The 285833-nt window shown below is 43.0% G+C and overlaps 3 protein-coding genes and 1 non-coding gene across 8 annotated transcripts; 2 read left to right on the forward strand and 2 right to left on the reverse strand.

The window, feature by feature from the left end:
* Nucleotides 1-10492: 10492 nt before the first annotated feature.
* On the reverse strand, nucleotides 10493-16932 carry RNF228 (ring finger protein 228). The gene is made up of 2 exons (XM_078071358.1): nucleotides 16808-16932; nucleotides 10493-16339 (listed from the first exon to the last, which is right to left on the reverse strand). Exon 2 carries the CDS (start codon nucleotides 16221-16223, stop codon nucleotides 15213-15215), a length of 1011 nt encoding a protein of 336 aa, XP_077927484.1. The 5' UTR covers nucleotides 16224-16339; nucleotides 16808-16932; the 3' UTR covers nucleotides 10493-15212.
* On the forward strand, nucleotides 16825-198174 carry SGPP2 (sphingosine-1-phosphate phosphatase 2). Of its 3 annotated transcripts, XM_078071356.1 has the most exons (10): nucleotides 16825-16979; nucleotides 17535-17768; nucleotides 25876-25985; nucleotides 53906-53973; nucleotides 80815-80862; nucleotides 83231-83352; nucleotides 132416-132574; nucleotides 166307-166486; nucleotides 169035-169124; nucleotides 194754-198174. In XM_078071356.1, exons 8-10 carry the CDS (start codon nucleotides 166313-166315, stop codon nucleotides 195303-195305), a joined length of 816 nt encoding a protein of 271 aa, XP_077927482.1. In that variant the 5' UTR covers nucleotides 16825-16979; nucleotides 17535-17768; nucleotides 25876-25985; nucleotides 53906-53973; nucleotides 80815-80862; nucleotides 83231-83352; nucleotides 132416-132574; nucleotides 166307-166312; the 3' UTR covers nucleotides 195306-198174. The 3 variants fall into 3 exon arrangements, with proteins under 3 accessions (XP_077927482.1, XP_077927483.1, XP_035954580.2); XM_078071357.1 differs by lacking the exons at nucleotides 16825-16979; nucleotides 17535-17768; nucleotides 25876-25985; nucleotides 53906-53973 and having other exon boundaries at nucleotides 80812-80862; XM_036098687.2 differs by lacking the exons at nucleotides 16825-16979; nucleotides 17535-17768; nucleotides 25876-25985; ... (1 more) ...; nucleotides 80815-80862; nucleotides 83231-83352 and adding an exon at nucleotides 88301-88615.
* On the forward strand, nucleotides 39167-39269 carry LOC118539859 (U6 spliceosomal RNA). The gene has a single exon (XR_004919366.2). It is a non-coding gene; the product is annotated as a U6 spliceosomal RNA (small nuclear RNA).
* A 7484-nt stretch (nucleotides 198175-205658) lies between the features above and the next one.
* FARSB (phenylalanyl-tRNA synthetase subunit beta) lies at nucleotides 205659-280948 on the reverse strand. 3 transcript variants are annotated; one of them, XM_036098686.2, is made up of 17 exons: nucleotides 280830-280948; nucleotides 273987-274042; nucleotides 266816-266970; nucleotides 264958-265027; nucleotides 264264-264379; nucleotides 259642-259792; nucleotides 258752-258860; nucleotides 257767-257837; nucleotides 256263-256324; nucleotides 255104-255155; nucleotides 251249-251310; nucleotides 250559-250766; nucleotides 249984-250064; nucleotides 246444-246536; nucleotides 242812-242929; nucleotides 230738-230893; nucleotides 205659-205939 (listed from the first exon to the last, which is right to left on the reverse strand). In XM_036098686.2, exons 1-17 carry the CDS (start codon nucleotides 280885-280887, stop codon nucleotides 205788-205790), a joined length of 1770 nt encoding a protein of 589 aa, XP_035954579.2. In that variant the 5' UTR covers nucleotides 280888-280948; the 3' UTR covers nucleotides 205659-205787. The 3 variants fall into 3 exon arrangements, with proteins under 3 accessions (XP_035954579.2, XP_077927479.1, XP_077927481.1); XM_078071353.1 differs by lacking the exon at nucleotides 273987-274042 and having other exon boundaries at nucleotides 280830-280916; XM_078071355.1 differs by lacking the exons at nucleotides 249984-250064; nucleotides 250559-250766; nucleotides 251249-251310.
* Between the last annotated feature and the right edge of the window lie 4885 nt (nucleotides 280949-285833).

Genomic DNA, 285833 nt, shown 5'->3' on the forward strand with positions numbered 1-285833 from the left:
CGGAGCGAGAGACTGCGCAGCCAACTCCACGTAGTAAGCTCAACAGGTGGGGGGAGGTGGAAGAGGCTGAGTCTCCCAGAGCCAAGCTGGCACGGGCCAGGAACACGAGGAAAATAGTAGGAAGCAACACGCACCCTTCCTCCCAGTGGCCCCTGTGGGCTCCCCGTGCTCAGACAAGAGGAGGGGACGCCTGCCCTGGGATGCATCCTTTCCTGACCCCACCAGCCTTTTGTAGGGGAGGAGGAGGAGGCAGAAGAGAAGAGAGGAGAGGGAAAAGACAGAAAAGGAAAGGAAAAGAAAAGAAAAGAAAAGAAAAGAAAAGGAAAGGAAAGGAAAGGAAAGGAAAGGAAAGGAAAGAAAAATAAATCACCACAAGCCAAACAGGACACCTCAGCCCTTCCAATTTCTACACATCATTAATTCCATTACATTCCTTCCTAGATCTTAAACTTTCTCTCCATCTCCCTCCCCCCCCCCCCCAGGAAAGCAGCTATTTTGTGCTTTAAATTAGGTGTTTCTTTCTGGAGATGGATCTTTAAACGAGTCTTGGGTTTGGGGGTGAGGAGTGGAAGAATAATTTTTATTTAGAACCTTGGAGATGGGAGGAACCTGGAGGGGAAACTCTGAAAAGATGAAAACTGACCATCCAGAACGCGAAAAGCGATCGAAAGGAGCCTGCCAGACCGGGTAGTTTAACTGGAGGGAGCCCCAGACAGAAGTGCAGACCTGGGGCTAACCAGCTGCGCAGAGCCCTATCATAGAAAGTCGGCCCGCGTCCCCTCGGTGGCCTTGCGCGCCGGTCACCCTCGCGGTCTTGCTTCTTTCCTCCGGAAAACTCGGAGAGAGGTATCCCGGCCCCCAGGCCCCCAACGCCTAGCCCGCGCCAAGAGTTAAGACAAGTAGCCCCGAGAGGAATGCGTTTCAGAGAGCCTTTTTTTCTTACCATTTCTAAACGAAATCTAATACTATCTGGCTGCAAATATATATATATCACTGGCCCAGAGACTGAAAGATTAACATTTGGATATGTAGGAAATGTAATCTGCATGGCTAATTGATTCCTAGCGTATCAGTTTAAAGGATAAAGATCGATATCTACATGATGGATATTGTATTAATAGGGGCATAAATAAAGGCCGAAGAGTCGTTACCGAAACCTTTGAAGCCTCTTCCTGGCTCTTGGGCCCTCCACGCGGCCACGCGGCTTCCCCCACCTTCCCGCCCCCAGCCCCTGCTGGGTGGGAAGCATTTGCTTCCCCCACTTAGGGGGAGAAAGTCTCAGCCTGAAGCCAGAGTGTTTTAACGCGGCGACGCTCAAGGGAAAGGCGGCACTTTTTTCCTGGGCTGGAGCAGGTGGACAGCAAGACCGGAGAGAGCTGTGTTTTAGTAAAACTCTCCCCTCACATACTTAGAAACACAGACACATAAGACTCACATAGGGACATACACAGTCACACACGTTCACACACACTTTCAGACACAAGATCACACATACATTCACATGCAGGGGGTAGGTTCCCAGCGTTTCCTGAGAGCCTTTGGCCTTAGGGACGCGGAGCTAGCGCCTCTTTCCATCCCGCACCCCCTCCCCGACAGCACCGACTGGAGCCGGGGTGCGCTCAGGGGTCGGCGATCACATCTCCTGGAGGTCCCCTCTGGTGCTAGAAGGGAGGGGTGATAAAAAGGCGCAGTGAGGAGCGTGCGGGGCCGGGAGTGCCCGCCATGGCCCCCCTCGTCCTTTGAGGGGATGCAAGCGCACCCAGAGCTAGGGTGGTTTCCGACGGAGTTAGGGTGTGGAGGTATAAGGTCCAGGGAGTAGGTCCCTAGGTCCCGTAGACGGCGAGGCGAGGGGAACAGGATGGGGGATATTTCGATCCGGAACTAAACAGCCTGAACTGGGTGGTTGCCAGTTAGTCCTAGGTCCCAGCAGCCGCCCCCACCGCGAAGCCCGTGCGGCCGAAAGCATTTGGCAAATGCAAATACATCACCCTTCGCGCCCTTCTCTCCATTAATTGAGAGGGACGTTTCGACAAAACGGGCGTAATCTTTATTAATTACGCAGCCCTCAGAGCGCCGTTTGCATCAATCACGCCCAAAGCGAAAGTACAGGGGGCGCCTAATCCCTTCACAGAGCGCCTTTGGAGACGGAGTTGAGAAGCTGGCGTTTCCTCCGCCACGTCCACCTTTCGCGTTGCGGTGGCGGCTCGCTGATCCCCGTGAGATGGTCTTTCCCTGAACCCAGAGCCCGCTGCGCGCGAGCCCGACGGCTCCCAGAGCCCGGCCCGGCCCGAAAGTCCCCCACGCCTGTCCCTCCCTCATCCGGGCACTCACTCGTATGCACGCACGGAAATTGACACGTACTGGTGCCAACACGCCCCAGGGCTGGTTTTCTCCGCCCTCACCCTCCACTTCCTAGCCAGGCCCACACCGTTCCCCACCCTCCTCCCTCTGACGCTCCGAGGAGGAGCCGGACAAAACTCGATTCTGCGGAGCCCAAATCCCCGCTGAGCAGCAATCCTGGGGCCATCAGTTTACTCCTGCGTGGAGGCGACAGGGGTGGGGGACAGAAAACCCAGTCCAGTGACCCCGAGGATGGAGGATGTCCTGAGGGCACAGTGGGGAAGATCTTAGAAGCCCTTCAAGGTGGTCCACTACTCCTGGATATCAAGGGTGCCACAGGACGCTTGCGTTGCGCAGGTGCGGCGGGGGTGGGATATCAAAACTCCAGTCCTTGGCAGAGAAACCCCGCAAAGCTCGAAGCCTCCAGACCATGTGTAGGAAAGCTCACTGGAGATGGGGGTCGACTAATTCAGGTTCCTTCCCGGCAGCCCCCTCTGAGGGCAAGGACGCTGTGCTCACTCTGGAGAGTGCCCTAGGAAGGGGTGTCTTGTGCAAACACCCCTCCCGAGGTGGCCTGGGATTGGTCTCAGCCAAGAGCCCCGCTCACCCCCATCCCTCCAACGCCAACTTGCGGGTCCTGTCCTCTCTGTACCTTGAATCTGGACAATCGGGGGCTGGGATTCTTCCAATGGAGCCCTTAAAGAGATTCTCCTGGATTAAAAAAAAAAAAAAAAAGTGGGCATTTTGGGATACAAATCTAATGGGACAGTGATTTCTGAGGCGGTAGCAGATGAGTTAGGAGCTGCGCAAGCCTCTTCATGGGTTTTCTGAGCCCTCTGTGCTCTGACAGTAAGGATCGGACCTGGAAGGACAATGGGTCCATTCCTAGTTACCTTTCTTGGTTTTGCTGCCCAATTATAAATGCTGTGTCAAGCCTGGCATTGGAGGTCGGGCCCTCAGTCGACTGGGCCCCAAAGCACTGGCCTGACCACCCTTGCATCCTTGGACACCCTTGGCCCAAGGAAATCTCCCCTGGAAGTGGAAAGTCATGTTAGCCCTGGGACCCAATGGCCTGCAGAGAAGCCTGACCTGTTTCGCTGTGTTGGGCCGTTGTGGCCCAGCCAAGAGGTGTGGGAGCTAGTGGCGGGCTAGCACCGCCCTCCCTCTGGCTTTCGCAGCGCCTGGAGCATCGCCCTGTTCCCCACTGCATCCTTCATGCTCAAGCTGGGCACACTCTGGTGTACAACATTATCCCATTCGATCATCCTTTAACCCCTCGGAAAATTCTCATTAAATGCTGAGGCTCCTTTGCTCGGTGGTCACCTCCAGGGCCTGAAACACCTGCAAAGCTGGCTCTTGAAGCCTTTCCCTGGGCAAGTTTTGATTATTTTATTCTAGCCCTTATCTCCAACCGAATGGTCAGTTGTCCTCTGCTGTGTCCTCAGAGCAGATCACAGGGCTGGCCCACAAAGACTTTCATTCATTCCACACATACTTATTAAGCTTCTACTATGTGCTGTTCCAAGAGCTGGGGCTGCACTAGTAAAGGAAACAGACCAAAATCCTCCTCCTGGCAGAGCTGATGGTCCAGAAAATAACTAAAAAGAATATAAATGCCACAGGTCAGGAGATTGGTTGCAAGGATGAGGCTCAGCTCTGGAGAAGCTGAAGGACTTGGGGGGAGGAGGAGAGGGGGAGGAGTGGGCATGGACAGCTGGAGTCCGGGGCGGGGGGGGGGGGGTGGGGGGGGTGGGGGGGGGGTGGTTGCTATTTCAGCCAGAGAAGTCTGGGCAGCTCCTCTAAGGTAGCTTACTGAAGAGAGGGGAGGGCAGGAAGGAGCGTTCAGTGGAGAAGTCCAAAGGGATGGAGTGAAGGAGCCATATACATTGACTACAGTAGTGAGAGACAACTGTCCACTGGACATTCTGAAGTCCTGGCAAACTGGGGCAGGCCCTGGCCAGCCAAACCTACAGATATGCTCTGCCAGGAAAGAGGCAGTTTGGGGGTCTTCTTGAGGCTCAACGTCCCTCTGGATGTTCTCCCACTGTCCTCTTTCTGAAGACACTTCCTTCAGGGTACCAAACTAGCGACAGGGGGACTGAGTCTTCTCAGGAACACCTAGAGGCTTCTTAGAGACCAACCGTCTCTCTGCCGCTGGGAGTAAGGCAGATGTCACCGTTGGAGGTCAGGGTATTGGGACTTCCTGATCCTAGAGAACTAGTCATCATTTTCCAGCTGGTGGCTCTTGTGAGATAAATGGAAAAGAAAGCAGGGACATTCAGGAGAGAGTGTCTTCACAAGGCTCCACAAATTACTAATACAAAGGCTTTGAAAACATTTTCCCTGAGGAGATTGGAGACCAGGACCCAACACATAATGTGGAGGCGACAGCCAGTTGCCCTGCAGTGGGGGCTTGAAAAGAGGCCAGGGCTCTCTCAGAACAGCGTACAGATGCATTGCCCAGCCAAAGGGAGCAGTTCTCACTCGTCACAAAAACTACTGACAAGACAAAACTGGACGAGACATTGGAGCTCCCTAGCCGAAGAGAAAACAGAAACTGTGTAGCTGTGGCCGAGGTGAGCAGGCTCATGGGAAAGGGAATCCCAACGGCATCTCCAGACCTGAGTTCTCTATCTCCAAAGCTGGCTGAGAAGGTTCTCAGAAAGCCCAGGCTGCCCTGTCATGATGGGGTCATAAGAGTCACCCCTGGAATAGAAATGATACTTTCAGGTCCCTCAGAACAAGGTCACATTTCCCTGGGGCGAGGGCAGGGGTTGCACTCTACTCCTCTGATTGGTGAGGAAGCCCCAATTTCAGAAGAGTAAACAGTGTGGTTTCATAGGGCTGGATGACCCAGGAAGGCAGGAGCCAGACCCTGGGGCATTCAGGAACAGAGTGGCAGGTCACCCTGGGAGGGAGAAATGAAAGAAGCTTTTGGAGCTCAAAAAGAAGGAAGTGCCACCAGAATGAAAGGTTTGGGGCAGAAAAAATAAAATAAAAGAAAATGAAAATGAAAATGAAAACTCCTGGAAAGAGAGAGGATTGCTTTAAAACTGACAAGAGGAGAGGAGGGATAGAAAGGGAGGGAGGGAGGGAGGAGGGAGAAAAAGAATATGACCAAATACAGAAGAAACAGTATGACTAAGATATTTCTGAAAAAATGAAACCTTATTGATGTCAGTCAAGGTGGGTCCATACTAGACAACAGTGAATGACTGTTTCGGATTTGAAGGACACATTTGTACTGGAAGTAATCTGAATCCCCATTTCACCGGTTCCAGAATATGTGGGCCTGGAGGACATACTTGTATATTGGGGGATAGCAGGATATAGGGGATTGAGAGGAAGAAAAGGACATTAGGATGGAAAATACAATAGTTGTAACCCTACCATGTGCCAGAATGGCATGTATACCTTTACTTAATATTGACTTAATGATTCTATGTGGTTTGCTCTCAAGGTTTTCAATTTCATTTATGTTAAAAATAAATGAAATAGAAGTTGGGTTTTGCCAGCTTATACACTGAAGAAGTTCAGGGTGATGGAAGAAAGGATGGATATAAATAAAATCAACCCTTGAGGTAAACCCTTTTAAAGTCCAGGGTGGGGCAATCAGAGAAAGGGATTCCACCCCCTCCACATACCACCACAGGTAGCTATGCCATCTCTCAGTCTCCCTCCCAGCATTCAGACCACACTTTCCAGGAGACTTCTCTGAGGACATGTCCAGTGTCCTGGGGTTGGCAGTATGAGAGCTCAGAAGGCTTGGTGTACCTTGAGCCAGCTGCTTGGGTTCCCAATCTTGAATAAGCTATTTTGGGAGAATTGCAAATATATTTGGGAAAACATAAGTCCATTATGACCAGTGACACTGGCACATTATCATCACATAAATATATAATAGTAATATTACATAATCACATTAGGTTACTATTTTATGGTTATTATATTACCACAATATGAGAGTATTATTATATGTTATCTAATGTTATATATGTATTATATAATAGTAATAACATATATTTATTGAGCAGTTTGAAGGTGCTGGCACTGTTCAAAGCACTTTACAATTTTACAATTTACTTACTTCTCCAAACAACCAGATTATATCTAGTTAAAATGAGGGAAAGGGGGCACAGAGAGGTGAATTAATTTGCCCTAGTCACACAGTTAGGAAGCAGCAGGGCTAAGATTTATTTCTTAAACATTTTTTAAAGATTTTATTTATTTGAGAGAGAGAGATCATGAGCAAGGGGGAGCGGTAGAGGGAGAAGCAGACTCCCCACTGAGCAGGGAGCCCCATTTGGAGCTCGGGGCTCCATCCCAGGACCCTGGGATCACGACCTGAGCTGAAGGCAGATACTTAACCAACTGAGCCACCCATGTGCCCCCAGAGCTAAGATTTAAACCCAGGGCATTATATCGCCAGTCCTGTTCAGTTAGAAAGCCCTAGGTTTCTGGGTTGCTTACCTGGCTCAGAGGGTAGAGAATGTGACTCTTGATTTCCCAGTGGTGAGGTCGAACTCCACCTTAGGGGTAGAGTTTACTTTTTTAAAAATAACATTTAAAAAAAAAAAAAAGCCCTAGGTTTCCACCACTCTGATTAGAGATCCAGGAGCTGCCCAAATACTTCATCTCCCCGTTGTTTGCTTTGTTCTGGTTGTAAATAAATTTCCACTAAAGTTACCTTTAATGTTTCTGGAAGGCACTGATCTATCTTATCTCTACTGAAAAGAATTTGGAAATCTCCTCTTCAGTCCCCCCTTTAAAACACACTCAAAGATATAATCCCACTTTTAAATTTTTGCTTATTCTAAACAAACCCCCCTTTTTTTACCCCCTGTGGAGAATTTATTAGCCCATATTCCATGCAGAAAAGAACCTGAGACAGGTTGGCATCATCCATCCGCCTCTAATTCTGGCTGGATAAGTGGTAGGCCAGCTGAAGATTTGCAGAAAGAATCCAAATCTTCTTGACTCCCTGAAGATTGGCTCTATCTCTGGAACATGTCATCGTTAGGGTTTCTTGAAGTCCTACCAGGTGTCTAGCCCAGTGGCGAACCTGACCTTCTGCTGGACAGGTGGTCCTGGAAGGTCTGGGGTGGGAAGCTGGCCGGGTGCCTGCAGGGGAACTCCAAGGAATTGACAAGGGAAAGCTAGGGACTCTTAAGGTACTTCCAAACCCCCCTCCCCTCCCCTCCCGTCCACTTTGAGCTGGCGCACCGCCCGGACAAGGGCAGGGTTTGTCTGGACACTTTTTGCGTCTTTGAAAGCGCGGGGGGGGGGGGGGGGCGGGGGGGATTGGGTCAGGTTTTCCAGATCCCTGAAAGCACAGAAAGAAGGAAGGGCTGAACTAAAGTGACTCCGCATCCCCCGCAGGCTGCGACAGCCACCGCACTCTGCGTCTCTTTTCTTCTTTACCTCTGTATTTGGGGCTTCTCCGCTCTTTTTAAGAATAGCTGCAGGGGCACCTGGGTGGCTCAGTCGTTAAGCGTCTGCCTTCGGCTGGGGTCATGATCCCAGGGTCCTGGGATCGAGCCCCGCATCGGGCTCCCTGCTCCGCGGGGAGCCTGCTTCTCCCTCTCCCACTCCCCCTGCTTGTGTTCCCTCTCTCTCTGTGTCTCTCTCTGTCAAATAAATAAAATCTTTTAAAAATTTAAAAAAAAAATAAGAATAGTTGAGAACTCAGAGCTTTGAGGCGGGCGCGGGGAGAGTCCCGTGGGCACCCAGGGACTGTAAATACACCATCGGATCATAAATCACAGACCCTGGTGGGGGGGGGGGGGCGAAGTAGTCACAAAATCCGGGGCGTCAGGGCTGAAGACCAGGTTCCAGACAAACTCAAAACAAAACAAGCTGAGCGGAGATGTTGGGTGCCGGGGTGGGGTTGACAAGATGCCGTGCAAGCTGGTCCCCATCCCACCCACGCCACACAAGTGGGCCATGTGAGAGCGTCTTTGCGCCTTCGATTTGCACCCCGGCCGGTGCCTGCCCTTCTGGGTCACAAGTGCGCGGGTTGCGGGGCGGAGGACTGGGGCAAGGGACCGCGAAGGGGACAGTCCCAGCCGTCAGGGGATCAGCCTGCCACCCCGAGCAGCTGCCTCAGGTTCCCTCCAACCCAGGAGGCTGCGGAAGATAAGGGACATAGGCCAGCCCCAGGAGGCGGGATTCCACCTGCCGCCCCGGGAGCCACCCGCGGGGAAACTTGTCTTGGTGGCGGGCTCTGGGCGGTCCTTGCGGAGTAAGCCGGGACAGCCATCAGCGCTCCCAGGAACCCGCTTTTCCCCTGAGAGTCCTTTGGCTCAGCAGGGAGCCACCGCGGGCGTCCGCGTCCAGAGGGAGAGAAATCGAGGTAATCCCCCGCCTTCCACCTACATTGGGCAAACTGGGTCTCAGAGCAAATCCATTTACACCTGGATCCAAGAGCATGGAATTAATCTGCACGCTGAACGGCTGCTCAGAAGGGTCCTTTAAAAGCATTTAATAGTTCTCCTAGTGAATGTTTTAAAACATGACTCAGCTAGATCTGCTTGCGCGTCCATCCTATTGGCGACCAGCAGATTCTCCTTCAGCTGTCACTGGCGGTGACATCTACAGCTGTCACGGGCAAGGTTTTGATAATTTAACCTCGAGACTTTCCTGGTTATCCACATAATCCGCCCCCAAATCCCCACATTGTCACTGAATTTCCATGACTCCGGGGACTTGGAAAGCACTTACCTATTGCGGGGAGGAGGGGAGCTCACAGATGAGTCCTGTATGGCCGGGAGGGGCAGCCGTCACCCTGCACTCGTTACGAGAGATCACAGCACTCCAAATGGGGATGCAAATATTTACTTAACTTTCCAAGGAACACAAAGTCCACAGGAGTGGGGGGGGAGGGGAGAGTCAGCGACCAAAGCAACGATTGCATAGTTATCCAAACTAGTTATCTAAATTATGACCACTTGCAAAATCCAAGCATTTCTCCATGATCTCCCAGTTTCTAAGAAACCTGGTGGGGTTTAGTTCATTAAAGTGAGATTAGGGAGAAGGTCGCATTTCAATAAAAACCTTGTGAAATACAATGGCTTTCAAATCTTGCTGCATAGTATAATCACCTGGGGTGCCTTTTAAAAATACTGATGTGCCTCCCCTCCCTGCCAATTAAATATATGTCTCTGGGGGCTGGTCGGGTGCATGGGTTTTTGTTTTTGTTTTTCTTTTTTTCAAGTTCCAGGTAATTCTAACCTGCAGTCAGAGTTGAGAACTTCTGCTAAGGTTCCCATCAGGCAATAAATTTGCTGTGTGTGAATTTAACAAGAAATGGACTCTATGGACAAATCATTTGCCTTGCAGAGATTGGTCCCAAACATTCTTCCTAAGCAGTAATTGTCTACTTCTCACTTGGAGTTAATCCTTCCTCCAAACTACAAGTCAGGCGCAATTGTTCTCTACCACTCAAGTTTGACTATAAAATATTTTCAAATGCACACACAGTAGACATATAAATGTGTTATTTCTATATGATGCGGATAACTCTGTCATTGTTGGAAGAGATAGCTGAGCTGCCCAGGAATTGCCGTGGTTTTTGAAATAGTAACTGTTGAAATAATAGTGTTCTGTTGTTGCAGTGATTAAACACTTTCCTCTTTATTTTGAAAAAAATTTTTTTTAAATATTGGGAGCTAGGAGAAGCTTTCTGCATATCCTTTCTATCCTCTTTCTTCTTACTTCAACATTCCCTCACTCCACCCCATGGAGACGTGGTATTTCTAAACCAAAGATAATCCAATTTTACATGCAAAGACATTTTTTTTTCCTAAAGGAAGTGTGCACATTCTTCCTGAGCTCCTAGGAATATTCTTGGAAACTGGATATTGAACACTTTTACTTCCCCGAATATGTTTTATAATCAGGAATGGTGGTAAATTTATCACAGGAAAAACTTGCACATTTTAGTTTTGCATAAAAGAACAGAAGCCCCAAGTTTGATTGATGGAGAGAAACATGCTTATGGTATACATACCAAGCTTTTCTTTTCCTTTTTAAAAAAAAGATTTTATTTATTTATTTGACAGAGAGAGACCCAGCGAGAGAGGGGACACAAGCAGGGGAAGTGGGAGAGGGAGAAGCAGGCTTCCCGCAGAGCAGGGCGCCCAATGCGGGGCTCCATCCCAGGACCCTGGGATCATGACCTGAGCTGAAGGCAGACCCTTAACGACTGAGCCACCCAGGTGCCCCATACCAAGCTTTTCTTAAATGGACAATCAAAAGACATCTAGCAAAAGATAGATAAAATCTCTCTCACACTTTCTTCACTCATAGGACTTCAAATTAAGATCTGGCTGCAGTCATTTTTAACATTTATTTCAGAAATAGTTCCTGGAGTAAATATTAGATATCCCCCAAACTTACACTGTAACGCATACAATAAAAACACATTGTTTCAAAGGGAAAAAATGTAAATGCATACTTAGCAGGATGCAGTTCATTGCCTAAGATATGAATTTAATCAACTTTGTATCATAGCAGAAATTTAAAACACAAAAATATTAGCTAATGGGAAATAAATGATTAAAGAGGATGAACTGGATCACAGAATAATGGGGGATTACTCAGCTATTTAGATTATAAATTTAGCCAAGTCTATGAAGGGTAAGTTATTTAAAATGGCAAAGATTGAAGAATTAAAATGGAAAGCAACAAATGATGAGAAATTTAAATTCAATGTCGTGGGAAATTTCACTGCAATATAAATGTGTCCCACCAAAGCAGGTGCTGCTAGCTTTGGAGGAGATTGTATAGTCATGTTCGTAAAGAAAGGAAGCCAAAAGAAATCTCAAAATGCATAAAATGATTGGAAATCAAGGCCAGATGCCCTTCAGTCTCTCCAGTGCCTTCTGTCACTAAATATAATGCACTGAAGATATTCACTGTGATGAACTGATTTTTTCTCAAAAATCAAAGTGGTTTTCTGGTATATTTTTTCACCTTTCAAAAATCCTTATGAAGTCGGGAAAAGCAACTGTTTACCTAAGCCCCCCAGGCTCTTGGGAGTTATTAAGTGGTAGTATGAGTAAGGGGAGCCAAGTTGCTTAACATTCTAGTCCAGGGGCTCCCATTCAGCCAACTCAACAGACTAGTTATCTGCCACTTACCATATGCTGAGGGCTGACCAAGGTTTTGTGGGTAAAGTCTGTGACCAGATTAGGTTTCTGCTCTTATTTTTTTTTTTTTTTTTTGCATTCTGCTTCCGGGAGATTGAGATAAAGCATGTAACAATGAAATGAGACCTCTGCAGACAGTAATAAATGCAAAGAAGAAAATAAAACTGGTAGATAGTCCCTTGCAATAGAGTGGTCGGGGCAGACCTCTCTTGGGAGGTGATATTAGACCCTTGGAAATCTGAAGGAAAACAAGGCCATAGATCCACACAGGACTTCAGTTTCCAAAGCATTTTCACTTATATGCCCTCTTGTGTGTACAAGTCCTGGAACTCACCCCATAAAGTAAAGCAGGGCTGATACTTGGTGTTCCCATCTTGTAGCCGACGAGTCTGAGGCTCAAAGAGGTTAAATTATTGCCAAGGTCTTTCCCAGAAAGGAGAGAGCCCATATTGATTCACATCTCCGGGTGCCATTACTAGTCTTTAGACCCCACATCAATGTTCTTTCTAGATATGGACACCGTTTGCCAAATTGTATTGCATTCAGCGGCTGAGTATTTAATTTATTGCCTGCAAGATGAGTTTCTTTCACTTGAAATTTAGACTCTATAGAATCACGATGATAACTCTAACCTTCAGCTCCAGAACCTAAGCAGAACCTGGGCCATGGAAACCCTGAGTTCTTGAGCAGGTGTGCAAACCAGACCAGGGCTGGCTTTTTACAGTGACTTTATTGGCAGTTAACACTGAGCTGGAGATGAGTCCAGAATTGAGTAAAAGCTCTTACAGGAAGATGAGAATTTCCACGAGAAGGGAGAAAAGCCCTCCACTGTCACCACGAGCCCTCTCTACAACTCACCGACCATGTCAACAATTACTTTTTAAACTCCTGTTTTGACTATCTAAGGCGCTGGTGTACCAGGACTTCCCACATGATGTAGGAATGAAAAGCACATCCGCAAGACGGGGGGACACTTGAAAACCACTGGAAATCAAACAAAAGTTTTCCATTACTCTATCCCGTCACTTAATTCCTGATAAGGAAGTCAGAAATTAGCAGTAATACAAAGTCAGCCAAGAAAAACAAAAAACAAACAAACAAACAAAACCCCTCACCCTGTTTAGGTACTGAACTACTAATTGTATCTATTTTAAAGTAGTCTAACTCAAATTTCTCACTACAAGAAATTTACATGTGCAACCTATGAAAGAAGCAAAATGTGCCTTGTGACTGAGGCAATTCAGATATCTTTCTCATTTATGAGGAATAATTCACTTTAGGTCATTGGTGTACCTCCCTCTGTGGAACATAAATAAACTCTCTAAGAAGCAAGCTGGACCCCAAGTGACTTTAGACAGACTTCCAGGTTGGCAGTTTGAGGGAGTGAAATAACAAACATGTGTGTGCACACATGTACACATTGTTACATCCACAAAGTCAAGTTCTGTTACTAGCACACATGCCACACATACATGTGCAGATAGACTTGTGCAACTAAACAGTTGTGAATACAAACAATGTCAGCACTGGAAGTAAACAAAAAGTAAAAGAAAAATGAATATAGAAGTAACACAAGTTACTTGTTGGAGGTATAAACAACTCAAAACTAGTCTCTGAAATGTGACTCTTAGTATTGGGAACATAAAACCATTAGGACCCTGAAAACATTTAGCAGAAACTGAGAACAAAATCTAACAACAGAGTTTAGTTTTAGTGGATGTTATACTAGTGGGTGGGTAAGCTTCTTCTCCCTTCAAAATACAACAGATCTCTCTTGGCCTTCAGGAGTCCTGTTAAACCCTAGAAATAATTCCATAAAATGCCCACCCTAGCAACGGACATTCCTCCCATATGGGAGTTATTTCTCTCAGCCCCATTCAAAATGTGAAATTAGGATTTGGATGGGGATGTGTATTTCAAGAAAAGTGCCATACAAATAACTCGGAGCATGAAAATAGGTTTTTCTATAAATGCTTCTTGTTTTTATTAAGACAGTGCAGACATAAAACACACCATATTGCAGTTCCTAAATTGCAGCCATACCACTTATTGATGACCAATAAATTACTTCACTCTAGGATAGATACAAATGCTCCATTCAAGTCCAGTTAATAGAATAGTGTCAGGATATCACAGGATATCATGCAGACAGCTTGCATAAATACAGGAGGAATAATAGCATACTCTCAATAGCTTCTGTGAATTTTAGACATGAAAACTCTGTCCTATTCCAAATTTCAAAAGATGGAATAAAGAATGTTTTCATATAAAATACATTTGGAACAGTGAGGCTTTTTTTTTTCCTTTAAAAAGGCATCTAATCCACCTGCAACATACACTCGCAACTCAGCTTTTTAGTTACAAAATCAGGTAGATATGTATTCTTTTTCATCTAATGTGACCGATGTGAACATTTCAGTGATTTCCAACAATATCAAACAGTTAAATTCAAAATAATATTTTCCTGATAAGTGTGATATATATTTATAATCAAAGGAAGAAAGACTTGTCAGTTAAGACTTGTCAGTTTCGTCTTTGGGAGCTACTTTCTATTTTATCAGATTACTGAAAGTCAGTAGTTGTTTCACAGTATAAAATCTTGAATCAATTACCAACACGCCTTTATTTTCTGCTCCTAATTTTGAAATGTACTTGGACTGGAGGTATGGGAGAAATATTACTGCTTATCAAACACTTTCCTGGAAATTTCAACGCACAAAGTTTCCAGATTTATACATCCTAAAATAAATTATTTTTTTAAAAAATGAAATTAAGAAAAAAGGCGGAGGAAGCCTACAGCTTATATTCTGCGTGAATAGCTTTCAATATCTTCCAGGTGGGGGCAACAGTAAGTCAGTTTTGAGAGGAGAAGAGAGAACGGGCTATTTAAGCTCCCTGAGTCTAGTTACAGAAGATGAAATGACTTCTTAGTAGTAACACTGAATAAAACCACCGTCCGTTTCCAGGAGATGGGACTTCCGCACTCCGCCGGGCTGGGAGCCTCAGGATCCGCCGCCTCGCGCGCGCCGCCACCTCTTCACTCCGCGGGGTCCGAGGCAGCCCGGGCGCGCACGCGCGCTGCGCACCTGCCGGTGGCGCCCAGCTGCGCGCGGCTGGCTCCCGCCGCCGCCCCACTCCCCGACACCGCTGCCCCCGGGCGGTGGACGTCACCCTCAGCGCCCCGGCTTCTTCGCCTTTCAGGACCGCCAGGAAGCAGGGAAAGCCTTCTCTCACGTTGACATCTCATTCATCCTTGCTCGGGACAATTCAAGTCCTTTCACGACTGCTGCAGAGGTGCGCGCGCCTCTCCCCTCAAACTCTCTGGTCGCGGCCGCCAGAAAACCAGCTCTCAGGCGGGGCGGCGGGGCGGCGGGGGTCCCACTCCCCTTCCCCTTCTCTTTGCAAATCCTCGGACTCTGGGGAGGGACGGTCGTGCACTCTGGCGAGGACGAGGGTGGTGCGTGAAGCGGCGGTTGACCTTGCACAGTCTGTGGAGGCGGGACTCCCCAGCAGCATCCCCGGCTCCTCGGTTTCCCTCTCCGACCCCGCGCGGGGCAGGCGGGGCGTGGGAGGCCGGAGAGGCGCAACACCCCGGCCCGGCGGTGGCCGGGCGTCCGGGGGCCGCACGGAGAGGGCGAAGCTCGAGCCCGCGGAGCCGGAGACCCCCTCCTCTCTGGCGGCGCGGGGCTGGAGGTGCTGGCGGAGGCCCGGCTTGCGGCCGCGCTACGTGTCGCTCCTCCGCGTGCCGCCGCCGGCCGCCGCCCGCGCCCTCGGGCCACCCCCGCCGCCCCCAGCGGAGCCCGCGGCCGCACCCTCGGGCCGGTACTTGAGCCAGCAGATGACCCAAGTGACGACGACCGAGAAGAGCGCCAGGATGCTGGCCACCGACAGGCAGATGGGCCCCACGGGCGAAGGCGAGGGCGACCCGGTTGCCGGGGCAGCGCCAGGGGGCGCCCCGCCGCCGGGAGGTCCCCCGCCGCCGCCGTAGTGGTTGACGAAGATGAGGCCGGTGAAGAGCAGCACCACCATGGAGAGGAAGGAGAAGACGACGCACACGCAGCCGGCGGTGAGCGCGGCGCGCTTGCAGTTCTGGCAGCTCTCGTAGGCGCCCGGGGCGCGCAGGCCGGCGCGGGCGCGGGACCCGCGGGCGGCGTCCTCGGCGGGCGGCGGCCGCGGGGCCGGACCCGGGGAGGGCGGCGGGGCGGTGGCGGGCGCGGAGCGGCGCGCCGGCAGCGGGGGGAGGCGGTCCTGGGGCAGCGGGTCGTGCGCGGCGCGCAGGGCCAGCGGGAAGGCCTCGGCGAGCTTGGTGTTGTTGGGCAGGCCGTGCACGCGGCTGTCGGGCAGCGGCGTGCGGTGGCGGCACACGGGGCACGCGATGGTGCCGAGCGGGCCGTGCCAGGGCTGCGGGCGCAGCGGGCGCTCAGGCGCGGCGCTGGCAGAGGCGGCGGCGGCGGCGGCGCGGAGCTGCAGCTGGCTCAGGCACTCCTGGCAGAAGGTGTGCAGGCACGCCAGCAGCTTGGGCGCGCGCCGGTCCGCGTCGAAGTAGTTGTAACAGATTTTGCACTCGTAGTCCTCGAGCGGAGGGAGGCCGGGGACCGTCACCGCGGCGCTCCGAGCTCCCGCGTCCCCGCTGTCCCGGGCTCCCGCCGCGGGGACCCCGGCTCCTGTCGAGCTCCCGGGGCTGCTGCTTGGGCTCCGCTCGCCGCCGCCGCTGTCGCTCGCCGGCGCTGCCATGGCATGATCCGCCCCTCATCGGGGGCAAGGTGAGGCGCCTTCCTCCCCCTCGGTCGCCGCCTCGGCTCCCGCCGGGGAGGAGGCGCTTCTGCCTCCCCCCCTCGGGCTGCTGTCGCCTGGCGGGGGAGGCACCGCTAGCTGGGCCGGGCGGGGGCGCAGCGTCGACCGCCTCCCCCCGCCCCCTCCCCCCCCCCCGCCGCTGCCCCAAGGCGCGGGCGCCTGGGTCCCTCCCAGTCCCCTGGCGTTTCTCTGCCGTCCCCCTTGAGCCTCTCAAGGCCACTGTCCTGGCCCCTTTGGATGTCGGTTTTTGTTGGACTTGGAATTGGAAGTGGAGGGATGTTGGGGAGCGGTGCGGGAACGAAATTTGGGGTGCGGCTGCTTAAGGATGTGGAGCCCTTGCGCACACACCCTCCCCCTCCCCGGCAAACAGGCAGGGGGTGGTGGTCGGAATCCTGGTCCTGCTTTTTCCTTGTTCCTCTCCCTCGCCCTACTCCCCTTTATCCTTGTTATTCCGCGCTTACTGCCCTTGGTCTGGGGCTGAGTCCCTGGCGGAGCCTCCTCTCCCCCCACCAGCAAGAGCTCACCGGTGATGTAATGCGGAACCCGCGCAGGGAGGGGCAGCAGCAGCCTGGGCAGCTGATGAGCAGCGCGGGTTCCTGTCCTTCGTGAAAATCGTGATCTCATTTCTCCGTCCAAGGGCGAAAGCCAGTGATCACCCAGCCATTTACACTTTCCACTTGCGTTAGCAAAGCCCAGGTAACCCTGCAGCATTCATTCACAGGCTGGAAGCGGAGGGCTGGCATTTTCATTTCACCATCTGGAGGAGATTTTGGAGCTAAACAGTATCTTTCTTTCCCCTTGAAATATTTCCTGCTGAGATTTAAGGAGGCACAAAGACACAGACTCATAGCCAGGTCTGGCTGATTTTCTGGCGCTGACCACAAGGGAGGAGGTAGCTATTTCGTTGGTGCGCAGGCGTTTACAGAGGCAGCAGGGGGAAATGTTATCCTCAGACAAGTTCACGCAATTTCAAAGTCCGGCTTAAACTAGCCCCTGGCGCCATTCACCACCTTCCTCCACTTAAACTTTTAATACGCAAATGTAGAGAGCCAAAAATTCCGTGAGTAACCTAGGACAGATCATCCTGATTTATTAAAACTAATGGAAGCCCCACTGGGCAGGTTAGCAAGAAGCAGCACTTCTTGAAGGAACACCCAGTAGAATACAGGACTGGTGGTTTTGGGGGACCATCCAAAAGGTGCTGTTCAGATATTTCTAACCACAAAGTTCTGTTCCCTTGTTTTTCTCCAGGTTGGACGTTCCCCCATGAAGAGAGAACCACACAGGAAGGGAGAGGAAGAGGATGGTTCTCTGGGTTCCCATGAGACGGGAATGTTTCCACTTTTTCTCCGGGTTCTCTGCAGAAGGCAGTAAGATGCTCCAGAGAATGTTTGTGGAAAGGATGAATGAACGGGAAAGCAGCTGAAGGAAAAGGACAGAAAGAAACAGAGAAGCCACCAATGCAGGAATTGTCATAAACAACTAGTAAGTTTCTATGACATTTGAAAGTAAATTTACTTTTTATTGTCGGTGAATAGTGAATGTGATAGATGTCTTAAGTGTAAGGGATCTTAGGAAAACTCATTAGAGACCCCTTTAGCTTTCCATTTCCTAGTTTCAAATTTTATAAATATGATTTGGGGTAATACTCTTTCTTCTTAAAATATGTCATTTTGTGGGGCGCCTGGGTGGCTCAGTCGTTGAGCGTCTGCCTTCGGCTCAGGTCATGATCCCAGGGTCCTGGGATCGAGCCCCGCATCGGGCTCTCTGCTCGGCCGGGAGCCTGCTTCTCCCTCTCCCACTCCCCCTGCTTGTGTTCCCTCTCTAGCTGTCTCCCTCTCTCCCTGTCAAATAAATAAAATAAAATCTTTAAAAAAATTAAAAAAAAAATATGTCATTTTGTAATAGGGGCTGTGATGAGCAGAGGGCAAGGTGACGGACATCAGGAGAAGGCCCTCATCTGGCCTTGGAATATTACAAAGTTATGCAAACCAGCCTCTCAGTGAAGGAACTGGCTGCCTGTCCTTCTTTCTTTCCTTGAGCTGTATGATTGTGAATAGCCTGGAATCATGCATTTTATTGCAGTTTTAAACCCGGTTCTTCTAATTAAGCCCTTTTAAAATTTTTTATTTCTTATTTTTTAAAGATTTTATTTATTTAAGAGAGAACGAGAACGAGCAGGGGGAGAGGCAGAGGGAGAAGCAGACTCCCCACTGAGCAGGGAGCCCAACTCAGGTTCACCCCAGGACCCTGGAATCATAACCTGAGCCGAAGACAGATGCTCAACTGACTGAGCCACCCAGGTGCCCCTTTTCTACTTAAGCCTTGATTGGCCCTTACTGAGAAGAGACATAAAGCTGATGTAGGAAACATTTAAAAACAGGGCATGGGGATAAAAGAAGCACAAAAATAGGAGAGCTAGTGTGTATTTATGTCTTGTTCTTCCCATCCACCTAGTTCCTAGGACATATGCAGCTTCCATGCCAAAAGGGGATGGAAAAAGAGTTCTGAAAGTCCACATGTCTGCACTGGGCAAAACAATTGAAGGTTTTGAATTTTCACTCGATTATGGATTCTCAGTATTGGATGGAAGAATGGAGAAATGGAGCATGGGGCTAAAGCGGAGTTTCTCAACCTCAGCACTATTGACATCTTGAGCTGGATAATTCTTTGTTGTGGTGCTAATCTGTGCATTGTCAGGTGTTTAGTGACATCCCTGGCCTCTACCCACTTGTCAGTCTCAACCCTTTCCCCAGTGGTGACATGGGGGGGGTAAGCCCACCCCGGGGGGTATACTTACCCCTGCTGGAGGATCACAGGTCTCTACCAAAGTCACAGATTTAGTTACGGGGAAACCAAAAGCAAAAACATTTCCCAGCTTTTAATTGGTACAAGCAAAGATAGCCTTGGTAGTCAGAAGTAATTATTTAGTCACTACCAGCATTTTTTCTACAGCTCATGGTCGCTTCAATACCCTAGCACCCTCTTTGAGAGGTCCATACTTTCTATTGGTGGGATCATAAACAATTGCCAGGATTCAGTTAGCAATGCTGGAATTTACTCTCTGTGTGTGGATGGCTTTTAAAGGGACCTAGCATCTCCAATCATTTATATCCTAGGGCCAGTCACTCATTTTTAGGACTCATAAAGGTGTCACATGGGGGTTTTTGAGAGCACAGTGAGGAGCCATGACGTGCCTGAAGAGTGTGAGTTTGGGTGCCGCAGGCCACAGGTGTCCGCTCTGATGAGCTGTAAGGCCCAGCGCTCACAGTGTCATCTGCAGCAGTAAGTAGTGAAGCTTGGTCATTCGTGTAGGAATTAGGCTTTCCTTGTGGTGAAAACTGTGTTGAAAGGGATTCTTAAGTCAGAAACAAGGAACTCAATATTCACATCAGGGTTTGAACTGGCTTTGCTCATGAATCCTGCTCAAGCCTTGAATATATTAGGTACTCAATACTGGCTGAATTGTTTTCTTTTTGAAGACTCTTTCGGAGTAAATGAAAGACACCAATGGTCTCGGGTAATCTTTTATATATATTTCCTCCTTCGACTGTCTAAAGAGAGAGAATGTTTAGTTTTAGGGTTAATCGTCCTGCGTCCAAACGTTAGGTCTCCTCCTCACCTCCTCTATAGCATTAGATATGCTAGTTAGCTTCTCTGTGCCTCAGTTTTCCAAACTTTAAAATGGGAATGAGTAGTGACCTAAGTCTGTTGTGAAGATTGAATATATTCTACACATAACACACAGAGTTCCCGCCCTCTGTTAACACTCAATATTGTTTCTGTCAGGCATTTCTATTCCTGACCTCAGCAGTCCTCACAAATGCCCTATGAGAGAAGCCCAGAAGGTTTGTGTCACCAGCCCAAGGTGACAAGCCAATAGGGACAGAGCGGTTCTAACCCAGGTCTTCCACTATTTCAGAGATAGAGACACATTTAGCATCTCAGTCAGAAAGACAAGGAGGAGGAGCCCTGACCTAGGAATCTAACCACGTGTTATTGATCTGTTAGTCATAATAAATAAAGCCCTGTATAAAATACGAGGACAAAGTGAAGTCTCATTGGTAATATTGGAAGAATAGATGTATAGTCAGATAATGCCACTCAGAAGCAAGTAGTAAATGAGTCAATCAAAAAGTTGACATTTAAAAATAGAAACTGGGTTGATTCAATTAGACATTTATTGAGGTCCTACTCTGGCAGGCGTTATTGCTGTGTGCTAAGGTACCTGGCCCCCAGAAACGAAGACTTTAATAGAGGATATTAAACATTTGTGCAAAACTCGGAGGCAGAATGAGGCAAGTTTGTGGTCCAGGGACAAGGTCTGGTGGGAATAAAGAGGAGAGAGAAGTTATTTCTGCTCTGGGGAGGTAAGAAGTTTCCACAGACTCATGGTCAGTGAATTGTAGAGGATTTGGGAAAATGCAGAGAGAAAGACATTCAAGGCAGCAGCAGGGAAAGCGGTGTGTTGAGGGCATGGCAGGTGGCCTGCTTCAGAGAGAGCATGCAGTGTGTAGGACAGTGTCAGGGGAAACTGAGAATGCTGTACTAGGAGGGTTGGGCTTAATTCTGTAGACAGCTGGATGGTCGAAGGTCAGCATAGGGCAGGAGTGTCCGTGAGAGGTTGAGCTTGGGAGTGGTACATATCCATTAAAAAGTTACTTTAGGCACTAGATCTCATTGCTCTATCCTGCAAAGATATAACTTCTAAAAGAATTAATGTATTCCATTTATGGTGGTAAGTTTTCTCCCATTGTGTAGAGACAGTATGGTCTAGTGGTTAAGAACACTAGTAGCTGCTTACTAGCTGTGTAGTCCTGGAAAAGTTACTTAACCTTTCTGTGCCTCAGTTTTCTCTCCTGTAAAATGAGAGAGTGTTCTCTACTTCAGAGGGTTGTTGTAGGGTCAGAATGAGTTAATATTTGTTCAGCTTCAAACAGTGCCTCGTACATGGTAAGAAAACAAGCTAACCAAACAGGCCCAATCTGCAGTGATTCAAAAGATGCTTTTTCTGGGGCACCTGGGTGGCTCAGTGGGTTAAGCATCTGACTCTTGATTTCAGCTCAGGTCATGATCTCAAGGTCTTCAGGCTTGGGGCTCAGCGTGAAGTCTGCTTGTTCTTCTCCCTCCCTCCCTCGCCCCTCCCCAACTTGCTCCTGAGCATGCGCGCGTGCTCTCTCTGTTTCTCTCTAAAATAAATAAAGAATAAATAAATAAGTAAATAAATTTATTTATTTATTTTTAAAGATTTTATTTATTTATTTGACAGAGAGAGACACAGCGAGAGAGGGAACACAGGCAGGGGGAGTGGGAGAGGGAGAAGCAGGCTTCCCGCTGAGCAGGGAGCCTGATGCAGGGCTTGATCCCAGGACTCTGGGATCATGACCTGAGCCGAAGGCAGACGCTTAACTGACTGAGCCACCCAGGTGCCCCAATAAGTAAATAAATTTTAAAAAATCTTTAAAAAGACCCAAAAGATTCTTTTTCTAGGAGAATTATCATTTCTTTTTTGGTAAATAAAAATAATTCATAAGGAAAACTCTCTCAACCAGGTGATCAAAGTTAACTTCCATAGTGGTAGGTCAAGCTGATCACGTGTACCCTTGATATGTATGGAGAATGGCACTTTCTGTGATAGTCCTCTCAAAAACCTGTAGCCCCAGTTTAAGCATGGGAAAACATCAGACAAATCCCAATAGAAGGATATTCTACAAAACACTTGACCAGGATCTCCCCAGACTGTCAAGGTCATCAAAAACAGGGACAGCCTGAGAAACTGTCACAGCCAAAAGGAGCGTAAGGAGCCAGGACGACTAAATGTGAGGGGAGATCCTGAATGGGAGACTGGTGTAAGAACAACAACAAAGACGTTAGGCGAAAATGGGGGCGCCTGGGTGGCTCAGTCGTTAAGCGTCTGCCTTCGGCTCAGGTCATGATCCCAGGGTCCTGGGATCGAGCCCCACATCGGGCTCCCTGCTCAGCGGGAAGCCTGCTTCTCCCTCTCACACTCCCCTTGCTTGTGTTCCCTCTCTCGCTGTCTCTCTCTGTCAAATAAATAAATAAATCTTTAAAAAAAAAAAAAAAGACGTTAGGTGAAAACTAAGGAAATCTGAATAAAGTGTGGACTTTAGTGTTATCATGTATCAATATTGACACATTACTTATGATAAATGTGGCCTATTAACATAAGATGTGAATAATAGGGGAAACTGAGTAAGGAGTATATGGGAACTCTCTATGTTATCGTTGTAATTTTTCTGTAAATCTAAAACTATTCTAAAATGAAAAGTTTGTTTTTTTAAATGTGGCCAATTCATGGGAACTTGCAATCACAAGGCCACTAACGTTCCTTAGGATTAAGACATATCTGCTTACTGTGCATTTATATCACTTCAAGTAAAATCCAGTAAGCAAGATTTGGAAAACCTTCCAAGGAAACATTTGATTTAGTATTTATTCCATTAGAGTATCTTAATACTTTTTACAATGTGCAAATAATAGTAATTTTTAAAAATGTATAGAAATTGTTCAACTACTTTGAAGAAAATTCAGGAAAGAGAATTTTATTATTTTTTTTAAAGATTTTGTTGTTGTTGTTTTTAAGTAATCTCTACACCCAACATGGGGCTCGAACTTATAACCCCAAGATCAAGAGTCAAATGCTCTACCCACTGAGCCATCCAGGTGCCCCAGGAAAGACAATTTTTAAAAAATATTTCATTTATTTATTTGACAGAGAGAGACACACAGCAAGAGAGGGAACACACACAGCAAGAGAGGGGAGAGTGGGAGAGGGAGAAGCAGGCCTCCCGCCGAGCAGGGAGCCTGATGTGGGGCTCAATTCAGGACCCTGAGATCATGACCTGAGCCGAAGGCAGACGCTTAACAACTGAGCCACCCAGGCGCCCTGGAAAGACAATTTTAAAATCACCTATAACCCAGTACTTTAGCACAGCCATTGCCATCCCTAAATTTATTCACTTAGGCATATGTTTTACATAGTTGTAATAGTAATATACGTACTTTGCTTCACTTTAATTTGATTTATTCATCCAAATTAATATTTATGGTGTCTACTATGGACCAAACAGTGTTTTTCAGGTTGACAATGTAAACCACACAGTGAAGAAAACAGACAAAATACTTGCCCTCTAGTGTGTGTGTGTGTGTGTGTGTGTGTGTGTGTGTGTGTGTGTATGATAGAGAGACACAGGCAATAATAAATATATAACATGATAGGAAGTGGAAACTGCTATGGAATAAAATATAGCAGGAGAGGAGGACAGGGAATATTGGGGTGTCAAACAGGTAGCTTGTTATTTTATTTTATTTTTTTAAAGATTTTATTTATTTATTTGACAGAGAGAAACACAGCGAGAGAGGGAACACAAGCAGGGGGAGTGTGAGAGGGAGAAGCAGGCTTCCTGCAGAGCAGGGAGCCCAATGCGGGACTCGATCCCAGGACCCTGAGATCATAACCTGAGCCGAAGGCAGATGCTTAACAACTGAGCCACCCAGGCGCCCCTAGCTTGCTATTTTAAATGAAGAGGCCAGGCAAGCCCATCAGATAAAGTGATATTTGAGCACAGACATTAAGGAAGTGAGGGACAGAACCATGTGGTACTCCAAGAGTGCCCCAGCAAAGTAAAGAGCACGTTCAAAGGTCCTGAGGTAAGAGCATACTTGATGTGTTCCAGGAACAGCAAGGAAGCCAATGGCAGGAGCAGAGTGAGGTAGGGGAGGGGATAGGAGATGAGGTCACAGTAGGTGTCAGAGTAGAGCTGATCATGTAGGGTCTTGCACACCATTTTAATGATTTTTGGTTTTTAATTAGAATGAAATGAGAAGCCACTGAAGGGTTTCGAGCAGAGAAGTACAGGATCTGCTTTAGGTTTCAAAAGAATCACTATAGCTACTGGGTGAAGAATAGATTAGAGGGCAAGTTTAGAAACAGGTAACCTGGGTAGGTGGCTCTGATTAGCAAACTAGAGAGAGGAAGGTGCTCAGATTCCCTGGGACTGCTTGGATTCTGTACGTGAACGGGAGGCTGACAGTACTCGCTGATGTGGGGAGCGAGGGACTGAGATCAGTTTCCAATGAGGCTTCCAGGGCTTTTGTCCTAAATCCAAAAACTCCAGCTTACATGTTTTAGTCAATAGCAATCATTAATTTAACAACTATGGAGTAAGCATTTTTCCATGATATTAATACTTTTTATAATCAGGACATCCTTCATTTCCTTGTTCAAATATATGCTGACCATCCAATCCAAAATTGCAACCTCCTCCCCACTTCCTGTCCTTCTTACCCTGCTGAAGTTCATTCTGTAGCTACAATTGTCGGGACCCAATGCAAACTGAAAATGTGGAACACTTTTTTTTTTTTTTTTTAAGATTTTTTTTATTTGACAGAGAGAGAGAGACAGCGAGAGAGGGAACACAAGCAGGGGGAGTGGGAGAGGGAGAAGCAGGCTTCCCGCAGAGCAGGGAACCCGATGTGGGGCTCGATCCCAGGACCCCGGGACCATGACCTGAGCCGAAGGCAGACGCTTAACGACTGAGCCACCCAGGCGCCCCGAAAATGTGGAACACTTGTTAAAAAATTATTAAGAATTTCAAAAAGCTGGGACGCCTGGGTGGCTCAGTCGTTAAGCGTTTGCCTTCGGCTCAGGTCATGATCCCAGGGTCCTGGGATCGAGCCCCGCATCAGGCTCCCTGCTCGGCCAGGAGCCTGCTTCTCCCTCTCCCACTCCCCTGCTTGTGTTCCCTCTCTAGCTGTCTCTCTCTCTCTGTCAAATAAATAAATAAAATCTTTAAAAAAAAAAAAAAAGAATTTCAAGAAGCTTAGGGCACCTGGGTTGCTCAGTTGGTTAAGCTTCCGACTCGGTTTCTGCTCAGGTCATGATCTCGTCCGCGGTCAGGGGATAGAGCCCCACATCGGGCTCTGTGCTCAGTGCAGAGTCTGCTCAGATTCTTTCTTCCTCCCCCTCTGCCCCTCCCCACTCTGGCTCTCTCTCTCAAATAAATAAATAAAACCTTTTTAAAAAAAGAATTTCAAGAAGTTTGCCAGCAGAGCATTAACGCAAGTGGGAGGCCCTTCTGAGTACAGGGCCCTGTCACAAACCTGAGAAGCCAGCCCTGCATACACATGTCGTATGTTTAACTAGCTGTTTTGTTCACTGTCTGTCCCTCCTCATATTCACATAAGTCTGTGGAGGATAAGGTTTTTGTGTTTTGTTCCCTGCCCTATCACAATGGCTAGAATAGCACCTAGCACATAGCTGACACTCAAAAAATATTTTTGAATGAATAAGTGATTTTATGTTTTTTTTAAGATTCTATTTATTTATTTGAGAGAGAGATAGAGAGTGCAAGAGAGAGAGCACGAGCTGGGGGAAGGGGAGAGGCAGAGGGAGAAGCACACTCCCCGCTGCACAGGGAGCCTGCCACAGGGCTCAGTCCGAGGACCCTGGGATCTTGACCTGAGCCGAAGGCAGACACTTAACCACCTACGCCCTAGGAATAAGTGATTTTAAATGGCTGATTAACATTTTACCCAATTACTCTCACATAATTTTTTTTTTTTTTTACAGTAGGCTCCAGACCCAGTACGGAGCCCAATGTGGGGTTTGAACTCCCAACCCTGAGATCGAGACCTGAGCTGAGATCAAAAGTCGGATGCTTAATCCACTGAGCCACCCAGGTGCCCCTCTACCATAATTTTCTTGAGCATTCTTTCATCAGTGGATATTTGGGTGGAATATTTTGCTACTATAGATCATGTGGCAATTAAAATCTTCATCATATAGCCTTTGCTATATTTTGGATTAATTCTCTAAGACTGATTCTCAGAAGTGGAATTTTTATAGACCATTGTCCTTGAAAAATGCAATTTGCAAAATGTGTTGGCTGGATGACTTTACATCATATTAAGCATTAATTATCCTTGACAATTTGAGTTGTTATTTAGAAACACATTTTATCACCTGAGAAAATGCTTTCATTCTGTTAATATGTTTATGAAAGGAAGAGTTTTTCTTCAAAAGAATAACTTTTTTCTCTTCAAGAACTTTATTGCAAGTATAAAACCATATCTTGTCCTATTGCTTGCTTTGTTTCAGCAAGATATGAGTAAAGAAGGAATAATCAGATAGATTTTGTAGTTAACATAATAAATTCATCCCATTTCCTCATATATTTTCTTGTCTCGTTGGATTTTTGGTGTTTTAATACTCTGCTTAAACTCTAGTTTATGCAAGAAGATGCATGTCTGTTATGCTCCCCAGGGACTATTCGTAGTTGCTTTTAAGAGTTTTCGCTTTCTGGGGCGCCTGGGTGGCTCAGTGGTTAAGCGTCTGCCTTCGGCTCAGATCATGATCCCAGGGTCCTGGGATCGAGCCCCGCATCGGGCTCCCTGCTCTGCGGGAAGCCTGCTTCTCTCTCTCCCACTCCCCCTGCTTGTGTTCCTGCTCTCGCTGTGTCTCTCTCTGTCAAATAAGTAAATAAAATCTTTAAAAAAAAAAAAAAAAAAAAAAGAGTTTTCGCTTTCTTTAAATGTAATTATTCGAGTTGCCCACCAAAAGAGAAAAGCTTGGGGCTTCCGGGGTGCAGAATCCCATGTCTTTGCCATTGCTTATGCAAACCTAGGAAGTGTTTCATGTCCCAGAGCTTATCCCAGCTGGGGGAGTGATTGGTAATGTGGTTGGTCTCTGTGTCAGCTGGCTGTCCCCAAGGCTTGTCAAGCGTCTACACCCCAGCGCAGAACAGAATCAGTCCTAAACAAGGTGGGAGATAAGTCAGAGCATCACAGACTCTTGTGTCTTAAAATGTTTTTTTTTCTTTTATGTAAGGAATTTGAAAAATGCTTTTCTGCTCTTAAATTTGTAGATCAGCAATATTTTGCAATTTCTTTGTTTTTCTACTTCCATTTTACAATAACGGTGCTAATACAGACCGTGAAGGTCCAAATCATTTATCCAAGGCCATGGGGTAAATTCAGCTAAAATCCAAAGCTATATTTCTCTGAAGGCTGTAGGGGAGGATTCGTTTCCTTGCCTTTTCCAGCTTCTGGAAGATGCCTGCATTCCTTGCCTCATGGCCACCTCACTCCAAGCTTACATCTCCTCTAACTCTGACTCTGACCCTCCTGCTTCCCCCTCACAAGGACCCCATGATTGCACTGGGCCTTCCTAGATAATCCAGGATACCATCCCTATCTCAAAATCTGTAACTTGATCACATCGGCAAAGTCCCTTTTGCAGGTATGTAAAGTAAGATATTCATAGGTTCTTAGGATGCGGATGTGGACATCTTTAGGGGCTGTTATTTTCTTGACCATATAAGCTCTGCAGCCCCAATAAGGCTGCTCACAGCTGGTGACTAGTCCTTATGTTGCATCTGCCCCAGCACCTACTCATTTGTAAAAGAGCTGAGAGAAGCAGTATTTCTCAGCCCATTATGGCCCACCAGTGGGCTGCAGTAGACCAGTTAGGAAACTTTTCTATAAAATATAATCATGTAAAAGCAGATTTTTTTGTCATAGGAGTGCCAGCACCCACATTTCCATCCCTGAGAACTTTCTCCTGCAACGAGAGTCCCCTTTGCTGCCTGGAGTATTGAGGAATTAATGCCCCCAGGAGTAGCCCTCAACCAAGGACTAATGAGAGCTGGTGTATTCATATCCCAGCTCCCTCATCCCTCCTCAGGCAAGTGAATTCTGGGGCACGTGTTTTCTCCTTGCTCTCAGAGTTTCCCCAGCAGAATTAAGCTCCAGACATTCACAGTGGGAGCTGGCTTGACAGGGTACCCTTTAGTGGCTGTCTTCCCTTTCCTGCTTCCTGTTCTTACCTCCCTAATTGGTGTTCCCTTGGGATCACCTCTTCTGGAAGAACTCCAGTTAGGATGTGGGGAAAAGCTTTGAAAAGAAGGGAGAGCAGAAAAAAATGCTCAGACACGTTTGCAAAAGCTTTTCTTGTTGAAACTTTCTTGAACTAAAAACTGGAGTGGGGGTAATAGTAACCCATAGATATATTTTAGGGGATTCCAGGATGTGAATATTTGTCTCTCACTTCTAAAGCGTATCCTGGGGTGATTCCAAGCCGCTGAGAGAAGCTGCACCCCAAAGGTTCAGAGTACCTTGTAGCAATGCAGTAGGGGCGGTTCCATGGGGAGAGAATTAGACCCAGTTCGTTCCACCACCCAGTTTTGAGTCTCCTGATGCCCCAGTGCACTCCAGGAGAGCACACAAAACCTCCTGAGCCTGAGTGGGGAGCAGATGTGTCTGAGACAGTCCAGAGGTAGGTCGTGGTTGGGAGAGGGAAGAGGCAGATGGACCTGAGAGGGGAGGTCCCAGCAACAGAGCATCAGGTGCACCAGGGACCAAGATGGGATGATGGTCACCTGAGCAGAGGCCAGCAAGGACCCACTTGCTCCTCCCCACCTCCTGCCTCTGCCCTCCTTGGCCCCAGATGCCATCCAGAGTAAAAGGAGAGAGAAGGCCACAGTCCTGAACTGACTGAACCATTACCCCAAAAAGGTGATTTGTAAACTGGAAAAGAAGTGACCAAATTTTTGGCAAAATTAAGTTTGTTCTTTTGCTATTACTCAAGAAAAATTGGGGGGGGGGGACTTATAATTCAGGAGCGTATAATATTACACCTGCCACTGGAGAAGATATTTCATTTCCCATTATGTGTTTTAACTGTGGTCCACCGTTCATGTGGCACCATGAAAGTAACCCTAGGAAAACACAGGTTAACTGGATAATATGGAATAACATAAACGTATTAAACTAAAACCAGTTTATTTTTCAATGTTCATACACATGTGCATACACACACACACACACACACACACACACACACACACATTCCCCTGAACTGCTATGCCCTTATGGCTCTAAGGAAGTGGATGGGTCAGTACCACGTTGGGAAAGAAGCCTCATGAAGAGCTCAGGTAAGGCTAGCCTGGGAGGGATCTGCAGGGAGAAGGGACAGGAGACTAAGGTGTCAGACAGATGTGTCTCGGCTCCCTCCTTCTGGCCAATGAACCCCGACAGGTGAGGTGGAGCCTCAGAACTTGTTATTAGGTGATATGAGGGGATTATTGTTGATTTTGTTTGGTATAATAATAGCAGTGGGATTATGAAAAAAGTTCTTATCTTCTCTGTCTAGTGATATAGGAGAAAGAGTATGATATCTTGAATTTGCTTTAATATACCCCAGCAAAAATAAATATATAGATAAATACATTTAAAAGTGGGAGAGGGACACCTGGGTGGCTCAGTCGGTTAAGCGTCCAACTCTTGATTTTGGCTCAAGTCATGATCTCAGGGTCAAGGGGTCAAGTCCTGGGTGGGGCTCCGTGCTCAGGACGGAGTCTGCTTGTCCCTCTCCTTCTGCTCCTCCCCTTGCTTGCGCTCTCTCTCTCAAATAAACAAATAAAATCTTAAAAAAATAAAATAAAAGTGAGAGAATAGAAGAAATAAGATTGTCACCATGTATAAAAATTGTTGAAGCTGGATGATAGGAATTCAGGTGTTAATTATACTACTTTCTTTTGTGATATTTGAAAATGTTCCTATCAGTTGTTAATCTTAGAGACAGACTCAAAATTGGCAGCATTCTTATTAAAATAGCCCTAATATGGCTCACATCTTTGAAGGTCCCACTAGCACTTTGGTTTTAAGGGACTAGAGAAAATCATCTTGAATTCACCTCTTTCGTTCATTATTTTTTCTTGACTCTTTTCTCAGCCTTCGTTAAGAAATCAAGGAAGAGCTAAGGGGGGCGGGTTGGGGAACCCCGATGTCAAACCAAGTCTTTACAGGATCACTGCCCAGTGCAAGTCCTGTGGGTTCTTCTCTCCTGTCTTTTCTCCCACATGCTGCTCAGGCACCACTGGAGCCCAGAGCCCTACCCTTATCATTCCAGATATCTCTGAGTCATTGCTCCAAAACCCGGAATGAGTGGATCAAGGGAGACGAAGAGGATGTGTAGGAGCTTATCAATGAATGCTATATGAGCAGAATGGAAAAACTAGAGCTTCCTATGCAGTGACCATATATGGTCTGTGAAGCTCTTTGTTACTCAGATCTTTTAAAAGATTCAGAGAGATGCAGGTCTTGCGGGCGGGTCCTCTCCTCACCTCGGAAAGTCTATGAGGCTAAAATTGCCCCACCTTCATCTCTGGGAGCCAAGAGATCGTGCCTCATGTGCCAACCAGCTGCAGGCTCAGTTCTAGTCCAGCTTCTCCATGCTCCAATCATTTGGTATCCTTTGCATGACAAAGGCAAAATTAACTGGACATGCATGCAATGTACATTTCTCCAAAAGGCCTTTTTGCAGCCTGACCCTTTTAATCAAGTCTGTATGGTTGATGGAGAAAAAAATTTTCCCCTCTTGTTAAATCTGCCCTTTGATTAGATGCTATAAAAATAATTAGGTAGAAAATGTGTTTTAAAGATAGAAAATCTCTTCTCCTTGAGCTATGAATCTTCTCTTTGAGAGGCAAAAACCAAGTGCAGTATTTTTAATACAAAGATAAGCAGCTTCTTGGATGCCACACAGGAGAAAAGACAGCTGCGATTGTATTGCATTTCTGACTGGTGTCTGTGCTGATGCTTCTATCGCTGCTATGAATCCCAAAACTAAAGGCTGCCCGAATGCGGGAAAATATAAGACAATGGAGTTCCCAGCCTGACACCAGGGATTGTCTTGACCTCTAGAGAGAATAAAGGCCAAAGATGATATAAGGTTGTACACAAAATATCTAACCATACCTTCAACTGGAAGAAGAGGGATTGTGGGTGCTCGTGGACCACGGGTGTTGAGGAGATGGCCCAGCCTCTGAGACTCTAGTGTCTTGAATTCTTTGCAGAGTCCTGGGTAGTGAAAGTCTTCCCAGACGCTGGATGGCCAAGCAGCTCCTTGATGTGATTAATCTCCAACTGCAAAATTTAAAAGGAAAGGGGATTTCAAATGAAAATATGTGGAATTTAAGAAACAACACAGAGGATCATAGGGGAAGGGAGGGAAAAATAAGATGAAATCAGAGAGAGAGAGACAAACCATAAGAGACTCTTAACTATAGGAAACAAACTGAGGGTTGCTGGTGGGGAGGGAGGTGGGGGGATGGGGCAACTAGGGGTTGGGCATTCAGGAGGGCACGTGATGTGATAAGCACTGGGTAATATATACAACTGATGAATCACTGAACTCTACCTCTGAAACTAATTATACACTATATGTTAATTAATTGAATTTAAATTAAATTGAATTAAAAAAATTTCAGACCCACTGTGAAATTCTCACTCTTGAGCTCTTTTGTTTTGCATACCTGCATAGTCAATTTATAATCTCTTAAGTCTTCTGACTCCAAGAGAAATTTTTAAAAAGATCTTCTACCTTTGGTTGGAACAAAAATAAAGGTGAACAGAAGAAGCATGAAAAATGTCTGGATGTGAATGACCTCGATTCATCTGTGAGTAGTCCTAGGACAGTTGCTGTTCTTTTGTGTTTGTGTGGCAAGAAGTACGTAACACACAGTTTACCATCTTAGCCATTTTTAAGTGTCCAGCTTAGTCGTTTTCAGAATATTCACATTGTTGTGAAACAGATCTCCAGAAATTTTTCATCTTGCAAAACTGAAACTCTATACCCATTCGACAGCTCCCCCTCTGCTCCCTCCCCCCAGCTCCTGGTAACCACCATTCTACTTGCAATTTCTATGAATTTAACTACTTTAGATACCTCATACTAGTGGAATCATACAGTATATGTATTTTTGTGACTGGCTTATTTCACTTAGCATAACGTCCTCAAGATTCATCCATGTTGTAGCATAGACAAGATTTCTTTCCCTTTTAAGATTGAATAACAATCCATTGTATGTATATACCACATTTTGATTTTTTGATTTTTTGGTTTTTTGTGGGGTTTTTTGTTTGTTCATTTGTTTTTAAAGATTTTATTTATTTATGTGTCAGAGAGAGAGAGAGCACAAGCGGGGGGAGCAGCAGGCAGAGGGAGAAGCAGGCTCCCAGCTGAGCAAGGAGCCCGATGCGGGACTCGATCCCAGGACCCTGGAACCATGACCTGAGCTGAAGGCAGCAGCTTAACTGACTGAGCCACCCAGGTGTCCCGATACACCACATTTTGTATATCTATTTCATCTGTCAATGGATATTTGGGTTGCTTCCACATCTTGGCTATTGTAAATAGTGCTGCTATGAACATGGATGTGCAAATATCTCTTCAAGATCCTTCTTTCCATTCTATAGATATAAACCAGAAGTGGGATGGCTGGCTCATATGGTAGTTCTCTTTTTAATTTTTTAATTTAATCTGTGTTCCATAGCGGTTATACCATTTTACAACCCCCCCCCCCACACACACACACAACAGTACACAAGGGTTCCAATTTCCCCACACACTCACTAACATTTGTTATGTTCTGGTGTTTTTTTTTCTTTGATAGTAGCCATCCTAATGGGTATGAAATGATATCTTATTTTTTTGATTTGCATTTCTCTGATGATTAGTGATGTTGAGCATCTTTTCACATTCTTATTGACCATTTTTATATGGTCATCTTTGGAGAAATGTTTATTCATGTCTTTTGTCTATTTTTTAATTGGTTGATTCCTGTTGTTGAGTTGTGCGTATTTTTTGGGTTTTTTTACAAATCTATTTATTTTTTTAAGTAGGCTCCATGCCCAGTGTGGAGCCCAACATGGGGCTTCAACTCACAACCCTGAGGTCAAGACTTAAAATCAAGAGTTGGACACTTAACTGACTGAGCCACCCAAGTGCCTCATGGGTGTTCTTTATATACTCTGGATATTAATCCCTTTTCAGATATATGATTTGCAAATATTTTCTCTCATTCTGTAGGTTGCCTTTTCACTCTGCTGATTGTGTCCTTTGATGCACAAGTTTCTAAGTTTGATGTAGTCTCATTTGTCTGTTTTGCTTTTGTTGTCTGTGCTTTTGGTGTGATATCCAAGAAATCCTTGTGACATCCAATGTCATGAAGCTTTCTCCCTTCATTTTCTTCCAGGAGTTTTGTAGTTTTAGGTCTTATGTTTAATGATTTAATCCATTTTTATTTAATTTTTATATAGGGTGCAAGATAAGAGTCCAACTTCATTCTTTTGTATGTGCATATCCAGTTTTCTAACGCCATTTGTTGAAGAGACTGTCCTTTCCCCATTGGGTGATCTTGGCACCCTTGTTGAAGGTCATTTGACCATATATGTGAGGATTCGTTTCTGAGCTCTGAATTAAAAAAGAAATTTTTTTTTCTTTAATTTATTTGAGAGAGAGAGAGCATGAGCAGTGGGGAGAGGCAGAGGAAGAGGGGAAGCAGACTCCCTGCTGAGCAAGGAGCCTGATGCAGGGCTCAATCCCAGGACCCTGAGATCATGACCTGAGCTGAGAGCAGATGCTCAACCATCTGAACCCACCCAGGCACCCCTATGAGCTCTATATTCTATTGCATTAGTCTATTGGTCTGTCTTTATGCCAGTACCACACTGCTTTGATTACTGTAGCTTTGTAATTTTTTTAATTTTTTTATTTTTAAGTAAAATAAATAAACCCCAGCGTGGAGCCCAACACGGGGCTTGAACTCATGACCCTGAGATCAAAACCTGACCCAAGATCAAGAGTCAGATGCTCAACCGACTGAGCCACCCAGGCACCCCTGTAATTTTTTTTAAATCAGAAAGTGTGGGTCCTCCAGTTGTCTTCTTCTTTTTTTAAAATTGTTTTGGCTATTCAGAGTTCCTTAAGATTCCATCCATTAGGATGAATTTTCCTATATCTTCAAAAAATGCCCCTGGGATTTTTGATAGAAATTGCCCTGACAGTCATTGTTCTTTAATAAATGCAATGGAGAATCTCAAAAAAAGTGGTGAAAGTTACCAAGGCAGCAGACAGAAGCTTGATAGCTAGAAGCATGTATAATTTTCTCAACCTCTTTGTAAAATAAAACTATCACAGCAGAAAATTATACCAGTAAATGTATTTGTCTTAGTATGTCTTTTTCTCAGATCTCTACAAATTAAATGGTGGTCCTTAGGAGAAAGGGAAGAGAGAATCAGTTGTTTCCTTTGAGCAGTAATTTTTTTTTAAGATTTATTTATTTTAGAGAGAGAGAGAGCAAGCGAGCAGTGGAGGAGGGGTAGAAGGAGAGGGAGAAAGAATCTCAAGCATACTCTGTGCTGAGCAGAGCCTGATGTGCGGGGCTTGATCTCATAACCCTGAGATCACAACCTGAGCTGAAACCAAGAGTCGGGCGCTTAACCAACTACGCCACCCAGGCATCCCAAGAACATAGTAATTTTAATAATAACAATAATAGTAGTGATTGCCATGGTATCATATAATTTGTTTAGCATTTATGTTATATAAAGCATTATAGTCCATTATATCATTTTATTTTAGTCCAAAGCAGCATGTCCCAAAGTTATGATCCCTGGAATACTGGTTCCTGGGAATCATTGCAAACTACATTCTTTTATACTCTGCACTTAGGGATTCATTGTTAAAAGCTCTGAGAAGTCCTGCTGCAGATATATAAAGAAATCAGTTCAGTTTCATATAAACCAGTGTTTACCAAACTGTTATGGCTACAATTTTTTTTTTTTAGTAAACTTTGTTAATGTCCCATGAATGTAAGGTATGACTAAAGGCACTCAGAGCAGAGAATTTAAATCAACAGTTTTTATTTATTTATTTATTTATTAAAAGATTTTATTTATTTGAGAGAGTGCGAGAGTGTGAGAGAGAGAGAGAACACAAGCAGCGGGAGTGGCACAGGGAGAGGGAGAAGCAGGCTCCCCACTTAGCAGGGAGCCCAACATGGGGCTTGATCCCAGGACCCCGGGATCAGGACCTGAGCTGAAGGCAGACGTTTAACTGACTGAGCCACCCAGGTGCCCCTAAATGAACAGTTTTTAAATGCTGCATTGCAAATACTGAGTTTGTTCACAGTGGTACAGGAAATAAGATGCACAGGACAAGGGAGCACATCAGTCAGCACAGGACTGATTTCTCCCTTCATGCCTAGAAGGAGCTAAAGCTGGGGGTGACAGTTGGCATGCATGGAGACCTGGGTGTGTTTGTCATAAAGAAACTGGACCATTTCTTCCATACACTATGCACATGAAACTGTGTACCATCCTATTTGCAGCAATACCCTTGCTGAAAAAGAGCAAATGGATTCTGAAGTTATATTGAGCCAGGCCAGACGAGATCTGTTAGATGAGATCTACTTAATCACCTCTTCACATGATGATGATTTGGAGTATTTCCTATAGAGCAAAATAAATTACCTTTCATCCAGCATGATTAATCATATTGATTGTTTATATATTTCTCTCCCTGGCCATGATATATTCTCCTTCCTAATTTCTTTTAAAGAATGGCTTCTTCCAAAACACTAAGAGTCCAAAAACCTTTAAATGATGTATTATTTATCTCTCTGGCCACACAGATTCCTTCAGAGTCATTACTGACTCATTCCTACAGAGTCATTAAATCCATCAATGGCGCATTTGCTGACTTAATAATCAGCAGATTTGGTTTTCAGGAGACTCAGGCGGCTGTAGAGGGCAGACCCATGAGGTGGTATCACATCCATTACCAGCATGCAGGGGCAAGGTGCTAACTTCAAACCAGGGGAACATGTGTGGGCCTGCAGCTCAGACAGTTTTGGAGGCCCTTTTTAAATAATTCAAATTATTAGACACTACATTGAATATTCACTTAGAATCATCATGTAAATGACCACCATAACAACAAAATACTTAAAGCTGACGAACTCTGGAAAGATCTCAAAATTTAGAAAAAAACCACATATTTAATATTTAGCTATCTGATACACGACTCAATAAAATTCTTGTCTGCATATGCTTGATCGCCTATTCCTGCAACAGTGATTTTGTCCTGCTTTCTACGGAGAGAATAGAAGGAGAAATCAGATTTTCCTCTGATTGGATCAATCCAGTAATGGATTGGTGGTGAATCACGATGGTGGATGAAATGATTGTTTTGTTTTGTTGCCATGGGTGAAAGGATGTTTTTTATTATTGATAGTGTGGAAAGATTTCTTTTGGCTTCACAACTTACTCTTGGTACATTTTTTAGGATTGTTATCAATTTTAGGAAAACTTCTCTCAAGTGTCTTTCACAGACGAGCTGTAGGATTTCAAGGCATTTCAGAGGTTGGTTGTTGCAGAAGCGAATCTTAAATACTTTCTGAATTGGTAACACTCATGGATCAGCTTGTCTTCGGGGTCCCTAATGTTGTGGCATATTACGAGGGTCACGTCAGACCCTGCACCTTCGTTTATCTTGGTGGACTGTGTTGGTAGAGTGGGTGTTAGAACCGTTACTAACAATTGTTCCTGTAGGGGGTGCAGCTAGAAATAACTAACCTATACACAGAAGAGTCTGTGAACCACAAAAATGTCCTACTAAACCAAAACTAGATGTAACCCATCAACTTCCTTAGTCATGATCCAAAAATGCCCATGGCTCCTCCTATAGAACCCAACACAAAGGGAACTATGAGGAGAAGCTGCAGTGGGAAAGAAACAGTGGCCCCAGCCATTTGTGGTTAAGATATTGTACTCCTATAAATTTCATAAGAACATATGGCCATGGAAGCACTTACAAGTGCTCCCCTTGAGGAGCCATGAAACTTAAGCTTTATTGGTTTCATGGTAAATCCACTTCTTCATTTTTGTCCACTCCAATTTTCTTTGGTGGAGCTGCTGTAGTTTCTTTAGAAAGGATGCATGTTTGCTTGTTGAACTGAAGGACCAGATCTGTCGAAAATATGACACAACCGTGTAGGAGATGTGCACATGGCCATATTTCAGCTGGCCGATTTATTACATTTAATAGAACAATTACTTGGCATTATGGGATCAGTAGCTCTTAAATCTGAGGTTAAAATCATCTCTGTAGCTTTTTAAAAATACAATACACAATACACCCAGAAATTCTAATTCAGTAGACCCAGGGTTAGGCCTAGGAATCTCCAATTTTCAGGTTTCCCAGCTGATTCTGATGTGCTGCCAAGTTTGAGAACCACTGATGTAGACACAATATTTGGATGAATGCCTCTGCCTGCCGCAGTTCCATGGTACAAAATAAAGGGTGAACTTACAAAGAGGCTTTTGGTTTGGTGCAAGCAAGAGTGGTGAGTTCACCATCAAGTCAACTGCACCAGCACTTAGTAAGGAGATTGTCATAGGTTTTATATTAGCTCAGACTCTTTTGGGTGCAAATAGAAAATCCAATTTCAAACTAGTTTAGGCATTGAAAGGAACTTATGGGCTCCTGTGGCCACAGTGTCCCTTTCAGGCGTGGCTGAATTGAGGTTTCACATAGCCTTCCGCAGAGCATTTCCCATGGAGAGAAAGCACCCCTTTCAATAATGAGTCTTGGAAGAGAGTTTTATTGCCCTGGCTGGGTCAAGTGTCTATTTCTGACCCAATCGCTATATCCAGACCATCTGACTGGCCAGACCTGAGCCAGAGGACCACCTCAGGCCTTCAGGGTTGGTCAGCCTCACTGACCCATGGGACCTGAGAAAGGGGCTGGTTGTTCCTGTAAGGAAAATCAGGGTTGCAGGCAGAAACAACTGATGAATGGGTGGTTGGCTCAGTGACCTTTGGAGCCACTTCTAACTGAAGGCAGACTTGCTTTGTCTTTGCTCAGGCCTCAGACTTGCCCAGCCCCGGTGCCGTGCACGTCTAATGCCCTGTTCCTGACAACTGGGGCCATGGGGCGATGGGGAGGGGTGCTCTGGAACCTGTCTGGTGATCTGCGGCTGTCTACCTCCTGTTTGGGTGAGGTGCCTGCAAGCAGTTTTGCAACAGTCCAAAATGAGGTTGTGAATCAGAGGAGACTAAGCGGAGAGGTGGAGTCAAGATCCAAAGCCAAAGGAGGCAAAGTCAACGGAGGTTGACAACAGGATGTTTCTGAAGTACATGGAGGTGTGCATGCGAGAAAGTAATTTTGGAGCAGAAGCAAGGACAGCTAGAACAACTGGCAAGGCCATCTCCTGCAGCTGTTGGGGGGCCCAGAACAGCTAACCCCACGATCCGCTCACCAAACATGTTTCTCCGTAATGAGATAGGTGCTTTTTTGCATTAACTATCACGCTATCACAAGTCAGTGGGAAGGCAGACCCAGAGATGGGCCACCCATATCCCTCTCAAGGAAGGTTCACTGTTGAGCTGTGGAGAGGTCTGTCACGGCACAGATCTCAGCTGATGGCTCCTTCAGGGCCTACCTGGGCAGCCAACAGCAGCTGGGTCTGAGATCATGCCCGCCCTAGGCAGCCTGCATCTAGATGTGGAGTATGAAGGCCCGGCTAGTTCAGTCCACTGAGGGACAACTTTAACAGCCGTTGCTTGCTCTGTAGCTCTCCACCCGTCCAGGGGCTTTATGAGGCCTGCAGCTCCTTTTCCCCCTCTGCCCAGTTCTTCCCACAAGCTTTCACCAATATTGATCCCCAGTGAACATCTTGAACCCCAGACTTGGTTTCAGTATCTGCTTCTGGAAAACCCACCCTGTGATAAGTATCATTAGGTTACATTTTAATCGGCCTATTTGAAGTAAGAAGAAACCTGCAACTTGCAAACTATGTTTTAATTCATAAAAAAAAAAAAAAAAAAAAGACCTAGGACTCCTTCTCTTTCCCTTAAAAAAATAAGATATTGTGACACCTGAAACTAATACAACACTTAATTATACAGGGATTTTTTAAAAATTTTAAAATATGGATATCACATTGAAAAAACTAAACCATGTATTTGTTTAATAATCAAATATAACAGAATGCTTTTTCTAAGTTGGTAGTTCTTATATAACTTTTTTTTTTTAAGTGAGGATTTTGGAACGATATAGAGAAGATTAGCATGGCCCCTGCGGCAGATGACAGGTAAATTCATGAAGCTTTCCCTATTTAATAAATAAATAAATAAATAAATAGTGCAGATTCCCCCCTCAGTTCTTTTTATTAGCCTCTCTTAAGAATCAGAGTGAAACATTTTCTTTGATTTTGCCAAACTTTGAGGACCTTGTAAATTCACAAGAAGTTGTGTAAGGAAAAAGATCTTCTAGTTTAATGAAATATTTGGGTAGGAAGGAGTCATTGTCTTCATCAGATGTTTTCAATCAAAAATTTTAAAAATTAAAATAAGGGGGCGCTGGGGTGGCTCAGTTGGTTAAGTGTCTGCCTTCGGCTCAGGTCATGATCCCAGGGCCCTGGGATTGAGCCCCATGTGGGGCTCCCTGCTCAGTGGGGAGCCTGCTTCTCCCTCTCCCTCCGCCATTCCCCTGCTTGTGCTTTCTCTCTCTCTTGTCAAACAAATAAATAAAATTTTTTTTTTTAATAAAAATAAGATTAAACTCAACACTGAAACTGTTTAGAACACAGTGTTATTTTTCATTCACAAAGGCATATCGGTATCTCAAAACATATCTACATGATGATTATGAACCTCGGTTTTATTTCATTACAGCTGTGGAGAGTATGTACTTAGTAGAGGCCTAGAGTTTTTAGAGTCCCTGTTAAATTATTTTCTGAAAAGGGAGTAAAATATCATAATTTAGACTCTTAAAATGTATTTTTTTAATCCAAGCCATAAAGCACACAGCTAAAAAATTGAAACAGCTCAGAACAACTTATTATGAGAAAAGACCAATCCCCACATCGGTGCTCCTCACTTCCAGCCTGTCTCTCCTGAAGCAGCCCTGTTAATCATTTATGTTGTAAGTTCTGTTAGTGGTTACCTAATGCATCTCTAAATTACATACTTACATCGCCACTTCTTGATCTGTCAACTCTGGATATTAAATATAGATTTTCTGCTATCGTGGGTAAAGATTTAGTTCCTCCATTGTCCCAATTTGTATTTTTGTATTTCTATTTTTAGTTTCTTTGTAACTGTAAATAATATGCTAAAAACTATGTCTTATTCCATTGGTTTTCAAAGGCTCTCGTGATTGCTCCTTTTATGATGAGAATATTAACACCCTTAGCCTTTCTTCCTCATCTCTTCCCTCCCTTATTTCCTGACCTCTGTTCACTGTTCTCTAACCTTTATGATGTCAATGTTGATAAATTTCTATTCTGTGGTAGTCATAATTAACTTTGTCTAAAGGTTGGTTCTATGTATTGAAATGGAAAAAAACAGTGTTCCCTCTTCTATGAGTCATGACTGGTTTATCAGAGACCCATGTCATGTGCTTCGAACATACCTCTTTGTGGTTTCATTGTCATGAAACTTGAACCTCCCCAAGGGAAATGTTCTAGGCATCAAGGTCAAATGTCTTCTCCTTTCTTATATTCTGTCAGTTATTCAGAACCACACTCCAGTTTAGTTGCTGTAGATTTGAATTGTGATTTTTTTTTTTTAAGATTTTATTTATTTGAGAGAGAGAGAGATAGCACAAAAGCCAGGGTGGAGGGGCAGAGGGAGAGGGAGAAGCAGACTCCCTGCTGAGCAGGGAGCCCGATGCGGCCTCCATCCCAGGAGCCTGGGATCATGACCTGAGCCCAAGGCAGACGCTTAACTGACTGAGCCACCCCGGCGCCCCTGAATTGTGATTTTTTAATTGATTTTTTTCCTACTTTCTGATTGCTTTCTCTCTTATTGTTGCTGGTGAATGAAAAATAATGGGCTTTATTCACTGTTATTTGCATATCTTATTGATTCTGTTGATTGAATTTTTTCTTCTCCTTCTCCTATATCTTGGAGAGTGTCCCCTTGGAGTGCTCTGGTTTCACATTCTAACATGGACTGATTTTTTTTTTCCGAATAGCTGCTCAAGTGTCACCTTGAAGTGTGCTTTCATTAGATGCCTGGTTAGTGACATGGTTTCTTAGATCCCTTATCATTCTCTGTCTTGGTGTTCACCTTCAGGTAAATTCTTCAGAAATAGCGTAACCTAAACTCTGCGAGTTCTTGCATGTCATAAAAAGAAAATGACCATTTCCCATTCTAAGTTGATAGAGTTTGTATGGTACCCTTGATTCAAAACTATTTTTCCTCAGAAATTAGCTGCTGAGAAGGCTAATGCAGTTGAGTTTTATTTCCCGAGGGTGACCTGTTGTTGTTCTCTGGAAGATTTAGAATATTCTTTTATTCTTGGTGCCCCGAAATTTCACAGTGATATATCTGAACCTGGGTCTTTAAAAATTAGGAAATATTTAAGACATATGAAGGGGCATAAAGAATAATATAATGGAAATAAAACACTGGATATTCCTTTTTTCATTTAGTCTCCTTGGCTTGCGAAGGTCCCCCTTATTAGAATTTTTATTAGTGGAATGGATTGATCCTCTGTGTCTCTTTTTTTTCTCCTATTATCTCTTTTTTTTTTTTTTTTAAGATTTTATTTATTTATTTGACAGAGAGAGACAGCAAGAGAGGGAACACAAGCAGGGGGAGTGGGAGAGGGAGAAGCAGGCTTCCCGCTGAGCAGGGAGCCTGATGTGGGGCTTGATCCCAGGACCCTGGGACCATGACCTGAGCCGAAGGCAGACGCTTAACCGGCTGAGCCACCCAGGCGCCCCCTATTATCTATTTCTTTGAGGATTTGTTGTTACTGTTATTTCTTGGGAGGGAAAATTCTCTGACTTTATCTTCCAATTATTCCTTTGATTTTAAATTTTTTATTACCAAATTTTCTTTTTTCAAAGAGCTGATTCTTGTTTTCTTTTTTTAGATTGAGATATAATTGATATATAATGCTATATTAGTTTACGGTGTACAACATAATGATTTGATATATGTATGTATTGCAAAATGATCACCACAATAAGTTCAGGTAACATCTGTCACCACATACTTACAATTTTTTTCTTGTGATGATTTCTTTTAAGATTTACTCTCTTAGCAACTTGAAGATTACACAATACAATGTTGTAAACTATATTCACCATGCTGTATATTGCATCCCCAGTACTTAGCCTATGACCTGAAGTTTCATTCTTGCTTTCTGAGGGTCCCCTTATATAAGTACTTTCTATGAGTACTATGTCTTTCTTTGAAAGATTTTATTTATTTATTTGAAGGAGAGAGAGAGAGAGACGTGAAGAGAGAGAGAGAGAGGGCGCCTGGGTGGCTCAGTTGGTTAAGCAACTGCCTTCAGCTCAGGTCATGATCCTGGAGTCCCAGGATCGAGTCCCGCATCGGGCTCGCTGCTCAGCAGGGAGTCTGCTTCTCCCTCTGACCCTCCCCCATCTCATGCTCTCTCTCTATCTCATTCTCTCTCTCAAATAAATAAATAAAATCTTTAAAAAAGAGAGAGAGAGAGAGAGAATGAGCTGGGGGAGGGGAAGAGGGAGAGAGAGAAGCAGACTCCCCACTGAGCAGAGAGCCCCACATGGGGCTCAATCCCAGGACCCCGAGATCATGACCTGAGCCAGTCAGACACTTAACTGACTGAACCACCCAGGCGCCACATCCCTATATTTTTAGCTCCTCTCTCATACCTGTCTGTCATACCTGAACCCAGAACCACTCTGGAGCTCTGTTGAGAAGATTGGTTCCCTTCTCCACTGCAGCTTCCTCTTAGAATATTCTAAACTGCCACCTCCTCAGCTATTAAACTTCTATCTGTTGCTGTCTTCCAGAAATTTGCTTACATCTGTCATCTGCAAGGTCACCCTCTGAATAGCTTGCTTTTATTCCTGTTTTTATTCCTGTACTATTATTTTAATGGAATTTCAGAGAGAATCAAAAATACGTGCTCAGCAGGTAGATGCCATCATGAATCAAAAAAAAAAAAAAATGTAAGGATTTTCCATTCTGCCCTCATTTAAAAACTTATAGACGTGTAGAAAAGCTAGCCAGTTTATGACATGTTTCTCCTGAGGACCCTATAAGGATAAACTTCCTTATATATAAGGATAAACTTCCTTATATATACATATACATATTTGAATATAAAACAATTAAGTTCTCATTATGAATGAGAACTCCTTGTGTCTAATACCTGACAGGTACTGTCTCCTTGAATGCTCATTTTACAGATGGAGAAACTGAGGCCCAGTCCAGCAGTTTACACAAGGCCACACAACTAGCGAGTGGCAATTCAGTTACAAAACCTAGTTCCGTCTGCTTCCTACACCGTGCATGTTGCCTATGAGGGGGCATAGGCTGATACAAAGTATGAAGGATGCCAACAGAAGCAACTTCTGAGCATAAAATACAGACCCTAAATATCTAGTTCGATTGATTGTGGCCACAGTCCATGTGTACAACAAAGGTGACCAGAAATTCTTTGTGAGGAGAAGGTACTCTTCTCTCTGCCTAAGACTGAACGTTCCGAGGGAGCAGGTTTAATTCACCCACAAGTCTTTTGTGGTAAGCAGGCTGTTGTCTTTTATTTTAGTTTTCTTCTTGAGAGGCTCTGCTGAACTCTGTCCTCAGCAAATGCACTACAATCATATTGGCATTTCAGTTTCGGAGAAAAAAAATCATTAATTACAATGTACATTATTGAACACCCGTAGTAGTAGGATTCCACTCTGGGAAGGGCAGCATATGCACCCTGTATTAATCAATTATTGCTACAAATCCAAACCATACTGACAGCATTAGGCATGTGATTTTTTTTTTTTTTTAAAGGATGGAACTGCTTTACTTATACTAATCTCATGTTTCCTTTCCTCAGTTTGAAGTTTTAAAAGACTGACATTTTCTGCGGGTTAATTAAATCAAATATTTAATACTATTTTTAAAAACCCATTTCATGACAATGAATCGTACATATGCAGATGGAAAGAAATGAGAACTGTAGCTCTCCAGATGGAAGCTCTTCAGAACAGATGCCATCATCTCGACATGTGCTCTGGAGGAAGAGAATTAATCAAAATAAGGAATAACAATGTAGTGCTTAATGGTTATGGCTGGTTCCTAATTTATAGGATAACTGACGTATGTGGGGGAGTCAGAATGCAGTGAGGCCAATGCAAAGAGCCACTGCTTCATATGGTACAATTTGCAAGGGAGTCAGGAACAAGGGATATAGCTTGTCTCGTTATTTTAATTATTGTTTTAATTAATTGCTGGAAGTGAAATTGCCATCTCTAGAAACCTCGAGATAGGTACAGCAGCAAGGAAGTACAGAGCCCTTACAAAGGGCTCAGAATACCGGTCCTCCAGCTCTGATTTTCTCTTCTTAGCAAGTTGATAGAAACACCTAACCTAGGGGAAATGTTATCAGCTAATATTATTTTCCTCAATATATCTTTTTCTACTGAGCCAATTAATCTTTAAGAAGATTTCTCTTTTTGTGCTTTATGGGCTGAGTATTGGTATTTTGCCTGTGCTATTCAAAGAAAAAAAGGGAAATTCTTGGCAAAATAGATTTGTGTTGCAGTTGATTGGAATGGAAAGATTTGAATGATGAATTCAGATGAGTTCTGCCTGCGTTCTGCCAAATTTTTTTTTTTTAAAGATTTTATTTATTTATTTGACAGAGAGAGACACAGCAAGAGAGGGAGCACAAGCAGGGGGAGTGGGAGAGGGAGAAGCAGGCTTCCCGCTGAGCAGGGAGCCTGATGTGGGGCTCGATCCCAGGACCCTGGGATCAGGACCTAAGCCGAAGGCAGACGCTTAACGACTGAGCCACCCAGTCGCCCCCAAATTTTTTTTTAGTAGGAGAAGGGGATCAAAAGGTTAAAAATGAGGGAAGGAAGGGAGGGAGGAAGGCAGGCAGGCAAACCAGTGACAATTTTGCAAAAACCTCTGCCCTGTATTCAGATATTTAAGCCACATTTGCCTTTGATTTCTCTCTGAAATAGCTCTACAAAACTCAAGGTATACTTGAAATTTAAGCAAGGTTAATAAAAGAACCTGTAAGCCTGGGAAAGGTATTAGAGCCAGATTCATGCCCAGATAATATTGGCCAATGAAATCATCTTTATGAGAGAAGAAAACCTCAGTGGTGTAAGATACCATGATGATATGAGAGGCTAGACCTGAATATGACCCTTAGAGTCAAGATCCTAGCAGGGCAGAAAAGCAGAAAGAAAGGAGAACTGAAGTATGGCTTACTAGAACCTTCCACCAGCCCCTTTGCAGCATCTAGAGCTCAACTCACTGAAGAAATGCAACATGAAATTCCAGATGATGTAAAGCCGTTTCAGACAATGTTTGTACCCAGAGGGCAAGGGAGAATTGAGGCCATTGTGCAGATAACAAAGGCACATCTTTCTTTGTTGGAGATTTAGACGACTGGAAAGACGGTCTTTGGGCCATGATGGGTAAAAGTGCTATATGGAGCCAAGAGGATGCACTGAAGATGAGCTGCTGTGATCTCATGTAATAAGGCCAAGGACATCTTACTTTACAGTAGCATAGAATTGGATACACAGTGACATGGTGGTTTATTGGTGATAAACAGCAGAGTAGTATATACTTGAGAGCACCAAAATATATAATAATCACAGTCCGAAGGAAAGTACACATAAAACATGATATATTGGATTTGGCTTTTTAAATTATGTGAATTTATGTCCATTTTAAAGTAGAAGCTAATGATTTTTAAATGATATGGCAATTAGAGTTGGAATCTAGAAATGCTATTTTAAACTTTGCAAGTCAGGAACAATTCCACAGGATACCTTCACTGTGAATAAGGAATAACTTCAGCTCTGTCTTACTAATGCTGACCGATAACAGTGTGGGGGCTGATATGAACATCCGGCAAAATGCAGAGTTCTGAATCAATTGCCAGTGTTTAGAACATCTCAAGTGCTTAAAAGAAACTTTAAAGATGACAAATATCAGCTTTTCATTTTTCCAACTCTACTATATTTTCAAATTAGCTGCTGACTAGTCACAATGCTTAACTGCTAAAAGTTTAGCAAAATGTCTGTATTAAGTAGATTTATGTAATACAGGGCTTAAACGTCTTTTTTCACCGAGGAGTAAAAAGTAGAATTCATAGGGCAATGGCTAAGCACATGAGCTACAGTCAGAGAGACCCTATGGGAATCCTACCTCTGCTCTGACAGCGTGAAAATGATTCCTAAACCCTCTGAGCCTAAATTTCTTCATTCAGGGGCCTAATAATCATACCTATTCTTTAGGTGTTATAAAGATTAAATGAAATAAAGTACTTGATAAGTGCCTGACTTATAAGATACAAGATTTTTTGTTACATTTTAATGGAAATTATTCAACATGATGCTATTTTAATAGATACAGTTTGGGAGCATAAATACAAGGGACTTTAACAGAAACATCAAAATATTAAATACAAAATTTCCTTCCTGATGAAATGCATGGCTTAACATGCTTACCTGGAGTCATCTTTGCAAATTTCTACCTGTGGATGTTTTGGGCAAATAAGTGAGTTCAGCGGATTGTTTATAAAGGTTCTAACTCAAAGGAGAGGAATGCTGAATTTACTGATTTATTGATCCTTTCATTCATGACTGTATTCAGTCATGGATTCAGTGTTCACATTCCCTCTGTCCAGAATCTGAATTAAGACCCAGGGGAAATTTTAATCCGTGGGAGGCTGAAAGGTCATTTAGAACAAGGCTGAGACAGCTAAATTGGGCCAAGCAGGAGATAAGGATGCAGAAGGAGGGAGATGAGGGAGAGAGTGAGAACCAGAGCCAATGTGAGTGAGAAACAGGTGCCAGATGGGGGCAAGGCCTTGATTAGGACTGATTCTGTTTCTAGACTCATGCACACCGATGACCCTTTGGCTCTGGGAGATTTCCCTGATACCCTAAATTTTTGCCACCTCCCTCCCCATTGTACCTACTCTTGGTTAAATGGGTTTCTATGCCTTACAACTCCAAGAGAAGAGCCTGGTGCATAGTGGATGCTGAAAAAACAGTTTCCTTTGGAGTTCATAACTTTCCTGGGTTTCCTGTTGACTCAGGGTGGAAACCCTTTCCTGGAAGCTAGTGAGAGTCAAAACATCATACCAGTATCAGTGTCTCTTACTCTGGTGATTCTCCCAAAAAAGGAACATTTAGGGGGAGTTAGTGGTATGGGACTTTGATCCTTGGCATCATTAGCTCCCCCATTTGTTTAATGCTACCAAGTTTGCTGGTTGGCAAATGGACATGATGAGGGCAGCACCAACATTCAAGTAGGTGCAGAAGGGAGGAGTCAGAAATAGGCATATTCTTTTTTAAAAAAAATTTTAAGTAATCTCTACACCCTACATGGGGCTCGAACTCACGACCCCGAGATCAAGAATTACATGCTCCTCTGACTGAGCTAGCCAGGTGCCCCAAAAATAGGAATATTCTATATTGATATATCATTATTCCTCTAACTAACATGATCACTTAGAGACATGAAATCTGTTGACAGTTTGGAGGACAAAGGCTCCGGGATGCTAAGTGAGGGTCCAGTAAGATTGCAAGAGACAAATGCCCATTTTCCCCCAACTGTCTTCTCTATTGTGGCCGTTATTCGGTGCCATATAGCCTCTTTGCAATGACCTGTCCTGGTGGGGTGTGCTACGCTGGATTAACATAATGGCCCTTCTTTAATCGCTATTAATATGACTTTTTCCAAAGTCTTGAACACTGTTGACAGAAGCTGCTTTAAGCTAAGGCACAGGAATGTTGAGCACAGAACCTGCAGGGCTTAGTGAATGGAGGCTGAAATTCCACATTGCTAATGAAGCGTGATATTTAAGAGTTGAAGCAAATTACCTATGAGGTCTCAGCCTTGAGCTCTAGGAAGTAAATCTCTTATACAATTACAAGGTTAAATTAACTGTCCAAATTAAAAAAAAATTAACTGTCCAAATATTATTTATTGCCTTATAATATTTAGCTCTTTATCCCTCAATAATTATTATTTACTAAATAACTATTACTAGTATTAAGGAGTAAAGTACTACATGTAATAATAATTATTATAAATAAAGTCATTATTTATACATATCATATAGAACTTACTATGCTAATTCAAATATCTACTATCTAAATTTCATATACTGTTCATTGTATTACAATATATAACACTTTATCCCTATCTAATTACCAGTACATAGTAGTGTTAGTATTTTGTACTAGTAGTCCTAGCAACTAGTAATCATTTATTACTAATAATTAGTATTATTTAGGTATAAAACAAGCTAGATGTAGTAATAAATATATAAATACACATACATAAATACTTGAAAATAAAGCTCTCATACACTTATAAAAATAAAGTGCTATATAATAATTATTTCAGAATATTTGGAAAATATAGAAAATAGAAAAAGAGGGGCGCCTGGGTGGCTCAGTGGTTAAGCATCTTCCTTTGGCTCAGGTCATGATCCCAGGGTCCTGGAATCGAGCCCCGCATTGGGCTCCCTGCTCGGCGGGAAGCGGGCTTCTCCCTCTCCCACTCCCCCTGCTTGTGTTCCTGCTCTCACTATCTCTCTCTCTGTCAAATAAATAAATAAAATCTTAAAAAAAAAAAAAGCCTTCAGGATGAAACATCAAAAAAAAAAAAGAGAATAGAAAAAGAGACAGAAAATCCCATATTACACAACTCCCAAAAACTATCACTTCTTGATGTGTTAGTCTATTTCCTTTTGATCTATTTTCTACACAAAAGTTGTATTATTGTTGCTGTCATTTTCCTTGATTGTGATTGTAAGCATATAGAATTTTGTACTTTTTAAAGATAATATAATATCTCTAGCGTTTTCCAAATTTTCATGAGGTCTTCCTAAATGTAATTCATTATAACACAGTTTTTCATCGTACATTAACTTTATCATCTGTAAGTGGAAATTTAAGTTCTTTCCAAGTAATTTTAATGCTTATTCTTTGAATATTTTAAAGTAAGTTTTTGTTAGAATGTAGGAGCATCTTTCTAGTATCTGTATTTTACTTGTTTAAATCTGCTTAGTTGTTTCAAAGAGTCACTCACGATAAATCTTTTTAATTCATAGGAAATTTAGATATTTATACTTGAGATGCAAAGGAATTTACTAAAAAAAAAAATGCTAAAGAGTCACTCCTCTGAGTCTTTCTAGTTTGTTTGAAGACAGTTTGGGAATTCCTAGAGTCTCTGTGATCATATTCTCAGGGACTCAGTCACTAATGCTAATGGTATTTTGGTTTTTGGAGGCATTTCTCTGAGAACTGTCTGGGTAAAGTGATTCAGTGTAATATTTGGAATATTTTCCTTATTGGTGCTTTGCTTGAACTTTATTAGATTTTTTTTTAGGGGGGGAGGGACAGAGGGAGAAGGAGAGAGAGAATTGTAAGCAGACTCCACACCCAGCACAGAACTGGGCATGGGGCTCGATCTCACAACCCTGAGATCATACCTGAGCTGAAATCAAGAGTCTAATACTTAACCAACCGAGTCACCCAGGTGCCCCTATTAGATTTTTTAAATAACAAAAGTGACATGATTTAACAAGTCAAATAATATAGAAACATTTAAGAAATGTAACAATCTGCCCTCTACTCCTTCCCCCCAAGATAAATATAACAGTTTTCTGTGTAACCTTCTGTGTCTTTATGCTCATGTTTATGTATATAGCCATGATCCTTTAGTGATATGTGATACATATACATAAACACACACATACACAGGGGGAGTTGGGATTTTTTTGTTATTTAAAAATATCATTACACCACATACATTATTCTACAATGTCTTTTTTCACTTAGTAATATATATATCATGGGTATCTCCAAAGCAATAATATACACCTAACACCCTTTCTACTAGCTGCATAATAGTACATGGTATGGGTATAGCAGTTTATTCAGCTGTTCCTAATAGTGTACATTCAGGGCATTTAGAGGTAGATTTTTTTACATTACAAATAATGCCATAATAAAGATTCTTCAACATATATTCTTATACATTGCTTTTTTATTTCTATGGGCTACATTCTTCTAAGTGGAATCCTTAAAGCATATGGATATTTCAATTTTCAGGAGATATTTCCAGATTAATTTCACAAAAGATTGTAGCAATTGACAGCTATGTATGAAATTGCCAGTTGCAGCTCCACCCTCAATAACATCAAATTCTGTTGCTCTTAATAATTGACAATCTCGGGCGCCTGGGTGGCTCAGTTGGTTAAGCAACTGCCTTCGGCTCAGGTCATGATCCTGGAGTCCCAGGATCAAGTCCCGCATCGGGCTCCCTGCTCGGCAGGGAGTCTGCTTCTCCCTCTGACCCTCCTCCCTCTCATGCTCTCTGTCTCTCATTCTCTCTCTCAAATAAATAAATAAAATCTTAAAAAAAAAAAATAATTGACAATCTGAACTTGAAACATTGTCCTGCTTAACTTGCATTTCCATACTATTAATAGAGTTATGTATATTTTCAAGTGTTTGTTGATGATTGCATTTTGTCTGCAAATACCCTGTTCATATCTTTGCCCATCCTTTTGCTGGGTTGTTTGTCTTTCTTATGAATTAATAGGAAGAATTTGTACATTAGGGGAAATGACACTTGCCCTGTGACATACTATGCCAATTATTTTGTACCAATCTACCATTTGCTTTTCAACTTAATTTATTATATCTTTTCTCACATAATTAAAAAACTAAGTATGGAACTTTATTGTTTGGGAGGTGTATTTCAGATGGAAAGTAAATTGTGCCAAGACTATTTATTCAAATAGTCATACATTACCCTGAATTGAAATGTCAGCTTGGTTATATATCAAGCTACTACCTATCTTTGGATTTGTTCCTGTTGTCTCTATTTTATTTCGTTGCTCTAGTAAGACCTCTACTATGATATAGCATGCTAGTGTTCTCTATTGGAGTAAGTAAATTAAAATAATTATGTTGACTTGTTTACTATGAACATAGTGTTCTTCCATTCTTTCGGTATTGCCCCATAGACATTAAAATATAAAATGTTTTAAGCTAATGGGCAGGAATACCATTTTATCACAGTAGCTTTGTAATAAATTTTAATGTTTAGCAAGGCAAGATGGTACCCATGCTCTGCTCATGTATGCGTGTGCACCTGCTCATGCACGCATACACACATCTTCCTTTAAAATTATTGCCTATTCTCAGATACTTATCCCTCCATATAAACTTTATGTTCATTTTGCCTGGTTTTAAAACATCGGTATTATGATTGCATTTGCATTAAATTATTGTAACCATCGGGAAATGATTGGCCTTTTTAATATTAAGACTGCCCACACAGAATCAGGAAATGTTTCTCTATTAGTTCATGTTTTGTTTTATACCCCTAAACAAAAATTATAGTTTTCCAAATACAGGTCCTGTGCCCTTCTTGTGTTGTGGGCTTTTGTTTTGTTGGTTTGGTTTGGCTAATATCAATGGAATTTTTTTTTCCATTTCTACTCCTAACTGGTTATTGCTATTATAGATACAATTATTATTCTGGGTTTTTCATATATTTATCTTGTACCTAATCACATTACAGTTTCTCTTATTACTTCCAAAAGAACATTATCAGCCTCTTGGCCTTCTTTTTTTTAAAAGATTTTATTTATTTATTTGAGTGAGAGAGCAAGCGAGCGAGAGCAGGAGCAGGGGGAGGGAAAGGGAGAAGCAGGCTCCCCACTGAGCAGGGAACCTGACATGGGCTCGATCCCAAGACCCTGGAATCATAACCTGAGCTGAAGGCAGACGCGTAACTGACTGAGCCACCTAGGCACCCCTAAATCTTCTTTTTTAAGATTTGATTTATTTATTTGAGAGAGAGAGAACACATGAGCAGGAGGAAGGACAGAGGGAGAGGGAGAAGCAGACTCCTGGCTGAGCAGGGAGCCCAATGTGGGGCTCGATCCCAGGACCCCAGGATCTGACCTGGGCCAAAGGTAAATGCTTAACTGACTGAGCCACCCACGTGCCCCAAACATAGTATTTCTAAGTCACTTTTGCAAGGGGTTACATTTGGATTTTTTTCTTTTTTTTAACGATCAGCTGTTGGCTTTCCATATTCTTTCTTTGTTAATTTCTTGAAGTACACTGTGCAAGAGATGATGGAGGAGACCCCCTTAATGGTGAGATTTTAGGCCACTGGAAAGAGCTGGGCACTTGATGAATTCTGTCCTGGCTCCTGCCCAATGCCTGGAATTCCAGTCAGAGCTCCATTCCTTTAGCAGAGTTCCTTACTGCCTCAGGTTATAGCATCACTTGGAGAAACTAAGGGAAGGAGTGGGATGCATCCGAGGAAAAAGCATGTTTCACACCATTTGCAACAAAGGAAATTTATTTTTTACGCTCGTACAGAATATAAAAACAATCTTTATGCTTGTACTTCACTGCCATTTTTCAGGCAGAAATTAATGGCCATTTTTTGAAAAAGAGGCAAAATTGTTACAAAGATATGCAAATGTGAAGTGTTCCATACAGACAAATAAAAGATACTCTTTCATCTGTTCAAAGTGGATTTAACAGCAAAGTTGCTGCTGTTGAGCTTGAATGAGAGGATGAAATTGTGGAGTGCTATGTGATAAAACACAAATGCCATCTTTGACATTCAGTGGTTTCTAGCTTTTGATTTGGCCGACAAGCGATGAAAAACTCTTGTTCACAAACATAGTTCACTAACGCAGTAATAGAATTAGAGCTCCCACGGCACGCTTTTTGAGACAAGGGCAGGCTTGAGGCAGATTTTTCCAGGACTCTTTGGGTTAATCCATGTAGCATCCGTTCCTTTGTGAGGTCATTTTTGGCCTTGCCTGCATGCTTGATGTCAGCAAGTTAAGGGTCATGAACACACATTTAATTTCAAGATCACTGGAGCAGAAATAACCATCAAAAGGATTCTGTAGGGTTCCAGGTGCCTACAGATTTTTGCCTGCAGAAAAATTGGAAAAAAAAAATCACTCTCTATTTCAGCCTAAAGAAATACTTTTTTCTAGCATTGAAAATTCAATGTGATTGCCTCTTCCTGTCTTCTTTTCCAGAGGAGCAGTTTGCATGGAAGAGAGGGTTAGCAGCTTTCCTAATAGAATGTAAGGCTTTGAATGGAAAGAATGACCTCGTTGATTTGATTAGAAGTATCCACCAATAAGCCATGAATAAAGTCATCCATGTCCAGTTGTCCTAAGTAAATATTCCTTTACTTGTAACATATTTGTTTTCCTGAAGATCATTCAGGTGCTGAACACCTGTCTTCTAGAAAGCCAGCAAATTTCTGTATATAAGAAAAGTACATTATTTTCTGCTGCCCTTCTTGTTTCAAGCTAACTCCTCAAAAAGTGGTGGTTTGAGGATCTGAAGTGGATGTCTTCCATGAAAATGGGCCACCAGGCTTCACACAGGAAAGTTGGCAGTTTTCTTTGCCATCAGTGTTTGCCTAGGTAGAAAGCCATGAAGCACATACATTTCTTCTCCAAAGCTGGAGGTATAGATGTTCTGCAAAGCATCACAGAGCTCCATCTCTATAGAGAATATTGAGATTGTTTTTCTAGTGGCAGTTTTACTTTGCGGATTCCATTCTAAAGTTATCAGTGGTCTCTGCATATCTAAAAGGGGATTATAAAAGGTATTCTTTGATGGTGGTAGTGCAACACAAGGGAGGAAAATCAAAAAGTGATCCCATGGTAGGTCCTGCTAAGGGCATAGCTGACAATTTCTCCATTTCTTCTTTATTAGGTAGCATCTCTCTATAAAGAAGAGCTTTCTTTCATCACCTAGAGATGAGCCTCTGTTCCTTCTATAAGGTAAGAGTTACAGTCTCTTCCTCTCCTCCCAGAATAAAGCCTTATGATTAATAGTCACCTCCAATAGTGTTAAATGAATTTCTTCTTTTTTCCCCCGTTCTTTTCCTTCTTTTTAAGTTTGAATGTCATATGGACCAGGGATTTTATTTATTTACTTTTACCATCACTGTATAGTCATTATTCCTTCTGATGCTCCAGTTGTCCTAAATTTAGCTCCTTCATTCTGGCTTCGGAGCCCTTTTGAAACATCCCCATTAGACTTTGAGCACTTTCTTGCCTTAGGGCAAACAGATGTTCGCCTTGCCATGTACTTTCCATGCTCCAGACCTGAAATGGCTCATTTCTCTAAGAAGTCCTGCTTCCCTTTAGTAGAAAATATTATTTACAAATCAAAGTCTGGGCTCTCTAGAAGTCTACATTGTCAATGGGGAAAAATATTTTAGATGTTACAGCCTGGCAACTACAGTCATTAGACTTTTTTACCCTTTTATGCACAACAGCATCCTAGGCTGGCAAATACTCTAAAATTGTTTTGAGTGAATTTCTACTTTAATAGCATACTTAGGCATAACTTTTTTTTTTTTTTCAAAATGAATTTTAAAATCAAAGAAAAAGGGCGCCTGGGTGGCTCAGTTGGTTAAGCGACTGCCTTCAGCTCAGGTCATGATCCTGGAGTCCCAGGATCGAGTCCCACATCGGGCTCCCTGCTCAGCAGGAAGTCTGCTTCTCCCTCTGACGCTCCCGCCTCTCATGCTCTCTCTGTCTCTATCTCATTCTCTCTCTCAAATAAATAAATTAAATCTTTAAAAAAAAAAATCAAAGAAAAAGATCATTTTGGAGAAGATTTAAAGAACCCTGCAAAGGTTCCTCAGAGCTCCCCCAAGAAGTGCCTGGATTTGTGTTTAAGAATTCTCTATAGGTTAGAGAATGGCTGTCCATTGTTATCACCTGGGAAGTTTTACAACAAATCCTGATACCAAGCTCCTGCCTCAGAACTATTAAACCAGAATATTTAGGGGTCTGTCTTAGCATCATTGTCTTTGTTTGGTATTTTGTTTTGTTTAAATCCTCCCGGTGATTCTAATGTGCAGCCAGAGTTGAGAACCCTTCTGTTAAGCAAGCCAACACCCATCGAGAATAGTAACACCTAAATATATAATAGTATACTAATAATATATATAATAATATATAATAATAACACCTTCTACATTTCATTGATCCCAAGGAGAAATGAAATAGCCAGGACAATGGGTGTCTGGGCAATTGTTGGAAGGTGCAGGGAAGAAAAAAAAAAAGAAAAAGTACAGACTTCATATACAAAATGAACTGCTTTTTTGCTTCGATCAAATCTGATGACCAAGACCTCCAAAGTGTTCACTCAAGAAGCAATAAAACTTTGTCAGGAAATATTTGAGCTGCTGGCCGACTGACAGAGTTAATGCACCCGTTAGATAATTCCAGCCTTGACGTTTATCCACGTCACCGTGTCCCAGGGTTTGCTGGCTACCATTGCTTCTATTCTGGAAGAACTTGGAGCTGGAACTCAAAGCTACCACTGCTTTTCTTCTGATGCATAAAATAATTTCCCAAATCTATCATGTCACTAGGTGTCTCTCTGGATATAATGGCCTGAAATCTGAAACAATGGAACTGCTACTGGGGAGAAATGGCTTTCCCATTTAATTTGTCAGACTTCCAACCCCTCAGCTCTTCTATAAGCAAAGTTGCAGCCAAACCTCTATATTTCAGAATTCAATCATAATTGATTGAAAATGTTTTCTTAAGAGCCAGTTGACTAAAGACAATGTCCTAGAAGGTTTTGTCCTTCCAGCTTTTTAATACATAAATTTTCAAACATGCAGAAAAGTTGAAAAGAGTAGCACAACAAAGATCTGTGTATCCCACACTCAGATTGAACAATTGACGGCATTTTGTTGTGACTATCAGTGTGCGAGGGTTGGCATAACTGGGTGACTCAGACAACAGGGACTTATTTTTTCACAATTCCAGAGGCTAGAAGTTCAAGATCAAGGTGTGGACAGAGTTGGTTTCTTCTGAGGCCATTCTCCTTGGCTTGTATGGATGGCCATATTCCCTGTGTCTTCACTTGACCTTCTCTCTGGATATGTCTGTATCCTAATCTCTTCTTATAACGACACTAGTCAGATTGGATTAGAGCCTGCTCTAAGGGCCTCATTTTGACGTAAGCACCTCTTCAAAGACCGTATTTTTATTTTATTTATTTATTTTAAAGATTTTATTTTCTTTATTTTAGAAAGAGAGCTTGAGAGAGTGTAGGCCAGGGAGGAGCAGAAAGGGAGGGAGAAGGAGGGGCTGAGCGTGAGCCCTTCATGGGGCTTTGATCTCATGACCCTGAGATCAAGACCTGAGCTGAAACCAAGAGTTGGAAGCTCAACCGACTGAACCACCCAGGCACCCCTAAAGGCTCTATTTTTTTTTTAAGATTTTATTTATTTATTAGAGAGAGAGTGATCGAGAGAGAGAGCACAAGCCAGGGGGAGAGGCAGAGGGAGAAGCAGACTTTCCGCTGAGTGGGGAGCCCAATATGGGGCTTGATCCCAGGAACCTGGGATCATGACCTGAGCTGAAGGCAGGCACTTAACCGACTGAGCCACCCAGGTGCCCCTAAAGGCTCTATTTTTAAATACAGTCATATTCTGAGGTACTAGGAGTGAGGATGTCAACATATGAATTTTGGTGGGGGGTCATAATTCAGCCCACTTCTTCCTATCATATATAGATATATAGATGTATTGATTTGATGATCCACTTGAAATCTGTAACAGACATTATGACATCTCACTCCTAAATACATTACTTTTTTTTTTTTTTAAGATTTTACTTATTTATTTAACAGAGAGAGAGAGAGAGCACAAGCACGGGGAGCAGTAGAAGGAGAGGGAGAAGCAGTCTCTCTGCCAAGCAGGGAGCCCGATGCAGGATTCGATCCCAGGACCCTGGGATCATGACCTGAGCCAAAGGCAGACACTTAACCACCCAAGCACCCTTACGTCACTTTTTAAAAAGATTTATTTATTTGAGCGGGGCGGGGGGGAGGGAGGGGGACAGAGGGAGAGAGAATACTAAACAGACTCTGTACTGAGCTTGGAGCCAGACAAGGGGCTCTATCTCACGACCCCGAGGTCACAACCCGAGCTAAAACCATGAGTCGGACATTCAACTGGCTGCACCACCCAGGTGCCCCCTAAATACATCACTTTGCATCTCTTGAGAATAAGAATGTTGTTTTTTTATGTAACCTTAATACCATTATCACATTTGAGAAAATTTAAAATATTCTATGTATTTAATCCATATTGAATTTTCCCCAATTATCCAGAGAATTTTTTACGACTGTTTTTTATTTTCCTAGATAATGATCCAATAAGATTCATACTTGAATTTGGTTTTTATGTCCTTTTAGTCTTTTAAAATCTAGAATAGTCTTGGGGCGCCTGGGTGGCTCAGTCGTTAAGCGTCTGCCTTCGGCTCAGGTCGTGATCCCAGGGTCCTGGGATGGAGCCCCACATCGGGCTCCCTGCTTGGCAGGAAGCCTGCTTCTCCCTCTGCCTCTGCCCTTCCTTCCTGCTCGTGCTTTTTTTCTCTCTCTCTCTCAAATAAATAAAATCTGAAAAGAAAAAAAAAACAACATCTAGAATAGTCTATCCCTGCCCTGCCACCCATCGCATCTTTGTTCCCTGCCCCCCCCCCCATATAGCACTAATTTTTTGAAAACACTGGCAGGTTGTCTATAGAATGCTTCACATTTTAGATTTGACTAATTATTTCCTTATGATATAATTTAACTTGTTCCTCTCCAGACTCTGTTTATGTAAATAGAAGTTAGATGTGGTTAGATTGTAGAACTGACAATATTTTTTCTATTACGTCTTAAGAGTCTCTTTCTCCTCCCCTTGACTCCAGGCCCAGCCATGTGACTTGCTTTGTCCAAGCAAATGTGACAGAAGCAGAGACTTGAAATGTGCTTGTGCGGCAGGACTTGCCGGTCCTTGCTGCCCTTGGGGGCCCTGGGACTGAGTGGGCCAGCCTGCTGGCTGAGCGCGGCGTGTGCTAACATCTCCATACCCCTTGCCAACGTCGAGCGTGAAGCCATCCTCAGCTATCGGGCTGGCTCAGCCCAGAATCATCTCTCTGATCCAAAGAACGATAGGAAATAATAAATGGTTATTCTAAACCACTAAGTTTTGGGCTGATCTGTTCTGCAGCAAAAGCAGGTAATGCAGATATAGAGGCTTGATTAAATTCAGGTTACATGTTTTGGCAGGAAAACTTCATAGACGATGCTGGGTACTTCCATCACATGATAACACAAAGCCCTGGGGCGCCTGGGTGGCTCAGTTGGTTGAGCGCCTGCCTCCGGCTCAGGTCATGACCCCGGGGTCCTGGCATCGAGCCCCACATCGGGCTCCCTGCTCCGCAGGAAGTCTGCTTCTCCCTCTCCCACTCCCCCTGCTTGTGCTCTGTCTCTCGCTGTGAAATAAATAAATAAAATCTTTTAAAAAAAACAACGACAACAGAAAGCCCATCACGTCAATAGAGGGCTGACTTTCGAACCTGATTAAATGTGGATTAAGAAGACAGATTCCTGCTAAGGGGATCCCTCAAGGTGCTATCTCCCCTGGATTTTAGTGTCAGGTCACCCTTCAGCCGTCAGGGTTTGTAAGACACTATGGGTGACAAGTGGTACCTTCCCTCATGTTCAGACTGACCAACACCCACCAGCAGCACCCACATTGGCTGCGGGGAGATTATCTCGCCAAATTACAGCCACATATGTCTGTTCTAAATTTTAACACTAACAGGTATCATCAGTCTGACGACTTTGCTCTACCCAGCTTTGGAGTTGTGTCAATAGCCTTCCGTATAGGCAGAATCAAGCTACTATATAACTTCCGCTGACCAAATTGGTAACTACTCCATTCTTCCCCATTTTAAAGAAGTAGGTAGTTACTTAATACAAAATAAAAGGAGCGCTTCCACCCATTACCACCTGCAAAGAAATTACTAAATTATGGGATTGTTTTAATCAGAAGCTGAAACTGATGGTGTGCCCGGGTGGTCTCAGTCGGTTGAGCAACTGACTATTGGTTTGGGCTCAGGTCATGATCTCAGGGTCATGGGATGGAGCTCTGTAGTGGGCCCCGTGCTCAGCGGGGAGTCTGCTTGAGGATTCGCTCCCTCTGCCCCTACCCCCGCTCGTGCACTCCCTCTCCCTCTCTCTCAAATAAATAAATCTCTTTTTAAAAAAAAAAAAAAAGCTGAAATTGAATAAAAAAAGTTAAAGAAAGTGAAGAGAAGAAGTAGAAGAAAGAAAGCATTTTTATTGATCATCTGTAATGTTCTGGGCCTCTTGTTGGAAATGGTCCCAGTGCTACAGCGGGGAAGCCACATCACTGAAATGATCCAACATTTGAGGTTCTTACCAAATGCCAACGGCTTGTCGTTGAATAGGACCCACCCATGAGTAAAAGAAAATCTGTTAGACACAGCTGACCCCAAAGCTACTTCTTTCAACAAGTAAATACAGTAATAACTGCAAAAGACCAGAGGGAAATTTATGGTTATTTCTTCAGGTGATCTCTTTTGTTTCTCCTCAAATCATCTATATATGATTTCACGTGACTTTCATCTTCTCTTTGCTTTTTGTTGTATTGTTTCGTTTTTAAAATATTGAGTATATGTTACTTTCACAATTAGAAACAAAACAGCAAATGATGTTAATAAGAACATTTGAGGGGCGCCTGGGTGGCTCAGTCGTTAAGCGTCTGCCTTCGGCTCAGGTCATGATCCCAGGGTCCTGGGATCGAGCCCCGCATCGGGCTCCCTGCTCCGCGGGAAGCCTGCTTCTCCCTCCCCCACTCCCCCTGCTTGTGTTCCCTCTGTCGCTGTGTCTCTCTCTGGCAAATAAATAAATAAAATCTTTAAAAAAAAAAAAAAAAAAAAGAACATTTGAAAGTTGAAAAAAGAAGGATGCCTGGATGGCTCAGTCATTAAGCGTCTGCCTTCGGCTCAGGTCGTGATCCCAGGGTCCTGGGATCGAGCCCCGCATGGGGCTCCCTGCTCAGCGGGAAGCCTGCTTCACCCTCTCCCACTCCCCTGCTTGTGTCTCTCTCTGTCAAATAAATGAGTGAAATCTTTAAAAAAAAAAAAAAAAAAAGTTGAAAAAAGAAAGTATCGTGTCCTTTAAGGCTCTTTTCTATGTAATATTTCAAAATTACACTAAAAAAATTATGCTGAATTTTATATTGTAGTATATAAACTTCCAAAAAGTACACAGAAGTAGAGAATATCACAAACTCATGCAATCATCCCAGGACTCTGCAGCCGCCATCAATGTCCACCATTAATTTCCACACTAATTGCCTCTATCCTTCCTCTCTCAAGTTTTTAAAGCAAATATCAGACATCAGGTTATTTTAGCCCTAAATACTATAGCACGAATCTCAAAAAAGGAAGGGAGCAGTTTCCTACTTAACTGCATTGCATGGCCGCACACAATAAAGCTAATGATAATGTCTAATGCTATCTAATGCCCTGGCCATAATAAAATCTCCCCTATTTGCTAAAAAACATCTTGAAAACTGTGCATATCAAGAAAATGGTACATCTCAAGATCCAAACAAGGTCCACTCATTGTACTTGGCTGTTCATAATCTTAGATCTGTCTTGACTCTTAATCTGAAATGGTCTCTTCCCACTTTTATTTGTTTGTTCTGGGCCATTGACTTCTTCAAGAAACCTGGTCACATGTCCTGTAGAATGGTTCACATTGTGGCTTTGACCGAATATATATTCTAAATGGCGTAGTAGCAACTATTTCTTCAAAGCAAACAAAAACTCCTTTGCATAGAAATTTCACAATTTCTATCGCCTGTAGGTGTTGGAATCTTTTTTTTTTTTTTTTTAAAGATTTTATTTATTTATTTGACAGAGAGAGACACAGCGAGAGAGGGAACACAAGCAGGGGGAATGGGAGAGGGAGAAGCAGGCTTCCCGCGAAGCAGAGAGCCCGATGTGGGGCTCGATCCCAGGACGCTGGGATCATGACCTGAGCCGAAGGCAGACGCTTAACGACTGAGCCACCCAGGCGCCCCGGTGTTGGAATCTTTTAATGGCCATTTTGCGTAGGTTATGTCCTGTATGCTTTTAAATATGCAAAGGTTTTGCATCCAGGTTCTTCCAAATGTGCTGCCCCCGGGCAAGGTAAAATGTCTCATGGCTGGCTACACTCCATGTCCCCATTTTAGGCTTTTCTGTCTCTTTGACCCCTTCGTTATAGAAGCACACGCCAATTTTGTCCTTCATCTCTTGTTTGACCCACTGATTTGGACTTGGACGTCCAGGTCTTTATTTTGGCATCCTTAGACTCTACTTCCATTGCCTTCCTCCCCCATGCCTGCACATCAACAGCACATCTGGCCTTTGGGGCTGTCATGCTCTAGTTATATCTGGGTAAGGATGACAGGCTGATTGCATTGATAGCCCCAACTTTTCCTGCCTTCCTGTATCCATGGCCGTTGGTCATACTCTCCCACACTGCCCCTGGACTTGGCCATGTGACTTTCTTTGGCTAACGGGACAAGACCTAACTTGACAAAGCATAGGCTTGAAAAGTGTGTGCAGGTTTCCACTTGTTCTCTTGCACAGTTGAGCCCTCCTTTTCATACCTGGGCCACCACCTGGAGAACATGCCCAAGCTAGCCTGCTGCAGGAGTGTGAGCAGATGTGCAAGGGGACCATCATCAGCTGAGACCATCCTAGACCAGCCAGCCCTTGGCCAACTAGCCAGCTGACCACAGACGCATGAGCAAGCCCAGATCAGCAGAACTACAGAGCCAACCTACAGACTCAAGAGAAGTAACAAATGATTGTTGTTTTAAGCCATTAAGTTTTGGGATAGTTTATTATACAAACAATAGTTGACTGATATAGAGGGGAAAATGAATCCCACACCTAAATTAATCAAGGGCCAACCTATTTCTGCACAAAAGTGAGTTACATGAACTTATAAGTTGGATGAAGGCACTTGATTTTTCCAGAAAAATGTAATTCTGAATCTTCTGAGGTTCAAATGAGTGTTCTCTTAAAACCCCCCAATTCTACCCCTTTAAGGATGAAGGTCAGTGATGATAGTCATTGACCTGGAAAATTCCAAGCAAAACCTTAATATGACTCCTCCGTTATCAGATATGAGAAAAATTATTTCAAGGCCACTGGAGTTTGCATTTGGGTCAAAAGATTCTGGTATCTCTTAAACAGTACAGATCGATACCATTATTTTGTGAACCATGAAATTGGTAGCTCCTCTCTGATATTTTGAGTTAGCATTTGAAGCTGACTTCACTATTTCAATTCAAGCGTGAATACTTCCATGATTAAAAAATAGCAAAAGAGGGGCGCCTGGGTGGCTCAGTCATTAAGCGTCTGCCTTCGGCTCAGGTCATGATCCCAGCGTCCTGGGATCGAGCCCCGCATCGGGCTCCCTGCTCAGCCGGAAGCCTGCTTCTCCCTCTCCCACTCCCCCTGCTTGTGTTCCTTCTCTCGCTGTCTCTCTCTGTCAAGTAAATAAATAAAATCTTTAAAAATAAAAAAATTAAAAAAAGCAAAAGACACTAGAGGAAAAAAAAAAAAAAAACCACGGAAGAATAAATGCCGTTCAGAGAAGATTAGGCAGTGAAAACTGTGGAGACCAGAGCAAAGAGTGGGTCTCAGAGTTCCTTGGAACCACACCTGGCAATGAGGACAGAGGCGTCCTTGAGGCCAAGACCAGCAAACGACTCCAGCAAACATATGGCGGTGAATTAAATTATCTTTTAAATGAAAAAATGAAATATTCCTGGAGTCAATTAGAGCTGGACCAAATCCTGACTCTTGTAATTGAATATGGGAAATGATTTGGGGCTGTAGTTTATGTTGACGAAGAAACAGAACATGTGATACAGGCTCTTTTCTCTTTTTTTTAAAGATTTTATTTATTTATTTGACAGAGAGAGAGACACAGCGAGAGAGGGAACACAAGCAGGGGGAGTGGGAGAGGGAGAAGCAGGCTTCCCACCGAGCAGGGAGCCCGATGTGGGGCTCGATCCCAGGACCCTGAGATCATGATCTGAGCCGAAGGCAGACGCTTAACGGCTGAGCCACCCAGGCTCTTTTCTTTAAGAGAAAAGTGTTTCTTTAGTTTAGAGCTTGGAAACGCGCTATTTTCTAGACCACTACAAGAGAGATGAGAATTTCTGTCAAATCACCTGATTATAATGGCAGACAAATCGTTGATGTTGAAAAGGCTTTGACTTCATTGTGGCAAGGATTCATGCAAAGAGTTTGGGGGTTTAGGTATAGTCATTATCTTCATACCACAGAACCCCATTTCTTATGTCTGAGGACGGACATTTATCCATCTGAGGGTATCTCTCTTTTTTTTTAATTTAAATTTTAGTTAGTTACCATCCAGGACAATGTTGGTTTCCGGAGTAGAAATCAGTGATTCATCACTTACATACAACGCCCTGTGCTCATCACAAGTGCCCTCCTTCATCCCCATCACCCATCTAGCCCCTCCCCTGCCCACCTCCCTCCTGCCACCCGCAGTTTGTTCTCTATGGTTAAGAGTCTCTTATGGTTTGTTTCCCTCTCTCCTTTTTTTTCTTTTCCCCCTTCCCCTATGTTCATCTGTTTTCTTTCTTAAATTCCACATATGAGTGAGATCATATGGCATTTGTCTTTCTCTGACTGACTTATTTCACTTAGGAAAATACCCTCTAGCTCCATCCACATTATTGCAAATGGCAAGATTTCATTTTTTTTGATGGTTGAGTAATAGTCCATTGTATATGTATACCACCACATCTTCTTTATCCACTCAGCAGTCGATGGACACTTGGGCTCTCTCCATTGTTTGGCTCTTGTTGATAATGCTGCTATAAACATCGGGGTGCATGTACCCCTTCGAATCTGTATTTTTGTATCCTTTGGGTAAATCCCTAGTAGTGCAATTGCTGGATTGTAGGGTAGTTCTATTTTTAACTTTTTGAGGAACCTCCACACTGTTCTCCAGAGTGGCTGCCCCAGCTTGCATTCCCACCAACAGTGTAGGAGGGTTCCCCTTTCTCCGCATTGAGGGTATCTCTTTATGTCCAAAATAGATAGAAATGCCCAGTAGAGGGCTTTAGAAATCATCTTATCCTTCTTGGCCAAGGTCACAGCCTATTGGGATAGACTCCATTCCCAGGAGTCGTTTTTGGTTTTGGGGTGTTCTTCTGCCAAGGCTTACTGTGCCTGAACGGAGGACCATGCAGATGGCAAACTTATGTCAACCTTGCATGTTCCTAAGTGGAGCTCTGCCGTACACAAACACGAGCCAGAATTCCTTTGTTGAAAATGACCTTCCGTTAGAGCCCGAACTGTGTCAACTGTAACCTTCATACCAGAGACTTTGCAGTAGAAGTTGCTGTGGGGGCTGGGAGAGGGAGGGAGACAGAGAGAACCCCACCCAAATACCGAAGGGGTACAACACACCTGGACACTCTAGGGAGAAACAGAATAAAAGCAGAAGGAGTTGGAAGTGAAGCATTTACCAACAAGAAGTAATCCAAGTAAAATGCCCCTCATGTAAGTGTACTGGAAAGCGTGTCGCAAGGGCCAGGAATCTGCCTTCCAACCCCTGCTCTTTGTGTACTGTGCTAACTTATTTCATTGTCGTTCGCTTCTATTTATTTTATTATCATTGGCTTAACTTTCTAAGAGCAATAAGAAAGGGGGGAAAAGGAAAGCAAATCACTGAAGTGGGTTTGGAAATGGGAAAGGTTGTATCAAGATGACATTTGAAACGCTGGCCCAACTTTTCCTTTGAATTGCATAGTTAAGATCACAGAACAATATGGGAAATGAGCCAGATTACACGGTACATTAAAATAAACTAGAGTTATTTCCTCAACCCCACAAAGTCGGCAATGCCACGGACCACTGCCTTTCCATGAGATGGAGAAATCCTTCCCATCTTTTGGAGAAGTTCTATTTTAGTCCTTGGAAAGCAGATTTGGATTTCTTTATTTTCTTTGTACTTCTCTCCCTTGTTAACATATTCTGTAGAGCATAAGGCCTAAACCTCTTCCCTTTGGCTGGTAATATTGTGAGTTGGAGCAATGCATTGTTTCAGGGTTTTCAAAGTTCATCAGAGATTGGGTGTTTTCCTGTTGTAGAGGAGTTAAGTAGCATATTCCAAAAGTTTCTTTGCAAGGATGTTGGTTTTATTTTTCCTACGATGAGAAGCAGCCTAGTAGTTTCGACCAGTCTTAGACAATTAGGTTTCTTTATATCCCATATGCATTAGAAACATGAACCACTTCAAATTAATTTAGTATCTTTTATTTAGGTTGGCTTTTGAGGTCCATAATAACGAAAAGAAAGCCAACTGATATAAGACCCAGCTGCCAAAAAATTATATTTAAAATTAGAGTTTTCTTGCTTGCTTCTCTCTGGTAGGCTTTGAGATGTCTCTTCCTGCAGAATGTTTTTCAGTAGTCATTTTAAAGCTACTTTAAAATCATTCAGTCATAACTGAACATGGACAAGACTTCTTGTTAGTTCAGTTGGTCCTAGGGTCAGCTTCATAGAGTTTCAGGAATTATTCATTCCTACAAGCAAGGTTCATATCCTACCCGCTTAAACTAAAGATGGCAGATGAAAAGTACATGCTCTTTTAATTAATGAATAAATGTTTTGTTTATTAAATAAAGACAAAAGAGTATCAACTAGACAGCTTTTTATACTCTGGCAAGCATATCATACACATTAAACTATGGAGAAAAAAGGATTTTTTAAAATAAGGTGGGGTATATTTTATTATTATATTATTGAAATTGAGAACTTTCATTTGCAGATTTTATGACATAGAATGTAATGTGTCTATTCTAGCTAAAGCTGAAAGTTTTCTCTGCCTTCAACAGGTATGTATTCATATCTTGTTTTCATTTCTTAAAACACTGTTACAACTTGGACATTTCCCCAGTGTTCTGAAAAACAGCTTTGCCCTCTGGGTTCACTGCTCTGCACTGGAAGTAGTCCTTCCTTTTTCATGAAGGGTAACACATATTTGTAGCTTAAATGTTTTATCTGTCGGTTTCCTGACTGTAGAATTTGAGAAGTGTGACAGCGTTCTTTCCTTTTGTCCTCTCTATACCTTACAATCCAAATTGGCAGTGTTTGTGATGGTATAACATTCTCAACCACATTGTGGGTTTCTGTCATTTGTCACAGAGATTTACTCCATTAGACAAGAGGTTCCTCCACAAATCTTTCCTGAATGATCCCAAATCTATTCCTGGCTTCTGGTGAGATGACCAAGGGGATCCTTGAGTCATATGCCTAATCTCTCCAAAGAGCCTTCTGTGTAATTGAATATAATGATCTTTTGATCCTTCTCAGGAACTAGCAAAAGACTGTCTATTTTTCCCAAATTACTAATGAAGAAACCAAAACTTGGAGATACTATTAATTTATTATTATTATAAATTATTTAATTTAATATATAATATATAAATCTCTCTCAGTCCACCAGAACCACACTGTGGTCTTTGCCATTCCTCTAATAACAGAGCCTCAGTCACCTCAAGGTCATTGCTGTTCCCATTGCCTAGAACGCTCTTCCTCCAGGTATCCATTGAACTGAAGGATTTCCTGGGATTGGGACTAAACTGGGAGAGTCCAGGCAAACTGGGCAAGTTGTTTATCTAGCTTGCATATATGCTCTACAAAGGCAGGAGTCTTGGTTGCTTATTAGGGTTTCTGCAGCCCCTAGAAGAGGCATATGATAGATGCTTAGTAGATATTTGTCACCTGAATAAATGAATACTATGCAGAGTCCATCCTGGCAAGTGGAGGCAGTTGGGACAACTGTATGGAGTTTCCAGAGGCAGCATCCAATATCAGAGCTGATGGTGTTGGAGGCACAAGATGTACTGTATGGGGTCTGGTGGTGATGTGCTGATTCAGCTTATGCATCAGCTTGACTGGGTTGAGAAATGCCCAGATAGCGGTAAAACATTATTTCTGGATGTTTTTGTGAGGATGTTTCTGGAAGAGATGAGCATTTGAATCACAAACTGAAACACAGAAAAGCTGGTGGGGGGAGAGGACAGAACAGAGAACATCTCGAGATCTGTGTGACAATATCATTCAGCTTCACACATAAGAAATGTGATTCCCAGAAATGGGGGGCAGATAGAATGGGGCAAACAAATGTGTGAAAAGATGTGAAGAACACTCCAAAATGATGAATGATATAAATTCACAGATCCTAAACTCAAAGCACGATAAGTACAAAGAAATCCACATGTAAGCACAGCATAACCAAACCAAAAATGAAGGCAAATCTTAAAGGCAGGCAAAGAAAAAGACACATCACATTCAGTAGACATAATACAAATAGTGGATGACGTCACCAGAAACAATGGAGGCCAGAACACAATCAAGTGACATCTTTCAGGCACTGAAAGATAACTGCAAGCTTTTATCTTGACTGCCAAACTCGTGCTGTCATCCACAGAAGCCCAATCTCGCCAATGTCATTGCTAGGTGGTTAAAGCTGGAGTAAATCAAGAGATAGGATGAGCTCACAGAAGTAGAAAGAGAAACTGAGGGCTTGAATAACACTCACCATTTTGGCAAGAGGGGAAGACCAATAAAGGAAATAGAGCGAGTAGAGGTACAACAGGATTGCTCATTTCCAAAAAAAAAAAAAGTGTGCTCTTTGCATGTTGGGCTGGGCAGCTCCCCAGGATGTTTTGCATTCTTAGCTCCAGCTATTCAGCCATTGGAACCACCAAAGTGATGGCCATTGCTCCTCACATTTTTGAATGCCCCTCCAGGCACTCTACTACTGGTTATGGCAGGATTTCCCAACCTTGGCAATATTGACATTTTGAGCTAGAGGGTCCTCTGTTGCTAGGGGCCATCCTGTGTACTGTGGGATGTTTAGTCGCATCCTTGGCCTCTTCTTGGTCAAGGTCAGGAGCACCCCTCTCCCACTGTAATAACCAAAAATATCTCCAGGCATTGCCAAATGTCCCCTGGGGGCAAAATCCCACCTCCCTGTTGAGAACCACTTGGGTATAAGGTAACAAAAAAACCGAATCTTTAAAAAAAAAAAAAAAGGGAATTGGAAACAAAGAGGTAAAGGAGAATGTGTAAGGAAAATAAAAACACTTTTCATATGGCAGTGGACACTGAAGTCAGAGTGTAGGGTAAACAGAGAACAGGTTGAGTCAATAGGCAGCAGCAAAGGTGGACATTGAATCGGGAAACTGGACAATGGAAGAAATTGGGAAGATACCAAACTAGGCAGCAGGATTCACAAGGTCTTACTTTCGTAGTGGAGAACTTTGAAACCTCAAAGGCAGAGGGAGAGAAGCTGATAGAGAAAGGGAGCTCGAGGACAATGCTGAAAGGGAAGGGGACATGAGAGCCAGGGACACGCAGGCTGCATGAACACCACTGACACACAATCAAGCACGGAGGTGGATACTGTGATGTAGGTATTCTAGAAAGCGATGTTTCTTCTGAAAGTCATCCACCCTTTTGTAAACATAAAGCTTCTATCCCTCCTTTAGGACCGAGACAAGTGAAATCAGTGGGTGGAGCTCTTCACTTTGTTTCTAATCTACATTTGGCCATGTCCCACCCAGACTCTAGGCTGTGTGCTTCCTCCAACCCACTGCAGCTTGAGAATCATGGATTTGCAGCATAAAGGAAAAATCAGTTCTCACTTAGAGACAGCAACTAATGAGATGAGGTAGAGGAGGAAGAGGAAGGGAAGGGTAGGAAGGGAAAGGGGGGGCAGAGAGGGAGAGGGAGGAGGAAGATGGGAAGCGAATGGAGAAAGAGAAGGGGGGAGGGATGGACAAGGAGCCGGTTAATACATTCATTCAGTTGAATCCTAGTCGTCTCAGCTTCTGCCCTTGGTAGTTAACTTATAGGAACCACCCCACTCTTGATAGATAGTAAGAAATAGACAAAGATGGGAGATAAATCCAAATTGGGTTGGGAGAGCCAAATCCCTACCTCATTCCCTATACTAAAATAAATTCCAGATGGATCCATATTAAACTTAAAAACTGAAATAATAACAGTGCTGGAAGAAGATGTGGGTGGATTTTTAAAAAATAATATGAGCATATAGAAGACTTTTAAAGCATATTACAAAACCCAAACCAATTCCATGATGAAAAAACATTGCTAAACATGACCGTATAAAATTTTAAAGTTCTGCATGGCAAAGATAACATCAAAGTAAAAACATGAAACGGGGGAAATTGCCATACGTACTATGGAAAAAGAGCCATTTTTGTGATAGTACAAAGAATCCATACGCAACTGAAAAAAATATATGGAAAAAATAGAAAAAAATGAGCAAAGGAAAATGATCAGACAGTTCATAACAAAGGAGATATGTTAGGGCCATAAACCCTTCTAATTACAAAGAAGCAATTAAAAGTAATGAGATGCCCTTTTCACCTACCAAATAGGCAAATATTTAAAATGTTGATAATGCTTAATAGCAGCGATTGAGTAGGAAAGGAGTTTCACATGTTCTTAGAGGGCCTTGAAATTGGTGACGGCTCTCTGCAGGATAATTTTGGACTATCTTTCAAAATTAAAAATGCACAACCCTTGACCCAGCAAGTTCACCCCCAGGAGTTGATCCCGAAGACGTTAAGAGACGCTCTGCACCAAGCTGAATACCATAGAATGCTCACTGCATCCTGGTTTCTGAGAGCTGGGAACAGCTCCAGGTGGCCAGCAATGTGGGCTAGTTAGATAAATGATGGTATGTTTTCCTACGTGCAAGCATTACTGACGAAAAATACCCGCGCTTTAAGAAGCAGTCTACTACCTTGACAAAAGAGAAAGTTCAAGCGCTCCGGTGAATCTGCATCTGGTGAGGCCAGAAGCTGCAGGCTGGGACAGGGTGCAGCAAGGAGGGTTTGGAAGCCCAGTCAATGGAGCCACCAGGACCAAAGAGTGCGTCACTGCGAGAAATGGTCTCCAAAGGGGATGTGTGAACCAACAGCAAAACTGAATCGCTATTGATGCTGATTCCTTTCTTTGGAGCCAGGACTTGTCCTAGAGAGTGAGGCAGTGCTTAGCACAGGGGAGAGAAGGCAGAATGGTGCAGTTAGCAGATAGCCGGGGTGGAAAATCAGAAAGACCCAAAGAGCACCACCACAATGCCCAAGCTCAGCTATTTTAATAAAGAGTTTTATTTTTACAGAATTCTTTTTTTTTTAAAGATTTTATTTATTTGAGGGAGAGAGAGAGAGAGAGAGAGAGCATGAGGAGGGGGAGGGGCAGAGGGAGAAGCAGACTCCCGGCTGAGCAGGAAGCCCCAGGACTCCAGGATCGTGACCTGAGCCGAAAGCAGCCAATCAACCAACTGAGCCACCCAGGCGCCCCTACACAATTCTTTAAAGAGCACCATGGAGTAGGAAAGCACACTAGCATGTCTCTTAGAGTACATCTCCAGTAACTGTAGGGGCTTAGGATGTCAGAGCAAAATCCATCTGGTTAATTATGCTAGTGTGAACCAGTTTTCATGATTAAAGTCAAGTTTATGTCAGAACGAGTAATTACTGAATTAGTTTCTCTAATATGAGTAAGCTCAAGTGTCACATTCCATATCCTCAAATTATGGTTTGGGAAAAATTATTGTTTCCATAAAGACATTACACAAGAATGAAGTTGGCAAACCAAAGGCTAAATATTTGGAAAAGATATATATATAGTGATATTTGAAAAAGATTTTTGATATTTGATATTTAAAAAGATAGATATATATATCCAAAGTACATTGGGACACCTGGATGGCTTAGTTAGTTAAGCGTCTGCCTTGGGCTCAGGTCATGGTCCCACGGTCCTGGGATCGAGTCCCACATCAGGCTCCTTGTTCGGCGGGGAGCCTGCTTCTCTCTCTGCCTGCTTCTCTCCCTGCTTGTTCTCTCTTTCTCTCTCTCTCTCTCTCTGACAAATAAATAAATAAAATCGTTAAACAAAGTACATTAAAAGGGGTGGTGCACCTGAGAATCTTGTGTAAATTCTATTAAAACTCAGTATTACAGTTCCCATAAAAGAGACAGATTGCAATACTTCATTCGGAGAGCATTGCACACCTATGTGCTCATACTTTTGCATTTTAAATGAGAGCTATGTCTCTTGCCCAGATTTAGTTCAAGGTATTGATTCATACTTAGTTCGATAGTTCTTAGAAGTTTGCTCTAAATATATTTTCTACCAATGAAAACATTTTCTCTTTTTTAAAAGCACAAATCAATAGATGCTTTCTTGGGTCCTATTATTGCTGTTTTTGTGATTCACCCGAGGTATCTATGGTCAGGAGTACATTATGGTCAGTACAGAAGGAGAGACTTTTCATTTTGCAATTAAAGCAGTTCTCACTGTGATTATTGTTTACATGCCTGTGTCCTCCTCCCTCCCCAACTCACACACCCACACACCCACGTATATATGGGCACGCACACACACCATCTTTGTAAACCTTGGGCCTTACCCTAACAAGTGCTCAATAAATATTTGTTGAATTAGTGATGAATTGCCCTTTGAGACACCATTTGTTGCCTACTCAATATCCATTCTTATCTCTGCCCTTCTTGTGAAGAAAACCTTGATTTGTTGGTGGTGGTGATAGGTGTCTCTCTCCCAAAGCAAGGGGATGAATTGTGATTAGTCTAAACCAGTGCTGGTAAGTTCATTCCCCTTGGCCAGTATTGCTCAAAGGGTGGCCATGTAATCCAGATGTAAATGAATTTTCTAAGTAGGCTTTCAGAAAACATTTTGCTTTCTCAATATGAAAGATCAGACTCAGTCGGGAAAACCCTTTGCCCATCCTCTTCTTCCTGACAAGAAAACATGAGATGCCCAGAGGCATCTTACCATCACTGGCACATGTGGACAAAAAGCCAACAAATCAAAAATGGCGGGAACTCGGAAAGATAAAAAGGACTTACGCCAGCATCACTGAGTGGCCACACTAACTCTGAGAGAAAAATTGCTTGTGCTACTCGGTGTTCAATAGTAGTAGCTGGGCATTCCACTTACTTAACAGCCAAAAGCATTCCTTACCGACACCACCCTTAAATGTTTATCATTAAAGGACATAGAAGCACTTCAATATAGAGAAGCCATTTCTGGCTCTTCCCACTCTCTCATTTTGAGTATTCCATTAGTTGTTGACTTCACTGATTTTCCCTCTATAGTATGTCTTCCCCAAGTTTGCTTCTACATTAGTTTTCTGTTACTGCATAAAAATTACCACAAACTTAGCAGTCTGAAACGTCAATTCATTACCTCACAGTTCCTGTGGGTCAGGAGTCTAGGCACTGCTAAACTGAGTTTTCTGCTGAGGGTTTGACAAGGTTGAAATCAAGATGTCAGCTGGGCTGCCCACACAGTTCTAGCAAAATTCAATTCGTTGCAGTTGTAGGACTGGGGCCCCCATTTCCTTGTTGGTCATAAGCCAGGGGTTGCTTTCAGCTCCCAGAGGCCGCCCGCATCTCTTGCCCCCTTTCATCTTCAAGCCAGCAATGGACAACTTCTCACACACCCAATCCCTCTCATGCTTCAAATCTCTGACTTCCTCTGTCTCTCTAGACCCAGATTTAAAGGGTTCATATGAGTAGGTCATGCCCACCTGGACAACCTCCCTATCTTAAGGTCAACTGATTTGCAACCTTAAAGACATCTGCAGATCCCTTCACAGCAGTACCTGGGTTAGCATTTGATTGGATATTTTGGAGAAGGTGTGTGTACATCAGGGGCTGGGAATTCTACCTGGCACACCTTCTGGAGGACAGAGACTGGCTGGGCCTTACACATATTTTTCAACTCCTTATCTTTCCTACCACAAGGTCCTTGTGATGTTTTCCCTCTGTCTGAAGTTCTGTTCAGATGAGTTTATTTCAGTGATTGCAGATTTCTGTCACATTCCTGAGGCACAAGTGTGTTTAATGGGCCATCTTTGCAGAGTGTCGGCGGTGATATATCCTTAGTGGATCTGATTCAGCAAGTCCAGAGTGAAGCCAGGAATCTGCATTTCTCCACAGCACCATTGGAGAGTTAGGAGGTGGGGGGTCCACAGACCACTGGAGAGAAACAGTTCTCGACACTATACGTGCCTTGAGGGGACAGCCCATTCTTTCCAGAGCTGCCAGGAGGCACCGATGACCCTAAGTATATAAATCCTTTGGCACATTATGGGAACGCAGTGACTGTCGATCTGTTTCTCAACTATGTGCACAATTTGTCATATAGAATGCATTCAATACATATCAGTTGAATGAAAACTTCAGGTGCATTAGTTAAGAATACTTTTAACTGCAAGACACAGAAAACCTGACTAAAGCCAGGGTTATTTTTTTACCCAACAAGCTGTTTGTAGGTACACCGTTGCTGACGCTGGTTCAGCAGCTAAATATCAGGGTTGTGGGCTGGTGTCTCTGTGATTTTCTCTTTTCTAAAGGATTAAAAAAAAAAAAGTTCTATTGGAATATAATTTACATACCAGAAAGTTCACCCATTGCAAGCATACAATTCATTGCCTTATAATATATTCACAGAGTCCTGCAACCATCACTGCAATCTAATTTTAGAACATTGTCATCATCCCCCAAAGAAATCCCATTAGTAGTCATTCCCCACATCTACTCTGCCCTCCAGTCCCAGCTAACCCCTGATCTACTGACTGTCTCTATAGATTTACCTATTCTGGGCACCTCCTCACAGCTATTTTGCAAGGTGTTCTTAGCTTCATGCATTTGGTACTGGGTGAGCCATTTGATATCTAAGAGCCAAACACTGATGTGTATTTTTAGCAACATGATTATTCTTCCTCCTGTATCTGCAGAAGCTGATCTCTTTGCCAATTCAAGGACCCGTTAGTTGACCAGCCTGCCATAGGAGCTCTGCTGCTGTCATCAGACACGGGTTTCTTCCTTTGGCTCATTTTTAGAGAAGCTATACCTTCTCCTAAAGCAACACAAGTCTTACCAAATAATATCCCCCCAAATAATAAATAATATTAGTAGATGATCTACTAATCTAATATTTGTCCACCTAAAGTTGGTACCATGAAGCTTTTCTTCTTCATTTATATTTCTTTTTTTGTTTAATATTTTATTTGAGAGGGGGAGAGAGATTGAGCGCATACTCAGCACACGCACACAAGCAGGGAGAGAGAGAAGCAGACTCTCCGCTGAGCAGGGAGCCCAATGCCAGGACTCGGGGAGCATGACCTGAGCTGAAGGCAGATGCTTAACCAACTGAGCCACCCAGGTGCCCCATTTATATTTTGAAATGAAGATATTCAGATCCAAATCATCTGAGAAAAAAAAAAGATCCTAATCCATTTTAATGGTGTCATGAACCCAGCATTTAACTTCTTGTATTAAAATAAACATACCCCGTGTATGTGACAAACATCCAGTGCTGCTGGCTTCTAAACATAATGGAATTCTTCTTTAAAATATTAAACCACTGCATGGAAACCTATAACTTCTTAAGATGACAACTGGTTTCACTTTCATTTTTTTAAGACAAATACAGGTAGTTCAATGTCTCTGCTAGCACTCAGTAGCTACATATTTTCTAGTTAATAAGTTAATATTTAGTAAATTACTTAGTAAGTTAATATTTAGTAAAATTTTGTCAGTCTGACCTCATAATTAAATTTAATAATCAGAAAAATATTTGAATTATTGCCTAGAATAAGATGGCTTGTTATTTTAACTTCATCCACACAAGGCCTCTTGCTGGCCCCCTCTGTAGATCATGATCAGCCATTTTTGTTAATCTCTTCCCTCAACCTGTGACCTAACTTCTCCCCTTCACATCACTCCCTGACTTCCTCCCACACCATTCTGTTTCTGCTTTTCTTTGTGCTGCACCTTCTGTCTTTTGTCTGATGTATCCTTCCCGGATTTCTATTTGTCAGCCTGACATCCCTGCAGAATGGACTAGTCCAATCCTGCCTTCCTCACCCTGTGCTAAAAGTTATTTACCATGCCAGTGCATAATGTTGGCCATCCAGGTGATTTCATAGGTAGCTGCTGGGAAAAGGGATTAAATGGGACACCCCCCCCCCCCCAATAGCAGCTTAGTGGAAAAGAAACTTGTTTTTCCCCTAAAGCACAGGATTGTTCATCAATGGTTAGGCCACTCGTGAATTGATAATGCTAGTTAATAATGGATTAAAGTTCTATTTTATAGCAAGTCATTTAACCTTCCCAATTCTCAGTGTTCTCTTCTGTCAAGTAGAGTAGTAGGAACTTCTTCAAACTTCTCAGTTGCTGTGATAATTAGAGATAATGTTTATAAAGTGCCACCTTACACCATGGGTTCTCCTGGTTCTGGGGCCTTAGGACTCAGACCGGAACTATACCACTGGTTTTCCTGGCCCCAGCTGTAATCAGGAATCCACCCCTGGAATCGCAGGATCATGTGGTGAGTCATAAGAAGTGGGTGATTCATAGCAAGGCACCCAGAAGCTGCTGGCCAAACATCTGTCGTCTGTGGAACCTTCCACACTAGGCAGCCGATGCAACAGGAGCAAGACGACTCCCGCTTCAAATATCACACCAGCAGCTCCCGCGGGAGGACTCTAAACTGGACCTCTGCCAGGGACCGTGAGTCTGGGAAATGTTGTTTTGAGGCCTCCAACCCTGTGGTAAAGGGAGAGCTTAGAAGGATTCTTTTTTTTAAAAAATCAGAGAAAAGACATGAATCTATAAGGTGAAATTATATTAACTTCAATAACCAAAAAATTGTTCTCCTTCTTCCTTCCACACAGCGAAGGCCAGCAAAGGCCCACGATTTTAGCTGTGAAGGTGCTAGCAGGGGCTGTGGGCACTCCTGGCCCTGAACTCTGGCTCTGGCACTTTCTCCTAGAAGCCCGCAAGATGTGGGTGATGTTTACTGTTCATAGGTCACATTCAGCTCTGCTACTCCCCGAAACTAGTCACCAAAGTGAAGGTTAACCGAGTCCAGAAAAGGAAGTTGACTATTTAACCCAGGCTCGGGAGAGGATTTCGCACCCACCAAAAAAAGGGGGGCAACTTCCTGTCTCTTATGAATTAAAAGCTCACGTGTGTGGAAGCAATCCGCCAACCAACTGAAAGAACTCTCCAGCATTCTTTCTACGATTCGACAAACTCGCAGCTACCAATGACCTCATTTCTACAAATGGTATTTACCCTGGTTCATAAGTTCCGTTCGTGACCAGAATGTGGATTGATGTCTCCACGGGTATTTGTTACCCAAGTCATATGCTGGTATTTTCCTGAGACATAACATCAACGATAAAAACCACTGGAGAAGCGGTTAGTACTTGAGACTCTCGAACTCACAGGTAACAAGCACTGTTCAGAGATCAAAGTGTGTTTGGTTGTTCCATTTGCCTCCTGTCACTGCCCTCACTGACCATGAAAACAGCTCTTCTGCACCTCACGCCGGCCACGCATGTCAGCTTGAGGCCATTTTGCAGTATTCCAACAAAGCTCTGAATCTCACCTCACAGAGCGAATTAGCCCAATCACGACGTAGGGGAAGCTGAGTCAACGATGATGCAGATAGGAAAAAACTGGGGCATCTGGAGGAAACTCTATGATGCTCCAAAAAAAAGTAGGCTATGGAATGATATTCCCCATGGTTAAGGGGGTTATTCCTGGGCTCAGAGAATTAAGAGAATTGACCGCAGACTAAATGAAAGGCCTGGATTTGAACGAGGGATATGCCAGATCACTCTGCCTCCCAGAATTACTGGCAATAGGAGAGGGAATTCAGTAAAGAAGGCTATTAGCAATGAGAAAGCATGATGAGCAAAATTATAAATTAGCACACTGGCTAATTTTTCTGGGGAGATAAGTGTTATTTGAACAAGACAATATCCTTATTAAAATTGCCAACGTGCAAACATACCCACAAGTGAAGTTCCACAAATGTCCAGATGGATGAAATTCAATCAGGGAAATTCAAATACAGGATCACTTACTGATTTGTTACCAGCTATGCTTAAGGAAGGCGAGAAGATTTGGGAGCCACGTTTATTACTAGATTTAATGACACAGCTGCCTGTCCTGTCTCTTCTACTGCATTCCAGATTCCTTCAGGTAAGGGATGGGGATCTCTTTTTGTATCAACCATTGAGAGACGGTATTCCAATGGACAGCATTGTTAATGAGCAGCATTGGCCTTCCTTGATTTACATGCAGTGATTGTAAACCCAGATGCTTCAGGGACCAAGCTAGCAATGAAATGAGCAATGAGGAAAGGATGCAAAATAATACAGAGTGAGGAGAACTGTAGAAAACCCCAGCATGGTGCCCCATCTAGAGAGAGCAGTAGATATTCAGCTCAGGTAAGCGTTGCCAACAATGAATCTGGGCCCAGTGATATCAGAGTTTCCAGTTTTTAAAGAGGGGCTAAAAATGTCTATTGTCCATACAATCATCTGATTTTTTTATTTGCTTTTTATTTTTTATTTTTTATTTTTTTTTTGAACTTGTAAGTCAGTTTCACTTTTTTTTTAAGTTTTTATTTATTTATTTGACAGATACAAAGTGAGAGAAGGAACACAAGTCGGGGGAATGGGAGAGGGAGAAGCAGACTTCCTGCTGAGCAGGGAGCCCGATGTGGGGCTCAATCCCAGGACTCTGGGATCATGACCTGAGCCGAAGGCAGACGCTTAACGACTGAGCCACCAAGGCACCTCCATCTGATTTTTTTAAAGGTTGGCAATTAAGTCCATTTTTAAGATCACGGCCAGATTCTGAAGGCTCTCGAGCTCACTTCCTTAGCTCTGACTTTTTTCTGTAGACTGTGCTCAGGGAGCCTGTCTGCTGAAGCCGGGCTGTAGCCCTGATTCTGACAACCTATCCTGGCAAGCCGGAGGCTTGGGGCTTTTGGAGAGAGTGGGTGCTGGTCCTGTGTGCTCGGGCCAGTTCAGATTGGTCACCTGCCCATTGTAGACATAGAAATACAGATGCTTGGGTTTAAAGGATCGTTATTAAGCTGCCCTCAACAATAAAGAACATTGAGAGCCTGAGGGATTCTATGTCCTCCCCATTTTCCCCCCTCACTGCCCAAGGTCCTTCTCTCTACAATATGACATATTAAATTACCCAATTGAAAACCCAAAAGCCTCTAGACCGCATGTTCAAAATTTTTTTATTGTCAATCAGGTGAGTGTGACAGGGGAATGGTTACCTGTGTGAGAAAGATGAGCTTGTGATATCTGGTGGTTTGTGGGCACTTTTCCATGATTGTCACCTCTTGGTATAATTACTCACAATAATCTCTTTTATATAAGTGTTTTAGAAACCACTTCTCTCACTAGCCAAGCCAGACCAGTTAGAAGAGGTTTTTGTTTTTGTTTTTTAAGATTCTATTTATTTGACAGAGAGAAAGAGAGAGAGCATGAGCAGGGGGAATGGCAGGCAGAGGGAGAGGGAGAAGCAGACTCCCTGCTGAGCAAGGAGCCCGATGTGGGGCTTGATCCCAGGATCCTGGGATCATGACCTGAGCTGAAGGCAGACGCTTAACCGACTGAGCCACCCAGGCACCCCAGTTAGAAGAGTTTTGAAAGAAAAACAAATCTTTTTAAATCACAAGAGTAATTCATGGCTATGAAAAACTGAAACAAATCCCAAGTGCATAGAGTAAAAACAGAAAGTTCCTGTTTGCTCCTCTCTAATGCCAGGAGGTGTACATTAGCACGTGGGTGTTTTTATCCCTGATCTTCTTCTGTTCTTTTGTATGTGCACACACAAGCACATGCACACACACACACAAATATGTATTTTGTGCATTTTAATATCTTAAGGGTAAATAGCAAAATGCTGTACATACTGTTCCATATTATCCTGGGACCTGCTTTGTTTATTAGACACTGTGTTGGAGGTGAGTATCTGTGAAGTTTTCCAACCAACTTTTATAAAGCTTGTAGATGATTCATGAATATGCATGAAGTATAACTAAAAATGCTTTCCTTGGATTCAGAAGCTTATTTAGAGGCTTTAAAATTTTGATAACCAAGTGGGATATTTCTACCCAGATCTATGTAATACACAGTCTTAGAAAGTGTTATGTTAGCTGAATTTGTACATTGAATCGTATTATAAAATGTCCAGGAAACTGGTTATTGGAAATAATTCAACAATGAGTGATATACATAGGGGAAGTTCTTTAAGAATAAAAATGACCATCCCTAATATGCTACTTGTAAAGAGTCAAATACAGTTTTTTTTGTCTTATGTTGGAGCACTTAGTACATGAGCTTGACCAACCCCAGTGCAAGCCTGATGGAATTGGAAGAAATTACTTACTTTTCTTTATTTGATGTTTTGACATGTTTTATCAAAGCATAAGCCAAACAAAGAGAAGGACTGAAACCTCCTTGGTATGAAAGATCTCTCCCTTCCTTTGGATTCTATACGTAGGTATAGCATGCTAAAATTTACACTATTCCTCATAAAGTCTTCAAAATCCACCAAAACTTATTAGGAAAAAAAAAAAAGTATTTTTTATGATATGGCTTGATTCGACTGGATTCAAACCAAGAAGTCCTGACTGAAATCAAACTCTTAACCAATACTCATGCTTATGAGAGTATGTGCACGGGACCATTCTTCAAATATCTGCTGCAGGGGAAATCCAAGACCCTACCCTTCTTCTTACTGGTTGCCCTCTTTCTGCCCTCCTGTTTGCAGGAACATCACCTGTAACTGTTTTCTTTTAAAGCAAGGTTTAAGCTGATATTTCTCCCAGGCCGAAAGGGTTTTTTCCCCTCCTAAGAGAATTTACATTTGATGATTCGTTGAAAATATCCAAACAGAAAAAATGGTTTTCATTAGTTAGAAGAAAAGAGTAGCACCATGAACAACACAAGATGGGGTCTGTGCTTTATGGTTGGTTCAAAATGTTACTGAACCGGAGAGCCCACGGAGCCTAGGGCTTAGGTCAATTTATCAACAAATGCTATGTCTCTAGTCTGCTGAGGCTATTAATCATACTTTACATAGTGTACGTACAAAGATATACATTAGCATTAAAAAAAACCCTGCCAGCAATCAAATTCATATGTAGCAGTTTGCAAATTCTGAAAGGGTGGTGTGCCAAAAGTTTGCTTGGATCTCAGAATGCATTACCCATATAAAGTGACTAGATTTCCAGCAAAGCCCAGGAAGCAATTTGATTCATTTTGAGGGGAAATATTATTGGTAGAGTCACTGAATTCCAGAATCTCTTAGGAAGCCCAGATGGTGTTGCCCTCTCCAACATCCCAGGGGGCTGGGGCGGGGTGGGGGTTTAGGGAGGCAGGGTGGGGACCGGTGGTTTCCATGGCAGCAAGAAGCGACCTCCAGCAGCAAGAGGTGGGTGGGACCATGGTGATGCCCTGCCAGGGGACAGAAAGGTGGGAAGCTGTTCAAGTCTGAGTCCGAGAGCCTCAGTTTCCGTGTTCTGTCAATTCCTGGATGTCTGAGTTGGCCTCTTCAGGCCATGAGTAATAGAAATGGGGAATCCAATACCAAGGATTTGCGGATGGCACAGGAAAGGACCTCACAATGACTGCAACAGACACCATCGAACTGCCTGGGCGGGGGGCGGGGGGGGGTTGTTGCTCGCCTTGCCTGCTTCCCTGCACACCTGTCTCGTGTCTTCCTCACCAGCACATGGCGGAGTTGTCTGCTCCATGTTGTAAGCTCTGGTTTCTAAGTTTTCTTCTCTTTCGTTCAGCAGATGCTGCCTGGGGTCTTGGAATCCAAATTCCCAAAGAGGAAGCATTTGGTGAGTCCCAATCGGGTCAAGTGTCCAGCCCAAGGCCAGCCGGCTCTGGCTCAGGGGGGCCAGGTCACATGGCCCAAACATGACTGCCGGCCTCCCCTCCAATTCATTCCTCTGCCTGCCCATGGGGAGCGAGCCTGGGCGCAGACCCTGCACAAAGTATCTAATACATTTTATAATTTGGGGAAAAAATCACATCTCAGAGCCTCACCTAAAATGGAGAGAAAACCACTTGCCTCTCAGAGTGGTAGAATTGACCTGCAACAATTTGAAAATGAGTTGTAAACTCTGAAAGCTCTAGAAACGGTGAGATTTTACTCCTAGTCTAGGTCACCTTTCACTGAATGAGTATATAGTGAGCACTTCGTTCACATGGGAACGCTTTCTAACACAAACACAAAGATAGTAAAGACAAATTCGGGGACTAGCATGCTAATGTAGTAACAGAGAGAGTATGTTTTGGAGTCACATTGGCCTGCACTGAATCCTCCTTCTGCCACTGATCAGTTGTGAGCTTTGGACACGTTTCTTCTCTCTGAGCCTCAATCTTCTCGTCTGTAAAGTGGGAGTATTACTCCTTATGACAGCCTACATGGCCCTATCGGATCTTGGTAGGGCAGGCTCCTTCCTTTTCTTCAGGTCTTTACACAAATATCCCTTCTCAGAGGTAACCTTCTTACCCAATATGCCTTCCCCCTTCCCAGCACCTTGCTCGGTACCACAGCACTTACCCCTCCCTAAAACTACATCTTACTTGATTTCTTATTAGCTATGCTCCCTACTGAAATATAAGTTTCATGATCCAAGGGCTCTGTTGTTGTTAAACTTATGTAGCCCCCAGCCTGAAACAGTGCCTCCTCTTAGTAAATGTACATACTGTCACACAGGGAGAACCCCACGCGACAACAGAGAGATTGGAGCGATACTCCCACAAGCCAAGGGCCACCAAGGATTGCCAGCAATCACCAGAAACAAGGAGAGAGGCACACCACAGATTCTCCCTGTGAATCCCCAAGAAGGAAACAACCCGGTCCACACCTTGATTTTCGACTTCTGGCCTCCAGAACTGGGAGGGGATAAATTTGTGTTGTCTGAAGCCATCCAGTTAATAGTCGTTGGTCACAGCAGACCTAGGAAACTAACACAGTACTTATTCAATCCATGGAGGTTATCATTATTTGTGTTAAGAGTGTAGCTCTCACTACAATAACCTCAGTAGACAAGGCGAGCAGTCGTCATATAACTGCCTTTACTGGGATTCTCCACCGCTCTGAGAACACACCCACCCAGTTCACCTTGGGTTGGACAGGTTTTCCAGACCAGGTTTGGTCCCTTTCTCTACCCACATGGTCGTCCTGTGGGCTTCCAAAGGTACTCCAGGACCAGAATCAGCTCTGTCTGGCACCTTGGCCAACACTGGGCCGGAGCTGCCTGAACATGACATCCAAGTCAAGAATAGCATTGTTTGGAAGCACCCCAAATGTTCATCAGTGGGTGACTGGTAAAATATAGCTTCTCTTCCACTGATACGGAACAATCTCTAATTATATCATAAGTAAGAGAAGCAAGACCAAGAACATTATGTAAAGAATGTGACCATTTGTATTCAAAAAAACAAACAGTAGATTCACATTTGCTTGTCTATGCAATGAAGTAAAATTCCACTTGAGAAAGTCCTTTAAGAAATCTGAATTACTGACATGGTCCTGTGATGACGCTCCCCCCCCCCCACCCCCCGCCGCGCAGCTTCTCCCTGCCCCCACGTACCATTCATCCGATAGATAGCCAGCCTCCTCAGTCATTGTCTGGAAACACAGCTTTTCTCAAGTTCTTCATTTGCTTTCCAATGGCTTTTCATGACCTCAAACATCTACCACAAACTTTATAATCTGCCATTTGGGGCCCCCTGCTTACATAGGGACACAATTTCTCTTTCTCATGTCACTCCCTTACACAGTCCGGGAACTCTCCCCTCCAACCAAACACAAGTGCTCACTGACCCCAGACACAACAGCCATTTCTATTTTACTGAAGGGTTTTGACAAGAATGCGTGTTGACTTTTGTCACATGACTTTTCTGCATGTGTCCAAATGAGCCTGTCCAAGTTTCCCAGGGCTACAGTCACAAAGTACTACAAACTGGGTGGGTTCAAACAATAGAATTCTTTAACTCACAGTTCCGGAGGCTGGAAGCCTGAGATCTGGGTGTTGGCCGGGCTACCTCCTTCCCAAACCCCTTTGGGGAGTCCCTCCTTGCCTCTTGCTGGTTTCTTGTGGTTTGCCAGCCATCTTTGGCATTCCTTACAGCTGCGTAACTCCAATCTCTGCCTTCATCTTCAATGGTGTTCTCCCTGTGTGCCTGTCTTCACAGGGCCATCTTCTTAGAAGCACACTCGTCACGTTGGATCAGGGGCCCACGCTACTCCAGTATGACCTCATCTTAACTAACTACACCTGCTGCGACCCTATTTCCAAATAAGGTCCCATTCTGAGGTACTGGGTGCTAAGACTTCAACATATCTTTTGAGGGGAGGAGACACAATTCAACATATATAACAAATCATATGACTTTTCTCCTTAGCACTATTAATACAATGGATCATATTGGTGGATTTTTTTTGTTATTTAACGAACCTTGTTCATGTTATGACTGGAACCAGTCTCACTTAGCCACAATACATTCTTTTTTAAATGGACTTTGGATTTCAGCTGTTGATATTTGATATTTGATATTTGATTTTTGAACCCTACTCACAAGTGAGAGTCTTCTGTTTTTTTCCTTTTGGTGCTCTTTCAGTTTTGAGATCAATATCATAATGGCTTTAATAACAGGAATTTTGAAAAATTCTTTCTTCCAGAATAAGTAGCTTTGAGATTATCCATTCTTTAAAGGTTGGGTAGAATTTCCCTGTGAAACTATCTAGGCTAAGTTCTTTTTATGGGGGAGAATTTGAGCCCCTTTATCTCGGTCTGTGATAATTGCCGTGTTAGACATTCTTTACTGGGGCCAATTTTAGGTAAGTTGTTTCTTTCTAAAAAATTATCTATTACATCTGCATTTTCAGATCTGTTTGCACAGGGACATGGGAAGTACCCTCTAAAGACTTTTAAAATTTCCTCTGCTTTTGGTGATTATTTTTCCTTAGCATTTCTAATTTTAAGCTTTCATCTTTTTTCCTTTTATTCTTTCTTTGTCATACTAGTGGTTTTTCGATTTTGTTAATTTTTTCCAAAGACTCTTTTTGGATTTATTTATCAGTTTCATTGTTTTTCTCTTTTCCAACTTAATAATTTCTGCTTTCAGTTGTCTTTAAGGTGTCTGTAACTGGCAGATTTGTAAGGTAATTCTGATCCCAGATTTGAGAATTACAGCTGTGGTACATGTAGTTTTTTACTAGAAATTAGTCTTCTGATGCCCTAGGTCTTCCATTACACATGTTCTCATGTCATTGCACATTTTTTGTGTGTGTATGTGCATCTTATTTCTGCAACAGATGGAAGCTCTTTGAGGCCAAGGCTCTGTATCATATCTGTTTGGGACGATAAATATTGATATTGTGGAGATGAAGTTAGAAAGTCAATGTAGGTGTGAGAACCTATAGTAGGCAGCATCCAAAATGGCCCCTGGTAATCCATACATCCTACTATTCATGCTCATGTCTTATACCCTCTCCCGTTGAATGTGGGCTGGACCTACAGATTGGCTTCTAGTAAGTAGACCGTGACAAAAGTATTGGGGTGTGACCTCCAATATCAGATCATAAAAGGTGGCTACTTTGTCTTGCTCTGATTCTGTCTCGGATTCTCTCTGTTTGATGAAGGAAGCTGCTGGGTTGTGAGCTGTCCTATGGAGAGACCCGTATGGCAAGGAAGAGAGGGTGGCCTCTGGCTAATGGCCCACAAAGACTGGAAATCTACCAACCACCACTTACGTGATTGTGGAAGCTAATCTATCTACCCCTTTAGCTGAGCCTTGAGATGACGGAAACTTTGTGAGGAACCCAGAGCCAGAGGACCCAGTTAAGATGCTCCTGGACTCCTGCCCCACAGAAACTTCAAGATAATAAATGCTACCATTTTAAGCCACTATTTGTGGGATAATTTGTTATGCAGCAATAGATAACCAATACAGAATCCCAACCCTGGATATGTCTTGATCTAGGAAATATTGCCAAGTTGAAAACTGAATGGTTTGGTTGAAATGTGGAAGTGACCTGCTCTGTAGAGAGAGAACTCTAAATCAGAATTTAAAATAATGCATTTAATACCAAAGTTTTTCATTTAAAAGGCATTTTGGCATCAATTTCTTTTAAATTTCCTCATTTTGATTCAACAAAGAGATGACAGGTTTCCCTTTGAATTTACTTATTTTTAGTGCTTTCTTTAAAAAAAAAAATTGTATCTGCACATGAGTATTTAGAATGTGTCAAATTAAAGACAGACTGCCTAGATAAAATTGGGCAGATGATGGGTGGAATTATAACATAGATTTATATTTTACAACATTTAAACCAACATTGGTTTGATTTCCATACCTGATTGTCCACCAAAAATCTGTCCTCCCTGCTTTCACAGAAATATAGTTAAAGCTGGACATAGGCTGTCCTGCTAGAGATAATATTTGCAAGCCTGTCTTGGGCCATGTGACTGTGTTCTTACTAATGGAACCTAAGCCGCTGCTCAGGACACTCAGGGATTTCAGATGTGCCCATCACCCAGCTTCAATCATGCAGAAGACGACAGTGACCTTGGGCTTGGTCCCAGGGGGGTGGGGCAGGGGTCACGATGAAAAGAATCTGAGTTACTGTGTACTGTCATGGAGCAGGGCCTCCTACTAAGCCAGACTTCTCACCTTGGAACTCTTATATGAAAGGGAAATAAAAAGCTGTGCTCTTTAAGCCACTAGATTTTGGGGTCTCTTTGTTACAGTAGCTTAACATTTACTCTAATGAATACTTCCATTGCCGTTCCTTTAAAATATGTCACTTAGTAATTATTATATATACACAATTAAGCAAAGTACAAATACCTGGATTTCTGCCCTGGGGGTGAAGGAGGGGAGCCAGCAAAATCTATTTCTCCCAGGCATGACTAGTGTTAAACTGTCCAAACAACTACAGGTTATTTTTCCTGAATCAACTTTATTTATTAAATGCATGACTTCAGGCTACCTTGTAACTTCTCCACTAAATGTTATGCTAGAGCAGTCCTTCAGCCTACCACTTCTCGAGGACACTGATTTTTGTTGGATTGGTTGCGAAGTTTATGTTCAGAACATCAGCCTGTGCCCTAAAAGAGAGGATCAGGGGAAGCATGCGGATCACTGCCAGAAGTCACTGGCTTTTCAGTCTCGCTCAAATTGTTCAGAGCCAAATCCTCCTGAAGATTCCTTCCTAAATTGAATGGCTCTGGCCCAATACAGAATGCTAAGGCTATCTCACCAGGTTGCCTTATAGAGCTTATCTAAAGATTTTTCACAATAGCCTTAACAAGACAAGAAGCACAGATTATTATTTTATCACAGGAAAAAAAAACCGAAGCACACTGTGATATCACAAGTCCCTGGAGGCTGGAGCCATTACTTGGTCCTCCAAGGAGATAAAGTACATTATCTGAATGTGCAATTCTTTGGTCTTATGTTACATGCGCCATGCTTGCTTTGCTTCTTTTTTCTTTTTTTTTTTTAAGATTTTATTTATTTCTTTGACAGAGAGAGACACAGCGAGAGAGGGAACACAAGCAGGGGGAGTGGGAGAGGGAGAAGCAGGCCTCCCTCCGAGCAGGGAGCCCGATGCGGGGCTCGATCCCAGAACCCTGGGATCATGACCTGAGCCGAAGGCAGACGCCCAACGACTGAGCCACCCAGGCGCCCCTTGCTTCTTTTTTCTAATTGAGAGAAAGGAAAATTAAAGCATTAAATCTCAGAGATACACCACTCAAGTGTCTTCATGGGAGAACCTATTTCTTTCACACATAAAAAGAATAGGTCCTGCCTTAGTCCAACTTTAGCTTTTAAAACTAAACGATAGGGTTTTGTCCCAGGGGCTGTAAATGACAGCGACGTTGGGGAGAGGAGCTGTCTGCTTCCAGGACAGGATAGCTCTGTGTGTCACACAGCTGGATTGTGAGAGCAGCCCTGCGCTTCTTTTGTAAACTAAGTATCTCCCAAGTGTCATTGCTTTCTTTGTCACCCTGATCTTGCTCTCCATCAGGATTGGGAAGGAGAGCAGAAACTAAGGCATGAGGGAGACCAAACCATCCTTGAAAGCTATATCCTAAAGACTTCCTGATCCAAAAGGACAGCTGGATAAACAGGAAAGTGGCAGGTGTTTGTTCATAGCCATTTGTGCAACCAAATACTCAGTAGGCTTTGCATGAGCTACCAGTAACACGCACCTCCTGCTGTCAGCTGAAGACAGAAAGACAAGGATTGCACTTCTGCTGCAGGCTCATCAGCTCCGCTGAATTTGACTGTGCATCTCACTCCTTGTCAGGAAGTGCAGAGGCCCTCGTGGGGGGAATCTCAGCGCTCCTAGGAGATTCAGGAGGGAGGGAGGAAAACCAAGGGCACCTGCAGGACGTTCCTTTGCTCCTCGCCCTCTGAGATCTTTAAAGCAGGCAGGGGTGCGGTGAGATGTCAAATCCTCCTCCCCGCCCTTCACCTGGTTCCCTTAGGGTCTAAAGGTCGTGAACGACCTTGTTGCGCCTCTCCAGTGCCCTTTTGTAATCAGAGGCAGAGCAAAAAAAGAAGTAGAAGGGAGGGGCAGCATCATCTTTCCCAATGCAGAAAACTGAGAAAGAGTAGCGTTTCCTCCACACCCGTCTAAAAGTGTTCACCACTTGCCAAATCACAGGAGCAGGCGCAAGGACTCAGAGGATGATTCATGTATACTTTCAACCTCCTCGGTTCTTGAGCAAGGTCGAGAAGGTCGGGCTTCGGGGAGACGTTGCATCACAGTTTGGGAAAAACTTGGGGATCTTCCTTAGAGGGCTCATTCTTCCAGGAAGCAGGCAAAGAAAGACAGGAGTAGACGCCTGGGTGCGGGAAGCTGGAAAGAAATCCGACCTCACCTTGGGCTCAAGAGTGAAAGTGGGGTCACTCCGGGACCAGCCCGCGCATGGCAGGAAGGACTCCCGTTGGTCTACACGTGCTCGGCCGCTCCCCATTAGGTGGCACTTCCGCGCCAGCCCGAAGGGACCGGCGGGGGGGGGGCGCGGTGGCACAAAGAGAGGCGCGGTTTAGACACCTGTGCGCCTCCGCCTAGTTGCAAGCAGGACGGACGCCAGGGACCGCCCGAGCCCTTCCGAGCCCGCGGGGAGGGCAAGGAGGGCGGACGTGCCCCGCGCAAGGTGGAGGCGGTCACCTGGGCGGCCGCGCTCGCGGGTCGGCGCTAGGACCCGAGCGGCGCACCTGTTGGCTGGCGCCCCGGGCCCCGCCCGCCCTCCGCCCCGAATGCCCGGCCCGGCGAGTGCCCGAGCGGCGGGGACAGTGCGAGCCGAGGGCATCGGCGTGGTGGTGTTGGCGCGCGGCCCCGGGAGCACCATGGCCGAGCTGCTGCGGAGCCTGCAGGATTCGCAGCTCGTCGCCCGCTTCCAGCGCCGCTGCGGGCTCTTCCCGGCGCCGGATGAAGGCCCCCGCGAGAACGGCGCGGGCCCGGCGGAGGGTGCGGCGCGGGGGCTAGCGCAGCTCCCTGCGGCCAACGGCAAGGGCGGCCGGGGGCCGGCCAACGGGCTGCGGAGACTCGCGGCCCCGCAGGTAACCGCGGCCAGGTGTTCGCCGGGGTGGGGGAGGGGGCAGCCCGCGCCGCAGCCGGCGGACGTGCGGGTCCCGCGGACTCCGCGACGCGGGGACGGGCGAGCGCCATCCCCGGCGGCGACCCGGCTCCGGGCGCGGGGTATGGAGGGCAGAGGGGGCGGGGAGTCCAGTCACCAGGATGCCACCTCTACCGCTGCCAGGTAGCACCCCCGTCCGTTCCGACATCACATGCACCCGGAGCTTTAGATGCATCTAAAGACTTTCTCCCTTCCTAAGTGAAATTATGTTCCTGAGCTTTCTCCCAAATGTGTAAGAGTTACGTAATTGAAAAGGGGAGGGGAGATGTCCTTGGCGTTTTCGCGAGAGGCTTCTCTGGGGAGAAATTGTGAGGACTCCCGCAGGATTCATGAGTTTCCGCCCCATCCCCCTTCGCCTGATCCGCACTCGAGGGCTGTAGCAGGGCTCGCTGTGCCCTTCACTGTCCTGCATTTCCAGCTCTAAGGACGGAACTTAGGTTTTAATTGCTCCTGGAGAGATCTACAAACTGCACCCCCTACCAGCACCGGGGCAGAAACCCCATCCCCGTCCTGCCCAGTGGGTCTCTTGTAACTGGCACCAGGGACTTCTAACAGATGCAGTCGAGAGAGAAGCTCGCCGCGCTCCCCTCCAGGCTTTCAGAGTGTGGTTACACAACCCACTGCGGCTTTGGGGAGCCGGCCTGTGCTGTCATCGCGGTGCAGGGACTCCGGGCGGGAGGGACAGGCTGCAGACGCTAGCGTGCCAGGGCTGCGGGAGAGCTCTCCGCATGGGCCCTGGCCACCCGCAGGAGCTGCCCTTGCCCTGGGAGAGCTCAAAGTGTGGCACCAGAGGAAGGAAGCAATGTATTGACTATTCCAGCTCCTTTTGTTGAGGGAGGGGGGAATGAAGAGCCGTTTTGGTGACAGGAAGGTGGCATTCATTTACGTGTAGATTTCCAGATCTCCTAACTGAGGAATTAGGAAGAACCTGGCTTCAGTGTGGGATGGCATATTGCCGGCATTGAATTACAAAATTTATTTGAGAGGGTGAGGGTGGGGTGTGTGCTCCATTCTAGAGAAATCCTCTATAATGTTCCTTTTTTTCTTTATTGTTCCTTCTCTGTTCCACATGACATCTAGTAACTTTTAGGTGAGTTTGAGACCCGCCCACCCCCTTTCCCTTTTGCCTTGTCTTAAAAATGGGACAGAGTGAGGAGCTAAGAACCAGTCACATACCTGAAATGTGGCAGAGCATCTTCTGTGCACACATACGTACACACTGTTTAACACACAGGTAGATGCATGGGCTGCTTTCTGATGCCCTCTCCCCACACTCTTCCTCTGTTCCTCCAATTCAGGAAGCTGAAGCAGGGTGCATTTTCCCACTAACGCTTTTCAGACTGTTTTAAACATTACCTGTGGTAATGAAACTCAGTTCTGGAAAAGGATCCTCTTGCCTGTTAAAAGCAAGATAAGCAGATGTTTTGCAGAGAGGTGACTTCCACCTGCTTAAAAAGCCTGTGCGCTCAGCCACATAGTAGGGGTTTCTCTCCTCCCATCCAACACACAACCTTACTCACTATAGACCATGAAATACTAAGAGGAAGCTAAAAATTCACAGTAAGAAGTCATTGTATTGGTGTATGATGGAGGAAAAATAGCCCAGGAGAGCATTTGATACATGAGAGCTTAATGAATGTTTTTAAAGGTGGGTCTGTTTCAGATGACTTGGGAAGATTAATATTTTGCAAATACAGGGAAAATTCAAAAGGAAACTGATTGCATACCTGTCCCAGATAATTAATAGGACTCTAAGGGGACAGTTTTAATTGCTCCTGGAGAGATCTACAAACTGTACCCCCCTACCAGCACCGGGGCAGAAACCCCATCCCTGTCCTGCCCAGTGGGTCTCTTGTAACTGGCACCATGGACCCAACAAGCTATTCTTCCCCGTGGGCTCTGGCCTCTGCCCAGCCCGTGGCCGGCCTGAGCCGCCTGTCCTTTCTCCAAATAACCCCACTCATCCTTCAGTTTCAAAGGTCAGTTCTTCAAGAGACACTTTTGCTCACCTTCAAGTCTCGCTCCCCCTTTTAGAGGTTCTCTTTGTTTCTGGTGATTCTTCATTACAGCATTTATCACATTGCGTAAATAGGCCTTTGGCGGGGGGGGGGGGGGGGGGGCGGTATCTGATTATTGCCAATCTGCTCCAGTGGATGAAAAGCTCTGAGAATGCAAGAAACTTGCCTGGTGTGCTCATTATTTTCTTCACATGGGAGCTCAGTGAATTTTGTGAATAAATGAGTGCAGACTGCAATATAAAATCTGCCCTTTAAAAGCAAGATAAGCAGATTTCTTGCAAAGACTTGTCTTCTTGCTGCTTCAGCAAGCAGAATGGTAGGGGTTTGCCCCTTCTCATCCCAAAGACGACTTCACTCACTATAGATCATGAAAAAGTAAGAGAGAGCTAAAAATTCAAAATAAGAGATTAAAGATTTTTTTTAAATTGAAGAGTAACTATGGAGAATCAAATGTTTTCCACGTAGCCTAGAAATCAGGCAGCACTCGGACACTGATTTAAGACCCTCCAAACAATAGAGAAGTGTGTTCTTCATTTGGGTGGCTTTAGAATGCAACACATCTAATTTTTCTCATCTCCCACATTTGGTGTATTTATTTTAATCCTTAAAACAGGACAAATGCAGAAATGATGAAGGACTTCCTTGACCGATTCTCATGCAACACCAAGCACTGCTAAGTTACAGATTAACTACATCCTTTACAAACCAGGGCTGGGCTGGGGTTGCACAAAACTGTCATTGAATAAATTAGAGTGGACCTCGAGAATGCCCCAGTAGTCATGCCTTTCACAAATAGGTCTGAGTCCTGAAGGTTTAAAGGCTTTGTTGAGGACTTCCCACATATCTGCAGTCAGATCTTCTGAGCTCAAGTCTAAACTGCTTTCTTCTGTGGACCTTCCAGGGAAAAATTCCAGGGTTCCATTTTATCTGTCTCACTGTGAAGGTGTGAGGTGTTGGGGCTGGCTGGGAGCCTGGCAGAGGTTGGGTGGAAGGAGAACAGGTTGCTTTCAGTGCAATGGTAACTGGTTTGCAAGGATAACCATAGGAGGACATTCCTGGCAGTAGCCAAGATCAAGAGGCAGGGATCCTGGGACCGAGGAGGAGGGCAGAGGCCTGGTTAGAATTGTGTTTATTTGTTCTGGGGTAAATCCAGCCTTGGATAGAACGGTATTTTGATTTTTATCATCTTTGCTTACTCAACACAGTTGCATTAAGACAGACTTTATAGGCTCCTGGGTGGCCCAGATGGTTAAGCGTCTGCCTTTGGCTCAGGTCATGGTCCCAGGGTCCTGGGATTGAGCCCTGCATGGGGCTCCCTGCTCAGTGGGAAGCCTGTTTCTCCCTCTCCCACTCCCCCTGCTTGTGTTCCCTCTCTCGCTGTGTATCTCTGTCAAATAAATAAATAAAATCTTAAAAAAAAAAAAAAGACTTTGCAGAGCCTTTCCCTGTCATTACTTTAGACTGGAGTGATCTTTCCAAATTGTACAGTGCTCCATAAATGACCTTTTGATAACTATTTGTTCAGACATAGTTCTACAGTTGGGTTGAGGCAGGGACCAAAGATAGGTTATTTAGAGAAGTCTTTACACCCCTATTTTCAAACATTTGGGGCCCTCCAGGTCTATCAATCTACAAAAACCCACGCTCCCTTTTATTGGCTTGCTCCAGTACAAAGAACCATCTTAGCAATCAGGAGACCTGGATCTGACTCCACCTCCATGTCACCTTGAACTTCTCTCTGGGTCTCATCTGCAGAACGGGCAGAGTGGAATAGAACTGTGGGTTTCCACCTGTTAGAGGAACTTTGAAAACACAAACAAAAAACCAATGTCCAGGGTCCAGGTGAGAAGTGGGTCTGGAGAAACTGGCAAACAGAGGTGGGAAGCTCTGAATCCCCTTCTCCTGGGGCCTACCATGCTTAGTGTTTTCAGGACGAGAATGGTGGTGCTGGAGGCTGTGGTCATGGCCAGGGGGACATTTTGGCTTGGTTGTAACTCCACTGGACAACAGGCCAAACTTCACGTTTTGATTTTCTTTGATGTTCAGGTTTGAAATGGCAAAATAAGCCACTTTGAAAGGGTACCTTTGATCTTTTTTTTCTAGTTACAGATATTGTTCAGATAGGAAAACTTGAAAAAATACAAAGAAAAAGTTAAATCCATGGCCATTATACCACTGCCCAAAGGTAATCACTCAGTAAATGTTCAACCTGATTTTTAGTGGCTATACCCTACTCCACAGCATGGATATACTATAGTTTAGTTGGCCTATTGCTGGGCTTTTAGGTTTTTTCTGGTTTTTGCATTGAAAATAACAACATCTTTGTATAAGTATCTTTCCATATATCTTGATTGCCTTTTTTAATTGAGATATAATTGACACATACCATTCCATTAGTTATTGGTGTACAACATAATGATTCAATATTTGTAAATACTGTATTGTGAAATGATGACAGTAAGTCTAGTTAATATCCATCACGACCCAGTTTTTCTTCTTGTGATGAGAACTTTTTTGTTAGAAGATTTTATTTCTTTATTTTAGAGAGAGAGAGAGAGAGAGTGTGTGTGCACACAACCCAGGGGAGGGACAGAGGGGGAAGGAGAGGGAGGGAGAGAATCTCAAGCAGACTCCGAGCTGAGCTGAGCTGAGCTGAGCTGAGCTGAGCTGAGTGCAGAGCCCTACAAGGAGCTCAATCTCAAGACCCTGAGATCATGACCTGGGCCAAAACCAAGAGTCAGACGCTTAACTGCCCCAGCCACCCAGGCGCGCCATGATGAGAGCTTTTAAGATCTACCTTCTTAACAACTTTCAAATATACGTTATTAACTGTAGTTGCCATGCAGTAATTACATCCCCATGACTTATTTTTTTAAAAGATTTTATTTATTTATTTGACAGAGAGAGAGAGACAGAGCAGGAACACAAGCAGGGGGAGTGGGAGAGGGAGAAGCAGGCTTCCCGCTGAGCAGGACCCTGGGATCATGACCTGAGCCGAAGGCAGAGGCTTAACGACTGAGCCACCCAGGCGCCCCTCCCCATGACTTATTTATTTTGTAACTTTAAGTGTGTATGTTGTCACCACCTTCACCCATTTCACCTACCCCCACCCGCCATGCCTCTGGCAACCACCAATCTGTTCTCTTAATCTATGAGTTCCGGTTTTTTGTTTGTTTGTTTTATATTCCACATATAAATGAGATCAGATGGTATTTGTTTTTCTCTGACTTATTTTACTTAGCATAATGCCCTCAAGTTCCACCCATATTCTCACAAACAGCAAGATTTCCTTCTTTTTAATAGCTGAATATTCCAGTGTGTGTGTGTGTGGCACATTTTCTTTATCCATCCATCCATAGATACTAAAGTTGTTTCCAAATCTTGGCTATTGTAAATAATGCTGAAATGAACATGGGGGTGCAGATATCTTTTCAAGTTAGTGTTTTCTTTTTCTTCAGATAAATACTCAGAAATGGAATTGCTAGATCATATGGTATTTCTATTTTTAATTTTTTAAAAGATTTTATTTTATTTTTAAGACTTATTCATTTATGAGAGAGAGAGAAAGAGAGAGAGCAAGGGGGAGAGGCAGAGGGAGAGGGAGAGAGAGAGAGAAGCCCAAGCAGATGCCCTGGTGAGCATGGAGCCCCACGTGGGGCCTGATCCCACAACCCCAAGGTCATGACCTGAGCCAAAATCAAGAGTCGACACTTAATTGACTGAGCCACCCACGTGCCCCTCGAGATTCTATTTTTAAGTAATCTCTACACCCAACATAGGACTTGAACTCACAACCCCGAGATCAAGGGTTGCATGATCTACTGACTGAGCCAGCCAGGCACCCCTATTTTTAATTTTCTGGGGAACCTCCATGTTGTTTCCATAGTGGCTGCACCAACTTACGTTCCCTCCAGCAGGACACAAGGATTCCCTTTGCCCCACATCCTTGCCAACACTTGTTATTTTTTGTCTTTTTGATAATAACCCTTCTAACAGGTGAAGGTGATATGTCATCATTATTTTGATTTGCATTCTCCTGGTGATGAGGGATGTTGCACATCTTTTCACGTGTCTTTTGGCCATCTGGATGTTTTCTTTGGAAAAATGTCTATTCAGATCCTCTGCCCATTTTAATGGGATTATTTGAAAAACAATTCCCCTTATCAGATATATGATTTGCAAATATTTTCTTCCATTTGGTAGATTGCCTTTTCATTTTGTTCATGTTTTCCTTTGCTGTGCAGAAGCTTTTTAATTTGATGTAGTCGCACTTGTTTATTTTTGCTTTTGTTGCCTTTGCTTTGGGCGTCAAATCCAAAAAAATCATTGCCAAGACAGATTTCAGTCTTTGATTGTCTTTTTAATTTAAATTTCCAGTCATGGAACTGCTGGGTAGAAATACATATTATGGCTTTCAATACCAAGCTGTCCTGCAGAACAGGGTGCTAGGATATCTAACTGTGAGTGTGGGTGTTCCTGCCCCCTCGCCATTAGTAGGTATTAATACCCTCTTTAATCTCTGGAAAAAATAGACCACCTCTGCTTCTTTTTTTTTTTTTAATTTTATTTATTTATTTATTTTAGAGAGTGAGAGAGCGTGTGCAAGCAGGGGGAGGGGCGGAAGGAGAGGGAGAGAATTTCACGCGGACTCTGCCCTGAGCATAGATCCCAATGTGGGGCTCAATCCCACAACCCTGTGAGATCAGACACTCAACCAACCGAGCCACCCAGGTGCTCTAACAGGCCACTTTTACTTCTGTCTCATCTTTTCTTCCTTTATTTCCAACCAACATTTCTTTTTTTTTTTTTTAATTTAAATTTTAGTTTGTTACCATCCAGGGCAATGTTGGTTTCTGGAGTAGAAATCAGTGATTCATCACTTACATACAACACCCAGTGCTCATCACAAGTGCCCTCCTTCATCCCCATCACCCATCTAGCCCCTCCCCCACCCACCTCCCGCCAGCCACCCTCAGTTTGTTCTCTATGTTAAGAGTCTCTTATGGTTTGTTTCCCTCTCTCCTTTTTTTCTTTTCCCCCTTTCCATATGTTCATCTGTTTTCTCTCCTAAATGCCACATATGAATGAGATTGTATGCCAGCCAACATTTCTTAATCAGCTACTGTGATTCTGGATTAGTCTTCATCCTTAAAGATACAAAGATAAATAAGATCTAGTTCCTGTCCTGGGAAAGTCACAGAGAAAATGATGCAATGCAAAAAATACTAGGATAGACTATGTAGGCTAATAATAATAATAGGCTGATAATAATAACAGCATAAGTTTGTGGCCAGGGAGACAATAGCAGGAGTAGCTCACCATCCCTGGAGGAGCTCATGAAGTCTTGAGTGGGGACTAAAAGAGCAATAGGACTCAAATAGATGAAAATGTGAGAATCCCAGGGAGCATGGGCTCAGCAGGTTAAACACCCAGCTCTTACGTTTGACTCAGGTTGTGATCTCAGGGTCTGGCTCCGTATCAGAGGGGAGTCTGCTGGAGATTCTCTCTCTCTCTCTTTCTCCCTCTCCCTCTGCCCCTCCCCCTGCTCACATCTGCACTCTCTCTCTCAAATAATCTTAAAAAAAAAAAAAAGAAAATATGAGAATCTCTTTACCTAGAAATCTTAAGTGATAAAACATGAAGACACTTTGCCATTTTTGGTGAAGAGTGAAACATTCAACCTGGGTAGAGTAAGATTCCCAGCAGGAAAGAGACTAAAGGGTAATTGAACCCTTAAAAATGGTTAAAATGGCAAATTTTGGGACACCTGGGTAGCTCATCTGGTTAAGCATCTGCCTTTGGCTCAGATCATGATCTTAGGGTCCTGGGATCGAGTCCTGCATCGGGCTCCTTGCTCAGCAGGGAGCCTGCTTCTCCCTCTGCCTGCCACTCCCCCTGCTTGTGCTCTGTCTCTCTGACAAATAAATAAATAAAATCTTTTAAATAAATAAATAAATAAAAATGGCAAATTTTATGTTCTGTACATTTTGCCTCAAAAAAAAAAAATATCCGTAGGTTCTACTTCAAGGAGGAGAAACATAATGTCCTTCTCCTTAAGTGTGGGCTACACAGAGGAATGATTTTACAGTATGGAAACCTGACAGACGCCGCCTCGGCCAAGTAATCATGGTTAACATCAACAGTGTAAGTCATGTTGACGGTATATGCTCTTGGTGCATGTTGAAATGATATACTCTTGATACATGCTGAACATGGCACTTCACCTGGGTGGTCTTCTTTAAAACCTTCAGCCTAATCATGAGAAAGACACCAGACAAATCCTAGTTGAGGGGCATCCTGCAAAATACCTGGCCTATGTTCTTCAAAATTGCCAAGGCCATAAATAACAAGGAAAGTCTGACAAATGTCACAGCCAGGAGTAGCCTAAGAAGACATGACAACTAAAGGTAACTGTGGTATCCTGGATGGGACCTTGGAATGGATAAAAAAGGATGTTAGGTAAAAACTACGGAAGTCTGAATAAAGTATGGAATTTAGTTAATAAAAATGCATCAGTAAATTTTTCTGCAAACTGAAAACTGTTCTAAAAGATAAAGTCTGGGGGCACCTGGGTGGCTCAGTGGGTTAAGCGTCTGCCTTCGGCTCAGGTCACGATCCCAAGGTCCTGGGATCAAGCCCTGCTTCAGGCTCCCTGCTCACGAGGAGCCTGCTTCTCCCTCTGCCCGCCTCCTGCTCATGATCTCTCTCTCTCTCTCTCTCAAATAAATAAATCTTTAAAATAAATAAATAGAATAAAATAAAAAAATTAAGTCTATTTAAATTTTTCTAAAAGGGGGTAGGTAATTGAAGGGAGTTCAAAGATGGGATCATTTACAAAGGTGTATGTGGTGTTGGAGAAACCAACAAGGGAGGATAAGCATCTTGGAGCAGATGACTTTCAACCTAAAAAGGCAAGAGAAGATACGGTTCCGGCAAGCCTGGCCCCAGTGAGCGCTTAGCTGTCAGAGAGAGACTCCTGACAGGAGCTGAGGCCTTTAGTAGAGATACACAGCCGCAGCCGGTCAGGAGGAGTAGAGGAATTCTATCTCCAAATCGTTCTCCACGTGCCCTCTCGTAGGCCGCCAGTGCCTTCCTTGGGCCAAATTCAATCAGAAGCCAAGGAGACCGGGAGCCTGCCTGATGCCGCACACAAAGGTCAGCCTCCATGGAGAAGGGTGTAGAGTGGACCTGAAAGGACAAATGGAAAGTATCCAGCCCAGGTAGCATAAAGAAATTGGGATGGTATGTAATACCAGCTGGAGCTTGGGGCTGGAGCCTGAACGTGGCTTCCTGCCGAATTTGGTCTTCAGCCTGTAGACAGAGGGATGGCAGATCAATTCCATGCCATGTGTTGAATCAGAATTAGTGATGGGGACATCATGATAAGAAAGGTTCTTGGGGTATCACTGTGCCCAACAGCAAAGTGTGGGATTGAATGGCGATGACTTTGGGGGGCATCGCAGGAACCTGGTGCTGAAGCATGTAAGAAATGGCGATGTTCTATTCAAACAGGAGCAGACACAGCACTAACATGAAATCAAGCCTTAATATCTGTTTGGGGTTCTTCGTGATACTCTTGAGTGGCACCCTCACCCACAAACTCTTAGGAGGAGAGAGACCACTAATGGTTTCTTAAGACATGGGTTTGCCTTGTTAATCTTACAGATAAAACTGTCAGTAATTTTGTAACAAAAATGGGTTTATTCAGGAAGAGCAAAGAATTGCAACTCGGGGACAAGCAAACTCCAGCAAAAACAAACTACAACAAAACAGAGGAGAGGAACAGTCTTTTATAGAAGGAAGAGGGGAGTTGGGAAGGCTGTTAGAAACAAAAAGTCCATTGGAATAAACTAGGAGTTTGAAGTAGAGTGGCTTTTCATTGGCTGACTTGTGACAGCTGTCATTGGCTGGGCTGTTGCTGGGTCAGGAGAAAACCTTCCTCTTGCTGGGGTGGTCTGGACTTGCAAGTTTGTTTTGGTTTGCGTCTGCAATTGGCTGAGGAGTGGTAGGGTGTGAGAGCTCCCCCTGCTGGCCGCCAGTTCCATTCCAAAGGAGGTTTCCTTTCACTAATTTTCATACCATCGTTTGGGACCAGGGGACCCATGCTGGGACTCCATCATTATGGCTACAAGCTGACTGGATTGGGGAGCAGCCCTCTACTCAAAGGCAGCCTTCAGTAGGCTGGTCAGCATCTGATGACATGGTCAGGTGTGAGGACCTCACGTAGTTGGGATACTGCACAGGGGAGAGTGAGTGATGGGACCATCGCATTGCTCCCTGAGGGAGTCTGAATGCAAGACCCACAAATAGGGACGGAAATGGAAAGTGGTGGTGAACTTCAGAGAGAGGAGGCCACAGGCAGAACCCACGAGACCAAGAAAGCAGTAGGAAAGCAGAAGCATGTTAAGTGCCCATAACTGCAATCAGATCATGAGTTTTTCTCACTTTTGTGTAGTTGGGAATGGGGGTGGGGGCAGAGGCCAGATCCCTCTTTCTCCTATGCACAAAGCACGTAAGTAAGGGTATGCTAAACTCGGCCTCTTCTTTCTTGGCAGAAACATAATCACCTGCTGTCTCCTGTCACAACTGGGCTCATTGTATCCCTCACGACTTTACTTGGCTGTGTTGTCTTTTAGTCTAACTTTTTTTTCTGTGTTGGCTCCTTCCTTTTTATCCGGGAAATTGATGAAGGGTTTTGATTAATGAATAACTTTTTTCTTAGTTTGCTTTCTTCATTTGGACACCGTGAAGGGAGTTTACGGATATAAAAGTTCGTGAGGGTGAAACAGACACCTGTCAACTTAAAAAAATGTGATTAAGCTACTATGTTTAGGAAAGCTGTTGACAGCAAGCCTTGTCTAATTCTAATTTCTTTGACTTATAATTAAGATGTCAACGTTTTTGAATTAAAAAAAAAAAGGCACTTTCACTTCTGTTGTTACAGTTTTTATTAATAAATCCTCTGTTGTCCTGATAAGAATTATGTCTCTAACAAAGGCATTCTTGCATTTTGTTTGGCACAGAATTTTCCTGGGAGAAAATACTGTCACGGTTTCCTGGCAACACGTTTAGAGTGTTTCTATCTGTGTTAGGAATCTATGAAAATGCTAAAATTGGGGGCATCCACTGGCCTTTATTATTCTACTTGCCTGGTGAGATACACTGAACATAGGAAGAAAATGAGATATTGAAAAATCCAGTGGAGACCGCGGTGCACGTTTTTCTCTCCTCACTCCTGCTTCCAACACAGTATGGATGAATTAGCCAAGTGTTTTAAAAATCAAAGAAAGCAATCCTTAAGCACAAGCCAGGGTGGAAGGAAGAGGAAGGAAATAGCCACCTGAGATCTCGAAAGGAGGGCAGGAAAGGGAGTAAATGGTTTTCTTGAACCACTTTGAATATTGCCTCCAGGCCGCCAAATGCTCGCTGGCATTTTTATACCCGTTTGTTTAATAAAACAAAACAAACCATCAGATTCATTCTTGCTTTTGTTGATGCTGTTTATTTGGTATGCGTGCCTGCTGGAGAAATGCCCTCTCTTTAATCTCCAAGTAGGTTTTGATTTTTCTAAATGGCAAAATCTTTGTTCCCATAGGGTTTTATGGGAAATAGCCCACCAAACCAAGGGCTCCTATGGGTAGGAGGGAGAGGGAATGGTGGTGGATAAGAAGGTTCCTCAGATAGAGTGTTGGGAGCTGAGAAGCCAGGATTTAATTGGTGGAGAAAGGACTTAGGTGAACATGGTTTTTTTGCAGTTAAAAAAAAAAAAAAATCACCCTCTCTTGAAAGGTGATTTACAAAGTAGCCATGAAATAGACATCAAAGATTTTGTTAAAAGCACTGGAAGTGAAAAGTGGCTCCGTCAGAAGTTGGGTTTGGGTTTTTTTTTCCCCCTCCTTTCTGAATTTTAATCTTTTTGATGGATTTTCAGCTAGGAAGATAACAAATATTTTGAAATTAATTTTTGCACTCTTCAACTCTTTTTGTAAGGAATTTTTCTGCTTTTTTTTATATAAAGATTTTTATTTATTTATTTAACAGAGATAGAGAGAGAGCACAAGTAGGCAGAGCGGCAGACAGAGGGAGAGGGAGAAGCAGGCTTCCTGCTGAGCAGGGAGCCCGATGCGGGGCTCGATTCCAGGACCCTGGGATCATGACCTGAGCTGAAGGCAGCCGCTTAACCGACTGAGCCACTCAGGCGCCCCCTGCTCTTTTTTTTTTTAAGGATTTTATTTATTTATTTGAGAGAGAGTGAGAGGGAGAAGCAGACACCCTGCTGAGTAGGGAGCCCGATGCGGGGCTCAATCCCAGGACCCTGAGATCAGGACTTGAGCTAAAGGCAGATGCTTAACTGACTGAGCCACCCCAGGCATCCTCAAGCATTACTTTAAAAATCTTTTTAACTTTTCAGCTTGATGTAATTTCTGATTTTTGAAAATTTGCAAAAATACTACAAAAAAAATTCCTATGCACTCTTGACCCATATTTTCCTAATGTTAGCATCATATATAACCACAGCTCAGGAAATAGTTTGCAATCTGTGGACCTTGTTCCATTCTGGAAGTTCTTCAGTCTTTCTTTGCATTTCCTCACCTTGACTTCTGAAAAGTCCATACCAGTTATTTTGTATAATGTCAATTTGGATTTGTTCAATATTTCTTCATGATGACACTTAGGTTCTGTATTTTGGGCAGTGGGGGGGTGGGGGGGGTGGGGCGGGGGGAGATACCACAGGCAAGATATTGTATTCTTCTTAGTGCATCATATTAAGAGGCACAAAATGCTGATTTATTCCATTACCAGTGATTTTAACTTCAAACACCTTTAAAAGTGTGTTAAGTGGTTTTTTCCAGGTAAATGTTTTTCTCTTTGTAATTACGAAGTATGCTGTAGGGCACCTGGGTGGCTCAGTCAGTTAAGCTCAGGTCCTGATCCTGGGGTCCCCGGTTTGAGCCCTGCCTCAGGCTCCCAGCTCCGTGGGGAGTCTGCTTCTCCCTCTCCCTCTGCCACTCGCCCTGCTTGTACTTGTGCGCTCTCTCTCTCAAATAAATAAACAAAATCTGTTTAAAAAAAAAAAAGTATGCTGTAGACCAGTATTCAGACACATTATAGATATCTTGTTTCTTGGCATATTTTCATCATCCATGAATTTTGTCATCCATTAGTGACATTATCTTTTTTTTAAAAAGTGATCAGCCAATTTGATAGCAGAATGAAAGCATCTCATTATTCTAATTTTGTATTTCTTTCATCTCTAATGAGGTTGAGTATTTTTCTTCTGTTTAGCAGATACTTGTATTACCCTTTTTGTGAATGGTCTGGTCAGACACTTTATCTACTTTTTTCTCTGCGATTTTAGTGGGGGTGTTTTTCCTACTGATTTTGGATGGTCTTTTTTTAGTTTATCCATTGTACATCAAAATTTTCCACTATACATCAGTTAACATAAACTCACAACCAATTTGTGACTAATCTTTCCTTGTAAAGAGGAAACCTTTGGAGTCTGAGGAGGAGAAGGGAGATAGAGAGGGAGTAATAACTTCCTTCTAGGTATCTGTGGGCTTAGAAAAATCATGTTTGGTTTCCTTGTTCTTTTACCTGTTACTTCCAGGTCCAGAAAGCCCATCATTCCCATCCTGTGAAATGTTTGTAACATTTCAGTAGCCTTGGGCAAGAGTTGGGGGTTCTGGAAGGGTCAGGGAAAGCTTACAGTCCCTGACAACTCTCAGCAGGGAAGGCAGTAGCTGAGAGGGTGTTTCTCCCATATTATGATGATGCGAAAGTGAGGCAGGAAATGAAATAGTTCGGTTGTGCACTGCAGAGAGTGACAGACAATTCTGAGTCCTCCCAGCCTTGGGTCTCCCCCTTCTTGATGGTTCCTGAGGGGGCTTCCCGGCTGCTTTCCTGCCATGCTCAGTTATTATATCACACATGTCCTCAAAGGGAAGGAATGGATTACTATCCCCAATATTTATTCAGTAGCATATTTCTGATAACCATTACTTTTGGAAAGGAGGGACTAATGTCCATTGATCACTTAATTTTGCCTCCATCCAATGCCTCAGTCATATTTTATCATCCAAAAAATTTGACCCTGAAGGAATTATCTGAATTTTTCCAACATGTTGGGTTATAAATGGTCTAGCCCTGATTTCTTCTTACCTCCCTAGGACCACTGCAGGGATAGAAATGGGACTTCCCACACTCATCCTGAGTGCTTCCTGGTGTAGACAGGTATATATGCATAGATCATGGACTTATTTATTTAAACTTTAAGAACTTAAAAGTTAGTACTAAATATACATTTACCTTGCAGCCCACAATTACACTCCTGGGAATTTATCCCAGAGATATGGAAACTTATTGACACAAAAACCTGTACGTGATTGCTTATAGCAGCTGTGTTTGTAATAGCCAAAACCCAGAAATAACCAAAATCTCCCTGCTAGGCTAAATAAACTGTAGTACATCCATACTGTGGAATACTACTCAGCAGTAAAAAGGAATAGATTGTTGATATACCCAACAATTTGGACGGATCTCAAGGGCATTTTGCTGCGTGAAAAAGCCTATCTCAAAAGATCACATAGTGTATAATTCCATTTATATATAACATTTTTGAAATAACAAAATTATAAAGATGGAAGACAGATTAGTGGTTGCCAGGGTTTAAGAATGAGGGGATGACTGTAAACGGGTTGTAGGGGATCTTTGTGGTGATGGGGCAGTTTTGTAACTTGATGGCAGTGGTGGTCACATGGGTCTAGTGAGTCCACACAGGTGTAGTAAAATGGCACAGAACTGTACACACATTGTCCCAATGTCAGATTCCTGGTGCTGATATAGAGCTATAATTATGTAAGATGGAACCATTGGGAGAAGGGTATATGGACATCTTGGCCTCACCTTTGCAAATGCTTATGAATCTATAGTTATTTCAAAATAATTATTTTTTAAAAATCAGTACTACTTAAATAAAATCTTTAAAAAAAAAAAAAAAAAAGGGGGGGGCGCCTGGGTGGCTCAGTTGGTTGAGCGACTGCCTTCGGCTCAGGTCATGATCCTGGAGTCCTGGGATCAAGCCCCGCATCGGGCTCCCTGCTCAGCAGGGAGTCTGCTTCTCCTTCTGACCCTCCCCCCCTCATGCTCTCTCTATCTCATTCTCTCTCTCAAATAAATAAATAAAATCTTTAAAAAAAAAAAAAATCAGTACTACTGCCTTGTAAAAATTGGTTCTGCCACCCTTCTCACGGCTTTTACTGTAGGCCCTCTTTGCACACCCCACGGGAAACCCAGGAAACGCAAAGCAGCATTTGGGAGATTTCCTGAGTTTGAGCCAGCCATGCTGCTGCATCTGTTTCCAGAACTGCAGGGCTGGGTTGTAACCCTGCCCTTGACGCCGGCTTCCTGACTCAGGAGAACACAGAGAAATATTTGCAGGTCTGAAAGCACGTCTATCCTTAACTTTATTTCAACTCACTTGCTTTATAGCTGCAGGTTTTTTGCATTAAAATTTTTTTTGTTTTTTGTTCTGTGAAGCCACTTCCAATGGGTGTTGCCAGTAGGTCAAGTTCGCACACGGCCTCTTCAGTCTCTCCTGCAGTTGTCATTTTTTTCTCTCAATCTGTAAACATGCTGAAAATCTTCAACCCCCTCTTTACACACCACAGAACATCTGCTTTCAGCCCCAGTGTCCCTAGCAGCTACCATTCCTGCCTTTCTTGAACCACAAGCATCTCCAAAGAGTCATCTGAGGTCTGCCCTCCTTTCGGCTTCCTCGCCCGTGTTTTTCTGGCAGTGTGGCCTCAGCTGGTACAGTATAAACTACAGTGAAATCAAACCAGGAGAGACTACTTAGCGGAAGATATAATTTTTGAGGTTTCCTTTGCCCATGGGTCCTTTCACTGAGAACAGCTAATTTTAAATTAAAAATTGTAAAAGAGAAGTCCCTTCGAATACACACAAAAAGTAAAGCAGCTTCTTCTTTATTTCAACTGTACTCCAAATGGGCCATGGCTGAAGTTATGGCCAGGGCTGAGTGGAAGCACAAACTCATATTTTAATAGCTGCCTTTTCTGGTTTCAAGGTCAACCACAAGATCAACAAGCCATTCCCCAAGTGGTAAACCCATTGTATCTGTTTGGTAGATGGATGCCCTTCTCCCGCAGGTGGTTTTCGTCACTAGAAAGTATTTATCAAATATCTGTTAAAGGTTTCTTTCAACTGTGTTCTACAAGGGAAAAACTTAATAATGACATCCAAAGGAGATCTTGAAAGTAATTAAAATTCCATATATTTCTAGACATGGAAATGCAAAAAAAGGAGCAAATTTTAAAAATGATATCCATAATATAACCCAAATTTCAAAAACTGCATAAGCATGTATTTGAATGTATTTTTTTTTTTTTTTAAGATTTTATTTATTTATTTGACAGAGAGAGACACAGCGAGAGAGGAAACACAAGCAGGGGGAGTGGGAGAGGGAGAAGCAGGCTTCCCGCTGAGCAGGGAGCCCGATGCGGGGCTCGATCCCAGGATCCTGGGATCATGACCTGAGCCGAAGGCAGACACTTAACGACTGAGCCACCCAGGCGGCCCTTGAATGTATTTTTTTTTTAAGGATCTGGAATAATGAACCAAATGTTACCAGTGGTTCTTTCTGAATATCTTTAAATATTTCCTTAATTATGCTTTTTATTTTGTTCATGCTTTTCTTGATTTTCTGCATATTTTATACAATAAAAAGGTATTATGTTTAGAGAAAATTAAACCATTTTCATTTTATTGGAAAAAAATTTCCCCTGAGGATGTTTTGTAGTTTTGAGGAATTTTAGTTACTAAGATTACTAAGGTTGTTCCGCATAAAACTTTTTTTTAATTACCATGGACATCTCTGGAGCAAAGTTCCAAATATCAGCAGTTTTGCTTGTGTTCCTACCTTGAGGGGATATTTATTAAACCATTGGAAGTACTCCAAAGCTTTCTTAAATGAAACAAAATGGCTCCCTCCATGTCTGCATAAAGACCCCACGCGAAATTACAGTACACCTTTTCCTACTTTGTGCAAACAACCGCATGAATTGCCTGGAGCTTAAAACACAATGTTCTTCTGAGCTCATGGGAATTCCTTAATGCACTGAAAGAGTTTGGCCTCGAAAAGATCTCTCCTCTACTTGGCCAAAGTTGTCTTATTAGAGAGTCCAGGAAGATCTTAAGGAAAGCAGATGCTGTGGTTACCACCCCACCCTTCAGACGATTTTTGGCAAGTAGCTTTTGTTGTTGCTTTAAAAGGTGTTTGGGAAGATCACTTTTTATTGTCGTAGATCCACACAGTTGTGAGTGGTTTTAGTTCTCAAGTCACCTGCGGGCAGTATCTTGCGCATGCTTTGAGTTGCAACTTGGTTCCTCCTAATCTGATGACAGTGTTTAAAGTGAAGGGAGCCTAACGTAGGATTCAGTGTAGGGTAGGGACATCACAGCCACCGTTGTCCATTGTTTGGTGTGGTTCTTAATTGAATAATGTAAGAATTTATCAGTTTTCATTTTAAAATAAAGCATAATTACTAATTTCAAAAACTTAAATGAATGGATATTTTCTTTTTAAAAATAATGAAATTCTTTACTTCCCTAAAGAAATGTAAAATAACTTTTACATAATATTAATTTTAATGTAATTTTTATTGGAGTTGTATTTAATCTATGGGTTAATGTGGAGATAATTAACATCTTTATGATACAGAGTCTTCTAATCCCTGAACATGTTCGGACTTCCCATTTACTTAAGTCTTTTTTAAATATCTTTCAGTAGTTTTATAATTATCTCCATAAAATCTTGCACCTCTTTTGCTAGATTTATTCCTAAATACTTTATGTTTTTGTTACTATTAAAACAATATTTTGAAATTGGTTTTCTGCTGGCATGTTGGAATGCAATTGAATTTTGTGTATTGATTGGGCAAACTTGCCAAACTTCTATTAATTCTAACAAATTGTCTCTCATTTCTTTGTGTTTGCAATGAAAACGGTCAAAAAGCAGATTTTTTTTGTCTTTCTTTTCAATTCTTATTCCCTTTATTTCTTTATTTTTTTTCTACCTTATTGCACAGACAAGGACCTCCAGTATTATGTCAAGTAAAAGGGGTGATAGCCCACTTTCTTGTCTTGTTCTTGATTGTAAGGGAATGGTTTTAACATTTCACCATAGAGTATTATATTTGATGTAGTTTTTCCCTCCCTTTTAGAGTTTGTTTGCCCAGTGATATACTCGTGAATTATGGCTAAATTGTATTAACTCTTTTTTCTGTATCTAATGAGAGGATCATACAAGACTTTTTTTTGTTTTTTTTTAAGCTCCTTTAAACTTATAAAAGGTAAGTTAAAAGAGATTTTCTTTGTTGAACCAAACTTCCATTGATGGAATATACTCAGTCTTTGTCATGATATAATCAATAGCAATAGTTACTGTAGCAAATATGATAAAAATACTATCTAATAGACTTTTTATAGTAGTGTATTTTAAAAGCATCTTCCTCCAATCCCTTCTCCCACCTTTTTTGGCTTTATTGGGTGATGTTTTTCATAAGCACAGAAAAACACTGGACAACTTAATTATGCAGTTCATCTTCATGTGTCTATGAACATTGGATATGTATCATAAAATTTGCCTAATTATGTAAATATCCTGGAACATAAAAAACAAGTGTCTCGGCTAAGAATCCAAACTGTCTTTTTAAAAAGTAGTTTCTTTTTGCACTGTGTTTCTGAACTAGTATTTGAACTCTGAAGTGTGTAGCAGTTTATGAATCCACATTGGAAAGATGTGACTCAGGGGGCCCTTCGCTTCCTCCTCCCTCAGCGCAGCCACCGTTTTGTGGCGCTCAGAGCCGTAAAGACTCCTCCCACGAGCACAGCAAGATCACTCGGAGTGGAGCCTGGGCGAACAAACCTGAACTCTGAGTGACCAAATATTGCATCACAGTATTGTACCAAGGACCACCTCAGAAGGAACTGGCACATTTGCATGTAGTGACCTTTATAAAACACCCACACTTCAAAGGAAAATGACGTTGTTCATGCTTTCTCCCCTAAAGAGTCACAGAATTAAAACTGAAAATATAGCATCCGCATGCTGATTGTCTTGGGAAGTAGAAGTACCGCATCATGAAGTCAAAGTATCCCTGGCTTTGCTCTGTGAATCTTTTTTTTTTTTTATTTCAGTTTATTTTATTACTGACAGAAAGGCTGTATGAGGGGCCAGCAGAGAGGGAGGGAAGGAGCACCAGCAATGGTCTTTCCTACCACCCCTCTTACCATTTCTTCTTCCTTGTGGTTCCTGGGAGATCTGTGCTAGGCCAGGAGTAGGTGTCGCAATAATTCTGCTGTTCTTATGTTTTTCACCATTGGTTTGGTGGTGTTGACTTGAGTCGTGGGCCACGAGGATGTTGGCTGTGGCGAGCCCTTCGTGGCCACACACGCCCCTGGTAAAAGGTCTGTGTGTTCCGTGTCTGTGCTGTGCTCTGGTGGGAGGCAGTGTAGTGAACGGACCAAGATGGTGCCTTACTTCTTATACTTCCAAACCCCGTCACCTTGGGCATATGACGTAAGCTCTACCACCTTGCTCTCCTTATCTGTGAAATGGGGGAAATAATTACATAGACCTCCTGGGGTTCTGAGGAACCCCAAGTGAGCCCTCAAACGCTAGCTGTCTACACCACCAGTGCTCCTACTAGTCCTAATGCCCCTACTGCAATTTTTTCCCAACAGGTCTTTTCTGGAATACATTTCCTATCTTGTGGTGGGGCAGGAGGAGTGCTGGACCACACAGGTCATCAAATCTACGTTCTGTGCCACTTCAGAATGGCTTCTACCCTAAAATTTGGGTCAAATGTGCTTTGAATTGTCTTGAAGTATATTCAGTTTTGTATTTCTTCCTTCTGACAGTTTGTAGTATCCAATCACTGGCCATAAAAATGCTTTCCCAGGTCCTGCTTCCCCTCCTCTGAACTTACTGAGTTATGGAAAGTGTATCATGGAGTGTTTTTTTGCTTTGAGATAATGCTATCAATGCTCAGTCAAATACACGAAGCACCTAACAGTGTGCCAGGCCCTGGATTGTACTCTAGAGCCCTCAGCAATGGATCTGCCTCACTTCCCCTGCTCTTGAAGAGCTGTCAGTCTATCTGGGAGACAGGTAAATAGATGAACATAACATGGGGTGGGAAAGGACAAATTCTCAAAGATTATCAAGGTTCGGTTGGACAAGGTCTTCCTTTCTAGATTCTTCCTCATTCCTCCTAAGAAAACTCTAAGTGAACATTTTGAAAGAAGTTGCTTCTAAGATTTCTGATGGACCCATGAAGAGGATGCAAAACTTACCAAACCTAAAATTAGGACAGCTGAGGGTCTCAGACTTTAGACAACAGTAAATGTGATGTCATATGGAAAAATATTCCTGGAGATTTTTTTTTTATTATGTATAGATTTCATGCTTAAGACTAGAGTATCATAAGGTAAGAGAATTTAAAAATGGGAAAAGACATGTGTGCACGAGTAATATGGTAAAGCTTTGAGCATGTGAGTGTCAAGACTCCTGTCCATTCCTGGCCAAACCCCTGGCCCAGGAGAGCATTATTATTATTCCACCATTTTAGGGTGGAAGCCATTCTGAAGTGGCACAGAAAGTAGAATCATTTTGGAGGGATTAGGCTGTGCAAATCCACTGCTATTGCGGGGAGTGGGGGTGGAAAGGCTGATGAGCTCTGGCTTTTCTGAATCTTCCCAGCACCAGGCTTGGATGGACCCACCACCTGCCTCATCCACATACTGGCCCAGGAGCCTCATTCTGAGACTAGAGAGAAAGGATTTGTTGGGTTTTAAAGAATGAAGAAGATTTGGATTGTCAGAGGAGATGTAGAGAACATTCCAGAAGGAGGGAACCATGGATCAATGTGGGAATGAATGTGCCATGTGGAAGGAACAGTTAGGAAACCAGACCCACAAAAACAGGGGAGAAAGGGGAAAATAAAGTTGGTTCTTTGGCTGCTCAATCTATTCTTGAATACCAGGCTGAGGACCCGGGGGGCTTAATCCTAGAGAACTAGTCCCTGTTCACTTTAAACAGGGGGATGGGTGAAGAATGCAGATGATGAGGTTAATTTGGGGGCTGAAATGGTGAGAGACAGGAGGTGGGGGGATGCTAGAGGCAGCGGCTGAAGTGTTTTCCCTGGATTCTGGTAATGACCTGAGTAGGGAGACATTGGGATGAGTCAAAGGCACCAAAACTTTTTTTTTTTTTTTTCTTACTACATGAGCAGTGTGTATTTACTATAGAAACTATAAGTAACCAAAAGTTTGAAATGAAATGGTCAATCTTATTACCCAGATCACCCAGAGATATTCACTGTTACTATTTTGGGGTGTAACTTTCTAGACACTTTTCCTGTGCATATATTATATACATCTTTAATAAAAATACTGTTTAAAAAAAAGTGCTGTTTTCCAATCTGAGTTTCCAGTTGACATATCTAGAACTTTGTCCCACATCAACAAATATTTGTTCACAATATTGTAATGACTACGTAATATCCCATTTTCTATCTGTTATTTGTCATGATTTCTTTTTGCCAGTCCATTAAGATCATTTCCATTTTTTCTGCTAATGTAAACACTGTAACAGATGCCTGTGTGCACATCCTTATTGATTTGACTGAGACATTCTGAATGGATTTGCAGGACTTGGAGATGGATGCCTTCTTTACCTTTTGTATCCAAAGATAACTCAGCATCCTGAGCCTGAAGAATTTGGAGCATAATGACTGTGTTATTGACATAAATGAGAAAATATGGAAAAAGGAAGAAATGCAGTTGTGAAGACAGACACAGTAGATCAGTCAAGATTTCTTTTTTCTTTTTTTTTTTTTTTTGCTATAGGTAACAGTAAGCCCTATAATAGTTGCTTGAAATTTTTATTTTTCTCATGTAACAATAAGTCTAGGGTTGGTGAATGCCAACATTTGTTCAGCTGCTTCCCAATATCAAGGACTCATGCTGCTTCTTTTAGCTCCTCCATCTTTAGCTTGTTGGCTTCTTGTCTCATGATGCTACGGAGGCTGTTTTGTTGCTCCTGGCATCTAGCCATGTTCAAGTTAGAGAGGAGGTGGAGGTAACGACAGCTGTCTCTATCCTTTTTATAAAGAAAGCAGAAGCTCCTCCCCACCTCCTTACTTCTCACTGGCTGGAGTGGGTGACGTGGCCACCCCTAATTGCAAGTAAGTTTGAGAAAGGAGAACTGTCCCGATCGACTTGCCCCATTGCCTGAGGTTCAGCCTCAGTTTGGGTTCTGCTAACAAGACAAAGGGGATGGGGCAGTATCTAGTAAGTAATTCATGATGTCTCTGATGCTATGCTTTGAAAAGCTGAGTTACTACGACATTCAGGAAGTATTGCTGGGGGCAGTGAGGAACGCTGGTTTCCAGGCTGAGGCTGCACGGTGGAAGACAAGATCAGAAAGATCACTGCATAACCACAGAAGGAGCCCCAGTTGGCAAGTCAGACACTCAGGACAAAGTTAAAGAGCAGATTATTCAGCTTGAAGAAGCCAACTGTGAGAAGTGGGAAGAACTCATCTTTGTTACATTTTACGATTTCATCCTCCTAATGATAATGGAGTCATTCTCCAAATATTACCAAGTGCTTCCCATGTGCTGAGCTGGGCACTGGGGATACAGTGGTGAATGAGGCAGGCAAAGCCCGTGCACTTCTGAGCTCACAGACTAGTGAAGGAGGCAGAATACCAACCAGGGAAGCAGATCATGTCAGGTAGAAATTGTGCCGTGAGGACACACAGAGCTGGACGAGGGGAGAGATGTGCCTCCCACACCCCACTTTACTGCCGAGGACACTGAGGTAGGCGGGCCACTGTCCACAGTGACTGGGTGGTATCTGGCAGAGCCTGGACCCTGATCCAGGTCGGGCTCCAGAGCACAGGCTTGGGAACTCGCTTTTTGCCGTGACTTCCTGGGCTCCACCAGCCAAGGCCAAGTGCAGTTGTAGAAACAAAGGGACCGCAATCCCTGCTGTGAGCTGCCTGGATGCCCTGGCACCAGTTTATGGGCAGGATGGAGACACGGTTCAGGGATCCCAGTCTCCGGATTCCAACTACTTGGGTTTGAACAAGCACTGCTAGGTGCATACACTTGGGCGAGTTAGCCCTCTCTGCAACTAAATTTAGTGCCTTGCTGCACAGAGCACCTGAAACAATGCAGGTAACGGGCACACGGGCAGCACTTAATACACACTCACTGTGTGTACTGTCACTCGTGGTGGCTTCTAGAGAATCTTGGCACCCTCCGACGTTATACTCACAATGCAGAGCAAGCCTCAGAAAGACATCCTTTTTTCTCCATATGAGAGACCTCACAGTCACAAATTTATAAACTACAAACATCCTGGTGGCATGGCGAGGGATCGTGTTCTCCTGATGGCACATTTCTGAAGCCCAGCATGCTCAAAATTTTAACTCCCCGCTTGACATGCTTTTGCAGACGGCACAGTATGGAACTGGTCAGACTCCTAATTATGACAGTGGTCCAGAGCCAGAATCCAATCATCCTGTTGACAAAGAACTTGGTACAGAGAGAACGGTGACCAGCTGTCCCCCATCTCCAGTGAACAGAGAGTAAAGAGGAAATGGGTTTAAGCTGCGTGAAGGATTTGGGTTATTTATGGTGGAATTTCCTGACAGTGAAGGTTGCTGAATATTAGGGCCAGATTAGAGAGAGGGGTCGGAGGATTCCCGGCTGTGGAGATTCTGCAAACGTGTTCTTGTGTGTGTGACTGCTGTTGACTGAGTCTTCCAGCTGCGCTCTTGGTCCTGTGTCTCCCTTTCTACCCATGTGGTGCTTGTAACCAAGCGACCCTTGTCTGAAAGCCGAGGCGGGAGGAGAAGCCTGGTCTGCAGAAAAGACAAGGGGCTCCTGGTTAGCCCAACTTTGGTATTCCAGGGGAGGACACATGAACACAAATTGGGTTAGTTCACCATGCGCTGAGAAGCCCACCTGGGCCAGGTGAGAGGCAGAGATGGTCAAGTCGAGGACTCGGCTGAACGTGGAGGACACGTGGCAGCCCCGTACGAGGATCGGTGATGCTCCTCACAAGGCCCGTGGGCACTCACTCAACCTGTTGCCAGCCTCCGATTCTCAAAAGAAGAACAAAATGTAGGGAGGCTGAAAATTCTGACCACTCATTTTTTAAAAGCCAGTTACACGTGGGCTAAAATGAGCATATCTCTGGGCCATAATTCTGAGCGTAGGGGGCTCTCCTGCGACCCCTGCTCTGCCTGGCCCTGTTGTCAAGGAGAAGGATGAGCAGCTCTCCAACTTCTAAACACGGCCTCGAGGCAGCAGAATACCTCTTTCAAAATGCAAACCTCTGTATTCACGGTTTGAACCCGAAGAATTGCTGTTTTGTAGATCAATAATTATCAAATATTGTCAATCTCGTAGGCTTCGATCTAAAAGGAATCATTCACCACTTAACAAAATAATATTCAATATAACCCGTGTTCCCTCCTGTAGCATCAGGAATCTCAGCCTCCCCTGAGACTAGAATACCCCAGAGCCCCATGTTGTTTCCTAGCGAACCAGGCCCTGGCAGATGGAGATGGTGTCAGCAGTCACATGGACCGCATCCACATCCCGTTATGCCAGGCAGCGGACATAGAGAGCCTGCCCTTCCCAGGACTGATGGCTTTGCCATTGTGGAAGCTCTCTTTACAATAGTAGAGGCATTTGTGGAAACTTCTTGAAGAGACCATCCTTCTCTTCTCTTCCCATCTTCCACGTACTTCTAGGCTGCCATTTTCTACAAATACAATTAGTTTAAAATCAATGGGACATCCCTGAGGATAGAACAATTGCTATCCGCAGGCGGGCGGAGAAATTCCCACTCCAAAGCAGGGTGAGTTCAGCAGCAGCCAGGATCCAGGACCCACAATGGTTCAGATGGAAATCAGATTGCTTACTGTTGTCTTTTTTTTTTTTTTAAGATTTTTTAAATTTATTTGACAGAGAGACAGTGAGAGAGGGAACACAAGCAGGGGGAGTGGGAGAGGGAGAAGCAGGCTTCCTGCTGAGCAGGGATCCCTATGTGGGGCTCTATCCCAGGAACCTGGGATCATGACCTGAGCCGAAGGCAGAGGCTTAGCCAACTGAGCCACCCAGATGTCCCAGCCGTTGTGTTAAACAAAAGGTGTTCTGTAGGGAGACGTGGCTGGCAGACCTTACGGGACCCAGGAGGGGATGGTCCACCTCTGAGGCCATGTGTCCCCTGCAGCCCCCAGACGGACTCCTGGAGGTGGGGAGTACGTGTCTGAACCCTTGGCTGTGTGAGAGCAGAAAGAGGGACATGAGAGGAACACCCTGCTTTTCTCTCTCCTGTCATCCCATGTGTCCCAGAACTCAAACTCTGATGGGAGGATTTCTTCAGCCAGTTCTGAGAGTCCTCTAGATAAATAGGGTGACACGTTTCTTCTTTTTTTTTAATTAACCACTTAAGATTTACCCTGAATTGATTTATAAATATTAACCTCTTTGTGTATTTTCTTCATAACGTAAAAAAAATGTATTTTGACCAAATGCAGAATGCATTCTTGTTCTCATAATTAAATGGAATCCCCCTGCCCAATTTCTTCTCTCTAATAAGAAGCAGCAAATGAATAGAAACCATACTAAAGAGAAGAGTGGGAGGACAAGCTGGAATCAGAGACTTACAAAAACAGAACTCTGCTCTAAAACAACTTTCTAGAAGCAATTTTTCAGAGTACCGATGAAATCAATCATCTGGGGGATGTTTTGAAGGGAGAAAAGTGCCCTATAAAATGACTAGAATATTTTCTTCATGTGACCTAAAAAAAGAAAAAGTATAATCTGTTCCTCACCACATTGGTGGAGAATACTTTGACAGTCATACTAATATTTAGAAGACTCCTGTGACAGTACATGGCATTCTCCAGCCGCCTCTTTAAATCCTCTGAGTTTTCTGTGGCTGGCTTGGAAAGGCAGAACAGATGTCCGGGGGGGCTGAGGTGCTGAGCCCTGAGCTGTCCTGGGAAGCACTGGCCCCTCTGATAACCAGCACCCCTTCTCTTATCTGAGGGCAAAGAATCCAGGGCCTGCTATGTTCGCCCAGTGACTGTCATGTCTTAGCAGCTTAGCTTCAGGTTTCAGACTGATAACCCGACAAAGGCACTAAAAGTCAAAGAAGATGAATATGGAACGTTCTAAATGAATGAATGAAAGGAAGGAAGAGAAGGAAAAGAACAGTGATACATGGGGGCACCGAGGTGGCTCAGTGGGTTAAGCGTCTGCCTTTGGCTCAGGTCATGATCTCAGGGTCCTGGGGTCAAGTCCAGTGTTGGGCTCAGGTCATGATCTCCCTGGGGTCGAGTCCAGTGTTGGGCTCCATGCTCAATGGGGAGTCCTGGGGTCGAGTCCAGTGTTGGGCTCCATGCTCAATGGGGAGTCTGCTTCTCCCTCTCCTCCCCGCTCACTCTCTCTCAAATAAAGAAATAAAATCTAAAACAAAAAAAAAAAGAATAGTGATCCATTGATTTTAAAACTGTATCCTTGCGACCGGTGAGCGTGGTAGCAGGGGTGAGTGGGGACGTAGTGCCTAGCGGCGGTTGCTGAGTGCCTGGAGGGGCGAGCGGTCATTACCATCGTCAACAACTGACATTCACTCAGCACTTTCTACAGGGCACACACTGTTCTAAACACTTCGTGCGCATTGATGCATTTCGTTTTCGCAACTCTGGAAGGTTGATGTTTTAGTTTCTAGAGTTGCGGACCCAGGCACAGAGCCAGGGCCACCCCGCTGGTGGGTGGCAGGGGAAGGAATGACACCCCAGTGTTTAGCCAAGGTGCTGTCCTGCCTTTTCTGATCAGGGTACCAAAGACCATTTGGTTATTTCAAAAGAGAGCATGCATTTTGTGACCATGTGGCTCTACTTAACTTTCTTCCATAAAGGTCCCTTTGGAACCTCCAGGAATGAGACCTTTTCAACCTCGTGCCTTTTTTGCCAATGCAAATCAGGGAGTTTTCTCTTAAACCTGCCAAGAGTCTAAAGGGAAAGGGAGGAGAACCTGGTTGCTTTTATCTTTCTAACAGAGAGAAGGAAAAATATATCCCTGCTGGCTTTCAGTGGATGCTGTTCCTGTTTGCCGAGGTCCCGTGCTTTATATCCTTCTCGGGGGGTCAGACTCTGGAGAAAAGCAGCCAAGGTGACCTGGGCTATGGCTCTGCCAGGGCGGAAGTCTTGACACCAGGAGAACGTGGGAGAGAAAGGAGCGAGTTCGGGGCTAATGTGACTACTTTGTGATAACCTTTGAGGTGGTCTGTTAAGAAAGGGCTTCCCAGTCCATGATTCAGAATAGACTTCTCCCTACCGTGAGCCACAGAGGTTTCACGGGTCCGGGGGATCCAAAGCACATGTAGACTTGTTCCTGGATAGTTGAGCTTCTCAGACTTGATACCTAGGCTTGTTGCTTGACTATCTAGAAACTCCATCAAGTCTGAGCCCCAGTTACCTCTTCTGAAAATAAGGCAATTTGATCAAACAGTGGAGCTTTTAAAAAATAAACCAATTTGGGCCTCACTCCCAATCTGGTAGATCAGACTGACTCTAGGGGTGAAGTCCAGGCATGTATGTTTTCCTCAGCTCTCTGGGTGGCCATTAAGAACTTCTAGATGGTTCTACGGCCGTTTCTATCCAGGGTGTGTGCTGATGGCAGGCTCGCCCTTCATTACTCTGTCTGTTCATTCAACAAGCGTTTATCGGATGCTTGTTATGGGGTAGGCAGAGCAACGGCCATGTTGCTGGGTGCCAGGGATCCCACAGGAAGGCATTGGTCAGGCTCGCTGCCTTCAAAGAGCTTGCCCTCTAGTGCAGACAAGCAAGCAGGTACAAGAATGAGAAACTCCCAGGTAGGATAAGCTATGAAGAGAATGGAGCAGGGTCATGCCGTGAAGCCACTGAGCGGGGCGCTGGAGAAGGCATCTCTAAGGGGAGGCTTCTCAGAAATGGGAAGGAGCCAGCCAGGCAGAGCCATGCTCAGTACAAAGGCCATGAGGCTGCAACATGCTCGAGGAGCAAGTATTAAAAGAAGGCCAGAGTGGTTGGAGCATAAAAAGGAGGTGAACCTCTAGAGAGGTAGGAAAGATGTGCAGTGGTCAGATCTCCAGCCTTGACCATGAACATGCATTTGGACTTCAAGTGCAATGGGGGGACATTGGGGAGCCACTGGAGGGTGGAGCCATAGTTTGTTTTGTTAGTTTTCACAAATGAATGGGTTCTCTGGGATTTACATTTGTATAAGGTCATTTTGGCTGCTCTGAGGAGACCTGACAGGGAGGATTTATGAAATTATTACTTGATATTTGACCAATTAGGCTTTACTTGTTAAATTGAGAATAACTCACATACCAGCAAATTCACCCTTTTAGAATGTACAGGTCAGTGGTTTTTCGTATATTCACGAAGCTGTGAAGCAACCGTACAGCTCTGGAGATAATATATCACCACTATCTACTTTTAGAATTTAAGAATCATTTGCTTTAAGTTGCAAAAATGTGACAGTATAAGAAATCACAGTACCAACAACAGAGTGAGTGAGAGAAAGCTCTGGAAAACTCTTCCCGTTCAGCACATGCAATAGAACTTTCTGTAACGATGGAAGCTTTCTATATCTGTGCTGTCCAAATTGGTAGCCATTAGTCACATGGGGCTGTTGAGCACTTGAAATGTGACTAGTACAGCTAACTAGATTTTTATCTAATTAAATTTAAATTTAAATAGCCACATATGGTTGCCATATTGGATGGAGCAGCTGTATGGCGACTTATAAATTCAGTCTTATCTGAGATCGTTTTCCCCATGTCCCCTAGCTCCCTAGTTTCCAAAATGATTGAAATTTTCAAACATATGCTATACAAATTGTTGTATTTAAACTTAATCCTCACTACAAAGAAAAGCTGCAGAGCTCCCACAAGGAATCCAGATGACAGGGCGGGGGAAAGGCATAAGGGATAGGGGAGCCTGTTCTAGAAATACATCTGAGTGGGAGTCAATTTAGTTGGCACCAGGCATGGGTGACATCTGTACACTCACAGGAGGGCAGAGGAAAGTTGTGAGCTTGGCCTTGGCTTCACGGCTCCCAAGGAATAAAAGTAATTTCAAAACCAGAATATCTTGGAGGGCATGAAAGTAAGGTTGCTTCTCCTGCTCAGATTGTGGGTTGTGTGTGACAAGAATAAAATTGCCCCTTCTAGGATTCTGTCACCAAACTACCAGTTAAGAAGAATCAGAGAGCCATGAGAGACTCTATAGACTCTCGTGCGTAAACTTACTAACTTTCTTCCCCTCCCCAAAGCTCCAGTTAAGCTGTTTCTGTTATTTAAAAAAAAAAAAAAAAAAAAGCCTCAAGCAGCTTGCTTTTTTTTTTTTTTTTTTTGATGATGTGCTTTTCCATCCTTCAGAAGAAGAAAAGTAGCTCAGGAGTGCCTGTTTTCATTGCTCCTTATTTCCTGGGGGTCCCCCTCCCCTTTCGTTTAACCACCACGTTTTGCAAATATAAGGCATACACATTTAAGATGCTTCTTATCCTAAAGCTTCCTGTACTGTTTTGGAGCAAAAATAAATCCTTGGTATTTATTATGTATAAAGTTACGAAAAGATGAGATAGCCTTTAATAAATATTTAATATTTACCTATAAAATCTGACATGCTGGGGAGATGAGAAATACTGCTTGATAAACTTAGAGAAGAAAAAAAATAATCGACCTCTAAAATTGCAGGGTTTTATGGGGCGCCTGGGTGGCTCAGTCGTTAAGCGTCTGCCTTCGGCTCAGGTCATGATCCCGGGGTCCTGGGATAGAACCCCATGTCTGGCTCCCGGCTCAGCGGGAAGCCTGCTTCTCCCTCTCCCACTCCCCCTGCTTGTGTTCCTGCTCTCTCTGTCTCTGTCAAATAAAAAAGTAAAAAAAATCTTTAAAATTGCAGGGTTTTAGGACACATGCACAAATGGAGGCAGGGATCCCATAGATCAACACATTCTAAAGTTATTTCTTTAACTAATTTAAGCATTAAATATGAAACGCTGTGACCTACTTTGACATATATATCTTCCTGTGACCTGGAAAGCCGGGTTCATGTTTCGAATTCTCAGGCTCCCAGAGTTCCATGCTGGAATGTTGCAAATTCAGGGAGCCAGCCTGTCACCCATCCAGGACTACCCGATGAACCCCTCCCCCCTCCGGGAGCTCGAGCTCTGCCCATGTCCCCCCACCAATGGCCAGCCCTCAGGTCTGGGGAGTGCATACTGGTGTTCCCATCCACACTAGGGAGGACAGACCTCCGGGAGAGACCTATGTAAGCCCAGTATGCAGGGGCTTGGGCATTTGAGCAAAGAATACTGGGCTTCCAAGCACCTGGAGAACAATCTAGAAGACTAGGCCTCTTCCCTTGCTCTGTGAGAAAGGACATGGCTCAAGTAGGGTCAGAGTGGGGCATCTAAATCACAGAGTCCAGGGCATGGGCCCTGGTGGCCTAGCTCTAAAGGCAGCTCTGAATCTTTTAAGAGCAAGTTAACCATTTCAATGCCCCTGCGTTGAAAGAAACTCCCCTCCCTAACAGACCCCTTCAACCGCAGGAAGCGGGGACAGTAGAACAGTCTCTCCTGAGTTACCCTGCAAGATCCGGTTCTCCACGTGGTCTCTGTTACAGAAATCAGAAATTTTTAGTTTGGCTGGTATTTCCAAGCCTCTTGAGTGCGTTTATTTAGATTTTGAAGCTTTACTGAGAAAAAACTCACATACCATGCAGTTCACCGATTTCATTCGTTTTTAGCATATTCACAGAGCTATGCTGCCATCACCACGATCAGCTTGGGAGCATTTCCATCACCCCAAAAAGAAATCCGTACCCATCAGCAGTCTCTCCCCTCAAGGCCAGCCTAGGCGACCCCCAATCTACTTTCTGTTCCAACGCATTTGCCTCGTCTTCACGGAGTGATTCTGTGCTTTTCAAACGGTTTCCTCTTTCATGGTGCCTAGGCCCAGAAAGAACAGTATAATTAATTTCAGTATTTTCAAACATTTTATTTGTTTTCTCAATCGATGTATATTAGTGCTTCCCGGAACATCAGTCTTCTCAGGCTTTAAGGCGCATGCAAATCACCTGGGGAATCTGGCTAAAAGTCCCAGTGATTCTGCAGGCCTGGGATGGGGCCTGAAATCCTAAATTTCAAACAAGGGAGCCCCACGCTGCTGGTGTGGGGATCACCCTTCCAAGAAGAAGGATACGGATGACGCTGGCGGCATGATTTTAACCGGAGCAGCCTCCATGTCAGACTGTGTCCGGCGAGGACTGTCTTCCGGAAAGCTGCCGGAAGGAAGCGTGCGTGCGTGCGTGCGTGCGTCTGCGTCAGGCAGTGGACGCGGCTTGGCGTACGTGGGCCTCCATCTACCCTTCTGAAATCAGAGTGGGAGAGGAGGGCGCTCCCCAACCTTTTTCTTTTTCTCTCTCTCCTGTCTTCCAATCTGCGCTCTCCCCGCTTTATCCTGGGCCCCCTGTAAGCAGCAGAGATGCCGCGGGGGGTTCAGCTTGGTCTGGTGCCCTGGCTTATCAAGGCTGCAAAGCCACGTTTCTCTCACCGTTTCTGATGCATCAGGGTCATCAGTTCTGGACATGGTGGCACTTTCTGGAAATTGGGTTCCATGACACGAAATGAGTACCACCTTTTCCGCGCTTTGGTGTTTTCAGCGAGTTCTGCGTCCTTAGGTGTAGGAAGCGTGGTCCCTGTTTATCTGGAGCACGTGGCCCCGGGTGACAGAGCAGAGCTGAAACCCAGAGCCTCTGGCTTTGTTCAGGGTGGGGCATCGCACGGCCCGTGGCGTTCGGTCGCCGTCGATGGAAGAACTCACTTTCTCTGGGTTTCATCAAATTGTTTTTGTTCCTGTGGTTTCTTGCTAAATTACTGTATCATCAGATCCCACATGACTAAGCCAAGGCCCAAAACAGAAACCAGGCTGTCTTCGTCTTCCGTGATGGCCCGTGGAGACTCTCAGAGGGTCCAGCTTGTACTTCAGATGCAAAATGGGAGCACAGGGAGGCTCACGTGGGTCTGTGGGACTCTGGGTGGCAGAGGAGGGCCGGGTGTAATGCCCTCTCAGAGCACAGCATGGGATGTGGTTGGGTGGGCCTGGGGCAGCCTGTCTGTGACCAACCCTTGGACGTTCTGCGTCTGCAAGAGATAGGAACTCACTGAGAAAGGGCAGGACCGCAAGCACGTGGTGGCCACTTAGAGCGCATCCCTGACCGGTCACTTCCTGGCTCACTCTCAGGGGCCCCCCGTCACCCACGTGTTAAACCCAACCTCCTTGTCAGGTTCTCAGGACTCCTCTGTCTGGCTCTGGTCTTCCTCTGGCCCAGCTACCGGCAGCTCCCTCTTACTGGATGTGTCCTGCTCAGGGACACTGTGGCTTGCTGCCCCTGTAGCTCTCCTCATGCTCTCCCCTTCAGCTGAAGGCCTGTCTTCCCTTTGTCATCTATCACAGCCCCAGTCATCCTTCCTGGGACAGCTTACTTGCCTCGTCTATGATGTCTTTGTTTTTTATTTATTTTATTTATTCATTATTGTTTTTAAGTAGGCTCCATGCCCAACATGGGGCCCAACACAAGGCTTGAACTCATGACCCTGAGATCAAAACCTGGGCTGAGATCAAGAGTCAGACGCCTAACCAACCGAACCACCCAGGCGCCCCTGATGTCTTTGTTTTTTAAATCGTCTTACGTCTTTCCCTCCTCATCTTCCACTATAATTGGATACTTCTGACATTTTCTCATTCTTTATACTGTTAATAAAAACAATGCAAATACAACTATCATTTATTGAATACATATTGACTGTCTGATGTGGTATGATGTGGTTTATATAAGGGACTTCATTTCCTCTTCCAAACATCTTTGCAAGGGAGCTGGTGTTATACCCACCGCACAGGTGAGGATATGCCCCCTGCACAGGTGAGAACACACCCACTGCACAGGTGAGAACACACCCACCGCATAGGTGAGAACATACCTACTTCATGGGTGAACACATACCTACTGCACAGGTGAGGATACACATCCACTTCAGAGATGAGAAAGTTCATGCCTCCCCAGAGTTGCCCCAGCAGATCTGTCATTGGACTCAAGGCTGACTAACACCCAACCCCTCTTAGGTTCCACTTATATCCATTTATCTCAATCAGAGGGAGCTGGAGCTGATGAAGGAGGGCTCTGGGTCATGTGCAAACCCCTGGGACTTCCAAAGCCATGGAGGCCTAGTTTTACCTGTTGTAAGATGGATTATGGAACTTTTTCTCAGCCTTAGCATAGTGACTGTCATGGCTCATGCCCATCTCCGGTCTTTCTTTCTTTTTCTTTCTTCCTTCCTTCCTTCCTTCCTTCCTTCCTTCCTTCCTTCCTTCCTTCCTTCCTTTCTTCTTTCTTTCTTTCCTTTCTTTCTTTCTTTCTTTTAAATATTTTATTTATTTGAGAGAGAGCATAAGCAGGGGGAGTGGCAGAAGTGGGGGAGAAGCAGGCTCCCCTCGGAGCAGGGAGCCTGACACAGGGCTCTATCCCAGGATGGGTGATCATGACCTGAGCAGATGCTTAACTGCCTGAGCCACCCAGTTGCCCCTCATTCTTTATTTCTTCAGCAGTGTGCTTTGTGGCCCTTGGACGGCCTTAAAGGGTATCCCTGCAGCTTTTGCATAATCTGGCAAAGAGACTTTAGGTCGTTGGGAAAACAAAACAAGTGAACAATAATACCAAAAAATATAAACAGGGAGTTGCAAGGAATGTCATCGGTGTAGATGCTTATTTGGTCAGGTTAAGAAATGAACGAAGGAGAGAGAAGTCCTCTGGAATGGTGCCTCCAGGTGCCCCAGCAAGAAGTGGGCAAGGAACTCCGTAAAGTTTGAGGCTGATGAGATTCCTGCTCACATCCACAAAGGCCAACCTGCAGACTTGCTTGCTGTCCTGGTCTGTGCGGGGATCTGCCGTTGGAACCGGTGAGTGAGAAAGTGAAACACAGTGAACACTTGTAAAAAGTTGACAGTCAAAATCGTGATCTCAAATAATATTTAGGGGCCTAGGGAAATACAATACAATAAATAATACTTAAAAATTTAAGGGGCGCCTGGGTGGCTCAGTCTGTTAAGCGTCTGTCTGCCTTTGGCTCAGGTCATGATCCCAGGGTCCTGGGATCAAGTCCTGCATCGGGCTCCTTGCTCAGCGGGGAGCCTGCTTCTCCCTCTGTCTGCCGCTCCCCCTGCTAGTGTTCTCTCTCTCTCTTACAAATGAAATCTTTAAAAAAAAATTTAAGATAGAGCAGAATCTCAATTTTGTTAAAATACATGGCACCACATGATCTCATTTACGCATAAGAAAAAGACCAGCGGAGATATCCAAAGGGGTTGAGTCTCAGAGGTGGGATTAGGGGTCACTTTTACTTTGTTTTTATATAGTTTTTGGACTCCTAAATGTTCTCCAGTAATATGTGTTAATCATAAAAAAACCACAAGTGATAATCAGATAATCAGGGGAAAAAAAATGATATAAAAAAAAGTCCAGAACTTTAACTCAAAAATATTAAAAGTAAAACAAGACCAAAAAAAAAAAAAAAAAAACCAGCCTTCCCAAGCCACAAAGAAACCAGAGTGTGCCAGGGACAAGCTGGGTGGGGAGGACCATTGTTTGGACCCAGCATGGCTTTCTTCTTCATGTCCTTTCATGGGTGTGCACACAATTTCAAAGCTTTTCCTAAGTTTATTTTTGTGACCGGTGGCTTTAAACTGGCTCAGAGAGAACCTTCCAGAGGGAACTGCGGTTTGAAAACATGGTGGAAATTGATGGAACGTCCCCAGCACTCCCCCCACCCCATCCCTGGACAAGGCTTAGAGGGAGTGTGGAGGGAACCAGGCTCTGGGGAAACATGCTCCCCGGCCCACGTGTCCTTCCTGGATCTCTCCCATCCCACTGCCTCTCGTGCCCACTGCCACTTACCAACAGTGCCCCAAGGAATGGGGTGGATCAAGAAAGAAACAGTGTTCCAAAGTACTATCTTTACCATCTTGGATTCCTGGAGAGCTCTGAAAAGTAGAGGGCTGGATTTAAGAAGCGGGGCGGGAAAGTACGGAGAAGGCTTTTTTTGTTTTCCTCCTTCTCCATGGACACACACACCCAAACCACCATGATAGCCTTGAACAAAGAAAACTCCCAAGTTAAAAATGCTGTGCCCCGTTTTGCCCAGAGAAACAAGAAAGGAGCAGGAAAGCTTCTGGATAAAACCCCCATGACTTCAGGGGCCAACCAGTCAGCCTTTATTTTCCTTTCTGTCTGATTTAAATGTGTTTTTAAATCTTTAGAAGTAAAAGATCACCAGGAAGAAAACCTTCTATGGGCCCGAGTAATTTTCTTACATTTCAGCCATGCCTTTAACGCTGTAGAAATTTTTTTTTTGAAGGGTCTTAGGAAAGGGTGAGTTCATGCTGCCTGTTAGAACAGAATGGAATCAGCCGGTCCAAGTTCTGGATTCTGAATGTGTGCATCGGGGTGGGAGGGGTGAAATTCCCGGATTAAAACTAATGAACTCCAAGTTTATAAGACTCCTTGCACATATAGCTCTTCCAAATGTCATTTTGATAAGTTAATATAAATGAATCAGAAACATCTGCACCAAAAATCCCCCTGAATACGCAAGGGCTTACCCATTAAGTGGAAGAATGTTCGGTACAATGTGTTTCAGGTTTTAGCAGATCCAAAATGTTTTGAAAAACAGTTAAGTTCTTAACACATTTTGAGAATTTAAAGGGCAGCTGGCTCTCCCCCCCACCCCTTTAAAAATGGGAATGGTTATTTCTGTTCTTTGTGGTAACTCCTGTTGCCCTTATTGTCTGGGGAGGGAATCCTCTCAGCAGAGGCCTACAGCTCTCAGCTCTGCAAAACACTGTCCTACCCTCTCTCTCTCTCTCCCCAGTTCTTTGATTTGCCTCCTAAGCAGATCATTGTGTGTTTCAGGCACAGGGTTCTGGAAGTGATGAGACTGCGTTCTTTCAAGTTGTAGGGCCCATTTCTAGCTTCAGGTGGGGCATTGTTCCCGCGGTGGGTCACTGTCACAATTTCAAGAATTTCACAGTCTGAGGCACCTGGGGGGGCTCAGTCGGCGAAGCATCTGCCTTTCGCTCAGGTCATGATCTCAGGGTCCTGGGATCGAGCCCCACTTTGTGCTCCCTGCTCAGTGGAGAGCCTGCTTCTCCCTCTCCCTCTGCTGCTCCCCCTGCTTGCACGCTCTCTCTCTCTCTCAAATAAATAAAATCTTAAAAAAAAAAAAGAATTTCACAATCTGTGATACTTATCGGTCCACCCTTTCTGCTGGTGTCCCAGATGAGAGCCAACTCTTGAGGAAAAGAAAAAGAAGACATCAAATGCTCAGAGGATGAGCTGAGAGGTGACGGATTGGCAGGAGGGAAAAAAAAACAAAGTTCAAACCCTGATAGATCCCCACTGTCAATAAAAGCCACTCTGGGTTCAGTCCCCTCCAGCCACTCTCTTATTCTCGGACACAGACTGAGGGGTCCCGACAAATGCCAGCCGAGCAGAAGAAAGGGGTTCATGGGCAATTCCCTTTCAAGCTCTTTTATTCAAAGCTGTCCTTCTATTTTATTGACTTTCAGTGTCACCATCCTGAAATTTTAATCACTGAGCACTGAGCAGACATCGGTGAGCTCACCCAACTTGTAATTCTATCTGGACTTCAAGATGAAAGGAGAAACCCTAGCTCGTTCTTGTTCCTTCTGTTTCCCCTTCAAGGGACACTGCCAATCTTTCTTAGGCTTGCTAAGTAATCATCATTTAATTGTCTCTGTAGGTTGGACAGTCTTGATCCCCTGAACTTAAAAAAAATAATAATAATAAGAGTAAAAGTGATGGGAGCATATTCTTAAGCAGATGTGAATCCAGGATGCCATGTGTCTACCTGACTGTGGAAACAATGGGATCCCTCCCCCCCATTTAAGTTCAGCGCAGCTAATTAATAGTATTTTCCCACGACGTTTAAGAAATCAAAAAAAAACAAAGAATTAAAGCAGGACTTCTTCTCACTGTTTCTGAGCCAAAATTCGTTTTAGTCTTGTCAGAGTAGATCAAATCATGCTCTTACTTGAAACTGTCTCAGTGAGTTACGCTGGTGCCAACCTAAATCCCAAAGTTTGGCCTGATCCGGCTTCTGCTCTTCATCCATCTCTCTCTCTCCCGCCCGCCGTGTTCCAGTGCACAGATCTGGTTGCTCTTTCAGGGTCTTTTAGTAAGTGGTCTCTCTAACCCTCAGATCCCAAAGGAACTGGCTCACCTCCCTGTCTGGGGCTCAACTTGAAGGGGTCTTCCTTGGGGAGCAATCCCCAAAACACACATATCACTTTGTATCCCATTAGTCTGCTTTAATTTCATCACATTGCTGACTGAAATCATCTTGCTTATTGTCAACCTTCCATCACTAAAGTGTAAGCGATGAATGAATAGTCTACATAGACATGGCCTCTGTGTAGAAAAGGTTTGCCATTTTCAGTTTTCTTTTTAAAGGTTGAGCCTTGCTTGGTTTGTACTTTGTGTGTTAACATGCTAGGTAGCATCTCATAATAGCTTAAGAGAGTGTTTATTTTATAAATATTCCTCAGGGTGCAATGGCAGGTCCACCCAAGCCGAGTCTTTCAGAGAGAGACGGCAGGACCCAAACCTTGCAAATCAGAGATTCTATTGAAAGAGGCATCAAGTTCCTGGAATTTGCCCTTCCCAATCTCTGGGCTCTGGATTAGAAATTCTGGCTGAATATATGCAGGGTATGACAGCAAGTCAAGGTGGAGTTTTAGTCCTGAATCTATTCCCTTTTGGGGTATTGCCCCAACCGTGGAAGGTACTTTTCTGGGGAAGCCCCAGTCTCCATAAATGGCTAACAATCTGGACACCATAGGCTGATACCCCTCTTCCCCCACAATCCCAAGCACATGAAGATATAGCCTATCTTGAAAAATAATCCTGGGCAAGCAGGTCCATCCAGGAATTTATGTAAACTCTTCTCGAACAAAGGCAAGGAGCCCAAGATGGCTTCTTTCTTCCTTCATAATCAGTTGGTTATTTGATCTGGCTGCTATTTCGGCGGGGGGGGAGGGGGGCATCTCTTACACGTGCCTTCCCTTTGGTACCTCCTGCCATCGAGGTGCTTGTCTGGGCTCAGTTCCTGCATTCAGACTATATTGTAGGATTGTCCATGGACCTCACTAACCGTCCCCTTCTGGTTTGTCACCAGCATTTTTACCTGTTGCTTTGATCATGCTATCTTATGCTCCTAAACTCCTATTGAGACTTCCTCTGACACTGAGGGTTAAATCTGAGAGCTTGACTTTTGTCTTTAAAAACTCTTCAGTGGGCTGGCCTTTCTACTCAGCGTGGTCCACGGCTGGGCAACATGGCGGCACAGGTATCACCTGGGAGCTCAGTAGAACGCGCAGCCCTGCCCCAGGTGAACTCCATCAAACTCTGCATGTTTAACCAGATCCAGGTGATGCGCATGTCCGTTAGAACTGCGAAGTGTTTTCTGAGAAATCTTTACTGCTACCCTCACCATCCGTGGCCGGCAGCTCGGTGGTTTCTCTGCGTCATCAGCAATACTGATTTAATCCTGCCAATGTCCCTAAGTGGTACGTACTGTTATTATTCCCATTTACAGAAGGGGAAACTCATTGGTGTGAGACTATGCGGGTCATGCGTGGTGGTCCTTTCCTCCAGAGCCTGTGTTCCTGACCTCTGTGCTTGGTGGCCTTCCCTCTCCCTGGCCTCTTCTCTCCAGGCCATCCCCTCTGTGTTCGGTGGCTGCTTTCTCATCAGGTGAAGGGAATGATGCAGTTCAATGTGTTTTATAAAAGAGCTTTGGGCCTTAAACTTCTTTTTAAGTAAGATTGTGCTATACCCCAGAGAGATGTGATCCCCCTCGGCCCTAGAAGATGAGCTTCCTACTGCTTTCCACTTAAAGTGCCCTGCTTGGGGCGCCTGGGTGGCTCAGTCGATTAAGCGTCTGTCTTCGGCTCAGGTCATGATCCCAGGGTCCTGGGATCGAGTCCTGCATCCTGTTCCCTGCTCGGCAGGAAGCCTGCTCCTCCCTCTGCTGCTCCCTCTGCTCGTGCGCGGTCTCTCTCTCTCTCTCTCTCTCTCAAATAAATAAATAATAAAAAATAAAGTGCCCTGCTTGGAGCTGCAGACGACATCGCCCCAGACATGAATCCCTTCGGGCTCTGCTGAGGTGGAGGACTTCCTCAAACTTGACCTTTGGAAAACACAGTTACAGCTCTGATCTGAAAAAAAAAAAAAAAAAGATAAGTGAAATGACCTCGCATCGACATTGGTCCCGAGTTTATCAAATCCTTTAAATAAAGACCTCAAGGTCAGCAGACCCATAGCCTGTGTCCTCCCGGCCCAAGTTTGATTACAGAAAGGTATGTGAGGTCTGACAGAGATGAAGGTCAATGGTTTTCAAGCTGATTCCTGACATGTTTCAAGGAGACACTCCAGAGAAAGACTTGGAGGTACAGGGCGGCCTGGCCTGAAATTAGGGGTCCCCTAGGCCTCCCCTCACTTTCAACCAGTTAGTCCAGTCTTTCAGTTTCTATTTTATAGAATAAGCCCTGGGATCACATTTTATTTAAGGGGCCTTTCCCTACCTGTAATTGTTTTTTGTATATTAAAAAGCAACTGAGCTAACCCGACTCCATCCTCTGCCTCTGAGGCCACTGAGGTGCCGAAGGGCGAATTCACTTCCCCAAGGTCACATATTGTTTCAGCTAAAAGCAATTCTTTGTATTCCTCCTTTGAAAGCTCAAATGCTGGGCCAGTTGCCAAGTCTGTCGGAGTTTGTTCCTCTGCTGTCCAGGTCAGCCCTTATTGTATCCAGCGGTGCTGACCTGGCCAGATTTCCTTTTTGTGTAGGACTCCTCCGGGTGTGTTTGGAAAACGAAACACCATTCAGGTGTGTGTGTGTTGGGGGGCCGATTTGAGTGGAGAATCCTGTGCCGGCGTGCCCGTTCTCTTCGAGGTACAGTCAGCCTGTGTGGTTGCCCCTCCTGCTGATTTATTTATGCCTTGCAGGGAACACAGAGCAGCTCTTCTCCACCCAAAGGCCATTCCCAACAGCCCCGTCTTGGGAGACTGCATTAGGAGGAAATTATGCCCTGAAAGGAAAAATCGTTTTCACCCGTGGAAACACTTTTTGTTTTCTAACTTTCAGGAAAATAAAGCAATAAGCCAAACAGACAAATACGAATGGCAATGACATTCTGCTGCTAGCAATAATGGATATGTGGTCATTTCCATCTTAGCCTCCCTGTTTACTAGAAACTTCTTCATTTGGCTCTGTGACAGACTAGAAGCTCACTGAGAAGTAGTTGATTTCTACAAATAGCTTTCCACCCATCTAAATATTCAATGCCTTTATGATCTTTTGTCTAAAAACTCAGCTGCTAATCCCTGCCTCCTGGGTTCGTGGTCCGGAGACCCTGCCCACAGCCTGGCCTGTCAGCCCCCGTGTGTGGCTGGTTCTCAAGAAATAGAGAAGCAGAGTCCTGGGACCGGTTTCCTTTCTCCCAGCTTCGACTCTGCTCCTCTCTGCCATTGGCTTTATCTACCATGTCTATTTCTAACCCCTGTTTCCGCTCCCTCTAATTGTTCCCATTGGGACCAACATATATACTAGCATTCTTGTTATTTCCAAAGATATATTGAAGTCCTACACTGAGATTTCCTACAAGGAAACGTAGATTCTGGTTCTGAAAAGACAAGCCCCCAACTCTTTTATTTAAGTACATCTAATTCCCAAGAATTTGGAGACCGATATCGGTCGTGCTACTTAATTACATATTCAGAGATGTTATCTAAAAACTCCTTTGGGTGTCCTATATATGCGCTGATATTTTTAGTTTCACTTTTGCTTCTTCTGTTCCTAAGAAGATTTAAAGAATATCTAGCTCTCCTCCAAAAGAGAGAAATCCTCAGAGATTGTAAAAAGCAAGTCGAAATATGTTAATTAGTAGTATGTCACACGGAAGTAATTTGCTGTCATCCCTGCCAGTCTTTCAATTATTTACTAGGATTAAGATACTGAACTTGGTCTCAGGTACATCTCTAGGGTAGGGAAATGGTTGTCTCTGAGTGTTGATAATGTCCTATAACATTTGGGTATCATGAAATGGCACAAGGGAGGAGTTCGACCCTTTTCAGAGTTTGGGAAATTTCTCCCTGTAAAGCTTCAAGGCAGGACAGATTCCTGGGTATATTGGTAGCTGGTGGGTTAAAATAACGAATCTTTATGTACAAAGGGGCTTTTTCCAGGCGTTGCCTCAAGGACGGGCCTGTAAGATGTATATTCATAAACCAGAAGCCTCAGCGATTAGTCCTCATATCAGAGAGAGAGGGGAATTTGTCATTTATTTGTCACAATTTTATCGGTTCTTGTTCCGCAAATCCAGCCCTAATATCTTGGCAGAGGGGTAAAACTCTATACGCTTCCTTATTTCATTCATTTGGGGCATTATTGTCTTTCCTATTTGGGATGGATCTATCGCCATCCTAACTTGAATTTACTTAGAAGTCAAGTTCGTCCCCGAAGAGACATGCCTTTTTAGCTTACAGCACGTGCTCACCAGTGACTTTCTCTGGGGCCGTGCCATGCACTTCTTGGCTTGAGGCTGAAGCCTTGAACTTCCCATGACTGGAGCTGAGAACAGTGTCAACTTCCCCCTGACTCACAGGACTCTGGGGGAGGGGGAGGTAGAGATGCTGGAATAAAGTTGGGAACCTTTTAGGAGAGAGGAATGCGTACTTGGCACGCAGCCAACAGTGTCAAGTCAGCTAATATTCTTGCAATTTCCAGGGTCGTCTTTTTTTATTCCTTAAATATAAAAGTAATCTTGGCTTGTTTTCAAGGCCTCAAACACAGTATTGGTCCTTTAAAACTTCATTCCCCCAAACAGTACTCTCTGGCGCCCCCCACAAGAGCTCCTTGAAGCCAGGTACCGTGCCTGGCTCATCTGAATATTCTCGGCGCTCCGCACAGGTTCTGGGCTGCGGTAGGCACAGAATGAATATTTGCAGAATAAATGCATGCGACTTAGTCGCAAGTTCCCTGAGGATTTGAGCTCCCCAGACTTGGTATAAAGCAAAGCAGAGCCAAAATGCAGACCTACGAGAGCCCCTTTACACTGTTGCCCTGCCATAGGGCTGCCTCTTCTCCCTATTTTCATTTTGCTTTCATTTTATTTTTATAAAGCTTATAACTACATAAAAAGTAGCATGAAAACTCTATTTTTTAGAGTGATTAAACAGGGTCACCATGTTTTTGTTTGTTAACTCGTTACTAATCTACCATAATTTAAGGACATTTGTCATATTTTAAAATAGATTGCTTATTCCTGTTTTAACCCCCTTAAGTCTTTTTTTTTTTTTCCCCTGCCTACTGCCAGGATAAGAGGGAGTGAAGGGATGGTTGAAAATAGGACTGCATTTTAGCAGACCCTGCGTGTTCTTGATGTGTTTCTTATACCATCCCTCCACTGGGTTGACTGTACTAGTCCCATTTAAAAGGTAAACTAAAGGGGTGCCTGGGTGGCTCAGTCGGTTAACGTCTGCCTTTGGCTCAGGTCATGATCCCAGGGTCCTGGGATCGAGCCCCGAGTCTGGCTCCCTGCTCAGTGGGGAGCCTGCTCCTCTCTCTCTCTCTCTCTCTCTCTCTCTCTCTCTCTATCCCTCTCTCAAATAAATAAAAATTTAAAAAAAGGTAAACTAAAAATATTCATTGGTGAGTGATTTTTCTCAAGTCTCTATATTCATTATCCGTGGCTACTGCAACAAATCACCACACGCTTAGTGGCCCAAAACAACACAAATGTATCTCTTTCAGCTCTGGAGCTCAGAAGTCCAAAATGGTTCTTATTCAGACAAAACCAAGGCCTCGCCAGGGCTACAGTGCTTTCGGAGGCTCAAGGGGAGAATCTGCCCCCTTACTTTTTCCAGCTTCCAGAGGTGCCCTGCATCCCTTGACTCGTGGTCCCTCGCCCCATCTTCAGATCACCCTCTCCTTGACCTTCCTGCCTCCTCCTCCCATTTTGTAAGGATCCTTGTGGCCACACTGAGCCCAACCAGATCATCTCTCCAGCTCCACATCGTTAATGACACCTGCCAAGTCCTTTTTGCCATGTAAGGCAGCAAATTCACAGATCCCTTAGGATGGGGAAATCTTTGGGCACATTATTCTACCTACCATAATCCTAGACCCAGAAAGTGTCTTCACAGCATTTACCTTCTGAATATACAAAGGAGACAAGATTTCGGCTTGTGTGCCTTCACCTGATAGCCTGTCTTGGATGTTACTTAATTTTATGAAGAACTAACCTCTTCTGTATTTGGGTGGACAAAACGGGGTTGAGCACAAGGATAGCAATGCTATTGTAATTACCTTGGCACCTTGGCAGTTGAGAGCCTGTGAGTTTTAGACAGAAGTTTTTTAAAACTTGCCCTATGGTGACATGTTGGATGAACTCAGAGTCTTCTAACTTTTGTCTTTTAGGCGTATGTACAGAAGTACGTTGTGAAGAATTATTTCTACTATTACCTATTCCGATTTTCCGCCGCTCTGGGTCAAGAAGTCTTCTACATCACATTTCTTCCGTTCACTCACTGGAACATTGATCCTTATTTATCCAGAAGACTGATCATCATATGGGTTGTAAGTATGCTTATTACTTACTAACCATGACTACGCCTACGACAACTACCCGCTTTGGCATTCGAGTACTTTGCATATGTGGTCTTCTTTTTTTTTAATCACTTAGAGTTGAATTTTTATATGATTTACTTTGGGAATAATAAAAAGCTATGAACACAACTTGTTTTGTTTGCAAAAACCAAACAAGCCTGTGATGCATGTACATTGGCACACACCTCTATTTGGGGGAATAAACCCAGAAGAGAGATGATGTGAGGTGCAGGGAAGAAAGGACATTTCTGAGAACCCATGTATAGGGGCATAAAAGGCATCCTCCCAAGAGGCCAATTTTGGTACAATTTGACCCAAAACTGAAACTCGAAGCCGTTGACTAAATCATTCCAAGTGGTCTTAGAAGCTCGGAACTGGGGCCCTGGCACTTAGGAGGACGCTACCAGTCGCTGCTTGAACGTGGTAAAGCTTAGTGACTAGTCTGTGAAGGCGAGGGAGTTTTAATGATCAACCAGTTCAGAGGTCAGATTGCTTCCCTGGGAGGCGGAGCATCAGGGCGAGGCTGCCAGCACGCTGTTTCCCCAACTCAAGATTCTGCACTGAAAACAGAGGTTCAGGAGCACTTGGCTGTGTGAAAGGAGTCTGGGTTCTTGTGCAGCTCTGCTCTGAGAAGCTGTGTGGTCTTAAGCAAATGACTCCACCACTCTGAGCTTTATTTTTCTCATTTGTAGACCAAGTTCAAGGGTCTACAGAAGCCTCTGTCAGAAGCCATAACCTCACATGTCCTTTAAGGCAAGGGAAGGGAAGTAAAAGAGTGAAGTCCTGGGCGGGGATGGTGGGGAGGGGGTGTCCGTGAGAGTCACGGTGTGGCCACTAGGAGCACTGGGGAGCAGTCACCCCTCCACTCCACCTGTGACCTTCATGAAGCAAATGGGCTGGAGTTGCTAGATTTGTTTTTAGTGGGAAGCCTCCCATTTTTTAAATGTAGGCTTACATCTTTAAAACATTATGTGTCAGCTGAACAAAGAATCCTTGAAGTCCACATGTATGAGGATTGGTTTGAAGCCTCTAGCCTAGAGCTTTAACCACTAAGGTCTCTAGGGCTTATGGTTATGATTATTTGGCCCCAAATTCTTCCTGACTTTTTTTTCCTCCTTTTCTCTCTAAAACTACAAGCCACTGGTTCCTTTCGCCATCCCTGTCCCCACCCAGTCTTGTTCTGAAATCTAGCTCCTGTATGAGCGAGAGTATGACCTGAGATTCTGCAGAAGCATAGGCTTCTTGCAAAAGGCGAAATTTTGTGTAATCAATTGTGCATGTCTCTTTCTGATGTCCCTTCCCTACCTGCAGAGCAGGGCCGTCCCTGGCTCAGCTTGGAGGGCAAGGAGAGTGCATGGGGGCAGGGAGCATTTCTGAAATGCAGCAAAGGTACACAATGCTTGCGTTTCCTCCCTGCTGTTTATTTTCTATGTGTGTGTGCATATGAATATATATCAGTTTTCCAAATTTTGTGGTGGTTGAGTGAGGCAAATGATGTAAAGCACTTTAATAATTGTTCATGTGTACCGTCAGCTCAAGGTGAGCTGTCTCCCCCACCGAGAGTGGGCCGTTTTTCCTGAGGGGCTGAGAGGATCTTTACACCCGATGGTAGTCAGGGGACTGATTGTCCTTTTGGTTGTTATGTTTCATGGTGGAGTCCTCCTTTCAAAGTGCTCGAAGGATTTCCTGTGTGAGGTGAATTACCAGTCTTTTGTCGGAGAGTGAGCAAATCAGATCTCGGCCTGAGAAAGTAAAAGAGGAACCTTTGAGTAGCAGATCGTCCTGCGCTCTGGTGACCAGTTCCTTGCTTTTAAAAATGGGTGTGTGCTCAGGTCCACAGGCACCCGGGCTCAAGGTTCCATGTCCTGCAGGGTCAGCAGGATCCTCAGAGCAGTAAATTCCTAGTAGTTCCTTGTGCAAACAGACAGTGGAAGCCATTCCAGGAGATAGACAGGGACAGGGAGGGACAGGGACAAGCAGAGATGGACGGGGAGAGACAGAGAGAGGGAGAAAGAGAGAGAGAGAGTGGCCCAGAAAGGCATAGATGGAGAGGCACGTTGAGAGGTGGGTACGAGGGAGCTCTGTGCTGGCTGCAGAGATAAGGAGAGATGCTTGGTTTGGCTCTGCAGGAAGGGAAAGGGAGTCCCTGGTGGTGGTGGTGGCGGGGTGGGGGGGGGGGGAGGAGGGAAGGCAGGGTGGAGCACAGTGAGGTCCTTCCTCTGAGGGAGCCTCTCTTGCAGAAGGGACATGGGTCTTCAGGGAGTGAGGATGCAGCCACGCTAATTACACAAGGCAGAGCTGAAGCCTCCTAGTGTTAAACAGCTTATCTCGCCCAAAAGGCTTTGAAAGGCCACTGTGTTCAGGAGTGCCAAACCTCTTGTGAGATTCTATATCTAGTCAACAGTTGTCCTTGGATGGAATCACAACAGGTGTTATTGCATTTAAAAATTATCGTGCGGGTGACTCATACCACCTGAGGTAGCTTAGCAGAATTTATGGTTCTATTAAGCACTTCCTCGTCGCAATCCTGACTGTCCCCCCACCCACACGCACACACATTGTATGTCTTCTATTGCTTTTATTGGCGTCTGTGTTCATTATCTTATTTGATTTCCTAACAATGGGTGAGTATCATTTTCATCATTTTATAGATCGGGATAGTAATGCTTCAAATAATAATGAGCCCTACTCTATGTTGAGTGGATCAGTGTATATTACCACTCACTGTGACGATGCTGTCCATATTTTTACCTCCTTTAATCCTGTCGTCGATCCTGAGAAGTGGTGATTGCCAGCCCATTTTACAGATCAGGAACTGATGTCTAGAAAGATTAAATAACTCACCCAGATTCACATTAGGGTAAGTGGATTTGATCCTGGCTCCCAGGGCCTCCTGGAATGGAGACAGCTGCTGCAGTCATTTCTGAGAACAGAGCTAAATGACATGAAGAGCATTCTCTCTCTCTCTCTCTTTTTTTTTTGAGATGTTAAAACTGAGGCTTTAAGCATTAAAATGACTTGCCCAAAGTTACCTTCTTCTTCTTTTTTTTTTTTTTTAAGATTTTATTTTTAAGTAATCTCTACATACAACCTGGGGCTCAAACTTACAACCCCGAGATCAGGAGTCACACGCTCTAGCAGCTGACCCAGGCAGGTGCCCCCCAAAGTTACCTTCTATTGCATATTCGCCATGATTGTGTTTCAGGTTTGCCCATATGACATTTATGAACTCTGTATTCTATCTAAGCGTCTTTTATGTAACTTTCTTGACAAGTCAAAGCATTTTATCCCAGAAAATGTAGACAAGCGAGCCTTTTCAGTTAGCTGAAAGACCTCAATCAAGTCATCATTTCCCTCTTCTGTCACTTATCAGGGTGTTTAACCTGGCATTGGATTCAACCATTGGATTTCACTGAGCAGAGATGACTGAATGGTTATCAACCTAGATTCTCATGAAAAGACATGGTAGACCGTGCTTTAGGAAAAGTCACTGTCCAGAGTGACTATCCCATCTCTTGACTCCCATTTTGGTGTGGTGGCAGCCCCACCAAAAAATAAAAGCTTTAAAATAGTATTGCTGTGTCTCCAAAAGGTGAGAGGTCATTTCATTGAAATTGCATGGTGGTCGGCTTTGTAACATGAGGCAAAATCTCACTTTTTGCTAAATCAAGTTATTCTCCATTTAGTAAAATAGCAATGGAAATATTGATACCACAGTTGATACTTGAGAAGTTCCTTCTTGGCTGTTCTTAATGATATTTTACTTATTTATATACCGCCTCTTTTAAGATACCTCCTGGCATTCAGAACGAGGTACAAGAAAAAAATGGGAAAAGCAAAATTTGGGGAAATACAGATAAATTAGGAGATAAAGGCCTAGTCTGAAATGAAATGTAGCCTGCTGATTCAAAGTTGAGCCACAAATCTGTCTTTGACTTTGTCCTGACCAAACCAAAATGAGACTCAATTACGTCCACTAGGAAACATTTGGCTTTCTCCTAAGGGAGCAAAACTTGTCCTGATACGCAGAGTTCATAGAATCATTGAGCTCTGTTGCTAAATTATTTTCCTAGAGATAGTTTGGTATCACTACCCCCATCATGTGTGAGTACCCATTTTGACTTTTCCTCATAAACTTTGTGCATTCTCATTTTTTAATCACTGCTAATTTCACCAATGAAAAAATGGTATCTCAGTTAATTTTCATTTCATAGTTTTAGTGAAGACGAAAGCATTTTTCAGATTTTTATTAGCCATTTGTATGAACTCTTCTGTGAATTGTTAGTCTGCCTTTTGAGTGGTTTTTTTTTTTTTAAGGGGCTTTAGTTTTTTAATTGATTTTTTTCTTCAGTTATAAAATGATACTGAGCTATTGATTTGTCCATGGATCAGAGACCATGTATCTTTATAGATAAGATCTTTAGAAGTTTGAGACTTTGAGAAATGGTATTTAACTTTATGGTATCATTAGTGACTTAAAGTCCTTTAAAATTGAATTTCAGGGGCGCCTGGGTGGCTCAGTTGGTTAAGTGTCTGACTCTTGATTTTGGCTCAGGTCAAGATCTCAGGGTCCTGGGATTGAGCCCCACATCAGGCTCCACGCTCAGCGGTGAGTCTGTTTGGGGATTCTCTCTCTCTCTCTCTCTCTTTCTCCCTCTGCCCCTCCACTGCCCTCTAAAATAAATAAATCTTTTACAAAAATTGAATTTCAGTGCTTTTATACTGGGCATTTAGTTTGGGCACAGACCTCACCACTCCCTGTTGTCTTACCCTTTGTGACTGCCCTGGCCCCTTTCGGGCATTTGAATTTGGGATTCCTATTTTCAGGCGCCTAGTTTTTCTGGCCTGTAGTTTCCCTGGCCACAAATAGCTTGCTCCAGTGACCAGCCCTTAGAAAACCTGGTTCCTGCTGCCTGAACTCCAATAAATTTAAAATGTGTCTCAAGTTTTTCCTTGCCTTTTTTTCTACTTGTAAACATTCTTCTCATTTGTGAACATGGCAAATATGCGCATGAGAAAATTTGCAAACTTTTTTTTACCTAACATCAAAAGATCTGTTCCCCACCATGCTCACTTAAGGGAGATTATTTTTAGGAAATTATTACCCTAGCCAAACTATTCTGACAGTTTTTCTGATGGCTGCTTCTGAGCGTTTTCAGGCAGAGTTCATGTCTCTTCCGAGGGAGGATTCATGGCTTCCACTGACCTCCCTGATTGGAAGCGAGGGGGGAGGGAGGGGAGGGGGAGAGGCTGCTTCCAACTCGGTCCGCAGCTCTGTGGCCTGGTCAGAAGGTCCTGGTCCTGTAATACCATGAAAGGAACACCAGGCTGATGTTTGTAGGTAGTGCTGTTTGGTTTCCAGAAACAGAGACCTACTCAAAGTCGCTCAGGAAAGGGGGGGGATTTGGCGTAAGTTTCCAGGGAATCCGAGAGCCAGAACGTCACGGGGCCGGACGCTGGTGGACAGTGTGGTCCTCTGCTCAATGAAGCTGTGACCCCAGGTGCCTGCTGGTCACCTCCCAGCTGTTTTTCCTTTAGATTTTCAACACCATTGGACTCAGCTCATTAAGTCTCATGATTCCAGCCATCTGGTGCCAGTGTATGCACTGGTTGGACTCGCTCCAAACAGCTGTTTTGGGGGTGGGGATAGACAGTTAATGGGGGCACAGAGCCACGGGCCAGGTTGGAATATCAAGACTTGGACTGTAATCCTAGCAGTGAAACCAGCTCGAGGTAGGTGAGGATTCTGGCCGGCAGCGCCCCTAGCTTTCAAATGAAAGGACGCAGCTAGAGGACCCTTGGAGGCCTGCAACAGAACATGGTCATGAGTCTTCTTTATGTGTTCGCTGTATGACCTTTAGAAGAGATTCATCTCTGGCGTGGAGTAAGAAGCAAAAGAGCCAGCGTTGGGCCAGATCACATTTGAAAAACAAAAACCAAACCCACGTCCTCCCTTTTGCAGACTGAACGCTACTGTGGCTTTACTAATTTTGTCTCTGTGTGGTGAATCCCCTCAATATCAGGGAGTACAATTGACACCCATATCCAGTCCATTGCCGAATAACTGTTAGACTGCCTGCTGTTTGTGTTCAACAGGATCGAAGGAACACTTTAAAGGAAAATGCTTAATTGCTTGGCGAATATCAAAGGAATCTGAGGAGCAGATTTCTTTTTGCCAGGCCCTTCTGTTCCTAGTCTTCCCAGTCAAATTAACTCACATCGGAGAGCTCAAGTTTGAAATGATGGATTTCACATGGCTCACATTCTGATGCCTGAACACTAGCTAGCTGATATCAACGGTACGGAGCAGACCTGGAATTTACACTTAAACTGTGCCCATGATCTAGACAGTGTCTAACTGCTGTGGAGTCTAGAGTAATATTTTATAAAGCTGACCCATCGATTGGTTAAGAGGCAAACTCTGTGATAACCTGTCACGGTGGGCAGAATGGAGTGGTGTCTCTGGATGTGGGCAGGCTGCCATCTGGCTGTCCCACAGGGGAGTAAGGAAGGAGAGGGGAAAGGGCTGCCCGGTCCCTATAATTCACCCACCTCGTCCGGGGTCAATTTTAGTGCCCAAAGATGACTTTAAATGTGATTAGCTCCTAATCTTCTGTTTAAACCACTACCACTGTTCACTTCAAAAGATTGCCCTGCTCGTTAAATTGGTTCTTGCCTGAGATTAATGAGTCTTGAAAAGTATTCAACACTGGCCAGATTGTAACCCATGCTAACTTGCATTGAATGAAACAGAATTAGGCGGCAGAGATTCTGCCCAGTTTCTCTGAAGTAGCATCTCGTAATTTAGTCTTAGTTAAATATTAAGTAAATGGCTCTGGGGGGTTTGTTATGCAAACTGTATTGGTTTGGTTTTGAAACACAATAAGGAAATAGTTTGGTTTTAGTCTGGGTTTAAAAAAAAAAAAAGCTTAAAAGGGACTCATTATGGTGGAACAGATAGTTTGGGTCTCTCTGTGGATTGCTCTCATTACCTGAAACATGATCTCCCCCTCTCTCTCTTATGATGATGACTGGAAAATGTGCCCACATTCTTCCCTACCTCCTGCCCACTTTATCCCCCTCACCCCCTCCCATACTGTCACTGCTCCCAGCCCCATAAGACTGTAGTGCTGGATTTGGGTTTGGTTCTGTTTTGATTGAGCAGAATTGTAATCCTCCCAGAGAGTGGACCCCATTCCCAAGTATCCCTTCTAAATGCGTCACTTAATTTAGCCTGTGGGTGTGTGATGGCTTTAGAGCTTAGCTAAGTATGAAGTCGTTTGAAACCCCGAAGGCCTGGAGGCAGGATACCTTTATGGAGCTTCTAAAATAATACAGAACGCTGAACATTTCATAGAGTTTGGTGTGCAGTTAGTCCTTCTCTTCTCCCTTTGGTTTTATGGTAGCTTTTCATGTCTTATATAAAAAACAAACAAACAAACAAAAAACAAATAGCATTTGCCAAGTCCTGTCCAGACCAGAAAGCGAGAAGCGGCCAGGCAGGGAGGAGCAAAAGGAAGTTTGGGATTCTCTGAATTCACAGGAGTGGCCCTGGAAGGGGGTCGCAGGCTGCCGTCCCCCTCTGCTTTGGGGACAGTCCCTGCAGGGCTTTACAAAACACCCTCCTTTGTCCCAGATTCCCTCCCTGTCACTTGTAAAACAAAGGAGAATGAGCTAATCCATGGGCCATGGGGGGCGGGGGAAGTGGTCTTTCAGATAAAATTTTCAAATAAAATCTTAACAACTCTATTTTTTTTCCTACTAATCAATTCCATTTGCAAAGCTGTATTCTTGAAATGGGTCTGCTTACAGAGTCTTCCCTCCACGCCAGGTGCTTTACATCAAAGAACCCCACTTCACAGATGAGAAAACTGAAACCCAAGGACTTAAGTGACTTACCCAAAGGGACAGAACCAGTGAGTAACACAGGGAGTGCGCACCCCTGGTTCTGTCTCCCGACACCAGGTCCTTCTCATCTTGCTTAAGATGTGGCTACACGTTACTCATTCCCCCACCCCACCCCCCAATCCAGTCCTTCAGAGGAGTGCTGGGCCTGTGAGGGTGGAACGTCTCCTTTGCAAGTGCCCTCTACCTATGACCTTTGTCTCTCACTTCTCTGTGCTGGGGTCCCTGTGAGTACCCCCCTGGTCAGACTGTGTGCCCCAGACTTGTTACACTTCCCCCGAATGCCAGGAACCCAGGACGGTGGAGAAGGGTTTTGGTAGCTTTGTTGCAAGGCTGGAAAGCCCGAGGACCGCTCCCTGCTGATGCTGTGGGCTTGCATGCCTGGGCCCCACCTCCACTTCCTTCTGCTAGTTTGCAGAGCAGCCAAGTGGAAAAGGAGGAGCGAGGATAAGAGTGGCCCTTTGTCCCATGAGGAGGTGGTGATTTGACCCACAGGGGACTATCCTTGCCTGAGGAGACAGAACCTCCTGGGGAAGGCCGGCCTTTTTCTTGTCACCATGGCTTGCATTTCCCAGGCTTCTGGTCCCTTCACCCTTCAGTAAGCTGCGCCTGTGGGCCCCGCAGTGTGAGGCTGAGGAGCATTACTTTCCTCAGTAGCTCTCCTATAGCTTTTGAGGTTCGGGAAGTGTCCCCTTTGCTGGGAAGGGGAAGGAAAGGCCTTTAGCAGTTAAGTGCTCTGCCCGTTTACAGCTGGAGAGGTCATGCTTTAGTTAGGCCTCTGGAATTTTCTGGAAGCTTGAGAGCTACTAGACAAAAAAAATAGTGGTTCCCTAATGGCTGTCCTCTCTCCTCCTCCCTATCCTTTTACCAGGGCAGCCGCCGGAGCTTCCCCAGAGGGGCCTTTCGTAGGCTCTTCTCCCCGGGGCAGACAACACGGGAGGCCCTCTTTAGTGAGAGGCCCACCTGCCACTGGGCCCTTTTGCTCTGGTGGCCTCCGCGGGCACACACAGTAACCCGGAGGCTCTAGGCCTGCTTGGCGGGAGTCGGGCCTCAGTCATCCGAGGGTTAATCTGGGAAACTGAGGCTTGCTGGCCCGACGGACTCCAGAGGCACCAGCCCTCTGTCCAGTCCATCTGCTGGTGTTGGAACCCCAGCTCCAGCACTGTCCTCGCAGTCACCCGCTCTTAGTCTGCCCCGCTGTGACGAGGAGCGAATATATAATTCTCAAGGAGCCTCAGTATAAGTGCTCATGAGGCCCAGCCTGCGTGTCCCTCCGAGGAGCAGAGCCTCCGCGCCGCCTTTCAAGGCCATGATGGCTCTAAGCGCAGTGACAGCCATCATTTGTCGAGTCCCGACCCTGCACTAGATGCAGGGCGATGGACTTCACAGACATTACTGAGTGCAACAGAGGCGCTCTTGTTATTCTCCTTTTAAAGGCAAAAAGCACTGTGAGCAGACCAGCCGTAGCGGGTAGGGGACAGAAACAGGATTTGAACCCGTGACTATCTGATCCCAGAATCCTGGCCACGAACCACGGCGCTCTGCACTGGCCTTTTCCCTTAATTATGTTCAAGGTACGCCCCGCTTTTTTATGTATTTGACATGCTCAGTTAATTTTATTTTTTCATTTTGCAAGTAGCGAACCACGTTAATACAAAAAGCAAGAAAATAAGAAAAAGCTCCCTAAATTCCACCTCCTTTATTGATTTGCAGGCAGTTCACCTTTTCCATCTATTTGCGGCCGGCCTATCTACACAACGTTTGATCACAGCGTACGGTTTGCATACTGCTTGGGGATAAATGGTGTGCTAGAACATTAAACGGGACTCAGAGTTCATGCATGAATACATAAGAAAAAGAGGGAAGTGGGGTCAGGATGACTCAGGAATCTTTCAGCCTAAAAGGAATAATCGAATGAAAGGATGGTGTGTTTCCCCTAAGAGTTAGGAGACTCGGATTCTAATCCAAGTGAAAATTGCTCCCTGGTTAACACAGCCTGTGTTTCAGCAAGCTGGGATGGGCTCCTAGCTTGCTGGATGTCCCAGGTATGCAACCCATGGTAGACCAGAGTTTACTAATAATTACCCAAATGGCATTTATTTCTGGGCCTCAGTTTGACCATCTATGAAATATGGAATTGAACAAAATAACCCCAGGGCCCCTCTTATTTTGGGAGTTTTGCAATTATTAAAAATATTGATGGTGATGGTCTTTCCAGATAGTCTTTAGTCCTATGTTCTGACTTCAACAATGCATCTGGCCCTATAAAATTTCCCTGGAGTGACACCCCCTCCACCTTGACTGGGTTAGCTCCTACCAGTTTTTCTTGGGGTCCCCCATGAAGAGTAATAATGGTTCCCTGGGAAAAGGTCCTTAGGAAGATAGTTGGACCCACCCCAAGTCTGAGTCACTAGGAATCATTTGGCCTTGCAAATTCAAGCCAAGTTGGGGGTACAGGGATTCACTGAAGCTTCAGCACTCATCCTAGTTCAGGCGCAAGGGCAATGAGAAACATCAAGCACGCAAATCTTGCGCTGAGCTTCGGGGTGCGCGCCTGCGCACCCGCGCCCATATAAATTCATTGTATTGGATATGCGCAGATTTAACTAGAAAAAGATGTTAGTTTTTGTTCTTTTCAAAATTAAATTTCTTCTGGCATTCACAGGCACTGAAATCAGAGGGGACAAAATGTTTTGTTCAATTTTCAAATACAGAGCAGTTTTACTCTAGAGGTTGGGAAATGATGTTCTGAAGGTTTTCCCAAAAACTCTAACTTGGAAATTAGCAAGCTGTGAGCAGCAGTAAGCTGGCTTCCTTTTAAACTAACACTGCTATACAAATAAAGCCTCAATGAATGAAATAAGAGAGCTGATTTCTTTTATGAGGCCATAATAGAAGGTTCAGGCAAAGGAGAAAACGAACCTCTGCATATAATAGTAACGCTACAATCCATCGCACACCTGGATGGGGCCGCCGGAGGGAAGGGAGCCCGTCCCAGCCTGACCACGCCCCCACAAGGGCTTCTTAAATAAGGGGTGCGTGAACTAGATCAAGGCTGAGCAATTTCCAGTGTTTGTCTACATAATTGGGGAAAACATTTAGCTAGAAAGAGGGGACACGGGGGGGGGGTGCATATAGATTGAAAGTCTCCATTTTTCTCTAGCCAACAAAAATCACAACGTGGCTGTTTCATTAGAACTCATTAAAAAAAAAAAAAAAGGGACTCATCACTTGGGTAAGCATTCCCAACCAGCTAAATGTCCTTTGAGGCTTTTGCTTACTGGGGCCTGGATTCAGAAATTTAAACCTAAATTTGTACTGTAGAAAGAGCTTTTAGAATGTATAAGACTGGATTTTATGCTTAAAAAAAAAAAAAAAGCATGCCAATCTACAAAGAATGTTTGACTATTTTCCCTGGGGGCAGTTAAAAGGGTATGTTTAACACTGAATGGATTAAATAATTAAAACGCTGTCAAGAGCCTGAGTTTCAGAAAACCAGGTGCTTGTCTGTAGTTAAAAACCTCTCCGTTACCTACAAGCGTGTTGAAGGTGTGTTAATCTGTTACCTAGCTCTCTTATGGATATTAATTTTGTGTAATTTTATACACTGATGAGGAATACAGTTTAAGGAAAATCTATAAAAGAATATAAACACACCTAGAGCCTTTTTAGGGTGTCGCCTTTAAGATTAAAACCTAAAGAGCCTTTCATGAGATGGATCCTGGTTCAGAAAATATCCTTGGAAAACAGAACAGCAACTTTTGTGATTGAGATTACCCTACAAAAGCCAAGGTGAATGGACAGACACCCAAATCAAAACCCCATGATAAATACTCTGTTGCAGTCCCCTGGCCATTTTTCACCCTTTGCAACCTGAAACGCTAAGATTATGTGCATTTAAACACCAGACATTGAGACAAGCGGGAAGACAAGCATGAAGGCGTCTCCTAAAACATCTGACTCTTGGGTTCTTGCAGAGACATCAGGCTTAAGTCTCCACCTGTAGTTTTTTGTTTGGGGATCTTGTAACCATAAACTTAATGCAATAGTCACTGCTACCAACACTTTGGTCCTCAACTGCATCCGGGTGGACCCCTGCCGAGCTGGGGGGGGGGTGAGTAAAAGAAGATTAAAATGTGCTTGTCTCTTAAGATGATGAGATGGTGCTGGAGTGTAATTGATCTCATGCGGGCTCTTCGCAGCTACTCTGAAAACGGAGGGACACAAGCAAAACCTGTAAAAATAGGAACTGTAGCATTTCTGTATCTAAAATATGATGTTGGTAAGTTCCACACATGAAATAGAATTTCCGTGTGAGTCATTGTTTCTAAAAAGAATATTAAAAAAAAAAAAAAGCCTATAACTCCACAGATGGCACAGCACTTCCAAATATATTCCTTTTTTCCCCCAAACATATTCTTATTTCAATCTAACATCATTTTGGTACGATACTTAATACCTTATTTACGTGTGATAAAATGGAGGGTGTGATATTGATAATCCTGCTTTATCCACCGCCTTTCTACGTCCTCTTGCTGTGTCCAGCCTAGAATAAAGGGTGTCTTTGGAGGAAATGAAGTCTTTGGAATGGGCCCAGTGGGTTAGCGTGCAGGTGGGAGAGAGAATGTTCGTGGATGGGCAAAGGCAGCCCTCGGGAAAGTTCAAAGAAAAACAATCATAGAATGAGTCACTATCACATATATTGGGTAAATAAGAGCAGGATTTAGAGACATCTAAGCATTCAGTAAAGACTGGGTCTTTTTTTTTTTTCTTCTAAAGGAAAGTTTGCACCTTTTCACTCAGTGACCCAAGTCCCGGTTTTGCCTTGTGTCAGCTTCTTGGAAAGCTCCCGGCAGTTTTCTTCAGTTTGTCCTTAATCTAGATGATGGTTTGAGGGCCTTGAAGGGGTTTGGCATGTCAGAGCTGACCTTAAAATACTTTCACCAAAGTCCTTTTTAAACCTACACTTTCTCCTACAAAATAAAACCCATTTAGATAAAGTTCTCAATATCTTCTTCCCTTTCTTTTGTTTTTAAGCCGAGAGCATATCTGTTGAATTTTACCTGAAACCCTGAAGATAATCCTCCCCCCCTTTTGTGTTCCAGGAAATGACTCTCTACAAGGACCCACCCTTCCCCATTTGACTTCAACACTCACAGGTTTTCCCCTTGTTTATCCGTGACAAGGCCAGACCCAACCCTCCAGTTCCCATTCTTTGTCTTGTCAGTGACCAGTCTGGACAATACCTGACTTGACCAAACCTGAAACTTCTTTCCCTGCTCACATCCCTGAACTTTGACCCACCTTTGCCCCAAATAGCACACAGCCCCTCCTGAAGGGCCCTCCTGAGAATAAACTGAGCTGAGGGTCCTCAGGCTCTGATCTCCTGTCCTGTCCATCTCCCCACACCCGGGGAACATCTTCAGTCCTCCCTAGTAAAGGAAAGCCCTTCTCTGCCTAATCTTTGAACACTCCCAGATCTCCCGACGAGAGGGGTTGCCCGTTTGCCATAGTCCCTTCCCCTTCTCGCAAGAATCCTTTACAATAAAGACTCTCCTTACCTAAATCCAGATTTGGGGTTTTTTGAAAAAAAAAATGGGATGGGAACCCCGCCATCTAGAAAGAGCCAGTGTGAACATTTGGTTCGTAACATTCTAAACATTTTCCTTTGTGGGTGTACGCTCTCTCTTTTGCACACTTGCACGTGCACACCGACCCACACACTTACATTGGATATATGATGTTATTCTATGAAACTTCTAGCTCACGGACTCCTTTAAAACTCAATTTTTTCACCTAAAACACCATCAACATGCCCACTGTGTTCTTCTGGTAGAGCTGCCATCCCAAAGCACCACGGGCTGGGTGGCTGAGACAAGAGAAATTCATTTTCTCACAATTCTGGAGACTGGAAGTCTGAGATCAAGGTGTGGGCAGGGTGTTGGTTTCTCTTCTGAAGCCTCTCTCCCCGGCTTGTGCATGGCCTTCCTCCCTGTGTCTTCACATGGTCTTCCCTCTGTGTGTGGGGAAAGAGACAATGAAGAAGCACAGAGAATTCCACCCTAGAGTACCTCTGCGTGGCGGCACTACCGTCCTCTTCCAAATATCATTTTGTGGCAAATTTTATTCTATTTTTATTTTTTTAAAGATTTTATTTATTTGACAGAAAGAGACACAGCGAGAGAGGGAACACAAGCAGGGGGAGTGGGAGAGGGAGAAGCAGGCTCCCCCTGAGCAGGGAGCCTGATGCAGGGCTTGATCCCAGGACCCTGGGATCATGACCTGAGCCGAAGGCAGATGCTTAACGACTGAGCCACCCAGGCGCCCCTTGTGGCAAATTTTAGTTTGTGTTTGCTGCCATTATGCAACATACAGTGTTTTGTATTGCAGAATAACTTTCAGGAAGGCATTTGGATTTTTCCTCTAACCAAGGCAACATATAAATAACAAAATGAGGAGAGGGGGTCATCTTGTTCAGGCTGGTATTTAGCCTTACTTGGGACTAGATGTGGAAGACAGAGATGTAAGGATTGCTACTCGAACACAAAATGGGTTCCTAACTTTATTTTTATAGTGTCCAATCACAAGCATTAGATATGATTGATTAGATTATAACAGAGGCGGTTGTCCCTTGAATAACGTGGGTTTGAGCTGTGCGGGTCCACTTGTGGATTTTTTTTGATAAATACAGCCTAGCACTGTAAAGGTGAATGTATTTTCTCTTTCTTATGATTTTCCTAATAACATTTTGTTTTCTCTAACTCACTTATTTTAAGGATACAGTACGTAACACATATAACATACAAAAGTTGTTTTGTATTACCTGTTTGTATTATCAGTAAGGCTTGTGGTCAACAACGAGCTATTAGTAATTACACTCGAGGGGCGCCTGGCTGGCTCAGTTGGTAGAGCACGCGACTCTAGAGATCCTCAGAGTGGTGAGTTTGAGCCCTACGTGTACTGTCGAGTTTACTTAAAATAAAAAAAAAATTAAAAAAATTTAAAGTTACACGTGGATTTTCCACTGTGCCTCTACCCCCTAATGCGGTTTCAAGGACCAACTGTACATTCAAATGTAACTACAAAAGCATCTTCCACAACCAAACATTACATTATTTCTGTATGTTCTCCCCCTTTATTTTAGGGCTGGCTTTCCCCGCCTTCATGAGAACCATTGGGAACCTGCTCTCTAGTACCCACTTCTCAGCGGGGTGCAGATAGTCTATTAACTTGTTTTATTACTGTTTCCAATTGAATAAATAGTTCACAAAGAACATGGATTTTAAAGAGTGCTGTATCATTTTCAAATTATATATGGAAAAACGAATTCTATTAGGACATGTAGGCTGTTGATTACATCAAATGTGTGTTCTACTTGATATACTGGTTAATTCAGGGACCTGGATCTCATGAGATGTATGATCAGATCTGTAGGAACCAATCCTACAATTTTTTGTTCCCCTCAGTAGCTGAGCCTATAAGTTACAGAGTATCAAAGAAGGTATTACCTAGTATTTTACGTCAGATTCTCCACTGTGTCCTAGGGTACCAGCTACAAGCTACAATCCTAAATTATTTACTGATATAAATGACTTGTTGACTTTTATTTTTTCATGAGCTTTGTAGATCCAAAGAGTAGGACTTTTAAATCAAAACATCTGAATGATCTCCCTTCACACAGGGAACTGTGAAACAGAAAAGCTACAAAACAAACATGAGCCGCCTTAAAACATTTCATGTCCCCTTGGTCCTCACTTCTCAGATTGATCCATTTTGTGAAGCAGTGAGCAGAGTCGTTCTCCGGGGAGCCATGGATGGTCCATTTATTCATTTAGTAGAGATTTTTATTCTATACTGTGTCCTTGTAATTTTATATTTCCCACATTTCTGGAAACATTCCCTCGGTGCAAGCCTGCATCATCTTTATTTAGCACTACTGCATTAACTTTCTAATGAATCTCCTATCAGCTATTCAAATGCACCCCCCCACACACACTCACACACGGCATGTAGCGTGACCTCTCTCCTGCGAATCTGACCACACATTTTAAAGCATGTTAATGTCCAAGCACCTTAAAACTACCTATAAGGCCTTCCACGACTAGATTCTTTCCTAAATCTCTACCTTTAGCTCTTCTTCCTATCCATTCTCTGGAATCACAGAACTCCTGATGATGATCCACACTCCCATTTCAATGATATGCATTTTAGGCATGCCATGCTCTGCTTTATGCTTCCTTCCCAGAACTGCCACTACCTCATGATGTCCCCTGCTCCTGTCTGCTGCAAGACTCAGCACCGGCATCATCTTCAGAAAAGCCACCCCGGATCTTGTATCTGCATTCCCTACTCGATGGCTCCTTATTGTCCCCTGCAGCTCCCACATAGTAGCAATTCAAATAATTGGGTAAAATAAATGCAGGCTGTTTCTACAAAGATGATTTAAGAGCTGTCCCCCTGCAGGGGACAGACCGGCAATGAAGTAATGAACAGTTCAGGGTGCTAAAGATACATTAGAAAAATCTACAAAGTCCTGAGGTGGCGCCCTAGAGAGCTTTTTAAAATGGAATCCACACCCCCACCCCACCCCCCGCCCCCATCTGGAATGGTTCTCCAGTGTCCCTGATGGAAAGTCAGAACCCACATTTGGTTGAGATTCCATCAAGGTGTTTTCAGTATGAAAGTAAAAATTCTATTTTTTTCTGAGCTGATAAATAGTCGGATCAGAAACCAGATTTTATTTGCTTTTTAAAAAGAGCGTCCGGCCTTCTTTCTTACCCTGATATTGCTGGGCAACAACTCAAATTTTAGTCACTCAATCATTCTTTTAACCAACATCTGACAACACTACCCTAAGTGCTGGGCATAAGCAACGAACAAGATAGATGCCATCCTGCACTCCTGGGATTTCCGTGGAGACAAAACAGACAGTAATAAAGAAATTGATACGGTAAAGATGGTCTGATTATTGTTTGGGCCACAACCAGGGTGAGAGCAGAGACTTACTTGAAAGAAGGTGATCAAGACAGAACACTTTGTGCTGTTTCGTTTAACTTAAGGCTTGAAGGATGAGGGGGAGCCAGCCAGGTGGGGAAGCTGGGGGAGAGATTTCCAGGCTGAAACAGGTGGAAAGAGCAAGGTTCCCAGCTGCCCAGGGCACTATTCCAGACTCTGGGCGGGGCATCTGCTCAGAGTGAGGATGGGACCGATAAAATAAAAATACGTAGGCTAAATGGAGGCAGGGTACAATTCTATGAAGAAACATAAAAAGATGTGGGGAGAGGTAGCTGTGTGAGGGAAGGTGGTCAGGGAAGGCCCTTCCGAGACGGTGGCATTTGGGCACAGGGCTGACTTGACATACAGTTTACTTATAGCTCACGTGTAAATTGTTTGTGGCAAATCTAGAATGTTTCACTTATCAGCAGTCTTTCTATATTCATGATGTCTGTACTCACTTGGAAACCGGTGTTCCCAAGAAGTCTGAACGGCCCTTGCAAGCAAGACTCTAAGAAGCAGCTAGAAAATAGGTAGATTTTTTAAAAGTGTGAAGCCACCTTGCAGTTGGTCTTTTCTGTCTTCGAAACAAAACTTGGGCTGTGATTCAAATCTGTAGGATGTTTCGAGGAACTTCGCACAAAGGCTGGCTTTGCCCACCACCGTGTGGACCGTGGCCTTCCAGCGGCGGGGGCAAGGGAGGGAAAAAGGTTCAGAGAGAAGAACATGGATGCGCCTGTTGGCCCAGAAAGCAGACACCAGCAGGCTCAAGTCAAGCCTCTCCCATTACAAAGGGTCACAGGGAGGTTATAGCCCCGGTTACAGTCCCACTTGGGGGTTGCTGACTGTGGGATCCCCAGCCCCTCCTAATAGAGTTAATCACTCACTGGGCAACTGGAAAATCAGTGGTGCCCTGCTCCCCACCCCCTCCACCGCGCCTGTCCTCCTCCAGACTCCCTCCTTTGCCTCCTGCAGAGAGCAGGCGTCAGGCAGGGGACCCTCTGGGATTCCTGTCCCTTCCTGCTCAAAGATCGGCTTTTCGGGAGAGTCATCTAGCTCCAGGGGAGGAGAGCCAATTCTTCTCTGCCTGGGAGAGACCTTGTAATGAAGCCATCCTGCCAGAGATGCAGAGGAAACAGCAGAGACAGGGCATGAGGGGGAAAAAAAAACAGTTTTTTGGAGGAAAGACATTCTTGCAGCCAAAATGAAAAGGAAACTTGATTTTCAGAGATGACGGGCTCGAGAATATTTCCACGTCTACCACCCCTTGTCAAATGCAGTGGCATCTCAGTTTTTAGGGGGTGGTGAGTTGTGTTTTTGTGGTTGGTGTCATGTTTACACCAAGCAAGCCCTTCTGTAGAGCTTACTAGAACCAGAGGGCTCTTGGCAGAGAGCCTGAAGGATCAGGATGCTGGTGGCCAAGATGAGAATTTTAAATATTCTCACATAATAATTCAAAATAATTCATAATAATTCAAAACTTCTTTCAGAGGAGGTCTGAACCGTTTGGTTGGCAGAAAGGTGTCACCTGCAGTTGGATTTAAACCAGTCCGTCTGGCTGACTGGTTTCGTGCCTGAGATATGAGAGCCTCCACCTGGATGTCAGGGCTCAGATACCCTCTCCTCTCTAGAAGAGACTGTCCCAGGTTCAGATGTTTTCCGGGAGTGGGGTTAAGTCTTAGACCAGGGCCCATTGCTTTTACAAGTGGGATGGGAAGTTGCTGTTCCCAGGGGTGGTGATGGTGGGGAAGGGGAGCAGCGGAGTCATAACTGTGTGGTCCTAACTTTCATAGTTATTCAAAATAATGAGAGTTGTTCAAAAATGAGTATGAAATTGGCTTTGCCCAGTGCTGAGAGCACAGCCTGGGATGTCAGCCTGAGAGTGGAAATAGATGTCGCGTAAAAAAAACAGAAGAGCCCATTTGGCCATCCCCCCTGATTCTTTGAGTAGATACATATCCAGGGCGCCCTCACCCCAAACTGACATCATCCACATTGTCATAAGTGGATTTTCTTCCTTACATCCTATGATTATGGCTTCCCTAATTTTGTTAGCTTGCATATTGAATTTTTATTCTTATGCATTTCCTCAGCTCTCCATTTCCTACCCAGCCTTTTAGCTGGTAATTTCGTTTGCTCAGGGACTGCAGCACGAGAAAGCACCTCATGGAGAATGCGTGCCTGCCCCGCGAATGTGCAGTTGTTTGAGCATGAGGAAATGTAGCTGGCACTATCAGCCTTTAGAGATGGAGAGCGCCCAGACCTAACGGTCTGGGGACTGTCATCCGCTGTTCTTATCACAGTTAGCTCAATGCTAAATTTCTTGCCAAGGAAGAGAAAGGGGAAGATTTGGACATATGTGAAGGGAACAAATCTGGGCAAGCAGAAGGCCCCTGACCCTTGAACTTCCTCCAAGAAGGACCATTAGCACACTGCTTTCCGGATTAAAGATGGTTGTAATCAGGTTACACCAGGAGTTATAAGAACCCGCGCCATTAACCATATATCTTTCTGTGCAACGCAGTTCACTGGTCCTGTGAAAGGCAAGCCTCCGAGATGCGGTTGACTGGGATTCAGAACTTGAATGGATGAGGCTGCATGGCTTGACTCCTTGGAGTCTTTAATCCTTCCAGAAAGAGATCTTTTTTTTTTAATTTCTCTTGAGTGACCACCATTCAGAGCTTTTCTGAGTTGTGTAAGAACGTAGGCTGTCAGACCCACTGAGGCAACCTCTAACTCCAAATGTTCTTAACGCTCAAGAGCCTCTCTTTACAGGAAGCCAACTTGAAATGACCCAACCCTGACTATGTGAGGAGAGCCTGTGATGGCCTGAAAAATTAGGGGTCCAGTATCAGACCTTTAGCCTAAAATCAGGCTCAGGGTCTGTCAAGTGAGCATGACGGCCGCCCCAACCTCCCCGCGTCCAGAGACTTCCTCCTCCACTGACGCTGCCATAGAGCATAGACACTTTCTCTTGTCTCCAAGTAATTCAAGACTAGACTCTCTCTGAGGCTAGAGATATTTCAAGATCTACTGAGCCTGAATCCCATTTAAATAGTATCTATGCTTTTTCCAATTGATTTTTTTTTCCTTCAGAAAATTCTGACACACATTACAGAAACGCAAATGCTTTAGTCTACACAGCTGTTTTTGTTTTATGAAATGTTTGGGTTTGGGTGGAGTTGAAAGGGGACATGTCAGAACATTTGTTTTTATGACCAGCAGTTTTTAAGACAGATGCTTTATGGTGAAGCACAAGTTACTGGGTGCCCCTAGGATGGCCTGAGCTTGAAGAAGGGTCTGGGCAGATGTTCCTTGTGTCACTCTCCTAAGTTTTCCCGTTTGCTAGGCCCACTTCTAGAACACAACTGATAGAATTGTGGGAACATTTGTGAAAGATGAACGAAACAGAGAAATTGGCCGAGGTGAAGTGAGAGAATTGCTCAATTAAGTTTAAAAAAATCACCGGGAATTAGGGCACGTACATGAAAATGTCTTGGGAAAATTTAGAGATCAACAATTGGTAATTTAAATTTAACCTACTATCTCCCCTTCTTATTATGTCTCTGGAGAAAAATAAGAGAGTGACTTGCCAGGGTCCTTTGAAGGTAGAAAACAGTGCTTTCCTGACTTCTTGCCAGAGCATATCCCATATCTGCTTTATCATATGCACCATCTATAGGCTGCTGTTAGCAATGTTGATTAGTAACGTCTAAGTGGCTCCCAAGCTGATGTATATATAAGCAAGTGGGGATTTAGGGAAAGCCTGCAGCAGCTTATTATTAATGCACTATGCTGAAAAGCTCTGGCTTGCTGTTGATAAACACAAGAGCTCTGGGGTAAGATGATAGCTCATTTTGGAAGCTAATATTAGAAATGGTATCTCTACGGGGGCGCCTGGGTGGCTCAGTCGTTAAGCGTCTGCCTTCAGCTCAGGTCATGATCCCAGGGTCCTGGGATCGAGCCCCACATCGGGCTCCATGCTCCGCAGGAAGCCTGCTTCTCCCTCTCTCACTCCCACTGCTTGTGTTCCGTCTCTCACTGTGTCTGTCTCTGTCAAATAAATAAATAAATAAAATCTTAAAAAAAAAAAAAAAAAAAAGAAATGGTATCTCTACTGAGGCCAAGCCAGTGAGCTTCCCATTCAGCTCAGGGATGACCTTGCACACAGCCTTGGTTGGACTAGGGATTCAAGAATATTGATCATGGACATTATACCACAGCTTGCCAGAGGGGCCATTATGATCCTCATCCATGATCATCATGGAACCATCATGATCCATGAGAAGTGATGGCATGGACCATGGTGTTAGGTTCTTCCACATTGCCAAGGTCATCATGGATAACCTTGGCCAGGAGGGCCAAGCACTCAGTCTGTAGATGGCATTGCTGACAATCTTGAAGCAGTTATCATTGTCACAGTTGTCTCCCTTTCTGAGCATTGTGACATCAGCACCAGGGATTCAGGATGATGATCCTTTGTCTTCACCTTTCAAGGGAGCACCAGCCTGTATAAGATGGTGAAGACAGCAGTGGGCTCTGGGAGGTATTCAGCATCTCACCCCATTTGACGTTGGTGGGATCTTGCTTCTGGAAAATGGGGATGGAATTCCCATTCACTGTCAGCTTTCCATTCTCAGCTTTGATGGTTCCTTGAACTTGCTAAGGGTAGAATCACTTATTAACATGTAGTCCGTGTTATCCAGGTCAAGGAAAGGAATTACTAATGACCACAATGGCCACTTTGGAAGCAGGCTGGTGACAAGGCACGTGGTCACAAGGCACCTCATACAGACAAATCCCCTTAATCCAACTTTTACTCTCAGGACAAGGATGTGGCCAGCACCACATAACAAGGTGAAGTTTTGGGAACACCTGGATGGCTCAGTAGGTAGAGAGACTGACTCTTTTTTTTTTTTTTTTAAGATTTTACTTATTTGACAGAGAGAGAGACCACGAGAGAGGGAACACAAGCAGGGGGAGTGGAGAGGGAGAAGCAGGCTTCCCACCGAGCAGAGAGCCCAATGTGGGGCTCAATCCCAGGACCCCGGGACCATGACCTGAGCCGAAGGCAGACGCTTAACGACTGAGCCACCCAGGCGCCCCAAGAGAGGCTGACTCTTGATTCAGCTCGGGTCAGGATCTCAGGGTCCTGGGATCGAGCCCTGCGTCGGGGTCCATGCTCAGGGGCAGTGGGGGGAGTCTGCTTGAGGATTTCTCTCCCTTGCCCTCTGCCCCTACTCCTGCTTATGCTCGCTCACTCTCTCTCTAAAATAGATAAATAAATCTTAAAAAAAAAAAAAAAAAGGTGAGGCTTCTATTGAGTGGGGAGGAACTGAGAGTTGCATGAGTTTTAAACATGAAAAAGGAAGTCATGCATTTTAGGCCAAGTACAGGTAGCAAGGTTGAGTAGCATGGACTATGCGTTGTTCAAATCTGTTTGGTTCCTGGGTTCCAGATGGCAAGTGACATGAGGTTTGATAGCAAGAAATTTATCCAGATGTTTACCTAAATCTCTTTAGCTTCAGATTTCAGGAAATAAGAATTTGGATAGCGAGGGATACATGCATATTGACTGCCGGCTTGCTTGCTTGCATGCATGCATGCATTCAGGACCTAGGCTTGTTGCAGGGGCCAGGGGAGTAAAACAAGCATAGCCAGGGCGCCTGGGTGGCTCAGTCGGTTCAGTGTCCGATCTTGATTTTGGCTTAGGTCATGATCTCAAGGTCATGGGATCGAGCCCTGCATCTGGCTCCATGCTCAGTGGGGAGTTTGCTTGTCTCTCTCCTTCTGCTCCTTCCCCTTCTTGCACACGCCCCCTCTCTCTCTCTCAAATAAATAAAATTAAAAAAAAAAAAGCATAGCCTAACCTAGAGGTATTCATATGAAAATGAGTGGTGATCAATAACCACATAATTATGTAACTGTGATTCCCAGAGTGCCTAGTACGTGAGGTGAGTTTTATTTTTTAAATGTACATCTGGGTTCTACTTATGTTGTAAAATATAACCAACAATCAGGTCATGATTTCACAAATACTGTACTAGAAAGGAGTAAACCAATCTGAAGACCAATATTATCTAATAACATGAGTCGTCCATGGATGAGACAGAATCTAGAAGGATGTTTTGTGACTGACTGTAGTTTAAAAAATGCTAATGAGAGCTGGACCTGGAGGGGACCCCAAACCCAATTGGGTAGGAGGCCACAGAAAGGGTCCCACCAGAGGTCCAGACACATTCCAGTTAAAACTATGCTGACTCAATCTTGAAAATACTAAAAAGCTAGTCATTTAGGCTATCCTTGCCCCATGGAGACCAGGGATGATGCTTGGCTAATTGGTGAGGCTGATTGGCGAAGAATTCATTTAGGCTCTTGGCTCAAATTGCTTGGGGTGATTTTCCTGCATTTGTTGGGTCTCTAACCTGTGGGAAAGTCCTGTTGTAGGTTTTACTGTTTTTGATGCCCGCCAGAGCACAAAGAGCCTTAGGTTAGTCGTCAGTCAGCCAAGACCGAAGGTGGAGTTTCCTTCCAGCTTAAATTCTGAGACTTTTTTTCTTCTTTTTTTTTGCTGTAGCCTAGGCTGGCTGGCTGGGTTACGCACACAGATTTTTAGCGCATGCTTGGAGATGCAGATAGTTTGTGGTTTTAATCAGATGAGAAAATTGAACATGGTGAGTGACTAACATCTATTGCATTCTTGCTTTCAGGGGTCCATAAAAATAAAGGTTTTGATCTTTCAATATTATTTTGCAGTTTATTTTTCTGTGGTCAGCAGGACTGACAATGAAAATACTTAAAAATGTGAGAGAGGAGTCTCATAAAAAGGAATTTTCTTTGCAATGGTTACATTGTTATCTGAAGTGAATTTTTATTTGTATGAAAAATTCAAATAGTACACAACGTATCCACCCCAGACCTCAGTTCTACCCCCACGAGTGATTCTGCCATCCACAATTTCCCACGTACCTACATGCATTTATATGTAAGCATATTTTTAAAAAAATACGAATGGGATCAACATATACTCTTGTAGCCTCTCGCTTTTTTTCATTTAACCATATATTTCACAGTGCTTTTTGAACTGTTGCATAATTTATTTAACCAGTGGCCTGTCATGGGTATTTAGAGTTGTTTCCAGGTTTTTGTGATTGGTTGGTTGAAGGAGGGTGGGCTTATGCATGATTTTAGCTTTTGTATGTGCTCTATAATTATTAGGACTGAAGACACCCATTCCCTCAGTGGGCACCATTTTGGATGTGACATCTATCCAGTAGTGAGTAAAGGATACTGTGGTCCCAGCCTTCCGCTGGACGATTCATTGGTGGAATGGTACAGATAAGAATTTGGAAATTTTCTCATCAGTGGTGACATTTTAATCTCTTAGTCCCAAGGGCAGTCAAGTGACCTCTATTGAGTGCTACATGCATGTAATGGGTTAGGATCATAGCATTTGGGCTCCTTAAGGAAAGATATCTGTTTGAATATATTAATCGTCAGATGCTAGATGGTGGAATATGGTGAAAAGACCATAGGATTTGGAATCAGAAAACAAAATTCAAGTCCAGCTCCACTACTCTGATTGTGTTATCTTTAGTGAGACATTCATCTTCTCAGTTTCCTCATCTGTAAAATAGGAATGATATGAACATTAAAATAAGTAAGTTCTATGAAAATGGACTGAAAAAAAAAATCACTGCACAACTATTAGGTTATTATTGAACCCAACTCCTTCTTAATAATGAAAAGGAGGCTCAGTTCGTTGTAAGTAATTTTCCTAAAGGTGTCCATACATCTATGACTTAATTATTAATCTTTGTACCTTTAGTATGTCTTCAAAAAGTCCAGAAGCAGATCTGAGCCTGAAAAAAATGGAGCATTAGAAAGAACCAGCAAATGTTGTAACTTAATTATTTTATTTTTCTCACCTGTCATCTGTGCTTTAGTTATTATATCTCCATTTCCACGGGACCTTGAATATGTAAAGACCAGTTTTCTGTCAGTCTTCTGTGATTTATGGTGTTTGCTCTGTAATTTCTTTGTTTTGGTGCTTCAGGCATGGAATGAAATCTTATTAGTTTGAAATTACAGTTGCTTCTCTCAGTGACTCATCAACCCCCTCCCCCCCGCGCGCGCGCACACACACACACACACACACACACACAAACACATGGCACACTGGAAATGCGCTCAGAATTTTAAAAAGTAAATAAAATAAAGTCATGCCACAAGTATGAGAAGACATTCACCAACTGAAAACAACTTCTCTCACTGGCTGGTATGCTGTGGCTTCTAGAATGTTCCGAATAACCATAACAAAGAGCTGCTTTCAATTCACTCCCTGCCGCCAAACAAGCTGCCACAGAGCCACCCCACCCACCCCCCACCCTCCCACATCCCCCAACCCCCATGTCTTCCAGGGAGAAGAGAGGACAGTATGCAGGGTAAACAAGAACTCAGTCCAGTGCGGCCAGTCTCTTATGAAAGTGTTGATCTGAAAAGCCTCCACCCAGCTAATAATTGCTTTAAAATGAGTCCTCTACTCCTGGTTTGGAGTAGGTGGGTTTTCAGCAGCTTTCTCTGTGGCCTGGGCCATCACTCCCTGGGTGCCCTGCAGAACCAGGTTAGGGCAGAGCTGGGCGGGGCTCCTGAAGCAGAGAATATTAGTAATCCCCTAGTGGCTCCTCTGGAATCAATACTGGAAGGTGTTGTCAGTAACACTTTGCAGCAAAGGACTTCAAGGACACAAAGAAGAGGTGTTTCCAGGACCCATTTTGATGTTTAGTTTCTCTCTCTTTTCAATTTGTGATGAAATTCACCTACCATGATATTCACCTTTTTAAGGAATGTAATTCAATGGTTTTTAGTGTATTCATGAAGTTGTGCAACCCTTACCCCGATCTACCTTCAGAACATGTTTCATCTCCCCCAAAAGAAGCCTCCTATCCCCATTCCCCTCCCCTCCAGCCCCAGACAACCACTGACCTACTTTCTGTCTCTATGGATTTGCCTAAGCTGAACATTTCCTGCACATGGAATGATACAATATTTGTCCTTTTCTCCTCTGGCTGCTTTCACTTAGTATACTGTTTTCAGGGTTCATCCATATTGTAGCCTTTGTCTGTACTTCATTGCTTTTTATGGACACGTAATATCCCATTGTAAGGATATACTGCATTTTGTTTCTCCATTCATCAGCTGATGGATGTTCAGGTTGTTTAAACTTCGTGGCTATTGTGAAGGAGGATGCTAAGACCATTCGTGGGCAAGTTTCTGTGAGGACATAGGTTTCCAGTTCTCATGGGTACGTACCTAAAAGTGGAATGATTGGGTGTCTGATCTTTCTTTATCCAAATTATCAGATCAGTAACCTGAGAAGCAGAGGAATGAGCTTAATTTGGTTGGACTAAGAAACAAGATGGGTATGTACGGGCAGGGAAGCTGTGGTCTTTGGATTACATGTTAGTGTTCTCTAGTCTCCAACAGTTAAAGAATGATATAACTAAATTCCTGACTTCTTAAAAATAAATCCATGGATAGGCTAGTTATAAGTCCCAGTGACTCACAATATTTCCACCCCATGACACTGAGGGACACACTTTTGTTACTGTGATTCCCTCATGGCAGAGGGAGCTATGGGTACAGCCAGAAGGAAGGAAGATGTTAAAGTTTATCAAAATGTATGTGTGGATGGAGGATGGTGAGGGGATGTAATTTGAAATTATGTCCCTGTATCATACAGAGGATTTAGCTTTTATTATGACAACAGTGGAGTCTTCACACCATGGGGGTGGGGATGCTTTGGGGGGGAGGGGGACAAGTGGGGTACAGCTGGTAATCTCATTGTATGAAAAAGAATGAGTAACTGCCTTCCTAGTAATAATGTTCTTGCAAGGATCCTCTATTTTCGAAACTATCTAGGTTTTATTTATACTAGTGTGAAAAGTAAAGTCCTGTTAATCTGAGATGTGTTAGACCCCATGGGGCTGTCAGTGGGACTGTAATAACTAGAAAGGGCAACCACACGAGGAGAACATGCACTGTGCTCTCCGACTGCCTCAGATAAATCCAGGCATTCAGAACAGACCCCAAGTTGGAAGTCCTTCCATGCCGGTAAGACATGTTTTGTGTTGACAGAATTGGTTTCCTAGAAAAAGCCTTTTATCTGCTTGGCATAAACAGTAGACTATCCAGAGAACTGGATTCCCCCCCCCCCCCCCGCCCCGCCCCCGACCTATACATTTCCTTTATCTTGTAATCAGGGCAGAAGTTAAAAAAAAAAGAAATAGACTAATTCCTCGTCACCAAATGCCACAGGGCCCCAGCACCGTGCAGGGGACCCAGACAGCTTGCTAAGGCGTTAATGATCTATAATTGCTTCCTGCCTTGCCGCCTCTCATGGATTTTTCCTTCACATATAGGCCTTTGGGGCCTCAGCCCAAAGGAACGTGATGGATGATGAAACTTAATTTGGTCCCTTTAGGTAGGAGGGCCCTTCAACAATACAGAGCGAAGCCTTCCATTTAGGGCAAGCCATGTCAAGTTAATCATTATACTCTTGAACTGCAAATTAAATGGAGAAATAGTTCTCTTCTGCCACAGTACTCTTTTTTTTCTTTTTAAAGATTTATTTATTTTAGAGAGAGAGCACAAGATCGGGGTCGGGGGGCGGAGGGGCAGGGGGAGAGGGAGAGGGAGAAAGAATCCTTGAACAGACTCCCCACTGGCCGGGGAGGACCTCGGGGCTCAATCCCAGGTACCTGAGATCATGACCTGAGCCGAAATCAAGAGCCAGCCACCCAACTGACTGAGCCACCCAGGCGCCCCTGCCATAGTACTCTTTTTAATAGACTTGATTTTTTAGAGCAGTTTTAGGCTCATAGCAAAGTTGAACAAAAAGTATAGAGAGTTCCCATACACTCCTTGCCCTCAGCCATGCACAGCCTTCCCCATTATGAACATCCCACACTAGAGTGGTACCTTGGTTACAATTGATGAGCCCACACGGACACATGATAATCACCCAAAGTCCGTCGTTTACAGTTCACTCTTGGTGTTGAACATTCTCTGGGTTTGGACAAATGTGTAATGACCTGTATCCACCATTACAGTATCACATACAGTAGTTTTACTGCCCTAAAAATCCTCTGTGCTCCACCTATTCATCTTTCCTCCCCTCCAATATCTGCCAACCCCTGATCTTTTTACTTCTCCACAGTTTTGCCTTTTCCAGAATATCATATAGATGGGATCCTATAGTATGTTGCCTTTTCAGATTTTTTTTTTTCACTTAGTAGTGTGGACTTAAGCTTCTCCCATGTTCTTCTCAGGGCTTGAAAACTCGTTTCTTCTAGCGCTGAATAATATTCCTTTGTCTGGATGTACCACGGTTTATTTATCCTTTCACCTATTGCAGGACTTCTTAGTCGCATCTAAGTTTTGGCACTTATGAATAAAGCTGCTGTGAACACTCATGTACAGGGCTTCGTGTGGACATAAGTTTTCAATTCCATTTGGGTTAAATACCAAGGAGCATGATTGCTGAATCTTACAGTAAGAGAATGTTTAGTTTCGTCAGAAGCCACCGAACTGTCCTCCAAAGTGGCTGCACCATTTTGCGTTCCCACGAGCGAAGAATGAGCATTCCTGTTACTCCCCCTCACCAGCACTTAGTGTTGTCAGTGTTTTAGATTTTGACCATTCTGACAGATGTGTAATGATATCTCCCTGATTTATTTTGTAATTCCCTAATGACATTGATGCTTATATCTGCAGTAATGTTTTTAATATATTAGACTTTTTGATTCTGTCAGACCCAGCACAGTTGTTGTTGTTGTTGTTTTTTAAGCAGGACAATGCTGTTTTATTGAAGCAAATAAAATGCAAAGAAGCTAAGCATACTTTCTGCTAATGTTTCGATTCATAGGCTCCATGAGAACAAAGATCTCGTCTACCTTGTTCTTCATGGTGATCCCCAATCCAGCACAGTGCCTGGTCATTCACACACTATTTGCTGAATACAGAGGATTAAATGGCAGTCTTCAAAAAGATACGTCTACATCCAGTTATATGGGACCTGTGAACACTATCTTTTTTAGAAAAAGAATAATGGGAGAGGTAATTCTGTTAAGGATCTTGAGATGAGGAGATTATCTTGGATATGTGAGTGGGCCTTCAATCCGATGGCAAGTGCCCTTATAAGAAAAAGGCAGAGGGAGAGTTGAGATGGACAGAAGAGCAGGAGACAGAAGGAGGGGGAAGAGGCAATGTGATCAAAGGGGCAGAGATTGGAGGAATGTGGCCACAAGCCCAGGGGGGCCTGTGGCCACCAGAAACTGGAAGAGGCAAAGAAAAGACTCTACCCGAGAACCCGTGGGAGTGTGGCCCTGTTGACACCTTGATTGCAGACATCTGGCCTCCAAGGCCTAGCCAACCACTAATCTATTTTCTGTCTCTCTGGATCTGCCTATTCTGGATATTTCATATAAATGGAATCATGCAATATGTGGTCTTTTGTGTCTGTCTTCCTAAACTTCGCATAGTATCACCTCCTTTTATATTCTAAATGTATTGTGGTGCCCCTGTTGCTTTCCTTAAATGAGATTCATAGAAAATATGACCTACTTCCATAATTTCTAAAAATCTGCCTTGTAATAAGAAGGTGGCTTTTAAAATAAGCAAATTCTCCGGGGCCTGTCCACATAGGGTGGTAGGATCCTTGGACCTGTACACAGTGTCCCTGTGCATCAGCTACAGTGGTGTGGACATGGGCGTGTGGCATTAGAGTCCCAAACACAACAAGCAGCATTTCCATTGGTGACCCAGTTTCTCCAAACGCTGAGCCATTCTAGATACAGTTCCAAACAAACTGAACTTCAGTCTTCCCTCCGTTTACCTGGTGCTGATGTTCTCAGAACCTTCAGTGCATGTTCAAACCTTGCAAAAAAATATTTGGTGCTGACTCGTATCAGAGACTTAGGCTCTCCATTCAGAGGATTACAGATAGGTGTTCATCTACAAGAATGTGTGGCGGAGCCCTCCAGAGTCACGTTAGAGACAAAAAACGATGCTGGAGAATGGCACCATCTTGTGTGTGATTGGCACACCGCAAGCCCGGCCTCCTCCCCTCTTCCTGCCGCCAGGACCTACCATCATCGAGCTCACCAAGAGTGTCTCCCGGGAAACCATACGTCCCTTGTGAGGACCAGGGGTTTAGCTCTTCTGAACTTAAACATTTCCAAGTACACAATCACCTCTGGGTTCCTAGTCCATCAATTTCTGTGGGTTTTTTTCTCTCTTATTTAAATAACTTCTACTTGCCATTCTTCCAACACTTATAAACCTATCCAACATTCTTCCAGCTTAAAAAAAATTTTTTTTTAACCTGTCTGCTGCCCCACTTTTGCTGACCTTGATCCTACCTTTCTCTCTCACCTGGATTTTGCAATATTCTCTTACCTGGTCTCCTTCCCTCTAGTCTTGATGTCTTTGCCCCTACTCTGCCCAGGACACCGGAGGACAGATCAGGTCTGGCTACACCTCTTCCCCGAACCTCCAAGTGGACTGAAGATCTAGATGCCCTTCTACACAGTATCTCACGGCCAGGCCCACCCCACACACCTCCTCATCCTTGAGAAAACTTTTGAAATGTTGACATGTTCAAACCTAGTGCTCAATGGGATGGTATTAGGAGGTGGAGCCTTTGGGAGGTGCTTTGGCCATGAGGGTGGAGCCCTCATGAATAGGATTAGTGCCCCTTGTGAAAGGGACCCCAGAGAGCTCCCTCACTCCTTCTGCCAGGCGAGGACCGAGCAGGAAGATGGCTGTCTGTGAACCAGGAAGCAGGTCCCCACCAGACCCCAAATCTGCTGGCGCCTTGATCTTGGACTTTCCATCCTCCAGAATGTAAGAAGTAAATTCCCATTGTTTATAAGCCACCAGTCTATATTTGGTTGTTATGGCAACCCAAGCTAAGACAGCTACTTTTTGAGATGTGATCGACATACAGTAAATTGCATGTCTTTAACAGCTTTATTGAGGTATAATGCACACACCATACAATTCACCCATTGAAAGTGTCCAATTCCACAATTCTTAGTGTGTTCACAAACTTTACACATATTTAAAATGTATGAGTTGGAATATTTTGGCATATGTACATATCCCTGAAATCATCACAGTTGTTAAGATAGATATCCATCACCCCTAAAAGCATCTTCATGCCCATTTGTGATTTCTTCCTCACCCCACCCCCTTCCGGGCAACCATCGGTCTGCTTTCTGTACTATAAAGTTAAGCCACTTTCAAGAATTTTATAAAAACAGAACTATATAGTATGTACTTCTTTTTTCTTTGTTTTTGTTCTGGCTTCTTCATTGTGTCCCTGCACATATACATATCCAGAAAATTCGTTGGATAATTTTTTTCAAAGCATATTTGAAACAGATCTTCTGTTTATGCGACAGTTTTCTCCACTCATGGACTTCAAACCTAACCCAGGGCTCGGCACATCATCGCTTCGCTGTAGTGAAAGCAAAGGCAGAGACTCCCCAACCCACGAGTGGTACTCCTTTCTTAGGGCTTGAAAAATACAACACAATCTGTTTAAAGAGAGCTGTCATTACAGTAACTGTGACTTGAAATCTATTGATCAGATACAATGTGATGCTGTGGTAATATTGTTGAAAGAAAATGAACAATTGTCCAAATTCTTAAGAACATCCTTCAAACATGGAAGGCGGAATAGAAATGAAGTCAGAGGGATTTGTCAACTTCAAGGAAATTTAAAAATTTGTCCGAAGACCCCCCGGGCTGTCTTCACCTAATGATATTAAGGGTCCCTGTCTGAGGATTTCAAGAATTTCTGAACAAACTAGAGTTATTACGCCAGCCGTGTTTTATTTTTGCTGGTGAGTGGGAAAGGGACAGTGTTGAGAAATCCATCTCAAGAAGCTTTTGCGACATTCCTGGTAGTCGGTGATGGCTGTGAGTTTTCCAACTGCACACATAATTGTCAGTCTGATGTGGGTTTTACAGGTTCACAGGAGGGAGGCAGAAACATGAAAGAGTGAGTTGGTTTCCAGGACAGTAGTTCCTGGTAATAAGGGGATGGTAAAGAGGTTGAATTTCAAAGTCCGATTAGAAATCACAGCTATGGAATTCAGTGACTGTCACTGAAAAGCCTGTGGATTTGGCCTGCTGTGCACAGATGGTGGCTCTTGGTTTGTTAACCCAGAGCAAAATGGCAGCGGAGCAGAAAACATAAGCAGCGCCTTCTGGGGGATGTGCGTACGCTAGAATAATGCTCCGAAATAAACGAGTTAAAAGAAAGCACCAGAATGTGGAAACCCTAAAGCACTCTGGCTGACTAATGAACGTTATTTGGAAATAGTCCTTCATCATGGGTTTTGTTCTAAAGCAAGGTAACTCCATCCATCACAAGTAAATAAAGCCCTAGTAAAATCAATAGGGTTAGGTTTATGATTAAAGCCCATGACAAAGGAACCTGTGCAAGAATACAGTGTCAAACGGGGCTCCTCAGATTCTCGTGTGCACACGAACCACCTGGGAGTCTTGTGACAATGGGGTTCTAACTCCGTCCGTCCAGGAGGCTGGGGCCCGAGATTCTGCCTTTGAAACCAGCGCCCAGGTGGTGCGTATGCCGCCCACCTCAGACCACACTTTGAGCTGCAAATGCAGACTTGGGGGAATGGGTTGCTCTTCCCTCTTTATCACTGATCCTGAAGCCGTCCTGTAAAGTCCTCTGACAAAATGAGTCTGTGGTTAATAGTCCTGTTCATCTCTGAAGGATACAGAAGCCAAATTCTGATTTCTATCTTGTGTTCTAAAAAAAAGAAGGGGGGGCAGTTTTTTCGTTCATGCCATCATGAAAAATCATTTGAAAAAACTGTAGATTGAGTTGTCTTTATTTTAGGGTTGAAAATACTCATGCCATTTATTTTACTGATACCATTTACTCCTGATGACTGAAAGAAATTAAATTTTATCCAGTATGTTACCTACATGCATCAGGAATAACAGTGGCATTCAAAACTTTTTTAAGCAGAACTTCTGTAAGAACAGTCGCTTTTCTGGTTAAAACTTGAAAACGAAGACTCTGATTTGAGAACTGTCCTGGGTTTTGAGGTATTATCATGGTCGCGTCAGCTACAGATTTTGAAGCAAAACTCCCTGGTTTCGAATCTGGTCCTCCACTTACTATATACAGTGGTTGTTCCTCCATAAGATGGATCTGCATTCTCTGGTGTTACTGGATGAAGTGAATGAATATTTGTAAAGCTCTTAGAACAGTACCTGGCAGGCATACGAAGTATAGAAATGCTTGTTAAGTATATCACTAAAATTTAGATATGTGTTAATGTCAGGGCACCTGGGTGGTGCAGTCGGTTAAGCGTCTGACTCTTGGTCTCACCTGGGGTCGTGATCTCAGGGTCGTAGGATCAAGCTCCACCTCGGGTTCCACGCTCAGCTCGGAGTCTGCTCAAGATTCTCTCCTTCGGCCCTACCACCCCCCCCCCCAACATCTGCACTCTCTCTCTCTAAAATAAATCTCAAAAAAAAAAAGAAAAAAAGATGTGCTAATGTCATGTCTTACTGGCCCAGTGGTCTTCTGGAATTCAAAAGGTCTGACTAAAATAGCATCCTACAAGACTTTCCCAGCTGGTAGCTGGGTCAGAGAGGATGGTGATTTCAGCCAACAGACTGGGAACCCCAAAATAAATTCACACCATCTAGGGGTTTTACTTGTTTGGTCGGACTCACCTCAGTTCTTTGGTTTTGCAGTTGGTGATGTATATTGGCCAGGTGGCCAAGGACATCTTGAAGTGGCCTCGTCCTCTCTCCCCTCCTGTGGTAAAGCTGGAGAAAAGGGTGATTGATGAGTACGGAATGCCGTCCACCCACGCCATGGCAGCCACAGTCATATCCTTCACCCTCCTCATCTCTACCATGGACAGATACCAGGTGAGGCCTGACTCCTCTTCCTCCCACGTAACCTCATCCACGCAGTGAGGCAGCAAAGAGAGGTTTTGCTTCAGAATTTTCCTTTTTGAGGGACTTTGAGGTTTATGAAATGAAGACTACGGGGGATCGAAATGTATTGAGTCATCAGTGACAATTTCTTCATAGAGAGAGTGACACATGGCTTAGCGTCCAAATGAGGCCGTGCCTCATAGTGAAAGTGATACCCCCAGGAACAACACCCCCACCACGAGACAGCATGGACCGCCCCAGGAACCAGGGTGTGGAGTCTCCCCAGCAGAGCATCGTCACCCTGAGCTGCCTGGCTAGACCGCACATTATCGGTTCTCTCATCTTCTTGTTCGCAGCAGACGGGAGGAGCTTAGGATCCTCATTATTGGTCCTCCAGGACTGAGATGATTCCCCCAGATAAATCCTCCTGCTAGACTCCCCAGGGCCCGGGGCAGGAAAGAGTCTGGGCCCCACATTGGCTCCCAAGGCTGCCTCTGCCCCTGGTTGGGGCTCAACCACTAGAAATAATGGCTCCATGTTTTCTAGAGTACTCTAAGGGACAGCAGGTTGATAAATGTTGCAAATAGAAGAATGTCACTTAATTAATAATCTGCTTAGATGCCAGTTACAGTCAGACCTTTTAAAAGTTACACTAGTACTGCAGTGAAGTTTTTTTTGCCTGAGAAGTTTTGCTCCAAGTTTGTGTTTCATTTAATAAATTGTACCTTTTACTCTCCGGACAATTCAGATTTCATTAACCTTAACCGTCTTGTATGTAAAAGACAGTACTGTTCCGCCTCGTCCCTTCACCCTCAAAACACGGGAGCACATTCTGTGCCCCAGGTTGTGCAGAACTAGGGGAGTCCGCCTGATGTGGTTGGACAAGGACAAGGTTAGTGTTGGGTCCTGGCTCTACCTCTATGGTCTTCTGCCTGGTCACCTGGGGGTCAGACCTCAGTTTCCTGGTTGGGAAAGGGATGGGTCTAAGGAGTATGTCCAACTAGGTATATTATAATCTATCGTAACTTACTTACGTGTCATGCCAAGATCAGAAATTTCTGAGATCTCCAGTACTGTCTGAGTTCACTTAATGCAAACTTAGGAGCTATGTCGTATGCAGGGCATCTGCCCCAGAAGGACATGGGCGGCCCAAGGCCAGCCCCCATCGGGCTGCTCTCAGCATCCAGAGAGGCACTGTGCAGGAAAAAAGCCCCAAGTAGCAGCTGACTGCAAGAACACAGCAACAACCACTGTTTATAGACTCATTTCAAGGCCTCCTGGTTCTTCTCAAAAAACTCTTTTCAGCTCATATGATGCAGCAGTTTTCAGCCTGAGCTGTTATTCAATTTTTAATGATAAATATATTTAGCTATTTGGGTTATTTGCTGTAAACAGTTCTAAATATGGCTTATTTATATGACTGTGTGTGCAGGCTAATGCCCAGACTCTAATTTCTGAAAGCATTAACTCATTCATTTTTAACACTTTTTCCTAAATTAAAATCCAAGACGCGGTTAATGATAAATGTTAAGAAAAGACCTACAACCATGTATAATTGTACTCCCATCTTGCATCAGAAAGAACATGCTGGTCTTGGATTCAGAAGAGGGGGCTTCTGGTTCTGACTCTTACCCTTTACGGACTGTGTGACCTTGGGCAGGTCGTTTGGCCTCTCTGGGGCCAGCTCCTGTTGTGAGGATCAAATGGGATGATGGATGGGAAAGCGTCTGTGTGCTAAAGTTTAATAGCGACGTAACTGATTATCTAGGTTAAGAGTTTCCTCAGCTGTGGAATGGAGCTAATGACAGAACCCACTTCATAGGGTTGTGTCAAGATGCGAGGAGGGGGTGACTCTAAAGTGCTTCACACAATGTAGACAGCTCTCTGTCGTCTTTATTCTTTTCACCATGGGACACCACAGGTGTTAGTGCTTGAAGCACATGGATTATGTCTCTACGTCTTCGTTTATAAGCAGAATACCCCTATGCTCCTTGTAGGACTCAGCAGTAGCCAGATTCCTCTGGTTGCTGTAGTTACCACCAGCAAATGTTGAGATGTAGTAAAGTCTGGATTTTTGCCTCAACATCTGTATGTAAAGGTGCCCGTTCTTAGCCTGGCTGGGCTTCCTTAGGAAGCCAGTGGTTGCCAAGCTTTACCACCCAGCGTTCGATGAGGAAGTCGTCAGTTGCGCTTCCGGGTGATGGGGCTGTCCATCTACCTTGCCCCTCACTCCATACTCTACACTTCATACATGTTGGGCTAAGAATAGGTCGAAATAAAGAATGATTTACTTCACAAAAACTATCTGCACCATGTCTGTGGTCATGAGGCCTTAAGCCGAGTTCTAACGATGTTGTAGGCATCTTCCCCTTCTTTTTGCTCTTTTTCCCACTTTTCAAGTGGTTTGAGACCATCAGACTGCCGCTCTGGGGAAACTGAGGTCGAGGCTAGCAGTCGTTGGGTGGGAACCCTTTCCTCCCACCGTGTCAAACTGTGTGAGCATGATCTCATTGCCTTGTTTTCTCTTCTCCCCACACAGTATCCCTTTGCTTTGGGACTGCTGATGGCTGTGGTGTTTTCCACCTTGGTGTGTCTCAGCAGACTCTACACCGGGATGCACACGGTGCTGGTAAGTCCTGCAGTCAGGTCTTCAGGTGACTGTCCCAATAACGCTGCGGCCGACATATCAGTGTGTTTTTCACACTGTATTACGTCTACAGCTGTTTGCATGTGTAATTATATTTCCCATCAGGCCCATGAGGTAAGTAATTATTATTTTGTGGCCCCTGCATCATCATCATCATCATCATCATCATCATCATCATCATAATGAATCATTAAGATAATATCAAGGAGGCTCAGCTGGGCTAGACCCTCATGACTTGGAAGATTGGCTAGAATGGCAACAGAGGCTCAGTCATTTAGGTTCATGTTGGTTTACTGATGATGCAGAAGCAGTGCAGGAAAAACACCCAGGGTCAAGGAGGCGAGCGGGTGGATAGGGTTCCCCACTTAGGCCCTCACACAGACAGGCCTGGATTTTTAAGGATCTCAGCTGCCCTTTTAGAGAAAGGGTCCCACTGGGTCAAAAGAGCCCAGAATCATGGGTTCGCTTCCTTCTGTACTGTTCTGGGCTGGGGGCCGTGGTGGGCACAGAGAGACCCGCCTGCATTTAAAGGTTCGGCTACCCTTTTACCATATTCAGAATTTCCAGGGCTGCTATGGTCAGCACAGTTGAAATCACCTCAGAGCTCTACTTCCTGGTGTATTAGCCAGCTGCCTTGAGGTTCCAGAGCACAAGGCTGGCCATGGTTTATCACAGGGCCTACTGATCATCATAACTGGCCTAAGAAAGATGTCTCTAAAAAGGAATGGGCCCTTGCTATTTGTGGTACTCTCCATATGAAGCTCAAAAACTGTTAGCAAAAGACCTCTGAGGGAAAGGCCGCCCTCTTGTTTCTCCTCCCGGGACCTGGTGTTGGCAGTTGCAAGAAGGGTGGCGGGGAGGGTTGGGAAGGGCAGAAGCAGCAGAGGTGAATGGGTAGCAAGAGAGCTTGTCAGAATGAGCAGAGGCAAAGGCCTGGGAGGAAGTAAGCCCAGAGAAAACAAGCTTATGGCTACACGAGACTCAGAGAGAGACATCTTGCTTCCCTCATGAAAATGCACACCCTAACTCAAAGAAAAGCAAGGGGGAGCCAAGAGCCAACGGAGTCGGGACTGGGCCTCGGTGAGGGAAGTAAGGCACAAAATGGCGTGCCAGACAGCCCCGCAACCAAGGTAAATGATTTTAATGTAGTACTTAAATCAAAATGAATGTGAAAAGTTTCCATGTTAAACCAAACATCCGGGGCGCCTGGGTGGCTCAGTCGGTTAAGCATCTGCCTTCAGCTCAGGTCATGACCAGGGTCCTGGGATCGAGCCCCACATCGGGCTCCCTGCTCAGCGGGGAGCCTGCTTCTCCCTCTCCCTCTGCTGCTCCCCTTGCTTGTGCTCTCTCTCTTTCTCTCTGTCAAATAAATAAATAAAATCTTTAAAAAAAAATCCACATTTCAAATACAGTCCAGCTCTGCCCCTGAATTTGCCCGCCGCTGCTTCTCTTGCCCCATCCTCACCCCGGCCTGACCAGATCTGGAAGATTCTGCAGGAGCAGTTAGGGGCCTGGTTCCTCTCCCTCCCGAGACACGTCCTTGCTGTCCCCGTCCCGTCACCCGGCGCATCTGGCTTCTGAGCCCACAGGGGAACGGAGAGGAGAGCATTCTCGATTTGCCACACTACTGCTTCACATTAGAAAGAGGTTCTCTCCAAATATGTCCACAGACTTAAAAATGGAACCAGGCAGAAGTCTCGCGGGTGTTTTGGCATTTCTTTTATCTGGAGCTACTTTTTTAAATTTCCATAGGCTGTCATAAAAAAAAAAAAAAAGATCGTGAGAATTCAGGTCAACATGAAAAGCAGTGTAAACACGAGGACGTGGGGCTGCAGACGTGAGTAGAGAGCACAGAAAACCCACCTCAAGAAAAACACAGCTTCATGTCTGGCTTTTCTTTTTCAAGTGGGTTATGGGGATAGGGAAACAGGTATTTGTGGGGAAGATTACTTAAGCCTCTCATTCAGCTGCAGAGAATGGGCACAGCAGCTCCTTTCAGAGCATCTGTCCCAGAAGAAACTGGAGCGAAGCTGTAAAAACTTCCACCCCTACCCTGTGCCCTCCCCCCCCCCCCCAGGGCTCCTTCCATAACTGCAATTTTGTTTTATAAAGGTCTGAGACCCTGACTCAGGCCCAGGCCCGAGTGGAGCCAGACGCATGGCCCAGGGTTCGATGGCACATAATTTCTAGTAACTGAAGGGGGCAGTTGGTTTTAACAGTCAGATCCAGTTAAATAATGGATTGGAAGTCCTCTTCCTTCAACAGCAGCTCAGTAGTTTGCTGCAGGGTGCCAGGCTGGGAGCTCGATCGCTGAGATATGGAAGTAAAAAAAACCTCCCTCACCCTTCTGGGTCTCTGAGTGTTGATGGTGACAGAGGTGTGAGCTGCTGATAATTAGCCTGGAGCAGCTTGATCAGGCCGCCTAAGGGGGCATGCCTCTCCCCCAGACCCCTTGCGGTTGCCTGGGACTGCCATGAGCTAATGGTTCTCAACCCTGACTGCGTATTCTCATCCCATGGAAAGCTTTGTAAAAATATCCCTGGGGTATTTGGACACCCACATTCATACCAGCAGCATTATTCGCAATAGCTGAAGAGTGGAAATCACGCACGCGCACACACACACACACACACACACACACATCCTAAGCATTGGTATTTGTTCAAAGATCCTCCGTAGATTTCTATGTGCAGCCAGGGTTGAGAGCCTGATTAGACGAATTATCCTTTAGAACTGGCCACGAACCTGTGCCTGAACCAAACTGGAGCAGGAAGGTGGCAGGCAGGTGGAGACGGATGCTGTGTAGACACCCACCACGTCCATAGCATGAATTCTCTAATGGCGTGCAGCAAGGACACAAACAGCTCGCACGTCATTCAGGGGGCTGCCTGCTTCATGCAAAAGGTTCTCTGCCCATGAAGCAGAAGCAATTCAAGGAGAACAGAAATTTACTTATCTCACCCCTTGAGAAATCACTCCATGTCAGAGGTGAGTGGTTTGCTCACCAAGGTCAAGGCTTTGGGGACAGGCCCTGAGCCGACTCCTGGGCAGGCCTCAGTGAAGCCTGAGGAGGCAGAGAACCCACACGTGGGGTCCCTGTCCTGCCAAACCAGCTCTGGCTGCACCTCAGAGAAGGGTGTCTCCATGCACCAAGATGCCTCAGCAAGAAAAGTTGGGCCCCGTCCTAGCTCCTCCCTTCCCATAGTCCTCAGCCAGGCAGTCACGGAGCTGAATTAGTTCTGACTCTTAAAATTTTCTTAGAGCTGCTCGCACACCACCACAAGGATATTAGGAGTGTCTCCATCTCCTGCTGGATGTGAAGGATGACCCAGGTAGCCCCAACTGTGAGTGGCAGCCATCTGGGGACCCTAGGGGAACTGACCTTTGAGAGCAGTCAGTCCCGTTCATGGCAAAACACGGAAATAAAACATGGCGGCCCTGATGACATCCTTGAGCTGCTGATCCACCACGCCTGGGGCCACACTGCCTCCAGGCTTGTTGTTCAAGGTAAAAAGTTCATTATTGCTCAACTGATTTTTATTGAAGTCTTACATTTCCTATAGTGAAAAGTGTCCTAACCAATGATTTACAGAAACAATTTTTTGTGTATAATTTCATGTTCTCTTGGTTTGAAGAGGAAACCAATTGCAGTCAGCTGAAGGGGAGTGGTGGGGAAGGAAGAAAGACAGGGTAGAATGTCTTGGAAGGCCTGGGGCAGCTCATGGAACTCAGTATGGATGGGGCTGAGCAACAAAACCTCTGAAAGACCCAGAACCACCATGTCTCCGAGAATGCCTTCCTGTCCCTCTGGAGGACTACTGTTTGAAGAACCCCACAACCTCTCTCTCAGATCAAAACCTTAATTTCCAGAGGTGAAACCTTGATTGCCCTGTGTGCTACCCTTGGACCAGTGAGGCTCAGGAAGAGGAGCAGGTCCCAGAGCAGAAACAAGACCCCAGGAGTCACCCCTGTGGGCTACAAAGGCAGTGCCCTGAGAACAAGGAGTAGAAAGACAACCCAGAATTCCCAAACCTAAGAAGTTACCGTCTGCACAGGTCAGGACTCCTAGAGTGCAAATAACAGACACCAACTCAAACTCACTTAAGCTTAAAGGAAAATGTATTGGTTTTTATAGCCACGCCGTAGGAAGAGCAGAGGGCAGGTCGCCATTGGGAGAACGGGACTTGCAGTCTAGATCTTTGCTGGAAGTCTCCCCACTCATCCTTAAGCTTCTCTGTACATCTCTTCACATGGTGGATCCGTGCTCTTGGGCTGCCTTCTCTCTGAGGCTAGATCCAAGGAGCTCTGGGCTTAAATTCTGTTTTGTTCCTGAAAGGATTGTAGTAGAGAGAATTTCAGGAAAGTGTCTAATGGCCTGACCTGGACAGTGAGCCCATTGCTGCACCAAACGCTCTGGGAGGGTGCCGAGGACGGCGATTGGTCCTGCGGGGTAGGAGCCAGCCTGTGTGAGCAGGGGCCGTGGTGATGGTCAGTGATGGTTAGGGTTGGGATTAGGGTTGGCCTGTGGGAGGAGCTGTTCTCCAAAATGAAATGGGTCTGTTGTCAGAAGAAAAGGGGAGACAAAGCCCTAGTGGTATCCTTTCTACATTGACATTATTTCGTTTTCTTGCTCTTCCAAGGACTCAGAAACTGGGCATTATGCTTGCTTATGTGGGGAAAGGAGGATTAGAGCCAATCAAGAAGGTTTCATGCTCAGTTTTTGGTGCCTGAGATTAATCAACTTGTACAGAATTGATTTTAAGTCTTTTGACTGATAAGGCAATTATCCCCAATATGTTAACGGTAAAATTAGCCGGAATTGTTGTTGCTAGATTAGTGAATGGTTGTCCCATTATTTTGAATTTGAATTAGCTGAAATGCTGTTCTATTTTATTGTCCCTAAATTGTTTGATCTGTGGATAATTATATAGATATTGGGTTTTATTTGCTTACTCATTTATTTTTTTCCCCTAACTATTGCTTTAGTTTTGATTGCAGTTGGAGAACGTTGAAAAGGCTTCTCAAATATTAAATTATCTGCAGCCCATACAAAACTCTGTTCTGGCTTTGGACTAGAGCAGTCTTGGCGTGTTTTTTTCTTTTTTTCCAAGTTCTTTGAAACTACTTTAAAAAAAAACCTTACTTCAAACTCCCCTTCTTAATATGGAAAAAAAGCTAATTGTAATATGAATTCTACCCAACCAAGCCTTACTTTCCGTTATAGGGTAAGTTAGTTACTGAGATAAAAAGGGAATTTGGTTGTGTTTCTGAGCACTCCGTTACTATGCACATTGGTTTTTCTTTACCTTGGAGAGACATATTTTTATTCTTTTATTAAAATAGAGAATTATTTCTGGTTTCATAGGTAATAAGGACTCATGGTAGAACATTCATCCTCTGTTGTTCTTAAAGTTGTTGTTGTGTTTTTTTAAGATGAAATAAATCATTATTCGTTAACCACCGTAGGAGAAGTGCTGACAGCCGTTTGTTAGGATGATATAAAGGGAAACTGAAGACGTTATATGCTTCTATATTAATCAAACTGAAGTTAGGGCATTTCCAGCAAGAGTTGCTTGTGGTATGTATTCCTAACAATAAAAGTAGGTAAATTAATTTTTCATCTGCTTTCTCCACACTGTCCAAAAAGCCACAGTTGGGGCTCAGTTTTCTGTCTGTCCTGCAAGTGGGAGGTGAATGGGCTAGCCGGAAGTGCTCCGAATCCAGGAGGGGAGCCAGACTGAGCCTTGAATGCAGCCCGCCGAAGATTGGCAAAGACAGAAGGTGGTCCACGCACTAGAATCGTGCAGAGGCCAGAGGTCCCTCGTGGGCAGTGAGCCAAAATGTAAAGGGCCGCAGCAGGCAGGCACAGACTAGTATCGGGCCAGTTGGTCTCAGACCAGAAGCCTCGTCCATCCTTCCTGCTGCAGTTAGAAACTGGTTGGCCTCAGAAGCTGTTCCAGTGTTGTAGGTTGTCAGACCTGAGGGCGTGTGACAATTAACTGACAATTAGCCCGACTCTCCAAGGCTAATGGCTGGGCAGCCAAGCCAAGTGGATGAGGCCAGCAGCTGTGGAGATGGTCCATTGAGGTGGAGTCAGCCAGGCACGGTGGCCATGGGGAAAACAGGTCAGTGACAACCTCCCAGAAGTGTCCTTAAATCCCGGATTGCTATAAAGGGAGCTTGGATAAATGCTTAAAGTCTAGATTGTGTCAAGAATGCCTTCACTTTTGCCAAATAAATAAAAACAACCACATCCAGGGATGGAGCACAACGTTGAGATCTAGCACCACGGGGTTATACTTGTGTTTTAGGTGAGTTCCAGTTACTCGTAATGTAAGAGCAAGAGATTGGATTAAACCTTCCACAGAAGCCCAGTCTCCACCTGTTTCTTTTACTAGGTATTTGCCTTTGGGATGATATAGTGTGCTACAGTTTCATTGAAGGGTGAAGTGTTTCTATAAGCTTATAATTGTATGCCTCTCTTAACAGAAAATGCGCTGTCTTCAAAATCTGTGTGATCAACTTTTGTAAAATGAATCAGACCTTCCCATTTATTTACATGATTTTTTTTAAGATTTCATTTATTTATTTGAGAGAGAGAGAGTGTGTGCATAAGCAGGCAGAGGGAGAGGGAGAAGGAGAGGGAGAAGCAGATTCCTGCTAAGCAGGGAGCCCAATGCGGGGCTCGATCCCAGGACCCTGAGATCATGACCTGAGCCGAAGGCAGACGCTTAACTGAAGGAGCCACTATTTCAAGGTAAAGAAATAGGTGCCCCTATTTACAAGATTTTTTAAAGAGATTCTTTGGCCCCTTGGGAAAATATATATACAGATTTCTCCCATAATGCTCACTTCTGCTATGACATTCCAGAAAATATTGGCATGCACTTGCCAATGCACTTTATTATTGTTGCAACTTTCTACATCATTACTGGTTTGTCCTACCAGTGGACCAAAGGGAAGAAGAGGTGGAATGATCTGCTATGATCCTCAACTAACCACTGAAACCTGAGAATGGAGCCTATTTTTAAATCAAATTCAGTCATAAGAAAAAAAAATTTAGTTCAATAAATTATTCACCTTCAGATGACAGATGTAGAAAGGAAGAATCCTACACATTTAATATCAGTAGGCCAGAGCTGCAGAGGCAGAAGCAAATCCAGTGTGCTCAAGGTGAGGTGACTTGGACTCAGGCAGGAAGCCTCTTCTACTTGTCACGCTACCTCAAAAACTGGAAAAATTAGAAAGAAAACATTAATGAATATTTATGGAGGCTTAAAATAGAAAAAGGCATGATGTGAAATGTAACAATCCACAAAGAAAAGTTACATACATACATTTTCTCACTTCTGTTTATAAAAAAAATCAAAAGTCATCGTTAAGGGATGCCTGGGTGGCTCAGTCAGTTAAGCGTCTGCCTTCAGCTCAAGCCGTGATCCCAGAGTCCTGGGATCGAGTCCCGCATCGGGATCCTAAGGAGCCTGCTTCTCCCTCTGTCTGCCACTCCCCCTGCTTGTGCTCTCTCTCTTTCTCTCTCTGACAAATAAATAAATAAAATCTTTTAAAAAAAAGTCATCATTAAAAACATAAATGTAATAAATGGTAGACAATTATTATAAGGAATCAAGAGCAGGCAATAACAAGGACAGGCAATTCCTAAAAGAAAAAAAATAAAAATGTCCAGTAAGCATAAGGAATCAATCTTAACCTGTATTTACAGGGATGTAATAGAAGTCATGAAGGACAGGTAAAAGTGAGATGCCATTTTAAAATTTTTGCTTGTGAGAGTGGTGAAAAATAAAATCAATCATTGATGATAAGGAGTTGAGTAAAGGGATATTCTCATAAGGGGACCTTTTGATGTAATATGTATCAAAAACAGTAAAATGTGTGATGCATGCCTTTTCCAAGTATTTATCCTAAAGAATCATTGAACATATTGGTGGTAGTGTTCTTTAAAAATAGTGCAGCATTGGGCACCTGGGTGGCTCAGTCAGTTAAGCGTCTGCCGTAGGGCTCAGGTCATGATCTCAGGGATCGAGCCCCGCATCGGGCTCCCTGCTCAGTGGGGAGTCTGCTTCTCCCTCTCCCCCGCCCCCACCCATGCTCTCTCTTGCTATCTCTCTCTCTCTCAAATAAATAAAATCTTTTTTTAAAAATTTAATAAAAATAAAGATAGTGCAGCATGAACAATAACTTAAATGTGCAACAATAAGGGATTGCCCAATTAAACTATCCATCAAGACCTGGAACAACATTCAGTTATTTAACATTATGTAATTAAGTATTTATTGATAAAGCAGTTATTCATAATCTCTAAACTCTGGAAACAACCCAGATACCCTTCAGCCGGTGAATGGATAAGCAAACCTCCACAGGATGGATTACACTCCGCAGTAATGTGGAGCAAACTCTTAGCGGTTGGTTCTCATGTGAATTATGCTCACTGAGAGAAGCCAGACTCAAAAGGCTGTGTATTGTATGATTAATTTCTATGACATCTGGAAAAGGCAAAACTATAGTGAGGGACAAAAGATCAGTGGTTGCCAGGAGTTGGGGGTGTGGGAGGGCTTGTCTGGAAAGGAGAGGCATGAAGGAGTCTGGCGGACGACGCCATTGTTCCGTGTCCTGAAGCTTGTGGTGGTTCTCTCAACCTGGGCGTGTGTCAGAACTCAGAACTCTGAACTGAAAGAGGTGAATTTTAGTAGATGTAAATTTAAAGATTTAATTATACTCCGAAATATGAGAGAAAGGCAGACTAGGGAGAGAGGGAGAGAAATATAACTCATAGAGGAATAAAAGCTGAAGAGACTCCAATTTTTTAAAGAAATTCTAGAACTCGGAAATCTGTTAAAATGTATCAGGTGAAAAAAGCAGGGTACTCCCCTCTGTTGCATTTTGCACAAAGTTCCACGGAACAGTTGTCTCATGAGATTCTCTGGTAAGAATAAAAAAAATCCTGGAAGCAGTTTGTGCCAGGCCTTCTGCCCCTCCTGACCCCAATACACAAGAGTCTCCCGAGGTTCTTAAACATTTAAAGTAAAACCAGTGTAACGTGGCTCACCCACCCAAGGCTCTATCCCATTTTATACAGTGAAGGAGATTCTTTTTTTTTTTTTTTTTTAATTTATTTATTTGCCAGAGAGAGAGAGAGGGAACACAAGCAGGGGCAGAGGGAGAGGGAGAAGCAGGCTCCCTGCTGAGAAACGAGCCCAATGTGGGACTCGATCCCAGGACCCCGGAATCATGACCTGGGCCGAAGGCAGACGCCTCAACGGCTGAGCCACCCGGGCGCCCCTACAGTGAAGGAAATTCTAAGTGCTTACTTTAAAATGCATTATAGGTGTGCCTCTGGCCAGCTCTCAATTACTGCTGAGAAAATTTCTGATCTCAAATTGATTTATGATTTATTTTTGCCGCTTTGTATGTTTCTGGACTGGCTCCGTCCTGACATCTATTGACGGGCGCTTAGTAAGTGCCAGTTAAACAATAGAATTTTATTAAAAACAAAAACACAACCTAGGACTCTAGATTGGAGTGAAAAAATAGGATCAACTCTAGGTATTTTAGCAAAGGGAATTGAAACCCGGGGAATGCGGTCCTCACGGACTGCGGGAAGGGCTTGACAGGCAGAGAGAGCCCCTGGCTGCTGCTGGCCCCCAGGAGCCAAAGGGCCGATGCCACCGCCACCCTCGTGACCCCCGCCCCTCACACTCACCAACCGCATGAACGGATGCTGGGCTGAGTCCAGCCACTGTAACCACGGCCACAGATGCCTCTAGAAAGCTAGGAGCCGGTGACAGACACCGAATCCTTAGACAAGCTGCTGCAATTCACGTTGCTGGGACTTCACCAGGACACAGAGGAAGCAGAGGAAGGCGGCTTCCCCGACTGCGCCTGGATGGGGGGACCTGCCTTCCGGAGGAGCGGCGGGAACGGCGTCTTTAACTTCTCCATGTCCCCAGTTCAGTGCGAGGTGGGAATGGACACAGGGGACCAGCTGACCATTTCCATCAGGCTTTGGGATCCTTGTTCCCATTGTCATCTAGTTTCTTCTAAGCAGACTCTGAAAAACTCTGCTCACGGTAATTTCCAAGAAGTGGGTCTCCTAGGGAAACCTGTTTTGCCAACAGAAAAGGCAAGAGTGTGAATTTCCTGACCTTTCTTTGTTTTAACTCACCGACAAATATTTCTATTTCAGTAGATGTAAGGACACTTGAGAGATTTTCATTCAAAGTCTCTTAGGTGACTGTGCCTTTGGATGTGTGAAGACCACTTGATTAGCAGTAAGAGCAAACTATGGTACAGGCATGTGGTGGGTTGTAGTCATCCTTTGACTGTTAGGCTCTTGAGGCTAAGAATCTTATTTTCCTCACCTTCATATTCTCCGAAATTCCCACCAGAGTGCCTGATAGTAAGTGCACGGTGAAAACTGAGTGGTATGCATAATCATCTGTAATCTGTTCACAAATCGGCGTTTTCTCTTTTATTTCTTTGTGCTTTATCGAGTTGGATTTGACAAGATTCATCTGTTAGTCTGAATACTGCATTCGCCATAGGAGGAGGCTGGCTCACATCGTCTGATATGTGTTCAACATTATTTCCCTCTGCCTGAAAGAATAAACTCGTGAACAATGGGCTAGAAGTGTCACTGCCACAGTAAATACCGTGTGAGTTTGGCTGCTCTGTTTTGAGCTTCTCGAACTCCCAGAGTCGAATGTGGCAGGCGTCTTGCTGTGGGAGAAGGGACCGTGGAGTGGGCATCAGCAGCATGAAGCTGAGGCTCCCTGAGGGCCCAGTTCTTAGGACAGAAGGAAGGGTGTCTGAAGACAGGCCACTCAGTACCTCACACGTTTCTTTTAATAAATAGGATGATGATGCAGCCAGGGATGAGGAAGAAGGTTCTGTAGTTCTTAACGGACTTGAGAATTTCATGGAGAACCTGGTGCCTGGTTATAGGTGTGTATGTGGTACCTAGAAGAGAGGGAGAGATAAGTAAGCACCCCCCAGGTAACCACCACCCAGGTCACGGTACATAGAGCATTACCGGTACCTCAGAAGTGCCCCCCATGTCCTCTACACCGCACCCCTTCCAGGTACCCCCTCCCCAGATCTCTGACCCCATCTCTTAGTGGAACTCCTGGTAAATGGAATTATACACTAGGCATTCCTCTGTCTTGGGCTCCTTTCACTTACTATTTTCTTTGTGATATTCACCCATGTTGTTGCATGTAGCTTTAGTTCATTAATGTTCATTGCTGGGTAGTATTAGAATGTACGACTATATCACACTTTATCCCTCTTGTTACCGATGGGTATTTGGGATTGTTTCCAGCTTGAGGCTATTGTAAATGATGCTATTCTGAACTTCCTTTGACGTGGCTTTTAGTGCGAGTACGTACATTTAGCTATCGAGTATAAAGTAGAAGTAAAATTGCTAGGTCATAAGGTAGGCTCAGCTTTAGGATACACTGTTGTGTCTTCTGAAGAATTATGACGATTTCCACTCCTATCGGTGGTATATGAGATTTCCAGTTCTCCGCATCTCTGCCCTCCCTCCTGATGTCAGCCATTTTCATTGTAGTCGTGTGAGGGGGTGTGTAATAGTAGTTCATTGTGCTTTTATTTTGATTTCTCTGATGAATCATGACAGCCCCTTTTCATATGTTTATTAGGCATTTATGTATCCTCCTTTGTGGGGTGCCTATTTGTCTTTTGTCTTTTTTTTTTTTTCTGGGTTGCTCGTCTGTATTGGTGAGTCACTAGTTGGATATATGTACAGTATTGCAAATTTCTTTTCCCATCCTGTGGCTTGCCTTTTTTGCTCTATTAGTGGTAATTTTAGGTAAAGAGAAGTTCTTAATTTTAACATAGCCCAATGATCAAACTTATGTTTACAACTTTTTGTGTCCTGTTTAAGATACTTTTGCCTATCACACGGTCTTAAAGATATTCTCTTGAGAAGATTTATTATTTTGCTTTTCTTATTTAGATCCGCAGTCTACTTGGAATTGATTTTTGATCCATCTGTGTTCTATAGGAATACCCAATATGCTCAGCGCCATTTGTAAGGATTGTCCTTTCTCCATTTACTGAAGCATCAATTTTGTCATAAATGAAATGACTGTTGACATTCCCTATGTATATACACTCTACTCTCTTGTGTCGGTTTGTCTTCATGCCAATACCACCTCCTTCTTTACTGTAGCTTTGTAATAAGTCTTGATGTCAGGTGGTAAAAGTCCTCCAACTTTGGTCAAGTATTGTAACTCTCCTGGTTTTACAAGTATTGTAACTCTCTATGGGCTTGTTAGAAAATCTTTACAGTTCTTTTAGTGGTTACCCAAGAGATTACAACATGCATCCTTGATTTATGAGAGTCAAATGCAAACTAGTACCTTTACCACTCCCTGGGAGGAGTGAGTCATTAAATGAAATTCAATTCTACATATATTTAAAGCCCACAAGAACTTATTTTTATTGTTTTATAGTGAATGTATATTTAGGTTCGTCCATGTATTTATTCTTTCTTTTGTTCTTCATTCCTTCCTACAGTTCTGTTCGTCCATGTGGCATCTCATTCTTTCTGCTTAAATTGTCTATTTAGTGTTTCTTTTAGCATGTTTATGCTGGTAATGAATTCTCTCAGTTTTTGTTTCTTTTGGAAATGGCTTTGTTTCACTTTGTTTTTTGGAGGATATTTTTGCTAGGTATAGAATTCTTTGTGTCCTTTCCTTCAGTGTCCCTGAACTGGATTCTTGCCATTTCCACTTGCCCACAGTGTGCACTAAATCAGTGTAGCCAGCTTGGTCGGGTAACAGTTTCCAGATCTCGTATCTGCCAAGCAAGGATGACTATTTTTAGAGATATGGATAATCCATCAGATTAGGCTTTTTGGAGGACATTTTGCAGAATATATGGATGTCTGAAGTGTACATTCTTAGTCTTCTGGGCTTCTAGCCCAATTCTAGGAGTTTGCTCTAAAGCATATAATTTCACAAGTGTAAAAGTGAAAATAACAGCAAACATTTTTTTTTTTAAAGATTTTATTTATTTATTTGACACAGAGAGACACAGCAAGAGAGGGAACACAAGCAGGGGCAGTGGGAGAGGGAGAAGCAGGCTTCCCGCTGAGCAGGGAGCCCGATGCGGGGCTCGATCCCAGGACTCTGGGATCATGACCCGAGCCGAAGGCAGACGCTTAACGACTGAGCCACCCAGGTGCCCCAGCAAACATTTATAAAGTGATCTGCTGGGCACCATTCTAAATGCTTTGCATGCATTAACTACCTCATAAGGCAGCTGACTACCTCATAGCAACTCTACAAGAGAGGTGCCATTGTTATCCCAGGCTTACAGAGGAAGCATAGAGAGGTCAAGTAACCTGACCAGGGTTCTATAGCTGGTAAGAGATTGAAAATCAAGCAGTCTGACTTCAGAATTCATGCTTTTAATTACCATTCTGTACTACCCCTCCAGGATGTTATTAATGCGTTTAAAAGCAAACAATGTGAATATACTAAATGTCCATCAGTCAGATCTAGTTAAGTATAGTATTTCCATAGAGTGGAATGTTCTATAGCCATTAAAGTAATACAGTTCTGTAATCATGAAAAGATGTGGATGACATATTGTCAATGAAAAAAAGCTTTGGAACTCTATGGAACAGCTTATAGAGTATGGCGCCATTAGTTGTGAAATTGTGTGTGTCGGGGTGGTTACGGACAGAGGCCTCGGCAATGCACTTGTAATAGTGAGCCTGACTTGTTTTTGACAAAAACAGTAAAACTATTTTTGTTTAATGGACAGAGACTGCATCTTCCTCTTCCTCTATCCTCCTATATTTCTTGGTATGTAATAGCCAGTTGAAAATAAAAGAACATGATGGCTATTGAATGGATGAATTAATAAATATTTGAGCTCTATTATTATTTACATGAGGATTTCCTACAAGGAAGATTTGAGACTTGACTGTCATGAACAATAGAACAATAACTCCTCTTGGACTGGGTACTTGCATTTCTTAGTATTCCCCTGAACTGTCCTTTTTTTTTTTTTTTTTTTTTTAGAAACAACACAATATGGATTTTGGCAATAACACAAATACATGAGTTTCAAAGGGCTTTGAGAATCAATCAAATTGGCAAACCATTGATTAGCAAAATTCCTCTTAGTTGCTGTAATCCTACCTCCCAAACCTGATTGAAAAAGGGAAGCAAGTTCTCAACAAAATTACTATCCCTCCATCCCTTCTGTGTGGTGCTGTTTCAAAATGAGAAGTCCACCTCGAAGAGTTGAGTTGGGCTGGACCACAACGCTTGCAGGAAGCAACAGCAGTGTTTCTCCAGCCACAAAGGGCAAAGGAACTGTTTATCCATTGCAGCCATAAAACTGCCTGAGAATTGGTTTTATTACCCAAGTCTGTCCTGCTGCTGATCTGACGGACCCAACTGGGGCACAGCGGACAGATAGAGAGGGGTCGAGGAGCTGCCTTGCATCCTGTCCTCTGAAAATCACCATAAGCTCCAGAATTTAATTTTGATCTCAAAACACCACTGAGGTCTGTGTTTATATATGTCTGTGGGAATGTTCCTTAAAACATGCTCACTTGGGAAAGGAAGTAAATACTTCATGTATCATATTTTTAATGCACACAAGTCTTCCTGTAAGTGTGGCAATTGACTTGGTTCTTAAAAAAACAAACAAAAAACCTGGAAACCTCCATAAAATTATTTCATGTGCATAGATTGATGGCACAGTTTGCTTTCCACACCATACCCCAAGCTCTACCCGCACTTGCGAAAACAGAGGGTCGCCCATGTACCACAATCTTCTGCCTCATCGTATCCTGGCTCTCGCTTGTAATGAAGTTGCATTGGCTTTGCCGCCTTTTCACTCGGCATACACTTAGTGACAAGGAAGTGAAAATCCTGTAGTTGGGATCGTCCAGCCTCATCATGGACACCGCAGGGCCATATCTGACAATCACCAGGACAGTCTGCAAAGCAAGACTGGTACTTTCCCGGTCTCCTAATCTCTAGTTCCTACTGTGACATAAGGGCCGCCGACTATGCCCTCCAGAAGTTCTGTGTTTGCACAGGGAGCCAGGACTCGAGGGTTCAAGCCAGCGTTTCCTAAGGTCAGTGACGAAGGGCTGGGACAGATTTTCTTTTCCTCTAAATGTGAGCACCCCTGTTACTAGGCCAACAAAGAATTCTCAGATCTTTCTCTTGTACCTCTTTGTACACAAGAGTTTCTACATCAGAGTATCACCTTAGGACTTTCAAAAGCTGTACTATCACTTTCAAGTATGGTACTCCTATAATCCAGAAGTTTTAGTCCTTTGTGTGTGTTTCAAAGAAGCCCTCCAGCAGCTATGACCTGCCATATTCACTATGAAAAGCCCACGTCGGCCTCAGGGGTTTAGCAAGGTGAGATTGTCCCCTGACCAGCAGCCTCAGCATCCCCTGGGAGCTGGTTAGAAATGCAGACTCTCAGGCCCCACCCAGACCCACTGAATCAGAACGTGCCTTTTAAGAAGCCTCCCAGCAGATTCTAATGCAAGATACAATTTGAAAAGGCACCGAAACGGCCTACCTACAATATCCCAGCAAATATGGGGACAGTGCCAATTAAATATCAACCTGCATGGACCTGTTCAATTACATTACATTGAACATGACTTTCTTCTGTTCTCTTGTTGCTCAGAGGCCCCTCTGCCCACCCAGACTGGAGAAACATCGCTTAAATGTCTGACAGTGCCCTTTGTGTTTTCTAGCAGATTGCCCTCCCCTATACTTGTCATTCTAACAGGCTGCTTAGCAGTTGTCAAAAATGATGTTCTAACCTGTCTCAAAGCTTGTTTGATCTCCTATCATAATCCCGTTGACCTGCCAAGCCTTGTGATTCATTATGGTTAGAGCTGTGCATATTAATGCGAATTATGGGTGGGGGAATTTTGTCTGCTTCGTGAAGATCTCCTGTTTGGACTTGTTAGATTCTGTGAAGCCAAGACAAGCAAGTGATTGTTTCCTAAATCATGCCGCATATGGACTAAAGTTTAGAAATATATACCTAAGTATCTATTTAGCTAATATTGATATTGTAAAAAGCATGCAGTAGTATCTTATATCATCACATTAAGAACCATAACACCTGCCTTTTTTACTTGTTTAGCAAAGCAGTGCCATTTAAAGAGATATACACAGTAAAACAAGGTAACTGGTGGTCGTTTTATGGAATATACATATTCAGTCATCCAAGATAATTAGTCAAATGAACAAACATTGAAATAATTATTTACTTGCTAGGGTATCATTTTAAATGGTAAAATCCTAACTCTTGGCCAAACAAAAAATGTGTCAAAGATTTTATTCAACCGATTAATTAATGAAGGAAATAGCCTTCATAGCCTTCATTAATAGAATAGCCTAGTTAATAGAACTAAGTATTTATAGATAATTTAATAAAGAAATATTACTTTGAGACTGCGGGGTTATATACAAAATTGGTTACTGTCTTATAGGGCAACAAACTGTAATCAGTTTGGGGTTATCATTTCCACTGGACAGAAATTGTTTGCATCTCTACCAAAGAAAAATCTATCAACTAGCCTGTCACGTTATGAAGTCTGAGACCTCTATCTAATCAGTAGTAAACAGTGAACAGAGTACTAGCCCTTCTATAATCCTTGGGTGGCCTTTTCCCCCATATGACATTGAAATGAGGTATTTTTTGCCTCATGTCCAAGTTTTATGTCATTTTTCTTAACACACTTACCGAAAACCATTTTCTGTTACAAAAGTTCAATGTAATTTCTAATGAAGGTTTAAATGTGCTCACTTAGAAAGTGAGCATTTATTTCAAAATTGCAGAAGGTGAAAGGTGGCATACTTTCTTCTACCTCTGTAGTTACTCCTGAGCTTGATGAGTTTTCAAAAAGTCCTTTTCAAAGCTTTCTCTTTATGGTCATAGATTTCCATGCCTAGTGATCCTTAGTCCTAGATTTCTGCTTGGATATCAGGTGGCTTTAGACGACAGTTGTGGCAAGGAGGGGCATCAGTGACAGAGTGCCCACTCAAAGAGCCACAAAGATCAGGAGGTTCGACCGCTTACGTTCACACCATGGGGCAAGGTAAATCTTCCTGCTTTTGCTTGATTCCTGTGAGCGTTGGTGTGTTTCAATAGGAAATTAATATTTTTTGAACTTACGCATTCGCTCTTCCTCCCCTATACATATGCTAATCACATAACATGTAGGTTCCTCTCCGTAATCATTCATATTCATATTCATGAACAGCATCGCCTCCCTTTTGCCATTTGGCTTCTACTGAATCTCATCTGCATGATTCTCAGAAATTGAACTAATTGTGAGCCAGCATGGAAGGGAGTAAGTATTCAGAGTGTGTTAACTAGGAAACATTGATCGATAACTACAAGTTATTTTCTAGAATAACTGTAGGAGTTTAGATTTTTTTTTTTTCCCCAGTTTGTTTTAATGTCAGGGTCTGCTCGCATTGAGAGCATTCAGGGCGCGTACAAAGAAGTGGGTCTTGGCTTTTCCTCTGCTCCGGGCTGCAGCCTGCTCTGTGAAGGCAGCCAAGGGCAGAGAGGGCCCTTCACATTCTCAGCGGGAGACCTGGCTGAGGGGAAGATGCCAGAATCATAGAATTCTTGGCATAAATAGTTCCAAGATCTGAATGCATTCTTTCCTAACAATTGAATGAATGGGTTTCTTCTCCCCCCTTCTTTCTAGTTAGCTAACCTTGTGTTGTCTTGGTCTGCTCAATAGCATTCTTCAGTGAAGATGTTTGGAAGTGGAATGTGAATTTGTGGCAGTAAGCTGCATATGGGATCGGGATGTAGGGTCAGAATTCACAAACACTGGCCGTTCTCAGGGTGGGGGCCTGTGGCTGAAATATCTGGAGATTTGACCAGGAGGAGTGTTTCTGTTTGGCTAAGAATAAAAACACTGTTTTATGTGTTTCTATAAGCACTTGCTGAAGTTTGTCCTGATGCTTGGGCTAGCTTGATTAGCATTCTTTCCTGAACGCTCCAGATTGCCTGTCTTTATTTTTGTTTTCTGTAATGAGACATAATAAAGCGCAAGCTTTTATCTAAGTACTAAGTTTTATAACTGAAAATGGGAATAGGTACAAAAATCATTGTTCTGCATTTTAACTTTGGAAAATGTTAGTCTCGTGTAATGATTTTTTTCCAAATAATTTCAAAAGTTTTCTTTAAACCCGGGATAGTAAATGGAATTAAAAGTTCATTATATTTTGAACAATGTGCTCGGTCAGGTAGCCCTGACTATGGATCTTATGTGCCTTTATTTTAAATGGTAGTTACATCCTGGAGGAATGGTAGGTTGACTACCATATAGATGCTTGGGGGTGTTTCCCTTTTTGGCATGATATGAACATTTATAAGCATCAGTTAATTATTTCTGTTTTCATCTATTTTGAAACATTCTGATTTTAACATTCTGATTTCTTCACCTGGATTACGTTTTTACTATAATAAAATAACAGGTGTTGACTAGAAAATTTACAAAATGCTGCAAAGCATGGAGAAGATAATCATCATCTGTAATATGCAAACAGAAAAAAACTGCTTTTTAACATTTTAGTTGATTTCTTTGCAGTATTTTACCCATGCATGCAAGTATTATTTCTATAAAACTAGGAGCATCCTTTATGCAAAGTTTGTATTCTGCTTGATATTATCTCACTTTTGGTTACTTTGAAACCATAAAAAATAAGGCTCCATAAAAGTATCTTCTCAAATGTAAAATGTTCATGCTATATTATTGCATATTTTTATCTTATTATAGTATGCCTAATTTATGTCTTTCTAGATTCTTTCTTATTATGATGCATGCCCCATTCCTTGTGCTATTTTTGCTTGTTTGTGTTTCTGGATTGTTGTTGTGGAGCACCTGTTACTTTTTGAACTTAATTGGAATGAATTGAACTAACCCAACGAGAGTCATCCCTCTACACAAGTCTTTGTGAACAGCTTTATTATTTATTTATTTATTCATTTATTTATTTATTTATTTATTGTAGAATAAACTCTTAGGAGTGGAATAATTGGGTCAAGGTGGTGAATATTTTGTACACTTCACAGTCTAATTATGTACTATGGTGAGGAGTTTTAAGCCATTTTTTCTTTTTTCCCCATAGTCAGGAATATCTCTTCTGCCATTTTTGTCCTCATGTCTTTCCTTACCATGCTTTTGGCACCATTCCCTTTTCCTGATCTCCTGTGCCGTTTACATCTCCCTGTAAACCACACATGCCTTTCCCTCTCTTCTCTCTGCCCCGCCTGTCACGTCCACCTGCTCAGGACAGCATTGTCCCGGGGCTGGCTGTTGGCTCCCCACCTCTGCCCTGTGCTCTCTGCCCTGTGCCCTCTGCCCTGACCTCTGCCCACGGCCCGTCTTCGCCTTGCCAGAGACCTGGGAACTGTTTTCTCTCTGGCCCCGTGTACTGTGCCGAACGGTAGAGGTTCCAAAGAAATCACCTCCTCATTTAGAATGCGCCCAAATCAAAACAGCAGATGCAATTCTGAGATGGAGATTTTTGTCAGTTCCTGTAGTTTCAGTAGCTTGAGAAAAGTAATATAAAAAGTTGTTCTTGAATTTTCAAGCATTAGAGACCTTATTTTTGGAAGCTGCTTAGGATCACTTTATTACTAGAAATTTAGAGCCCCAAATTGGAACGCTCATTTGAGATGGTTCAAGTATTTTCCTTAAAAAAATATCTAAATGTCTTCATTACAATATCACGTTTTGTGGCAGAAAATCGAACCATGTGGCTAGAAGGAACAAACTCTATGCCAGCAGCCATGTTGGCTAAGATTATTTTTGCCTCAAATGCTAGGGCTGTGGACTAAGAGTCTAGTCTCCTGATGCATTGGAGAGGAACAGAATTAGCTTATGAAGAACATTCCAACCAGATGTCTGGGAATTGCTAACTGCAGTTACAAAAAAGACAGAAGGAAGGAAGGCAAGCAAATTTTCTTTCATGTATTGAAACAATGGGTATTAACTATTATGGATATTCAGGTTAAGACAAAGGCATTGAATTCTCCTAATCACTATGAACTGAGTATCTGCTGAGAATCTCTATTGTAGAAGCCTTGAGGATAATGCCAAGATGCAAGAGAATGTGCCCTTGCTGATCAGAGTCTTGTAATCAACTCAGGGGAAAAGCATGCAGATACATGACCACAGCAAAGGCAAGAGAAGGGAAGGGCTTTCTGAGTGATATTAAGCAAGGGCCTTCACATTCAGTTCAGGGAGAGGTTATTTCCAACTGTGGTGATACACGAGATATTTTGGAAAGGAAACAGCTTTTGAGCCAAGCCTTCGATGCACTGATACGATCTTGATAGAGATGGTTAAAGTGTACGGTACATAAAAGGAATGCAAACCTAGGGGATTGAATTGTACCGGGCATGTTTGGGGAAAGCAAGCAGCCCTATCGGACTGCAGTGGAAAAGTTCAAATGGGAAAGCAGTGAGCGAAAACCCTAGAATGATAGACTAATCAAACCCATATCATGCTGGACTCTCTCAATCTGTAGGCTAGTATTTCTCAGGGTTTTTATCTGGGCCTTGCTACCTCAGCGTTAGGTCGGGTGTTAAATGCAGACTCCTGCGCCCACTTCAGTCCCCTGAAATCTACAATGCACGGGAAAATCAGAAAACATTTGCTATTGAAACAGCCATTGGGACACTGGTCAGTGAAGGTTTGGGGGCGGGAGAGTGGCCGGCAAGAGGCGAAATAAAGGTTTAAACTCTGGGTGGTGACAGCAGGAGCAGGGCTTTGTGCCAAGAAGGAGTCTCTGGAATACTGTGATGGGGGCTATGGGCGGCGAGAGGAGGGAGCCGTCAGGTGCGGCCAGCAGGACTCTGAGCTTCCGCAGCCAGGGAGATGGGTGCCCCCAGCAGCGATATGGATCACACGTGAATTTCCCTGACACCTGCAGGATCACTCCAAATCTTCACCCCCCGCCCCCGCAAAACTGCATTTTGTCCCCACCCCTAACCAAAATGCCACCCACCAAGTATTTCTGGAGTTTCAAAGAGCTTGGCAGGTGCTCATTAACGGGTCTGAGCTCCCTAGCGCCTCCTTGCTGTCAGACAGGGTGGTGTCAGGGTGGCTTGGCTACATTCCTTGCTCTCTGGCCAGGCCGTGAGCTTGGGCGCCTTGGTCTTGCCCACTGCTTCGGGGCTCAGCAGCTCCCTGATCCTGGCAGTAAGTGCCCCATGGCGCGTCTAGGAGAGGCGGGTGTTGCTCTGAGTACCGTGGCCCCACCCCGTCAGCCCCCTTCCCTGCTGTCTGCTGGGCACCGACATCTCCGCGGCTCCCCCAGGCCCAGCAGGTCCGTGCCTGAGACGGATTCCACGGGACATGGTGAACCATGTCCTTCCTGCAAGGTGGTATCATCCAGTGCCCACCCGGGGCACTGGGGACTGGAAGTACAAGGACGGATGGATTCTGCCCTTTGGAGAGCCCTCTGCCAGAGGGGTCCCAAAACAGCCTTCTTCAGCTCTGAGTCTTATAAATTGAGGCAAAATGACTCTTTCGTCCTCTTTGACTTCTTCAGAACTCAGATGGGACGTGGGGCTGCCAGGAGACCATCTGAGTGGTAGAATCTTCTCTCCCCACTGAGAATAAAGGCTTGTTTGGGGTGTTGAGTTCAATGAGTTCATTGTACCTGGGTCTCCTCCTTCCCTCAAAACATGTGTTCCTTTAAAACACACAAAGTACTCTCGGTCCTCAGCAGGTGACACTTTGGCAGGCGATTCCCCCCCACCGTTCACCAGATATGCCCAGTACCTCGTGGAGGACACAGCTGGGCTCACCTGGGATCCCCACTTCATATGGGAATTGAAGGCAGATCCTGTTGGGAAGAGGAGAGACTGAATTATTTCACTTAAAATTTTTTAAGGAGGCAATACGTTTACATGATAATAAAGTTCCAAAGGCACACAAGGGTATCCTGTGAAAAGTCTCCTTACCAACTGTGTCCTCCGCCAGTCAAGTGAACCTCTTGGTGTATCCAAGTAAGAATGTATCTATATATTCTCCCATCTTTTTAAAAATGGAAATGGTAGCATACTATATACCCTGTTCTGCACTGTGCTTTTAAAAATCCGATGTCAGAGGGGCTCCTGGGTGGTGCAATTGGTTGAGCGTCTGACTCTTGGCGTCAGCTCAGGTTGTGATCTCGGGGTCGTGAGATCAAGCCCCACATCAGGCTCTGTGCTCAGTGTGGAATTTGCTTGAGATTCTCTCTCCCTCTGCCCCTCCCACTCATTCTCTCTCTCTCTCTCTCTTAAATAAATAAGTCTTTAAAAATAATATCCCATGTCCCAAATGAAATCTCCTCATCCATTTCACAGTGACAGAGTATATTCCATTATGTGAATATACCATGGTTAGATCTAACTGGTCCCTATAGGTGGAACTTTTTTCTAGAACATTTTTTTAGTCTCCAGCTAACACAAACACTACCACAACAGACCACTTGTAAATATGCACCTCATTTCAGATACGGGCAGGTATATCTCTATGGTCAAGTCCCAGGGCGAGATTGTGGGTCAGAGGTTAAATTAAAAACTTTCTCCCCACGAGGGTCGTGCCATTTTGCATTCATATGATTGAGTGGACAAGAGTCCCCTTTTCTTTCTACCGCTTCATCAACAGAATGTTTTCAGACTTCTGGGTTTTGTGAAAGCCTGTAGGTGAGGGGTGCGTTCCCAGCACACTGTGTGAGAGGGTGGGCAGAGAGAGGGACACACTGGGAACCTGTAGGGGTCCAGAGCTCTGCTTGACACACAGCAGCAGACGCCCAACGATGTCATTTAGTAAAAGCAAAAAAAAAAAAAAAAGTCCGCCAGCTTTTCATTTTCTTTAAGATTTTTATTTACTCATTTGAAAGATTGAGACAGAGCGACAGAGAGCACAAGCCAGGAGGAGAGGGAGAAGCAGGCTCCTCGCCAAGCAGGGAGCCCGAAGCGGGGATCAATCCTAGGACCCTGGGATCATGACCTGAGCCGAAGGCAGACACCCAACCGCCTGAGCCACCCAGGTGCCCTGGCTTTTAATTTTTTTGCTTGGAGTGTAATTTTTAATAACAGTAAAATTGACTTCATTTGGGGTGTATGGTTCTACAGATTTTAACACCTATATAGACTGCAGTAAGCATGCCCAGAACATGGAACAAATTCACCCCCAAAATACCCTCCCCCACCCCTCGACCCTGGCAACCACTGACCTGTTCTCTGTCACTACAGTTCCATCTTTTAGAGAATGTCATATAAATAGAGCCAGACAGTGTGTAACCCTCGGAGAGCGGCTGTTCCCATTCAGCATGATTTCCTGGAGATTTCCTCCACGCTCTTGTATGCTTCAGTAGTTTGTTGCTTTTTTATGGCTGGGAAATATTCCTTCCTATGAATGCAGCACACCTTGTTTACCCGTTCACCCACTGAATGACTTTGGGGTTGTTTCCAGTTTGGGGGGGATCATAAGTAGAACTGCTGTCCACATTCATGTACGGACTTTTAGGTGAACGTAACTTCTCATTTCTCCTCAGCCTAGTTTAATTTCCACTTATGAGTAAGTTTCCGTATATTTGTGTATGTCTAAGAGGCATTCCTATTTCTTTTTCTTTTTTTTCTTTTTTTTTTAAGATTTTATTATTTATTTGACAGAGAGAGACACAGCAAGAGAGGGAACACAAGCAGGTGGAGTGGGAGAGGGAGAAGCAGGCTTCCCGCTGAGCAGAGAGCCCGATGCGGGGCTCGATCCCAGGACCCTGAGATCATGACCTGAGCTGAAGGCAGACGCTTAACAACTGAGCCACCCAGGCGCCCCCCTATTTCTTTTTCTATAAACTTCTCATTCCCCTTTACTCCTGTCTCTTTTTGGTTGTTGGTCATTATTCTCTTAGACAAGTTGGTTTGGGGGGCCATCCGTACGTCTGGGTGACAGTGTCCAGCGTCGAGTTAAGAAACGTGGGGCTAAAGTGTGAGAGAGACATGGGAAGACCCAAATTTGAGAGCCCCACTGAGAGGACAGACAGGAAGCCATGGCGCCGCACAAACTCTCTGAGGGAGAAAACACACACGGCCAGAAGACAGGGTCCGTGGAAATGCCTGTGTTTAGGATGTGGAAAGAGGAGGAAGCTCGAAAGGAGGAAACCAAGAAAGAGACTTCTTAGAGAAGAGTCAGGACGGTGCAGGGTGACGTCAGTAAAAGCTGAATACCGGAGGCCTGCTAAGTAAACAGAGGGTACCATGTTCAGAAGAAGAAAGAACATCTCTTTCCAAGAATTCTCAGCCAAAATGAATTCTAGAAAAAGTGGAAGGCAACACGCCAAAATATAGACAGGGTTGACTCTAGGTGGTAAAAATAAGGATCTATTTTTATTTCTTATACTTTTCCCTGGTTTTCAGATTTTCTGTAATGCCTATGTAGTGCTTTTTTGGTGCTTTTCAGATTTTCCAATGCACTGGGGGAAATATTTTAATTTTTCAGTGGTAAACTTTCAAAATAAACCATGTGAAACTTTGTAGCAAAACCTCAGCAAGCCCCTCATTCTCTGACTTGATGTACTCCTCTATTAATTACAGTGAGACTTCACCTTCTGATGAATTTTGCAGTGAGAACACTAAGGGAAGAAGAAAATGGATGACATTAAGGAGTTAAAGATATACATCTTTATTTTATTTTTTTAGAGAGGGAGGAAGGGGCAGAGGGAGAGAGAGAATCTCAAGCAAGGCTCCAAGTCCAGCACAAGGCTTGATCTCATCACCCGGAGATCGTGACCTGAGCCGAAATCAAAAGTCAGATGCTTAACTGACTGAGCCACCCAGGTGCCCCAGGATATTAAAGATACTTTAAATAGGCATTTAAGGAAGGAATGGAGGGATGGGGGGGTGTGGAAGAGAAAGGGAGGGACAGAAGAAAGAAGACCCCAATCTAAAATGTCTTAAAGAAGGGATTAGTGAAGACAAGCATGGTACATCCACTCACTGAAATGGTCTGCGTGCGGTTTGAAATTCCGTCTCTGAAGACGGAGCCAAGACAGGTGGAGCTCTGGCACCAGCCCATCCAGAATGTCTTCTCAAACCACCCCAGATAAATGTACCTTAGAAGGGACAGCAGCAGCTGGGGTGTGCACGGGGTGCCCCCAGCAGCTCACTCCCACCCCCCACCAGCCTGCAGCCCCAACCTGCCAAGAAAGGATGACGTCACCCCTGCAAGATGATGACAACACTTGCTACCTAATGTTAAATCAAAATGATAGAAGATGGGGGAAAATGGGATTAGAGCTGCCCACTGAGAAAACATGGAATATTTAATCCACAGGGCAGAGAGGAAAACTAGAAAATTACACAACGTGAATAGCACGGCTGTTTTTCCTACTCTCAAATCTCTTTGCAGCTTTACAGCTTTTAAAGCAATGCCAAATAGAGCGATGCCAAAATTGTCCTTTCAATGTCAAAGCGGCCGTACTTGACTCATAGTTCTGCCCCTTCCCCGGGGAGGCACTCACCGGCTTACATCCTTCTTTTCTCTCCTTCCCGCAGGACGTGCTGGGCGGCATCCTGGTCACTGCGGTCCTCCTCGTCCTCACCTACCCGGCCTGGACCCTTCTCGACCGCCTGGACTCGGCCAGCCCCCTCTTCCCCGTGTGCGTCATCGTGGTGCCCTTCCTCCTGTGTTACCACTACCCCGTGTCCGACTGCCGCAGCCCAACCAGGGCCGACACGACCACCATTCTGGCCGCAGGGGCGGGGGTGACCCTCGGGTTCTGGGTCAATCACTTCTTCCAGCTCGCGTCCGCGCCCACCGAGTCTCTCCCTGTCGTCCGGGACATCCCGCCGCTCACCACCGACATGTTGGTCTTGGGGCTGACCAAATTTACCGTGGGCATCGTGTTGATCCTTCTAGTGCGCCAGCTGGTGCAAAACCTCTCCCTGCAAGTGCTATACTCGTGGTTCAAGGTGGTCACCAGGAACAAGGAGGCCAGGCGGAGGCTAGAGATCGAAGTGCCTTACAAGTTCGTCACCTACACGTCCGTGGGCCTCTGTGCAACGACCTTTGTGCCGATGCTGCACAGGTTTTTGGGGTTGCTCTGAACCTCAAAGGAGTTGGAAGGCAGCCCCCTGGACAAGGGAGCCCAAACAGGAATGGGGTGGGGTGGGCAAGTTTTGACAATACATTTTTCTTAAAAAAAAAAAAATCCTTAAGCCACGTGTCTGTGTTGCTGATAGCAGAGGTCAGTGTTGCCGCTGCGTGGAAGGAAATACTGTCTCATAGGGACATCAATCCGTAAGCGTCGGGCTGCGGGGGAAGCCAGGCTAAACCCACAGTCCGTTCTTGAGGGGTCCCCTCAAGGGCACATCTTCAGTTCTTAAGGATAAGGAACACGCACCAACAATCTTCTGAACCCTGTTATGCGGCCTTTGGACCTCGTCGTGGGCTGGCAGGAACTGCGGCCTGGCTTGGGAGATCCGGAGGAGATAGGCATGATCTGAGAGGCTGGAGGTCAGGCGTCTCTCTTCTGTTACGACCTCGCCCATCACGGGGCCTCACGTCCAGACTTGGAACTTGGGTCCGGAGAAAGGGTGGCTTCGTGTAGAACTGCCTTCCTTGGACAGGGTGACATTTTTGTTATGATCACACTAGACTGTGCCCACTTGGGTGGCAAGAGCACCGTGGACCCCACCGTGGGGCGGTAAGGGATGAGGGCGACCCTGGGAGATCATGGACAGGAGCCTGTTTCCCTCCTCAGTCCCACTCTCTGGGGGGTCCACTCGTCTGTGCATTTTGCAGAACTCCAGGTCACGTTTCCACACTCTTCTGATCCCTGAAACCCACTAGTTGTCCCACCTCTCTTCGTCGGGGCTTCCCGGTGTGTCCTGCTCTCTCCTGCTTCGCCGTGACTTGGGACCAGCCCTCGGCCCAGATTTAGGGCCGTACAAACTGGGGAGGTGCTGTCATGTGCCTGCAAGAGTGGCCCAGCAGAACAGATGAACTGAGTCCTCCCTGGGGCCTGACGGGGAGGGAACAGACCTCCGGGGCCTTGCTCCTCCATTTCTGTTACTTTCTGTAAACCGATTTTCTCACCCACCAAATAGAATCAGGGACTCCCTTTCCATCCCCCCTCCCCCCCCCATCTTATCTCTTGGCAATTTTAAGGGTAATTAATGCAAGAACAGGGTCAGCCTCTCTTGGGAAGACAAGCTGACCAAACACAACACAGCCTTTAAGCCCGCGCGTGTCCTCGTGAGGCATAGGAAGGCCACGACAGGGGGACACGTCCTCTGAGGGCACATCTTCAGTTCTTAAGGATAAGGAACACGCACCAACAATCTTCTGAAAAGTTAGCATAAATGCGTAATTAAGAAACATCTTTTGCTATGTGGTGCCCGAACCACCGAACCCAATGACTTGAATCCCAACACGTCATTTCCACGCACACACTTCAGGGTTAGGCTCTTCCCTCTGCCTCCAGTGTGAAAACTGAAAACCCCGTTTGTCCTGATTTCAAATATGTCCCCTGATCTTTCTGTCGGGATGACCTTTGCTATTCGGCTTAGTGCTCCAGTCTATTGGGAACGATGTTGAGGAAACCATTCTGCCTTTCCTTCAAATTCTTCTGACATTGTTCATAGTTAGAAGGCAGGAATCAGAAGGACCTGCCACTTATTTGACTGTTCTTACAGCAAACTCTGACCGGTATCTGTGGCAGCAGGATGGAGGCAGGGGGGAGCCCCAACTTACCGGCACCCCTGCCCTGGGCCAGCCCCACCAGTGTGGCGGATGAGGCATGTCCCCGCAGCCCTGGATAATAGTTACGCAAAATGATTTTAGTTGATTTTTCTGAAGCTAATTAGCAAAGGATCGGGTTTTTCCATTTGTATCTTTTGAGAGGAGGGGCCATAACTGTCATGGCAGTGGGTGTTGGCAGTTCATTCAGGTGTGTGTGTGTGTGTGTGTGTGTGTGTGTGTGTGTGTGTGTGTGTGATTTTTAATGCTGTCCTTTTAAGTCCCAACAACAGGACAGCAATCAGCTGTATGAATGTTTTTAAGGCTGTATTTACACGATTGGGTGGAGGACGATTAGCCATATCACCTTAAAGAATGACCCAAGGGCTTGTCACAGTTGGTCACTTTTTTTTGAAGTGTCTCGTTTTGCAACTGGAAAATAAAAAGTGAATATTGGTGAAGACCATTTTAGTTTTTGAGCTCTACTGCTCTGCAGAAACGGATTGGAAAAGTCACTACCAGCTTCCTACTCTCGCTCACCACCCCTCCTCAGGCACTTCTCACACCCTCCCAGGCCCGCTGTCTCACACACCCCACCCCTGTCCCTTCAAAGAGCTGGCCTCCTGGCTCCTTGGAGACATTTGGATTTTCTCTCTGGGGAGAGACTGCCCCCTGCTGGTGTAGCCTCAGCTGTGGTCCAGAGCCCCTCTCCATCAGGAGACTTGAAGATCAAGAATTTAAAAGTCAAGCTCACCATGATGTATCCAAGATGAGCTTAGGACCTGGGATCTGCATTTGGAAGCCGTGACCCCAAAGCCCTCAGGACGACTGGAGCCTCTGGGAGCCCAGCAGAACATGCCCTCTTCCTCATGTGCCTCCCCAGCCCCCTCCCACTCTGGGCCAGGAGCACCCTTCCAACCAGCTGTCACTGCAGGCTGGTTTTGCTCAGACCCGCACCACTACAGAACATGCAGAAGCAAACACAGAAGGGACCCTGAACTAAAAGCCCTTAAATGGCGGTGGCCGAAATCACTCTACAACAGGCCTGGAGGTTGCACTGTTAACATGGGATTTTTCTCCCCCCAAGTAGGCAACTCATGCTTCCCGGGTGTAATCAAAGCATGTGGTGTTTCAGGGCCATATGCTCTGGGTTTCTATTTTGGAAGTTTTCAGCTGTCTTGCTTATGTACCGTATGTAAATTTATTCTTTTTAAAATAAAATCATTTTGTGTTTGATTATGACTCCTTATTAAATGTTTCAAAGGCCAGTGTTGTGCTCCTTTGGATAACCACCCCCTCCCGAGACCTTTCAGGGTTCATTGGACCTGAGTTGAAAAGAGGTGGCAAAAAGAAAGGACAGGCTATCGAATTCTCTGTTGCTGTCCCTAATTCAGTTGCGTACGGGTGTTGGTGACTGTCGCGGCCGCCATAGATGTGCTGAACAGGAAGTGAGTGGTACGTGCGCCTCCTCTAACTCCTTGATACTAAAAAGAATCGTCTTACCGTAGTCGGAGACAAATGTGACTGTGTCGGAGAGTAAATGTTACTGGTGTTGCTGGTTAAGGTAACTAAAAGGTTTCCGTGAATGAGTCCACTGCTGAGCCAAATGAACATGACCCTATTTCATATTCACATGGTTACAATGCTATGCTCTGTATTTAAGCATTCCAAATTTGCTATTTGAAATGGTACAGAGAGCTGACACTCATTGGCAAGGTCACGGCTAGGACCCTATTTGTATTTTTAATACCTGCTCTGCTGGGTACCATGGACATGTGACGTTGGATGGGATCTAATCTGCCCTGTGGAGTTCTCCCGGGAGAGAGGAGACTCTGGCTCAGGGAAATGGAGAAGAGGAGAGGAAGGGGAGATTAATTCCGGCTTGAGGCCCACAGCAACTCAAGGAAGGCTCCGGGGAGAAGCAGTCCATGAGCCAGGCTTACAGAACAGATGGGGTTTGCACAGGGATGTGATGGGAAATAGGTAGGAGATGATCCTCCAAGGTGAGGCACAGCTTGCCAGAGATACTTCCCCCAAACACCTGCAGCTCTTAGGAGAATCCAAACCAAACCCAGGTTGGCGACTGTGTGTAGGAAAACAGTGCTGGGACAAAGGATGAGCAAGGGGCTTTGACCCTGCAGAACCCAATCACAAGAACAGGAAGGAAGGGTGAGAAAGCCCCTTAGTCCATTTTGTTACGTCCACGTGGGACCATTCCAGAGGAGGTGACACCCAGAGGGGATTTCCTAGTCTCCTCCATCATCTATCATTCCCTATTCAAATATTAAACAGTCCGCAGTGGGCACCTTCCCCTTCCACCATTTGGGACCTGGCCCCTCATGCACAGCTTCATTCCCGGGGCCACTTGTTCAGTGTTCAGCAGAGGTGACAGCTGCTAGGACCTCTGTCTGTGTCCTTGGTGCCCATTTCGCCTCTTCTCTTGGTTCAGTTCCCCGAACTTCTCCAGTGGAACTTGATTTAAAAGTATTTGACCTTGATCCTGGCTCTTTGAGAGACCTGTACTTGTGCTCGCTCCCCCTCCCTCTACTATTGCAGAATGAAGCCCCTGTTCTCTAATAAGAGGCTAACCAGAACCAAGTGGCGTAGATGTATCTAGTTTTAGAGGATAGATGTTTTCCTAAAAGCTGCCTGTTTTGATTTTTCTTTTTAACTTGAATTCTAAGTGCACCCAGGGGTTTGCTGTTTATAAATAGCATTTTTAATCATATGGCAATTCTTCATTTCTGTAAACATAAGGCTCTTCAATGGATTACTTGGGGTACGCCATGTGTCCATTGTTTTCTTAAAGCGGGGCACACCTGTGGTACAGACCTGACTATTTACAGGATGCATGTGAAGGAGAATAAGAGTCGAATGTGGACCATGAATAGAATGTTAAATTCTTAAAACTGTAGCCACATGAGACAAGGGAGCTCTATGAAGCCAAAAATCCTTTTTCCTTTTCCACGCCTGTCTATATGGCATGCAAAAACAAACAAGAAAAGCAAGGATGCAGCTAGGAGTTCCGGCTGTGACGCTCCTTTCATGCCCACACTCAACACATCTGCTGGCCTTGCTCTTCCCTGCTATGACAGCGGGGTCCCCTTGCTGGGATCACGAGCCAGATTCTTCCCCAGTGGAGGTGTTCAAAGACTGTCTGTGCCTCTTGACAAAGCTAGCCTCGAATGGCTGAGGCCAGGACAGGGGGCCGGCGGCGGCTGCCTTCGGGCCCTGGGCCTGCATCTGCGATCCGAAGGGGCTGAGGCCTCCTGGGATTCGGGTCTGCAGTGTCTCTCGGTCACTTGGCTGGAAAGCTACTTTTGTGGTGGGGGAAAAAACCATAGCTTAATGTCAATTTTTCATGAAGTCAATTCTGCTGTTATTACATAGGTATTGGTACTGTTTTTTCACTTTATTCCTTTATCTCCTAGGTTTTGTCTCTAGAAGGTGAAAATCTGTATCTTCTATCAACGTGTTCATCTGTCCTCTAGCACTTTGGACAAATGGACTACAGTTACAATAATATCCTCCCTATTAATTTTATCATCTCTGCCCTATCAGTTTCTGATTCATTGTTTTTTTCCCCTTCCACAATATTGGTTGTATTTCCCAGCTTCTTGGCTTGCCTGGTCATTTTTGATTGGATGCCAAATACTGTGAATTTTACATTGTTGGGTGGTGGATATTTAGTAATACTATATTCTTAAGCTTTGTTCTGGGATGCAGTTCATTCCTTGCAAATAGTTTCTTTGGGTCTTGTTTTTAAGCTTTATGAGGCAGAACTAGAGCGGTGTTTAGTCTGGAGTTGGTTTTCTCCACTACTGAGGCAAAATCTTTCCGGGGCTTCTCCCCATTGCCTTAATATTTGAGGTTTTCTAGCTCTGGCTGGCCTCAGTGAGCTCCAGGCATGGTTCCTGCAGTTCCTTCCGTTCTCTGTGGGTGGTTAGAGGCGGTCTCCTCTGTCACAGACGGTGCCCTCACGTGCACAGGCTGACCGGTACTCACCTGGAGACTCGGGCGTCTTTGCAGACAGGGGTTATGTCCAGTGACTTCCCGAAGGCATCTCTCCTACGGGGACCCTCTGTTCCCTACCGTGCAATGTGTTCACAGGGTACCTGTCCATCTGGCTGATCTTGTTTCATCCGCCTTGGGGGCCCGCCCAAACTCTCCCTGTTTAGATGTTCTGCCTACCACAGCTGAGAAATGCCTACTCCCATCCATCTCTGGTTGGTCTTCTACTCTGTATGTATCCAGCATCCATGTGGGTGTTTATCATGTTTGCACCCTTTACAACTGCTTTCCAGCCCTAAGCAGGTTTGTTTTTTTTAGACATATTTTCATGCCTCATGACAAAAAGTTGCGACTTGTGGAATGCAGGAAATTTCCTTTGATAACAGGTTTGGTATCAAACAAGTGCCTTTCCTCAACATCTTCACTTTTCTGTCTTAAGGACAGATTTGCTCTTATGGCTGGTAAGTCCTATAGTTTGAAAGCTGTAGCAGTTATCTCTTGCAAGTGCCTCCTACCACAGGGGCTGGGGGGGGGTTCAAAATGTTTTCTAATGTAGAATCACATCCTGTTTCTTAAATAGAGACGATCGAGGCCAAACCTTATGGATGAGTGTAAAACTTGGAGAACTTGAGCATATTCTTACCACGCTGCATCAGTCACACGGGGGGTGAGGGGAGAGTTCATACCGGGCTTTGGCATTAATTCCATTGAACCCATTGCTGGAGATACTTGCTCGACCCACGGTGGAGCTACAATGTCTCCAGTCATCCCTTCTGTTTACTACTGGTGGAAACTAAAATCACTCTGGGTCTGCTTTGCCCTTCTCGTGGCCCCACTTATTTGTCAAGGATTGACTGTCTGGTTCCTCCACCTTTATCCAAGGAGGCCGATTTCCTAGAGCTGACTTTGCTCGGGGGCCTTAGGGAGCTGCTCGCAGCTTGTCCCAGAGGTGCAGGGCTGCATCGAATTTCATTATGTATACCAGCCTCTTTTTTTTTTTTTTTTTTTAAGTAATGTTATTCAAGCTCCTTTTAATAAGCCACAACCTGGAAAATAGCAGATGTGTCCAATGCTTCTGTTGTGTAGAGGGCATATTTCACTGAAGGCACTTGTGTCCCTTTAAGGCCACCTGTCTGCCAATTTTGGATAAAATGGACCAAAGAGCCAACTCAGGACCCAAGCATTGGGGTTTGTGATATTTACAGAAAACATCAAGCACGAATAGAAACTAAGACTGAGACACAAGATTGTAAGCAGTGCTCTTTTACCAACTGATAAGCTCCTTAACTGCTGAGGGCAAGAGGGGCAGCTGGGCTACCTGGTTCCTAGTTTAAACTCCTGTTTAAAAGCTAATAGTAAATGAGCATCCTCTACACCCAGGACTCTAACCTGCTGGGATAAGACACTGCTCGAGTGCAGAAGTCCCATCTAAGAACTATCCAGGTAGCCCCATGCCTCTCAGAAGGTGTCTGTCAAACACCAAATGTGGAGGTTTACACACCTAGTGGGCCTGGGTTTTCATGTTCTCCATGCTAGTGCTATTTTAGGGGGAGGCATATGGAAGTGCATTGGTCACTGTAATTGCAGAGTTGGAAACAACAGAATGTCAACAGAGGAAAAGCTGAACAAATCATGGACAGCCATACAATACTGCATTCATTTAAAAGGAGGAGCTAGGTCTATAGGTACTGACCTAGAAAAATAGGACATGTTAAGTGAAATATCATGAGATGTACTATGTGAAATAGAAATCAAAACGTGTTGCAAATCAGTGAGTAGAGTATGACCCAAAAACTGTGAGCCTGTATGTGTGTGTGTGTGGCTGATAGTCTAAGAAAAATGCCAGAGCACATGCTAAATTATTAACAGGGGTTAGTCACTTTAGTAGGAGATTGGGGGAAGAAGGGGAGATTAGCTTGGGAAGGTTTTACTTTGTACAATTTCCTAAAGTAGGTAAGATTTTTAACTTTTTATGTTTTTCAGTATTTTTTACATAAGAAAACTCAAATTTCAACATTTTGGAAAAGTAGGTAAATGACACAAAACACTGAGTAATCTATGGAATCCTTGTCACTCATTGTCACAAACCCATTTATTACCCATGGGACTTTTGGGCACATGATTAATCTCTCTGAGGGCTGAATGTTATCTCATAAATCAGCAAGAATTCCTATTTCTAGCTCCTATGATTGTTAAAAAAAATTTAAATGTTGAAACAAGATCACATGTGGAAATACTTTGTAAACCGGAGAGCAATGCAGGAGTATCAGGCTTCAGTAGAAGTTATCTGTAAGCTAGAACAAGAAATCAATTATATCTAATTTCCCTTTTAATACTAGGGCTCCCAGTTTCTCCTACGAACCTGTGTGTCTTCTCCAACAAAGGTTCTGGCAGCGCCCACGGACTGCCCTGGCTCCCGTTCAAATGCCTCAGTCGGGACAAGGGTAACCTGATCTGCCTGTGGAGCCTCAAGTCCTAAACTGGAGGTTCATTTCTTCTCATGTACCCGATGTTGTTTTTCTTCCTACGCTTTCCTGTTTCAGAGGGCAGAAACTTCCCCATGATGGATGGAGTTGATCTTTCCCCTTTCATGCTGGGATCTACAATCAGGTATCAGTGGGTTTTTTATTACAAGCAGTTTCTGACCAACCAAAAAACACCCAGGTGGCTGGCTGCTAACAGAGCAAATGGCTCCACTCCAACAATGGCGATCATGTGGCCCACGAACCAGGACTTGAACCCCAGCGAACCTGAAACTGGGGAGAGTATCTGCTTAGTAGAGGTGGACCAGTAAGCCACTTGGAGTGGACATACCAATTCTAAATTTCATGCTTTTACCCTATGCATAGATCTGTTGTGTAAAATTATTAGGGAATAGATTGTTTCCATCATCCCCAAGAGCTTCCTCTTTACCCTTTGCAGTCCCTTCCCTTCCATGAGCTCTAGCCAACCAAACTGCGTCTGACTTTTCTAGAATTTCATATATGTGGAATCACAGGTAGTCTTGGGTCCGGTTTCTTTTGCTGCGCATGCTTTGGGATTCATTCATATTCTTCAGTAATTCATTCGTCCCCGCCTTTTTTTTCAGGGGTGGAGGGGGGAGAAGGAGAATCTTAAGCAGGCTCCATGCCCAGCACGGAACCCAACACGGGGCTCGATGTCACCACCCTAAGATCATGACCTGAGCCAAAATCAAGAGTCAGCCGTTTAACTGACAGCCACCCAGGCGCCCAGTAGTTCATTCCTTTTTATTGCTGAGAAATACTCGTCATACAGATGTACTAGAATTTATCCACTCAGCTGCTGCTGAACATTTTTGGGTGGTAGCTACTATAAATACTACTGTTTCTTCTGTTCCCGCCAGCAGAGCACAGAGGTCCCACAGTTCTGGTCTCACCAATACTTGGTACGAACCAGTCTCTCAAATTGTAGCCATTTCAATTTGTATTGTGGTTTCTATTTGCATGTCCCTGATGACTAATGACTTGAGCGTCTTTTCAAATGCTTATTTCGTGTATCTTCTTTGGGGAAATATCTTTAAGTATGCTGAATACAAACCTTTTGATATCTTTTTGTGAGCATATCTCACTTCATTTAAATGCTATTAGGATCTGCCTACAACAGAATTGGGAAGGAACAGGACAGTCTGAATGTTGACAGATCTTGCTAGGTTGGACCTTGCTGCCCTGATTCAAGGCAGTAACAGGGTGGGGTTTCTTCATAGCAGGCTCAGCAAAGCTCCATAAACATAATTCTCACTTTGTTAGCTATTTCTACTGGCACTTAAAGTTTTACATTTTGTGTTTCATGTCATCTTAACAGTAACTGAGAACTTATCTCAAACATTAGACCTAGCTTTTTTCACTCTCGGTATCTATTGGAGGAGTCTAGATCAAAGCAGAAAAGTAAATTAGGAGGCAAGACAAGGCAGATTGACAGAAACTTAGCTTCAGAGGAGATCCAATACTTCCCTATAAAATAAGACAGAGCCTAGTTGCTCAATTAAATATTTAAAACTATGATTGTATAATATTGATTACATAAAATGTATGGCCTAGGGCAAAAATAATTTTTTCACGGTTTCCCAATGTTCACGCTGCACTGCTATCAACATGTTTAACTTGGCTGGCAGAACACGGCTGTGTTGCACGTAGTCTTAGGATATCATGGAGTGCAAACACCTCCGCACCTTCAAATATTTCAAATACTTGTGACAGATTTTTCTTCCACTTTAAAATGACTTCAGGGGCGCCTAGGTGGCTCAGTCGGTTAAGCGGCTGCCTTCGGCTCAGGTCATGATCCCGGGGTCCTGAGATCAAGTCCCACATCCGGCTCCTTGCTCAGCAGGGAGCCTGCTTCTCCCTCTCCCTCTGCCTGCTGATCCCTCTGCTTGTGCTCTGTCAAATAAATAAAATCTTCTTTAAAAAAAAATGACTTCAAAGGCTGTAACTGCTAGACCGTCATTGCTTCCTAATGGTCTCCTAAAAATACCGTTTCCCAACGCTGAATGCATGTCAAATGTGAGCACTAACTAACTGGAAATCTTCCATCCTCTCATACTCATGTGCCCGGCCTCTGAATCCACTCTCCTGTTTCATCAGCAGGCTCGATCCTGCGCTCCTCTGGGCTTTTCCTAACCATGCAGCTTCACGGACACCATGTTCCACAAGCTGGCCTAATGCAGGGAGCAGGCAGCATTGACCCACGGAGCCAGCCATCGCTTTCTACTTTATTAAACATTAAAGCGCAAATGGGCGGTCCCTGTGGAGATGGCTACAGGACTCCAGGGAAGGAGAAGGGGGCACTCAGGGAGAGAGTCACACAGCAGAGACCCATCTTCACAAAAAGGGCTCGATATTGATTTCCAGGGAGGAGCAGGGCATAGTCAGCTCAAATTTGGTGATGACATCAGGATGAAGGACCCCAAGCTTCCCGATGCTCTGACCCCTGGCAAAGATCTCTGCACATCTCCCAGGGAAGAAAGCAGGGCCTGAAAAAGAGGAGAGAAATCAATGTTTCTCCTGGCAAAAGTGTCAACAGACATTTAACACCTAAGGCTCACTAGGATGCTGGAAAAATAATGTCTTTAAACCATTGGCTAGGAAATGAGAGTGCTGTCCTCATACTTTCTAATCTTAAAACGAAATATTTGATATTACAGCAAGGAACTCTTACAAGGAAAAGGTTAAGCGCAAATATGAAAATCAGGGCCCTGCATGGGTTTTTGTTTTTGTGGGTTTTTTTCCGTTTGTTTGTTTTAATCCCAGGGCTTCAGGCAGGCAGGATCAAGAAAAGGAGGCTTGGAGGAGCACAGCTGGAGAAGTCCTCGGTGAGCTCCACAGGGAGGAAGGACAAAGGGGAGAAATGAAATGTAAAACTGATGACGTTGCAAGAGAAGAACCTGTTTGAAACAGGTTTTTCCATAGTCCTACCTGCTGGATAAAAAGTCCACCCTTGAATTCATTTACTATTCAAAACTCACTTTTCTACCTTATTACACAGAGAAACAGAAGCTGCACGGTCACCGGCAGGCTCAGGCCTTGCTACCAGAACGCAACCCGCATTCCTTTTGGAGAAAGAACTTTCTCAGCAGTTTTAGAGCATCTTCTGTAAAAGGCCAGCACAAACCAGCCTGGGATGACCCCTGAGTTACTTCAAGATAGGCAGAAAGTGCTCTCTTCACTTGGGTATCAATACACAGAGCTAGGGCTCACCAAACCAGGAACTGTTGTGGAGGATCAAACAGCTAAAAACAAGCAACCAGGCCCACTCCATATTCACTATGACGAGAGCCACAAGAGTTCATCATCAGTGCTCATTCCCCCACTCAAGTTTAAAAAAAACAAACAAAAAAGCTGACTCATTTCACTTGCCACCAACTTGAAAAGGGATCAGGCCCACAGCTCCTGCCTGATTCAACCAAAATGGTTACTGGCATGAACTATAAATACCCAGCAGGGCTGGGCCACAAGCCTGCAGCCTGCCATTTCAGAGTGCATTATTTATGAAAGAATAAACTGCTGAGTCTACTAGTGGCTCCAAGGTCAGCATGATGAGGAAATACAGCACTGGGGGAGGGGCAGCGTGCTAACAAGTCAGTACCAGCTACAGCACAAAGACACAGGACGATTCCACGTACTTCCCAGTCAGTCTGGGAGGATGTGTGTTTATATTCCTGAAAAACATTTTTAATTGTCATTCTTAACCCCCAAAGCACCCTGGGCTGGAATAGAAGGTGGCCTGTTCCTCACATCCCCCCAAACTAAACTGTCTTATTAAAGCAAGACTTTCACTGAACTGCATTTGAAGTATTTGGCTATGCATATTAATCCACACTTGGGGACAGGGGCAGAGAAGAGACACAAAAAACACAGAAACCAAACTGGATTGATAATGTAGAGCCTTAGTGAGATATGAATAGCACTAAATCTAATAAAGATGGTGTATTTTAACACTATCAAAACAAAAACCCAATTTACAAAACTATCCCCCTCCCCCCACGGCCCAAATCTTCAAATGACAAAAAGTGAAGCTTGTATAAAGTGCTGATGCTAAGCAGTGTAACCAAGAATCGGGGAACCTTCATTCCACTATGCGTCACCCCTTTTTACAGAATTAGAGCTGGACACCCTATGCTAACTGGGGAAAAAAAAAAAGAACCACCAGCCTATTTTTAAAGGCCATCCAGAAAGGAAGCTTAAGACCTTCACTGGTAACTTTGCCATGTTTAAGAATCCTCACTGTGTATCAAAATCCTTCCTTTTTTATCTACAAATTCCAATTTGATTGGATTCATTTTAACTGAAGGATAAAACCAGACTATTTTAGAATCTAAGCCAGATGTGCTAGTTCTAACAATGTTAGCAAAATAAAGCTCAGGAGATAAGAACTTAGGATTTTTACTTCGTAAAAGAACTTTTTGAATCAGCACTTTTTAGCAAAATTCAGTTACATTCTTCTTCAATGAGCAAGCACGATAATGCCATCCTGTCCTTTTCCCCAGAAGTGTGGACCATATTTGGCTTTAGCTCATTAACCAGTCAGGTACTCAAACAAAAACGTTCCTATCACTAAATACAATTTTCCCTCTTTCCAAGGAAAAGCAAAGAAAACAAATTCATATTATATGTTATTTAAAACGTAAGTATGAGAGTATTCTAACGAACGTAAGTATCAAAAGCTCTCAGCCCAGCACACAGATCCATATGAGGCGCTACCACACCCTACATCACCCTGGCCACAGGGCCTTCGCTGCCGAGGAGGAGCTGCTTCCGAAGGGAGCGGGCACCAGAGGGGTCCTCTGGCCTCTCATCCACAGTGCTAACCCTCTCCTCCCGACCCACATGTAACAATGACGTTCACGAACGGATTTCCGTATAAACCTTGCTGAAAACCGCACACATTACCTGTGACAGCCATGATCAATTTCTTGCCACTTTTCATTTCTCACAAGGTCAGATTATGATTGGAAGCACTTAGGATTTGCTTCCTCTTCTGTTCAGTTAGAGCAAGGCTACAAGTTTGTTCTTCACATACACAAGTTGAGAGGCACACAAAAGGGACTTCAATGGGTACAGAGAGAACCTAAAGAATGGACCTCTTGACTGATGGGTATGGACTAGAAATCCTGAAAGAAAATATAAAGACTGTGGTTGTAAGCAAACTTTGCAGCAGAAAGGAACCACTCCAAAAAAGGCAGCCAAGAGAGCATTGCTTCACCACCGAAACAATGGGCATGCACCCAGCTAAGGCAGCAATTCCGCCCGAGTTCAAAGATAAGGGCATCTCCCATCAGCAGCAGGGTGGTTGAGCTCAGTAACTCAGGCGGATGAATGGATCCTAACACTCTAGCTGGGACTGGATGCAACTTAAACCAGAGGAAGTCATAGCCAAACAGAGCCGCAATCTGGGTCTGGGCTTGTGAAAAACCAGCCCCAGATGGCAGTCAGAGGCCACTCTAACCTCCTCAACAAAAACCAAACAGGTGCCTCTGGAGAAAGAGCAGCCTGCTGGGCCTAGAGACAAAGTTGCCAATTCAAAGAAAATCCTATTGCCCTATTAATAATGGGAATTCTAAAATTCAAATTCTAAAAAATACAGCCGCCTACTCTTCAGGTGTCTAAGCCCAGAGTTCCTGGTTTGCTGTAAACATTCCAATTTTCAACCTGTGCCCCAAATGCTCCCTGGCACAAAGCCCCTCAGCCCCCTTTTTCACCTGGTTCCTGACACGGATTAAGCGCCCCGCTTTGCTGGTATCCATCACAGTGAAACGGCCTCCAACATAAAACAGACCCAGGGGGAAAATAGTGCTCTCTTGCTGAAATCCATGTGGAAGCCCAGACAAAAGAAACATCAGTTAAGCACAAGCAAGAATTTAATTTCCAAAACTTAGTGGGGTGTAAGTAAGTCCCTTAATTAAAGCTTTTGTAGCATCTCCTCCAGGTCTGTAATTGTCTCTGCGCTCAAGCGGCAGGACCACTTTGAGGACCTTGGGGGTAATTCTCGGCCAGTAACGCAGCACAGCACCCAGTCTTTAGCACATTTTCTGGCTAATTGACCTTCAAAGAGTTTGTGAGCTCCCGCTCTTGCTCGTTGCCAAACACCTTTCACAGTTTCTTTTTGCCCCTGTCTTTCTTTTAGAGTCATATTATAGGCCCAAAATTTGGATAAGCTTTCCACATCAACTCATTCCTATAATTTTACGAAGCATCGGAAGTAGAGGTTTAAGGCGGTAACTGAGCAGACCCCTAATCCGAACGCAGGACAGTGTTATCAAGCATGAGGCCCTTAATGCCTTAATCTTCAACCCCCTGCCACTGGCTATATTCAACTAATTCATCTGGTGCTGATGTTTACCATCTCTAATAACCATCTACTCATAATTTTATTTTTCCCTCTCTTCACATCACTAAGACATGCTGCGGGGTTCAAATCTACATACTGTTTGTTAACTGCCTGCAATCTGGTAATTCATCACCCCAATTTTCTCCAATAAAAAGGTAAGAACAAAATAAAAAGGGGCAAGGAACTCTGAGAAAGGCCTGAGTGTATATCTCATGTGTCATAGCAAATAACAGAACCCATCACTGTCAGCTTAAACACAAATAACCCATATACACTCTCCTAAATTCAGGGACAAAATACAAACTGCATAATCATATAGATACAGTAGACCACTGGGCCAACTGAGTGTGCTTTAAATCTGTTCTAAATGGCCGATTATGTAGTATGGGTAACGGAACAGGAATAATCATTTAACAGTCTGATCCTAGGGCTGGCACTACCAAACCCTACCCCTTCCTCTCCTAAGTCCCTAGTTCCAAATACCATTAGATATATATAAAATAATCCATTCCATGGTGCAACAGTCCATCCTAGGAAAAACACAAAGGACAAAAAAGTCCCCAGCATTCCATTCTGAAGCGAAGCAGGCAGAGTGGGGCGCAGGGCAGAGTGGAAGGGCTGAAACCCTGTTTCTCTATGCAGGACTCCTCTCCTGCTTTCCCACCAGCTCTCCGATCATGGAGTAACCATGATGGTCTAACTCTGGCTGCCAGCACCTCAACCTCCCTTTCCTTTTCTGAGTCGTGTCAGTTTAAAGGAAGAAGAAGGACAAAATAAAGGGCCTCTTTTCAAAAATTGGGCACACACTTAAACCGAACATGGGAGCATGGTAGTTGTTCTCCAAGTTTTCAAGGCAGGAGTTTTTGAGCGTACCAGCAGTTACACAAAGTGAGGAGAACCGAAGGGGCAGGGGGGAGGCATGATGTAGGCAACACATTTAGAAAAAAGGAAGAAAAAGGTATAAGAATAGAAGGGAAAACAATCAGTATAACTCTGAGATAGACACCCACACATTTTCTTCCGATCTCAGTCCACTACAGGCTGGGAGAAAATATCTCTACAAAGATCACTTAATTTGTAAGAAGAGACTGAATAATTTCCAACTGGTAATATAAAACACCCATTTTCCCCCAGATGTATACAATTCTTCACCTTACATCTGAAGTGAAATATTTATGGTACCTAAAGTCTTTAAAGAGAGGGGACCTAATCCCTTGAGTTTAATGGCTATCTTTCATCCCTTTCGGGAGATCAAAAGAAAGAAAAAGCCCTTACACAACTTTACAGTGCTAATCCCAACACACCTGCAGACATCATTAACTCTTAAAGCGAAGGCAACCGGACGTGAGGAGACCGGGTGCCTACTTAACCCCACAGCACGGGACCGGGGAGGACGCCAGTGCTCACGGCAACATCCTATCGAGACATGGCAGACAAAACCCCTACTGCAAATAAGGACTGGATCCTGGAGACTTTATCCTTAAAAAGTAATCAGCAGAGCCCAGACTTTTAATAAAAATGAGAAATGCCTTCAATAAAGAACCTTTTAAAAATAAATCACCACAATCAACCTTATGGTAAGTTTTTAGAATCAGAACCCCAAAGTTTCCCAGTTTTACTTTGTATAGACGAATTTGTAATTTATTTCCATGGATATCACTTAACATTTCTTAAGATCTACTTCAAAGTCTAATCTTATGTGCCTCTCATACACACTCATATTTAAAACCTGAAGGTCAGCAATGTTAGAAGAATTTAAGTGCAAACCATCCAATTCCAATTTTATTTTATTTTATTTTATTTTAAAGATTTTATTTATTTGACAGAGAGAGACATAGCGAGAGAGGGAACACAAGCAGGGGGAGTGGGAGAGGGAGAAGCAAGCTTCCCGCCGAGCAGGGAGCCCCATGCAGGGCTCCATCCTAGGACCCTGGGCTCATGACCTGAGCCGAAGGCAGACGCTTAACGACTGAGCCACCCAGGTGCCCCTAATTCCAATTTTAAATCAGTCTCAACATTTATTTGTATAAGACCAAAGTATTTTTAACTCTAGTTTAAAAAGTGCCCTCACTGTCTCCTGGCTTTGAAAATTCCTATTCTATAATAATGCCATTGTCTTGATTTGTCTGACACGTAAATCATTTCCCCCAAATTGTCACATTTCTTAAACATTCATAGGACGATTTTAGAATAACAACTTCAGAAATAAAAGGTACGGATCACCTGCCTTCCTGGGCCAATAGTTTTCACCTATTAAATCCTCTAAGGAGACAATTTCTCAAACCAAATATGAACAACTTTATTACTTTCTCCACAATTATAATGAAATAATAATAATAATAATAATAAAGAGACTATTGTAGGGCTAATTGGGGAAAGAATAGGAATATGGAGTAAATAAGATTGTATCTATAATTTCACAATTAGTTAACTTACTATTCAAATTCAGATCTCTGGCCAATGTGGAGTAAAAAGAACTTCCAATGTGTAATTATGATGGGTGGGCTTTAGTTGCAGAATCTGATTACTGCTGACAAGTAGGGAATGCAGGAGAAAAAGGAAAGAACATGGAGACTGTTTTTGTTTTTTTTATTTTTATTATGTGATGTTACATCATTAATTTTTGATGTAGTGTTCCTGTTAAAGCCAGAGTCCTCTGCCTTCTATTCCTCTCCTTCCATCCCCCGGAAAGGCAGTGCCTCAGTCCCAGCACAGCCCTGTCCGAGCCCCTGAGGACAGGCAAGTTACAGATGGGAAAAAGTGAAGCACAAGGAGATTAGGGGACTTGCCCAAGGCAAGCAATAGTATAGGCCACAGAGCGCGCTGACGGTGCCGGCGGCCGCTGACACGGGCGCCCCTTTGTGTGTGGCCCAGAGGCGCAGATGGCCTACAGGATAATGTTTTTAAACTTTTGGTCAAGCTGTCCATTTCATGTTTGCAAACTTCTTCTGGTTTAAAATAAAATAAATAAACGAAACTTGAGAGGAAAAAAAAAAAAAACACCAAACCTGACAACCTCTAACCTTAGGACATACCCAGGTATGCTCTGTAAAATTGTGAATACAACATAATACTGACGAAACGGTACAAAACCTAGAGCCTTCCAGGGAAAACAGAACTATGTTTTTTCGATCTCACACAACACAGGCACACTTAAAAAAATAAATTCCAGAGGAAAGTCAGAAAGAACTCAAATACATGGAAGCTAAAGAGCATCCTACTAAAGAACGAATGGGTCAACCAGGAAATTAAAGAAGAATTAAAAAAATTCATGGAAACCAATGAAAATGAAAACACAACTGTTCAAAATCTTTGGGATACAGCAAAGGCAGTCCTAAGAGGAAAGTATATAGCAATACAAGTCTTTCTCAAGAAACAAGAAGGGTCTCAAATACACAACCTAACCCTACGCCTAAAGGAGCTGGAGAAAGAACAGCAAATAAAGCCTAAACCCAGCAGGAGAAGAGAAATAATAAAGATCGGAGCAGAAATCAATGAAATAGAAACCCAAAGAACAGTAGAACACATCAACGAAACTAGGAGCTGGTTCTTTGAAAGAATTAACAAGATTGATAAACCCCTGGCCAGACTTATCAAAAAGAAAAGAGAAAGGACCCAAATCAACAAAATCATGAATGAAAGAGGAGAGATCACAACCAACACCAAAGAAATACAAACAATTATAAGAATATATTATGAGCAACTATATGCCAGCAAATTAGATAACCTGGAAGAAATGGATGCATTCCTAGAGATGTATCAACTACCAAAACTGAACCAGGAAGAAACAGAAAACCTGAACAGACCTATAACCACTAAGGAAAGTGAAGCAGTCATCAAAAATCTCCCAACAAACAAGAGCCCAGGGCCAGATGGCTTCCCAGGGGAATTCTACCAAACATTTAAGGAAAAATTAATACCTATTCTTCTGAAACTGTTCCAAAAAATAGAAATGGAAGGAAAACTTCCAAACTCGTTTTATGAGGCCACCATTACCTTGATCCCCAAACCAGACAAAGACCCCATCAAAAAGTTCTCAGAATTACAGACCAATATCCTTGAGAACATGGATGCAAAAATTCTCACCAAAATACTAGCCAATAGGAAACAACAGTACATTAAAAGGATTACTCACCACGACCAAGTGAGATTTATCCCTGGGCTGCAAGGTTGGTTCAACATCCGCAAATCAATCAACGTGATACAATACATTAACAAAAGAAAGAACAAGAATCATATAATCCTCTCAATAGATGCAGAAAAAGCATTTGACAAAGTACAGCATCCTTTCTTGATCAAAACTCTTCAGATATAGGGATAGAGGGTACGTACCTCAATATCATAAAAGCCATCTATGAAAAACCCACAGCAAATATCATTCTCAATGGGGAAACACTGAGAGCTTTCCCCCTAAGGTCAGGAACACGGCAGGGATGTCCACTATCACCACTGCTATTCAACGTAGTATTAGAAGTCCTAGCCACAGCAATCAGACAACAAAAAGAAATAAAAGGCATCCAAACTGGCAAAGAAGAAGTCAAACTCTCACTCTTTGCAGATGATACTTTATGTGGAAAACCCAAAAGACTCCACCCCAAAACTGCTAGAACTCATACAGGAATTCAGTAAAGTGGCAGGATATAAAGTCAATGCACAGAAATCAGTGGCATTCCTATACACCAACAACAAGACAGAAGAAAGAGAAATGAAGGAGTTGATCCCATTTACAATTGCACCCAAAACCATAAGATACCTAGGAATAAATCTAACCAAAGAGGCAAAGAATCTGTACTCAGAAAACTATAAAATATTCATGAAAGAAATTGAGGAAGACACAAATAAATGGAAAAACGTTCCATGCTCATGGATTGGAAGAACAAATATTGTGAAGATGTCGATGCTACCTAGAGCAATCTACACATTCAGTGCAATCCCCATCAAAATACCATCCACTTTTTTCAAAGAAATGGAACAAATAATCCTAAAATTTGTATGGAACCAGAAAAGACCCCGAATAGCCAGAGGAATATTAAAAAAGAAAAGGAAAGCTGGCAGCATCACAATTCTGGAATTCCAGCTCTATTACAAAGCTGTCATCATCAAGACAGTATGGTACTGGCACAAAAACAGACACATCGATCAATGGAACAGAATAGAGAGCCCAGAAATGGACCCTCAACTCCATGGTCAACTAATCTTCGACAAAGCAGGAAAGAATGTCCTATGGAAAAAAGACAGTCTCTTCAACAAATGGTATTGGGAAAATTGGACAGCCACATGCAGAAGAATGAAACTGGACCATTTCCTTACACCACACACAAAAACAGACTCCAAATGGTTGAAAGACCTAAATGTAGACAGGAGTCCATCAAAATCCTAAAGGAGATCACAGGCAGCAACCTCTTCAACCTCAGCCACAGCAACATCCTAGAAACATCACCAAAGGCAAGGGAAGCAAGGGCAAAAATGAACTATTGGGACTTCATCAAGATAAAAAGCTTTTGCACAGCAAAAGAAACAGTCAACAAAACCAAAAGACAACTGACAGAATGGAAGAAGATATTTGCAAATGACATATCAGGTAAAGGGCTAGTATCCAAAATCTATGAAGAACTTCTTAAACTCAACACCCAAAGAACAAATGATCCAACCAAGAAATGGGCAAAAGACATGAACAGACATTTTTCCAAAGAAGACATCCAAATGGCCAACAGACACATGAAAAAGTGCTCAACATCGCTTGGCATCAGGGAAATCCAAATCAAAACCTCAATGAGATATCACCTCGCACCAGTCAGAATGGCTAAAATTAACAAGTCAGGAAACGACAGATGTTGGCAGGGATGCAGAGAAAGGGGAACCCTCCTACACTGTTGGTGGGAATGCAAGCTGGTGCAGCCACTCTGGAAAACAGTACGGAGGTTCCTCAAAAAGTTGAAAATAGAGCTACCACACGATCCAGCAATTGCACTACTGGGTATTTACCCCAAAGATACAAATATAGGGATCCGAAGGGGTACGTGCACCCCGATGTTCATAGCAGCAATGTCCACAATCACCAAACTGTGGAAAGAGCCAAGATGTCCATCGACAGATGAATGGATGAAGAAGAAGTGGTGTGTGTATATACACACACACACACACACACACACACACACACACACACACACACACAGGAATATTATGCAGCCATCAAAAGGAATGCGATCTTGCCATTTGCCACGACGTGGATGGACCTGGAGGGTGTTAGGCTGAGCAAAATAAGTCAATCAGAGAAAGACATGTATCATATGACCTCACTGATATGAGGAATTCTTAATCTCAGGAAACAAACTGAGGGTTGCTGGAGTGGTGGGGGGTGGGAGGGATAGGGTGGCTGGGTGATAGACATTGGGGAGGGTATGTGCTATGGTGAGTGCTGTGAATTGTGCAAGACTGTTGAATCACAGGTCTGTACCTCTGAAAGAAATAATATATGTTAAAAAAAAAAAAGGAAGTAGACAGCAGGAGGGGAAGAATGAAGGGGGGGAAATCAGAGGAGGAGATGAACCATGAGAGACGATGGACTCTGAAAAACAAACTGAGGGTTCTAGAGGGGAGGGGAGTGGGAGGATGGGTTAGCCTGGTCACGGGTATTAAAGAGGGCACGTTCTGCATGGAGCACTGGATGTTATACACAAACAATGAATCATGGAACACTACATCAAAAACTAATGATGTTATGTATGGTGATTAACATAATAAAATTAAAAAAAATAAATTCCAGATTGAGACAAAGCTAGAATAACATGAGCAGATAAATCAGCACCGCAGTGACACCATCTATAAAGGCGAGGTAAAAAAGCACGTACGTTAGAACTTGTGGCAGAGCCTGCTTCTGAAGCACTGAAACTCCTGCAGAATCTGACACTGGAAATGACTCTGGAGAAGATCCTGTCCGTGCCTTTGTTTTAGAGATGAGAAAATGGATACCAAAGAGGTTAAGAAAACCAGAGAGCCAGGTAACAGCAGAGCGGAGACTTTTTTATCCAGTGCCAATTTTCTGAAGGGCAGAGTTGAAAGAGACTATCCCAAAATGCTTTCCCAAACTTACCTGCCTCTCAACAACTCTGTGGTTTGGGGGACAGATCCCACCATTCCCACGTGAGAGAAGAAGAAGTTGGCACAAAGGGAGGAAGTCCTAAATCACTGGAAGCAACATCCAGTATTGTTTTTACTGCACCACAGCTGACCACGCATCCCAGGGTCTAACAAAATGTACTCTTTCCTATCATTTTAAATGGTGTCTATACCATCTTGGGATCTGCACTTCAACTTAGTTTATATTCATATGTCTAAAGACATTTTTAACATTTCTATTATATGTGTCATCGTTTGCCAAACTGTTCTTAAAGTATTTTATGTTGGAGTTGTTTCCAATTATCCACTGTTATACTGAGGGCTTCTATAATATATATTGCTTTTTGCTCTTTCCTGGTTTCTTTCCCTTTGCCAAAAGTAATACCACGCAAGTAAAAAATTACAAATCCTTGTCTAGCTCATTATATATCAAAGTGTTAAACAACAGACTTCTAGCAATGGTAGTAGCAACAAGCCACACACTTACACTAATAAGGATTATGCTGATCCCATCTTGTATGACACCAATTAAGAAATACTTTCCCTTGCATGGTACCAACTACTACCTTTTTTAGTTCTACTGGTGGGTGGAAAAAAAATGCTTCAAAGCAGCCAAGGAAAATAATTCCAAGAGAAAGTCTCTGTTCAGAGAATATAATTCAAACAAGCTAGGAGCCTTTAGGAATTAAGAGAATAATCAGAAACTTTTCTCTTCTGGAAGGTGAGTGCCAAAGTACAGTGGCTGAGGTAACAGCATTGATAAAATACCTACCAGCTACTGATGAATATTAGACACAGGTCTTACCATAGAAACAGGAAGTTCTGGAGCCGTTTAGAGCAAAGCATTTCATCTATTTTTCCTCCAGTGCTTACTCTTTATGGTCTTCAGTATCAACTCAGAAGAAATAAAAATCCTGTAACTGCAGTCACACGGTTTTCGCTTACGGTAAGGCAGTAAATAACAGCCTGTATTTGCTATTATACTGGGCAGTGTTGCTATTCCCCACATTTCTCCTCCCACCTCTTCCTGAATATGCGTTTTTCACGTAACAGCATGGCTGTCACCATGGCATGGTTTCAGAGAGCAGGGAGATTTTTCTATTCCACTGAATTAGCCCCCATTCTTTGTGTTAATACCTGAAATTGTTATAAAGGGACCACATTTCTCTTCCTTCATAATTAGAAAGGCAGCTAAAAGTCAAAGCATCTCTTAAGTTCACACTGATACGCATCAACTGAACTGAAGTCAGATCCTTTCCTGAGAAGAAAATGTTTTTCAGGGAACAGAAGGAGACAAGAGCAGGAGGGTGGGTGGGAAGAACACCTGAGACACAGAAGGGCTGCAGGGGCTGCAGCATGGCGAGGGCCAGGGGTCCCGAACGCAAGCTGCCCACCTCACCTCTGGCCTGTCATGCCTAGAATAACCCCCAGCAGGGAGATTCCGTTCCTGACCCCCAACCCACCTGAGCCTGCAGTTCTCAGAGGTGTTTCCAGGAGGGAGGAGAGGGTGCCTATGTCACCCTCGTGACCGTTAGCATTGCTTTCTCAAACAGGGCAAGATTAGACCAGAGCTATTCAACACCAGTGTAAAGCAAAATAACTCCTCAAGATCCAAGCTCTCAACTGGGACCTCGATGAAGTTAATCTATCCTTCTATCGTTTATGTAAGCATTGGGAACACGCTGAATGTCGATCTGTGGGATTCCTGCCATGATGTAATAGAGAGAAGACTAAGCTAAATGGCAGAAAGGAGTCTCTCTAAACAAAATATGGGAAGGAGAGAGAAAAGGTGCTGGCAGATGACAGCTATCTAATGAACATATGATTATGGTTCTGCTTCCCCACTGCCCCAAAGTGACAGTAAAATATGCATTTCTCATCTTTAATCAAAGCAGATTATGGATTAATATTTTTTTTAAAATCAGCAAGCATTAGTTATTAAGGATCCCAGAGGCTTGCTTGCTTAAAAAAAAAAAAAAAAAAAAGGAAAGAAAGAAAAGGAAGATGTTGGTGATTTTTAACAACCTTCTAATTTCCTAAACCATAATAGATGGTAAGCTATTAGCTACCAAGCAGTGGGAGTTACTACATCAAACTATACCTCTGGTTCAACTAAGCAAGAAGGGAGCAAAACCAAGATCGCGAAAAAGGTATTGGCATCCAGTGGAATGACTTTGTTATTCTAAAAGAACAGAAGCAAAAAACCCAAACCAAACCAAACCAAAAATCAACAACCCCACAAATACATCACTCTAAATAAAATCCTTGGATGGGAAACCTGGTTAAGTTGCAAAGTGCTCTGAAAGGATGATGGATATCAACATATGCTCCAGCTCCTGGGTAAATGGGACCATATACAGAGTCCTCAACTTTGATACATAATGTATTCTTGAAACAGTTACAAAATAAACCCAACATATAAATACACAATCAGCTAAAGGTTTTATAAACTCCCCAGTTATGGCATAGATGTTTCCTTTTGGAATCTCTCTGAATCTTATCAATATTACATGATTAAGGTCTCACCTCAATTTCTAATTACCTACCTTTACATATAAATAAGACATTTATTTTAATGTTGGGAAAGACTGCTAATGGACTAAGGGGGCTGGGCTGATTAAGGAGACTATCATGCCAACCTGATTGTACTTGCAAATTTCCTGAAATAGTTCCCAAGAGTTGAACAATAGAAGTTTTCTTTTCTTCAAAGAGTCTGACCCATTCAGATATCCTCATGTTTTCTTCCGTACCTGTTCAATCTAACTAAAGGATTTCCAAAAATCATTCCATCTTTTAAAGATACCAAAGATAAAAGTTTAGATCTCTTCTATTCCTTTATGGATTCCAAAAAGCATTTACCCTAAATTTAGGAAGTTAAACAGTACCATTATATATATTTAAAAAAAAAAGGGGGGGGGGGCGCCTGGGTGGCTCAGTTGGTTAAGCGACTGCCTTCGGCTCAGGTCATGATCCTGGAGTCCCTGGATCCAGTCCCGCATCGGGCTCCCTGCTCAGCAGGGAGTCTGCTTTGCCCTCTGACCCTATCCCCTCTCATGTGTTCTCTCTCTCTCAAATAAATAAATAAAATCTTAAAAAAAAAAAAAAAAAAAAGGAAGTAACTGGAAAATAGCATGTTATCAGAATGTCCAAAGCATAGGGAAAAAGAAAAAAACTGGATCTATTCCTCAAATGTACTCAGGATAAATTACAAACAGGTAAGAGGTGTAAATGTAAAATAATGAAACACTTAAGCACTAGAGGAAGCATGGGGAATTCCTCCCTCATCATGGAGTGGAAGAAACTTTAGGACTCAAAATCCAGAAGTAATAAGGAAAAAGATTAGCAAGTTTTACTATATAAAAGTCTACATGGCAAAAACCAAAAGAAAAAAAAGATAATTTAAAAACTTATAAAGAATGGTGGATGTACATCACAAAGGGTTAATATCCCTAAATGCATAAAAAATTTTTAAAAAGAAGAAAACAACCAACACACCTGAAGAAAAATAAGCAAGACACATGAACAGGCAATTCACAGAAAAGGAAATAAAAATGTCCTAAAACATGAAAATATGTTTACGTGCTCATAAGAGAGCGCCAATTAAAACTACAGTAGACACCATTTTCCTCCTGAAAGACTGCCCCCCACTTAGAGAAGTCTGCCAAGTCTGTGAACAAGGTTCAGAAAAAAAAAGGTCCTCTCATCTGGTGCTGCTGGGTTTGTACAATGTTAGAACACAAGTCCTCTGGAGGGGTGTTTGGCAGTATCGACCAAACATATGAATTTACCCTTTGTCCCAACAATCCCATTCTTCTAGGAATCTGTCCCAAAGAAACACTAGCAAAAATACCAGATCACATATGTGCAGGTCTGGTCATTGTGGCATTATTTGCAGCAGCAACGACTGAAAAGAGCCTAATTATGTCCATCGCTAGGGAATTAGTTGAATCAACTGTGGCACTCCAGAGCAGTGCTCTGCAAAAAGAAAGTGGCAGATCTCCCTATGGGGCTGCAGTGAGCTCCAATGTAGATTAAGTAAAAAAACAAGGTAGAGAACAGTATGCAAAGTATCAACTCCCCAGCTAAGAAGGTGGAGAATACACACACACATTTAAAAACAACTATAGAAGGATAACTGAAAACTAATAAAAATCATAACCTATCCAAGCAGTGAGGGAACAGTGTGATCGGAATAGAAATGGAAGCTGGAATTCTTAAAATACACTTCATTTTGTAAGCTGTATCTTAAGTACAAAGAGAACTGCAGATAACACTTAAATTGTTGTAATAATCACACTGATGTCATTTTGAAAAACACGTAGAGTGAGAACACCCAAAAAACAAATAATCAAGTCAAAAAATGGGCAGAAGACATGAACAGACACTTCTCCAAACAAGACATATGAGTGGCTAACAGACACATGAAAAAATGTTCAACATCATTAGCCATCAGGGAAATTCAAATCAAAACCACACTGAGATACCACCTTACACCAGTTAGAATGGCAAAAATTAACAGGAAACAAATGTTGGAGAGGATGTGGAGAAAGGGGAACCCTCTTACACTGTTGGTGGGAATGCAAGTTGGTACAGCCACTTTGGAAAACGGTATGGAGGTTCCTCAAAAAGTTAAAAACAGAGCTACCCTATGACCCAGCAATTGCACTACTGGGTATTTACCCCAAAGATACAGATGTAGTGAAAAGAAGGGGCACATGCACCCCAATGTTCATAGCAGCAATGTCCACAATAGCCAAACTGTGGAAGGAGCCGAGATGCCCTTCAATAGACAAATGGATAAAGAAGATGTGGTCCATATATACAATGGACTATTATTACCCAGCCATCAGAAAGGATGAATACCCACCATTTGCATCAACATGGATGGAACTGGAGGGGATTATGCTAAGTGAAATAAGTGAAGCAGAGAAAGACAATTATCATATGGTTTCACTTGTATGTGGAACATAAGGAATAGCATGTAGGATATTAGGAGAAGGGAAAAATGGGGGGGGGAATCGGGGGAGATGAACTATGAGAAACTATGGACTCTGGGAAACAAACTGAGGGTTTCAGAGGGGAGGGGGTGGGGGGCTGGGTTAGCCTGGTGATGGGTATTAAGAAGGGCACGAGTTATAATGAGCACTGGGTGTTACACGCAAACAATGAATCATGGAACACTACATCAAAAATTAGTGAAGTACTGTACGGTGACTAACATAATAAAAAGAAGAAAAAAAGAAAAACACGTAGAGTGAGCAAATAACATAAGCTCATTAGGAACCAAGATTTTCAATGTAAAGAAAAGAGCTATAAATATATAGGCAAGCATATTAAGTAAATATCCTCTAATCCGAAATATAAATTAGAAATATCCATATGAACTCAATGTTTTCTCGTTTAAAAGAGAAAACAACAACAAAACAATTTCCCCAGCTCTACACACCAAAGTCCTACAAACAACTTCTTCAGTAGCAGTGAGCAATCTCAGCACCCAGACTGCAATCTAAATTAGATTTCTCACTAAAAGGAACCAGGGCCACTTGGAGATACACTTGCTTCCAGGTTTGCCACAGAAAATATATATGAAGTCTTTTCCCTTATCTTCCAGAACTCTTTGGCCCTCAAGAGGCTGAGGAAGGCAGAAATCCCCACCCCAGAGATGTGTGCCCCCCAGATCAGGAAAGAGAAAGTTCAGCAAGGAGGTCAGAGCCTAAGAGGGTGGGAAGGGCATCCACAGGTGAGCAGGGGACAACCCCAGGGAGGCAGAGTGATGAGCAGAGCAAACACGCAGAGGAAAAGACGGAGTCAGGTTACAAACAGGGGCACTGATCAAGTAAATAAAGAAGCTAGGAATAATGAGAGCCAGGTTTTTCTCTGTTGAAGAGACATACAAATATGGAACAAGAGAAAACTGAAATGGAGGCACTGTCGTGGACTTATGGTCTTCACGATATACACATAGGGAAGAAAATGTGTGTGCGCGCACGCACATACACATGCAAATAAATCCTACCCCCAATAGCAATAAACACACCCTAAATCTTGGCTTTTACTCACCATTCCCTAACAAATAGAACCAGGATGGAGAAATGGGGCAATGGAAAGTTCCAGATAAGACTGAGAATATCTTCTTGTGCCCAAAGCAAGGGAAGGGTAATAAGAAATAGGAACATGTTAAAAGGACACAGAAGCCAGCCTGAAGCAACAGCCACTTGCCAAACTGGGGACAATGTGAGCATCACAAGAAATGGTTATAATGGATTAAAATATTGAATAAGAAATAATGAGTCCATACTGATATAAGTAGGAAGACACATTCAGAACAGGACACTTAAATAATTTCAAAGTTCTTCCCACAAAATGTGTATAATAATGGAGGAAGGAGTAACTTTGCAGGAAAGCTTAGTACACACCACCTTTTTTTTTTTTTTAAGATTTTATTTATTTATTTGACAGAGAGAGACACAGTGAGAGAGGGAACACAAGCAGGGGGAGTGGGAGAGGGAGAAGCAGGATCCCAGCGGAGCAGGGAGCCTGATGCAGGGCTCAATCCCAGGACCCTGGGATCATGACCTGAGCCAAAGGCAGACGCCTAACAACTGAGCCACCCAGGCGCCCCGAGTACACACCACCTTAATGATTCAAGTGGACAGCATCGGTTATGACAGAAATGGAGACTCGGTGCCATTTGAGAAGACAGCATTATTTCTGCAATGTTTCTCCAAAGATGCCTAACCGGAATCTAACAGTGAAAAAACCGTGGGCAACCCAAAATCAAGGAATGCACTAACATGTTCACTCTAAAAATAAATAAATCTTAAAAAAAAAAAAAAACTCTTTTCAAGGCCACTCCAATGGGTAGATGGACGGATGGATGGACAGATCTTAAGAAGGAAACAACCTGGGGGCGCCTGGGTGGCTCAGTCATTAAGCGTCTGCCTTCAGCTCAGGTCATGATCCCAGGGTCCTGGGATCGAGTCCTGCATCGGGCTCCCTGCTCAGCGGGAGGCCTGCTTCTCCCTCTCCCACTCCCCCTGCTTGTGTTCCTGCTCTCGCTATCTCTCTGTCAAATAAATAAAATCTTAAAAAAAAAGAAGGAAACAACCTGGGGCACCTGGGTGGCTCAGTCGTTAAGCGTCTGCCTTTGGCTCAGGTCATGATCCCAGGGTCCTGGGATCGAGCCCTGCATCGGGCTCCCTGCTCCATGGCAAGCCGCTTCTCCCTCTCCCACTCCCCCTGCTTGTGTTCCCTCTCTCGCTGTGTCTCTCTCTGTCAAATAAATAAATAAAATCTTAAAAAAAAAAGAAGGAAACAACCTATCTAAATACATGCATACATGGGGTACCTGGGTGGCTCTGTCGGTTAAGTGTCTGCCTTCGGCTCAGGTCATGATCCCGGGGTCCTGGGATCGAGCCCCGCATTGGGCTCCCTGCTCAGCAAGGAGTCTGCTTCTCCCTCTCCCTCTGCCCCTCCCCTGCTTGTACACTCTCTGTCAGATAAATAAAATCTTAAAAAAAAAAAAAAAAAAACGCACACTGGAAAGAAATGCCAGTGGTGAGCAACAACAGCCTTCAAGGCAACAAGACACAAGTGTGTCCACAAGACGAATATCCAGGAAGGTGGCGGAAATGAAACCACTCCATATGTGGACAGGAGAGTGAGTCATCAAAATTGTGCTCAAAAGTCTAAAGTAAAGGGATACAACAACTGAGAGAAAGAAAAAATGATTTTACTAGGAGTTAATTTTAAAATGACTTAGAAGTTAGCTTGAAACTTGGTTCCATAATCTTAAAGCTGGACAGCACTCAATTCTGCCGAGGAGTTCAGGCAGGTAGAAATTAAAATATAACTTATAAGTCAGGATTGGTTTTATCTTTGAGAAAAGAAAACTCCAAATACCAATGGCTTAAAGAACACAGAAGTTTGTATCAAAGGCAGAGTTAAGTGCTCCAGGGAAATAGGCCTTTATTCTGAATGGCCACGTGTTCAGCTAACTACTCCACATTAGCCCCACCTAGGGATTTATTCATTATGTTCACCTCTTCTCTATCCACCTACCCACCCACCCACCCACCCACCCATCCATTGTTTTAATCTTCTGGATTGGCCACTGAGAGGGTTGAACTTTAGTTTACCAGAATACATCATTCCCTAGGAATTCACCGGACAGTATTCTTAACCAATACGCCACAGCACACCCATGTGCCAAAACCAGGTGCCACCCAAGTCTGATCAATGTGTAAACGTGCTACTACCCGAGGAAAGTAGAACCGTCTTATATATAAGATGAAAATGGAATAGTAAAAGTCACCCTAAAAATCCTCTAAATTTTCGGCATCTGGGCACTTGAAATAAGCTAAAAATGAACTTCTTTGTATTTGGGCCATGACCTTTTCTATAGAAGCCAGGTTCTCGTTGGGAAGCAGGAAGGAGAGGAGTACAGGGTGACAAAGTCTTTTGCCCACTATAAATGGCTGAATTTAAGTAACTCCAAAGACTGCATGCATTTACAGCCTCCATGCTCAATACTAGCTCTTGGGGGCAGAAAAGGAGGTGTGAAAAAAATCTTATAAATTACAATTGTTTGTGGCCCTCCAAAGCCGAGCCCAGCGTGACCACCTCGCTCCTCGGTACTCAGTTCCCCCCACTACAGGGGCAGCACGGACACGGAGGAGGAAGCAAGCGTACGCAAGGCCAGCGAGTACAAAACCCCGGCAACGCACGGCTGGACTCCGACGAAGACGCTACGGCTCCCGAAGCCGCGCGGACGGCTGGCCGCACATGCGCAGAGGCTGCTGTCCGCTGCCTCGGGGATGCCGTTCACGCCCGACTCCAAGAGCTTCCGTGATGGCTCAGGCTTTGAGAAAAAGAAAGTTTCTAACTCGAAAAGTTATTCAGCACACCATTAATTACATCATGTGCCAAAAAGAAGAAACCATGACAATATCTGACTACCAGCTATTTTCTCTCAAGAAAAAGGTAAATTCACTAATGATTAAGAAATTAATTTCATTTGTTTTACTTTTGCTGAAAAAAGGTTTTAATGACAAAATGTGATTAATTGGCATATATAATTTGACACACTATAATTTGTATAAGTAAATAAACATGAAAAGTTATTCAGTAGATACAATTTAACTTTTAAGTTAGAACTTTATTTTTTTTTAATTTTTTTTAAAGATTTTATTTATTTATTTGACAGAGACAGAGATAGCGAGAGCGGGAACACAAGCAGCAGGAGAAGCAGAGGGAGAAGCAGGCTTCCCGCCGAGCAGGGAGCCCGATGCGGGCCTCGATCCCAGGACCCTGGGATCATGACCTGAGCCGAAGGCAGACGCTTAACGACTGAGCCACCCAGGCGCCCTAGAACTTTATTTTTAACCTTCAATTTTTAAGAAGGTTCATACTTACTCTTTTTAGGTATGAAGCACAGCTATACATAAAGTACATAATATGTAGGGGCAATTAGAAAAAGTCTAAAAAGGTTCCCTAGGGGAGAGACAATAAAAGCAAGTTGAGAAACAGTTACTACAACATGGATCAGATGGGAAACGGAGCGGAGTCATCCAAGTGGAGGGTGGAGCACTGCAATCTGCTGAGTACTGGAACATCAAGTACGTACCCCCCACACACACACAAAGTGAAACGAACAGGAGTCAGAAGAGGAGGCAGAAACAAACAAAACCACAGGGCTAAGTGAACCGCGTATCAACGGCTCGAGCGTCAAACACCGTGGTACCCGGTACAGGGCTGCTCCCTGCGTGGGGATCACGGCTGCTGCAAAACTGGTTTGAGTTGTTTAATCCCTTCCAAGAAGGTAACAAAAACTGTATCTTAAGGCTTGCCTGAAACACGAAAAAGCAGAGAAGCAGAGGAATAAGTACTGTTTTTACACAGGGTAGTAAGGTCCGGAAGCTTAAAAACATGTAAACCTTTTTTCTTTTAAACTTGATGCCTTAGGAGAGTGATGCCTTTGTTGGTGGTAACTAAGTGTGGACACATCATATGGATCTCCCCCCCCTTTATTCGAGTCCAGAACATTTGTGTAAGTCAAACCATAAATGGAACACCTTTACTTCAACAAGTTGTTCAACAGATCTTCTCATTTATTTCCAAGCTCAAGTTACACTAAAAACCAGTGTGAAGACTAGGAAAACCCTCACAGTTTCACCCGTGTTTTTTTAGCATCTGAAATCCTTCACAGGTGTCCTAAAAGAGGAAAAGGTCATGACCTACAGGTCAAGTCAATGATCATTAGGTGTTGCTGTAACAGAAGGTATCTAAATAACCACTAGGGGTACATATGGTGCAGGATAAAATGTGCGTATTACTTACATGGTTATTGTTCATTTCACAAGATGAATTCTGAGCAGCATGAAAACTAGAATGGTCAAAACTAAAAGCTGTAACACCTGTCTCTCAGGGATCTTGTCTCAAGTTAAACTGAAGTTTTCTGGAGAATTGTAAATAAAACAAAACTGAACTCGGTAAAAAAATTTAAAAAGGGGAAAAATTACAAACTAAAGTCAATGCAGCCAACTGCACACAAAGCCTTCCACCTCCTACAAGGAATTATTTTTGCCACTGATATGCCCAGCAACCACATAACTGTCCTAAACAAAAACGTTGAGATTTTTTTCTTGCCCAAAAGTGGTTTCTGAAAAGGATAAATGCATTCTGACATACATAATTTAGTTTGCAACAAACCACAAAAGGGAAGAAGCTTGGGGGAGGGGGGAAGGCATATATATGCTGCAATAATCTGACCAAATGCCATTAAAACACTGAGCTGAACCCTTCTGAAACCCTCAAAGGCTCTACAGTCTGCTAAAACATTAAAGGTTTTTTTCCTCCCTCCCACTTAACTGCCCTTATTCTATCATCAACTCCACGTTCTATCTCACGCTACGTTAAATGCAAAGGTGCTCAGCGAGTGAAAACTCTAAGACTAAGCGACTGTGGCTTCTAAGTCTGGCCGCAATCGTGAGCCAAGAGTGCTCCAGCACAGACTCCTCAAGACTGCAGAGAGCTGCTGCCTTCATTTAAACAAGGTTACATCCAATGTCAATAGAATGCCTTGGGATCGATGCAACGATCGATCAAATGAGCTTCCAGATTTCTCTCACAATGGACAGGGCCACATTTCTCAAAGGGGAATCAAATTCTGTTCCACTCATCACTACCACCAAACAGCACAGCACAAAAGGAAGTCGGTGGTGTTCATTAGAAAAGACAGAAGAAATTAGGTATAACTGCCAATGAACTGACATTAGCAGGAATCTCTGGTGAACAGACTTAGCTCAATTATAAATGCAAAGCCACCAGGGATTTTTAATTATTAAAAAGTAAACCATATGCCAGAGTAACAGAAGACAGCTCAGTGATCAAGAATGGTAGGAAATGGCAGCTCTTAATCTGCTTCTGTTCTTTTTGATACTCTCAAGACCTTCTCTTTGCAGAAAAAGCTATACGCAAAGTAACAGTAAATCGGTAGAAATGATGTAGCTAAACACGCTCCAACTACCAAATTCCTGTGTTTACACATATTTACTTAGGAGATATCTATGTATATCTATATGATCTATATAATAGATATGTGAAATTTTAGATGAATACCAGCTTTCCTACTGACTTACTTTGACAAACCACTTACTTTAAGTGTCGATTTCTTTAACCATAAAAGAAGACCATGTTTGTCATTAATCAAAATAGACTTAGAAATGCCTACGAGAAATGAGGAACTATTATTTAGAATGACAGTAATTCTCTGTGGCTTGATGGCTCTTATAGAAAGCACTTTAAAAAAAAAAAAAAGATGTGGCTCATGCTGGTGATAGGGACACTAGAAGTAAATACCCTGTTTTATTTTCCCAAAATAGCCAGTTTAGATATACTGAAATATGTACTGATCCAGGCCACCCATATACATAAAGAGGTTGTATCAAAGCTTTTCAAATTCATAAATCTAGGATATTTCATAGGCGTCAAAACTTTAAAACATTAGAATATTTTACTATGAAAGCCTAAATAAATTCAAAAGGAAACAGAATATTGACTCTGTCCTCATACTAAATCAAAACTATAGTAACAACTTGGTCTAAAACACTGAACATAAAGATTTACAACCACATGAGGTTACAATTTATGAATGCATTTTCTAATTAAAAAAAAAAAAACTCCAAACCAAAACAGATACCTACATATCAGGGAAATTAAGTACGAAGCACTACATATTTTAGCACCAAAATAATAAAGGATTTAAATACTGCCATAGGTTTAGAATTATAAAAATCTGACTTTTAAAAAGATCAACACATACTAGCTGTTATTATAAAAGTTCCAAGCGGCACATACCATGAAATTTTCCAAATGCTAAGTGCTGTAGCTCCTACCTTTCAGAAGTTTCTTAAATCAGTCTTCTTGGAATAGCTACGCCCAACACTGAAGTTCAAGTTTCAAGTCCACATCCTCACTACTATAGTTTAGTGTATACTCTATCACAGTATACACACCCCAATACCTTCCAACCATCCTCTTTACCTCTACTCTCTATGCTACCCAACCTCCATACTGCTGCCAGATTAATCCCTTGGACTCACAGATCTAAGTTATTTCACTTACTTGCTTTAAAAAAAAAAACCAAACCAAAAAAAAAAAAAAAAAAAAAAAACGCTTCCGTATTTTTCTATTAGCTAAAATCCCTTATTCTAGCATCCAGGATGCTAAATATAGTCCTAAGCCTCCTCCTCACCATACAGTCAAACCAAACTGCACTAAGCCACATATGCCGTCCTATTTGTCTTTGCTCATGTGGCCTGCCTTGCCTCCTTCCACTATACGTAACTGCCAAATAACACTTTTTATTTTTTTGTTTTTTTTTTTTTTTAAGATTTTTTTTTTATTTATTTGCGAGAGAGAGAATGAGAGACAGAGAGCATGAGAGGGAGGAGGGTCAGAGGGAGAAGCAGACTCCCCGCTGAGCAGGGAGCCCGATGTGGGACTCGATCCCGGGACTCCAGGATCATGACCTGAGCCGAAGGCAGTCGCTTAACCAACTGAGCCACCCAGGCGCCCCCCAAATAACACTTTTTAAAAAAATGAATGTTCTGTTAGAAATTTAAGAGGCCAAATAATGATAAAAAATTGTCAGGTAAACAGTAGGAACAAGTGGTCAAATATTTCTTTCAAGTTCCTCTCGATCTCTAGTCTAATAAAACAAACTCAGATTCAAACTACAGGGATACTAAAAGCAGAAACTCCAGAATGCCTCCCATCAGGAGAACCCAGGCGCGTCAGTAGTATATAGACTCCGTCTGGTTAGCCTAACTGAAACTCCCCAACGCATTTTACTGCCCTTGGGCTTTCATACAGGAGGAATCTCACTCTTCCTCAGTCAATCTTGGGACTTGATTAACATGTGAAGTCTCTCAGGATAACTTGTCAGGTTTTTCTTTTGCCGTAAAGGCTTCAGACGGGCAGCTTCTGAATGCACATCATCAGGTTAGGTTCTCCCAGCTTCCAGTTTGGACCCCTGAGTTCAGAAGTCTCACCATGGGGCTAGGGGCTTGATGGTGCCAATAACTAGGGGCTACCACACTCAGCTGAAACAGAAGTATTTTGTGCAAAACTAGAAGACTCTACAAGCATTTTCCTAAGATGCTGCAGGGAAAAGGAATGTTTTCTGGAAAATACTAACAATTAAATGAAATGAAGTTCTATTTCCCACCTCCCCACCCCAATCAAACCGAAAAAACTATCAAAAATAGGGCCTGGACTCTTCATGACATTATCACTAACTCTGGATTCGGCCGATCAGTCTTACCTTCTGATGCTTTGATCACATATCCGCCCTTCTTTTCACCAGGAGGCACATTAAGCAACTGCATGATTCTGTCCAGTAACCCATGGATTATCTCGAACCCAGGATTCTTGTTGTAATAAACAGCACAGAGATGCCTGTAGTTTCTTGCACCTACATCTGAAAAAATAAAAGAATTGGCCAAAACTCAGTACCTGAGTTTTATCATCCCTATAAAATAGGATAGGAAAAGTAAGATGGAGAAACAAAGGCTCAGAAAGATTTTGCCCAGGGTCAAGCCAACTAGCTAGAGCTAACTGTAATTAATTACATAGCTAATAAGGCCATGGTGACCATTACTTAAGAAAGTACTATGGGCCTAAAAAGCATCTTTATGAAACTTAAGAGCTAGAGCAAATACTTATTGGAAAAAAAGAGAGAGAGAGAGACCATTAAGTTCAAAAAAAGTCAAAATTAAATTATATCGTTTAAAGAACACACACAGGTTGGGAAACCATGAAGTGAAGAAGGGAATAACTATCACAAAAGTTAGGACAGTGATTACTCTAAGAGAAGTGATATGATGGGGAAGAGCCTTACAAGAAGTTTAAGATACTGGCAATATTCTTTAGTTTGGATGGCCGCAGTAGTATTTGCTTTACAATCTTCTTAAATCATATACACAGATACTCCTCACAATTACAATACAATTACAATAGGAAGATAAGAATCACACCAATGTAAAAATAAGCTAAAAAAAAACCCAAAAAACAAAAAAAACCTCTACAAACAGGAAAAAGACTGAAGAGAAATATACCTAAATGTCAACAGAGGTTATATTTGAGCAGAGATCATTTTTTTCCAAGTCTCATCTATTTTCCAATTGTTCTTTGATTATTATGTATTATTCTACTTTGAAAATCAGAACTTACAAAATGTACTATTTTAAGACAGACATGCAGCAATCCAAAAGAACCCTGCTGGTGACTGGATAAACAAACTGTGGTTCATCCACACAGTGGAATGAATACTACTCAGCAACAAAAAGGAACAAACTATTAACAGACTTGACATCTTGAATGAATCTCAAGGGCATTCTACTGAATGAAAGAAGCCAGTCTCAAAAGACTACATATAAGTGCATTTTTTGGACATTCTGGAAAAGGCAAAACAATAGCAACTGAGAACAGACGGTGGTTGCCTGGGGTTAGATGTGGGGGAAAAATGTGACAGGAGGGTTTTGGTCGTGACAGAGCTGTTTTGTATCTTGTAGTTATGGTTACAAAGATCTGAAACTTTATTAAAACTCCTTTTCAAAAAAAAGTGTATAGCGTATAAAGGTAAACTCAAACTCAACAGTGAGCATTTAATCTTAACAGATATATACACTTGTGGCCCTTTAATTCCGAAGGAGACGACTGCTCTGACACAAACACTGAATGAATATGGACTTCATTTTGCTGTTCAAATTACAGAAAGAATTACAAAATAGTATCTGGGGGGAACTGAAAATAATCTACTTTATATTAGCATGTGCTGAGCAAAAGTTCTCCCACAGATTTATTCCCATAGCCATTTCCATTGACAAAATATAAAATGTCTTTTACCTTCCATATATCCAAATAAAACACGGGTATTTTAAGACACCATACTACTAAAGTAATATAAAAGGGAGCACATAAATGGGGCAAAAAGTGAAACTAACAACTGATTATCTACTATGTGCTAGGTACTTAGCACCTATCATTCTATCTATAATCTTACTTAATTTTCAAGACAATCATGTAAAGTGAGTTTTATCATCCCTATAAAATAGGATAGGAAAAGTAAGATGGAGAAACAAAGGCTCAGAAAGATTTTGCCCAGGGTCAAGCCAACTAGCTAGAGCTAACTGTAATTAATTACATAGCTAATAAGTTATAAAAGCAGAGGGGCGCCTGGGTGGCTCAGTTGGTTAAGCGACTGCCTTCAGCTCAGGTCATGATCCTGGAGTCCCGGGATCAAGTCCCGCATCGGGCTCCCTGCTCAGCGGGGAGTCTGCTTCTCCCTCTGACCCTCCCCCTGCTCGTGCTCTCTCTCTCTATCTCATTCTCTCTCTCAAATAAATAAATAAAAAATCTTTAAAAAAAAAAAAAAAAATAAGTTATAAAAGCAGAAATGGACCAGGATCATCTGGCTCTAGAACACATGTTCTTTTACTAAACACTGGAAATCCCTAAGTCTCTAAAGGATTTTTTTTTTTTTAAGATTTTATTTATTCATTTGAGACACAGAGATAGAGAGAGAGAGAGAGAGCATGAGCAGGGGGAGAGGGAGAAGCAGGCTCCCCGCTGAGCCAGGAGCCCGATGTGGGGCTCGATCCCAGGGACCCTGGGATCATGACCTGAGCCGAAGGCAGACGCTCAACCATCCGAGCCACCCAGGTGCCCCTCTCTAAAGGATTTAGAGGAGAAAATCCCTGAAGGACTTAGATGAAAACAAATAATATAAGAGCAAACTTATGGATAGATATACACCTACTTAATATAGTCAAAGATGTACATTCTTGAAATGGTTTTGATAGGACACATATTTTAGTATTCTCAAGTGTTTTATTTTTGAAGTCCTTAAACTAAAGTTTCTAGCATTCAACAATATTGTAATTCATGGAAAGTGTGTTCGGAATGGAACTTCTGACTGAACGCATGTAGAGAAATAAGCCTTGTAACATTTCTTAGTGCCTTCTACATTCAAGGCCCTCGGCTCTAGGTATTCCTAGAGGGATACGGTCAAAGCCAGCTCCGGGCCTGCACAGACTAAGCCCTCAACAATTAATTTCTGAATAAATGAACAAAGCCTGGAGAGGGAGGTAAACACACACATAAAACTATTACACAAGACCAGGCCCAGCCAGTGGGCCACATTCTAAGTCAGCACAAGAGCCCGCTGATGTAGGAAAGGGAGTTCTGTACCACTGTCACTCTCTCTCTCGTTTCCACTTGCAAGAATAAGGAAATCTGGTGTCTAAATGCTCTAATGGAAGGTGTAAGAATAAAGATTAATATTAAAACCAGGCAGGCATAAAACCTCACTAAACCAACCACATGCATAAACTCAAATGAGGGGCTTGATTTCTCCGTAGGAACACACACACATGCTCGCGTATACACGCACACTCCCTGAAGGGAAAAAATGAAATGAAACAGAACTAAATTATCCCTTTCATATTACTGACTTGCTCCTGGGTATCTTTGCCATATGGTACCCATTTGTTGGGGTCACATGCTTCCACTTTAACATACAAACATGTATTCAAACTACTTTGTTGTTCCATTTTTGCTGGGAGAGAAGAGACCAACAGTAATGCCAACATTCAGACAGCTTAGCAACATAAACTGGAAGCTTTATTTTGGTAACCTTTGTGCCTTGGAATACTTCTTTCCTGATCTCCAAACTACATAAAACTTACCTTTCTGATAAGAGGAGCAACATCTGGTTTAAAGACTTAGAATTTAGAACAAGTTGAGTGATTCTGATAATTAGAATGATGAACTTACAATAAAAAATACAGGACTTAAATTATACTCTATTCAAGAAAGGCTTCAGGATGTTTGCATAACACACATACACAAATGAGCTATGTATTCCTGGATACGATTCCGCAATATTTTTAAGAAAAGCCGCAGATTTGTAGGGCCTTGTACTAAACCCACTGTAAGAATTAAGCTATTTAGGCAGCCCCTCCAACTCCCATCACTGACTGGCCATTTTTTTCCACATTTCCCAAGCGTTACCACTCCCTCTAGACTTGCTTCCTCCCATCTCACTAAGATATTCCCTTTGCTGTAGCCGAACTGAATTAAAGGAGGAAATAACCACATATGCAGTTCCACCCATTCGTCCTTGGAGAAACTGCTAGATATAGTAAAATTCTCATTTCCTCATATTTTGCACTGAGGGACCATATTACATCACAGGAAGTTCACTCACTGCATGCCACAAAGTAAGAACTATTTAAATTTCATGCCAAAAACAAGGGTTTGTTGGAAATGCCTTAGTTCTTTATAACTCAGTTAACAGACCTCTTGTGTCATGCCATCAAACAATTCTGCTTTTTAAATGGGCCTGCCAAGTATGTCAGCCTAAATTACCAATGTATTTCACAGACTTCAAAGTACTGCCCGGAGAGGCTGATCTAAACCACCCAAGGGGGGGTGGGTGGCTACAATTCCATAAGCTGAAAGAAAATGCAAAATGATTTTTTTTTAAAGAGGAGGGAAAAAAAGAATGGTACATGATGTCCCTCAGTAAAGTAAAACTACTGCCTACAGCTCAAATTTTTCAAACAGGCTCTTGCTTGGTGTAGGGCCTCTTTCACCAAAGTACCAACGATAAGAAGCAAATTACAGTATTAGGTTATGTTATTATATATGGACCGCCTGGAAGAGGGCAGAGTCTTCGAGAAAATGACTCCATCTCTATTTTCATATTCACCTGAAGGCCCAAATATAGATGCTAGGAGAACGCCTACTGAAAAACCAAAAAGGCTTCCAAAGTAATCAGTGGCTGATACGGAGCATGAGATGAGGAGTCCGGCCAAGACTGAGAAAATAGTATGAATCACCCTAATTTTTAATCCATTCCATCCAATACATTTCTTTAATATTAGTACCCAAGAGACTATACAGCTAATGTGGCAAATTTTAAGTATCTCCTGAAGAATTTCAATGTAATATTAAATGATTCACAAAAGCTACAAGAATCCTGTGAAGACCTATACCTTAAAAACTATCTAATGTGTGAAACAGGAACCTTTACACACTGGTGGTAGGGCTGCAGGTTTGTTAAAAAAAAAAAAAAATCCCTGGGCGCCTGGGTGGCTCAGTTGGTTAAGCGACTGCCTTCGGCTCAGGTCATGATCCTGGAGTCCCGGGATCGAGTCCCGCATCGGGCTCCCTGCTCAGCGGGGAGTCTGCTTCTCCCTCTGACCCTCCTCCCTCTCATGCTCTCTGTCTCTCATTCTCTCTCTCTCAAATAAATAAATAAAATCTTTAAGAAAAAAAAAAGTCCTTTTTGGAAGAGAATTTAAGACAGCAAGCATTTAATATGCTTACCTATGGACTGACCAATTCTATTTCTACAAATACAAATTAGTATAAGTGTACAAGGATATTCATTACAACAGACATATTAGCAAAAACCTGGTAGCAATCTAAATATTCATCATAATAGTCTGAATTATAATGCAGCCATACGATGGAATATTATACAGCCATTAAAAAGAATGAGATGGACAGAATGTGTTCACAGGGAAAAGATAAAGCATAGGACAGCTAAAGCATAATCCCATTTGTGTAAACACTAGAAAGTATTTTTTGTAAAGATTTTATTTATTAGAGAGAGCAAGTACAGAAGTGGGGGGGAGGGGCAGAAGGCGAGGTAGAAGCAGACTCCTCACTGAGCAGGGAGCCCGACACAGGGCTCGATCCCAGGATCCTGGGATCATGACCTGAGCCGAAGGCAGATGCTTAACCAACTGAGCCACCCAGACACCCCAACATTAGAAAGTATTTTTCTGTATCTACGGCTATACAGAGAAATGTAAAACATATGGTTGCATATGCATAGAAAATATCTGGCAACTAACTGCAAGAGTAGGATTAGGGAGAAATTGGATACCTGATTTTTTTCATGTGAAAAGAACAGAACTGCTCTTAATATATATCTATAAAGTTTTAAAGGTAGTACAAATAAATTTTATGAACATAAAACTTAAGAAAAATTTTCCTTAAAATTTCTGTACTGTAACACCAAAGTACAGATTTTTTTTTTTAAGGTAATGCTGAAAGCCAAGAAATTAATGTGAGGGGGAAAAAAAAAATCTATGACCTTCTCAATGCATGAAGGAAAAAGTTATAACCTTATGGGTTGGCTTTTAGTTAACATAAACCTGGAATAGATTTTTATCTATTAAAAAAATACGGTATGCAATGCATGACAGAGCATATTATACTCACGTTTGCAGATTTTAACTGTGTGAAACCAAATGTACTAAAATAACTTTCCATATTAAAAATGATGTTATTTACAGTTAAGATGCCATTATATAGGAGGATGATGCTACTTCAAATATTGTTAATGTCAATGTTCCTTACACCCATATTTTTTGAATTATTAATTGGAAATTCTACATGCCAAAAATATGAAGTAGTAAAATTAAATTAATCCAGACTGATGACATAAGCTCTCTTCAGAAAACTGCATTCCACATGTAGATGCTAGATAATCTTCCATTATTTGATGGCTACAGAATTAATGGACAATTTCTCAGAGCTTAAGTATTTCACAAGCTCATAATGAAAACACTATTACTGAGCTCTTTATCAAGCAAAGAATTATAGAAAAAACTATAAAGATCTGGCCCCCAAATTCAGTAGTTTACAAAACAAGACAGATCCATGAATGGTACAGAGAGCAAATTGGAAGAACAAACCAAATCATAGAGCAGTGACTTATTTATGTTCTACACAGCTATGGTGGCTGCCCAAGGAGGAAAAAGGAACAAGAATCTTACATATTGTGATTAACATTAAAAGAGGTTCTGAATTTCCACATTTAAATAAGTCAGGGTAAAAAGTAGATCCTTCTGATTTAGAAAAGCTACAGGAAGGGGAGCCTGGGTGACTCAGTCGGTTAAGCATCTGACTCTTGATTTAGGCTCAGGTCATGATCTCAGGCTTGTGGGATCAGCCCCACGCTGGGCTCTGTGCTTAGCGGGGAGTCTGCTAGATATTCTCTCCTTCTCCTTCTGCCCTTCCCCTTGCTCATATTTGTGGGCCCTCTCTCTCTCTCTCTCAAATAAATAAATCTTTAAAAAAAGAAAAACTTCAGGAAATATGTGAAATTTGAGAAACTAGTAGAACTATTTGGGGATGGGGGGCAGAGAAAATGCAGCTTGTACCAGGACTGTAGCAATGCTCTGGAGAAAGTAGGAATGGTCTGAGCAAGAAGTGAAGGCTTGAAGTGAGCTACGGCAAGTGAGGTAGCTGGAGCCCTCCAAGTGGTCAAGGACCTGTAACCTACTCCATCTACTATAGTATTAAAACCCAAGAGTCTCTAAGTGCCTAGTTCAAACTAAAGTGCATGATGATTTGATTTTCCAAGATTCTCTACAGATATATGTCAAACTGACAACTGGATGACTGCATCATGCTAAATCTAAGTACCCTTTACAAAGCCAAAGTAAGTCATCTTTCTTAAGCTATGGTTCCTTTTAAACTTTTAAGACTCAACCCGGTGATGTGTTTTCTCCTGCCATCTCAGTGAGCTTCTAGGCATGCTGGCAGCCTCAGGGACCATCATGGAATAAACTGTGATGGCAGAATTCAATGTGCTTTTAATAAAAAGCCCGAATGTTGGACTTTGCAAAATATAGTTGCTTTTCTGGGCACAAAGATTAGCAATTTACAAGTAGGTCCTTTGCTCCTCTACAGTAATTTACTATTTTGTTTACAATTTAGTTATTCTTGACATTGAACGAAAGTAGGAACAACTGAAACCAATCAAGAACTCACACAGCAGCCTGATTTGATAGCTCCAGGGCCGCTTCTACTGACTTCCGCCATAAAGCTGAAAATGTACCCCACAGCAGAGTCTGCATTTAACTTCTCGTTCCAAAGACACATGCCACTCTGCCCAAAAGGGACAAATCAGCTTAGATGCTGGACTCATGACTAATTTTTAACAATGCGGCAGCAACTTTGGATCTTACAGCTCAATAAATGCAGTGATTGGCTCAGCCTTAAAGAACCGGAATGTGCTGGACTCCGAGTGGAAGTCTTACTATCTGAGAAGTGTGCCTGACTTAGTCACTAAGCAGGCAGTGGGCCTGACGGTCTCACAACATGGACAGCCAGTCAAAAGGTCCACAAGAGCATAAGAAACTGTCCAATGAGGTCAAGCATAAAAACAGGGGCTAGTAGGCTTTCATTTACTCTTACAGGAATGTAAGTCAAACAAAATTTGTGGGAGGCATACTGAAATCCAGCAGAAATTCCTTTTTCATTTCCATTGTGGAAGATACGCTTGCCTACACAAAACTGACAGGAGGCCGAGTCGGGGTGTTCCTTAATGTTAGAAAACAAATCAGTGGCAATTGTCACTCCTTCTCTGTGCTATCAGGGCCCCTTGTGCGCTCCCTTGGAGTATTACCTATAAAAATCTGCTCACCAGTCAGTCTCCCTCAAGACTGGAAACTGTCTCTCTCATATTACAAGCAGACCCTAGCAAAGGAAAGGAACTCAAAAAGACTTTTCTACCAGTGCAATGAATGAGACTGTCTTGCTCACTCTTGCACACATCTCTGCCCCTTCTGAACCAGTACTTTGGGTATGGCCCCCACTAATGAAAATCTAGGATGTTACACATTACTGGAAAACTCCTCTACCATTTCACTTTTAATGGTCTAGATTTTTCTTTTTCAAAAACAGTTTGAATATTTAGGAGGAAATGGCTAATATAAATCCAATAGGAAAATGCTTACTGGCTTAAAAGGCAGTAAAAACATTTGTGCTCAATTCATTGAAGAAAAGTGGGTGATGAATTACTGAAAACACAACATTCCTGAAAAACAAAATAAAACAACAACAACAAAAACCACATTCCTGTTTTTAAGTATATTTCCCCATCAGTACTTTTTGGTTTTCATACCCTAAAAAAGACAGTGCACAAGAAAAGAAAAGCCAATTAAATCATGTTAGGATAAAAATGAGCCCCAAGTGCCTCATCTTTAGTGTCAGCAAGGTGACATTAACCCTTTAATAGCCAAAAGTTTCCAAGTCATTCTCACAGAATATTACCATAGACCGGGATGTTACACATCTGGCCTTAGGGACTACTAATACTCTAACGCTAAGAGCAGACACCAAACAGTGATTACGTGGCTCGAACTTTTCAAAATGCAATTTCATTTAATCCTTACCAAAAATCTAGTAAGTGCTATGGTCATCCCCATTGCAACAGATGAGAAAACAGGCACAGAGAGATTACATAAATTGTCCAAAGTTCAGCAGCTCATAAGTGGCAGAACCATGACTCAAAACTACTCTGGCTCTACAGTCCTGAATCCACGGCGCTACACTGCCTTTCTTATAGAACCCTCTACGTACACCAAACGCCAGGTAGGGAGTCCGCTTGAACATATGTAGAATAATCCATCAGAAAAGCTACTTGTTAGGACATAAAATCCAGGCCTAACTAAAGAGAAAACCCACTCCGAAGCAAACTTAGATTTTCAAGATGGTAAACTTATTGAGCACACTCACCTCTTCTCATTCCTCAAATCCCACTGATGGGACAGAAAATTTGGAAGAAAATAAACCATAAGTGCAAGACAACAGGTAAGTAGGGTCAGATAAAAATGTTCCCATAGGGAAAACAGCAAAATAATCACAACTAAACACCCAAATAAGAGAGGTCTGCTACAGAGATGAAAACTATTCTTTCTGATGAAACAAAGTGCAGCAGAAATTCAAATCTGAATTAAAAAGTATAGGACTGGCTTTCTGGGGTTATCACCAGGGTGACTTATTAAATGATGGTCTACAGCCTAGTACTGCACAAGAGCTTGCTCTCAACAGGCGAGGCTATCTCCAAGTATGGGCCTTGGGGCAGAGTGGAGTCTATGTCTGGGCCTTTTCAAAAGACACATGAAAGAAAAAATAGTGAAGATATCCCTAACAAGGACTGCAATATAGTCAAGTGCTCCGTGCTTACGGTGAAAATTTCCTGTGGCAATTGTGGGGAACCCCACAGCTCCTCACCGTCCAGACTCTGAGCTGCTTGCTTGCAAGCATGCCCAGCCCTACAGAGCCCTGTAGGGAGTCCTTACCATTAGGGAGGAGGCCTACTGCTGAAATAGTATTATAAAACTTTTGAGGAGGGGCGCCTGGGTGGCTCAGTCGTTAAGTGTCTGCCTTCGGCTCGGGTCATGATCTCAGGGTCCTGGGATCGAGCCCCGCATCGGGCTCCCTGCTCAGCGGGGAGCCTGCTTCTCCCTCTCCCACTCCCTCTGCTTGTGTTCCCTCTCTCACTGTGTTTCTCTCTGTCAAATAAATAAATAAAATCTTTAAAAAAAAAAAAAAAAAACTTTTGAGGAAACTTAGACTCATTTTATACCTAAAAAAACACCTGCAGATTCAAAGTGAGGGGATGAAGAACGATTTAACATGCTAATGGACATCACAAAAGCAAGCCGGAGTAGCCATACTTACTTACACCAAACTAGATTTTAAACCACAGAGTGTAAACAAGAGATGAAGAAGGGTGCCATATCATAGTATAGGTGTCTATTCAACAGAAGATCTAAAAATTGTAAATATTTATGCCCCCAACTTAGGAACACCCAAATATATAAAACTTTTGAGGAAACTTAGTATAATTAACCTAATCCTATATTTGTAAATGTTTGGATCACCAAGGATCGGAACCTACAATTCAAAGAGCTAAGATGAAAGGAAAGGAGTCAAAGTTAACAGCAAAAATCTGACATTAAAATCGTAACAAACTCTTAGGTAATTGTACCAATGGAGGATTTGAGGCACAAAAACCCTCAGAACTACTTATAGCTGGCACTGAAAATGTTTTCTGATTCCTACCACAGATTGACCACCCAAAGAAAATTCTACATAGACTGATATTAAAATAAACTTTTATTCTCTAAGGATATATGCACAGAGACCAAATTCTGGCCCTAGTTCTAAGTCCAAAATTTATGCAGCCTTGGGCAAATTACTACTTTTCTGTCTTAGTTTTCCTACATATTAAGTGGGGACAGTATTTTTGGTCCCATCTGCCTCAAAGTCATAGATTAACAATCACAATAGAAAAGGTATATTTTTTTAAAAATTTCAAAAGTATAAAGTACCATACAAATGCAAGCTGATGCTGTTAATTGAACACAAGGCTGCACAGTGGAGAGCAGATGGAATCCAGCTTTGGCTGCAAAGCTTACTATGGAAGGTCCATATACAGTCAAGTGGACATGCCTCTATAATATCTATTTCCTAAGACAGGTTGATTTACAGTCAATAGTTCTTGACTACTCTGGATAGTCAGAATAATGCCACATCATCCTCTTCAGGAGTAACTGAGGAAAAGGCCTTTGCTGTTGTCAAGTGATTCAGAAGAACACACTCTGAGTTTCGCAGTCTGGAGTAAAACTCCTGAATAAACATCGTTAGGACTGGAACTGTCAAATTCAGAGAACCAGAGAAATACCACCAGGAATTCAGTCATTTGATGGCCCTGCTACCAAGAAGTGACCTCATATGCAGCTCCAAACAGACTTGTTGTCTAAGTCTGAAGACAGAAGTTTGAATAAGACAGACATCCTTGGCAATCAGGTTTAAGTACTACCTAAATATATGTTTATTAAATAACCTCTGAGTTCCAAATGGTGGACCAGGCAACTTATTATACTAACAAGTCCAGCCTATTCTCGAGGCAAAAACTGGTCAAACACATTTATAATGACTAATACAAGAGTGATGAATAGCTAATGCTAAACTAGAATGACAAGACATCAAAGTACCTTAAAATGATATGCACATATATCACAAGATTAAAAAAAAAAATGTTCCACAGTACTTTTCAAGCTGAGGTTTTAACAGGGTTCTTCATAAATGTTAAGTTCTTTAAGATTTGCCTTCTACTAGAAGAAATAAGAGAGAGCAACCAAATATCTGAATATATTGCTTGGATGGATTCATATCAATCAATCATAAAAACTAAATTTATAAAACAATTAGGAAAATGTAAACACTAGCTGGATGTTTGATGATAAAATAGTGTTGGGTTATTTTTAAAAAAACGAAAGTGGTATCTTTTATCTTTTAGATATATATATATCTTTTAGAAATACATACCAAAGTGTTTGCTGGTCAGATGGTAGGATGTCTCAGAATTACATCAAACTAACACGGGGGAGTGCCATGTGCTGACAACTGCTGAAGGTGGGTGCTGGATTCACAGGGGTGGTCACACTGTCCACTTTTATACAGAGCTGAGATTCTCAAAATAAAATGCTATAAGTGTACAAATCAAAGATGACTCGTTCTTACCTCTGCTAGAATCTTTTACTACGATGTCAGAGATTTCAAACAGTTTCAGAGGAAGGGGCATCTTCCGATTCGCAGCTATGGTCTTTAGGAGGCCAGGAAGAAGGGTAGTGCGTGCCACCTACAGGAGAAAACATGAAATTGCACTGACCAAATAAGAACCCAAGCAGACTTGGTTATAAGACAAGGCCAAAAGAACTCAACAGCTTCACAGTAGTAAGACTCTTCTGGAAAATGCAATGTGTAAATGTCCAAATCATCTTTAATTATCAATTCCAAAACAAAAAACTGAAAATATTCTGGATCCCAAACTTAGAAAGTGAAAAATCATAAAATCTGATCAAAAATTGAGAAACAAATATAAATACAATGCCTGTATCTAGGATTAGTTATTCTGTTATTTTTAAAATTAAAATTAGCTTCTAAGATTGCAAATATGTAAATTTTAATATCCTGTTTTATTTTATAAAGTAAATGAAGGAGATTACAAGAAATGCAAGTATTTAAATAGATTAAATATGAACTAATCGAATTCTTAAAAACCAAGACTAGGGAAAATGTAAATGCAATTAAAATATCACAACAATGAGAAAACAGAACACAAATATGTAAGCACTAAAAAAATTATGAAGCTGCTATGGGCAAGCTGTGACTATAGTTTTCAGCTTAGTGGCCAAAGAAATACAAACATACACCCTAGTTCTAAAAACAAACAACAGGGGCGCCTGGGTGGCTCAGTCATTAAGCGTCTGCCTTCGGCTCGGGTCATGATCCCAGGGTGGGATCGAGCCCTGCGTTGGGCTCCCTGCTCAACGGGGAGCTTGCTTCTCCCTCTCCCACTCCCCCTGCTTGTGTTCCCTCTCTCACTGTATGTCTCTCTCTGTCAAATAAATAAATAAAATCTTTAGGAAAATAAAATAAATAAATAAATAAATAATAAAAATAAAAACAAACAACAAAAAACAACTTCCCTACGTCTGTCTCAAATCTCTCATTCCAAGCTATATGAGATAGGTTAGGTTTCAACACAGCATGTTTCCAGAAGAGTTTTATGAGCAGTGGTAGGGCATCATCGTTAAGATCCAGGGCTCACAGCAGATACCAGCACCACTACCTTTGACCCAGACTACTTAAGCTGATTTCTCTGCTTCCTCTCCTGCTGCCTATGGCCTGTTCTCCACACAGTGTGATGATTTAAGGCCTACATCAGATCATGAAATTCCCCTGCTCAAAAATCCAACAGGTTTCCACCAAATTTTGAATAAACTCCATGCCTTGCATGGGGTCCTATCTGAATCTGGCCCTGGCCTCCTCTCTACCCTCCATGCCTGCTGCTCCCCGGGCTTCCTGGGTTTCAGGACACCCCCCAGCAGCATTCCAGCTCAGGCCTCTGAGCCACCTCTCTTCCTCTACTGCATATATTCTTCCTCTGGATTCACATGTGGCTGTCTTACTTTCTTCAGCTCTCTGCTCTGGCCCACAGAGGCCTGCCCTGACCATCCTGGCTAAAATGGCAGCCCCTCCAAGATCCTACGGGCATTAACAGGAAGCCCCTATGAAGACTTGCTGGTAGAATGTGTGTTGAGGGAAAGAGAAAACCTTCCCAGTCACGTTCACTCTGCCACCTGCTGCTAGTAGCCTTCAACTCCGTGCTTTTGTAAATATCGCTCTTTCACAACTGGAGAGGAAGTGCCCAAACCATTCATAGAAATAAAAGTACAATGTTAAAAGAAAGCTTAACTTACCAGAATATAAACAACCTACCTTTGTAAATAGCTTTTCCCAGTGGGTTTTTTTTCTTCCCCATTTTATAGATCAGCCTTATTTGCTTAAAAATTCACAGCAATACAAAAAATTAAACCTGACTCCAAATCAAGCTTCTAGATCTACCTACCAATTTACTAGAAATATAGGGGACCGCTGGAATGTATTTAACAAAATCCTAACTGTGAGAACTCTATAGAACAAAGGACACAGTTTCTTCAATGAAAAAAGCGAAGGAAGAGAGACAGAGATGGACAGAGGGGCAATCTGTAGATTAAAAGAGACGTAAGAAGCACATCGACTTTGACATGAAGTTCATACAAACTATTAAAAAAATTGAGACAAATGAGAAAATTTCAACAATGACTGGACATTTAAAAATATTAAGGAATACTATTGCTAATCTGGGGAAATGTGGTAGTATTCTGTAATTTTGTTTATAATTATAAAACTTACATGTTTTAACTAACATTTTTCTTCTTTTATCCATTCTCTAACACATCTACAGTTAGAAAATAGTCCAAAATTAAGAATTATTCAAGAAAAAGAATGGGATTAAACAATAAACTGAGTTACAAGACCATAAATAACTTTACATTTAACCATAAATAAACAGAAACCTGTTAGCCACATTAGTGTTGGTAGGACATTTCTACTGGTAAAGCAGGAGTAAAATATAGAATCTGTCCTGTCTAAAAGATGGACTCACCTAATGTATTTCATGCAGAAATACTGATTCTGAAAGTGTGCTAAACCACAGCTATATACAGTGATATTTAATGTGTTTCTGATTTTCCTTCCACTTAGATAAAATAGAGAAAACAGGATGCAAACCCTACAGAACATTACCACATCTTAAGAAATCTATCAAGCTTGATAAATGAAACTGGGAGAAAAAGGAAAATTTAGAATAAACTCAAATAAAAATCCAGTAAGATTTACTGAAAAACCCCTCTACCCAAATGAATTTGAGTGTCTCTCATTGAAAAGAACACCATGGGCATCTTTTAAGAACGGTAGAAAAGCTAGTGGAACTTATCACAATCCTTCCAAATTGGCATAAGATTCTTCAAAGTTCTGACACTGAATAGAGAGAAACAATTTATGTACTTGATGAATATTATTACCAGTTAGTTCTTTAAATAGCAGTCTAGCCCTAATCTACCACATTAGTGGTACAGATTAAATCTAACTTTAAAAAAATCCAAATTTTAACATTTTTAGAACTTCAAAACTTTTTAGAATTTAAGACTCCCTCCCATAGTTTTACAGACAATGAAAATCAAGATTCACAGAAACAATCTCAAGTCACAGAGTTCACATATTATAATAGCATTAATTTTCTTGAAAGCATTTCCTCCCAATTCTAAGATTCCAGGGTTGATTCTAAGCCAGGGTTGAAGAAAATCATAAAGAATTGCATGTGCAAGAAAAACAGAATGAGAACTGACCAGTAAGAAAGAGAGGAGATGGTCTGAAGTCGTTAATAAACGAAGGTAACATTTACTAAGATAGTATTCTCACTGAAATATTCCTGAACTCTGTGTGAAACTGCCACTGAACTAGAGGATCACCACGAAAAAACTGAAGGCACCATAGTCAAGAAGTGATGTAACAACTACTTTCAGAGTGAGTGACTTAGTGGAGGTACTGGGAGCCTGATGCTGGACTCGGATCCCAGGACCCCTGGATCATGACCTGAGCCGAAGGCAAACCCTTAACCGACTGAGCCACCCAGGCGTCCCAGAACCAACTATAATCTTATCCAAGAAGAGATTTTTTAAAAAGTGCTAAGATTTTGTCATCTTCAGTATAACTTATGTACTGCCTCTCAGTATTTATCTAAATTCTTACCTACTTAAAATTCTCACCTGAAATTCAGCTGTTTTAGGATTACTTATGTGGACTGCCTCTGTTGCAGAGATGTCCAAACCAAGTTTATCAGCAATATCTTCTTGGGAGCACTAAGAAGTACATGCAAAATAAAGAAAGAAAAACAATGACTAAACTTAATATACAAAGTATTTAATGTTGTAAGTCAACTTATGGTCTCATAGCAATGTAGGTTCTCTATATAAAGAAGTTAAAAATAATAAATATATCAACTAACTCAGGGCCAAGCAGATACAATTTAACGTTAACAATTCTCTTACAAGGAATTCTATCTATGATACAGAGGCAAAGTAAGTTTTTCACATGTTGATGGTGGTACTATATTTGGGCCCTTCCTAAGCTAGTCTCCCATTTACCTTACCAGTCTAGTCTCTTACAATTAGCTGCCCATTCCCTGAATCTTACACTCTTCCTTTCTTTTACGAAATGCCCTCCCCGCCCTACCTGCTCCCATCCCCCAAGGCTCTACTTTAATGACAGTTCTACCGCTTCCTTAAAAATATTCCTAATGACTCCTGTCAAATTTGTTCTCCCCCCTAAGTGTGCCTATGGCTTTGATTACCATTATAATCCCTGCTAAATCCATACTGACTTGTGGTAGAATGGTAAGACTAAGAGCAGAATTCAAGTGGCCTGAATTCTGCCCAATGTTCTTTCTACTTGATCATTTAACTTCTGTGCATAGGTGCTTGATAAAGCTCTGAGCAATAAACTACTAAGCACTCACCCTCCAAAGAGAGAAAGATACCTGTCATACTCAAAAACCAGGATGACCGACAGAAGTTATGAAATAAAACTATTAGATGCACCACATCTAATAAATGAGTTAACAAGATAATGCAAATAAAGTACCTGCCACAAACTAAGTGCTCAAAAAAATATTAACAATGATGATTAATAAATACTAAAACTTCACGTATATTAATGCTAACTGTTGCAAAGGAGTTTAAAACTTAACATGAAAACTGATGGGCCATCAGGTTACTGAACGATTTTCCAACATTAGGTGACGTTGCTTACTACACTATTTTACAAAGTGGTCTTCAAGGACTAGTCTGTATTTCTTAGAGTAACACACACACACACACACACACACAAATAGGTTTAGGTTTTATGTCAATGCCAGCTCTAATGATTCTTGCCATGCTCTCCTGGGAAGGATACTAAAGCCACATTCAAGCAGAGCACAAAAGAGCTCCCTGATCTGCAATGTCTGCAGAGGCAGAGAATGGTGGCAGGCACACTGGAAATAACCAGAATTTCTCCTCAGCACGAGAAGTTTTTATAACAAGATATAATGTGATTAATTAGGAAATGCAATTTAAATAATGCAATCAACTGTCAAACAGAACTAGTACTGTGCATGTGTGTACGTGTAGAAGAAAGGCTGTTCCACAAACACACGGCAGCGGAGGTATCTAAGTGGCCTTGTACTTCATCATGACAATGGAGGATATGGGACAGAAATTAGAAGTAGTTTTAAATCAAGGCAACCTGAAGTGGCAGTAGCTAAAATTTTTTTAAATATCTTTTTCAATGTTAATGTGTTTAAAGTGTTAGAAAAATATAAGTAAATGAAGCCCATGATTTTTATGAATATTCTTGTAATATTTTAAATTAACTCACTTTTAAAACTATCTACTTTAACCTTAGTACAACTAGTATGCAGACATAGTAAAAATCATAATGATGAGATAACAATTACTTGTATTTGGAAAATCAAGGGCTAGGTTTTAGAAAAGGCTCTGTTTCTCTCATGCAAAACTAGATATAAGGCACAGAGATACTTAGGTTTGCTAATTATGTCACATAAATACCTCTGACACTGAAATTCCTATTAGAAAACTGTCATTACATATTTGAAACTCTAGCACCTCACTCCTTCCCCTCCCCCAGTGATAATGTGTTGAAGTGACTTGGGACAGCTGAACAGACTGTTTCTGGCACTCCTGGTGGACAGTTCCGTCGCAGGCCTGGGCTGGAATCCCTGGCCCACAGCCGACCGGCTGTATGGAATGGGACAAGTTACTGCCACGTAAGACTGGAACACCTACTTCAGAGCGCTGCGCGGAGCGGGAATCACAGGCAGAAAGGCCTGGACCAACAGGATAAACTCTCCCTGCAGAGCAGCCCTGGTCGGGCAGAGTATGTGCTCCCCTGAGACACATGGGGCTACACACTGTTACAAGATCAAAACTCACTACTTCTATAAAAGGGCAGGGAAATTCACAGGCCAAAGTCTGAACCTCGGTTAATTCTGGGGAGGAAAATAGGGTTGAAATCTGAAGGGAAACAGGGGAACGGTTTACTCTACATGGTTCTGTACAGGTTGAATCGTTTCAGATCAATCCTACGCCACTTAATTTTTAAAAATGAAATACGTTTCTCAATGCTACTTTTTGCATTTCGTCAATGTTCACAACTGTATAAGTGTATGCATATATGAATGACCTGTACTACAAACTGAGCATACACAGGCCGAGACAACAGAAAAGCACTGCTCTAAAAGCCAAAAGGCTAGGATTCTGGTCCTGGTTCTCCTGTCTGTATACACTTCGTTAGGTACTTGTCCTGTTGACCTCAGGCCTCTTCATTCTTACAGTGCCTGGCATACAACAGATGTTCTGTAAATGCGGAATAAAGGACTCCTGAATCAAAAACAGTGACAATGCTGAACTAGAAAATCTGTAAAGTCCCTTCCCAGGTTAGCATCCTATGAATGACAAATGCTCAATAAAGGGAGAGGGGCTGCATCTCCTTTCCGACCACCCTCTCCCCACAAACTGGTAGTAATGTAACCCCCACTACTGCACTCTCTGTAAATATAAGATGGAGAAGTCTGTCTGGAGTTGAGTTGGGGGGAGAAAATGAAGTCGTTTGTTTTTGTTTGGTTTTCGTTTTTGCCATCATTAAGCTGATATCTACTTGAAGACTCCAGAACTACACACTGTAGGCACCACACAAATGCTCAGCAAGAGAAGAAGAAACTATAAACGGCATAGAGGTTTTATTCTTTTCAATCTGGTGGGGGAAGGGCATTTCCTTCTATTTTGTAATAAAATTCATTTCCTGATTCAGGCCTTTTATGTCAGCTTTCCAACTCAAAGCAAATGTTGTGAACATGTTCAAAGACAAAGAAGTTTAATGTGGAACAGTCCACAAATCCTTAACTAGGGCGGCATCTAGTGGGCACAGACATAACCAAATTAAGACTAAAAATTCTAACTTAATCAATTTGGTTATGAAATTCGTTGTGAATTCAACCCTCAACACTTCCATAAAAGTACAAAATACATTGTTATCTGTCATTTAAGACTTTTGTCCTTCATGATTTTCTGTGACAAAAAAGAAACATTTTTTTACTAGAAATTATACAATCTCAAATAAAAAAAGTTATTCTTCCAGAACCTGGAAATCTTAGCAGCCTAGATTTTATAAATCCACGTAAGGAATCAGAGTACAGAACTTCAGAGATTCAGTGTCAACAATCAGCTGCCCAGGAAGCACAGGAGACATACCAGAGCAAAGGTAAGCACTTCCGTGAACCCAGCGGCTGCCATGTCATGTCTTAGGAGTTCTGTGAGCTTATTAAGAGGAAACTGAAAAAAAGATATTTAACTTTATTCCACCTCAATAAAATTTCCTACAACAAAAGTTTTATACAGGTCATGAAAAGGCAAACCCCCTTCCATCCTTACTAATACTGCCAGTACCACCACTTCACTCCCTGCCCCCTCCCCACGGCCTCACTACCCCAATACTCCTACACAGATGAACAAACCTCCCACTTCACCTCTACCACACTGAACTTCTTCTGCCTTCAGGCCAGGTTGAAAAAATGAATCTCCCAGTTCAAGATTCAAAAGGGCTCCAAACTCAAAACCTGTCTTTCTTCAAGTACTAGTCATCACAGGTTTTGAACTTACTCTAATCCACTGGGCATCTGTTTTGTATCCTCTCCATAGCGAATGCCCCTCATAGCACAGCATGTCCAAATACTACTTAACTCCTATGTGCTGTTTTTCTCGAATGCCTTCCTGGCATTCAATAATCAGTTTCTAACAACAAGGAGTATTTAAGGGTGCAATCTTACTTGATTAGCTATGGTGTAGGTTTTCGGGAGAGTCATCTGAATGTTGTTATATCCATAGGCAATAGCTGCATCTTCTACAATATCACATGCATGGATAATGTCAGCTCTGGTCGGTGGGATTTCGATCTCAATCTGATTCCCATCACCTATTACTTCTGACTTTAAACACATCCTCGTTAGAAGCTTGGCAATATTTTCTGGAGTTTCTCTGAAACAGGAGTGTACAATCCATAAACTTCACTGGAGTACTTAAAACATGCTTATATTTTAAGATATTCTACTATCTGAAATATCACCTTCCTTTCTGAGTTCCATGAGACACCAGACATCATAACAGATGATTTACGATCACTTACTTACTCTGAAAAGATATCAAAACCCTCTCTAAGCATAAGCATTCTTTCAGGAAAAATTAAAGTCTTATGGGTACTTCATTCTTTTTTTTTTTTAAAGATTTTATTTATTTGACAGAGAGAGACACAGCGAGAGAGGGAACACAAGTAGGAGGAGTGGGAGAGGGAGAAGCAGGCTTCCTGCCGAGCAGGGAGCCCAATGCAGGGCTTGATCCCAGGACCCTGGGATCATGACCTGAGCCGAAAGCAGACGCTTAACGACTGAGCCACCCAGGCGCCCCTGGGTACTTCATTCTTGAATTCTCTCCAACAGCAAAAAAATGTTTTCAAAGCATACCTGATTCCAACTTTTTTGTTAATTAGATCAGCTCTCACTATCTCCTTTCTGTAAGCCAGTTCCTTTAAAGAGAAAAAGTTTGAGAAGCTGGAGTGAGTGCCTGTCAGCTACAGCGTTAGACTCTAACTTTACCTCGTCTTGTTCGGTAGTTTCACTGCCCTCCCAAAAAAACTATGGTTAGAGCGAGACCCTCAAAATAAACGTACTGTTCCAAACCTTACGGAGGAATAAATCTGCTACACAGGTTCATAACTGAACATTCTACTTGCTAGACAACTGGACCTGCTCAGAGATAGAAAATGCCAAACACTTTTCTCTCAGATGGCCAATCACCATTCTCTGCAGTAAAAAACCCTGGTGCATTACATCATTTCTAAGATGCTTATAAATCCTAAGGATTTTCAGTCTCCTCGCAAGCCAGCAGGTGTTTATGACCAAGAAAGAATAATACAAATATCACCATGTACTATCAAATATCACCATTATACTAAGCGCAGGTGTTTTGAAGAAATTCCTTTCTTATCATTTATCCAGGTGGGGGAATGCAACCAGGCCCCCAGGCAGTCCTGCTATCATCAATCTGCTCTAAGAAGACAGTAGAACTGGGAGCATCTCATAAATTGGTCCTCTCCTTCAAAGAGTATATAACTTTACCATGTTAGGTAGGAACAAACATGTATAAAACCCAGGCTTTTGCTAAAAAGCCTTTGCAGACATAATCTATGAATATTTATCATTAAATTACTCTCAAAAGTATAACTACCACTGGCAAAAAGGCTATAAACCTAAAACTCTGGCTGGACTCAAGTACAATGGACCAGAGCCTTGCCATTCAAAATGCAATTCTCAGGCAGAAGTATCATCATCACCCAAGTGCCTCTTAGAAATGCAGGCTCTAGGGCCTTTATAGCTGGTAGCAGTGACACCGGACCTACTGAATCCAGATCTGCAGGTTATCAAGATCCTGAGGTGATGTGACTGCACATAGGGTTTAAGAAGCACAAAACCAGAAAGCTAATGATTGCAACAGAAGCAAACCTTTACTGAGTAGTTAATATGAACTAAACAGTACAGACACTTTCAGGATAATCTTAACCCTCACTACAGATAACTATTAGATTCCTTATCAGTGAAATGAGAACAGTTAAGTTGTAGATAAATAACTCTTCCCAGATCACAATAGTTAGCTGCTGGGCCCTGGTGCTGCTACATTCCCAGTGCTTACAACAATGTTTGTCAGATCCTAAGCACTTGGTATGTAGTTAATGAGTAAATGCGTAAAGTAACAAATGAACAAATTAATGAATTAACAAGTTCAGGCAGCCTAATTCCAAAGCTCACACCATTAACCATTGGTCTGACTACCTTCCACTTCTCTCCTCTGGTCCTCTTATTCCAAATGCCATTCTTTTATATGAAAAAACAGAAGACTAGGAAAGAACTATCAAAGTACTTAGAAAAATAAGCTATTTCATGTGAGGAAGAATCAGTTCCTCAGAGGATCATTCTCCTTTGGGAGGACAACCTGAGGAGAGCTGTTCTAATCTATGTTCAGCAGGAAACAGATTAACAAATGACAACACTGATACAGTACTCCTTTTCAGAAATTCCACCATTTCAAATTTATGAAAGTTCCTTATAAGGCAAGTGATTTCAAGGATTTATCTACATGAGAAAAGTGAACCAAATTTTAAGATATCTTTTTCCTCCCCAAAGTACATATTTCACTTTTGTTAATATTTGACAATTCTTCATATTAAAAAGAAAAAGAAATTTTCTCAAATCAGACATCACTTTAAAACAGACTAAAAAGCGATCTCTGGCTAATCCCAACTACTACTGTGGTAAATCATATAGATGGCTACATTCTTCCCTTCTCTGCTGCATCCATGGCCTCACAATGGGGCACTTCAGGCCCTCGCATTGGGAAATGGGAGTCTATTTCACCCTTCCTTGAATCTAGCAAAATGACTGGCCGAGGCCAACAGGACACCATGCTTAAAAATACTTAAGCACTGGACTTGCTCTCATGCTGTTGGGAATCCTGCAACCACCACCATGTAACGAAGACCAAGCTAGCCTGCTGGATGATGACAGACACTTGACCTGGTGACTCTAAGACTTGTGAGTGCAGCTATCCCAGGTCATCTAGATGCTAGTCTACCAACTGGCTGATTACAGAGGAGCAAACCCAGGAGAGGTCAGCCAAGCCAGACCAGACCAGAACTACCCAGCTGACGAACAGAATCATGATAAACAAATCACTGTTGTTTTAAGTCACTAAGTTTTGTGATATCAGTTTGTTACATAACAAAGCTAACAGGCACTAGAAATTTTTTTAAAACTGAGACTGCCCATAATTTCAATTAAGTTTTCTACAGCTATACATTTATTTTGAATTATAATCAATATTCTAAAGTATGATGCTAAATGCTCATGTTTTCAGGAAGGGGAAGGTTTTGATCTTGGCAGGTTTTATCTACTTTAAAAACTAAATAGTACAAACTATTCCAGGCTATAATTCACTTAAGTGACAGAGGAATAGTATAAAGAAGAAGTGCTTAAAAAATGGCCTCACTGAATCATAACCACAACTAAATGACTAATACAGTCATGTGTTGGATCAGCCATATTTATATTAATAAAATCATCTTAGGGGAAGAAAGAAACCCGACTAAGAATAATGCTGGGTTTTTTTCTTGTTTTTTTTTTTACCAAGATTTTATGTCTTGACAATACTTGTGCTTACTACTTAGTCCTATTAATACATTTGGAATTATTAGTTATAGTGATGGCTCTTCAGTGACTGTTAATTCAAGTGTGAACAGACTAATCAGGTTTGGAGGGCTGAGTAATCTTAAAATGGGTGAGACTATAAATCAGCCAGTAAACTAGTTAATAAGAATAAATAAGAACTTGCACCCCAATGTTTATAGCAGCAATGTCCACAATAGCCAAACTATGGAAAGAGTCCAGATGTCCATCGACAGATGAATGGATTAAGATGATGTGGTGTGTGTGTATGTGTGTGTGTGTGTGTATATATATATGTGTGTGTGTGTGTATGTATATATAGTAATATATACAAAGCATATATAGTATACATATACAGTATATATGGAATACTACTCGGCCATCAAAAAAATGAAATCTTGCCATTTGTAACAACGTGGATGGAACTAGAGGGTATTATGCTAAGCAAAATAAGTCAACCAGAGAAAGACAATTATCGTATGATCTCACTCATGTGGAACTGAAGAAACAAAACAGAGGATCATAGGGGAAGGGAGGGGAAAAATAAAACAAGACAAAATCAGAGAGGGAGACAAACCATAAGGGACTCTTAATCACAGGAAACTGAGGGTTGCTGGAGGGGAGGTGTATGGAGGGATGGGGTAACTAGGTGATGGACATTAAGGAGGGCACGTGATAAAATGAGCACTGGGTGTTATATAAGACTGATGAATCACTGAACTCTACCTCTGAAACTAATAATACACTATATGTTAATTGAATTTAAATAAAAAATAAAATAAAATAAAAAGAACAAATCAGAGGAATTCTGGCCATCTAATGCAGTGGTATAATTGAACATGTTGGGAGCTGAAGCCAGACTATCACCTAGTTCCACCACTTAATAGTAACAGGCAAGCTATTTAACATCGCAAGATCTCTCCATCTGGGAAAGGGCCGAACAGCACCCACCCTCATAGGGTTACTGCGAGGATTAAATCCATGTAATGCATATAGTATAATGCCTGGCATGTGGGTGGATGATGGACAGACATACAACGAGCACTCTATAACCATTATTATTACTAGTATTATCATCAAATCCATTTCTTAAATACTTACTGGAAAGGTATAGGATTTTCCATTAGGAAAAACTACCTCAGCTGCTTCAACCCTTAAAAGAAAAAAAAAAAGCCAGAAATATTAAAAACAAAAAGGGCCATAAATTCTAGAAATGTGTATGGTTAACAAGTCTCTCACTTGTTCTACAACAGTAACCTCAACACATTCAATCTGTTCACGTTCCAACACTGCTGTCTGGATTAATCCTCCTAAACACAACACCACCCTACTGTTCCATCCCCTGTGGCTCCCACATCTCTTCAGGCAGCACACATCTGATGTTTACTTCTCAGTGCTGCAAAGCATGCATCCTCTATTACTCCTTGCCAACATGGATATACACATTCCAAGCTTTACCAGGGTGCTGTGTTACACCATGAAAGCTTGACTGTGCAACCACTAATAGGCAAATCAATTTAAAAAACAGACCCTGCCATACAATTTCAGTCCTGTGCTCTGCGGTGATACGGCTATTTTGAATTATAATTAACATTCTAGAATAAACTATGATGCCGATACATGGCAAAGACCATTTAGTTAAATCTTTTTAATTAAAAAATAAGCTTCGGAAAAAATACAGTAATCCTATTGATACATACGGGATATATGCTTCCCTACTTGCTGGTCCTTGTCTGTCCTTCCATGTTTACATCCTCAAATCCAAATATCTTTAAACACAGCTTAAATTTCATTGCCTCCACAATGTCTGCGCAAGTGCAATAACTAATCCAGCTAGCAATAACTTGCCCTTCCAGCCCGAACATTACTGAAACTTTTTAAAAGTAATTCTCACTTTTTATTTTATTTTTATTATTTTTTAAAGATTTTATTTATTTATTTGACAGAGAGAGACACAGCAAGAGAGGGAACACAAGCAGGGGGAGTGGGAGAGGGAGAAGCGGGCTTCCTGCTGAGCAGAGAGCCCGATGTGGGACAGGGAGCCCGATCCCAGGACGCTGGGATCATGACCTGAGCCGAAGGCAGACGCTTAACGACTGAGCCACCCAGGCGCCCCTCACTTTTTATTTTAAACAGTTATGCATAGGTCTTAGCCCCCCAAAGAGAGGATATGCTCTAGTCACAGGAGCCACATTTTTCAAGGCCCTAGAGCTTTGCCTTCAGAGCAACAGGCTTCAATAAAGTTGTCAAATAAACTCACATAAATTGATTCTCACAATATTCACTGAACATGGTGACAATAACATCAAGAACTATTTTTGCCTGCAAAAAAGAAAAAAGACAAATATTGTAGTCTAAAAATATATTCTCTTCACTCAGATGGAAGTGAAAACTTAATTTAGTCTTCAAACATCTGAAAATGAAACTGTATATATACATTCTAAAAAAAGGGAGTGTGGAATAAAAACTTAGGAGCTAAAGTAGGCCTAGCCTTATCTTCAGGTGGTCTGCATTTATTCGATTCTCTGAGAGTTAACAATCCATGACTGAAACAAATCATTTGCTTCCCCTGGCCCTCTCCCTTGAGTTCACCAAGTTTTAAGAGAGACAAATGGCTAACTATGGGAGTAAACCTTATCAATCGCCTAAATCTCTGCAGCCAGTTGCCGGACTCCTGGCTCAACCACTTACTAGTAATCTGACTTTGGGCAAGTTACTTACTATCTTTGTACTTTAGCATCTTCATCTGTTAAGTAGAGATTATAAATACTTCTATATCTCATTTGGTTATTATGAGGATAAAATGTATTAATATATGAGCAATGCCTAGCACATTGTAAGGACCATACAGATTTGTTCAGGTTTTTAATTGAAAAAAATATTCTTAGGAAAAAATACAGTAACCTTATTGGGATATATATAGGCTTTGCTTCTATATATACTTCACTGTTTAAATATAAGCTTCAGCAAAGATATCTAAGGCCTGTTAACATATGAATTTTTTAAAAATTTGTAAATATTGTAAGCTATATTACTCTAGTATTTCTGAAGGCAAATATAGCCCATAAAAGTTATAAATGAAATACCTTACAATGGTGTCCAATCCTGTAAGATGTACTGAATGCCATTTATGGCCCTATTTCTATAGGCCAGCCTTCTCCTGCCATTCAAGCTTATCTTATTAATTTGCTTAATTGCCACATTACCATATACCTTAACACATATAAAGAAATTTATGCCGTAAAAAAAAAGTTTCATAGCAATCCAATCCAATATACGCAGTTACTAAAAGTGAATGAACTAGTATTCTACATATTCTAGATATCATCATGTGCACAAACCCTTTATCAATTTGCTAAATAACACCTCTTTATAAGCCACTTCATTTTTAAACACTTATTACCAAGTACACACAGGTACCAAATTACTCAGCATTTAAATTAAGCCAACTAAGATAAACAATTTATACAGCACTTATTCCATTCAGGTATATGGCTAATTCTCCCACTAGAATGAGTTCCTTCAAGTCAAGAAACATGAAACTCATTAAATGCACAGCACTGGAAAGACAGGAGGTGCTCGTTAAAGATTTGTTGATTAAATGAACACACCATAACTGAAGTACAGAATATCTGTATCTTTCTAATTTTCTAAGTTTCTGAAATATGTTCCCACCTACAAAATAAGTACTTTAAAGTTCAGCCATCTAGTCTTGGCCCAGAACTAAAATGTCCTGTCTGACCATACAAAAATGGAAATATTACCTTAGTGAAGTCAGTTCCTGTGCATTCAATAAATACATTTTTAGTATTTACGGTTATTTTGGAATGATTTCCTACAACAAACACAAAATAATAAAACAATCAGTTTCAGAAACATAGGTGCATTAAAAAGTTCTCTAAAACAGAAACTACATTTCACTTAGAGTACAATATAAACAGACATCTCAGTGGTAAGGTGATAATGCAACATTTATTTTAAGCCCCCACTACAAGCAGGAGAATAGAGATAAAATAATAACAAGCCTTTACCGCATTCAGTGTGTCAGAGCTGCAGTGCCCAGCACTAAACAGAGGTTGTCTCTTCTCTCCACCACAACCCTATGACAGAGCTGCAGGCAGATCGAAGATTCAGAGCTTCAGCTCGCTGACCCTGATCACAGTCTATTAAGCAGCAAGGCTACAATCTGGGTCTGGATCTGGCTACTCTGAAGCTCAGGTTCTGAACCACTGTAACAGCTGCAGTTCAACACCTCAAGGAGGAAGAGACTCTTCCCATCGTGAATCAACTAAACCCCCTCCTCACCTCCAGAAGGGTCAACATGTATGGCTATGACATCATTAAATTTTGTAAATACATCCAAGCTGCCTCTTCAAAAGAGTCTTCAGAAATGAAATTCAGTTTAAAAGTTTTAACTATGAAACAGCAGGCAAGGCAGAATTTGAGCTTAAGCAAGTTGAGCCACGGGCTAAAACCAAAATATCAATGCTCTTCGGAGGAAAATAAAAGAATCCAGAGACTGGCACCAGTAAATATCTATGTACTTATAAATATCTATACATTCAAAAGTTATATAAAAATCACCAGTAAAATGTTAATAAAAAGAACTATTACAATAAAATCTACAAAAACCGGAGATTCCTGATTAAGATTTATTTTATTTGATTGCGCCAAGTCTAGAGTTCAATTCTTACAGAAATGTTGAAGGATAAGAGAAAAAAAAAATCTGATGCTTAAGAAATAACTCACCATTGATAATCGGAGGCATTGAAAGGATGACACCATTGCTATCATAGATAACTGGGTACAGGGGTTTATTTTCAATGATATGTAAATAATGTTTAAGGTGGTTGTCAGTCTGAAAAAATTAAAATTAATTTTGTATTTCTAATGCTAATTAGTTTATATACCTATCTAGTATAAAAAAAGGGGAAAAGTTAGAAAAACAAAGAACAGCCCCGTATTACAGAAAGTCCTAGATTTGTCAGATTTTCTAAATATCTTAATATCCTTATATACCTCATCTCCTACTGGAGAGAGATGAGAACACCGCCAAGTCGTTTTCCAAGAGTGAAAATAGATTTGCACTGCTAAGCCTAACTTGTCTCAAGCAAAACACAAACCATCACAAAACTGTTTACATAAATAGGAAGAAAACACTGGCAAATCAGGCCAAGGATAAAAGCTTTATTTTTTCTGAATGATACTACTTTTTTTTTAAGCACCATTAAGTGACTATAGAATCATTTTAACTGCTGGAATCTAAAATGCTAAATAGTAGGAGATACGATACATTGTAATACTATTTCCCACAAAAAAAAAACCCTACCTAAATCTTATTCTTTATAAGGTGCATGAGTTATAATTATACCCAAATATGAATATTATAATGTGCTTATGTTCTACTTCAGTGGTTCTCAATTCTAGCTGTACATTAAAAGCATCCAAAAGGTTAAAAAAGTAATAAAACTATGCCCAGGCCCCACTCTACATCAAATGCATCAGTAGCTCTTGATTGGAGCATAGACAGTTTTTAAAAAGTACTCATTTACATCTCCCTAATTCCAAGACTTGACTCTGAAGAAATTTTCTTGATTTATGGAGAACTAACTATTTGCATAATATAAAAAGAAATCTACCTTGTATATATTCATCAGTTCACAGGCTGTATACTCCTTGGTCTTATTTAGAGGCTTGAATTTGATATCTGAAGGTCGCTTTGCTGTATATGTAAAAGGGCCTGACAAAGTGTCCAAATCATGAGTACCAATAGCAACCAAGGCTCTTTTCCTAAATGTTGAGGGAGAGAGAAAAAGAGACCAAAAAAAAAAAAGTTTTGAATATTCCAAAGCAGAAATTCTAGAACTAACAGACCTTATGTTTAAAAAAAAAAAAAAAGATTTTTGACAATTCCCTAAAATAGCCTGTTACTATAAGGCAACTTCAGAAGAGTATAATGAACAACTTCTCACAGCACTGAAAGTAATGAGAAATTCTAAAGCTACTCAAAACACATTATTTCAGTAGCTACAGTTAAATTCCTTGCCACTATGCTCTCCCAAGTACTGTGTTAACTAGGACATTTTCCAAGTGAACATTCCCCCCCTTCCCTGCTTTTTTTAACCCATTTCCTCTCAGAGTCCTCAAGTAAACAGATGTTTTATTAGAATAAACTACCAAATTGTTGTGGTTTTTGTATATTTTCCTAAATTTTCTGTCACAAAGCTGTATTACTTTAATCATGGAAAAAAATTAAGAACAATGAATTACACTTAAAATTTAATGTGTAAGGGAAGTTCAAAAGCTATTAATTTCATTTGTTCTACAGTTTATGTGCAAAGGATTTAAGGTAATTTTAGGAACTTACAGCAAGTTAAGATTAGGAGAGAAAGAAAAAGTAGGGATATAATACAGAGCCAGGAACAATGTTAATACTAAATTAGAATCTAAAGGCCTACAGTCTTAGCACAGCGGGTCACAAATTTGGCTCTAAGCTTTCTAAAAGACAATTCAAAAAGAAACTTGGTCAGAATTTATGGCATTCTTAAGATTTCTTAGAATTAGTTTTAGATGTATGTACAAATATATTTCAGTATTTATGCTTAAGTGCATATATACACCAAACAGATAAAATGCATTAGTAATCAAGGATTTTATTGAAGTCCATGTTACATGAATTATGAAATAGTTTTCAAAATTTGTAAGAAATAATTCTTAGTCATCCCTCAAGACTGATAACAAGAACTTTAAGAAATAGGATTAACTCAAAAGAACTGTTAACAAGCACAAAAGAAGTGTTACATTACTCAATGATTTATGTGCTTACAGAAGATAACTCCAGAAATACCAGAGCTTGAAATATACAGTTAAGTGTAGATAAATTAACAATCGACAAATCCACAAGTAAGAAGGTCCATGTTTTGTTTTGTTTTAAGATAGTAATGGTCCCTTAATCCTGAAACAGTACTCCCACAAAAGGTCACTAAATTTCAACTTCAAACCAATCACAAAAATAAATTCCGGATGAATCAAAGAGCTATGCATTTTGAAAAATAAGACACAAATGTACATATACTCAGAGAAGAAACCACAAAAATTATTCAAAGAAAATATAGGACAACAATGTGTAAAACTGGAGGACACCCCTTGATACAAAATAAAAGAGTCCTAAGAAGACTGATAAATGGGACTATCCAAATCTGAAACTTTATACATCCAAAGACCCCAAAAGTCAAGACAAACTGAGAAAAGGCTTATAATTTACATACAGAAAAGGATTAATATCCCAGACATATGAAGATACACAAACTAAAAATTAGAAATCAAGATTTTAGCTATCGTACTGGCAAAAAATTTTAAAGTCTTGCTGTGAAAAAGCAGGAGAAAGCTGAAAGAACTGAGAATACTCTGCTTTGCCAACTGCAGAGATCTTGCCTAGCCTAGTGTTTCAAGTTTGAGTCTAGCTAAGTATTCAAGAGTCTTTGCCTGTAAGACAAAACCAGTCCTCAGAAAATCAAGAGCCTTATCCATAACGTAACATTCTATGTGCAATCAAAAAGCAGTGGGCATGAGGGGCACCCAGCTGGCTCAGTCAGGAGAGTATGCAACTTTTGGTCTCAGAGTCCTAAGTTCGAGCCCCATAGAAATTGCTTAAATAAGCTTTTTTTTTTTTTTAAAAAAAGCAGTGGACATGAGAACAGGGAAATGTGATTTCTACTCCAGACAAAACCAGTCCCTAAAATCCAATGCTAAGATGACCCAGATTTTCAAATCATCACACAAATTTTAAAGTTCCTACCATAAAAAATAACCAAAACTTATGGGGAAAATATGCACATAATGAACAGATGAGGAAATAACAGCAAAAAAAGAAACTTGCAGGGCGCCTGGGTGGCTCAGTTGGTTAGGCGACCGCCTTCGGCTCAGGTCATGATCCTGGAGTCCCTGGATCAAGTCCCGCATCGGGCTCCCTGCTCGGCAGGGAGTCTGCTTCTCCCTCTGACCCTCCCCCCCTCTCATGTGCTCTCTCTCTCATTCTCTGTCAAATAAATAAATAAAATCTTAAAAAAAAAAAAAAACTTGTAAAAAGAAACCAAATGGATTCTAAGATGCAAAGTAAAATAACTGAAGTAAAAAATTCATTGGACACTTCTAGCCAAGATGGAGTAAGAGACTAGATTTACACTCTTGCCCGAAACCACCACAAAGGGACAAAATACAGGAAACAGTTTCATGGGTGGCACTAGACATCAGGCAATGAAAGGTAGCAATCCCTGACAGGAAATAAATGAAGTGAGCCCCACGTCTGCTCCAGCTTACTGCCTGGAGGGGTTTCCACATTTTAAGTTAGGAAAGAGGGACAAGGTTGGAGATCGGCAGACTCCCTGAGTTGAGAGAAATAACTGAGAGTCTAGGGAGACCAAGACAGCTGGGGTTCACTGGAAACGATACTGAAGTGGAGAGAGCTATGAGAATTCTGGAGATCTGCAGAGGGTACCCCTCAAGTGTTTGGCTGAGTACTGATCAGTGCATGCATGTGAGGAAATTACCTGCGGCCAGGGAAAGACTCAATGGAGGAACGATGTTCACACAGACTGAAAACCTCACTACTTCATGTGGGAATGGATCAAGTAGGCAGAAGGGTCTTGCCTCAATACTAGCAATTAGCCCTACACAGAATAGTGCTCAGAACAGTGCTTAATCAATGGAGGGAAAAAAAGTCAATAAAACCAAAAGCTGGTTCTTTGAAAAGATCAATATACTGATAAAACTCCAGCCACCCTCCCTTGATCAAGGGAAAAAAAGTGAAAAAAGTGGTTATCACTACTAATACTAGATATTAAAAGGATTAATAAGAGAACATGGTGAACAACTTTATGCCAACACATTTGCTAATGTAAACAAAATGAATATATTCCTTGAAAAACACAAGTTTCCAATGTTCATGCAACAGATTAATTAGGATTTACTGGCAGGTAAGGACTCTGGCACACCACAGTGTTAGGAAGGGATTTATTTCTCCCCTTTCAAAAAGCTCATGATTTCCACAAATACCATATAAACAGACCTTAAAGCTGAATTAAGTGAGGAAATGCCTTCCAATTTAGATAAAAATAGATTCTTCAAATTAACCAAGTCCAGAACAGATAATCGGCCTCAACCACTTATTAGCTTGTCAGAAATCTATTTTGTTCATTTGAGGTATTTAAATTCTTATTGTTTTGCTTATTAGCAAGCTAACAAATAGACTATTTTTATAAAAGAACAGGAATAAATATTATTTAGATTCTGAAAAAGTTTCTTTTACCACATAAAGATGTTTCTGGAAATGGAGGCCTACTGATGTTTTATTTTTAAAACATTCCACCCCAGAAGAAAACGTCCAGGGTCCCCTCCAACCCGGTCCCTAGCCCATCACTTACATAGAAGCCTCTTCAATCTCCAGTATACCAAACTGCAATTACTACAATAAAAACTCTATTTTTATTCAAGATATCGATAAAAGTTAATCATACTTCTTGATCAGCATGAGATATGCTGATGTATTTCAGGACCAATACAAAAAAAACTTGATATGTTAGCTAAAAGCTTAATGTTTATCAGTAAATCTATAATTTCCTTCAGGATTTCTTAAATAATGAGGTTAGTTCAAAGACTCCCATTGTTACCTTCCTTGACCTTCAGGAGTTCAGGAATTATATGTTTGAAGATCATTGCATCAAAGGAGCCCATGGGAAACGATGGACAGTAATGTTGAATAGGAGTAAGAAAACTGAGTTATTTAAAAGTCTCAAGTTTCATCTGTAAATTTATAATTATACTCAAAAAGTGACAACAAGCCAAAAATTTTTCCATTTTAAAATGACAGGTCATACTTCAAACTACCATCATTTAACATTTAGTAGTATAATCCACTACTAATAATTTGAACCAAACAACAAAAGCACAAACATAAAAACCAAGAAAATCTCGAGGAATAGCTATTTCTTGTCTATGCAGTATTCTAAATAGAGCTCTTATTTCTCCATGCATTCACTGTTAGTAACAGTAACAAATAGCTATCTGATAAAATGTAAACTTATTTAAATTTAGTTAAGCAAATTAAACTCTTGTTACTCACATATTAATTTAGAAATGCTTTGAAAAAATCTGCAGAGAAAGAAAGGAAGGAGGGAGGGAAATAGGGAGAGAAAAAGGGGTAAAAAGGAAAAAAGAGGGGAAGGGACAGAGGAAGGCAAGGAGGAAAAATGCAACCACAAACCTGCAAATGTTCTGATGTAATTTCTCCTGGAGTTCCATGAAGTTGTCATATCGATCTTTAGTGAACTTTATATTTCGGAGAACTGCTGCCACAGCATAAGGACGTATTTTAGCTGTCTGAAGTTCATTGTATCATTAGAGATTGTCCATACCTGGGCTTTTCTCATAACATCTTGTGAAAGAAAGTTAGCTGCACTCTTGATACTATTGCAAATTTGCAAAAAAGCATATATATTTCATTTAATCAGATAGTGGTGACAAGAGACAAAGTCACCCTTCTCGTGGAATGTACATTTCAGTAAAATTTCTGGAAATTTACTAACCAGAAAAAATTAACTTGTAAGTAGTTTGCTCATAGTTGATATTTTACCAAAATAATGTTCCCCCAAAGTTTCTTTAAACTTTATTAATATACCACAACTTAATTCTACCTCAAAGTTTTTTAAATAAACACCTGGTGTTATTTTCCAAAATTATCCAGGAAAACAAATGCTTTGCTTTCACCAATAAATGAAAGGGAACAAATTGACAGTTTTTAAGAGCTAGAGGCTAAATATATATCCATTTTTGGCAAATGGTCAAAGAAAATTATATTTGGCAGAAGGATCAGGTTTGTACCTGTTCCCTACCCACCTTCCAAATATATACACAAAGGAAACTTTCTAAAAAGGAAAATAAGAATTTAGTCTTATTACCTCTTCAGTGATGATCAATTTCTGGATTTCTCCATTAGGCATTACCCGTTTATACACTGGAGCCTTTATCCTAAAAGGAAATTAAACTTGATTTTTAACCAAAACATTTAATAAGCTCCATTCTGTGTAAAAGTATAAAAAATGAATAGAGCTAAGACAATAAATAGGCTGAAGTTACAGCAAATCAGATTTAGGCTGAATATTAAAACAAAATGCAAACTTTCTAACACTTAAGGTAGTCCAAAAATGGTATACGATGCCTCATGGTAAGAAGTGTCCGGTCACTTGAGGATCAGCAGAGGCTAGAAAACCACTAAGCAACCATATAGGGGGTATTTAATTCAGCTGAGGGGCTAGATTTGTTAACTTTTTTTTTTTTAGATTCGATAACCTTTAAAGCTTTATTCCAACCATGAGATTCTGAGCTTCTAAGAAAAATAGGGTTTATTAAAAATACAGATTGCCTGGTCCCATCTGGACCTACTGAATCAGGATATTCAAATGAAAGGCCAAGGAAAGGTACATTTTGAAGGCATAGTCCAGGTAATTCTTATCAGGAGAGACTGGGAACTACTGTTTCAATTCAGTGCTTCTCAAAAACCTTAATGTGCTCACAGTCAAGTGGGGAATTTGTTAAACCACAGACTCATTCAATAGGTCTTGAGTAGAGGCTGAGATTCTGCATTTCTAACAAGCTCTCAGGTGATAAAGAGGATGCTGATCCACAGACCACACTTTGAGTAGCAAAAGGGTGAAGTCACTTTCCTAATCCTGTCTGATCGTTTTTAAAAATGAGGAGTAGAAAACTCTAATGAAGCAGGTTTGGAACATGCACTCTAAAGGATCATCCCTGGCCCTAAAATATGAGGGTCTGATTGTCACAGAACCAACTGAGTCACCTTCCAAATTTTACCACCTAAACCAAATGCCTAATTATCACCCTTTCACCCATACCCATCAGTCACCAGAAACCTCACAGGGTCAGCCTAGCCCATCGGCCAGAGGCTCTCATTCTTTTGCAACTGACCAGATGATATGTCATCGAAAGCAAAAATAATTATTTTTGATAGGTGTTATGTTTCACCTCTTTTTCACTTCATATATTCATTACTTTCTGTATTCATGAATAGTTGGAAGGGGACTTAAAAATATTCATTATAAATTAGGAGACTGAGGGATGCCTGGGTACCTCAGTCGGCTAAGCATCTGACTCTTGATTTGGGCTCAGGTCATGATCTCAGAGTTGTGAGACTGAGCCCCATGTCGGGTTCCACACAGGGTCATGGAGTCTCCTTAAGATTCTCTCTCTCCCTCTGCCCTCCCCTACCCCTACCCAGCACTAGCAGGTGCATGCTCTCTCTCAAAAACAAAAAAAAAATTAGAAGATTGAAACTAGAGGCCAATTAACTTGTCCAAGATCAGAGAGCCATCGTAAGATTTTCAGTTTTCCAGCTAGGAAGCTCCATTCCTGAGCTTCCTCAGAGTTCTTAAGCAAACAGCATACAAAGTTTTGCCACCTCTACTTTCCTCCCAACCTTTAACAAATCCCACTAGTCATCTATTTCTATTGGATTACTGAGGATGTTCACATGAACGCACTAAAAAATTTTATAAGCCATAAAATCCTTAACCACTCCAGTTTTAAAAAGTTCCCCAGATGGAAGGCTAGGACTTAGTATGCAAATTTTTAAATGGCTAAAATATGCATGAATCTTACTCTCCAACCCTCCCTCTAAGCAAAGCTAAAGCTGTGTACCTGCCCAACAAATTCTTTTCTAAGGACTTAAAGAGGATTGCTGATAATAACAGGCAAAAGAAATCTAACTGAGCAAAGTATTTAATAAACATATTCTCTTACCTTTCTTTGAAGACTTGAAGTCCTCGAACCAATCCTTCCAAACACAGGAGATCATATCTATTGGCAGGGACGTCAATTTTGTAAAGAACAACATCAGAGGCTCCCTCTGCCTTTTCATTACCTTGTTCCTTACTTATGATTTCTTTCTCAGAAGTCTAAAACAAGTCCAAAAAAATAAAGCGAAATAAATCTAAATTCTTTGGAAAAAGTTGTTGACAGGGCTATAAAGTAGTAACTACAGGGGCTCCTGGGTGGCCCAGTTGGTTGAGCATCAGGGTCTTGGTTTCAGCTAAGGTCAGGATTGATCTCTTTCTCTCTCAAGTAAAATAAATAGATCTTTTTTAAAGTAAGGAGTAACTACATTATACATGTTCTTTTCTGCAATAAAACATGTTTATTATATCTGCAACAAAAACATTAAATGTTATAATCACAGCAACAAAAAATACTCAATGTTCTGCTGAGTTCAGACATCTAGCATACTCAGTCATTTCAGAACGGCACTAACTCCTCTAAAGCAAGGGTCAGCAAACTATGGTCCACTGGCCAAAATCATACCTGCCACCTATTTTTGTTAAGTTTTAATGGAACATCACCAGGCCCATTTGTTTACATGTTATCTACTGTGACTTACATACTGTAACAGCTGAGTTGTGATAGAGACTACACCACCTACAAGGCTTACGATCTGGACCTCTACAAAAAGAGTTTACCCATCCCAGATTTAAAAGAAAATACCACCACCAAGTACAAAGAGCAACAACAACAAAAAGTGTCAAAGAGGCAAAGTAAAGATGATTCACCAAATAAATATGACTTCTTATAATGACTCTAAAAGTTAAATCCAGTAGGCACCCAAGCCTAGAAGCAACATGAGAATGAGAGGAACACTAAAAAAAAAGAAGAAAAAAAAAACAAAACTGAAGAGATCAGAACTATGGTGTAAATTGGGAGAGATTATAGGCACAATGGGAAACGACCTAATGACAGTAAAGGTATAGAGAGCAGTAAGAATAAAGGCAACCAAAAAGAGAGAAGAAACACTAGAATAATTTTAATGCAGTAGCCAAAAGCTTAGAATATCTCAATCACCACATTATAGCAGAGAATAACAGATTTTTTTTATATTTTTACTTTTTGTCTTTTTTTAATTTTATTTTATTATGTTATGTTAATCACCATACATCATTAGTTTTTGATGTAGTGTTCCATGATTCATTGTTTGCGTAGAACACCCAGTGCTCCATGCAGAACGTGCCCTCTTTAATACCCATCACCAGGCTAACCCATCCTCCCACCTCCTCCCCTCTAGAACCCTCAGTTTGTTTCTCAGAGTCCATAGTCTCTCATGGTTCGTCTCCCCCTCTGATTTCCCCCCCTTCATTCTTCCCCTCCTGCTATCTTTTTTTTTTTTTTAACATGATGTATTATTTGTTTCAGAGGTACAGGTCTGTGATTCATCAGTCTTACACAATTCACAGCGCTCACCATAGCACATACCCTCCCCAATGTCTATCACCCAGCCACCCCACCTCTCCCACCCCCCACCACTCCAGCAACCCTCAGTTTGTTTCCTGAGATTAAGAATTCCTCGTATCAGTGAGATTATATGATACATGTCTTCCTCTGATTGACTTATTTCGCTTAGCATAATACCCTCTAGTTCCATCCACCTCGCTGCAAATGGCAAGATTTCGTGGTTTTTTTTGATGGCTGCATAATATTCCATTGTGTGTGTGTGTGTGTGTGTGTGTGTGTGTACCACATCTTCTTTATCCAGTCATCTATTGATGGACATCTTGGCTCTTTCCACAGTTTGGCTATTGTGGACATTGCTGCTATAAACACTAGGGTGCACATACCCCTTTGGATCACTACATTTGTATCTTTGGGGTGAATACCCAGTAGTGCAATTGCTGGGTCATAGGGTAGCTCTACTTTCAACTTTCTGAGGAACCTCCATACTGTTTTCCAGAGTGGCTGCACCAGCTTGCATTCCCACCAACGGTGTAGGAGGGTTCCCCTTTCTCCGCATCCCCACCAACATCTGTCATTTCCGGACTTGTTAATTTTAGCCATTCTGACTGGTGTGAGGTGGTATCTCATTGAGGTTTTGAATTGGATTTCCCTGATGCCGAGCAATGTTGAGCACTTTTTCATGTGTCTGTTGGCCATTTGGATGTCTTCTTTGGAAAAATGTTCATGTCTTCTGCCCATTTCTTCATTGGATCATTTGTTCTTTGGGTGTTGAGTTTGATAAGTTCTTTATAGATTTTAGATACTAGCCCTTTATCTGATATGTCATTTGCAAATATCTTCTCCCATTCTGTCGGTTGTCTTTTGGTTTTGTTGACTGTTTCCTTTGCTGTGCAAAAGCTTTTTATCTTGATGAAGTCCCAATAGTTCATTTTTGCCCTTGCTTCCCTTGCCTTTGGTGATGTTTCTAGGAAGAAGTTGCTGCGGCTGAGGTCAAAGAGGTTGCTGCCCATGTTCTCCTCTAGGATTTTGATGGACTCCTGTCTCACATTTAGGTCTTTCAACCATTTGGAGTCTATTTTTGTGTGTGGTGTAAGGAAATGGTCCAGTTTCATTCTTCCGCATGTGGCTGTCCAATTTTCCCAACACCATTTGTTGAAGAGACTGTCTTTTTTCCATTGGACATTGTGTCCTGCTTTGTCAAAGATTAGTTGACCATAGAGTTGAGGGTCCATTTCTGGGCTCTCTATTCTGTTCCATTGATCTATGTGTCTGTTTTTGTGCCAGTACCATACTGTCTTGATGATTACGGCTTTGTAATAGAGCTTGAAGTCCAGAATTGTGATGCCACCAGCTCTGCTTTTCTTTTTCAACATTCCTCTGGCTATTCAGGGTCTTTTCTGGTTCCATACAAATTTTAGGATTATTTGTTCCATTTCTTTGAAAAAAGTTGATGGTATTTTGATAGGGATTGCATTAAATGTGTAGATTGCTCTAGGTAGCATTGACATCTTCACAATATTTGTTCTTCCAATCTATGAGCATGGAACGTTTTTCCATTTCTTTGGAAATGGAAGTACTCCTTCATGAGTACTTTATAGTTTTCTGAGTACAGATTCTTTGCCTCTTTGGTTAGATTTATTCCTAGGTATCTTATGGTTTTGGGTGCAATTGTAAGTGGATCAACTCCTTAATTTCTCTTTCTTCTGTCTTGTTGGTGGTGTATAGAAATGCCACTGATTTCTGTGCACTGATTTTATATCCTGCCACTTTATGAATTCCTGTATGAGTTCTAGCAGTTTTGGGGTGGAGTCTTTTGGGTTTTCCACATAAAGTATCATATCATCTGCAAAGAGTGAGAGTTTGACTTCTTCTTTGCCAGTTTGGATGCCTTTTATTTCTTTTTGTTGTCTGATTGCTGTGGCTAGGACTTCTAGTACTATGTTGAATAGCAGTGGTGATAGTGGACATCCTGCTGTTTTCCTGACCTTAGGGGGAAAGCTCTCAGTTTTTCCCCATTGAGAATGATATTTGCTGTGGGTTTTTCATAGATGGCTTTTATGATATTGAGGTATGTACCCTCTATACCTATACTCTGAAGAGTTTTGATCAAGAAAGGATGCTGTACTTTGTCAAATGCTTTTTCTGCATCTATTGAGAGGATCATATGATTCTTGTTCTTTCTTTTATTAATGTATTGTATCACATTGATTTGCAGATGTTGAACCAACCTTGCAGCCCAGGAATAAATCCCACTTGGTCGTGGTGAATAATCCTTTTAATGTACTGTTGGATCCTACTGGCTAGTATTTTGGTGAGAATTTTTGCATCCATGTTCATCTGGGATATTGGTCTGTAATTCTCCTTTTTGATGGGATCTTTGTCTGATTTTGGGATCAAGGTAATGCTGGCCTCATAAAACGAGTTTGGAAGTTTTCCTTCCATTTCTATTTTTTGGAACAGTTTCAGAATAGGTATTAATTCTTCTTTAAATAGTTGGTAGAATTCCCCTGGGAAGCCATCTGGCCCTGAGCTCTTGTTTGTTGGGAGATTTTTGATTACTGCTTCACTTTCCTTAGTGGTTATAGGTCTGTTCAGGTTTTCTATTTCTTCCTGGTTCAGTTTTGGTAGTTGATACATTTCTAGGAATGCATCCATTTCTTCCAGATTATCTAATTTGCTGGCATATACTTGATCGTAATATGTTCTTATAACTGTATTTCTTTGGTGTTGGTTGTGATCTCTCCTCTTTCATTCATGATTTTATTTATTTGGGTCATTTCTCTTTTCTTTTGGGTAAGTCTGGCCAGGGGTTTATCAATCTTGTTAATTCTTTCAAAGAACCAGCTCCTAGTTTCGTTGATCTGTTCTACTGTTCTTTGGGTTTCTATTTCATTGATTTCTGCTCTGACCTTTATTATTTCTCTTCTCCTGCTGGGTTTAGGCTTTATTTGCTGTTCTTTCTCCAGCTCCTTTAGGTGTAGGGTTAGGCTGTGTATTTGAGACCTTTCCTGTTTCTTGAGAAAGACTTGTATTGCTATATACTTTCCTCTTAGGATTGCCTTTGCTGCATCCCAAAGATTTTGAACAGTTGTGTTTTCATTTTCATTTGTTTCCATGAATTTTTTTAATTCGTCTTTAATTTCCTGGTTGACCCATTCATTCTTTAGTAGGATGTTCTTTAGCCTCCATGTATTTGAGTTCTTTCCGACTTTCCTCTTGTGATTGAGTTCTAGTTTCAAAGCACTGTGGTCCGAAAATATGCAGGGAATGATCCCAATCTTTTCATACCGGTTGAGACCTCATTTGTGACCCAGGATGTGATCTATTCTGGAGAATGTTCCATGGGCACTAGAGAAGAATGTGTATTCTGTTGCTTTGGGATGGAATGTTCTGAATATATCTGTGAAGTCCATTTGGCCCAGTGTGTCATTTAAAGTCTTTACTTCCTTGCTGATCTTTTGCTTAGATGATCTGTCCATTTCATGGGGGGAGGGGGGGTTGTTAAAGTCCCCTACTACTATTGTATTGTTGTAGATGTGTTTCTTTGATTTTGTTATTAATTGGCTGCTCCCATGTTAGGGGCACAGATATTTACAACTGTTAGATCTTCTTGTTGGATAGCCCCTTTAGGTATGATATAGTGTCCTTCATCTCTTATTATAGTCTTTGGTTTAAAATCTAATTTGTCTGATATAAGGATTGCCACCCCAGCTTTTTTGGTTCCATTAGCATGGTAAATGGTTTTCCACCCCCCCACTTTCAATCAGAATAACAGATTTTCTTAAAGATAACCATTTGGCAAGAAAGAATCACTATGATATACACCTGAGATAAGATACCGTAGGTCACTTATACTTCAACTTTAAAAAGCAGCAATTCTATTGACCTCTTTGATTGAGCTCTATTTAAATTCTAATTTTTCCTCCTCCTCCTGCCTCCTTTCATGTCATGCTTTCATCTCCCCCATTATAGAGGGACCCATATGAAGAAGGGGAGAAAATGTGGTAAGTAGAGAAATTAAGACATCTGAATTAAAAGAAAAAATGCCTACTCCCTTTGCAAAAAGACACACCAGCTTAAATATTTCAGTATCTCAATTCATAAAAAGACTGTATCTGAAGGCTGGGTTTGTGAGGGCTAACAAAATCCTTATAGAAATAAAAGACCACAGAAATTTCAGAGCTGGAAGGGATCTATAGGGATCATTTAATCCACAGCCCCCATTACATAGATGAAAAGGAGGCCCAGAGAAGCGATGTAGTTGTCCATGGTTACACAGCTAGTGAATGTGGGAGCTTGAACTATTACTCAGATTTTCTGATACCCAGTCCAAGGCTCTTAGATATCATACAGCCTCATACATTATTGAAGTCTAATTATTAATAGCAACTTGGAGAAATCTTAGCCAATTTCAAGCATAAGATGCTCATTAACAACAACAAAAAAAACTGCCTGTAACATCAGTAAAACGGCAGGAAAAACAAGGCAAGTCAATGTACATTTTTGTCAGCCTAAACCTCCTAGTGTTGTAATACTGAATAGATCAAGGAAAAAGACTTAAAAAAAAAAATAACATTAATTACAAGAAAAATGTGAAATCATCATTTTAGTGATAAATACAAGGTCTTAAGTGATCATTAGTAATATATTTTGCAAATGAACTTTTTAAAGGTATTTTAATTATACAATTAAAAGACTAGGAAGATGCTCCATAACAATTTTTGTAAGCAACTCTTCAAAAACTAGATCATCGGTGCGCCTGGGTGGCTCATGTGGTTAAGCAACTGCCTTCGGCTCAGGTCATGATCCCAGGGTCCTGGGATCAGCCCTGCATGGGGCTCCCTGCTCGGTGGGGGGCCTGCTTCTCCCTCTCCCTCTGCTGCTCCCATTGCTTGTGCTCTCCTGCTCTCTGTCAAATGGATAAATAAAATCTTAAAAAAAAAAAAAAAAAAAAACAACCCAAAACTAGAAGATCATCGCTTCTCGGCCTTTTGGCTAAGATCAAATGCAAAAACTAAAAGATCATTTTACAAGGTCAATGTAAACAGTAATGATTAGGAATGAATTAACACTGGTGAAATAGGAATAGTGGAAACAGGAAGTGAAGGAGGAGAAGCCACAGGCCACATGAACTCTGGCTAAAGTAACATTTCCATTGCTCCCCAGGCCCCTTTCCATAATTGATTTGTAAAAAGGCACCTCACTGCCAGGGAGCACACACTCATTCTGGGTTACTCAAGATGGTCTATCCATCTCCACAGCATTAACCCGGTAACTTGAGGTGACTGCACACAACTTAACACATGAACCCTTTGAGATTTTTTTTTTTTTAAGATTTTATTTATTTATTTGACAGAGAGAGACACAGTGAGAGAGGGAACACAAGCAGGGGGAGAGGAAGAGGGAGAAGCAGGCTTCCCGCGGAGCAGGGAGCCCGATGCAGGACCCTGGGATCATGACCTGAGCCAAAGGCAGACGCTTAACGACTGAGCCACCCAGGCGCCCCGCCCTTTGAGATTTTAAAGAAAGCAACAGATACTCTTAGAACTGGAGCTTAACCCCTTAACACCAAGAACACAGAAATCACCAGAGCCCACAAATGTTCCATCTTAGTCTAACTATAAGGTAACAAAATATAGTAAACCTCTGAAAAATATGCTTATACATGATTTAAAAAATATTCAATACATACAATTTCATCAAGTTCCAGACCAAATTCAAAACATAGTTCATCAAATTCTTCGTCAGCTGGAAAAAAAAAAAGAGATTGCTAATTTTAATCTGCTCAGCTTAAACGATGGTATGTAAACTGCATTTTCTTAATAACTGCCCTACACCAAGCTAGTATCAGGCAACAGATAGCACCATTTTAAAACCAACAAAAGGGACCAAAAAAAAAAAAAAGCCCTCAAAAGAAACAACTATTTAAGGGCTGATTCATTTAATATCAACTACAGAATTAGGTTACCTGCAGTGGGAAGCTCACATTTACTTAGAAAAACAACCTATTAGGTAGGAATCAAATGTAAAGTAGGCTCCAAAACACAGATCCTGCACAATGGGATAATGTCATGTAAGTCCTATCATTTAAAATTCTGAGGCCTGATAGCGGGCTTTGGAGGCAGGCCAAACAGAGTTTGAACTCTGACTATTCCATTTACTAGTTCTGAGAGCTTGGCACCTTATGTAAACTTCCTGATACCTAGGCCTCATCCATAAAGTAGCATTTTACAGCTATTTATTTTTAGCATGGAACTCTGGGAAAGATTCCAATGATATTATGCAGGTAATGGACTTGGCATAGCACCCCAAAACCCAGTAGGTCTCCAATAATTAACAATTCTCTTCCTTGAAGTTATATTCTAATTTGCTACCTCATACAGCATTTGGGGGATTCTGTCATTATCAAAAATTGAACACAAACCATCACTACCGGTATATTCTAGTGAAGAGCTGGTCTTAAGATTCTGACCCTGACAATGAACTTCAACTCAACACTTAAGAGTTATCTACTATATGCCAGGTGCTATACTAGCTGCCAAGGCTACAAAAATAATTCCTACTCTAATAAGGAAATCAGATGTGTAAATAGTTATGGTAAGTGCAAGGTACAGATGTGGCACAAAGAAAGTAATTAGCTTCACTTAGAGTCAGCTAAGGCTTCACACAAAGGCCAAGTTCTTTAGGCAGAGACTGTGGGTAATGGGACAACAGCATGGGAAATTTGCAAAGGTCAATAGGGATGAAGCATAAGGATAAAGTCAGGAAGAAATACAATGCAGCAAGCAGAAAGAACCCACATGCCAAGGGCCTTGCTCTGTCCTGCCTGCAGGCAGTGGGGGTTACACTGAAGGATTTTCTGCTGGGCAAAAGCAGGATTAGCTCTGCACTTTAAAGAATGGTGGCAGAGTGGTAGATGGACCTGAGCAGGGAGGCTTCTGCAACAGTACAGGTGAAGCACAATGAGGACCTGACTGAAGGAGCAGCACTGGGTACAGGGAGGAAGAATGTGAGGAGTGTCAAAGAGAATCTGTAAGGCTCAATGACGGGATGGGAGGTGGGAATGGTGGGAGCAGGAAGAGTCTAGGTCTCCCAGGTCTCCAGCGTGGGTACCATTAACTAGGGCCAGGAACAACAGATGTCCCCAGTAATCCCTGCTCTTGGTATTCACATCCTTGTGTAAACGGAGTTCTGAAGCAACCACAGGAGTGATCCTTGAAGCATATTCTTCAGCCAGCCAAGCCTCGAGATGACTGCAGGCCCAGCTGACAGCTTGCCTACAACCTGGTCAGAGACCCAGAGCCAGAACCACCCAGCAAGCTACTCCTCTATTCCTCTCTCAGAAACTGTGAAATAATCACTTATTTTACACTCCTATGTACTGCGGTAATTCGTAATGCAGCAATAGAGAATACAGACTTTAGTCCCTGGAAGTGGAGTGCTGCCCTAACAAAATATGGGGAAAACATGGGAATGGCTTTAGAATCAGGAGGTGGGCTTTGAGCAAAGTGTAAATCAAAACCTCAAATGCCTTGGAAAAGCTGATACAAGAAGCCTCGTAGTCTTTAATAAGGACGCAGGTGAGGACATGGAGGAAACTGAGGGAGTGTTACTGGAAACTGGAAAAGGAGAATCCTTTATATATAAAGGCAGAAGTTTAGCAAGCAAGGCTATTGCCAAGTCATGCAGACCGTAGAAAATGTACCCATTCAACTGGGCGATGTAACTAAGATTCCCATCTAGTGCTGTGTCGCCTGGTTTTATTCTTGCCGTTTATAATGTAAGAGAAGAGAAACGAAAGGCCATTGAAAAGGAGCCACGACTTGATGGTTTTAAAAATTCTCAGCCTCCTAAGATGTAAAACAGTGCTAAAATTAAGAAATGACTTCTGAGCAGAGCAAATCCACGGCAACGCCAGGAAAGCATGGTCCAAAGATGAAATTAAGGATATGATTGTAGATCTTAAGACTCAGAAAGATTAAAGGTACTATTCATTCAGATAAAAGGCACTCTAAGGGTGTGCCTCACAAATTCAGTCACACAACTGAGTTTAATCAAGGGCACTGTATCAGAAAAAGCCCAAGGTACAAAACACCTTATTTCAGAGATTTGTGAGTGGTGTGGCTGTCCACTAATGAAATGGAAACTAGCAAAATTCAAGGAAGACCTGCAATGTTTTTAAAAGAAATAAGTATGCAGAAACATCGTAAGCCTGAGCTGAAAGGGACAGAGACAGGACAAAATGAAGTCTTCAAACCGCCAAAATTCTATTAGCAAGTAATAGACTGAAAAAAACTAATCAGATGTAAAGCACCTGCTTTCTTTCACACACACAAAAACATAATAAGGATCACTCAGAGTGCAGCCAAGAGCCTAGAGGCTAGGGCTAAAAGCCATGGAGAATGATCCCAGGCCTTGAGACCTAATCAAGAAGGTCCAACATGTGCCAGCTCAATTTCAGATCTGCCATGGACCAAGGACTCCTTTGTGTCTCCCACTTTCCCTTCTGAATAGGAATATGTATAGCAGTTACCCTATGTCTGTCTCCCCAATGGATGTTAGTTGTCGGTGGGGCAGATCATGTATCTTTTTAGTCTCTGAGACCAAGAGTAACTATATTCAAGTAGCTGTACTTAAGGAACTACACCTCCACACCAGGACCTGATTTAGAGGAGATTCTGGATTTTGAGCTGCTGCTCTAATGGGATGACACTTCTGGAATCCTTGGGAAGGGGTGAGTAGATTTTACATGCAGGAGGAACATGAATCATTGAGGGCCAAAGGGGCAGACTGGTAGTCAGCCTCCCAAACTACCTGCCTCCTGGTATTCACATCCTTGTGCAGTCCCCCTCCACACTGTGTTGAATTGGTCTGTGTGACCTAAAGATGATGTTAAGGGATGGCATGTCACTTCTGAGATACTACTGAAAATTGTGCTTCTGTAACTCTGAACACTCAATTACCTGCTCTCTTGGGTCCTCTCACTCTGGGACAAACAAGCCACCATACTGCAAGCAGTCCTAGGTGGGAGGCACTGAAGTCTGACCAAAAATGTGCAAGGAGCAGAGGCCTGCCAACAACCATTTGAGTGAATTTGGAATTAGATTCTCCAACCCCACTTAGGCCTTGAGATGACTACAGACCTGGCACCTTTATGACAAGGTAGTAAGAGATCCAGAGCCAGAACTACCCAACTAAGCCACTCCCCAATCCTGAACCCTCAGAAGCCATTTAACAAATGACTGTTTTAAGCTGCTAAATTTGGGGGTAATTCATGATGCAGTAAGAGATTACAATCTGGTAACCATTTAGTTATTAAATATTAGTTATTAAAATATTGAATCTGTCAATGAATCCTAATTATACAATTTGTTTTATTCCTTTTAGCTGTATTTCATGTGCTTAGAAACAAGGAAGAACCAACAAAATCAGGATTAATAATCCTAACAAAATGACACACCTGACTGACTATATCCTAGGGGTTTGCAGGACATACCCAGGTGGCTCTGACAGTACTGTCTGCAATCACACCGAGGCAGAGCAGGACCAGAACTCAACAGGGATAATAAATCATTAACAAGAAAATGAACGACAAGAAGGAAAACACCTGAGAAAGGGGATTAAAAAGGTAGACTGAGAGGGACACCTGGGTGGCTCAGTTGGTTAAGCGTCTGCCTTGGGCTCAGGTCATGGTCCCAGGGTCCTGGGATCGAGCCCCGCATCTGCTCGGCCTCCTTGCTCACCAGGGAGCCTGCTTCTCCCTCTGCCTGCCACTCCCCCTGCTCACTTACTCTGACAAAAAAATCTTTAAAAAAAAAAGATAATGCCAGATTCTTTGGGGGGTAAAAAAGTAAAAAAGGTAGACGGAGATAAAACTGCCCCAGAGAAGCAAAATGACTAAAACAATAGAAGCATCTTGAGAAATATCCCTGGTAAGCAAAGAGATGAAGGGGAAGGCAGTAACTGGTAGAAACAATGGAATTTAGGACAAAAAGCAAACCTTGGAGGGACTGAAGAGGGAATGGAGATCCAAAAGAGTGAATGAGATATTATCTGAAAATAGAGAGGAAGACTGGGGCGCCTGGGTGGCTCAGTCATTAAGCGTCTGCCTTCGGCTCAGTTCATGAGCCCAGGGTCTTGGGATCGAGTCCTGCGTCGGGCTCCCTGCTCGGTAGGAAGCCTGCTTCTCCCTCTCCCACTCCCCCTATTTATGTTCCCTCTCTCACTGTCTCTCTCTGTCAAATAAAATCTTAAAAAAAAAAAAAAATAGGGGGCGCCTGGGTGGCTCAGTCGGTTAAGCGGCTGCCTTCGGCTCAGGTCATGATCCCAGGGTCCTGGGATCGAGTCCCACGTCGGGCTCCCTGCTCCACAGGAAGCCTGCTTCTCCCTCTTCCACTCCCCCGCTTGTGTTCCCTCTCTCGCTGTCTCTCTCTCTCTCTCTCTCTGTCAAGTAAATAAATAAAATCTTAAAAAAGAAAAAATAGGAGGAAGACTGATTAAAAGAGAGAGGGTAGGAAATGAGATGGACTCATACTACTTGGAAACTGGATACTTTGCTAAACATATTTTTCCAACTTTGACCTCAACCCAGTTAAAAGTTTCAACAACATATGAAATATAAACTAATGATGAATATTATTTATGACCTGTCTTAAGTACATCTCAATAACATCAATCTTTCTGATGTTTTAGAGTCAGTACCTGATGGATACTTGGGGGGGGTGGGCAATCAAGCTTGCCTGATCGCTTTCAATAAAAAAGGGGGGGCAGCCAGAGAATATATTAAAACACCAAATGACAGTAAATATATTATAAATCTCACCATTTTAAAAACCTAGAATAGGGGCGCCTGGGTGGCTCAGACAGTTAAACGACCGACTCTGGATTTCAGCTCAGGGTGGTGGGATCCAGTCCTACGATGAGCTCCACATTCAGTGGGGAGTCTGCTTGAGTTTCTCTCCTTCTCCCTCTCCCTCTGCCCCCCCAACACGTGTGCACGTGCTCTCTCAAATGAATCTTTAAAAAAATAAAAATTTTTAAAAAGGAAATACAAACCTAATTTCTTACTTCCCCAGAAATGTATACTTGGGTGGTAACTAATCACAGATGTCTTGAACAAATATTTGCCACATACCATCTTTTGCAATTCAGGCATATCATATACCATTAGTGAGAATATGGTTTAGAAGAATGGGTTAAGAAATATAAATACGCCAAAAAAAAGAAAGAAAGAAAGAAAATAAGCATGTTATAAAAAGTATAAAGAAAAAAAGTGTAGAGAATTAGAGCTGAATTCAGAGGTCAAGAGTATTACCTCTATTTTCAAGGTCTTAAAGGCAGAACCCTACAAAGAATACTTAAAAGAATATGTAGTACCTAAAATGTTTCTGAAGGTGTAAATTTTTTTTTTTTTAAAGATTTTATTTATTTGACAGAGAAAGAGAGAGAGGGCAAGCACAGCAGGGGGAACAGCAGAGGGAGAGGGAGAAGCAGACTCTCCGCCGAGCAGGATGCACCGTGCAGGCCTCGATCCCAGGACCCTGGAATCATGACCTGAGCCCAAGGCAGACGCTTAACCAACTGAGCCACCTAGGTGCCCCTCAGGAACATTTTAAAAGCTAACTATTTTCAGGTAATATCTTATTCTGGGAAGCAGTACCTTTTAAACAGACTAGGGCTCTGTTATCATCCTGAGCCCTAAAAACCAAAAACAGCTCACAAACCAGCTGCCACAGCTTTTATATAAGCTGATAACTACGAGAGGCAGATACCATTTCAACTGTTACATCCATATGGTCCCAGATGATTGTACTTAATATTTCCTCTTCTCTAAATGGGGATGTTTTTAGAACAGAAGAGATGAAGACTGAGCCCACCCAGTAAAGACTCCTCATTGTCATTCGGGTCTGAGCTCAGATGTTACTACTGCATCTAATGTTGTTCTTAGAACAGTATTTTCGTTTCCCTGATAGCCTTTAACTTAATCCAGAATCATTTTATTAATGTGCTGATTACTTATTGTCTGCCTCCCTCATTAAAATGTGACCGTGGACCTTATGTGTCATGTGCCCCGCTGTATTCCCAAAGCGCTTAGAACAGTGCCTGGCACGTAACACGTTATACATAATACCACCCCTTCCCGCTCAAACTTCTCCCTCCACTCCCTCATAAATGGAGTTTCTATAGAGCTCTTCTTGTTGCACTCCACTAGCTGCACTCGGGATGCAACCTAGGGCTTCATTCCTACTCTATCCCCTGGCCCCAGGCACGCAGAAGACGCTCCATGGGAGATTGCTGAATGAATGACACAGCGAGCTGGACAGGCGCGGATGCAAAGACAGCCCTGGCACGACTGGTTGCGAGAGGCTACTTCAGCCCCGCCCCGCCGCTTAGACAGCCAGCCATCCCGGTCTATACCCGGAGCACCCGAGGCCAAAACCTGCCGGGCAGCATGAACGTTACCACGGAGCCCTTTTGAACGGGGTCCCGGCCTCTGAGGAGAGGCACAAAGCCAGGCTATGGGGCCGGCACTTACTGTAGGTCCGACCCAGGGCTTTGAAGAGCAGATCCCGCTTCACGCTGACAGTCGGCATGGCGACTCAGACCCCACCGCGCCTGCGCCGTGAACCGGCCGGCGCTCAGCTCACAAGGCACGTAGGACCCGGCCCGCTCTTGTATGGGCTCTCTTAAATATTGCCAGTCTTCTCCCAATAGTTTCTGCCTCGTTTTTCATCTAAAGGCAAGTAAATTGTCACAATTAAACTCTGTAAATCCACCTGCGTTGTACGAATGACGCGCAGGCTGAGAAAGGAGCCAAAATTGGATAGAATGTGCTACGATTTGATAGGCAGTAGAAAGGACAGACTGCAAAGGCCCTCACGCTTCTAACCCACTAAGGGCGGAGGACACCAAACTAGTGGGCGAGGACAAGTGACGGCATGTGGTGGGGCGGGGCCTGGAGGTGGAGCATCCTCTCCAGGAGGTGGGGAGAAGGTGAGCGGGCAGGAGGGGTCTGAGGCATCCTACTGGAGAAAAATGTGCACATCTGAGCTGTGAGAGCAGCTCAAGGAAACCAAGGGACCGCAGTTTGGGCTTCATTCTTCGTGCTTACATAGTCTCCCTTGTAAGTCTTATACCTGGGTTGGAGCCTTGCAGCAGCCCCTTTTTAAGGGAGGCTTCCTTAGAGACTTTAGAAGAAAGAAACTGATATTTAGACAGTGCTATCTGCTGGCAGAGGAAGCCTCTGCCAGCATTAGCAAATTTCCTCTTTCTGACAACCCTGAATGTAATGGGCTGAATGGGGCCCCCTAAGATATCAGGTCCTAAGCCCTGGCCCCTGTAAATGTTACCTCATGTGGGAACAGTCATTGCAGGTTAATTTAAGGATCTGGAGATGGGGGAGGGGGTTATCCTGGATTATCAGATGGACCCTAAATGCGATCACAGGCATCCTTTGAAGGGAGGCAGAGGGACATTTGACAAACAGAAGAGGGGCAGGCAGTATAACCAAAAGGGCAGAGACTGTAATGGTGTAGCCACAAGTCAAGGAATGCCAACAGCCACCTGAAAATGAAGAGGCAATGAAGGGTTCTCCCCCTGGCCTCTGGAGCAGACCTACAGTGTCTAGAGACACTGATTTTGGCCAAGTGAAATGGATTTGGGACTTCAACTTGTTTTAACCCACCAAGTTTGTGATTATTTGTTACAGGAAATACACCAACATAGGTGATCATTATTCCCATTTTACAGATGGTGAGACCAAGGCACAAGCTGAGTCACTCAACTCTCAAGGCTGAGCTGAGGCAGTTTCATGGGGGAGACTTGCCCTTATCCTTTCTAGTATACAGTGAGTGAGGGCCTCCAAAGCCATTCAGGTGGGGGGCAGTAGGTGGGTGGAACTTAGGCCTTTCGACTACCATTCAAGCAGGTTTGCACTATATTAACTTCCCTCCATGACTGCAGGCAATCCCTTCCCAGTACCCAATATAACAGATTGGCAGAGGCCCCATCAATGGCAAACCTCTCCAATGCCCAATAAAATCTTTTGCCAAATTGGTACTCACATCTCAGTTACTGAATAAAGGACTTCTTAAATTTCTGCATGCTGACCTCTCCTCTGGGTACTACAAAGTATTCTGTCACCTCTGAACCTCACTTTCCTTATCTATAAAACAGGTAATATACACCTTAGAGAATTATCCTAAGGATCACAAATCCTCATAAATGATTAATATAGTTTTTATGTCCTAGGTCCTCAAAATCAGGCAGCTGTCAGTCATCTATCCTAGTCGGTTTCCTGCTGGTCTCAAACTAGCAGGGACATTCTGTTCTCCTCTCCCCATATCCCCCAATGCATCCATCCTGTTTTTCATCTTTGTACCTGCTCTAGTACTGAACAATTAGAGGATTCGAATGGAAAAGAGAAAACTAGACCACAAGTACTCATCACAAGTGCTCAGCTGACTGATAGGAATGATAGAAAACGTTGAGATAGTATATCACACAATGAAGGTAGGTGTTGCTTTTGTCTAATATTAGGGCCAGCTGGAGAGCAAGAAGGAAATGGCAGCATTTCCTAGAAATGAAAGATGGGCTGAAGTTCTCCTTGCATTAGGAGTTAGGGAAAGGCAAGTTAAAATCATAATGAAATACATTTTCATACCTACCAGATTGGTAAAAATGTGAAAGTCCGACCCAACCAAATGTTGGCAAGAATCAGGAGTATAAATTGATTCAACCACTTTGGAAAATAGGGCCTTACTTAGAAAGGCAGAATACGTGCATATCTGACTACTGTTACACTCCCAGCAATATTCCCCAGAGAAACTTACCCGTGTGCCCTGGAAGAGCAAATAAAAATGTTCATTATTAAAAAAAAAAAAACCACACAACCCAAACTGGAAACAACCCAATGTCCATCAATACTAGAATGCATGAGGATAAAACCATACAACGAAACACCATGCAGCTGTGAAAGTTAATGAACTACAGCTGATGTATAAACTTGGATAAGTCATAAAAATAGAATATTGAGAGAAAAAGTGAATCACAGAAGCATCTACACAGTATGGCGTCATGTATATAAAAACGAAAAACAGGCTAACCTAGAGAGTGTATTGTTTAGGCATATATAAATAGACGGTAAAACTAAAGAAAATGGATGATAAAATATGGGAGTAGTTAGTTCAGAGTGGAATAGAACAGATGTAGCCTGGGAGCATTTCAAAAGCATTTCAGAAATATTGGTAATGTTCTGGGGGTGCCTAGGTGGCTCAGACGGTTAGGCAGCTGCCTTTGGCTCAGGTCACGATGCGGGGGTCCTGGGATTGAGCCCCCCTGCTCATCAGGGAGCCTGTTTCTCCCTCTGCCCTTCCCCCTCCCTGCTCATGCTCACTCTCGAATGAGTTCTCTAATAAATAAGAGCTTTAAAAAGTATATTGGTAATGTTCTGTTTTACCTAGCATACCTTCATGGGCATATTTTAAGAAATTAAAGATGAAGGTAAGAAACAAGAGATGACTGTGGCACTTTTTTGGGGGTGAGGGGGACAAATGCTTGGTGGCCTTTAAGTAAACAATAGGAATAGTTGAGGTTTGATTTTTTTTTCATAAAGCACTTTAAAAAAGTTTTAGTCTCATTTATAATTCTCTTGCCTTATAGATTCTGGGCTTTAGGTTACATTTTATACAGTCTTTCACCACCTCAAGATTGTTTTATAAAAATCACGTATGCTTCTTAAAGGGCTTGGAATTTTTTTTAATCTTGTATCTTTTTGAAATTTATTTAGGTTTTAGAGCAAGTGAGTAAACCAGCTTTATTTTGTTTTCAAACAGCAATCTAGTTAGCCCAACAGAATTTGTTAAATAAGATTGTTTTTCCCCCCACAGATTTGAAATAACTTCTTTAGCATATTACATTTTTTTTTAATTTTACTTCAATTAGCCCACATATAGTACATCATTAGTTTCAGATGTAGAGTTCAGTTATTCATCAGGTGCAAAAAACACCCCCTGCTCATCAGCGTATATTGTATTTCCATACATATTTAGGTCTACTGCTGAATTTTCTAGTTCATTACCAGTACCAAAGTTTTAGTTATTATAGCTTTATAATGCATTTTAATATTTGGAAGAGTTAATGTATCATCAATATTAGAAGGTGAAGGAGGGTCAGTATTCTCCAGACTGAGAAGGCACTTTGAGATGGAAAAACAAAGCTATCCATACCATTCGCGCAGGATTTTAATCAGGTTACCTCGCTGTGAAGCAGGGAATAGAGCAAGCAGTCCCAGCGCTGAGCAGTCCTCCTCGTCCTCCCCCTCCCCCATCCTCCTCCCCCTCCCCCATCCTCCTCCCCCTCCCCCATCCTCCTCCCCCTCCCCCATCCTCCTCCCCCTCCCCCATCCTCCCCCATCCTCTCCTCTCCTCTCCCCTCCCCTCTCCTCCCCCTCTTCCCCCACCTCGCGCCTTCAGCCACAGCTTTTATAGAGCAAGGGGCATGATGGCAGGGTCAGAGGGTAGTTATCCAAAATGATACCATCTGTGCGCCAGGGACTCTCTACTAGTTACCTCAAGTGGGACCGCCTCTGTCATCTCTGCCGGTTATTTCCAGTGGCGCCTTCTGAAGATCAGAACAAGCCCGCCCGCATTCGGGTCAGGGCATACATTAACTTCCAAGGGAGGTCATTGTGAGGACATGAACAAAACAAAGGGCCAAAGATGGAGTTAGTGTTATCAACATTCCTACATCCATTGCTTTCTTTCACAACAATTTTCTATCTCTCATGTTCATTTTTCTAGATAAACTTTAGAATTCTGTCAAGTTCTGACAAACTTTTTTTCCTGCTCTTTTATTAGGAATCAACTGTAATTTACAGATTAATTTAAGGAACTTTCTATCCAGAACAGACTCCATGTGTGTTTGAACTTGCCAGTCAGTGACCCACCTTAGAGCCTCTGAACCAGCAGTGCCCTCTGCCAGAAGGTTCTTGACCCCAGGCTCCCGCAGGGGTAGCTTCCTCTGCTCTTTCAAGTCTTCTCAGAAGGATCTACCCCTGACTATACTATGTATTATGCTCATTAGATATAAACATCTCTCCCTGCTAAAACATAACTTATATAGGACAGAGATGTTTGTGTGTTGTTCACTGATATATGCCAGGAGCCTCAGTGACTGGCACAGAGCAGACAATAAATATTTGAAGTTTTTTTTCTTAAAGATTTTATTTTTAACTAATCTCTACACCCAACATGGGGCTCAACTCACAACCCTGAGATCAAGAGTCGCACGCTCCACCAACTGAGCCAGCCAGGTGCCCCTGAAGTTTTCTTTTAGTGATAGAAATGCATGGTGTATTTTCTTTTTTTTTTATGTTTTTATTTCAATTCCAGTTAGTTAACAGTGTAATACTAGTTTCAGGTGTACAATATAGTGATTCAACACTTCCCCACAAGGGCTCTCCATAATCCCCGTCACCTATTTAACCCATCCCCCCACCAACCTCCCCTCCAGTGACCATCTGTTTTTTTCTCTATACTTA

Source organism: Halichoerus grypus, chromosome 4 (assembly GCF_964656455.1).
Source record: "Halichoerus grypus chromosome 4, mHalGry1.hap1.1, whole genome shotgun sequence".
NCBI lineage: Eukaryota > Metazoa > Chordata > Mammalia > Carnivora > Phocidae > Halichoerus > Halichoerus grypus.

Coding starts and splice junctions, on each gene's coding strand:
- FARSB (XM_036098686.2), bottom strand. CDS start 280,887: ATGCCGACTGTCAGCGTGAAGCGGGATCTGCTCTTCAAAGCCCTGGGT. Junction 251,311..255,103: donor GAAAATCCTATACCTTTCCA/GTAAGTATTTAA, acceptor TTCTCTTTAAAG/GAACTGGCTTACAGAAAGGA. Junction 250,767..251,248: donor AACAAAAAAGTTGGAATCAG/GTATGCTTTGAA, acceptor CTCCTGTTTCAG/AGAAACTCCAGAAAATATTG.
- RNF228 (XM_078071358.1), bottom strand. CDS start 16,223: ATGGCAGCGCCGGCGAGCGACAGCGGCGGCGGCGAGCGGAGCCCAAGC.
- SGPP2 (XM_036098687.2), top strand. CDS start 88,313: ATGCCCGGCCCGGCGAGTGCCCGAGCGGCGGGGACAGTGCGAGCCGAG. Junction 88,616..132,415: donor GGAGACTCGCGGCCCCGCAG/GTAACCGCGGCC, acceptor TTTGTCTTTTAG/GCGTATGTACAGAAGTACGT. Junction 169,125..194,753: donor CCGGGATGCACACGGTGCTG/GTAAGTCCTGCA, acceptor TCCTTCCCGCAG/GACGTGCTGGGCGGCATCCT.